The sequence below is a fragment of the Salvelinus namaycush genome, chromosome 19 (genome assembly GCF_016432855.1).
Source record: "Salvelinus namaycush isolate Seneca chromosome 19, SaNama_1.0, whole genome shotgun sequence".
Classification (NCBI taxonomy): Eukaryota; Metazoa; Chordata; class Actinopteri; order Salmoniformes; family Salmonidae; genus Salvelinus; species Salvelinus namaycush.
Genome location: NC_052325.1, coordinates 3,141,981 through 3,430,338, shown reverse-complemented (window position 1 = coordinate 3,430,338; position 288,358 = coordinate 3,141,981). Strand labels below are relative to the sequence as shown.

Below are 288,358 nucleotides of genomic sequence, written 5' to 3'. Positions count from 1 at the left end.
ATGTCCTGCAATTCTACTCATTTTTCTATGGGGCAGAGATATGTTTTTTGCAGTATTAAAGCAAACATTTTCTTTCATTCTAACAATTTTGCAATGGGATGGAGATACATTTGTGCAGTTTTTAAGCTAATGTTATGCAATTCTACACATTTTGCCATGACTTATGCCATGTTAATGATATCTGAGTGAGAGTGACTAACAAAATCAATGGGGGCCCCCTGGAGGTCAGGGCCCCCCGGTCAGTATCCGGCAATGATTACTGCAAGTTTAGATAACTGGCTAGACTAACTTACCAATCTAAAAAGTGTTAGCTGGCATGGCTAATTGATTGACTGTTAGTGAGCACCTTGTGTATTCTACTCTTCTTAGTCTCAACAGAAAATTGAGACCCCTGACTGAGTTCCTAATATGTATACACTGAGCAAAAATATAAACGCAACATATAAAGTGTTGATCCCATGTTTCGTGAGCTGAAATAAAACATCCAATACATTTTCCATACGCACAAAAAGCGTATTTCTCTCGAATGTTGTGCACAAATATGTTTACATCCCTGTTAATGAGCATTTCTCCTTCGCCAAGATAATCCACCCACCTGACAAGTGTATCATATCAAGAAGCTGATTTACATTTAAGTCATTTAGCAGACGCTCTTATCCAGAGCGACTTACAAATTTACCTTTTTTTTTTTATATATTTAACTAGGCAAGTCAGTTAAGAACAAATTCTTATTTTTCAATGACGGCATAGGAACAGTGGGTTAACTGCCTGTTCAGGGGCAGAACGACAGATTTGTACCTTGTCAGCTCGGGGATTTGAACTTGCAACCTTTCGGTTACTAGTCCAACGCTCTAACCACTAGGCTACCCTGCCGCCCCATGATTAAAAAGCATGGCCATTACACAGGAGCACCTTGTGCTGGGGACAGTAAAATAGCACTCTAACATGGGCAGTTTTGTCACACAACGCCACAGATGTCTCAAGTTTTGAGAGAGTGTGCATTTGGGGCGGCAGGTAGGCTAGTGGTTAGCACGTTGGACTAGAAACCGAAAGGTTGCGAAATCTGTGAAATTGTTGCATATTGCATTTATATTTTTGTGTGCTCTCCTGTGCAGCACCTCATGTTTCATATTTGTTCCTCATAATACCTTCACAGATGTAAGACAACTAATAAACAGATGAATGCCTATTTGTTTATTTGTCTTCACATGTGAGAACATGTTTCTGCAGAGCTACAGTTCCTATTTGTATTACTTAACTCTTATTAAAACATTTTTAAATAACCTGTTATCTTGTTAGACATTTTTGGATAAACCTTTTATCTTAATTGTCTCACTTCTAGTCTGATAGCCAGCTCTTGGCCCAAAACAAATATGTCAAATATATCAAAAATATCAGGCTACCATATGATACGTTTCAACTTGTTGCTTTAGAACATTAAATTAAACGACAGAGAAAGAAATGTATTTTATTTCAGACAGTTTACCTTCCCTCCCTAACTGATTTCTATTCGTTTTGATTTATTTCACCATCCCGGAAAATCCCATTGCTTTTCAGGGCACCTTTGTTCTTGGTGAAGGGCCCTTTTATTTTGGAGAAATCTCCCATCTCAGACCAGTGCTTTGCCTTAACGCAGATCTTCATTAATCTCCAGGGCCGCTGTGGCCTCTGTGGCAGCCAGCCGTTTTGATGGGAATTGAATTTGATACTGCATTGTGGCTTGTAGAGATACTCACAATGGCCTGGGTTCCTTTCTGTGTCTGGGCACAATCAGAGAGACCCAATTAAATAATTTGGTCCAATAAAGGGGGGATAAAAGGATACGCAGGCCTAAAGTGAGGCCTCCAACATTTGCATTCTACCTTGTTCTGTATCACGTTAATTAATTTGCTTTGAAACCACAGGGAGAAAGTACAATGTAAAACACAACAGCTCAGTGAAAGTGTTGTATGTTATAACGGAAGATGCTTTACATTCAGGTGATGTGCTAAATCAACATTTTACATATGCTCTCTAGTTCTCTGGAGCACAGATAACACTATTGAAGTGGCAAAATAAGGTAGAATTTAAATGCTGTTGCTATTTATCAGTTTAAAATTTCTATGTCGCTAAATTTTGCACTTTGAATGATCACATTAATGAAATATGCCCACATTTACAGCTTACTTTATTCATTGTCTGTTTTGTGCTGTTCTTGAGTGTTTTACAATGGGTATTATTTGTTCGATCCAATGTCTAAGTTCGCTGGATATTCTAATTGGAAATACGTGTTGTGTGATAACGTGTGGAGAGGACTTTTATCAGAATATCTGATAGTGGTAAATGATGACGCATTTGGCTGTTATCATATGTATCTGAAATGCCTCTGAGAAAACATTACCTAAATTATAGAATATTAATCCTGAGATAAATATAACTATTCAACTAATGTTTACAGATGGTATGTGCACCCATTTGTCATCTCCAGTGAAGGCTGTATGAAGTGTAGCTATATGAATAGCCCCTGAGTGTGATGAATGTGTAGCCTACATATGGCGCTGTCTGTGGCCCTCTGTTAGGCTCTCCTGGACCAGCCAGTGTAACTGAAAGAAATGAGCCATGGAACTGACACATTAGTACTTTCCCAAGAGACCTCATGGGGCTCAGTTACAGCACACACACACACACACAGTGGCTTGTGAAAGTATTCACCCCCTTTGGCGATTTTCCTATTTTGTTGCCTTACAACCTGGAATTAAAATATACTTTTTGGGTGGTTTGTATCATTTGATTTACACCACATGCCCACCACTTTGAAGATTGAAAATATTTTTTCTTGTGAAACAAACAAGAAATAAGACAAAATAACAGAAAACTTGAGCGTGCATAACTATTCACCCCCCCAAGTCAATACTTTGTAGAGCCACTTTTTGCAGCAATTACAGATTCAAGTCTCTTGGGTTATGTCTCTATAAGCTTGGCACATCTAACCACTGGGATCTTTGCCCATTCTTCTAGGCAAAACTGCTCCAGCTCCTTCAAGTTGGATGGGTTCCGCTGGTGTACAGCAATCTTTAAGTCATACCACAGATTCTCAAATGGATTTAGGTTGACTAGGCCATTCCAAGACATTTAAACGTTTCCCCTTAAACCACTCGAGTGTTGCTTTAGCAGTTCGCTTAGGGTCATTGTTCTGCTGGAAGGTGAACCTCCGTGCCAGTCTCAAATCTCTGGAAGACTGAAACAGGTTTCCCTCAAGAATTTCCCTGTATTTAGCGCCATCCATCATTCCTTCAATTCTGACCAGTTTCCCAGTCCCTGCCGATGAAAAACATCCCCACAGCATGATGCTACAACCCCCAGTCTTCACTGTGGGGATGGTGTTCTCGGGGTGATGAGAGGTGTTGGGTTTGCGCCAGACATAGCGTTTTCCTTGATGGCCAAAAAGCTCAATTTTAGTCTCATCTGACCAGAGTACCTTTTTCCATATGTTTGGGGAGTCTCCCACATGATTTAGGCGAACAACAAACGTGTTTGCTTTTTTTTTCTTTAAGCAATGGATTTTTCTGGCCACTCTTCTGTAAAACCCAGCTCTGTGGAGTGTACGACTTAAAGTGATCCTATGGACAGATACTCTAATCTCTGCTGAGGAGCTTTACAGCTTCTTCAGGGGTATCTTTGGTCTCTTTCTTGCCTGTCTGATTAATGCCCGTCCTTGCATGGTCCGTGAGTTTTGGTGGGCGGCTCTCTCTTGGCAGGTTTGTTGTGGTGCCATATTCTTTCCATTTTTTAATAATGGGTGCTCTGTGGGATATTTAAGTTTCTGATATTTTTTTAACCCATCCCTGATCTGCACAACTTTGTACCTGACCTGTTTGGAGAGCTCCTTGGTCTTCATAGTGCCACTTGCTTGGTGATGCCCCTTGCTTAGTGGTGTTGCAGACTCTGGGGCCTTTCAGAACAGGTACTGAGATCATGTTTATTTAACTAGGCAAGTCAGTTAAGAACAAATTCTTATTTTTAATGACAGCCTAGGCACAGTGGGTTAACTGCCTTGTTCAGGAGCAGAACGCCAGATTCTTACCTTGTCACTAGGCTACCCTGCTAACTAATTATGTGACTTTTGAAGGTAATTGATTGCACCAGATCTTATTTAGGGGCTTCATAGCAAAAGGGGTGAATACATATGCATGCACCACTTTTAAATTTTTTATATATACGTTTTTGAAACAAGTAATTTTTTTCATTTCACTTCACCAATTTGAACTATTTTGTGTATGTCCATTACATGACATCCAAATAAAAATCCATTTAAATTACAGGTTGTAATGCAACAAAATAGGAAAAAACGCCAAGGGGGTGGATACTTTTGCAAGGCACTGTAGATTAACAATGGCTAGTTCCTGTTTAATGGGTGAACAGACGTTGCCGTCCATCCTCAAGAGGTCGTCTGGCAGTTAGTTCTGTAGAAAATGCAAGAGTATGATGTCATTGTTTGTCATTATCTTTTACATGCTGTACTGTCATACTGTACATAGTAACATCAAAACTGTATTAAATCTTCACAGCGCTATTGTCACGCACTGACCTTAGTTTTCTATATTTTCTGTATTATTTTGGTCAGGTCAGGGTGTGACGAGGGTGGGTATGTGTGTTTTTTTACTTGTTTAGGGTTTTTATTTATCTATGGGGATTTTGTATGTCTAGGTAATGTAGGTTTATGGTGGCCTGAATTGGTTCCCAATCAGAGGCAGCTGTTTATCGTTGTCTCTGATTGGAGATCCTATTTAGGTTGCCATTTTCCACTTAGGTTTTGTGGGTAGTCTATGTGTAGTTGCATGTCAGCACGCTGTTATTATAGCTTCACGTTTGTTTTGTTAGTTTGTTTAAGTGTTCTACGTTTTATTAAAGAAGAATGTATTCACATCACGCTGCGCCTTGGTCTCCTCACTACGACGAACGTGACAACTATACCTATTTTTTTTTTCACTGAGGAGTATAGACCTAATATTGTAGGACTACATTGTATTGTAGTGTGATGCAGAATGATGTGCAACAATTATATAGCTACAGTCTAGTGTAGAAAGTTGAAGACCTACCTGTTCTCCAGTCTAAATGTCCGTATTTTGGATGCTACCGTGTAGCGACTCAGGTTGGGCTGGACTCTCTGCCCAGCCTCCCTCATCGTCAGGCCATTTATGACATGGTTCACCAAGGTGGTCCTAATGCTGTTGGAAATATGTCTCCATCTATTGCCTGGTCCCCGTCTTTGTTCTCATCCTCCTCCTACTCCTCTTCCTCTTGCTCTCACTGCCTCCATGTTTGCAAAGTTCACACAAAAGAGGTGAGCTTACCTGAGGTCAATTTGTAGTGCTAAGGCTCAGACTAATTGGTGTTCAATTACTGTAGAAGTGTTTTCATGTGTGTGTGTGGGTGTGGGTGTTGCCAATTTCAGGTATGTTTTGCATTTTGAATAGAAGTGTTTTCCCAACGATTGCAAGAGATTTCATTCGTGAATGAAGTGTCTAATGTAAGAAACAGTGTGTAGTGTTTTGCAAGTGTGTTGCGGAATTGCAAACAAAGTGCAAAGTGTGTTGCAAAGTGCAAAGCAGAAAATGTGTTTGTACTTTTGATGCCTTTGTTTAAAGGTATGGTTACAAAAGTTAAGGTTTTGATGCTTTTTTTTAAGCATTCACTTTCAGTGTGTAAGCAATGGGCAAAAACTGTAAATACAACAATTATGTTCCAAGTGAGAATTAAGAGGGTCTGATGCTGAAAAAGAAATGAAATTCTTCCCTACTTTTCCCATTTTCTTTTCTTTTCTTTCTTTATTTTTTCCCAGTATTTAGCTACACCGCTTCATGGCAAAAAAAGTAATTAACTACTGAAAACACTACCAAGATTTTCATTTAGTTCAACTACCACCAATCTTCAGCAAAATGTAATAAAATGACTAGTTCAACTACATAGTTCAGGAATCCCCAACACTGCACAGTTTACAAATTATATTAGGCCAGTAGCTTCAGCACACGTACTGGTATGGCTGGAATAAGCCAGCTCCAACAGCACCCAATGAGAGAAAGGCAGGGTTAAAGATTCAGGACCTGGGTGGGTCTGATGGAGGCAAGGCTAAAGATTCAGGACCTGGGTGGGTCTAAAGATTCAGGACCTGGGTGGGTCTGATGGAGGCAGGGCTAAAGATTCAGGACCTGGGTGGGTCTGATGGAGGCAAGGCTAAAGATTCAGGACCTGGGTGGGTCTGATGGAGGCAGGGCTAAAGATTCAGGACCTGGGTGGGTCTGATGGAGGCAGGGCTAAAGATTCAGGACCTGTGTGGGTCTGATGGAGGCAGGGGATAATGAGAATCTGCGCTGCAGCGAGTTAATCAGCTCATCCCTTTCCCCAACACTTCCATTTATTTGCTGTTTATTCCCCAGTCTACGGCCCTCAGGGGAGGGCTGTCTGTGAGAAAGCACCTGCAGCCTACATGCTCCGTGATTTAGGGCTGTAAACGCAGTGCCTGGAGTAGATTATGCTGGACAGTGATCAAACCTTATTTGCACTGTGATTAAACTGCTCCCTGCACTGGCCAGACTGAAGCAATCCCCCTTTAGTAATGGTATACGGCTGGCCATGGTATAAATGATTAACAGTGACTGAACGTGGCAGCCGGTCGGTCACCTCGCCGCAGCAATATCCCTGCAGCACTGCCCAGGTCCTGGGAGCAGTCTAACTCTCTCTGATCACACCATTTATTCACTTTTAATGGACACACTGTGTATAGATAAACATAACTCAATTAATCTTCAGAACATTCAGTAGAAATAACATCTAGTGCTATATTGATATACATGCACATTTAAAGAGCTATAGGCCTATTTCTTTTAGTCATATTGGTGGTTTGGAGATAAACTATTCCCACTTCATCATCATCTCTATGCAATGGTTGGTGGATATAGTAGGCTACAGACTGGAGCAGGGAGGCAGTGGAGGCTCCTCAGAGGAGGAAGGGGAGGACCACACACATATACACACACAAATAAAAATAAAAACATTTTTACATAAAACTATACTAAATATATTCACGTCACCAAATAATTGATTAAAACAAAACTGTTGTTTTGCAATCAAGGTCAGTAGGCTCAGCAGCACTCTTAGCTGGAGGACAGCTAGCTTCTGTCCTTCTCTGGGTACATTGACTCCAAAACAAAAAATTGTTCTCACCCCCTTCTATAGACTTACACAGTAATTATGACAACTTCCAGAGGACGTTCTCCAACCTATCAGATCTCTTGCAGCATGAACTGACATGTTGCCCAACCTATCAAAGGGTCAGAGAATGAATCTAGTACTGAAAGCATAACCTACAGCTAGCTAGCACTGCAGTGCATAAAATGTGGTAGTTAACTCAGAGAGAGAGAACAGTCACAATAGTTGAACAGTTTTGAACAAATTAATTTATTCCAAAATTAAGGAAATGCAAGAGAGGGCGAGAGAGAGAGAGAGAGCTAGCTATATTTCGTAGTATATATTTTTTTTTCACTTACTTAGCTAGTGTCAAATGCAGCTAGCTAGTTTAGCCTACTCAAACACCCGGCTCAATCAAAGAGGGATGCTATGTTAGCTAGCTGGCTATGGCTATTCAACACTGCAACTCTTCCAAGTCAAGATAAGCTTTTTACTTTATTAATTTATTGCCACCGCTGGTGTAACGGCTAAATTGATTGCTGCTGACTACACTGTTCTGCATGATTGTAGCAGGTTTACTAATGCCTTAGTTCTAGTAGCTATGTTGACGATGATGTGACAACAATGGAGGCTGTCTGTAGCAGTTAGCAGTCATGATATGAAGGTTTGGCTTGGAAAGGTATTTTCGCCTTTTCACCGACAGCTGATTTGTTCTGCACTGAATTCCACAAGTGAATGGAAAATGTGAGAGGAGGAGTGCACATAGATAGATGCGAGAAGGAATTATATATACAACGATCTGTTTGTATGTGGCTGCTATGAAAGTGAACTGTGTTTGCGTGTGATCAGGGGTGTCTTCATTGCGGCGATTCTGTTGAAAAACGTTTCTTAAACTGAAGTAAAAGGAACGAAACGGGCATTAACAACTGAATTTGTCCAATAGAAACTCTAGTTTGCAACTGTTGGACTAATGACTACACCCTAAATCAGCTAGATGCAGCCAAGAGTGTGCAAGGCGGTATTGAATGTGTCAATGTCTGTCACCTTGATTACTCAAATTTCACTCGACCTGTGCACCTACGTTGTAAACAATAATTCATAGGTTAGGTTGTAGCAACCTCATGATGGGTACAGGGAAAATTTGAGTATCATGTAGAAGCCTAAACTTATTAATGTTACGTTGACATTCATCCAATATGCTGCATTAGAAATAAGGCCATGTTCATAAACATTTTTAATAAATCTTACCTCATCTTAAATGGCACAAACCGCCACTGCAGGCAGGATATAGTGGACTGCAGAGTGGAGCAGGCAGGATATAGTGGACTGCAGTGGAGCAGACAGGATATAGTGGACTGCAGAGTGGAGCAGGCAGAATATAGTGGACTGCAGATTGGAGCAGGCAGGATATAGTGGACTGCAGAGTGGAGCAGGCAGGATATTGTGGACTGCAGAGTGGAGCAGACAGGATATAGTGGACTGCGGAGTGGAGCAGGCGGGATATAGTGGACTGCAGATTGGAGCAGGCAGGATACAGTGGGCTGCAGAGTGGAGCAGGCAGGATATAGTTGACTGCAGAGTGGAGCAGACAGGATATAGTGGACTGCAGAGATTGGAGCAGACAGGATATAGTGGACTGCAGATTGGAGCAGGCAGGATTATGTGGACTGCAGAGTGGAGCAGACAGGATATAGTGGACTGCAAAGTGGAGCAGGCAGGATACAGTGGGCTGCAGAGTGGAGCAGGCAGGATTATGTGGACTGCAGAGTGGAGCAGGCAGGATACAGTGGGCTGCAGAGTGGAGCAGGCAGGATATAGTGGACTGCAGAGTGGAGCAGACAGGATATAGTGGACTGCAGAGATTGGAGCAGGCAGGATATAGTGGACTGCAGAGTGGAGCAGACAGGATATAGTGGACTGCAGAGTGGAGCAGACAGGATATAGTGGACTGCAGATTGGAGCAGGCAGGATTATGTGGACTGCAGAGTGGAGCAGACAGGATATAGTGGACTGCAGAGTGGAGAAGGCAGGATATAGTGGACTGCAGAGTGGAGCAGGCAGGATACAGTGGGCTGCAGAGTGGAGCAGGCAGGATTATGTGGACTGCAGAGTGGAGCAGACAGGATATAGTGGACTGCAGAGTGGAGCAGACAGGATATAGTGGACTGCAGTGGAGCAGGCAGGATATAGTGGACTGCAGAGTGGAGCAGGCAGGATATAGTGGACTGCAGATTGGAGCAGGCAGGATATAGTGGACTGCAGATTGGAGCAGACAGGATATAGTGGACTGCAGAGTGGAGAAGGCAGGATATAGTGGACTGCAGAGTGGAGCAGACAGGATATAGTGGACTGCAGAGTGGAGCAGACAGGATATAGTGGACTGCAGAGTGGAGAAGGCAGGATATAGTGGACTGCAGAGTGGAGCAGGCAGGATATAGTGGACTGCAGTGGAGCAGACAGGATATAGTGGACTGCAGAGTGGAGAAGGCAGGATATAGTGGACTGCAGAGTGGAGCAGGCAGGATATAGTGGACTGCAGAGTGGAGCAGGCAGGATATAGTGGACTGCAGAGTGGAGCAGGCAGGATATAGTGGACTGCAGAGTGGAGCAGGCAAGATATAGTGGACTGCAGAGTGGAGCAGGCAGGATATAGTGGACTGCAGAGTGGAGCAGGCAGGATATAGTGGACTGCAGAGTGGAGCAGGCAGGATATAGTGGACTGCAGAGTGGAGCAGGCAGGATATAGTGGACTGCAGAGTGGAGCAGGCAGGATATAGTGGACTGCAGAGTGGAGAAGGCAGGATATAGTGGACTGCAGAGTGGAGCAGGCAGGATATAGTGGACTGCAGAGTGGAGCAGGCAGGATATAGTGGACTGCAGAGTGGAGCAGGCAGGATATAGTGGACTGCAGAGTGGAGCAGGCAAGATATAGTGGACTGCAGAGTGGAGCAGGCAGGATATAGTGGACTGCAGAGTGGAGCAGGCAGATTATAGTGGACTGCAGAGTGGAGCAGACAGGATATAGTGGACTGCAGAGTGGAGAAGGCAGGATATAGTGGACTGCAGATTGGAGCAGGCAGGATTATGTGGACTGCAGAGTGGAGCAGACAGGATATAGTGGACTGCAGAGTGGAGCAGGCAGGATACAGTGGGCTGCAGAGTGGAGCAGACAGGATATAGTGGACTGCAGAGTGGAGCAGGCAGGATATAGTGGACTGCAGAGTGGAGCAGACAGGATATAGTGGACTGCAGAGTGGAGCAGGCAGGATATAGTGGACTGCAGAGTGGAGCAGGCAGGATATAGTGGACTGCAGAGTGGAGCAGGCAGGATATAGTGGACTGCAGAGTGGAGAAGGCAGGATATAGTGGACTGCAGAGTGGAGCAGGCAGGATATAGTGGACTGCAGAGTGGAGCAGGCAGGATATAGTGGACTGCAGAGTGGAGCAGGCAGGATATAGTGGACTGCAGAGTGGACCAGGCAAGATATAGTGGACTGCAGAGTGGAGCAGGCAGGATATAGTGGACTGCAGAGTGGAGCAGGCAGGATATAGTGGACTGCAGAGTGGAGCAGGCAGGATATAGTGGACTGCAGAGTGGAGCAGACAGGATATAGTGGACTGCAGAGTGGAGCAGGCAGGATATAGTGGACTGCAGAGTGGAGCAGACAGGATATAGTGGACTGCAGAGTGGAGCAGACAGGATATAGTGGACTGCAGAGTGGAGCAGGCAGGATATAGTGGACTGCAGAGTGGAGCAGGCAGGATATAGTGGACTGCAGAGTGGAGCAGGCAGGATATAGTGGACTGCAGAGTGGAGCAGGCAGGATATAGTGGACTGCAGAGTGGAGCAGGCAGGATATAGTGGACTGCAGAGTGGAGCAGGCAGGATATAGTGGACTGCAGAGTGGAGCAGGCAGGATATAGTGGACTGCAGAGTGGAGCAGGCAGGATATAGTGGACTGCAGAGTGGAGCAGGCAGGATATAGTGGACTGCAGAGTGGAGCAGGCAGGATATAGTGGACTGCAGAGTGGAGCAGACAGGATATAGTGGACTGCAGAGTGGAGCAGGCAGAATATAGTGGGCTGCAGAGTGGAGTAGGCAGGATATAGTGGACTGCAGAGTGGAGCAGGCAGGATATTGTGGGCTGCAGAGTGGAGTAGGCTGGCCACCCAGTCTGTGTGTGAGAGAGAGAATGACACTCAGGAGTCAACAGGACGCTGGTCCCTTTCACCTCTCAATGCTGCTGAGACTAACTAACCTCTCACTAACTAACCTCTGATCTTAGAACACTCCCTGGGCCAAACAAAAGCACACTTAGAGGCCATTTCCAGTCAGAAACACTCAAACCTTCTGTACATGGATCCCATTGGGACAGGAGTTCTTCCAGACCACGTGACCTGATTAGGAAAAACTCTGGATACTAAATAAATGAATTCCATTTGTCCTATAGAGAGTCTACTGAAAACTGGCCCACAAAGTCTACTGAAAACTGTCCCATAGAGTCTACTGAAAACTGGCCCATAGAGTCTACTGAAAACTGGCCCATAGAGTCTACTGAAAACTGGCCCATAGAGTGTACTGAAAACTGGCCCATAGAGTCTACTGAAAACTGGCCCATAGAGTCTACTGAAAACTGGCCCATAGAATCCACTGAAAACGTCTCTTCATGGCCACATTTTGTTGGTAGCTGTGTTCATGTCTGCCATCTCAACGACTCTAGACCTTATTAATGATATGAGTCATTCAAAACTAATATGAAATAATACAAAGTAAAAGAGAAAAATATAAGTTATGATTTCAACAACTGGTTCCACATAGGATGTTACATTGCATAAAGCCTGTGGTCTTTGAACATGAAGTCCCTCTTCAATACTCACTCACACACACACACACACACACACACAAAACCACACAAACAAAGCAAACAATATCTCCTGTAACCTTCATATGTATGGTGCTTAGAGGACTCTCTACCACTGCATTCTGAACAGAAAGCACTACAGCAATGACATAGTACAACAGATGGCAATGCTTCAGAGCCACACAAAGCCTTCCTCTTTCTGATGATCATGCCATCTTAAACATTTCCACTGTGCACTAGAGTCTGAATCTATACAGTGTCTAGTGCCCTGGCAAGATCTTTTTTCTTTCACCTGCCTAAAGAAGTATTAAAGGAGCAGCTTTACCTGGATCTTCACCCAGAATGCCATGCAACAGTGTCTCCATCATTTCTTAAGAATGTATTCCCCTAGCTGTGTTGCAAGGCGCATTTTAGAAAAGGCGCTGAAACAATGTAGCATTATTGTGGCGGCATCATTGGGGTGGCAGGTAACCTAGTGGTTAGAGCGTTGGGCCAGTAACCGAAAGGTTGCTAGATCAAATCCCCGAGCTGAAAAGGTAAAATTCTGTCATTCTGCCCCTGTACAAGGCAGTTAACCCACTATTCCTAGGCCGTCATTGAAAATAAGAATTTGTTCTTAACTGACTTGCCTAGTTAAATACACAAATAGAATAGAGGGCGATGTTCATCATGGAATCTGAAAGCTTTCATTTTTGTTCTCATTGTTTCTCATTTTCTTTTCAAAACAATTTTCACTTTTCCAGATAGATCCTTGAGTGAAAATGAAGTGCATTCATGCTACCTGAAAGGGGATTTTAAAATTGAGTACAGCTCTGACAAAAGGAGAGGTAGGCTAGCGCTGGCCTGAGAATGACTCAATGTTTATAACCTTGCCTAGAATGCAAGACGACTGATAAATGGATGAATACTCTCCACCAATTAATTGAAACTGGGTCCAGAGCATATAGTAACCAAACCACAATACCAGTAGGTCTCTCTGTATTCACAGACATATTTAGTTGGAAGTAGAATATAGGCAGAAGTGTCATACTCATAGGGGGCACAGGGGCAAGTGCCCACACAGATTTGTCCTGTAAAATGTTTATATATTTTTGATGTTGTGTGTTTTTGTTTGTTTTTTCTCTGTAATATTACTAGACACTTTATGGAGTTGGCTTTTAGCTAGACCAGACAGGTTCCCAACCTCCCAACCTCATATCTAGCTACCAAGAAACCATTTCAGGTTATCAATCAAGCTAGCTTGCCTAACTAACTCTCTTAGCTGGCATACCTGCTGGCAACATTAGTAGTCTTTAGAAAAGAAAGCAATAACTAAATGTACTGAATAAGACTCCTTTCATTCCTTTCAATATTTTACCCAGATTTTAGCAGAGATGTAGAGAAGCATATTTCGTTTATTTTTTTTAAAGGACCACCAGTCAGGAGGATACAGACAGCACAAGAGGTATGCTTAGATATTCAGAAAAATATACCAATTTTTTACATAGCATAATGATTATGGCTCTAGAATGTAGGAAAAAGCTGTTTCAGGTGTTTGAAAAATGCAGCCGTCCTCATGTACTTTGTGCCCCCTCCGGTTTTTGGGCTGCATGACACCCTTGAATAAAGGTGATTTTTACATAATTATTTTTGGGGGGGAAATCTTTCTCAAGCATATTATTGCAGTATTTTATTATTGATTTGGAAGCTGAAAAGCTATGAATCTTGAAGATTAATGTACATTTACGATAAGATACAAAAGAGCATTTCTCTTAGCTGTCAGCCCCCTTCCCATAGTTCACAGCCCCCTTCTCACTTCATTCTGCTAACTGGTGCTCCAAGCTTCTCCGTCGCTGACCAGGCATCAGTCTCCCTGCTCTGATAAATGGGCTTATTTGAATTGATGGTAGGCTGGAGGACAAAGAGATCATGCTAGATAATGTAGACACAGTTTTCATTTCTTGTTACTCAATTAAACTGCAATTATCCCAAGTAAAAGAGAGTTTAAAAAAAAGTGGAAAGAACGGTCAAAGAATGAAGGACTGAAGCTCCCTGGGAGTCTTTCTATCAGACACATTAGCCCAGATGTGCTCCATTCTGATAGAAGACCATTCCTCGCACTTGGCAGTGCACAGCAAGGGGCAGACTAGCAGCAACCTGCGGATTAGACTAGAATGCCTGTACAACGTTTATGCCATGCCTCAAAGTGGCTGGGAAGAAAAATACCTAAATTTATACAGGTTGTCTTTCAGCTAAAGCAATATGGCATTTAGATGGGAGCCCTTTGTGCCTTTAGTGAAGCTGATCACATCAAGGTTTTAGCCCCAAATAGTCCCCATGGACTTTGTTTTATAATGCAAATGCCAGGGACACGTTGTAGGGAGCAACAAAAGTGTGTATTATGAGAAACCTTTGTCGTCACTATATAGTAAGTGACTGATCAATGTAAGAACCCTGGAGTGGACTACACAGGGGTTCACAAACCTACTCATGATCCGGGGGCGAACCCAAATCTGCTTCGACCCTGAGCCTGTGTGTGTCTACTGTTCCTTCACAGAAGCAAAGAGAAACTTTCTTCTCACATTGTCTGCCTGCAGATGAATCAGGAACACATGAAACCCTCCACTGGCACAAAATCTAAGCAGTAAATTAATGCTTTTTGTAATTACTGTTCCTTGTAGTAATTATCACTTGGGACAATTTATGGATCTCCTTATTGATTTGACTTGAACCTCGGCAGAGCTTAATTTGGATCGCTAAGAAAGACACTCTGGGGTGTCAGATGCCTTATAACAGCTCTGTGGGGCAGTAGGGAAGCTAAGCTTTATGGACGTTGCTGTCACTTGTGTATTTAGCCGTTGAACATCCCAAAGGATCATTCAATGTGCTGTGTGAGGGTGTAGCTAACCCTATCCCTTCGGTGTAGCCAGCCGGTTGGGGTGTTGCTCTGCATGGGTATCGACTTTGGAAACCAAAAGGAGCGTTCATAATGACCCCACTTTAATCCTGACTCAACCGATTAGTGCTTTGAAGTCTTTGATTTGTAAATGCCCCTGTTCCTCCTCTTCCACTACTCCTCCCTCTCAGGCTCCATAGATAAACACAAATAAACAGATTATTTAACTCATTAAGCAAACATTATCTTAACGCCCAAATACAGACTGCCTGCCGTAGAAGACTTAAGCAATAAGGCATGAGAACACAGGGATTATCGTGTGACAACTCCCGACTAAGGGCTGTTCTTAGGCCCGAGGTGAAGCTGAGATTATCAACATGCTTTCATTAAAAACGTTATCTTAATGAGTACATTTGTTTTATTTCATCCTTTCAACAGACTATATAGACAGGGCAAAAGCCAGTTGTTCATTCTGAGGTTCTGAAGTTGCTAACCAAACAGTCTGATCGTTCATTCTTTAGGGATGTTTTGACCCAGTCGTTCATTGTATTCATTCCACGTTGCTATGCTAAACAAATCATTGGCAAGTAGATATAGTAGTATCCAACTAGCAAGCAGAGGTTAAATGATGACGAGAGACAAGAACTTCAATAAATAATGATTGTATAAATAATGAATACAGTAAATAGGCAAGAAAAATGAATAAAATAATGATTTTATGAATAATGCATAAATAGGCAAAACCCAGCTTACTTTCAAGTCAATAAGACAACGTTAGTTATGGAGGATAGCTAGGCTAATGTTGCTTCTCCTTTGCTACCTAGCTAGCCAACTACACACAATCACATCAAACAGCTGAAATGACAGCAAACTATGTACATTTTAGTTTGTTTTACCTTCGTTTCTGTATTGCATTTCTTTGGATATATCCATTATAATGATCCTGATAAATGAATTTGCCTGGCTCACATTCATATGCATGGCACATCGGAGATAAAAAAAACAGCAAAAGAAACTGCAACATCAATTCAAATCCATTTTTATTTGTCACATGCTTCGCAAACTACAGGTGTAGACTAACAGTGAAATGCTTACTTTACGGGTCATTCCCAACAAGGCAGAGAGAAAGAAAATAGAGAAATAATAGAAAAGTAAAACACGTAATAATACAAGTAATAATAAATACACAATGAGTAATTATAACTTGGTTATATATACGGGATACCAGTACCGAGTTGGTGTGCAGGGGTACGAGATAATTGAGGTACAGTAGATATGTAAATATAACTAGGAATAAAGTGACAGATGATAAACAGTAGCAGCAGCATATGTGATGAGTCCAAACATTTAGTGCAAAAAGGGTCAATGCAGATAGTCCGGGTGGCTTATTTGGTTAACTATTTGACTAATTATTTATCAGTCTTATGACTTGGGGGAAGAAGCTGTTCAGGGTCCTGTTGGTTCCAGACTTGGTGCATCGGTACCGCTTGCTGTGCGGTAGCAGAGAGAACATGACTTGGGTGGCTGGAGTACTTGACAGTTTTTAAGGCCTTCCTGACACCGCTTGGTATAGAGGTCTTTGGATGGTAGGGGGCTCGGCCCCAGTGATGTACTGGGCCGTATGCACTACCCTATGTAGCGCCTTGCAGTCGGATGCCAAGCAAAACGTTATTTGAATGATTCATTTTGTTGTATTTCATCCTTCCACCAGACGATATAGTCCGGACAAAAGCCAGTAGTTAGATCTGAAACTCCGAAGTTGCTAACCAAACATGCTGGTCATTAATTCTGTTCTCATGTTTTGACCCAGTCGTTCATTCTATTCATTTCACGTTGCTAGGTTTAAAAAATCCTTGGCATTTAGCTAGCTAGCTAGCTAGCAGAGGTTCAATGATGATGAGACACAAGCACTTTAATAAATAATAATTGAATAAATAATGTATCAATAGTTAGTTATGGAGAATAGCTAGGTTAATGCCCAGCTAGCAATGAGGAATCGGCCCAGAAGCGGCCCTCTTCCGGTGGGCCGGAACTGATTGAATCGGCCCAAAATCGGGTGTCGGACTCGGCCTGGAATCAAAATGAATGACCGCCCAGAATCGGCCCAAGTACATCGGGCCGTTTCCGTCTACCGTAATTCAGCCGGCATCTTACCAGAATCCCCCCAGAAGCGTCCCGATTGAAATTGAAATAAATGTATACAAAATTACCCGATTTTGTCATTTTAAATATTGTAATTATACGTTTTATACATAAAAATTATACCCATCCACAAAAAAAAAAACATTTTGTGTCAGAGGAAAACCATACACATGGTGACCGTGTCAGCGCTTAGCCCACCACAGTGCGATGGGACAAGGACATCCTGGCCAGCCAAACCCTCCTCTTACTCGGACGATGCTTGGTCAATTGTGGGTTGCCTTATGGGTCTCCCGGTCACTGCCGGCACAGGTCTCGAACCAGCATCTGTAGCAATGCAGTTTGCACTGCGTCTTAGACCACTGTACCACTTGGGAGGCTCCATCCACAAAGTTTTTCATGCTTATCAGTTGCCTTGCACAAAGTAGCAAAATACTAAAATACTACACAGGACTCTTAAAGAATTACATTTAAATGTTCATTGTATTTTTGGAACACAGAAACAAATATGGAAAAATAAATAAATAATATGTTAATTTTATAAAGCAGCCACTGTAATCATCTGCCAGAGAGTAGTCCCAATCGGGGGGAGCCCCAAGTAATAAATTTGGGCCAGACAACTCACACCGGAATCAGCCCGAGCTCAATCCCCGCATCCTAGCCACAAGTAATACTACAACCCGGCCACATGACGTCAGCCGAGTCTGACTCTCAGCCGAGTGTCCCGACTCTCAGCCAGAATCGGCCCAGATCCACTGTGCAAGCTGGGTGTTAACTTAACTTTCCTAGGTTCTGGCCTTTCTAGGGAGTTTTTCCTAGCCACCGTGCTTCTACACCTGCATTGCCTGCTGTTTGGGATTTGAGGCTGGGTTTCTGTACAGCACTTTGTGACATCAGCTGATGTAAGAAGGGCTTTATAAATACATTTGATTGATTTGATTGTTGGGTCATTATCCTGGGAAAAACAAATGATAGTCCCACTAAGCACAAACCAGATGGGATGGCGTATCGCTGCAGAATGCTGTGGTAGCCATGCTGGTTAATTGTGCCTTGAATTCTAAATAAATCACTGACAGTGTCACCAGCAAAGCACCATCACACCTCCACCTCCATGCTTCACGGTGGGAACCACAAATGCGGAGATCATCAGTTCACCTACTCTGCGTCTCACAAAGACACGGCTGTTGGAACCAAAAATCTCAAATTGGACTCAGACCAAAAGACAGATTTCCACAGGTCTAATGTCCAATGCTCGTGTTTCTCTGCCCAAGCAAGTCTCTTCTTATTATTGGTGTCCTTTAGTAGTGGTTTCTTTGCAGCAATTCAACCATCACGGCCTGATTCACGCAGTCTACTCTGAACACTTGAAGAAACTTCCAAAGTCATCAAGGCAAAGGGTGGCTACTTTGAAGAATCTCAAATATAACATATATTTTGATTTAACACTTTTTTGGTTACTACATGATTCCATATGTGTTATTTCATAGTTTTGATGTCTTCACTATTATTCTACAATGGAGAAATAAAAATATATATTAACCTCTGAATGAGTATGTTTGTCCAAACGTTTGACTGGTACTGTATATACATCAGAAATATAAGCACATTGCAGCAGGTAGTTAATATAAGAAACTGTGTTGGCCTCCATGTTATAACCCAGAAAAAACATCCCAGTCTTCTCAGGAATGGACACGTTTTGTCACTTTGGCATGTCAGGCACCATCGCTATAAGAGGTTTATCTTGAGAGATGTGACATTCAGCTGCGACAATGAGCCGTCTGCAGGAACACTCTTATTTCACTCTATTGAAAAGAGGGAGTTTTTTTATCTCTCAATGACATGGTTATTATCATGATGATCACTTTTTCTCCTGAAATAAGATTTATTTTCCTCTCCAAGCAGTGTTAGGGCAGCTATGTTAGAAAGCATCCAGACCCTGGGAACCATAGTCAAGGTTCCAATGCATCCTCACAATTTCTTCATTTGCTAGAGGTCACAGCTACTATGGTTGCTCCCTTGACATACTGATGGCCAAACATGCAAAGGCTTTTTCATTGTTATAACTGATTGAGAAGAGCAGAAATACCTCCGCAATTCATTCCAGGAAGAGATATGGGTTTGTGTATGTCATATAAATGCAAATTGTCTTTATTTAAGACAATCTGGTGCATCTTGATAGACATGTGGATGACAATAAGGAGATGGTCACCTTGCTAGAATTCTGTGATGTTATTGTTTTACAGACAGTGGAGGTGACCATACAAATGAGCTGTTTTTGTTCTTACTTTCATTCACATTTCATTCAATCTTTGCCAAGTGACACTGGCAGGACATAATTATAAATGATGTATTTATGTTTGCAAATCCATTACAAGTTATCCTCATACAGTGGGGAGAACAAGTATTTGACACACTGCCGATTTTGCATGTTTTCCTACTTACAAAGCATGTAGAGGTCTGTAATTTTTATCATAGGTACACTTCAACTGTGAGAGACGGAATCCAGAAAATCACATTGTATGATTTTTAAGTAATTCATTTGCATTTTATTGCATGACATAAGTATTTGATACATCAGAAAAGCAGAACTTAATATTTGGTACAGAAACCTTTGTTTGCAATTACAGAGATCATACGTTTCCTGTAGTTCTTAACCAGGCGAGTAATGTTCAGTGAGATGTTCTCTCATTTGTGTCTGGAAGTAGCTAGCAAGTTAGCTTAGGTGCTTGACTGCTGTTGTTAGTACAGAATGCTCAGATCAACCCTTAAAAAGTTGGGTGGGGCTAATGCTTAAGAGGGTGTGAACAATGCTGAATGGGTGTAGACAAGGAAGGGCTCTCTAGCAGTAGTACCAAAACATTCAAAGGCCATTTTCTCAAAAGTGAGTTTACAAGTTTAACAACTTTCAAAGCAGAAGTACTTTCCCATTGTTCCTCAACTGTAGTGTATGATATACCATTTTCTAGCTCTGTCTCTACTTTTATCCAATGTAAAAAACATAATTTCAAAAAATTTCTATAAGACCGGTCAAATTTGTTCCAATACCCTGAGTCACATCCACACATCTATACTCAGAATAGTTAGGTTTTAACTTAGGTGCTGTTGTGACATGTGAATACAGCTGTTCAAGGCTCTATTTTCAGATCAAAAGTGATGTCAACAAAAAGTATTAATTAATGAAACTCAAAGGTTGAACAAGATAGATGTACTTTCAACATTTACACAGAAGTGCCAGCAGTCTCTTCTCGGCTTGCTTTTGAGCTTGTATACAGTTTCAACGATGAACAAGGTACTCAATCTCGTTCGCTGAAGGACAATGGTACAATATGAAGGCCCAAATATCATGTCAGTGCACTGCTGCAGGTTCAAGGGGATTGGATCACTTTTTGTGTGTCAAACGGACTCAATTCTACATCCACAGAAAAGCGGAGTGAGACTGGAAGAGAACTGAGAAAGAACAGACTTTGTGGGGGCTAAGGGAGAAGGTGGATGAAAAATTGCCTTGTTGCGTTAGTTTCTCTCTGATCCCAACTGGAACTATACATGTATCTGAGAGATGATCTGTCTACCTACAGTATGGCGGGCTGTGCTACAAGCAGCCCCTGTCTAACTATAGTATGGCGGGCTGTGCCACAAGCAGCCCCTGTCTACCTATAGTATGGCGGGCTGTGCCACAAGCAGCCCCTGTCTACCTATAGTATGGCGGGCTGTGCCACAAGCAGCCCCTGTCTACCTATAGTATGGCGGGCTGTGCCACAAGCAGTCGCTGTCTACCTATAGTATGGCGGGCTGTGCCACAAGCAGCCCCTGTCTACCTATAGTATGGCGGGCTGTGCTACAAGCAGCCCCTGTCTACCTATAGTATGGCGGGCTGTGCTACAAGCAGCCCCTGTCTACCTATAGTATGGCGGGCTGTGCTACAAGCAGCCCCTGTCTACCTACAGTATGGCAGGCTGTGCCACAAGCAGCCCCTGTCTACCTACAGTATGGCAGGCTGTGCTACAAGCAGCCGCTGTCTACATACAGTATGGCAGGCTGTGCCACAAGCAGCCCCTGTCTACCTATAGTATGGCAGGCTGTGCCACAAGCAGCCCCTGTCTACCTACAGTATGGCAGGCTGTGCCACAAGCAGCCCCTGTCTACCTATAGTATGGCAGGCTGTGCTACAAGCAGCCCCTGTCTACCTACAGTATGGCAGGCTGTGCCACAAGCAGCCCCTGTCTACCTACAGTATGGCAGGCTGTGCTACAAGCAGCCCCTGTCTACCTACAGTATGGCAGGCTGTGCTACAAGCAGCCCCTGTCTACCTACAGTATGGCAGGCTGTGCCACAAGCAGCCCCTGTCTACCTATAGTATGGCGGGCTGTGCTACAAGCAGCCCCTGTCTACCTACAGTATGGCAGGCTGTGCCACAAGCAGCCCCTGTCTACCTATAGTATGGCGGGCTGTGCCACAAGCAGCCCCTGTCTACCTACAGTATGGCAGGCTGTGCTACAAGCAGCCCCTGTCTACCTACAGTATGGCAGGCTGTGCCACAAGCAGCCCCTGTCTACCTATAGTATGGCGGGCTGTGCTACAAGCAGCCCCTGTCTACCTACAGTATGGCGGGCTGTGCCACAAGCAGCCCCTGTCTACCTACAGTATGGCAGGCTGTGCCACAAGCAGCCCCTGTCTACCTACAGTATGGCGGGCTGTGCCACAAGCAGCAGGTTACTTACCTGTGTGCCTGTGATGAGCTGGCAGGACTTGGTGATAAAGCTGATGGAGGTGGTGGTATCAGGTGGCAGGTTGGGTAATTACAACTCTCTATTTGGGCTGTGCAGCGATCCTGGGCCCGATAAGGAAAAGGGGGCAGCTTTAATGCACCCGCTAAATGGTGGGAAAGAGTGGATCATGGCAAAGTAATCTCAATGCCTGCAGGGACACATGTGTCTTCTTTGGGATTTAAAGCACAGGACTTGGCGAGAGAGAAAATGTGGGTGTTTTATTTTAAGCAAAAAAAATGGTGCCCTTTGTAAGGTTGCAGGGATATCTGACTTTATGACAAAAGCTTAAAGGTTGCTCTATAATGATTCAGGAAGTCTATTTAGCCACCGCTGTTACTTAGTTTTGCCTAAAGGTGTGGAGATGTCCTTCAATGAATGATTATATGTAAAGCACTGACAAGACTTATCAACCTCGGAGGTCTTATCTACCTTGTGATTTCCTTGTCCTACAGTGGCTTGCTAAATATTCACCCCAATTGGAATTGTTCCTATTTTGTTGCCTTACAACCTGTAATTAAAATGGATATTTGGGGGGTTTGTATCATTTGATTTACACAACATGTCTACCACTTTGAAGATGCAAAGTATTTTTTTTGGTGAAACAAACAAGAAATAAGACAAAACAACAGAAAACTTGACAGTGCATAACTATTCACCCCCCGCCCAAAGTCAATACTTTGTAGAGCCACCTTATGCAGCAATTACAGCTGGAAGTCTCTTAGGGTATGTCTCTAAAAGCTTGGCACATCTAGCCACTGGGATTTTTGCCCATTCTTCAAGGCAAAACTGCTCCAGCTCCTTCAAGTTGGTTGGGTTCTGCTGGTGTACAGCAATCTTTAAGTCATACCACAGATTCTCAAATGGATTGAGGTCTGGGCTTTGACTAGGCCATTCCAAGACATTTAAACGTTTCCCCTTAAACCACTCGAGTGTTGCTTTAGCAGTATGCTTAGGGTCATTGTCCTGCTGGAAGGTGAACCTCCGTCCCAGTCTCAAATCTCTGGAAGACTGAAACAGGTTTCCCTCAAGAATTTCTCTGTATTTAGCGCCATCCATCATTCCTTCAATTCTGACCAGTTTCCCAGTCCCTGCTGATGAAAAACAATCCCCACAGCATGATGCTGCCACCATCATGCTTCACTGTGGGGATGTTGTTCTCGGGATGATGAGAGTTGTTGGGTTTGCGCCAGACATAGCGTTTTACTTGATGGCCAAAATGCTCAATTTTAGTCTCATCTGACCAGAGTACCTTTTTCCATATGTTTGGGGAGTCTCCCACATGCCTTTTGGCAAACACCAAACGTGTTTGCTTATTTGTTTATTTAAGCACACTCTTCCATAAAGCCCAGCTCTGTGGAGTGTATGGCTTAAAATGGTTCTATGGACAGATACTCTAATCTCTGCTGTGGAGCTTTGCAATTCCTTCAGGGTTATCTTTGGTCTCTTTGTTGCCTCTCTGATTAATGCCCTCCTTGCCTGGTCCGCGAGTTTGGTGGGTGGCCCTCTCTTGGCAGGTTTGTTGTGGTGCCATAATCTTTCCATTTTTTTATAATGGATTTAATGGTGCTCCGTGAGATGTTCAAAGTTTCTGATATTTTTTTATAACCCAACCCGATCTGTACTTCTCTACAACTTTGTTCCTGACCTGTTTTGAGAGCACATTGGTCTTCATGGTGCCGCTTGCTTGGTGGTGCCCCTTGCTTAGTGGTGTTGCAGACTCTGGGGCCTTTCAGAACAGGTGTATATATACTGAGATCATGTAACAGATCATGTGACCCTTAGATTGCACACAGGTGGACTTTATTTAACTAATGATGTGACTTCTGAAGGTAATTGTGTAACGCTCGTCTTCCTCCTCGTCTGAAGAGGAGCATGGATCGGACCAAAACGCAGCGTGGGTTGAATACATATCTTTTAATAAAGCAACGAAGACAAAAAACACACTTGACAAAATACAAAACAAATAAACGACGTGAACGAACGAAAACAGTACCGTGTGGCGCACAAACACAGACACGGCAACAATCACCCACAAACAAACAGTGAGAACAGCCTACCTTAATATGGTTCTCAATCAGAGGAAACGTAAAACACCTGCCCCTGATTGAGAACCATATCAGGCTAATTGAAAATGAACCCAACATAGAAACACAAAACATAGATTGCCCACCCCAACTCACGCCCTGACCATACTAAACAAAGACAAAACAAAGGAAATAAGGTCAGGAACGTGACAAATTGGTTGCACCAGATCTTATTTACGGGCTTCATAGCAAAGGGGGTGAATACATATGCAAGGTATTTTTTTATTTCACTTCATCAATTTGGACTATTTTGTGTATGTACATTACATGAAATCCAAATAAAAATCCATTTAAATTACAGGATGTAATGCAACAAAATAAGAAAAACACTTATCTTGCTCCATAATGTGCTTTCAAACTTTAGCCATTTTGTGTTGTATCTCATAAATCAAATCATCAAATCAAGTTTATTTTATGTAGCCCTTCGTACATCAGCTAATATCTCGAAGTGCTGTACAGAAACCCAGCCTGAAACACCAAACAGCAAGCAATGCAGGTGTAGAAGCACTGCCAGTTCTCAGGTCCTCAAGGCTTGAATTGACAAGCACCCCCCCCCCCCCCCCCCACCCACCACCATTGCTGAGTGGGGCAGGTGAGCTGCTGTATCACTGCTAGACAGATGCTGTCTACAATACTGTAGAATTCAGCGTCTTGACTTCTACTTTGTTTACTGCTGCTCTGGTTAATGCTCCGCTTTACGAGAGGATTATTTGAATTCATTTAATCGTTTTTAAATTCATACTATTTAGGTTTTGGTGGAGTAACTGTGTTGCTCCTTTACAAAAGTAATTCACAGTGGAAGAAAGACAATCAAGTCTGCCATGGGGAGCAATACAGACCGTATAATTCGAATAATTACACAACTGGAGAAGTATTTTGGCACTTATTGAATATGTTTTCAGAACACATCATGCAAAACAGGTCACATTACATTTTTAAACCCACGACAAAATATTAGCTTTGCTCACATCAATTATGTATTTTCTCCAAGCTCGATATGACTATTTACATGTAATGCAGGAGACCTTATTGTTGATTTGCTAAACCTGTCATTATGTATCTTGACACTTGGGAACGTCTACTAGGCATTGTACAAACACAGAAGACATGGGACCAAATGACTTCTAATCTAAATACAACAACAAACATCTTTAAATAGTAATCAATTGGATTTTACACACGACTGAACTGTTCAAGTCATTAGCTCTATCTATGTATTAAGATAAGAAACTGAAGCAATTGGTATTCAATGGATGAAAAATGTACTTCTTTCAATAGCGTCTGGCTCAGGAGATCATGCAGAGAACATTCACTCCTCTCTGTTTAATTGGATTAAATTGAAACTGAACAGCTTTCACTGCTATGTCATTTTTTATTTTCAAATGTAAAGAATTTCGTCATCATTTCTAATAGATGTTTTTTGTCATTGTCCCGTAATTCTCAATACACACTATTGCTCAATGCTTAAACCACAGAAGTGCCTATGTGAGGAAAGCTGCCTGAGCTCTCGTGTGTTCATGGAGAAGAGAATATTGAGCATGTTTTTACTTCAGCCTTATGCGCTTTAATATCTCAGAACCATCTGAACGATGCAAAACACAATTGTTTCATTAAAATAAATGAATCATGATGTGCACATGCGTGTGGCACAAAGATAAGTGGCTATAAAAATAGGAACAATAGGGATGGTTGGAAATGGGTTAAAGAACCTGACTACCTGGTTAAAGAACCTGACTACCTGGTTAAAGAACCTGACTACCTGGTTAAAGAACCTGACTACCTGGTTAAAGAACCTGACTACTTGGGGTTTAATGGTTTCACTCTCCTCCTAGTGATCTACTTGGCAAAGAGTTACAGTATTTATATGTCCTTAATCTCTTCCCATGGAAGGCCTGGTTCAGTCTAGTCCTTAATATCTTCCCATAGACACCTGGTTAAATCTGGTCCTTAATCTCTTCCTATATAAAGCCTAGTTCATTCTGGTCTTTAATCTCATTTTACAGAAGGCATGGTTCAATCTGGTCCTTAATCTCTTCCTATAGAAGGCCTGGTTCAGTCTAGTACTGAATCTCTTCCTATAGAAGGCCTGGTTCAGTCTGGTCCGTAATACCTCTTCCTATAGAAGGCCTGGTTCAGTCTGTCACTGACTTGCTTCCTATAGAAGGCCTGGTTCAGTCTAGTACTGAATCTCTTCCTATAGAAGGCCTGGTTCAGTCTGGTCCGTAATACCTCGTCCTATAGAAGGCCAGGTTCAGTCTGGTCCGTAATACCTTTTCCTATATAATGCCTGGTTCAATCTGGTCCTTAATCTCTTCCTATGTAAGGCCTGGTTCAGTCCGGTACTTAATCTCTTCCTATGTAAGGCCTGGTTCAGTCCGGTACTTAATCTCTCCCTATGTAAGGCCTGGTTCAGTCCGGTCCTTAATCTCTTCCTATAGAAGACCTGTTCAGTCTAGTCCTTAATCTCTTCCTATAGAAGGCCTGGTTCAGTCTGGTCCTTAATCTCTTCCTATAGAAGACCTGTTCAGTCTAGTTGTCAGGAAGGGGGATGAAACAATAGGGCAGAAGACAGAAGGCAGGGCTGTGATCAGGCAAGCACAAAGAAAAGACCACCACATCATGTCAAGCCCCCCAGATATAGGGATTTTACTGCAAGTAAAACAACCAACTTGTGCTGCTATGTCTGCAAATTATCTCACCTCTTGGGCTTCCATTTCAGACTATATGATGGCTAGGGCTTTGGAGTGAACCGTGTGAGATCTCTCCATAAAAATGTCCCCTGTGGGCTTGTTTTGCTGTCTGCCTTCCAAATGCATGCTATTTTTCTTGTCAGCCTTATCACCAGTCAGTGTGCTGTGAAGTGGGAGGGCTCTGCTCCCTCCGTCTCAGAGGATGGACCCAGGCTTTATCACCAGGTAATTTTCCCACTCTCACCAGCCCATCTTATTCCCACTCTAACCTCAGCTCCGGGAGAAGGAAACACAACACAACAGAAAGGGGCTGAAAAAACACTAATTTACATCAATTTATTAGATCTTAATTACATGTGTTGGCCAAGCTGGGAAATTGTGTTACTATTTCAGTAAATAGAAAAGGCAGTGAATGAATCATTGCTAAATCAAATAGGAGTGAGGTTCAGGTGTGGAAATACTAATTGAATTGAGGGTTTAATCAGCGAGGCTTTATCATCAGGAAAGTCAATCTCAGGGTGCACACTATAATCTGCTGGTCATGCTTCAGCAACAGGCTATTATGAAACTGTTATTATACACAGTATAAATGCTGCTGAGTTCAGAATTAAATGTGTTTTATTTTTTTACCCAACAAATTGCAATAGTGGGGAGTAACATTTATGAGGTTCACGATTATGAGAAGATGAAAAGCATCTATTTTTGTGCTCAATGGACTGTACACTTACTATCTACAGCTGATAAAAACTTTTCCCTTAACTTATTCATATAATTCATAGCCATTTGCGTGTTTGTGTCATAAAAGGAGATGCTCTTCACAGTGATTCGCGTGGTTCTCTGCTGGAATGTTATCTAAAGCAATGACAGCCCCACAATAGGAGCACAACATAGTGTTGAGAGAGACGCGAATACTTTCAGTTGAGGCTGCAGCTTGTCTCTCTCAAAACGTCAAGGTGCACTTGTCAATCAGCGGCCGGTCCTTTTGACTCGCATCATCTCCTGACGATCAGGCTGCCTCCAAGTGGAGACAATGGAGCAGTTTCAGTGACAAGGCCACTATTTCCCGGACACAATGAAACAACATTAGCGTTACTCGTTTAGGCTCATCAAATTGCGAAAAGTATATCACACCAACTAGAGGACGGACAACTACAGCAGTCAATGGAGCTGTATGTCCCTTCTAAGTAGCGCATCCTATTGAGTTCATCCAATGTTCCAATGTCATTCAATCAAATAACTTGTTTTCTTCATTAATTGTTTTTACTGCATGATGTATAGCAGATTATATCTCAACGTATCCCATCAACCCCTCCTCATCCTGTATTACTGATTATTTCAACACTGTAATGGCTGATGGGATGGCATGGACATGAGAGTTTTCATGACGACATTGAAATTACGGACAGGCTACGACTTTAGCACAAGACCTAGTATATGTATGCACTAATAATAACAATAATAATAATAATACCAATATGTAATAATAATCATCATAATACTCATAATAATATGTAATAATAATAATAATGATAATAATAATAAGAATAATATAGAAATTACGGGAGAAAGGAAGACTCAATATTGACACTGTTCAGTAGGCTACCTGTCTTACCCGCTGAGTTGTCATAAATTCCGACTCAGGTACAAATGCAAATCATTCATGAAAGACGACTTTATATTTAATTCAATTTGGCATTAATTCATACACTATAACAAATTAAATGCAAGGACTACAAATCGGCATGTCAATTGTTTGATGCAGCCTTTTTTTCACTTTTTCATTTTAATAATTATGCACAACCGAGAAGGTGCGGGAACAAACCACTTAAACAGACGATTTACTCAAGAGTCTTTCAGATAACTGTAATTGCTTAGTTGAATATTCGACAACCTAATTTCGGTTGTCGATTCTCCGCCCTTGGGAAAGTCCTTTGAAGTGAAAGTGAAAGGGGAAATTCAGGAAAATAATTAATTTCACCAAACGCGATTAGAGACACTCTACCCTCGTCAATATTTAGGCGTATTTATGACAAACTGCTTTTCACAATATCAGAAAATTAAAGAAGACATTCTTTACTTAGCTATCTTGCGTCTAGGCATGTACCATTTCTATAATAGCAGTGCCACCCATGGAGCAAGGAACAGGCAGCGTAGATGTAAGAGCCAGTGCAGAGTAGCCTATAACAGTAGGATATTTAGATCAAATAAAAAGTAAAGACCATAGTTATTTAGAAATAAAATAGTGTGCAGTTCAAGCTTTAATGTCACATGCGCAAGTGAAATTACTTTCTTGCCAATTCCAAACCCAACAATGGAGTAATCAATATCAATGTAGCACTAACAATAATATAAGGTAGAACAAAAACACAAAAAGTAAGAAGCTATATACAGGGTCAGTGTGTGTGTGTGTGTGTGTGTGTGTGTGTGTGTGTGTGTGTGTGTGTGTGTGTGTGTGTGTGTGTGTGTGTGTGTGTGTGTGTGTGTGTGTGTGTGTGTGTGTGTGTGTGTGTGTGTGTGTGTGTGTGTGTGTGTGGAGTCAGTATAAATGTGTGTGCATGGTATGAGTGTGTTGGAGTGTCAGTGTGTAGAGTCATGTGAGCGTGTAGAGTCCTGTGAGTGTGTAGAGTCCTGTGATTGTGTAGAGAGAAAGTGTGTGTGAGTGTGTAGAGTCCTGTGAGTGTGTAGAGAGACAGTGTGTGTGAGTGTGTAGAGTCCTGTGAGTGTGTAGAGAGACAGTGTTGTGAGTGTGTAGAGTCCTGTGAGTGTGTAGAGAGACAGTGTGTGTGAGTGTGTAGAGTCCTGTGAGTGTGTAGAGAGACAGTGTTGTGAGTGTGTAGAGTCCTGTGAGTGTGTAGAGAGACAGTGCAACAAAAAATACAAGGGTCAACTCAGATAGAATTGGGTAGTTGTGGGAGAGCGAGAGAGAAAAGAAACAGACACCGTTGTCAATACAACCCATATTTATATTTATTCATTTTCCTTTTTGTACTTTTAACTATTTACACATAATATGACATATGCCATGTCTTTATTATTTTGGAACTTTTGTGAGTGTAATGTTTCCTGTTCATTTTTATTGTTCATTTCACTTTTTTTATTATATAACTACTTCACTTGCTTTGGCAATGTTAACATATGTTTCCCATGCCAATAAAGCACTTACATTGAAACATTTAAATGAATTGAGAGAGAGGGAGAGAGAGAGTAGCCTATTGACGTTTCCATGTTCACCGCTCATTACCTCTGTCATTGGGCGGCATGTGCAATCAATTGTTTTAAAATGAGCCTTTTATTTAATTTACCCAGTGTTCGGGTGATCTTAAACTTACTGTGTATTTTCAACGTACTCTTAAGAAAAGCCTAGACTTCTCGGGAACAGTTTGGTTACAAGCCCATTGCGTTATTTAGCGTCTATACTAAAAGTTTTTTTTTTTTTAATAAAGGTAGTCTTACTAATATTATTTTAATATATTCTAATATAATAATATATCGTGGCAATAATAGGTTCGTAATGATGATCCATATGATAATATGCTATAAAGACCTACACTATTAATTTCACTGTGAAGGACATATGCTATGAGATGAGGGGATATAGCCAAATATACAGTGATGCGTTTTCACCCGAGTCCGTCAGTGTGTGTCAGATGTACTGCGCATGCTCCTGGAGCACTTTCACTACCTGCCTCTGAAAACCTTATTTCACATGGGGCAGCCCGGAGTTATCAACCATTTGCGTAAACGCTGGATTCAAGTGCTGAGTGGTGGTTAACAGTCTGGCGATAGTAGCAAAACAAGATAAGAACTTCGCTAGGCATATTGCCTTCTGTCTTCTATGCAATATTGATTTTCCTCGTCGGACAGCAACATGCATCAGAAAACGTAACTTTTACAGAGTTTCTCATCAGGACGCAGCGCATTGCTCTTTTCCAAACGGATATCTTACAACGGTGTGATGAAGCACTGAGATTTTACGTACGTTAATGAAATATGCTATTTTAAGCATTTTATCTCACACAATTATTGTTTCTCTGCTAAATATACTTTAATTGGATTACTTAGTTGTATCATATATGTAGACCTATGTAACTTTGATTTGCGTTGTTAGGCAACCTGAGGCTTTACTGTCACTAAATACTAGAAAGAGACTTGACATATTGTCTGTGATATTTCCTTTTTCAGACCATAAGTACTTTGTACCAACATGTCTAAACCAATGGATCACGTAAAACGACCGATGAATGCCTTCATGGTTTGGTCCAGAGCGCAGAGAAGAAAAATGGCTCAGGAGAACCCAAAAATGCACAACTCCGAAATCAGCAAAAGATTGGGAGCGGAGTGGAAACTTCTCACTGAGTCGGAGAAAAGGCCATTCATTGACGAAGCTAAACGACTGAGAGCCATGCACATGAAGGAACACCCTGACTATAAATACAGACCTAGGCGGAAGCCAAAGACTCTGATGAAAAAAGACAAGTTTGCCTTCCCAGTGCCCTACCATCTTGGGGAGCACGACGCGCTAAAAGTTAGCGGTTTATCTCATGGAGCACTTTCCGAACACCTATTGGGGAACCCCGACAAAGCGGCAGCGGCGGCCGCAGCAGCGAGAGTCTTTTTCAACCCGTCCATGTCCACGAACCCCTATTCGTTTTTTGAGCTCGGATCGAAGATGTCAGAGCTATCCTCGCCCTCGTTTCCTTACCCATCTCTGGGCTACCCTGGTGGCACGGCTTTCTCTGGAACTGGCGGTGTCGGTGGAACTCACACTCACTCTCATCCAGCCCCGGGCAACCCAGGCTACATGATCTCCTGTAACTGTACGGGCTGGCCCTCTGCGGGTCTCCAGCCACCGTTGGCCTACATCCTACTCCCCGGGATGGGCAAACCTCAACTTGACTACCCTGCATATGCAGCGGCATTATGATAGCCTATTGGACTTAGGAGAGGTTTACATGTGAAAAAATATTCATGCAAGAGTTTATTATGCATGCACAAACTTGTACATGTGATAAAGTGCTCGTCGTCTCAGATATCACATGTGTATGTATATTGATTAATGCCTTTATCTAAGGTAGGGCCTAATGCTTATTTAGAGAACTCTCGAAACTAATATTCAGCCATCATCTGTCAAATCCCAGAGGGACAGAACAAAAGGATGGCAGGAATACAGAGAGCAAAGGGCCCTTGTCAATGTGAATACTCATTTGAAAGGTACCATGTCTGTTGCTAAAGCACCGGCTTTACTGGCTTCTTATCAAGTAGACAGTTTACTACATCACACAACAAATCAGATATAAACATTAACTGGTCATACTTATCTTCATATATTTTATCTGATAATTAAATATTGTCTAAGAAATATAATCACTTGCTTTTATATGATTTATATTGTTGGTCAAGAAGGATTGCTAATTTCTTGTGCTTCTGGCTACGCTCATGTTGCTTTCCTGTTTCAATCAGAACGACATACGCCTGTAAATGTGTACAGCCTAAATGATGGTAATATTTAATTTGCCATTTGGCTAGTATTTGAGATGTGGTCTGGAACTGACTGGGTGGTTTGGTTCAAAATCCAGTTGATATTTTAAGTTTTCAAACACTGTTTTATAGATGTCTGTAATATTTATTGTTTAGTGGGAATCATTATGCTGATCCAGTTGATTGAACAGTGGACATACCTTGTCCTGTAACATTTGCACAGGAAATATTAAGTGCTTATGGGATGTAATTTATTTAAAGGAATCACACCGCCAAGTATGACGAGCCTAGAAGTTTTTTTTTATTCGACAACAATCGGTATCCTTTCTTTCAACATTGGCAATTCACCAAATTGTCTTTTTTTTCTTTTCTTAAGACCTTCGCATTTATGTGCATAAGGAGCAACACTCGTTTTTACTAACTCTTAATGAAGTTGTATGTTTTGTGTTTTATTTAAACACCACTTACATGTACTTTAAACTGGTAAATGCTATTATGTTCATATGTTGAACAAAGGGTTATAATAAAGCTATTGCGGACAAACAGAAAGAATCGCGCTGTAGTTCTTGCTGAATTGCTAACAAGATGTTAATCTGAATTGCCCTGACATGGTCAGCCCAGGTGGAGTGTAATGTATCCTCCAAAGGCCGTGTTTGTTCGCGCTGTGAATAGCATTACTAGGAAATCTAAATCAACCCATTGTAATCAAGAGCCAAAACCTGATTTATCACAATTTTAATCGTGAATAGGAAGATAAAACGGAGTGTGTTTCTGTAAGCCCTCCCAGTAAAAATGAGCTTTAAGCCTGTAGAACAGAAATCTCTTTGAGGTTTAAAACAGGGCCTGAATTAAGTGTCAGCTTCCAATTACAAAACACAACTAATTGCATTGTATTTAATGTATTTTTGTTATATATACTTTCTTCAACATTCGTCACTATGGCACGGTTTGTGTGTGTGTGTGTGTGTGTGGGGGGGGGGGGGGGGGGGGGCGCGTGTGCGTCTGTGTTGGTGATATCTCTGAATTTATGTTCATATTATGACATGTAATACATTGGACATGATATTTAAGCAAACTACCCCTCCTAGATTACATTAAGAAGTTAATTCATATGGATCAGAGCGATTATGCAAAACTAATTTGGACTGTCCAGGGATAATTATCATCCGACACGGTTAATTAAACCCTTTCACCATTCTGCATTCTCTATTGTAACACCCCGATCACTTCTTTCAACGGAACTTCCTGCTTAGCCCTGGAATTAACGCACAAGTGGCCTTGTTTCATTCAGTATGAAATAAAAAAATATCAAATTCAACATTTATCCTCTCAACATTATTTCCGCACATTTTAAAACAAACGAAGTCAACGCTTCACCGGGGGACTTTTCTCTGTGTCTTTGGTCCCCATTCTGACACCAGTGTTTTATAACCAGCAGTTTGGCCTTGTTGGAGAATAGCCTACATACACATCAGTAGAGTACAATAGGCTATTATGGGATTATTTATTTTTTTCGAAAACAGAAAGGATATTTATTTTGATTATTGTTTTTTTGAAGGTATCACTTATTTGATCGTTTTTGGTAGGAAGTAAACCAGAGATTGTTAAAGGGTAGTCAACAGTTGGCTGACCGAAACGCCTGAGAAGGTCGCCGGGTTAATAAAAGAGCGCGCATTACCATCTCAGTGAAAAAATCCCTCTCTTTATGTGGCCTTGTATTCTATATTTTACTTAAGGAAAGGGGGAGAAACCTGAACGAACTGTTTCTTCACTGGGAGCGTTTAGACGGTCGAGGAGGTTTTGTCTGCGAACAAAACGTGGGTTGGGAGGTTTTTGTGAGAGTGTTGTTTGTTGAAGTGGAGCTCAGCAAAAGCGTCTGCTTTCCTTCATTGTGATGAAAGCAATCAGTGGTATTTGGAAAACTGTTAGCATTGTGCAGTTTTTCTGTGTCCATTGTGGAGGATTTCTTTTCACAAGGTTTTTTTCAGCCGATCCAGCTGGCCGGAGTGAATAGCACTGCAATGTGTACACGCTTTGTCCCTCCAAGCCCTTCAAGTAGGCCACATTGAATAGAGTGAGTTGACACTGCATGACAGTGAAACAACACAATAAAAAATACATGAGCACATGAATAGAAGTAGGCGCATAAATAAATAAAATGGGTGGCCAAAACTGGATAAACTGAATGACAAAACGGTGAAAGGAGGAACTAAAATATATTTAACACGCTAGATTAGCATTAGAATGCAATCTACAAGGCTGAACAACTGGTGAATAGGTTTACCGGCCAAGAAAGAAATGGACTAAATGCCTTTTGAATAGATAAGCCTATGCTTTTTTTTCTCCTTGGGAGAAAAGGGGCCTCAATGGGAAAGGTGGAGATGCAACTATGCAAATAACTGGGAGAAAACTTTTTTCTTAGAATTGTTTTTTTCCAGAGTTGATTCCAAGATAGGCAGGTGATATAAATACAGCCATGTCAGTGTCAGTATTGAAAATGACTAAAACCTTTTCTACAATCATGCTTGTAAGCAAGATTGAATTTCATGATCATTTCATTTTCATATTTTTTATTTAAACTGGATGCATGGAGACTGAATGATGATCATTGTCAAATCCCTCAATCACATCTCAAATGTCTCCGATTGCTTTAGCCTCCTAGCCAAAACCATGGCCCCCAAAACACCATCTGCCATTTACCAGACTCACACTTGTAGAATCCAGAATGGTATGTCTGTTGTGTGACAATCCAAAAACACATTGTATACAGTATAAATCAAGGTTTGACCATATTTGTTTGAAATGGCATGATGTAAACACGTGAAGTTAGAAATTAGAAATACATATTTGTCTCAAAGTGAACAGGAGTACAGTGGTCAAGCAGCCGGCAACCTTTCTGTCTTGCTATAATTGGCAGATGGTCACTTCCATGTAGATAAGGGACATTTAAATGGAACTGAATATTTATACTAGTAATTGAAATAAACCTTTTCCCCCACACATGCCCAGGCATGTCTTGGAACATCTTAATGCATATATGCTTATGGAAATGTGTAACGGTCGTCATATTTTTCCTCCTCCTCGAATGAGGAGAGGTGAGAAGGATTGGACCAAAATGCAGCGTGTGATGAATACATAATGAATTTTAATAATAATAACGAAGACGAAAATATACTTGAACAAACTACAAAACAATAAATGAAGTCAACAGACCTGAACAAACGAACTTACATAAACACGAAGAACGCACGAACAGGAACAGACTACATACACGAACGAAAACGAAACAGTCCCGTGTGGTGCGACATACACAGAAACGGAAGACACTCACCCACAAACAAACAGTGTGAACAACCTACCTTAATATGGTTCTCAATCAGAGGAAACGTAAAACACCTGTCCCTGATTGAGAACCATATCAGGCTAATAGACAATGAACCTAAACATAGAAACACATAACATAGAATGCCCACCCCAACTCACGCCCTGACCATACTAAACCAACACAGTCTCACATTCAATTCGCGCATATATGTACAAAATGTATTTCAGCAGATTTCGTGCGTTTTTGTGCATTTTTGGGGTGGTTCAATTCGTTTGAAAATACACGAATTTCTGTGCTACTTAATTCGTGCGAAAATACACGAATTTCTGTGCTACTTAATTCGTGCGAAAAGACACGAATTTAACCAGTAGGCGACACACAAGCCTTTGCAACAACCATATAGACGCGATAGTCTATATTTCATTTTTGTTCTTCTTAATGGCTAATTCAACGTCATGAATATACAGAAATGTTGTCTTTGTTTAACCATGTTTTAAAATGTGTCGTTGTATGCCTATATGTACTGTTTTAGACTTGCTGAACAGAATTTTTGAGAAAAGACGCACATTTACGTGCGACTTAATTCGTGGGAAATATTGTTTTATTAATGCCAATGCTGTTTTCTGTGCTTGATTTCGCTTAATACTTTGGATACTGGTGCACTTGTAATCAGAACGCCTTTTTGTCATGTAGGCAACCATACACGATTTTCTTCATAACCCATTTCATATTTCGTGGAGCCTAAATTACACCATTTTCTTCATAATGCATGTATTACATGTTAATGTAAAATAATGAATTATGTTGGCTTACACTTATGGCCTTTCCAAGGCCCTTCCATACCTTAAGGGAACATTTTAGCACTCGCCATATGGTTAGTGAGAAACGCCACATTGCAAATGTACGGTCCCTTACTAGACGTCCTGCAACGTTTCTAAAATTCGCGGACGCGTCGGGCCGTGCGCGGGGGAGAGATCTTTCAGGAAGTCATCAAACGAAATCTCTCGGACGTTCGGTTTCCGTTTTATAAAAATAACAAATTTTGGTCATTTTTCCGCAGTCTCGGAAATTCCCACCAGAGGGAAAATAAATCATATTGCAAATGCACAAGCACATTGCAAATGCACGTGGCCTTTTCTCCTAAACTTATTTCGAAGACGAAACTTGGTGAGCGTAGGTTTGGCGTAATGGACAGTTGGCCCCGAACAAGATGGCGTCGAGGCCTCAACGCTTTTTGAGTTATGGACATTTTTCTGGGATTAAAGGTCAAAAACGCAAAGTAGGGTGCTAATTTGACCGCTTCACGTCAAAGTACATAAGCATACGGTGTCAGGAAAAAAAGAACCAGCCATTTATCTATCGTAATTTAAGAGAAATCGTACATTGACAAATTGGTAATGTTCACAAAAAGGAGTAAAAAAAAAAAAAAAGTTACAGATCCAGTTGCAGTGTGTTCAGACGAACATTTTTTAAGTGGGTCTCGAAGCTCTGCGAGAATTCTGTGATTTTATGTGATTTTATGAAATAACACACACTCATTTAACCCTCTGTAAATAAGTCAGTTCTTAACATAAAGACTTAAAACTCAATATTATATAAGAACCTACCCCAAGGAGGATATGTGTTCACTTTCAGCTTCCTATGTCAACCGGAAGTACCTTAAAATGGTGCCATAGGGTCAGTTTCGAAGGGTTAAAAAGGTCAGATCTTTTCAAAACTTCACTTGTGTGATTAGGCAACCCTCATGAACTGTAAATCAGTAATTTCTCTCAACAGATGTCAAAGAAAAGCTCTCACACACACACACACACACACACACACACACAGCAAGGATGGAGTGAAAAAGTACGGTGCTTAAAGACACACAAAGCCTGCAATGGCATTACCATTATCTCCAGGCCGTGCCGAGTTCAACGAGATGCCCCGCTTGACCGTAGCTCGCTCGGTCTGAGTGCAGCGACAGTGACAAGAAGAAGGACCCAAATGACCCTTTGACCTCAATTTCATATTTTTTAGCTTTTGGGAGACAAAGAGAGAACCGTTAAGGTTAGAAGCACAATTTGACCTCAGGAACGTTCCTAAGGTCCTCCCGATCTGTGCAAGCCTAACATTGACCGTGTGGCATTAACCCTTAACAGTTAAAAGAAGGTGTTAACATCAAACAGTTTACAATGACTGTTTGAATACATTGCCTGCTCCCCTAAATTCAACCTGAAGCCTATGTGGGTTAATAATGCCTTATGAACCTGTCTTCGATGACAATCCATCAGGCCACTACGAGGTCTACCTGTGTCGATTCTAAGCTTCCTGGAGCAACCGGAAGTGGTTAAATCACCCTAAAAGTGTTTGCCATACCCAACCTGCAGTTTGAGAGAAATAGTGCATTCAACCCTATGTTAATCAGTGAGTTCTTAACGTATAGACTTAAAACTCAGGATTCTGTAAAAGCCCACTCCAATGAGGATATGTGTTTACTTTCAGCTTCCTGTGCCAACCGGAAGTGCCATAATTGGTGTCAAAAGGGCTGTTTCGAAGGGTTAAAAAAGTCAAATCTTTCCAAAACTTAATATATGTGAATAGGCAACCCTCATGAACTGTAAATCAGTCATTCATCCCATCAGATTTCAAGGAAAAATTTACACACCCACACAGAAAGGATGGAGTGACATACTGAGGGGCTTAGAGGCAGACAGTGCCTGCAATAGTTACTTTTGTTCAAACTTTTAAAGAACCGTCAGACCTAGAGTTCTGAAACTTTACAAACCTGTTCTAGAGCTCAGGTCGATTAAGCACGGTGAGTTATGTGGCTCTAGAAGGTTCTCGGACCGATTAAAAGCCTCGTGCATTTGCAATGACTTCAATTCATTTTGAGCATTACAAAATGGCGACATTTAGAAAAGTCCCAGAGTTGCAAGACTAGGTGCATTGAAACCGGCTCGGCCCATAGAGACGGACCCCGACATTTCTGTCCAATAGCTCATTCAAGGACCCCGTAGCAAGGCATGAAAAAAAGTGGAATTTCAGCACCAATTAAGGTTTTGCTCGGGCACCGAATGACCTATCGAGCCGAAACTTGGGATTCGAGGTCGCCTCACATAGGGCTAAACATAATGTGAGAACTGGACCCGCAGCTAGAACATAACTACGTATTATTTGTTTTATTATGGTTTAAATGGAAGGCGCTGTGAATTTCGGGCCTGCTCTGAAATATGTGATAGTTGGCTTCTAAACGAGTTGGAAAAAGTGAGTTTGGAGTCAGATGGTATCAGTTTGGTGTCTGAAAATATCTAATTGACTGATGGACACTGACTTGCTAGTTGACTTTTGTGCATTTGCAATATGTTTCAACAGTGAGGTACCATCACCAAAATTGACATGATGAAATTTAACACAACGAGCGATGGAGAGGTCCCACTATCACTGCCCGGCCATCCCGAGGTCATCAGGCCAGTCATTTTTGCATTTCTGCAGTATTTAAGAGAATGCCAAATTCATGGCCAAATTCATGGTACATGCCCATTGAATCCTATTGCAAATGTAACGTTACATTTGCAATATGATGTGATGTTTTTCACTGTTGAATCATATTGCAAATGTAACGTGCATTTGCAATATGTTTAAACAGTGAAAAACCACCAAAATAGCATTCTGAAATCACCACTAAAAATGACATCACCATAGTCTCCAGGCCGTGCCGAGTTCAACGAGATGCCCCGCTTGACCGTAGCTTGCTCGGTCTGAGCGCAGCGACAGTGACAGTGACAAGAAGATGACCCTTGACCTACATTTCAAGTCTTTTGCTTTTGGGAGACAGAGGGAGAGCTGTTAAGGTTTAGAAGCACAATTTTACCTCAGGAACGTTCCTAAGGTCTCTGTGCAAGCCTAACCTTGACCGTGTGGCATTACCCCTTAACAGTTAAAAGAAGGTGTTTACATCAAACAGTTTACAATGACATCTCACCCCATAGGAGCTCATTGCCTGCACCCCTAAATTCAACCTGAAGCCTATGTGGGTTATGAATGTCTTATGAACCTGTCTTCAATAACAATCCACCAAGCCACTATGAGGTCTACCTGTGTTGATTCTAAGCTTCCTGGAGCAACCGGAAGTGATAAAATCACCCTAAAAGTGTTGCCATACCCAACCAGCAGTTTGTGATATATAGTGCATTCAACCCTGTGTAAATCAGTCAGTTCTTAACGTATAGACTTAAAACTTAAAACTTCTGTAAAAGCATACCCCGATCAGGATATGTATTTACTTATAGCTTCCTGTGCCAACCGGAAGTGCCTTAAAATGGGGTCATAGGTGCTGTTTCGAAGGTTTAAAAAAGTCAGATCTTTCCAAAACTTTAAATGTGTGAATCGGTCAACCCTCATGAACTGTAAATCAGTCATTTCTCTAAACAGATGTCAAAGAAAAGCTCTCTCACACACACACACACACACACACACACACACACACACACACACACACACACACACACACACACACACACACACACACACACACACACACACACACACACACACACACACACACACACACACACACACACACACACACACACACAGCAAGGATGGAGTGACAAAGTATGGTGCTTAAAGACACACAGAGCCTTAAATTCTTTTAGGGGGGATCCAGACTTCCATACCCGCTCTGGGAGCACTATACTACCGCCCCAAATCAATGGGTGCTGGCCTGAGTGATTTATGGAGGTTTTCAAAAAATATTCAAACTTTTCGTGCACCTGGTATTTTTTTGGGGTTACCAGGCGTCATTTTTCAAAACGGTTGAAATTGCTTTTAGGGGGCATCCAGAGTGTCACATGACCGGATGAGGTAACTATTCTTGTTCTTCTTGTAACTTTCCGGTAGGCTAGAAGCTTTCCGGTGTTTTGCTGCTCGACACAGGTCGACGCAGGTATTGCACTTGATTTATCGTTATCGTAACCGTAGGTGCAGCCAAGTGGAAATACGAAAGGTTTCTAGCTATTTCGCACTGACGGTAATTTGAACACAAGAACGTTTCTAGTGAAAAGGTGTTTACACTCAGAGCCATGTATTTACATTCAGCCACCCTAGCCTTATTACGGGTTAACGTTTTGGTAATTTTGGTTGGCCAACAAAATGTAAGACTACAATGACTGCATACGTTTCCCCAAATGTTATACGAAAAAAAAATGTTTTGTTATTGATGGACAATGGCAAGGCTGCCATTGTATTTTCAGTTACATTCTGGTCAATAAAAATGGTTTACACGTTTGTTTTTTAAGAAATACATGGAACTACAACCGAATAAAACACCATTAGCCATCATGCATTGCATGATTCATTCTATACTGAAGTCTGTTCAGAAAAATCGAAAACAGTACATATAGGCATAAAACCACAATGTTTTAATAGGGATTAAATAAAGACAATATATATATAACCTCTTATGGTTATATGGTTAAAAAAAAGACAAAATATCTATATATTCATAACGTAAAATAAATAAATACAGGCGATCGCGTCTATGGTTGTTGCAACGGCTTGTGTGTCGCCTACTGGTTAAATTCGTGTCTTTTCGCACGAATTAAGTAGCACAGAAATTCGTGTATTTTCGCACGAATTAAGTAGCACAGAAATTCGTGTATTTTCAAACGAATTGAACCACCCCAAAAATGCACAAAAACGCACGAAATCTGCTGAAATACATTTTGTACATATATGCGCGAATTGAATGTGAGGCTGGGCTGACTAAACAAATACAAAAACAAGGAAAACAGATCAGGAACGTGACAAAATGAGTGAGGTGCCTTGTGTTTTGTAATTTTTTTTTTTTTATTATGGATCCCCATTAGTACATGCCAAGGCAACGTCTACTCTTCCAGGGGTCCAGCAAAATTAAGGCAGTTATACAATTGTAAAAACATTACCATAGATTTCACAACACATTTTTTTATTTGCTTTTACTGCTTGTATCAGTTACTTGATGTGGAATAGAGTTCCATGTAGTCATGCCTCTATGTAGTACTGTGCACCTCCCATAGTCTGTTCTGAACTTGGGGACTGTGAAGACACCTCTGATGGCATGTCTTGTGGGTATGGATGGGTGTCTGAGCTGAGTGCTAGTTACAGTATGGTTATGGTCCTGTCTTTGGGTTCGGGGAGGACAGTTTGTAGCTTGTTAGCTGCTGGGAAAAAGGCCCTGCATCTTTTAGCCTTCGCTGGTTAAAGGCATGTCTGGGATCACTGACATTTCAAAGATACTGGGACACCTGCTGTAAGAGAAAAACATATTTTCCACCTTCAATGAGGTGGTTATTATTACACACCAACTCAATGGACACTACATGTGTGTTATTCAGCATGCTTAATGTGGGTTATTGCTACAGTAGCCATTTAAAAATAATAATTACATTTAACCTTTATTTAACTAGGCAAGTCAGAGAAGAACAAATTCTTATTTACAATGACGGCCTACACCGGCCAAACCCGGACGGCGCTGGGCCAATTGTGCGCAGCCCTATGGGTCTCCCAATCTCTGCCGGTTGTGATACAGCCTGTGATACAGCCATAATATATCCTTTTACATTTATATGAGTTTTAGTATGCTGGCTATTACCATTGTCTTGGGTCTAGTGGTTAACTAATGGCTTTTGGAATTTTTGCAGGGGACAATGTTTTTGTCACCATCTTGCATGGTGAACCTGTGGAGTAAAATTATTCCCTCTTACTCAGAATGACACAATCACCTTGTGCTAGAAGAGTTGTATTTACGTAATTTCCATAGTGTATTTGAAATAACTACATCTCTCCAGATGAGGGGCGGTCACACAAGATCAATACAGTAAAGCACTATGATTTCCCACAGATTACATTCATTATAGTTTACTCAATATTTAGTTCTGAATTCATTTAACCCTTATATTAGTCCCATTATACATCATCTTGGGAATATATATATATATGTAATTGTTTGTCATTTAGCAGGCACACTTATGCAGAGTGCTTTACAGGATGTGCTCAAGGCGCACATCAGGTTTTTCACCTAGTCAGCTCAGGGATTTGAACCAGAGATGTTTCAGTTACAGCCCAACTCTCCAAACCGCTAGGCTACCTCCAGCCCATATCATACACATCATATTTAGTCTCATCATTGTCAACATATACAAATGTTTTTTTCTAGTTTCACATTATTTCAAAAATATATATAAATAATGCATCTGCGTTACAGTAGATCAACAAGCAACGTAAAGGTTTCTCACATGATTTCAAGCCTTGGCTGTCTCAGATTTTCATAAACCCTTTTATGTGCCTGTAAGACATTTGTAGAGGAGAGATTAGGCAAATGAACATGCATATGTAGCACTGGGTCAACTCTATGGTGACCTCGGAAAGATATACAGACGTTCTACATTCCCAATATACTCGGGGCTACCCCACAGGGGCTTGGATTAAAGCCTGGCTTCAATGGTTTAGTTGGATCAAATTTAGCATTTTTCTCTGAGATGAATACTAATAAACCATCATCAGCTCTTTGTTGTGTTTTATTTCATGAATTGATATAATTGGGACACATTTTTGGAACAGATCTGTATATTCTATACTGAACAAAAATATAAACGCAAACATGCAACAATTTCAACGATTTCACTGAGTAACAGTTCATATGAGGAAGTCAGTAAATTGAAATTAATTCATTAGGCCTTAATCTATAGATTTCACATGACTGGGCCCCCCACTGGGAAGCTAGGCCCAGCCAATCAGAATGGGTTTTTCTCCTAAAAATGGCTTTATTACAGAAATAAATACTTCTCAGTTTCATCAGCTGTCCGGGTGGCTTGTCCCGCAGGTGAAGAAGCCGGATGTGGAGGTCCTGGGCTGACGTGGTTACACGTGGTCTGCGGTTGTGAGGCCGGTTGGACGTACTGCCAAATTCTCTAAATTGATGTTGGAAATGGTTTATGGTAGAGAAATGAACAATAAATTATCTGGCAACAACTTTGGGGAACATTCCTGCAGTCAGCATACCAATTGCACACTCCCTCAAAACTTGAGACATCTGTGGCATTGTGTGTGACAAAACTGTTAATTTTAGAGCGGCCTTTTATTGTCCCCAGCACAAGGTGAACCTGTGTAATGATCATGCTGTTCAATCAGCTTCTTGATATGCCACAACTGTCAGGTGGATTGATTATCTTGGCAAAGGAGAAATGCTCTCTAACAGGGATGTAAACAAATGTGTGCACACATTTGGAAAGAAATAAGCTTTTGTGCATATGGAAAATTTCTTGGATCTTTTATTTCAGCTCATGCAACATGGGACCAACACCTTACATGTTGCGTTCATATTTTTGTTCAATATAGTATGGGTGGAGAAAGAGAGATCGAATGCTAAAGGGCAGGTTTCTCTGTTAAGAACCTCAAAGACATCGCTGACTTCTCCAGCTCATTTCAGGCAAATCAAAGTGTGAAAATATCCTTTCCTGGAGCAATCTCTCCATCATCAGGTTGCGTCAAGAATGTTTATGAAGGCTATGCGCCGTATTACCTGTAATCTCCAGAGAAGGACCGGCTCCATTTCTTACTTCTCTATGCTCACAGGAGGGGAAAATGCCCCCAAAATATCTTCATTTGCACCTTTCCTACCAAACCTCCATGTCTCATATCAAAGGCTCCAAAGCATACATGTCACTGTGCCCAAGGTGACCAGAAGAAATTAGAAAATCTCTACAGTACATTCCCATAAACATGCCACATCCTCTGAAGTCTAGCTTCACTTTCAGGAGGTCCAAGTTTGTTTAAAAGTACATAATGCAATGGGTATATGGACTCCTGCTGGGGCTCAGGGAGGCATTCTGGAATCAGGAACAGGGGGTGAGCTGAAGGTGTCTCCTCTTGCCCAGGTGAGAGCATGGTGGAGAACATGTTATTTATCACATTTCCACTAACATTATCCACGGGTATCTCTGAAGTATTTGAAGTGTATATTTGGTCTTTGACCGAATATTACTTTTACAAATCCATATTATTGAAGGCCACCACAACATAATACATTTTTTACTCAAATAACTGGGTTAAATTCCAACAACTTGACTTATGCCTGCACTGTCACTGTGGTACATTTCTTTGTTGCTGCAGGAGGAAATGGTGAAACTACTTCCTCGTTCTTGTGTTTGTAGAACATTATGCTTCGGAGTCACTAAGGAAGGATATCTTAGATTATCTGTAAGTATTGTTGGCATAACTATACACAATTACTCAGGGAAGGTTTGTTCTGCGTTTGTATGGTCATCAAATTACTCATAGTTTTCCCCCCAGGCCGAGAATTCATCCAATGAAGTCAAGCAGTTACACAAGATATTATGAGGGAGAGGACTGGGATTTCCATGTGATCTTTGCACGAAAAGGATTGAAATTATGATCTACAGTAGATAAAGTGGCATCAGTTGTCTCAGTGGTCAGTTCTCTTGTGTTTTGTGGCCTGCCAGACAAAGCTTGCTAGGTCATATCGTAACCATTTCTAGAGAACAACTTGACTTTATTGACAGTATCAAGGTTAGACTCTACCTGTAGAAAGTATTCATTGCCTCTTGCGAATAGTCGTGGTATGTCACAGATAGAGTATAATTCAAAATGGTGTCTTTAGTAGCCCTTTCCTGGAGTCAAATGACCAAATCGTCTTCTAGTGGCCTCAAGGATGGAATGTTGTTCATATTTTTCATAATTTCATAATTAATCATCATTATTGTTGGCTCCCGAGTGGCGCAGTGGTCTAAGGCACTGCATTGCAGTGCTAGAGGCGTCACTACAGGCCCTGGTTTGATCCCAGGCTGTATCACAACCGGCCGTGATCGGGAGTCCCATAGGGCAGTGCACAATTGGCCCAGTGTCGTCTGGGTTAGGGAAGGGTTTGGCCAGGGTAGGCTGTCATTGTAAATAAGAATTTGTTCTTAACTGACTTGCCTAGTTAAATAAAGGTTAAAAAAAAAAATTTAAACTGCTGAAAATCTAGTGTTTCTATGTCAAAAGGTTTTGTTATATTTCAGTCTTCTGTGATGTATATAAAGTGTAATATTGCACTGCAAACTCAAAATGTAATACATTTCAACTCTATATCTGACACGGTAGAGGTGTCTTTTTTTTGTCCATGACCATGTGTGTGAGGTGTATACTTTGTTTAAAATATATTTGTTTAAGACTACCAAGAAACACTCTGTGTGACCTTATTTAGCCCACTGTAGTAATAACTGTATCAATAGCATGTCTACTGTCAAAATCAAGCACAAATTACTCACAGGAGTAAGAGTATTTGAACATGAATCAAATTGCCATAGCTGTTAGAGACAGGTAAGCTGTAAGATACCAGGTCTACAGATGTAGGATCTTAATTTGATCACCGGGTTGCAGGAGAACTTTCCTGCAATGCAGGAAATGTAAATTGTAAATTGTATAGTGTATTTGAGGTTTAAAAAGTCTTCTGAAGTTTGTAATTTGCACTTACTGAAAATATATCAACCCCTACTATGTCGGTACCACTTTGCTTGACACCCAGCGTCATAACACATTACGACACTGTCATAACCATGTCATAATATGTCATAACAGCTGACATAACTTGCCATAACCTGCTATAAGATGGTAATAACATTGTCGTGACACATATATTTAGACCTGTTGTGACATATATTGTGTTATTTTATGGCTGGTTATGACACCTACATAAGAGTGTAAAACCCCACAAAACTTACAGCACAAAGCAAAACAATCCATTACACCATCGCCTACATGTCAACAATATGTTTATGTTTTATATATATATGTATTTTTTTAGAAAACCATATTAAATTATCATTGTAATTGTGCACACATTGATGTCAGACATGCACCTACCCTCAATGCTCTGTTGCTGATGACTGGGATGAATGCAGAAGCAGATTTTAGGAGCAGGACTCTCTTTTCGACTGATAACTGATATAAGGGCATGTACGTGATAGGCTTATCTGGCTTGTATGATTCTGATGGTCACAATGCTTCTTGACAGTGTCATGAAGTGTATTTTCTTAGTCCAAGAAAGTGACACAAGAAATTGACAAAGGACAATCATAATGCTTCATGACAGTCATAAAGTGTATTTTCTACAAATTGTTTAAAATATGACGAAAAAACATGACTGTAAAGAATTCATTACGACAACAACAAAGGATTTAAGAAACAAAGTTTCAAACGAGAGGAAACTTCTTCGCAGGGAAAAAATTAGGGTTTTGACACTCTTATGTAGATGTCATAACCAGCCATAAAATAACACCATATATGTCACAACAGGTGTAAATATATGTTATATGACCATATCATCACAGGTTATGACAAGTTATGTCAGCTGATATGACATATTATGACATGGTTATGGCCGTGTCATAACGTGTTATGACACTGGGTGTCAAGTAAAGTGTTACAAAAAGGTCCATTCATTATAATCCACATCATAATTCACATTTCCTATTGCTGCATTATTTTCCTGCTGTAACAGACTTGTTCAAATTATGATCCTACATCTGTATTCCATTGTCTTCATGTCATTACTGTACACTTGTATCCCTTCTTAAACAGCACTTTGTGAGGCAAAGACTCTCCCCTGGCCTTACTGTAATAGGCTGTATAACACTAAAGCTCCCACTATGGTCTGGAAGAAATTACTACACTAACAATCTCTCCCATCAGAAACAGTGGAGCAGAGCTGCTTGATGATCCTAGATCAGTGGAATTCAAACATTTTCAGTGGGAAACCCATTTTTTTCACCAGAATTTTTTGGGGACACCATTAAAAATATATATTTTAATTACATTTTTGGCAACCTCATTGCAATTAATTTGATCCAATCGCCATCTCTTCAAAGTAAGTTACTACATAAGTAGATACAAAAATGTCATTTCAGCCTGTGGTACCTGGCCTCATATTAAGTTGATGAATCCTAGTGCTTGGGTCCATGGTGCAGTATGAAAGCTCACTGACACAATGTGACTCCTACTAAGTGACTACTCACTGTACTGGTTCACTGTAGGAATTACTGCTCGATTAGTCAATGTCTAGGATTACTGGGAATTGTCAATTCAAATGTAAAATAACTCTATTACGATAACTCTAATATGATAACTCTAATATGATAACTCCAATATGATAAGTATAATATGATAACTCTAATATGATAAGTATAATATGATAACTCTAATATGATAACTCTAATATGATAACTCCAATATGATAAGTATAATATGATAACTCTAATATGATAACTCCAATACGATAACTCTAATATGATAAGTATAATATGATAAGTATAATATGATAACTCTAATATGATAACTCCAATATGATAACTCTAATATGATAACTCCAATACGATAACTCTAATATGATAAGTATAATATGATAAGTATAATATGATAACTCTAATATGATAACTCCAATATGATAAGTATAATACGATAACTCTAATATGATAACTCCAATATGATACGTATAATATGATAACTCTAATATGATAAGTATAATATGATAACTCTAATATGATAACTCTAATATGATAAGTATAATATGATAACTCTAATATGATAACTCTAATATGATAAGTATAATATGATACGTATAATATGATACGTATAATATGATAACTCTAATATGATAACTCCAATATGATAACTCTAATATGATAACTCCAATATGATACGTATAATATGATAACTCTAATATGATAACTCTAATATGATAACTCCAATATGATAACTCTAATATGATAAGTATAATATGATACGTATAATATGATACGTATAATATGATACGTATAATATGATAACTCTAATATGATAACTCCAATATGATAACTCTAATATGATAACTCTAATATGATAACTCTAATATGATAACTCTAATATGATAACTCTAATATGATAAGTATAATATGATACGTATAATATGATACGTATAATATGATAACTCCAATACGATAAGTATAATATGATAACTCTAATATGATAAGTATAATATGATACGTATAATATGATACGTATAATATGATAACTCCAATACGATAACTCTAATATGATAACTCTAATATGATAAGTATAATATAATAACTCTAATATGTTCAAGATCTATACATGGTTCAGTAATATACAGAAAGAATTTAGAAACATCTAACAACTGTCAGTTTTTTACATTATGTGGTCTTTCACCTTAAGACGTTTATAGTCAAATAAGCAGTGTGATACGGATTGGATTAAAGATGATGATGAAATATGATGTATTTTCTTGTGATGAGATGATCTATGATCTGACTGATAGAGACATGACCGATAAGTACAAACGTTGTGTTAAAAAAAAAAAAAAAAATAAGATCCCTCTCATGAGCCATTTTTTAAAATATATATTACTTTTATATAACTAGGCAGGTCACTTAAGAACAAGTTCTTATCTACAATGACGGCTTACCTCAGCCAAACCCGGACAACGCTGGGCCAATTGTGTGCCGCCCTGTGGGACTCTCAATCACGGCCGGTTGTGATACAGCCTGGAATCAAACCAGGGTCTTTAGTGATGCCTCTAGCACTGAGATGCAGTGCCTAAGACCGCTGCACCACTCTGGAGCCAAACATGTATTTATGTAGACACAAACCTATTGTGAGGCACAGTCAATCAATTGACAAAGTTAGACTTTGTTGAAATATTCCATTCTGATAGTGCTCAGTGTGCACCAAGAGCATCCACTCTCCCCTACAAAAAAAACCAAAGTGTCTGGCGTGTGTAGGATTACTTTTTGAATCCATCAATAAATTAAAATAAGATGGAAGGTGTACAGCTTTAAAAAATATTCTGTCAACTGACATGACATTTTTTGTTCCATTTCCAAATGTCCGCTGGCAGAGATTGTTAGCTCTCATATTAAATTCTCAGGTTTTTAGGGCAAACTATATCTATCAGAAAGAGAAACGATGAACTTGAAGAGCTGATGCCCTGAGGAGCAGTCACAAAGAATTATATCCTTCTATAAGACACAGGCAATTGGCACACACTCTGCTGCATGTGCCTATCAATAAAACAGATTATTTTCACTGGTTATTACATTGGAGATCTGGGGGGCTCCTGATTGCACCTTTAATGAGAAGGAATGATTCCTTCCCACACTCTCCACAACAACTTGAAGTGAGATGTAATGCCATTTTTTCTCTCCATTTCTCCCTTCACTTATTAAAATGAAATCTTGCCCACATTAATGCATAGGTTTTATTTATTCACATTTGAACAGGATTATAATATGCAAAGCTTGATTTGGGATTCACTCGGTGCATTGTGATATCATGGCTTTGCACACACATTCTGCATACTTGCTTTAATTAACAACCGCAGCAAAATAGATCATTGCCAAATGATACGTTGTTCCATTACTAATCTCCATGTACTGAAATGTTAGAATCCTCAGCCCCCACTTTAGTGGATGACAACTTTGGCTTTATCAGTGGAATGAGGTGCACCACCTGGTTTATATAGCTCCTCTGCAGAAGAGCTTCCGTCAAGATTGGATTCTAAAAAGCAAAAGGTGAATTTAATCCCTATTTCCTGATGGCTGTTTATGTTGTTATTATCTTGAATCGCTCATGGCATCATCAACAACAGCCCCATGTCTACTGTGACAGAAACACTTTAAACTATTTTCTGCCTTTACGCTGTCTCTGTAGATAGTACAGACTATTTACATATCTAATATGTAAATGTAATATCTAAATGGAGGTTATCATTATTTATTTATTATAATACTTAAAATTGTATATAGATACCTTTGCACAGTGCCTTCAGAAAGTATTCATACCCATTGACTTATTCCACATTTTGTTGTGTTACAGCCTGAATTCAAAATTGATTAAATATAATTTTTTCTCTCCCTCATTTACACACAATACCCCATAATGACAAAGTGAAAACATGTTTTCAAACATTTTTCCAAATTTATTGAAAATGAAATACAAAAATAGAGTATCTAATTTACTTAAATATTCACACCTCAGAGTCGATACTATGTAGAAGCACCTTTGGCAGCGATTACAGCTGTGAGTGTTTTGGGGTAACTCTCTAAGTGCTTTGCACACCTGGATTGTACAATATTTGCACATTATTCCTTTTAAAATTCCTCAAGCTCCATCATGTTCATTGTTGATCATTGCTAGACAGCCATTATCAAGTCTTGCCATAGATTTTCAAGCAGATTTAAGACAAAACTGTAACTAGGCCACTCAGGAACATTCAATGTTGTCTTGGTAAGCAACTCCAGTATAGATTTGGCCTTGTGTTTTAGGATATTGATCTGTTGAAAGGTGAATTTGTTTCCCAGTGTCAATTGGAAAGCAGGCTGAACCAGGTTTTTCTCTAGCTCTATTCCCTTTCATTTTGTCCTAAAAGAAACGCCCTAGTCCTTACAGATGACAAGCATACCCATAACATGATGCAGCCACCAGCATGCTTGAAAATATGAAGAGTGGTACTCAGTGATGTGTTGTGTTAGATTTGTGCCAAACATAACGCTTTGTATTCAGGACAAAAAGTTAATTTCCTTGCCACATTTTTTGCAGTATTACTTAAGTGCCTTGTTGCAAACATAATGCATGTTTTGGAATATATCCCTCTGTCATTTAGGTTAGTATTGTGGAGTAAATACAATGTTGTTGATCCATTCTCAGTTTTCTCATATCACAACTACTAAACTCTAACTGTTTTAAAATTACCGTTGGCCTCATGGTGAAATCCCTGAGCGGTTTCCTTCCTCTCCGGCAACTGAGTTAGGAAGGACGCCTGTATCCTTGTAGTGATTGGGTGTATTGATACAACATCCAAAGCCTAATTAATAACGTCACCATGCTCAAAGGGATATTCACTGTCTGCTTTTTATTTTTTGACACATCTACCAATCTGTGCCCATCTTTGCGAGGCATTGAAAAACCTCCCTGGTCTTTGTGGTTGAATCTGTGTTTGAAATTCACTACTCGATTGAGGGACCTTACAGATAATTGTATGTGTGAGGTACAGAGATGGGTTAGTCATTCAAAAGTCATGTTAATGACTATTGTTGAACATTATTGAACAGTCCATGCAACTTATATGTGATTTGTTAAGTACTTTTTTACTCCTGAACTTATGGCTTGACACAACAAAGGGGTTGAATATTTATTGACTCAAGACATTATCTGCAGCTTTAAATTTATGAATTTCTAAAATGTTCTATAAACAAAATTCCACTTTGACATGATGTTTTGATATTGTGTGAAGATCAGTGACACAAAATCTAAATTTAATCCATTTACAATTCAGGCTGTAACACAACAAAATGTGGAAAAAGTCAAGGTGTGTGAATACTTTCTGAAGGCTCTACTCTCGCTCCCCCTCTCCAGCGCTCAACGTCGCCGGTCTGTTACCCACCGGTCCTGGCAACCAATCCTTACACACACCTGGCAATCCTCATTACGCACACCTGCGCCTCATCATGAGGCACACCTGGACTTCATCACTACCCTGATTACTTCCCCTTTATCCAGCACTCCCCAGCATCACTCTTCAAGCTGTATTGGCTCTGTTTCCTTGTCAGATGTTTCGCTTGTTTTGTATCGGCCTACGTTCACTATTATTAAACTCACTAACTGTACCTGCTTCCTGACTCCCTGTGTCAACGTTACAGCTCTGTATGTCCTGTCTGTGCTTCCATAGTGCATTGATGATCAGCACTGTTATGGGACCCATGTCATATTCAGCAGCAAATGCACATTTTCAATCTTTAAACATGGTCAGTGGATGAAGCACACCGTTATGTTGACCTCATTGACAGCATGACTTCATACCTTAATTGGAAAATGTCAAGGTCTTCATAGCAAATCTATTATGAATGGTCCACTCAGATGTCACGTTGCTGTGTGAACAAATCGAGCACAGAGCAACTGTGGTAATGTCTGTTGCTCTTCGTGACAGAGTTTTATAGAGTTGTAACGACTTTTGAACAACGCATTAGCATTTGGCTTTGTTTTGAGGTGCTTTGAAACCGTCCTGGATGTAACATGTTCATTGATTCAGCACAAGTCAGGAGGAGGAGAGAGGGATCAAAAAAAGGGAGAAGGAGCGAAATAAAGTAGGAGAGAAAAAGGAAGAGAGAGAGAGGGACTAATCAGAGGTCTGTCCGTCCGCCCTCGTCTCATTGTGATGACTCGACTAACAACAGCATCACAAGGCTTGACATGACATGTTAGAGGACCTGTGGACATTCCTCGTTCACTTCTCAGTCAGTGAGAGGCCCTTCATGTGTCAGAGTGTGTTGAATAATGTTAATGCTTTTTTACATAACTTAGCTACTTGTTCTCATTCTGCCCAGGTGCGGCCTTAAAGTGAGTATGAAATCGCTCCTATGTAAAGCTGCCAATAGTAACATGAATATAAAGGATAGTTATTTGGGCCAATGGTAGCCTACCGAGTGGCAGAACTGCTTCTGTGGTCTGAGGCCACATATTAAACTTTCCTAGGTGGAAAAGGTCTGAAACTGCCTGTACACAAAGTTATTCAAGCAAATAGGAAATATAGCTGTTTGTTATAATCTGAAATGGGTCATGTGGAAAAGTGTTTTTTGAATTGCTATTTCAATACAGGTTGAATGACTTCACCAGCAACATAACTTTTTCTTCTGAATGCTATCCGTGGAAAGTGTCATGGGAGACACACAAGGAACTTGAATGAGTTCAAACCAGCTCCAGACTTTACTGACAAGATTAAGGAAGGAAGGTGTACAAAGACACACAGTTGCCACAGAGCACTAATGGACATAGATTTATCTACACTACAGCTCAAAAGTTTAGGGTCACTTAGACATGTTCTTTTTTTTCAAAGAAAATATGATTTTGGTTTCTTAAAATAACATAAAATTGATCAGAAACACTCTGTAGACATTGTTAATGTTGTAAATGACTATTGTATCTGGAAACAGCAGATTCTTTATGGAATATCTACATAGGCGTACAGAGGCCGATTATCAGCAACCATCCCTCCTGTGTTCCAATGGCATGTTGTGTTAGCTAATCCAAGTTTATCATTTTAAAAGGCTAATTGATCATTAGAAAACCCTTTTGCAATTATGTTAGCACAGATGAAAACTGTTGTGCTGATTATGGCAGTTTTGGAGCAGTGACTTCGTCCTTGCTGAGCGGCCTTTCAGGTTATGTCGATATAGGACTCATTTTATTCTGGATATAGATACTTTTGTACTGGTTTCCTCCAGCATCTTCACAAGGTCCTTTGCTGTTGTTCTGGGATTGATTTGCACTTTTCGCACCAACATACTTATTTTTTTTCTGATGTCTTGGCTGATTTCTTTTGATTTTCCCATGATGTCAAGCAAAGAGGCACTGAGTTTGAAGGTAGGCCTTGAAATACATCCACAGGTACACCTCCAATTGACTCAAATTAGGTCAATTAGCCTATCAGAAGCTTCTAAAGCCATGACATCATTTTCTGGAATTTCCCAAGCTGTTTAAAGGCACAGTCAACTTAGTGTATGTAAACTTCTGACCCACTGGAATTGTGATACAGTGAGTTATAAGTGAAATAATCTGTCTGTAAACAATTGTTGGAAAAGTTACTTGTGTCATGCACAAAGTAGATGTCCTAACCGACTTGCCAAAAGTATAGTTTGTTAACAAGAAATTTGTGAGGTGGTTGAAAAAACAGTTTTAGTGAATCCAACCTAAGTGTATATAGACTTCCGACTTCAACTGTACATGATTTGTTTGTTTGTTGGTGTACAGCATGTAGACATGTTGGAATATGTCTCTCTAATTTGATGTACAATGCATCTTGACTGTTTGGGTATTTCAGGTAGATGGATTCTTAGCACAATCAGTTTTTCATACAGTTTCATTTCCCCCCCTGAACAACGTAGCCTACAAAATGGGTAGTAGTCATCCCATTATGTTATCAAGATGACCCTTTGACTTAGTGATCCATTCATTCATGTTCTATTTAGTCCCATATCTGTATCACTCAACTCTAACCCTATCTGACCTCTTCTTCACCCAGCCACCTGGAAACATACAATAAATATAGTGAAGGCCTATTCCTCACACAGCCCCCTGGAACCATATAGTAAAATATAGTGACGGCCTATTCCTCACCCAACCCACTGGAACCATATAGTAAAATATAGTGAAGGCCTATTCCTCACACAGCCCCCTGGAACCATATAGTAAATATAGTGAAGGCCTATTCCTCACCCAGCCACCTGGAACCATATAGTAAATATAGTGAAGGCCTATTCCTCACACAGCCCCCTGGAACCATATAGTAAAATATAGTGACGGCCTATTCCTCACCCAACCCACTGGAACCATATAGTAAAATATAGTGAAGGCCTATTCCTCACACAGCCCCCTGGAACCATATAGTAAATATAGTGAAGGCCTATTCCTCACCCAGCCACCTGGAACCATATAGTAAATATAGTGAAGGCCTATTCCTCACCCAACCCACTGGAACCATATAGTAAATATAGTGAAGGCCTATTCCTCACCCAGCCACCTGGAACCATATAGTAAATATAGTGAAGGCCTATTCCTCACCCAACCCACTGGAACCATATAGTAAATATAGTGAAGGCCTATTCCTCACCCAGCCCCCTGGAACCATATAGTAAATATAGTGAAGGCCTATTCCTCACCCAGCCTCACCTGGCCTCACCTGGCCTAGAACGGAGCAGCATGTCTGGCCCTCAAATGTACACGGAGGGCCAATGTCAATAACATGCAGGTCAGTCTCTCCTGGTTAAGAGTGGAGGACAGATTGACTGCATCACTGCTGGTCTTTATAAGAAGCAGGGTTGGGGAGTAACTGATGATGTAAAAAAAAAAAAAATAGGTAACCTGTTCTGTTACCAGCTAAAATATTGTAATCAGATTACAGATACTTTTGAAAAAACAGATGATTACTTACTGTATTACTTTTAAATTCAAAGCTGATGTTTGTTAGAGAAAAAAAATACAGTATGACACTTTTCTGTTTTCTCAATGACATTCAAATCAACATTGAAAAAAACGCGCAAGTTATAGTTTGTTCTGCCGTGAGAGTCTGTCCACAAGTCAGAGACCACTGTGATGACACAACAAATGTGCTTGATGGATCATTTTCGTCTTCTTCTAGTGCCTCTTAAGGGAAAGTAATTCAAAAGTTAATGAAAGTAATCAGATTACGTTACTGAATTTGGGTAATCCAAAAGTTTCATTACTGATTACATTTTTGGACCGGTATGTAGGACCGGATTACATTTAGAAAGTAAACTACCCAACCCTGGAAAAAATATTGGCGTGCTGAAAATACCGAATTGTCTGTTCAGCCAGTTAACACACAGATCAAAAACCCATACATACCCCACAAGACACGCAATCAGGGTCTGTTCACAGTCTCCAAGTCCAGAACAGAGGCTGGGAGATGCACAGTACTGTATAGAGGAGCATCGACTACATGGAATTCTCTTCCAACTCAAGCAAACAAATAAATATATATTTTTTTTAACGGATAAAACACCTCAATGAACAACTTGTACTGTGAAGAGACACGAACACACACACACTACACGCACATTATTCTTAGTATTTCTTTAAAGTAGTCATGGTGTTCTTAGTTTGGATTTGTGTTGCTGTTCCTGTCCGTCAGTGTTCTGTCACGTTCTGTATTATGTCACGCTCTGTATTAGGTCATGTTCTGTATTAGGTCACGTTCTGTATTAGGTCACGTTCTGTATTAGGTCACGTTCTGTATTATGTCACGCTCTGTATTAGGTCATGTTCTGTATTAGGTCACGTTCTGTATTAGGTCACGTTCTGTATTAGGTCATGTTCTGTATTAGGTCATGTTCTGTATTAGGTCACATTCTGTATTAGGTCACGTTCTGTATTAGGTCACGTTCTGTATTAGGTCATGTTCTGTATTAGGTCATGTTCTGTGCTTTGCCTGGACCCCAGGAAGAGTAGCTGCTGCTTCTTCAGCAGCTAATAAATAAATAGAAAATCTAATCCTGACTTGCTGGACAGCTCCAGGGCTGACATTTCAAACATAACATCACTAAACAAAACATACATTAAAGGAGAATGGCAGAGCAGGGGGTTTGAGCAGAAACCTGAAATTCAAGTTTTAGCGAAGACAGCGGACCCAAATTTCCTGCCCCTTCTTGTCGGTTACGTGCTTCTGCAACCTGGGCCCGGGGGTGACATCGTATCCCTTACACAGGGATTGCCAGTGCATTTACATAGCATGGTTAATGGGAGATCAACACAGCGTCTGGAATATAAAGCTTTCTTGTAAAAATAATGAGCGAGTGATTGATCCGTACTCAAACAAACCGGTTTGCTGAGTTAATACCAAAGGCAGAATAAAGCCAGTGCCAAAAAGTGCCCTGGCATGCAATGCCTTTCGCTTAGGTCTCCAAACTTGTCATCACATTAGCACATGGTCAAGGAATACATCCTACCACTCTCATAATCTGCTTTCCTGCACAATTAACCTTCTATAATAAGGAAGAAAGAGGAAATCACTGAGTCTTTACAGATGACCATCTTTAAGTTCTTCAGAAACGTAGAGGCTAAGGTTATTTTTTCCTCTTACTTTCCCACTTGCTGTGCTGCTATTAAGTGTGAAAGTTAAGACGACACAGAGAAACTGTTGTTTTATTGTGCAGAGACTGCTGGCTGGCCACTGTACTTTAACGAAGCCAGACAGAAACACACATGAAGAGGTAAAGCGAGAGACAGACAGGAGGACTCCAAACCAGGCTGGATCTTTCCTTGCCCCAGAAATCTGATGTAAGAGAGGGTCTGGTGGCAAGATTTTTTTCTGAATCAAATAATTGATAATTTCATTTTGACAAAGAGAGGAAACTATGGGAAAGAGGAGAAAAAAGCAGGAAGGTATGGAGGGCTACGAAAAGAATAAGGAGAATTCAGTGCTGCTTCTTCAAGGGAAAAGAGAAGAAAAAAAAACATTGATGACACCCGGTTCCATTCTTCCGCTCTTGCCTTCCTCTGCTCTTCGCCTCGCAGCACGGCGGGCTAAGCTGGGAGCTGTAATGTCATTAAATTGCAAATGCTTTTTTTTCTCCATTTTTATTTTTTTCATTTCCGACACACACTGTTTACTTATCTGGCAAAAACATATGTTGGAAGGAATCCGTTCAATTCTGCCCATTGCCTTGGGTGAAAGTACAATAGATATGTGCCCACTGAGCTCCTTCTGTCCTCTCCTGGTACCACTTTGCCTTATCTACAAGGCTGCTTAGCAGCAAACTGGCGAGTTCAATGAAAAAAATGAAGATACAGTGCAAGATAAAGGAAGAACAGTGAGGGGAGAAATGCTTGGAGAGAGAGAGAGAGAGGAGAGAGAGGGGGTCATCCCATTGCAAATTATTTCACTCCTCTCCATCTGCATAAAGGACTATTTTTAAGGCATCTCCAGCGTCTGTATATTTTTCTCACTCTGCCACACATTTAATTTCACGCCCCGTGTTCTGAATATGCTTAAATGCATATCTCTGATACACCTTTAAGCCAGAGGAAAGAGGATGGGGGAGGGGGAAGCAAAATGAAAGATAAATGGTGTGATTTGCACTACAAGTCTATTACATTATGGCATTTACATATAGTTTACCTCTGCAATTCAAATATTTGTTCTACCACCTTCCTATCAGCATTTGGGCTTGTTTAAATATGTCTAAATCTCTGTTGAGGAAAAAATTGAATTCCCAGCTGTAGTGGAAAGTTTTTGAAAGGTGCACCATCTTCCCTCCACTTGTCCCCCTGCTCCCTCCAGTAAACCTACGGCAGACAAAATGAGGCTGGCCCCACAAAGACACAGGTATGGACCGCTTTGTTCCCCGTGAGATCCCAGTAGTCCCCCCCTCAATGTTGAGACAGAGAGGAGAGATGGTCTGGGTCTGGCTCAGATTGGTAAAGACTGGCCGTAGAGCAGCATGATGATCCATCTCAAGGCATCCACTGAACAGACCACACTGCAGCAACATGGTCTTACGCGTTGGCATGAACAGTGTCACAAAAAAATACTATCAAGTGCAATAACAGATGTACTCTATAACAGTTTCAATGCTAGTAAAGTGAAACATTCAATAGTGCCTAGATACATGTCAAATATAGCCAGGCTGTCAGTCGGCTGTGTTTATTCTACAGTGTTGCGATGGGGAAGTTTGATCTGAGAGAGGAAAGCCTGCCCCTCTGAGTAAGGAAGAGGCCTTGGATTTGCCTAGGAGTGAAAGGGGGACAGAGAAGGGTATTCAGAGCATGGTTCTTCTCATTCATCATCTGGCCCCTTACATTTGAATACTCTCACTCTGTGCAGCTGAGAGAATGCTTCAGCCTTCGCATTGTTGCTGAGAGAATGCTTCAGCCTTCACATTGTTGCTGAGAGAATGCTTCAGCTTTCACATTGTTGCTGAGAGAATGCTTCAGCTTTCACATTGTTGCTGAGAGAATGCTTCAGCCTTCACATTGTTGCTGAGAGAATGCTTCAGCTTTTACATTGTTGCTGAGAGAATGCTTCATCTTTCGCATTGTTGCTGAGAGAATGCTTCATCTTTCGCATTGTTGCTGAGAGAATGCTTTAGCCTTCACATTGTTGCTGAGAGAATGCTTCAGCCTTCACATTGTTGCTGAGAGAATGCTTCAGCCTTCACATTGTTGCTGAGAGAATGCTTCAGCCTTCACATTGTTGCTGAGAGAATGCTTCAGCCTTCACATTGTTGCTGAGAGAATGCTTCAGCCTTCACATTGTTACTGAGAGAATGCTTCAGCCTTCGCATTGTTGCTGAGAGAATGCTTCAGCCTTCACATTGTTGCTGAGAGAATGCTTCAGCCTTCACATTGTTGCTGAGAGAATGCTTCAGCCTTCACATTGTTACTGAGAGAATGCTTCAGCCTTCGCATTGTTGCTGAGAGAATGCTTCAGCCTTCACATTGTTGCTGAGAGAATGCTTCAGCTTTCACATTGTTGCTGAGAGAATGCTTCAGCTTTCACATTGTTGCTGAGAGAATGCTTCAGCCTTCACATTGTTGCTGAGAGAATGCTTCAGCTTTTACATTGTTGCTGAGAGAATGCTTCAGCTTTCGCATTGTTGCTGAGAGAATGCTTCATCTTTCGCATTGTTGCTGAGAGAATGCTTTAGCCTTCACATTGTTGCTGAGAGAATGCTTCAGCCTTCACATTGTTGCTGAGAGAATGCTTCAGCCTTCACATTGTTGCTGAGAGAATGCTTCAGCCTTCACATTGTTGCTGAGAGAATGCTTCAGCTTTCACATTGTTGCTGAGAGAATGCTTCAGCCTTCACATTGTTGCTGAGAGAATGCTTCAGCCTTCACATTGTTACTGAGAGAATGCTTCAGCCTTCACATTGTTACTGAGAGAATGCTTCAGCTTTCACATTGTTGCTGAGAGAATGCTTCAGCTTTCACATTGTTGCTGAGAGAATGCTTCAGCTTTCACATTGTTGCTGAGAGAATGCTTCAGCCTTCACATTGTTGCTGAGAGAATGCTTCAGCCTTCACATTGTTACTGAGAGAATGCTTCAGCCTTCGCATTGTTGCTGAGAGAATGCTTCAGCCTTCGCATTGTTGCTGAGAGAATGCTTCAGCCTTCACATTGTTGCTGAGAGAATGCTTCAGCTTTCACATTGTTGCTGAGAGAATGCTTCAGCTTTCACATTGTTGCTGAGAGAATGCTTCAGCCTTCACATTGTTGCTGAGAGAATGCTTCAGCTTTTACATTGTTGCTGAGAGAATGCTTCATCTTTCGCATTGTTGCTGAGAGAATGCTTCATCTTTCGCATTGTTGCTGAGAGAATGCTTTAGCCTTCACATTGTTGCTGAGAGAATGCTTCAGCCTTCACATTGTTGCTGAGAGAATGCTTCAGCCTTCACATTGTTGCTGAGAGAATGCTTCAGCCTTCACATTGTTGCTGAGAGAATGCTTCAGCCTTCACATTGTTGCTGAGAGAATGCTTCAGCTTTCACATTGTTGCTGAGAGAATTCTTCAGCTTTCACATTGTTGCTGAGAGAATGCTTCAGCCTTCACATTGTTGCTGAGAGAATGCTTTAGCTTTCACATGGTTGCTGAGAGAATGCTTCAGCTTTCACATTGTTGCTGAGAGAATGCTTCAGCTTTCACATTGTTGCTGAGAGAATGCTTCAGCTTTCACATTGTTGCTGAGAGAATGCTGCAGCCTTCGAATTTTTGTCTTTCTCTTCTTTTCGGTTGGCAATTAAATGCATTTCAAATTGAACAACTGTACAGAAAGCAATTATGGGGAGAGGGAAATCCATTGCTTTTAACCTCCTTTGTTAAGGTTTTGCATTTTGGGGCAAATGTTTTATTATGTGAATTGCACAATCAAAAACATATATTTGTAGAGAAAATTCTACACAACTTAAAGAGTTATTCATTTCAAATGTAAATGTTTAAAATAAATTATAATATTAGTATTTTATTTCCCCTCTATTTTAAAAGCAGAGCCTGTGTTTCTTGTAGCACAGGAGGTTGGTGGCACCCTAATTGGGGAGAACGGGCTCGTGGAGCGCAATAAGTGGAATGGTAACAAATACATCAAACACATAGTTTGCAGGTGTTTGATGCCATTCCATTTGCTCCGTTCCGGCCATTATTATGAGCCGTCCTCCCCTGAGCAGCCTCCTGTGTCTTGTAGCTAACATCCGACAGTAGGCTGGTTGTCCTTTGTTGTGTCATAGTCTCCACCCGGGTCATGTGATCAGTCGATTAGCATACACTGTCATCTGGTCATTTACAGCTTAAACACCCTCCACATGTGTAGTGTTCGCTTTATGTACAAAGCATCAACTGCAAAACCAATCTCTTCTCCCAGCCATGCATTTTTAAATAACTGTAAATAACTCCAAACCCTCTTCTTACGAGGTTTACCCCTGGAGCACTTTGTAACTTATCAGGGCTCTTGTGCCTCCTCTAATGCCTGCATTATGCTCAAATGGGAATCAGTAAGCTGCGGGAAGCAGGTGGGCGGGAAGCACTGGAGAACGAATCACTCAATGGTCTAGCCAATATTCCGATTTTGGCATAGTGAAAAATAGTCATTTTGTTTTCAGCAGTCAATTCCAAAACAATATACCATATTTTATTCCCTTGTTATACCGTAATTGTTGAACAATTCTGTCTGCGCTTGGATGATCCTGAGACCCGGGAAAGAGGAACAGAGGTTAAATTCTTACTTAAAGAGGATCATGTGTTATAGGCTTTTGACAGGGCTTGTGAGAAGAGCATTAACAGCCAAGCACTTTAACCACTCAACCCTCTTTTTATCCCTCTATAATGCAACTTTAATGTATTCTGATTGAAAATTGCCCAAAGTCTTTTTGTATGTCTAATTTCCATCTCTAACAGTACAAAGGGGCAGATTACTAATTAGGCCTTTTAAATGCATGTAATGAGCATGTATGCTACTGTAGGTTTCCCGTATGCAGAGCACTCGGAAACTATTCAGACCCCTTCCCTTATTCCACTTTGTTTTTACCTTACATCCTTGTTCTAAAATGTATTCAATATTTTTCCCCCCTCATTAATCTACACACTATACCCCATCATGACAAAGCAAAAACAGGTTTTTAGAATTTCTTTCCAAATAAGAAAAATATATAAAAAAATATCACATTTAAGGATTATGGATTAAGACGTTATACTGGGCCCCTATATCTATAGGCTACGCCACCCAGTTCAATGTATAGGCAATATACAGTAAGTCATTGCCTGGCATGGTTGGAATTTGAAAAATGTCGCAGTTCAAGTACAAAGCTTTCCATACCCAGGTTATTTCATGGTGTGTTTGGGAAAGCATCATGAAGTTAACTTAGGTGACTTGGTCGATCATGCCTCTGAACAAAGACCAGAAACACAATACTGCCCCCTGAAGTCAATTAGACGTACTGCATTAGAGGGCTGGATCAAATCAAAGGACACAGCTGCTCCTCCAGTTAGACTGTAGGTGCTGTATTTATTATTGATCTCCATTAACTGCTTCTAAGGCAGCAGCTACTCTTCCTGGGGTCCAGCAACTTTAACGCAGTTTATAATTTTTTAAAAACATTTTAAACATTACAATACATTCACAACACACTGTGCGCTCTCAGGCCCCTACTCCACCATTACCACATATCTACAGTACAAAATCCATGTGTACATGTGTGTGTATGCATGTGTCTGTGCCTATGTTTGTGTTGCTTAACAGTCCCTGCTGTTCTATAAGGTGTATTTTTATCTGTTTTTTAAATCAAATTTTACTGCTTGCATCAGTCACCTGATGTGGAATAGTTCCATGTAATCATGACTCTATGTAGTACTGTGCGCCTCCCATAGTCTGTTTTGGACTTGGGAACTGTCAAGAGACCTCTTGTGGCATGTCTTGTGGGGTATGCATGGGTGTCCGAGCTGTGCGCCATTAGTTGTAACAGACAGCTCGTGCATACAATTAGTGATGAAGTCAATCTCTCCTCCACTTTGAGCCAGGAGAGATTGACATGCATATTAATCATATTAGCTCTCTGTGTACATCCAAGGCCCAGCTGTGCTGCCCTGGTCTGAGCCAATTGCAATTTTCCTAAGTCTCTTTTTGTGGCACCTGACCACACAACTGAACAGTAGTCCAGGTGCAACCAAACTAGGGCTTGTAAGACCTGCCTTGTTGATAGTGCTGTTAACCTGTCTGGCACCGGGGTTCCGCTAGCGGAACTCCTCCCACATTCCACTGAAAAGGCAGAGCGCGAAATTCAAAAGATATTTTTTAGAAATATTTAACTTTCACACATTAACAAGTCCAATACAGCAAATGAAAGATACACATCTTGTGAATCCAGTCAACATGTTCGATTTTTAAAATGTTTTACAGCGAAAACACCACATATATTTATGTTAGCTCACCACCAAATACAAAAAAGGACAGACATTTTTCACAGCACAAAGCCAACCTAACTAACCAAGAACCAACCAAACTAACCAAGAAACAACTTCATCAGATGACAGTCTTATAACATGTTATACAATAAATATGTTTTGTTCGAAAAATGTGCATATTTGAGGTATAAATCAGTTTTACATTGCAGCTACCATCACAGCTACCGTCACAAATAGGACCGAAGCAGCCAGAGTAATTACAGACACCAACGTCAAATACCTAAATACTCATCATAAAACATTTCTGAAAAATCGATGGTGTACAGCAAATTAAAGACAAACATCTTGTGAATCCAGCCAATATTTCCGATATTTTAAGTGTTTTACAGCGAAAACACAATATAGCATTATATTAGCTTACTACAATAGCCTACCACACTACCGCATTCATTCATCAAGGCACGTTAGCGATAGCAATAGGTACGTTAGCGATAGCGAATAAACCAGCAAAAGATATTAATTTTCACTAACCTTCATAAACCTTCATCAGATGACAGTCCTATAACATCAGGTTATACAAACACTTAAGTTTTGTTCGAAAATGTGCATATTTAGAGCTGAAATCAGTGGTTATACATTGTGCTAACGTAGCATCTTTTTCCCAGAATGTGCGGATATTTTTATGACACTCAACTATTCTGACCAAATAACTATTCATAAACGTTACTAGAAAATACATGTTGTATAGGAAATGATAGATACACTAGTTCTTAATGCAATCGCCGTGTTAGAATTCTAAAAATAACTTCATTACGACATCCAGCTTAGTTATAGCGAGAGAGTACCCAAAATCTGGGCGCAAATGACTATTTCACATGTTCGACAGATATATGAAATAGCATCATAAAATGGGTCCTACTTTTGACGATCTTCCATCAGAATGTTGTACAAGGGGTCCTTTGTCCAGAACAAGCGTTGTTTGGATTTAGAATGTCCTCTTCTCCAGTCAATTAGCACGGAAAGCTAGCAAAGTAGCGCAAAGCTCTCCTTCCTGAACAAAGGCACACAACGCAACACGCCTAACGTCCCGAATAAAATTCAATAATCTAATAAAACTATATTGAAAAAAACATACTTTAGGATGATATTGTCACATGTATCAAATAAAATCAAAGCCGGAGATATTAGTCGTCCATAACAACAGCTTTACAGAAGGCAAAACCAGGTCCCTTCACGCGCTCTCCAGAAAACAGGAAACTGGTGACACGTCATGCCGAGAGCTTTTATTCGACCCCAGATCAAGTTATACACTCCATTTCTTCTCTCACTGCCTGTCGACATCTAGTGGAAGACGTATGAAGTGCATGTATACTGATATATATGAAGCCCATTTATAGGCAGGCCCTAGAACAGGGCATCGATTTCAGATTTTCCACTTCCTGTCAGGAAGTTTGCTGCAAAATGAGTTCTGTTTTACTCACAGATATAATTCAAACGGTTTTAGAAACTAGAGAGTGTTTTCTATCCAGTAGTAATACTAATATGCATATTGTACGAGCAAGAATTGAGTACGAGGCCGTTTAACTTCTTGAGCCTATGGGGGCGCCATTTCGACTTTGTTAAAATGAGTTCCCAAATTAAACTGCCTCGTACTCAATTCTTGCTCGTACAATATGCATATTAGTATTACTACTGGATAGAAAACACTCTCTAGTTTCTAAAACCGTTTGAATTATTTCTCTGAGTGAAACAGAACTCATTCTGCAGCACATTTCCTGTCAGGGAGTGAGATTTCAGAAATCGAGGTCCCTGTTCTGAGGCCAGTTTATAAGTCCCCATGTAAGCCACCGGGCTACATGCACTGCATACGTCTTCCTCTAGATGTCAGTAAGCGGGGAGAATGGAGTGGATTGCGCAATCTGGGGCCCTTTATAAGACCGTGGAACGGAAGTACCGTCCTTTTCAACGGTGCGCCTGACGCATGAAGACATCACAATGGCGTCCTGCAAACGCTTTCGTTTTAGTAGTTCTATATCTCCGGTCATGTTTTTATTCGTTATAGGTGTTAAAGACATCATAAGGTAGTTAATTTAAACCGACTTAGCAGTTTATAGCAGTTTATTGCGATTTTCCGGGATTTCTTTGTCATGCGCTTTCACGAGTTGGACACCTCTCCAGTTGGCGGCTAACATTAGCGGCTATTTCGACCGGACAAGAGGACATCTTTCAACCCAAAGACGATTGTTCTGGAGAAAGGACACCTTGCCCAAGATTCTGATGGAAGCTCAGCTAATAGTAAGCAGTCTTTATGCTGTTAATTCGTACTTATGTTGACAAATGTCAGATAATAATTCCGCCATGAATTATGGTCTCGCTTTAGCGCACGCTGTATGCTTGAAGTAACGTTAATTTTAAAAATGTAACCCAGCGATTGCATTAAGAACTAATTTGTCTTTCAATTGCTGTCCAACCTGTATTTTTTAGTCAAGTTTTGGAATAGTTACTGATTAGAATAGGTGCCTCTTCAAAGATTTCTCCTGACATTTTCTGGGCAGCTTTGCTACTTTTCTCATTGTATAACCACGATTTGTGGCGCTAAATATGCACATTTTCGAACAAACTCTATATGCATTGTGTAATATGATGTTATAGGACTGTCATCTGAAGAATTCTGAGAAGGTTAGTGAAAAAATTAATATCTTTTGGTGGTTTATACGTAATCGCTATGTTTGGCTTGAATCAATGCGGTTGTGATGTTTGCTATTGTGGTATGCTAATATAACGCTATATTAACTCTTTAATCATATCACAGTTTACCTATTTGCTTATGGTTTTGCCTACACCTAGTGACCTGCTTTTTAAATTATATGAACAAAAAATATTCAATTTTATTTGGAACGGCAAGCCAGATAAAATTAAAAGGGCCTATTTATATAACGAATATGAATTCGGAGGGCAGAAATTATTAAATATTAAAGCATTAGACCTCTCACTAAAGGCATCAGTCATACAAAAGTTATACTTAAATCCAAACTGGTTCTCTAGTAGATTGGTACGAATGTCTCATCCTATGTTCAAGAAGGGCCTTTTTCCCTTTATTCAGATTACACCTGCTCACTTTCGGTTGCTTGAAAAGGAAATAATCTCCAAAATATCTTTATTTTTTAAGCAAGCCTTAGAAAGTTGGTTGCAATTTCAGTTTAATCCACCTGAAAGGACGGAACAAATAGTACAACAAATCTTGTGGTTAAATTCAAATATAGTAATTGATAAAAAAACTGTATTTATCGAAGAAATGTTTAAAAAAGGTATAATTTTTGTGAATGATATCATAAATAGGACTGGTGGAGTAATGTCACACATGCAGCTAACACAGACATATGGAAATGTCTGCTCTACCCAAAATTACAACCAATTAATTGCAGCATTACCACAAAAATGGAAGAGGCAGGTGGAAGGGGATAAAAGTAAGGAACTTGTATGTCGGCCTTATATTAAAGAACATAAATGGTTAAAGAAAAGTGTGATAAATAAAAACATATACCAATTTCATTTAAGGATCAAAAAACTTACAGCTGTGCCATATAAATTGCAAAATAGTTGGGAAGAGATTTTCGATGTACCCATTCCATGGCACATGGTGTATGAATTGATACGCAAAACAACGCCGGATTCAAAACTTCGAATTTTTCAATTTAAATTATTGTACAAAATTCTTGCAACTAATAGAATGTTATATATATGGGGGATACAATCTTCCCAGCTCTGTAGATTCTGCTGTGAGGAGGCAGAGTCATTAGACCATTTATTTTGGTATTGTCCGCATGTAGCTCGTTTTTGGTCACAGGTCCAGGAATGGTTGAAGAATTGCAACATTTGCGTAGAACTAACGCTACAGATAGCAATACTGGGGGATTTGAAAAGCCATAGTCAATCAATCAATAATATAATAATTATTTTAGCAAAAATGTTTATTTTTAATTTACAATCCGTGGAAGCTATGAGAATAGGAAGATTCAAATCTTTTGTGAAGCATCACAGCACAGTTGAAAAATATATGGCAAATAAAAATCCGAAATGGATGATGTTGGAAGATAGATGGGAAAGGTTGAGTGGAGCTGAAGGGTGGGACTAATAACAAGATAAACAATGTAGGGCATACGGGATCTGTGAAATGTGTATAGGTGCGGAGCTATTGTGAAATAGCACAGTTACAAGTGGAAATCAAACTGGATGGACAACAGAAATAGAGGAAGGACTAAGAACAAACAAGAGAGAACTATTATAAAGTAGACTGTGTCTGTAAAATGTGTATAAGATGTATAAATTGAAGGTAAAAACAGAAATGTTTATCAGTTTACTCCAATTGGGGGATCGGTGGTAGGGTTTGCGGGGAATAATAATAAAGGTATACTCTTTAAAAAAGTATGTATGTCTATGTAGGTATGTGTATGTATATATGTGTATATGTATGCATACGTGAATGGATATATATATTTACCCAAAAAAATATGGGGGATTGGAAATGATGCAGACAATTACATTGGAAGCAACATTCTTTCCGCAATATTAAGCTGATCCACCCCCCAAAAAAAAATTTAAAAAAATAAATAAATAAATAAAATAAAAAAAAAATATATATATATATATAACGCTATATTGCGTTTTTGCTGTAAAACACTTAGAAAATCTGAAATATTGTCTGGATTCACAAGATCTGTGTCTTTCAATTGCTGTACGCTGTGTATTTTTAAGAAATGTTTTATGATGAGTAATTAGGTAATACACGTTGCTCTCTGTAGTTATTCTAGTCGCTTTGGTGAGAGTTGTGATGGTGGCTGCAATGGTAAACTATGATTTATACCTGAAATATGCATATTTTTCTAACAAAACATATGCTATACAATAAATATGTTATCAGACTGTCATCTGATGAAGTTGTTTCTTGGTTAGTGGCTATTTATATCTTTATTTGGTCGAATTTGTGATAGCTACTGACTAAAAAAAGTAAAAAAAGTGGTGTCTTTTGCTAACGTGGTTAGCTAATAGATTTACATATTGTGTCTTCCCTGTAAAACATTTTAAAAATCAGAAATGATGTCTGGATTCAGAAGATGTGTATCTTTCATCTGGTGTCTTGGACTTGTGATTTAATGATATTTAGATGCTAGTATTTACTTGTGACGCTATGCTAGGCTATGCTAGTAGCTTTTCTACTGATGGGGGTGCTCCCGGATCTGGGTTTGGGAGGTGTTAGAGGTTAAATTGGGCACGATTTTCCCCCAAAGTGAAAACAGCGCCCTCTGTCCTCAACAGGTTAAGGTAGAGCAGCGCTTTATTATGGACAGACTTCTCCCCATCTTAACTACTGTTGTATCAATATGTTTTGACCATGACAGTTTACAATCCAAGGTTACTCCAAGCAGTTTAGTCACATCAACTTGCTAAATTTCCACATTATTTATTACAGGATTTAGTTGAGGTTTAGGTTTTAAAGTATGATTTGTCCCAAATACAATGCTTTAAGTTTTAGAAATATTTAGGACTAACTTATTCCTTGCCACCCACTCTGAAACTAACTGCAGCTCTTTGTTAAGTGTTGCACTCATTTCAGTTGCTGTAGTAGCTGACATGTAGTGTTGAGTCATCCGAGTCATACTGGCCTTACTCAAAGCCAGTGGCATGTCATTAGTAAAATTTGAAAAAAGTAAGGGGCCTAGACAGGTGCCCTGGGGAATTCCTGATTCTACCTGTATTATGTTGGAGGCTTCCATTAAAGAACACTCTCTGTGTTCTGTTAGACAGGTAAATCGTATCCACAATATAGCAGGGGGTGTAAAGCCATAACACATATGTTCTTCCAGCAGCAGACTGTGATCCATAATGTGAAAAGCTGCACTGAAGTCTAACTAAACAGCCCCACAATCATTTTTATCATCAATTTCTCTCAGCCAATCATCAGTCATGTGTGTAAGTGCTTGTTGAATGTCCTTCCCTATAAGCATGCTGAAAGTGTGTTGTCAAATTGTTTACTGTAAAATAGAATTGTATCTGGTCAAATACAATGTTGTCCAAAAGTTTACTAAGGGTTGGTAACAGGCTGATTGGTCGGCTATTTGAGCCAGTAAAGGGGGCTTTGCTATTCTTCGGCAGCGGAATGACTTTTGCTTCCCTTCAAGCCTGGGGGCACACACTTTCTAGTAGGCTTAAATTGAAATATGTCAAATAGGGGTGGCAACATCATCCACTATTATCCTCAGTAATTTCCCATCCAAATTGTCAGAACCCAGTGGCTTGTCATTGTTGATAGACAATATTTTTTTAACCTCTTCCACACTCACTTTACGGAATTCAATATTACAATGCTTGTCTTTCATAATTTGGTCCGATATTCTTGGATGTGTAGTGTTTGTTGCTGGCATGTCATGGCTAAGTTTTCTAATCTTGCCAATGAAAAAAATCATTGCCTAAGTTTCCACTAATTACCACAGCCACAAAGTCAAAATTGTCTAAATCGTAAAAAATTAATGAAAACAAAAATGTGCTTTTTGGTCTTAATTTAAGGTTAAGGAGGCATACGGTTAGCAGTGTGGTTAAGGTAAGGATTAGGTTTCAAATCAAATTTTCAGAAAATAAATTGTAGAAATAGGCGAGGTTTATGACTTTGGTAACTTGTGATGACCCGGCACAACTCTGATATAAAGTTGTTTTTTTTCAAAGATGCCAGGTTGTCACGTGTCCTTCTTATATCAGTACTCTTGTAACAATATAATCACTACATTTACATTTTAGTCATTTAGCAGACGCTCTTATCCAGAGCGACTTACAGTAGAGAGCATACATTTTATTACATTTTTTTACATACTGAGACAAGGATATCCCTACCGTCCAAACCCTCCCTAACCCAGACGACGCTATGCCAATTGTGCGTCGCCCCACGGACCTCCCGGTTGCGGCCGGCTGCGACAGAGCCTGGGCGCGAACCCAGCCCAGCCTGGGCGCGAACCCAGAGACTCTGGTGGCGCAGCTAGCACTGCGATGCAGTGCCCTAGACCACTGCGCCACCCGGGAGATACTACGAAACGTCTATTCGACCAAATAAGCCAGATGTAGCAAATAACCCCTTAAATATTTTGTCAACCAAATTTGACACTCACACATTGACCTCCCATACCAAAAACTCCTCTCTTGGTGAAAGAAAAAAATGAAGACCGCCATCTGCTGGAGAAGACAGAGTTTGGCCTCAGTTATCTCTCCTCTCGCTTCTTCCTCTAGAGTGCTGGTTTAAATCAGCTGATTCAGCTGCTCCTCCAATCAGTTCTTCCCGTTTTCAGACAACTGAGCTCTGTTTTCAGTGAATGAAACTGTGCTCACCATTACCATTAGAAAAGATCCTCCTTCTCCCAACCAACACATTATATTCCTTCAAATGTGTGCAGAGCACAACACACTGGACATAATATTCACATAGCCATTAAGGAAATGGGTGCATTTTGCCATCAACATGGTAATGAGTAGATCATTTCACAAATTAAACACATTACCTCCTGTGATATCTTTTGAAATGCTATTAAAGGAGAATGTCAATTTGCAGCACTTCAAAGGCTGAGCAGCACTTTCCCTTCACGCAACGCTGGCCTTTCATTTGGAACTTTCCATTTTAGAACAGTGCCACTTCCATTGGGGCTGATACAGAGGACTCTCGACACAACCGGGCAACATTGTCTCCCAAACAAAAGACGACAACACACTGCATGCATATTCCACGCCGGTGCAATTAGCAACTCGAAAAATCAACAGCGCTCAAATTGTTCTCATACAATGTCCAATCACTCAGTGTAGAATCAAAGGGTAATATTAAATTAATAAATGGGAATTAGGTGGAACAAATGGAAAGGATAAAACCAATACTTCCTCATCTACAATTTTAAAGGGGATTTGCATATACACAATAGAAGCATACTTTTTGATAGAATAGAGTAGATGTATCCAAAAAAAAAGAGCGTGAGCAGAGGGAGACCAATATAAGGGCCATAGTGGGTTTTCTCTGTCCAAATGCTTATGGAATCTTCCTTTTCATATGGCAGATGATCAAACTTAAAATGTATACTTTGTTTTCCTGAGATTTGGCACCTACCGATTCATAAACGGTCCCTGATGTCCTGAAGTTACACAAAATTCTAACACAGGAATACTCAGAAAGTGTTTTTAGGACCTATTATAAGCACAATAATGATGATGATTCCTAGAAATGTAATGATCAGTTCTTGAAAATCACGCATTGTGTGTTTCATTCGTTCATTCGTTTTTTTTGTGGCAGAAAAGTAGCAGAAGGAGGTGCAATTGAAGGCAACATCCTTCTGCAATTGCACCTCCTTCTGCTACTTTTCTGCCACAAAAAAACGAATGAAACACACGTGTGATTTTCAAGAACTGATCATTACATTTCTAGGAATCATCATCATTCTTGTGCTCATAATAGGTCCTAAAAACACTATTTCTGAGTATTCCTGTGTTAGAATTTTGTGTAACTTCAGGACATCAGGGACCGTTTATGAATCGGTAGGTGCCAAATCTCAGGAAAAGAAAGTATACATTTTAAGTTTGAATAGAACCCATTTACCTGCATATACTGCTACATTCTAAAAGCTATAGCAGGACAAAATGGTTTCATATTACCTTGTAACAATGGAGTGCTGGACTACAGTGACAAGCGGCACATAAGAATTCACTTATACCGCTGTACATAGCCACAAATACTTATTTTCAAGAACACTTGTCGCCATAGTGTTTCAAGGAGCTGATTCTGCCCCAAAGATGGCTCTCTAGCACCCCCATGTGTTCCAATGGAGGCTTCGGGGGTCTATGTGACACAAAGTTCCCATTTCACGACGTGCAAAAGCTTCAGTGAAAGATATAACGTAATTCATTCAAAATGCTCCGAAGATCTATTGAAATGAATGTTAAACCAGCAGGATTTATTTATTTTTTGGGCCAAGAAAATGTGATTGTTTTTGGAGCGATATCTTGAAACTGTACTTCTAGATGTAAGGAAATTGGTAATGCATTTCTAAACAGGATATAACATGTATACTGTATGAAAAGATACATAATGAGAAACATATGCACACAGTCTAAAGTTGTTTTGTTAAAAAGTGCATACTCATGGAGGTTTGGGAAACATTCAGTTGAACACATGGTTTCAAAAGAGCTCCTTAGGGATCTATGAGAGGATTCCAGTGTGACTAGTCCCATACCGTTGTAGAGTACAGTACTTTAAAAGGTTATTCATCCATTGGATGATGTCAATTGTAAAATCAAACAAACCCTTCCTCAGATATTTACATGTACAGTTCTATATGTTAAACAGTGAAGACCAGATAACAGTGAACAGAGAAAGGTAGACATAGATGTTAAAAGTTATTTCAAACATTCAAATTGTTTATGATGAAACTCCTACTGAACTATGCCTTTTTGCAGTAAAGGCACCAAAGTTGAGGTTGAAGTTCATACCTGCTGCCAGAGGGCAGTCTTAGAAAGCAGTGGTAGAGTTGAGCGTGGTTTGAATGGTGTAAAATAGCTCGCTACTGTGGTATCTCTGTGGATGGGAATGGGTATCAGATTAATGATATGAGAGAAAAAAATCGCAAATTGTCTTGGAGGGCCAATACTTTTTAATTTTTCTGTTACTGTTCATCTCATCTGCTACCACGTGATCTTTATTTGAGGGCGACCATTGTGCAAACATACTGACAACATCGTGATCTGGGCTCTTAAAGACACTGTGTGGGTATTTGTATCACTTGTCCCTAGAAATCTTAGTTGGCTAATTATTCCGGGAAAGAGCGGTTTAATTTCTTGTAGGCCTGCAGCCCACTGTCAATGCTATCTGTCATCATACGGAATGGATTGGAAATTCCAAAGTGAACCTTGAAGTTTTATTTTCTGGAAAATGGGAAAGACGAACACCATCAAATCGAATTAGTTTCATCTCTGTGTCTATTGACCACATCATTGCTGGGAACTGGTGAACAAATACATTTTTTAGGGTGAAAGTAGAAGATTACAGCAGTGTGAAAAAGACAATGAGGGCTCGTGTGCTAGGGTTGGTCTGTTTTGTGACATGCCCTGGTTCTACAGAGGCTCAGTTTCCTCGAGTGTGTAGCACGGTAGAAGGGATCGTCTCAAAACAGTGCTGCCCTGCCCTCGGGTCTGATCCTGCTAACGTGTGTGGACTTTTATCTGGACGAGGACACCAAACCCTGGGGGGGGCCAATTCGAATGAGAAACCGAGGTGACCTTGAAAGGTGGCCAACTACGTGTTTTAATCAAACTTGCAGGTGCCTCAGTAACTAATGAAATTATAATGTTGAAAATGTTAAACTGTACACTTTTAAGATATCTGCATTTTATTACATTTTTTACCCACGCAGGAAATTTCTAACTTCAAGTTAAAATTCAATGTAAAAAGTGTATTAGTATGTTTTGCAGTATAGCTATAAACTATATTCCCTCTATATTCCATCCCTGTGTCTAGGTAACTTTAGTGGCTTTGACTGTGGCCAGTGTAAGTTTGGCTGGACAGGACCAAACTGTGACGTGCGTAACTCCCCGGTGGTGAGGAAGAACATCCCCTTTCTGACTCCAGCTGAGCTCCAGGAGTTCCTGGATGTGTTGGACCGAGCCAAGAACACCACCCATCCAGACTGTCATTGCCACACAGCACTGGCTGGCCCTGTTGGGGCCCAATGGAACCCAGCCCCAGTTCTCCAACATCTCCATCTACGATTTCTTTACATGGCAGCACTACTACTCTGTCAGAGACACTCCTTGGGGAATGTGATCCATCACACAAACACAAACAATATATTATAATGATAATCATTTACATGTGTACAATGTTGAACAAATTAACTTCTATGGATATGATTGCACTTCTAAGACTAGAATGTTTAATCTGGATGTCCATTCAAGCACATTGATTCTCCCGTAAAGGACTTGGCACAGATACCACATACTCAGTCTGGAGAGAAACCTGCAGGTAAGAGTGTAAAGGTAATGTAATTGTTGTATTTATCTTACAAAATATGAATATGTACTTGGGAAAATGTCAGCTTCCTTGAATGAGTGTATCGGAATAGTTTGTCCTCTGCAGAGACTGACTGGCAATGAGAACTTTGCTGTTCCATACTGGAACTTCACCACAGGGCAGACTGAGTGTGACGTCTGTACAGACTCTCTCCTGGGGGGGCACAACCCAGATGACTCCTCCCTCATCAGTAACCAGTCCAGGTTCTCCAATTGGGGGGTGGTGTGTGACAGGTCTGGAGCAATTTGTGTCACAATATTGAATGTATGTAGCTAAGCTGATTACATAAATAAATGTGTATTTTGATGGTACTGTTTCTTAACTTCTTTGATATAGGGGGCAGCATTTTCACTTTTGGATGAATTGCGTTCCCATAGTGAACTGCCTCCTACTCTGTCCCAGATGCTAATATATGCATATTATTATTACTTTTGGATAGGAAACACTCTGAAGTTTCTAAAACTGTTTGAATGATGTCTGTGAGTATAACAGAACTCATATGGCAGGCAAAAACCTGAGAAAGAATCCAAACAGGAAGTGAAAATTCTGAGACTGGTCGATGTTAAAGTCATCGCCTATTCAATTCCCTGTAATATATGGATCTGTTTGCACTTCCTACGCCTTCCACTAGATGTCAACAGTCTGTAGAACGCTGAATGAAGCCTCTAGTGTGATGTGGGGCCGGATGGGAGGTGTTTCAGTCATTGGTCTGGCAAATTGCCAGTTCTTGCTCACGGGCTTTCCTCATGATATCGCCATGCGTTCCATTACTTATAGAGACTGAAAAGAATTCTCCGGTTGGAACCTTATTGGATATAAATGATAACAACATCCTGAAGATTGATTCTCTACTAAGTTTGACCAGTTTATTCGACTTGAAATAACTTTTGGAAGTTTTCGTCCGACGTTTGCCTGCATCTGCACGAGCGTTTGGACACGTGTACTACACATGCTAGCAAAAGTGGCTAAGTGGACATAAGTAATGGACATTATCGAACAAAAAAACTATTTATTGTGGAACTAGGATTCCTGGCAGTGCATTCTGATGAACATAATCAAAGGGAATATTTATGATGTAATTTCGTATTTCTGTTGACTCCAACATGGCGGAGGAAGGTTGTTAAATCTGAGCGCCATCTCAGATTATTGCATGGTGTGCTTTTTACGTAAAGTTAAAAAAAAAAAATCTGACACAGCGGTTGCATTAAGAACAAGTGTATCTTTAATTATGTGTAAAACATGTATCTTTCATCAAAGTTTATGATGAGTATTTCTGTTATTTGATGTGGCTCTCTGCAATTACTCCGGATATTTTGGAGGCATTTCTGAACATGGCGCCAATGTAAACTGAGATTTGTGGATATAAATATGCACATTATCGAACAAAACATAAATGTATTGTGTAACATGATGTCCTATGAGTGTCATCTGATGAAGATCATCAAAGGTTAGTCATTAATTTTATCTCTATTTCTGCTTTTTGTGACTACTATCTTTTGCTGGATAAATGGCTGTGTTTTTCTGTGGCTATGTACTGAGCTAACATAATTGTTTGGTGTGCTTTCCCCGTAACTCCTTATTGAAATCAGACATGTTGGCTGGATTCACAACATGTGTAGCTTTAATTTGGTGTCTTTCATGTGTGATTTCATGAAAGATTGATTTTTATAGTAATATATTTGAATTTGGTGCGCTACATTTTTTCTGGATTTTGGCCAAGTGGGACGCTACCGTCCCGTGACCAGGAACTGACACTCTGCCAGACCACTGACTCAAACACCTCCCATCCGACCCCACATCACAGTAGATGCTTCATTCAACGTTCTACAGACTGTTGACATCTAGTGGAAGGCGTAGGAAGTGCAAACAGATCCATATCTTACTGGGATTTGAATAGCCGATGAGTTGAAAATCGACCAGCCTCAGAATTCTCACTTCCCGTTTGGATTTTTTCTCAGGTTTTCGCCTGCCATATGAATTCTGTTATACTCACAGGCATCATTCAAACCATTTTAGAAACTTCAGTGTTTTTTATATCCAATAGTAATAATAATATGCATATATTAGCATCTGGGACAGAGTAGGAGGCAGTTCACTCTGGGCACGCTATTCATCCAAAGTGAAAATGCTGCCCCCTATCCTAGAGAAGTTAATAGTCACAGTGGGAACAACGTCCTCTGTACACTTCCTGATGAACTCAGTCACCGTGTCCGTGTATAAGTCAATGTTGTTCTCAGAGGCTACCCGGAACATATCCCACTCCGCATGATCAAAGCAATCTTGAAGAATGGATTCCGATTGGTCAGACCAGTGTTGAATAGACCTTTGCACGGGTACTTCCTGTTTGAGTTTCTGCCTATAGAAAGGGAGGAGCAAAATGGAGTCGTGATCTGATTTTCCGAAGGGAGGGCGAGGGAGGGCCTTGTAGGCATTTCAAAAATGGGGAGTAGCAGTGGTTGAGTGTTTTAGCAGCGCGAGTACTACAGTCAATGTGTTGATAGAACTTTGGTAGCATTTTTCTCAAATTTGCTTTGTTAAAATCCCCAGCTACAATAAATGCGGCCTCAGGATATCTGGTTTCCAGTTTGCATAAAGTCAAGTGTAGGTAGCCAAGTGGTTAGAGCATTGGACTAGTAACCGAAAGGTTGCAAGATCAAATCCCCGAGCTGTCAAGGTAAAAATCTGTCGTTCTGCCCCTGAACAAGGTACTTAACCCACTGTTCCTAGGCTGTCATTGAAAAAAGAGTTTGTTCTTAACTGACTTGCGTAGTTAAATAAAGGTAAAAAAAAAAAAAAGTAAAAGTTCCTTGAGGGCCGTAGTGGTATCGGCTTGAGGGGGAATATACACAGCTGTGACTATAACAGTCATTCTCTTGTGAGGTAATACGGTTGGCATTTGATTGGGAGGTATTCTAGGTCGGATGAACAAAAGGACTTGAGTTTCTGTATGTTACCACAATCACACCATGACTAGTTAATCATATAACGTTAACCACCACCCTTCTTCCCAGAGAGTTCTTTATTCCTGCCTATGCGATGTACTGAGAACCCAGCTGGCTGTGTGGACGGAGACAGTGTATCCCGAGAGAGCCATGATTCCGTGAAACAGAGTATGTTACAGTCCCTGATGTTTCTCTGGAAGGAGATCCTCGCCCTGAGCTTGTCTACTTTATTGTCCAGAGACTAAACATTAGCAAGTAATGTTCAAAGGATTACATTCGGGAAAGTCGTATTCCTAGTCTTAATGCTAGTGAGTTACCGCCGCCCTGATATCCAAAAGTTATTTCCGGCTGTATGTAATAACACACAAAAACATTCTGGGCTAATAATGTAAGAAGTAACAAACAAAAAAATACTGCAAAGTTGCTTACGAGCTAGAACCAGAGCTGCCATGTCTGTCGCTGCCATCTTACTTGTACTGACATATACAGTACGTGTTCGTGAGAGACTCACCATTCCACAGAGGTGTGTAGCCCAAAATTGTTCGGACGCTACAGACAGAAGTTGGCAGAAGAGGCTGTACCGACTTCAGATCAGTCCTGTGAAGAGTCTCAACTTTCCACAGAGAGGTCTGGTGGCACCTTAATTGGGGAGGACGTGCTCATAGCTCATAGGCTGGAACGGAAAATATGAAATGGTTTCTATGTGTTTGATACCATTCCATTCACTCCATTCCAGCCATTATTATGAGCCGTCCTCCACTCAGCAGCCTCCTGTGCATAATAGTTTTGTAGGCCAAACTGTTCGGATGCTTTAGAAGTTTTTTTGTGAAAAGGCCAATTTTCAGGATGTCTCATGTTCTGACAAACACCGCTCTAGTGCTACCTTTCACCTCAGATGCGGAAGGGCGATAGACGGAATTGGTGGATTGAGATGCAACCCATGAAAAAAAAACTGATACACTACACGACCAAAAGTACGTGGACACCTGCTCGTCGGACATCTCATTCCAAAATCATGGGCATTAATATGGAGTTTTGCAGCTTTGTATCAGGACAGATCTATGGTACCTATGGTATAGCTGCAACCCCTTTGCAGCTATAACAGCCTCCACTCTTCTGGGAAAGCTTTTCACTAGATGTTGGAACATTGCTGTGGGGACTTGATTCCACAAGAGCATTAGTGAGGTCAGGTACTGATGTTGGGCGATTAGGGCTGACCTCGCAGTCAGCGTTCCAATTCATCACAAAGGTGTTCAATGGTGTTGAGGTCAGAGCTCTGTGCAGGCCAGTCAATTTCTTCTACACCAATCTCGACAAACAATTTCTGTATGGACCTTGCTTTGTGCACGGGGGCATTGTCATGATGAAACAGGAAAGGGTCTTCCCCAAACTGTTGCCACAAAGTTGGAAGCACAGAATCGTCTAGAATGTCATTGTATGCTGTAGTGTTAAGATTTCCCTTCACTGGAACTAAGGGGCCAAGCCCGAACCATGAAAAACAGCCCCAGACCATTATTCCTCCTCCACCAAACTTTACAGTTGGCACTATGCATTCGGGCAGGTACCGTTTACTGGCATCCCCAAAACCCAGATTCGTCCATCGGACTGCTAGATGGTGAAGTGTGACTCATCACTCCAGAGAACGCTTTCCACTGCTCCAGAGTCCAATGGCGGCGAGATTTACACCACTCCAGCCGATGCTTGGCATTGCGCATGGTGATCTTAGGCTTGTGTGTGGCTGCTCGACCATTTCATGAAGCTCCCGACAAACAGTTCTGTGCTGACGTTGCTTCCAGAGGCAGGTAGTGAGTGTAGTGAGTGTTACAACTGAGGACAGACAAAAAAAATTGACAGTGCCACTGAGCTCTTCAGTAAGGCCATTCTACTGCCAATGTTTGTCTATGGAGATTGCATGGCTGTGTGCTCGATTTTATACACCTGTCAGCAACGGGTGTGGCTGAAATAGCCGAATCCACTAATTTGAAGGGGTGTTCACATGCACTATATATACAAAAGTATCTCTAGCTTAAACAGATGGATTTTGATGGGGATTTATTTATTACATTAAGACTGTGAGAGCTTGTTGCACACACACACACAACATAGAAAGGCAAAATAAACTAACTTTCATCAACACACCCACACACCATAATAGGAAAGTTACTGTAGATTAAGAAACAGCGACAATCAAATACACATTTTTAACCCTTCTCCTACAATTTCGGGAAATCTAATTATTCTATTTAAAAATAAAAACTTTCTAAATGTTTTGTATTTTAATGACTTTTTATTTAAATTTATTTTTTATTAAAAAATATATATATATTATTTATAGATTTTTTTCCGACTCCCAAATTTCGTGGTATCCAATTGGTAGTTAGTCTTTTCCCATCGCTGCAACTCCCGTACGGACTCGGGAGGGGAGAAGGTCGAGAGCCGTGCGTCCTTCGAAACACAACCCAGTCAAGCCGCACTGCTTCTTGACACAACGCCCGCTTAACCCGGAAGCCAGCCGCACCAATGTGTCAGCGTAAACACCTGGCGACCATGTCAGCGTGCATTGCGCCTGGCCCGCCACAGGAGTCGCTGGTGCGCGATGGGATAAGAACATCCCTGCTGGCCAAACCCTCCCCTAACCCGGTCAATGCTGGGCCAATTGTGTGCCGCCCCATGGGTCTCCCGGTCGCAGCTGGCTGCGACAGAGCATTGTGTCGAACCAGGATCTCTAGTGGCACAGTTAGCATTGCAGTGGCTCAGACCACTGCGCCATTCCGGAGGCACCGGAAATCTAATTAATGTTAGAATTAGACGTTCATCCAATTTTTCTCAAATGTCAAATTTCGAGGTGTTTAAGGTTAAGTTTAGCCATTACCTCCAAATTTTAAGTTTAGGGTTAAGTTTAGTAATTAACTCAATAGTCTTAAGATAAGGCATTAACTTAAAATGGTTAAGGTAAGGGTTAAGGTTTGGGATAGGCTTAAAACTAAAATCTCAAAAACTTTATATCGCTGGATTCGAACATGCAACTTTTGGCACCGGAGGCCGATGTTTACGCCACGTGATGCATCAGCCCTTAGCTGTGGTATATTTCCTGTTATAAACTGGGTAGTTTAGGTCCTGGATGCTGATTGGCTGAAACAGCATTTCAGCCGTGTGTCTATCAGACAATATACTGTACCACGGAGTGATGCAAAAATATTTGTTTACTGTTCTATTTATGTAGGTAACTAGTTTATAATAGCAATAAGGCACCTCAGTGGTTCGCGTTACATGGACAATATACCACATCTGTATCCAGGCTGTATACTCGCATTGCGTCGTGCTTAAGAACAGACATTAGCCGTAGTATTTTGGCCAATATACCACATACCCTCGGGCCTTATTGCTTAATTAATTTCTCGTGGACAGACTATGTAAACATAAATGGTACCATAGATCTGTCCTGATACAACGGGATGCGTGAGATAACAAACAGCACCAGTTCCAGTACATTGGACAAATCAGGATTTCACAGGTTTTAGCATCTTTTGAATTTCGGAAAGGGAGGGGACATTTGCCCCATAGACTTGCCCTTAACTTGCAAAGAGAGAGTGGAGCTCTTCATTCCGGTTCCGAATAAAGCATCTGACCAATTACGCAAGACTTTAGTTCTGAGATTAATGGGCTATATACCACAAACTCCTGAGGTACCTTATGGCTATTATAAACTGGTTACCAAGATAAATAGAACAGTAATTTTGTATTTTTCATATCGTGATATATTGCCTGATATACACACAGATGAAATGCTATTTCAGCCAATCGGCATCCACAAATCAAATTACTGTTATGTTTTATTATAATTAACTACCATGTCTTTTCTCCCAGCATGGATGAATATAATCGCCTTGTCACTCCGTGTAATGGAACTAGTGAGGGACGTATAAGGAGAGGTCAAATAGGAGGACCAACATGCTGCACCAACGAAGACAGCATGGCTTTGAACCCTTAATACAATACAATGGAAAGTACACAGACAACTCTTGAACTAAAGCCTAACAGGAACTAACAGGAAGCCTACAGTTTATCTGATTATGCCTCTATGCAATTTATGTTATTGTAATAAATGGCCCAAATGAGAAGATCAATTGAAACATAACTTAGGAAAGTACTTATGTCTTCAACATAAAATCCTGAGGGTAGAATGTTTGAGCACAGTCATTATGTCTATTCAACTAATAATAATAATAATAACTTAGGGATGAACCTATACAGAATAATGAATACATACGGAATCTTTACTAAAGCTAGTGCCTGTAATTTTCCGTGCCTGTTCCATGAATGATTTCGAACAAAAATGTAGTCTGTTTGAGAATAAAAGTGAATTCGACATCCTTTCATTCTATAGTATTGTAACGGCAGCCTTCCCTCTCTTCACGAGAAGAGAGAATGTAGCAGGGATCGGACCAACACGCAGCGTAGCCAGTGCTCAACATGTTTAATTACGACAAATAAACGTGAACACTTACAAAACAAAATAACAAATGTGGCAAACCGATAAAGTCCTTTCTGGTGCAGACAAAACACAAAGACAGGAAACAACCACCCACAAATCCCCTACACAAAACAAGCCACCTATATATGATTCTCAATCAGGGACAACGATTGACAGCTGCCTCTGATTGAGAACCATATTAGGCCGAACACAGAAACAGACAAACTAGACACACAACATAGAATGCCCACCCAGCTCACGTCCTGACCAACACTAAAACAAGCACAACACACAAGAACTATGGTCAGAACTTGACAAGTATATTATAGTATATTTCTTTATGACAATAATTAAAGGTGTTACAATTCTAGCACATTGTTTCTACTAGCTTACATTGAATTATATGTCATTTTTCGATTTAGGATATTTATTTTGAATTCATGTTTTAGATTATTATTATTTGTTTTATCTCATTCCCTCATGGCAGTATATGTGTGTAGCTATTGTGTGATTGGCAATGTAACTTTTCACTCACCATTCAACAGCCACATGCCAGATCATAGGTAACAGGGGTTAGGGAAAGTCTAGCTAATGACACAAGCACAAAACATATCAGCTATTTCTGCACTGACGTACCAAACATCATAAGTCTTCATTGATGTGTTTGGTGCTCCTCCCACAGAACAAAGAATGCTTGTTCCTCAGAGGAATTCAACAATCAGTTGATGACTTTTTCTCAGTGGATTATGAGAAAAAACAATTATTAGTAATACAGTATAGACACACGATATGATTAGGCTATCATGATTTAAATGATTTAGGATTATATGTATGATATGTCATGTGATAAAGAGGGAAGCGAACAGGAAACCAAAAATCCTATCTGTAATTATGCAAATGTACTATCAATCAGTCTACTGTGGATTTCATTTCTGGCAAAAACAACTTTGAGAAATTACTCTCAAATACTTAAAAAAAATATTATTCATGGGACTAACGTTGTGAGCTTCACATTAGATGGGCGGCAGGTAGCCTAGGGGTTAAGAGCGTTTTACCAGTCAACGAAAGGTCACTGGTTCAAATCCAGAGTCGACTAGGTGAAAAATATGTTGATGTGCCCTTGAGCAAGGCACTTAATCCTAGTTGCTCTGGATAAGAGTGTCTGCTAAATGACTAGAATGTAAAAATGGACCTGTAGATAGCTGATGGTCTAACCGACACCCTATGTACTTTGGCCTGAGGCATTTCTCTGGTAGGAGTCAAGCTCATAGTTGCCTGGTGTCAGGTGATTACCACGAGACCTTAATCCGTTCTGCCCAGACTTAAAGAGAGCACATGAACTGGAGGCTTTGTTAAAGTTGAAGACACCCCCTGGAACACAGTCTACTCTCAGGCTGGCTCTTAGTTAACATTTATGACTGTAGCCAAATGTTGAATACACAACTTTGGAGCGTTACATATTTAATTCCATGCGCTTTTGGAGGAATTAACTAATTAAGCATTGATGTGAACTGGTATACAAACTGATTTGCTAGTGGACAGACATGGACAGAAGAGGACCAGAGGTGTTGAAGACGATGAGGGCTCTTGTGCTAGGGTTGGTCTGTTTTGTGACATGCCCTGGTTCTACAGAGGCTCAGTTTCCTCGAGTGTGTAGCACGGTAGAAGGGATCGTCTCAAAGCAGTGCTGCCCTGCCCTCGGGTCTGATCCTGCTAACGTGTGTGGACTTTTATCTGGACGAGGAAACTGCTCCGACATCAGAGTCAGTACCAAACCCTGGGGTGGACCGTATAGGTTGAGAAATGTTGATGATCGAGAAAGGTGGCCGACCAAATTCTTCAATCAGACATGCAGGTGCTCAGGTAAGTAACATATTAATAGTGTTACATTTAAGTGTTAATAGCAAATCAGTATTTAAAATTTCATAAAATATGTTTTGTTTAGACAACATTATAACTCATTGTTGAAGGGTAGACATTGTTAAATTGTGATTATTAGGAAGACGTATGTAAAATATTTCAAGACTGTTGGGTGAACTTTGAACTTTGAGACCATTTAGTTACCCTAAAATTGGTGGCTGAACTGTAGGTATTTAACAATAACATATCATCAAATCAATGTATCATATTAATATATTCGTTTCTAAAATGTATTACAATAAGATTTTTTTACAGAAACCACATGTCTTGGCCATTCCCATAGTCTTGACTTGGTTTGGTTTATATTCCATCCCTGTGTCTAGGTAACTTTGGTGGCTTTGACTGTGGCCAGTGTAAGTTTGGCTGGACAGGACCAAACTGTGACGTGCATAAATCCCCAGTGGTGAGGAAGAACATCCACTCTCTGACTCCAGCTGAGCTCCAGGAGTTCCTGGATGTGTTGGACCGAGCCAAGAACACCACCCATCCAGACTATGTCATTGCCACACAGCACTGGCTGGCCCTGTTGGGGCCCAATGGAACCCAGCCCCAGTTCTCCAACATCTCCATCTACGATTTCTTTACATGGCAGCACTACTACTCTGTCAGAGACACACTTTTAGGTAAAACACCAATTTAGTATTTTCTGAAGTCATAAGTTTATAGATTCAATAAATAATATCAATACATTATTAAATTATATTCAACCTTCAAACTAATTCCTTTTTGGTTGAAAATGAATGAAAATGAAAGACAAATGTTATAAATGACTCACTTGCTACGTTACTTACTTACTTGTTCTGAGTTATATATATATAACTCTCTATGTACTGGAAAGCTAGCAGAAGAGAACATTCAAAAGTTGCTCATAAACCACCTTATTTGTTTCTTCTGTAGGTCCAGGTCGTCCGTTTAAGGCCATTGACTTCTCCCACAAAGGACCAGCGTTCGTCACCTGGCACAGATACCACCTCCTTAGTCTGGAGAGAGACCTGCAGGTAAGAGTGGATTTGAATGCTGAGGACATGAAGAACAAAATAGCTTCAAACATTGATGAAAATAAAGGTAAAACGATCCTCTCTGCTGCAGAGACTGACTGGCAATGAGAACTTTGCTGTTCCATACTGGAACTTCGCCACAGGGCAGACTGAGTGTGACGTCTGTACAGACTCTCTCCTGGGGGGGCACAACCCAGATGACTCCTCCCTCATCAGTAACCAGTCCAGGTTCTCCAATTGGGGGGTGGTGTGTGACAGGTGCGCTGTTGGACAGAAATGTGTTTAAAACATTGTGGGAAACAGATGAAGCCTAGTCCTGGACTAAAATGCATGTTTATTGAAGGATTTCCATTGAAAGTGCTTTTTAATCAGGCGTAATTCACGTCTAGGAAACCAGCCATGTATGCACACTACCGTTCAAATGTTTGGGGTCACTTAAAAATGTTTTGTGTTTTTGAAAGAAAAGCTAATTTCTTGTCCATTAAAATAACATCAAATTGATCAGAAATACAGTGTAGACATTGTTAATGTTGTAAATGACTATTGTAGCTGGAAACGGCAGATTTTTTATGGAATATCTACATAGGCGTACAGAGGCCCATTATCAGCAACCATCACTCCTGTGTTCCAATGGCACGTTGTGTTAGCTAATATTATCATTTTAAAAGGCTAATTGATCATTAGAAAACCCTTTTGCAATGATGTTAGCACAGCTGAAAACTGTTGTGCTGATTAAAGAAACAGTAAAACTGGCCTTCTATAGACTAGTTGAGTATCTGGAGAATTTGTGGGTTCGTTTACAGGCTCAAAATGGCCAGAAACAAAGACCTTTCTTCTGTAACTCGTCAGACTGTTCTTTTTTGAGAAATGAAGGCTATTCCATGTGAAAAATTGCCAAGAAACTGAAGATCTCATACAACGCTGTGTACTACTCCCTTCACAGAACAGCACAAACTGGCTCTAACCAGAATAGAAAGAGGAGTGGGAGGCCCCGGTGCACAACTGAGCAAGAGGACAAGTACATTAGAGTGTCTAGTTTGAGAAACAGACGCCTCACAAGTCCTCAACTGTCAGCTTGTAGCGGTATTAATTAGAGAAAGGTAAAGAAGATTTTGTTCGGGCGCCAGGCAGGTATTAACCCTGCCGAAAGAAAAATAGTAGAACAGCGAGAGTACCACTACCAGACCCACACACATCAACAGAAGAGACTGCCTAGAGTGTAGCCTGTTGACCAGATAGCCAGCGGAGAGAAAAAAAGAATACACACCCTATAGATCCCACATCACATCACAGTCCTTCCACAATTCTTGGTAACCCCACCAAGCATACCTCATATAACAATAATGGCAGAGCAAATAAACAGCAACTTCATACAATAACGAATGAACCCAGTCATCACACAGAGGATTTGCAAGAGTTTGTGTTCTCTGTTGTGAAGGAGTGCAGAGGGTATGACGGTGTGGTGTTCATATACACACTAGTCCAGCTCCAATGAAACTTCAATGCATTTATGAAAATAGAGTCGGTTGCAGTGTAAAGCACTGGACCATAGCGGGAAGAGAAAGAGAGAAAGAGAACAAGAGAGGGCTTAGCTGTGGTCTTGAGGGTGCAGGTGTACGGTCTGACTGTCCGATGGGGTGTTGGGTTGTAGTTGAACGCTTCGCAACAATGTTGCTACTAATCCCTTTGATCCATAACCGTCGCGGTCCCACATGAGAACAACCACGTCGTCGAGCGATCACACCGAGGATTGATCCAAACACTGTACAACCACATACAAACAAACTCTGCAGCATAACACACACAACCAAAACTGTCGCACCACAAAAGAGCTCCTCCCCAAAAAGCTGAACGAGCTCTTTTATTTCCTCCTTTCTACTGCTCATGCGCTCTTAAAGTGGCAGCGCACGGTGAAGGCTCCGTGCAGGATTTCGCCACAAGCTTCATTAAATAGCACCCGCAAAACACCAGTCTCAACATTTTCAGGTTCTTGGCAATTTTTCACATGGAATAGCCTTCATTTCTCAGAACAAGAATAGACTGACGAGTTTCAGAAGAAAGTCCTTTGTTTCTGGCCATTTTGAGCCTGTAATCGAACCCACAAATGCTGATTCTCCAGATACTCAACTAGCCTAAAGAAGCCTTGTTGTATTGCTTCTTTAATCAGCACAACATTTTTTTCAGCTGTGCTAACATAATTGCAAAAGGGTTTTCGAATGATCAATTAGACTTTTAAAATGGTAAACTTGGAGTAGCTAACACAACGTGCCATTGGAACACAAGAGTGATGGTTGCTGATAATGGGCCTCTGTACGCCTATGTAGATATTCCATAAAAAATCTGCCGTTTCCAGCTACAATAGTCATTTACAACATTAACAATGTCTACACTGTATTTCTGATCAATTTGATGTTATTTTAATGGACATTTTTTTAAATTTTCTTTCAAAAACAAGGACATTTCTAAGTGACCCCAAACTTTTGAACGGTAGTGTATATAATATAACTGTGCTGGTTATGCTTTGTGCACGTAAGCTGGTTGCTATACTACCGGGTAAGATGTTCATCATGTGTTTTGTACCAGACTCATTGTCCTTAAATGTTGCCTGAATCTTTTCCCCTCCCCAGCTTGGATGAATATAACCGCCTGGTCACTCTGTGTAATGGGACCAGTGAGGGACGTATAAGGAGAGGTCAGATGGGAGGAGCGAGAACCAACATGAGTCTGCCGACCATGAATGATGTCAGGAGCTGTCTAAACCTCAGAGACTTTGACAACGCTCCCTACTATACTAACTCTACCTTCAGCTTCAGGCAACTTAAACTGTTCACATTGACCTGGGACCTTACATATTCACCTACAGGGTGTTATTCAATGAAGTCAAGTCGAATGAACTCTCGAAATTGCATTGTTTCTGACTTCCAAATATACTTTGTCTCCTATACAGGAATGCTCTCGAAGGCTATGACAAGCCAGATGGCGAGGCAGAGCTTGACTCCACAGTTAACAACCTGCACAACCTGGTCCACTCCTTCCTCAGTGGAACCAGCGCTCGGTCTCACTCTGCAGCCAATGACCCCATCTTTCTGGTAATTATCTAGTTCAAATCAAATCAAATTGTATTTGTCACATGCAGGTGTAGACTTTACAGTGAAATGCTTACTTACAAGCCCTTAACCAACAATGCAGTTAAGAAAAATACTTCAAGAACAATAAGAAATAAAAGTAACAAATAATTAAAGAACAGCAGTAAAATAACAATATCGAGGCTATATACAGGGGGTACCGGTACAGAGTCAATGTGCGGGGGCACCGGTTAGTCGATGTAATTTAGGTAATATATAAATGTAGGTAGAGTTATGGTGTGGTTGCCTATGAGTCCATGTATTTGACTGTCATGTGAGTTAATGTAAAGAATTGGTAGTTGGTCAGATTTCTGTGCAGACGATGCAACAATGTTTTACAGTTACATAACTATCTCTCTCTCTCTATAGGTGCTCCATGCTTTCACTGATGCCATTTTTGATGAGTGGATGAGAAAGTCTGTTCCACCAAACTCCAGCTTTCCAGATGAGATGGCTCCAATTGGTCACAACAGACATTATAACATGGTGCCATTTTTCCCTCCTGTGACCAACGAGGAGATTTACGTGGCTTCTGATCAACTGGGATATTCTTATGCCATTGAACTCGATGGTTGGTGATTTCACAGATAACTTTGCAATTAAATAATTGTCATCGACTTATGCTTGTTTTATTAGCAGGTCAATGAAATAAGAACACTTTGATAAAGATCTTGTTGCATTAAATCTCTTATTCTATCCCTTCCTCAGCTACAGACGGTGGAATCGTGTTTGTGATGGGCTCCAGTCTGGGTGGTGTTTTCCTGGGTGCCCTGGTTCTTCTACTCGTCCTGGTGCTCTACTTGCAACAGTATAGGAAACACAGCTTTGAACCCCTTATCAAAGCAGAGTTTACCAACAAAAAGTACACAGAGGAAGCCTAGAGAGTGTAGGTACATTTTGGCAGTGTTTTGCACAACTACATAGAGTAGGCAGCCAAATAGAAAACGTAGCCAACCAGGCGTCCCCGAGCCAGGGGGGTCTGGGGGTGCTTGCTCCTCTGGGCTCCTTTTCCCAGAAGCTCTATTTTGGTACATTCTAATGACTTGACTCCATCTGAAATACACAGTGAAATGATTGAATACTTTATCGAGTTTACCTCCAAGTTGGAAAAATGATTTGTGGTATTGTTTAGAAAGACTTTACAATTTGTATTGCTGAAAATGTATGAATTCACTGTTTTTTAGTTGTTTTGGATATTGTCTATGTCAGAGAACATTAAACCTTTTTTTAACATTCTCTTGAGATTAAAGTCTTATTTACAGTTTTGCTGCAAGATATGAATTGCCACAGTGTTTGTTCTTCAAATTATATATTTTATTAAAACAGACAAATTAAGTAAATAGCCCACATTATCTAGAACAATTAATTAAAGGTTTTGTTTTTCCAGTTCTCTTTTCCCATTTTTTTTCCCAGGTTTTTGCTCTCAAAATCAATTTTTTTTAACCCTTAAAAGTCTAAGCCATATATGCTACATAAATGCTACAACTTAAAAGATTTTACTGAGTTATAGTTCATATAAACGAAATCACTCAATTTAAATACATTCATTAGGCCATAATCTATGCATTACACATGACTGGGAATACAGATATGCATCTGTTGGACACAGATACCTTAAAAAAGGTAGGTGTGTGGATCAGAAAACCAGTCAGTATCTGGTGTGACCACCATTTGCCTCATGCAGCACGACACATCTCCTTCACATAGAGTTGATCAGGCTGTTGATTGTGGCCTGTGGAATGTTGGTCCACTCCTCTTCAATGGCTGTGCGAAGTTGCTGGATATTTGTTAGGAACTGGAACACACTGTCGTACATGTTGATCCAGAGCATGCCAAACATGCTCAATGGGTGACAAGTCTGGTGAGTATGCAGGCCATGGAAGAACGGTGACATTTTCAGCTTCCAGGAATTGTGTACAGATCCTTGTGACATGGGGCCGTGCATTATCATGCTGTAACATGAGGTGATTGAAGGTGGATGAATAGCACAACAATGTGACTCAGGATCTCGTCACGGTATCTCTATGCATTCAAATTGCCATCAATAAAATGCAATTTGGTTCGTTGTCTGTAGCTTATGCCTGCCCATACCATAACCCCACCATGGGGCACTCTGTCAACAACGTTGACATCAGCAAAACGCTCGCCCACACGATGTCATACACGTAGTCTGTGGATGTGAGGCCGGTTGGAAGTACTACTAAGTTCTCTAAAACGATGTTGGAGGTGGCTAATGGTAGAGAAATTAACATTAAATTCCCTGGCAACAGCTCTGGTGGACATTCCTGCAGTCAGCATTCCAATTGCACGCTTCCTCAAAACTTGAGACATCTGTGACATTGTGTTGTTTGACAAAACTGCTAATTTTATAGTGGCCTTTTATTGTCCCCAGCACAAGGTGCACCTGTGTAATGATCAGCTTCTTGATATGCCACACCTGTCAGGTGGATGAATTATCTTGTCAGGGATGTAAACAAATTTGTGGACAAAAACTTAGAGAAATATGCTTTTTGTGTGCATAGAAAATGTCTGGGATCTTTTATTTCAGCTCATAAAACATGGGGGAAATACTTTACATGTTGTGTTTATATTTTTGATCAGTGTATATGGAATTGTTTTAAAATGGTCATACCATGGATTATTTAGCTATTTGAATTGTATGCCCCCGTAGATATTCCAACAAAATCAGTCATAAGGAATAAGGTTATTAAATGTCTCTCCAATATCTAGGAGATATAAGAATTCTCAGGACTATATACATTTTTTGGAACACATATTTAACCCCCTTTTTTGATTGCACAAAACTACTTACATACTTCCACTCTTTAAACCGGTACCAGGTTACCTTCAGGCAAGTGATGCTTCTGGGGGTCGTAGAGCAGGGCTCCCCAACTGGCAACAGCGGGCCGAATGTGGCCTGCGGGTGGTTTTACTTGGCCCCCCAAGTTTTCCCAACAATTTTTTTTATATCATTGGACACAAAAGACTGTAAAAACACCAGGAAATCAGCTCCAAGTGATGTTAATTTTGGAAATCTATTCCCAAGTATTCCCACACATAATAGAGAGACACGTGATCATATACAAATGTTAGCAACGTTTGAAATTATTATGTTTTAGTCAAATATTATATCTGTTTGGGCTGCTTGCGGCCAATTGGCAGTCTACAAATTATTACGTTCCGGGCCCCGACCATCCGGCCAAGAATAATATTAGCCCACTGCTGAATCTAGTTGATGATCCCTGTTTGTAGATCAAAACAGAGAACACTATCGTGTTCATGACAGTAAGGCTCATATTAGTTTGTAGACCAAACGGTTCGGGCGTTACAGCCAGATGTTGGCACATCAGCGATACCAACATCAGACGAGTCCCGTGGGGCCAAAATAGTTAATTAATATGCTACTTTGTACACCAAACTGTTCAGACGCTACAGACGTTTCCGTGAGAAGACATATTTTGGGGATTTCCCCTGGTCTGACAAACAGTGCTGTAGCTCTGCCACTTTTTACAGCAGATATGGAAGCCTGACATAGACGGATGCAGTGGACTGAGACTCAGCCCATACAAGAAAACAGATACAGGGCCTTCAGAAAGTATTCTCACCACATTTTGTTGTGTTACAGCCTGAATTTAAAATTCATTAAATTGAGATCGTGTGTCACTGGCCTACACACAATACCCCATAATGTAAAAGTGGGATGTTTAAAAAAATTTAAAAAATCTAATGAATTAAAAAAAAAAAAAAAAGCTGAAAAGTCTAGAGTCAATAAGTATTCAACCCCTTTGTTACAGCAAGCCTAAATAAGTTCAGGAGTAAAAATGCGCTTAACAAGTCACATAATAAGTTGCAAGGATCCACCCCTTTTTTCCCCACCTAAAATGACATACCCAAATCTAACTGCCTGTAGCTCAGGCCCTGAAGCAAGGATATGTATATTCTTGGTACCATTTGAAAGGAAACACTTTGAAGTTTGTGGAAATGTTAAAGAAATGGAGGAGAATATAACACAATAGATCTGGTAAAAGATAATACAAAGAAAAAAAAACAACGTTCTTTTGTATTTTATTTGTACCATTATCTTTGAAATGCAAGAGAAAGGCCATAATGTATAATTCCAGCCCAGGTGAATTTAGATTTTGGCCACTAGATGGCAGCAGTGTATGCATACATTTTAGACTGATCCAATGAACCATTACATTTCTGTAAAAAAATTGCATCAAGACTGCCCAAATGTGCATAATTGGTTTATTAATAACTTTTCATATTCGATATTGTGCACCCTCTTCAAAAAATAGCATGGTATTATTTCACTGTACTAGCTACTGTAAATTGGATAGTGCAGTTAGATTAACAAGAATTTAAGCTTCAGCCCATATCAGATATGTCTATGTCCTGGAAAATGTTATTTTTACTTACAACCCCATGCTAATTGCATTAGCCTATGTTAGCTTAACCGTCCCGTGGACGGGATAGATCCCTAATTAACATGATTTTTGAATGACTACTGAATCTCTGTACCCCACCCATAAAATTATATGTAAGGTCCCTCAGTTGAGCAGTGAATTTCAGACACAGAATCAACCACAAAGATCAGGGAGCTTTTCCAACGCCTCGCAATGAAGGGCACCTATTGGTAGATGGGTAAAATAAAATAAAGCTGACGTTGAATATCCCTTTGAGCATGGTGAAGTTGTTAATTACACTTTGGAAGAGGTATCAATACACCCAGTCACTACAAAGATACAGGCGCCCTTCCTAACTCAGTTGTTGGAGAGGAAGGAAACTGCTCAGGGATTTCACCATGAGGCCAATGGTGACTTTTAAACAGTTACAGAGTTTAATGGCTGTGATAGGAGAAAACTGAGGATGGATCAACAACATTGTAGTTACTCCACAATACTAACCTAAATGACAGAGTGAAAAGAAGGAAGCCTGCACATTCCAAAACATGCATCCTGTTTTCAACAAGGTACTTAAGTAATACTGGAAAACAATGTAGTTAAGAAATTTACTTCATTTCCTGAATAGAAAGTGTTATGTGTGGGTTAAATCCAACACAACACATCACTGAGTAGCATGGTGGTGGCTGCATCATGTTATGGGTATGCTTGTCATTGGCAAGGACTAGGGAGTTTTTTTTGGTTGATAAAAAAAGCACAGGCAAAATCCGAGAAGAAAACCTGGTTCAGTCTGCTTTCCAACAGACATTGGGAGACACATTCATCTTTCAGCAGGACAATAACCTAAAACACAAGGCCAAATCTACACTGGCAATGCTTACCAAGACGACATCGACTGTTCCTGAGTGCCATAGTTACAGTTTTGACTTAAATCAGCTTGAAAATCTATGGCAAGAATTGAAAATGGTCTACCAATGATCAACAATCAACTTGGCAGAGCTTGAAGAATTTTAAAAAGAATAATGTGCAAATATTGTTCAATCCAGGTGTGCAAAGCTATTAGAGACTTACCAAGAAAGACTCACAGCTGTAATCATTGCCAAGGACCATGCCTCAGGACTACCTGGCCTGATGACTCCTTGCTGTCCCCAGTCCACCTGGCCGTGCTGCTGCTCCAGTTTCAACTGTTCTGCCTGCGGCTATGGAACCCTGACCTGTTCATCGGACGTGCTACCTGTCCCAGACCTGCTGTTTTCAACTCTCTAGAGACCGCAGGAGCGGTAGAGATACTCTTAATGATCGGCTATGAAAAGCCAACTGACATTTACTCCTGAGGTGTTGACTTGCTGCACCCTCGACAACTACTGTGATTATTATTATTTGACCATGCTGGTCATTTATGAACATTTGAACATCTTGGCCATGTTCTGTTATAATCTCTACCCGGCACAGCCAGAAGAGGACTGGACACCCCTCATAGCCTGGTTCCTCTCTAGGTTTCTTCCTAGGTTTTGGCCTTTCTAGGGAGTTTTTCCTAGCCACCGTGCTTCTACACCTGCATTGCTTGCTGTTTGGGGTTTTAGGCTGGGTTTCTGTACAGCACTTTGAGATATCAGCTGATGTAAGAAGGGCTATATAAATACATTTGATTTGATTTGATAGGCCTGATCACCGACAACGATGAGACAGCCTATAGGGAGGCGGTCAGAGACCTGGCCGGGTGGTGCCAGAATAACAACCTATCCCTCAACATAGTCAAGACAAAGGAGATAATTGTGGACTACAGGAAAGGAGGACCGAGCGCGGCCCCATTCTCATCGACGGGGCTGTAGTGGAGCAGGTTGAGAGCTTCAAGTTCCTTGGTGTCCACATCCCCAACAAACTAGAACGGTCCAAACACACCAAGACAGTCGTGAAGAGGGCACGACAAAGCCTCTTCCCCCTCAGGAAACTAAAAAGATTTGGCATTGGGTCCTCAGATCCTCAAAAGGTTCTACAGCTGCAACAGAGCGCATCCTGACTGGTTGCATCACTGCCTGGTACGGCAACTGCTCGGCCTCTGACCGCAAGGCACTACAGAGGGTAGTGCGTACGGCCCAGTACATCACTAGGGCTAAGCTGCCTGCCATCCAGGACCTCTACACCAGGCGGTGTCAGAGGAAGACCTTAAAAATTGTCAAAGATCCCAGCCACCCCAGTCATAGAATGTTCTCTCTACTACCACATGGCAAGTGACACCGGAGCGCCAAGACTAGGACCTCTCAAAAGGCTTCTCAACAGTTTTTACCTCCAAGCCATAAGACTCCTGAACAAGTAATCAAATGGTTACCCAGTGTCACGTTCCTGACCTGTTTTCTGTTGTTTTTGTATGTGTTTAGTTGGTCAGGGCGTGAGTTGGGGTGGGCATTCTATGTTATGTGTTTCTATGTTTAGGTTCATTGGTAATAAGCCTTATATGGTTCTCAATCAGGGACAGGTGTTTGACGTTTCCTCTGATTGAGAACCATATAAAGGTAGGCTGTTCACACTGTTTGTTTGTGGGTGATTGTCTTCCGTGTCTGTGTATGTCGCACCACATGGGACTGTTTCATTTTCGTTCGTGTTTGTAGTCTGTTCGTGCGTTCTTCGTGTTATTATTGTAAGTTCGTAAGTTCAGGTCTGTCTACTTCGTTTATTGTTTTGTAGTTTGTTCAAGTGTTCATAGTGTTTCGTCTTGTTTAATAAATTCAGTATGTCATCATACCTCGCTGCGTGTTGGTCCGATCCATGCTCCTCCTCGTCTGAGGAGGAGAACGACTTCTACGACCGTTACAGAATCACCCACCAACAAAGGATCAAGCAGCGGGGTAACGGGCAACAGCGACAGCAGCAGCAGCAGCAGCAGCAGCAGCAGCAGCAGCAGCAGCAGCAGCAGGAGAGGCTGCACTATTTGGAGAAATGGACATGGGAGGACGACCTAGACGGTAAAGGACCCTGGGCACAGCCAGGAGAATATCGCCGCCCCAAAGAAGAGCTGGAGGCAGCGAAGGCGGAGAGGCGCTATTATGAGGCGCTCGCACGGCAGAGCGGCTGGATGCCCGAGAGGCAGCCCCAAAAATGTATTGGGGGGGGCACACGGGGAGTGTGGCAGAGTCAGGAGTCAGACCTGAGCCAACTCCCCCTGCTTACCGAAAGGAGCCGGTGAGGGCGGAATTGGAGGTGAGTGACGCAGAGACTGTGAAGGATTTAATGGGGAAATTGGAGGAGAGAGTAATGAGGGATGTACTGGTTTGGTGCATGAGGCACGACATCCGTCCGACTGAACGTGTCGGTGAGTTGATGTCCCCGGGAACAGCTCTCCATACTCGTCCTGAGGTGCGTGCTAGCCGTCTGGTTAAGACAGTGCCTACACCACGCACCAAGCCTCCTGTGCGTCTCCAGAGTCCTGTGCGTCCTGTTACTGCTCCACGCACTAGCCCTATGGTGCGTGTCTCCTGCCAATTACCACCAGTGCCTACACCACGCACCAAGCCTCCTGTGCGTCTCCAGAGTCCTGTTGCTGTTTCCCACACTAGCCCTGAGATGCGTGTCCCAGCCCGGTACCACTAGTTCCGGCACCACGCACTAGGCCTAATGTGCGTCTCCAGAGCCCTGTATGCACTGTTCCTTCTCCCCGCACTCGCCCTGAGGTGCGTGCCCTCAGTCCGGTACCACCAGTTCCGGCACCACGCACCAGGCCTATAGTGCGCTTTGAGAAACCAGTGTGCCCTGTTCCTGCTCCCCGCACTAGCCTTGAGGTGCGTGTCTCCAGTCCGGTACCACCAGTTCCGGCACCACGCACCAGGCCTACAGTGTGCCTCAGCCGGCCAGAGTCTGCCGTCTGCCCAGCGGCGCCTGAACTGACCGTCTCCCCAACGGCGCCTGAACTGCCCGTCTGCCCAACGGCGCCTGAACTGCCCGTCTGCCCAACGGCGCCTGAACTGCCCGTCTGCCCAACGGCGCCTGAACTGCCCGTCTGCCCAACGGCGCCTGAACTGCCCGTCTGCCCAACGGCGCCTGAACTGCCCAACGGCGCTTGAACTGCCCGTCTGCCCAACGGCGCTTGAACTGCCCGTCTGCCCAACGGCGCCTGAACTGCCCGTCTGCCCAACGGCGCCTGAACTGCCCGTCTGCCCAACGCCGCCTGAACGTCCCGTCTGCCCAACGGCGCCTGAACTGCCCGTCTGCCCAATGCCGTCAAAGCCGCCCGTCTGTACTGAGCCTGCAAAGCCGCCCGTCTGTCATGAGCCTTCAGAGCCATCTGCCAGACAGGAGCCGCTAGAGCCGTCCGCCAGACAGGAGCCGCTGGAGCCGTCCGCCAGACAGGAGCAGCCGGAGCCTTCCGCCAGACAGGAGCAGCCGGAGCCTTCCGCCAGACAGGAGCAGCCGGAGCCTTCCGCCAGACAGGAGCAGCCGGAGCCTTCCGCCAGACAGGAGCAGCCGGAGCCTTCCGCCAGACAGGAGCAGCCGGAGCCTTCCGCCAGACAGGAGCAGCCAGAGCCTTCCGCCAGCCATGAGCAGCCAGAGCCTTCCGCCAGCCAGGAGCAGCCAGAGCCTTCCGCCAGCCATGAGCAGCCAGAGCCGCCAGCCAGCCATGAGCAGCCAGAGCAGCCAGCCAGCCAGGATCCGCCAGAGCCGCCAGCCAGCCAGGATCCGCCAGAGCCGCCAGCCAGCCAGGATCCGCCAGAGCCGCCAGCCAGCCAGGATCCGCCAGAGCCGCCAGCCAGCCAGGATCCGCCAGAGCCGCCAGCCAGCCAGGATCCGCCAGAGCCGCCAGCCAGCCAGGATCCGCCAGAGCCGCCAGCCAGCCAGGATCCGCCAGAGCCGCCAGCCAGCCAGGATCCGCCAGAGCCTCCAGCCAGCCAGGATCCGCCAGAGCCGCCAGCCAGCCAGGATCCGCCAGAGCCGCCAGCCAGCCAGGATCCGCCAGAGCCGCCAGCCAGCCAGGATCCGCCAGAGCCGCCAGCCAGCCAGGATCCGCCAGAGCCGTCAGTCAGCCAGGATCCGCCAGAGCCATCTGCCAGTCATGAGCTGCCCCTCAGTCATGAGCTGCCCCTCAGTCCGGAGCTGCCCCTCAGTCCGGAGCTGCCCCTCAGTCCGGAGCTGCCCCTCAGTCCGGAGCTGCCCTCCAGTCATGAGCTGCCCTCCAGTCATGAGCTGCCCTCCAGTCATGAGCTGCCCTCCAGTCATGAGCTGCCTTCCAGTCATGAGCTGCCCTTCAGTCATGAGCTGCCTTCCAGTCATGAGCTGCCTTCCAGTCATGAGCTGCCTTTCAGTCATGAGCTGCCCTTCAGTCATGAGCTGCCTTTCAGTCATGAGCTGCCTTCCAGTCATGAGCTGCCTTCCAGTCATGAGCTGCCTTCCAGTCATGAGCTGCCTTCCAGTCATGAGCTGCCCTACAGTCATGAGCTGCCCTACAGTCATGAGCTGCCACTCAGTCATGAGCTGCCACGCAGTCCGGAGCTGCCACGCAGTCCGGAGCTGCCTCTCTGTCCTGAGCTACCTCTCTGTCCTGAGCTACCTCTCTGTCCTGAGCTACCTCTCTGTCCTGAGCTACCTCTCTGTCCTGAGTTGTCTATATTTAGGAGGGGCCTTGGTGAAGGTTCATGGACCATGGTCGGGGGCGAGGGTCGCCACTCAAGGGACGCTAAGGAGGGGGACAAAGACAATGGTGGAGTGGTGTCCTCGTCCTGCGCCGGAGCAGCCACCGCGGACAGATGCCCACCCAGACCCTCCCCTTGAGTTTTAGGGGTGCGCCCGGAGTTCGCACCTTGAGGGGGGGTTCTGTCACGTTCCTGACCTGTTTTCTGTTGTTTTTGTATGTGTTTAGTTGGTCAGGGCGTGAGTTGGGGTGGGCATTCTATGTTATGTGTTTCTATGTTTAGGTTCATTGGTAATTAGCCTTATATGGTTCTCAATCAGGGACAGGTGTTTGACGTTTCCTCTGAGAACCATATAAAGGTAGGCTGTTCACACTGTTTGTTTGTGGGTGATTGTCTTCCGTGTCTGTGTATGTCGCACCACACGGGACTGTTTCGTTTTCGTTCGTGTTTGTAGTCTGTTCCTGTTCGTGCGTTCTTCGTGTTATTATTGTAAGTTCGTAAGTTCAGGTCTGTCTACTTCGTTTATTGTTTTGTAGTTTGTTCAAGTGTTCATAGTGTTTCGTCTTGTTTAATAAATTCAGTATGTCATCATACCTCGCTGCGTGTTGGTCCGATCCATGCTCCTCCTCGTCTGAGGAGGAGAACGACTTCTACGACCGTTACACCCAGACTATTTGCATTGTCCCTTCCCCCCCATTTACCCCTCTTTTACACTGCTGCTACTCTCTGTTTATCATATATGCACAGTCACTTTAACTATACATTCATGTAGATACTACCTCAATTAGCCCAACTAACCGGTGCTCCCTCACATTGGCTACCCGAACTATCTGCATTGTGTCCCGCCACCCGCCAACTCCTTTTTTGCGCTACTGCTACTCTCTGTTTATCATATATGCATAGATACTTTAACCAGACCTACCTACATGTACATACTACCTCAATTAGTCCTACTAACCGGTGCCTGTACAGTTAGGGAAAAAAGTATTTGATCCCCTGCTGATTTTGTACGTTTGCCCAAGGACAAAGAAATGATCAGTCTATAATTTTAATGGTAGGTTTATTTGAACAGTGAGAGACAGAATAACAACAAAAACATCCAGAAAAACGCATGTCAAAAATGTTATAAATTGATTTGGATTTTAATGAGGGAAATAAGTATTTGACCCCTCTTCAAAACATGACTTAGTACTTGGTGATAAAACCCTTGTTGGCAATCACAGAGGTCAGACGTTTCTTGTAGTTGGCCACCAGGTTTGCACACATCTCAGGAGGGATTTTGTCCCACTCCTCTTTGCAGATCTTCTCCAAGTCATTAAGGTTTCGAGGCTGACGTTTGGCAACTCGAACCTTCAGCTCACTCCACAGATTTATGGGATTAAGGTCTGGAGACTGGCTAGGCCACTCCAGGACCTTAATGTGCGTCTTCTTGAGCCACTCCTTTGTTGCCTTGGCCGTGTGTTTTGGGTCATTGTCATGCTGGAATACCCATCCACGACCCATTTTCAATGCCCTGGCTGAGGGAAGGAGGTTCTTACCCAAGATTTGATGGTACATGGCCCCATCCATCGTCCCTTTGATGCTGTGAAGTTGTCCTGTCCCCTTAGCAGAAAAACACCCCCAAAGCATAATGTTTCCACCTCCATGTTTGATGGTGGGGATGGTGTTCTTGGGGTCATAGGCAGCATTCCTCCTCCTCCAAACACGGCGAGTTGAGTTGATGCCAAAGAGCTCCATTTTGGTAACATCTGACCACAACACTTTCACCCAGTTGTCCTCTGAATCATTCAGATGTTCATTGGCAAACTTCAGACAGGCATGTATATGTGCTTTCTTGAGCAGGGGGACCTTGCGGGCGCTGCAGGATTTCAGTCCTTCACGGTGTAGTGTGTTACCAATTGTTTTCTTGGTGACTATGGTCCCAGCTGCCTTGAGATCATTGACAAGATCCTCCTGTGTAGTTCTGGGCTGATTCCCCACCGTTCTCATGATCATTGCAACTCCACGGGGTGAGATCTTGCATGGAGCCCCAGGCCGAGGGAGATTGACAGTTCTCTTCTGTTTCTTCCATTTGCGAAATCAACTGTTGTCACCTTCTCACCAAGCTGCTTGGCGATGGTCTTGTAGCCCATTCCAGCCTTGTGTAGGTCTACAATCTTGTCCCTGACATCCTTGGAGAGCTCTTTGGTCTTGGCCATGGTGGAGAGTTTGGAATCTGATTGATTGATTGCTTCTGTGGACAGTAGTCTTTTATACAGGTAACAAGTTGAGATTAGGAGCACTCCCTTTAAGAGTGTGCTCCTAATCTCAGCTCGTTACCTGTATAAAAGACACCTGGGAGCCAGAAATCTTTCTGATTGAGAGGGGATCAAATACTTATTTCCCTCATTAAAATGCAAATCAATTTATAACATTTTTGACATGCTTTTTTCTGGATTTTTTTGTTGTTATTCTGTCTCTCACTGTTCAAATAAACCTACGATTAAAATTATAGACTGATCATTTCTTTGTCAGTGGGCAAACATACAAAATCAGCAGGGGATCAAATACTTTTTTTTTGTCCCAAAGGCGGGAAGGTAAGCAACAAGCTTAGGTCCAAAATAAGTCCATGGATAACACTGTAAAGTAACCAGGAACAATGTGAAACCTGCAGATAGCACTGTAAAGTAACCAGGAACAATGTGAAACCTGCCGATAGCACTGTAAAGTAACCAGGAACAATGTGAAACCTGCAGATAACACTGTAAATTAACCAGGAACAATGTGAAACCTGCAGATAGCACTGTAAAGTAACCAGGAACAATGTGAAACCTGCAGATAGCACTGTAAAGTAACCAGGAACAATGTAAAACCTGCCGATAGCACTGTAAAGTAACCAGGAACAATGTGAAACCTGCCGATAGCACTGTAAATTAACCAGGAACAATGTGAAACCTGCAGATAGCACTGTAAAGTAACCATGAACAATGTGAAACCTGCAGATAGCACTGTAAAGTAACCAGGAACAATGTGAAACCTGCAGATAACACTGTAAAGTAACCAGGAACAATGTGAAACCTGCAGATAGCACTGTAAAGTAGAACTCCTATGTATATGTGATTCATATATTTTCATGCTTTAGCTGTTATTCATGATAGAAACTTGAACTTGCTCGCACCCTGTCATACAAGACATTATTGATGGGAATTTACAGTACAATGTTTACAGTGCTTTGCTTATCCTTGTACCTACGCTACCCTGATGATTTTGGGGCGGCAGGTAGCGTTGGGCCAGTAATCGAAAGGTTGCAAGATCGAATCCCCGAGCTGACAAGGTAAAAATCTGTCGTTCTGCCACTGAACAAGGCAGTTAACCCACTGGAAATAGGCCGTCATTGAAAATAAGAATTTGTTCTTAACTGACTTGCCTAGTTAAATAAAGGTAATAAAATTAAATTAAAATTATTTAATAATAGGATATTGTCACCTAAATCTCATTATAACCCGTAAGATTGACATTATCCTGTGTTTTTCCCTAACTGAAGCATCCGTTACAGTATATAAAAAAAGAAAAATTGTATTATGCATTTCAATCATTTTTTTCTTGAAATTACAAATGTAAGTCATCAAATTGCTGTTACAATCTTTTTAATAAATATTTATTTGCAAGAAAGAGTAACAAAACACAGATGCAACCATTTTAATTGCATTAAAAAACTGTAAGGCATTTTTGTTTGTACGGTCTTTATGTTAACTAGATCATCAACCTTATTGGCTTGAATCGGTTTTCCAATTCTAAGCAACAGATATCATCATGATCTTCTTTTTGTTACAATAGAATGCATTTGACTGTATGAAATGTTGATGAACAATGTTTCTGAAACATTTGTTTGACATTAATTTGCTGATCCATAAACATCAATTTTCAAGACAAAATATTGCAAATATATTACCATTAAAAGTGCAATGATACACAAAATAAAAAACAGCATCCTGCAAGATAATTATTCATATTAAAGAATCTTATTTTAAGGACACATTGACAAAGGGACAAAATGTTTTGTTCTCCATAATTTTGCACATCATAATTTTGCCTTACATTCATACAAGATGAACACTAATACTGGTTTATCAAGAGGCAACGAAGCAAGCTCACACAATTTATATGCTGCACTGAGTCCGTTAAGAGACCATGATAAAAGCTGAAGGATTTTAATATAATCCTAACTCCCTTGTAATGTAAGCTTAGCTGGCCTTTTGTGGTTTACTGAGTTGACCGGCTGGCCCTCTGAGAACACCGAACACAGACTGGTTTTGTTGGCTAGCGTTTGAAGGGGGGGGAATACAGAACTCTCCTTTCAGTAATACCGATCCTCTTCCTAGTCTCTGTAGGCATGCTCTACTGCCTATCCTCACTGGAGCATTCAACCCTGTCCAGACACTCTCTACCTCCTATAATTCTAATTTCACAGGTGTCTGTGGTCGGCATTGAGCCTGTCACCGCAGATAGAACCCCTCAGGCGCCAGAGATAAATGCAGGGGCCTTTTTTGTCTTCTGGATTTTTAGCCTTCAATGTGCTTTTAACCTACTACAATTTGGCACGTCATCGTGTTGATCCTCAGTCATTATTTATTGTTTTTAGTAATGAATGAATGAATGCAGACAGTCTGGTTTGAATCAATGTTATGTGTACTGTACACGAGAAGGGCTTGCTAGAATTGTTAGAACAAGGTGTCTTCCTGTATCTAAATTTGCCTTTATAATGACAGATGGGAAGTTCAAGACATCACATTGTTGGTAATGACAACCCTTTGCAAGGCAGATGAACATGCAGTATTCTTATGAAGTTAAGCATGTGCAGTTAAAGTTGAATTAACATTAAAAACATAATTAAAAACATATCAATCCTGAGTTATCAGGTAAAGGTTCATATCGGAGGATATAAAAAAAAGTGACACTTAAAAGGGACTAAATTAATGTAAGCCTTCAATAACCTCCCACCAATAAATGCAGGCCGATAGTTTGCACGTTTGACCATTCTCTTACTCTTTTCAATGATTAGAAAATACATAGTGGATATCACCATAGAACATAAAGCAATATTTCTGATGAGGTTCTTTGTGATATGATAACATTTGCACTCAAAAGAATTGAATGCAGTAAATGGTAAAAACTCATATCAGATATGAGCAATACACAGTGTTGGGGAGTAGTGAAGTACATGTAGTTCACCTAGTAATTTAACTCCATTTTGCAGTAGCTTGGTGGTAGTTGAACTAACTTCTAATCTTGGTAGTGTTTTCAGTAGTTAATGACTTGTTAGCCATGTAGCGGTGTAGCTAACTACTGGAACTACACACTACTGTTTTACCATGTAGCAGTGTAGCTAACTACTGGAACTACACGCTACTGTTTTACCATGTAGCAGTGTAGCTAACTACTGGAACTACACACTACTATTTTACCATGTAGCGGTGTAGCTAACTACTGGAACTACACACTACTGTTTTACCGTGTAGCGGTGTAGCTAACTACTGGAACTACACACTACTGTTTTACCATGTAGCGGTGTAGCTAACTACTGGAACTACACGCTACTGTTTTACCATGTAGCGGTGTAGCTAACTACTGGAACTACACATTACTCTTTTTGCAAGATACGGGTAGGAAATAATTTCCTTTCTTTTTCGGCATCAGACCTGACTAATTCTCACTTGGAACATTGTGTTTGTGTTTAATAGACAAAATTACACATTCCGTTAACATTTTATCCCAAAGATGCAATTTGTAGTCTATGACATTTCAGATTTCCATATGATCATTCATTTTTGAAGTCGTTTTGGATGTAGTGAAATACTTTTTTAAAAGTAACTTTAGTTAACTAATATATATATATATATTGTATTATTAGCGTTAACATTATTAGGGTAGCTTTTGTGTAGCTTAACTTCTTGCAGTTTGAAGTAATTGATAGCTTGGTAAACTATATTTTCAGAGTAGCTTCCCCAACACTGGTAATAGAATATCTTACTTTACCTGATTAACATTAACAACAAACATGTTTCATTGGTATCATTTACTGTCAATGTAGATGTAATCAATAATATTTAAAGCAGAGGAAACCAGGTATTACAGCCGTACTGTTTCTATTTTTGATATGATTTTGGGGTCGTCTGAGGTTTGTTATTTGAATGAAGAAATGCACTTCTAACATGTCAACAAGTAAAAGACCTGTCAACTGAGATCACCTCATAGTATAATGTGGTATAACAGTAAACCATAGTAAACGTGTTTTAGCTGGGACTCCTGGTCACCTCTAGGTGCAACCTCTCCACATACTCACAGTGATAAAACATAATACCCTTCTAAAGCATTGGATTTTTTTTTTTTAATTAAATAGGACCAAAAGTGCAAGGGCTTTTTCTCATGGAGACCTAATAACATCTGCCTTGTGACAAAATTAATTCTTGAACAATGTTTAACAGGAGATCATCTGTTTCTATCTTGGAGTGACGGCAGTCATGTGAAGCCCTGTCTAAGGACGGAATCAACAACCAGACACTCTTTGGGAGGAGGAAAGTGGAACCAGGATGCATGACTGCTGTCTCCAGAGCAGAGTAGACCCCCTCTATCTATCCGAAAGGCCAAGGCTGCCTGAATACTGTCTGCTTGACTGTAGCTCCAGTCTGTTTGGGTAGAAAAACACAGCTTAGAGAGAGATCCTACTGTCCACGTTGGGTGAGTTCCCCCAGCATTATCTCCATAGTCTGTGCAGTGCCAGGGCTGAGAGGGCCAGGCTGGCCAGCAGGGCTGCTGAGGGGGCAGGGTGTGTGGCTGCTGCTGAGTCCTCCATCGGGCCGCTCCCGCTCCGGTCCGCTCCCACCACCGGGGCCTCGGTGCTGGCAAAGTCAAACTCAGTGACGCAGGCCTCCGTGCAGCCGCTGCCACTGCCCGAGCCACTGCCCTCGTCGCCTGGACAACAGCACAGGAACACACAGAGCACAATGAGCAGTCCATAGATATACAGAGAGAGGAACTGACAGAGAACAACAGAAAGAGCAACTGACAGAGACTATTGATATAAAATACACTTTCAACGTTAAAATGAAAACATGAATACAGAATTTATTTTTGCAGATTTTGAATATGAAAACGTTTAATAATATAATATATATTTATTATCAGTCAAAAGTTTTAGAACACCTACTCATTAAAGGGTTTTTCTTAATTTTTTACTATTTTCTACATTGTAGAATAACAGTGAAGACATCAAAACTATGACATAAAACATATGGAATCATGTAGTAACCAAAAAAGTGTTAAACAAATCGAAATATATATAATATTTGAGATTCTTCAAAGTAGCCACCCTTTGCCTTGACTGCTTTGCACACTCTTGGCTAAGCTGTCATCACACTCTTGAACAATCAAATATATAAAATGTATTTTGATTTGTTATACACCTTTTTAGTTACTACATGATTCCATATGTGTTATTTCATAGTTTTGATGTAGAAATTTGTAAAATATAGAAAAACCCTTGAATGAGTCGGTGTGTCCAAACTTTTGACTGGTCCTGTATATACACAGTGTATTCGGAAACTATTCAGACCCCTTGACTTTTTCCACATTTTGTTACGTTACAGCCTTATTCTAAAATTGATTAAATTAATGTTTTTCCTCATCAATTTACACACAATACCCCATAAGTGAAAACAGGTTTTTAGAAATGTTTGCAAATGTATTCAAAATAAAAAAAACAGAAATACCTTATTTACATAAGTATTCAGAACCTTTGCTATGAGACTCGAACTTGAGCTCAGGTGCATTCTGTTTCCATTGATCATCTTTGAGATGTTTCTACAACTTGATTGGAGTCCACTCGTAGTAAATTCAATTGATTGGACATGATTTGTAAATGCACACACCTGTCTATATAAAGATCCCACAGTTGACAGTGCATGGCATAGTAAAAACCAAGCCATGACGTCGAAGGAATTGTCCATAGAGCTCCGAGAAAGGATTGTGTCGAAGAACAGATCTGGGGAAAGGTACCAAAACAATTCTTCAGCATTGAAGGTCTAGAACACGGTAGCCTCAATCATTCTTAAACTAAATAAGTTTGGAACCACCAAGACTCCCTGCCAAACTGAGCAATCGGGGGAGAAGGGCCTTGGTCAAGAACCCGATGGTCACTCTGAAAGAGGCCCAGAGTTCCTCTGTGGAGATGGGAGAACCTTCCAGAAGGACAATCATCTCCGCAGCACTCCACTAATCAGGCCTTTATGGAAGAGTGGCTAGACGGAAGTCACTCCTCAGTAAAAGGCACATGACAACCCGCTTGGAGCAAAGTACAGAGAGATCCTTGATGAAAACCTGCTCCAGAGCGCTCAAGACATCAGACTGGGGCAAAGGTTCACCTTCCAACAGGACAACAATCCTAAGCACACAGCCAAAACAACGCAGGAGTGGCTTCGGGACAAGTCTCTGAATGTCCTTGAGTGGGCCAAGCCAGAGCCCGGACTTGAACCCGATACAACATCTGTGGAGAGACCTGAAAATAGCTGTGCAGGGAAGCTCCCCATCCAACCTGACAGAGCTTGAGAGGATCTGCAGAGTAAAATGGGAGAATCTCCCCAAATACAGGTATTGCAAGTTTGTAGCGTCATTCCCAAGAAGACTCAAGGCTGTAATTGCTGCCAAAGGTGCTTCAACAAAGTACTGGGTAAAGGGTCTGAATACCTATGTAAATGTGATATTTCCATTTTTAATTTGTACTGAATTAGATTTTTTTCATAAAAACCTGTTTTTGCTTTGTCATTATGGGGTTCTGTGTGTAGATTGATGATGAAAAAAAAACTATTTTATCCATTTTAGAATAAGGCTGAAACGTAACAAAATGTGGAAAAATTCAAGAGGTCTGAATACTTTCCGAATGCACTGTATTTGTGGAATGTTACTTACTTGAGTCTTGAAAGTAGATATCATTGCCATTGTAGGCATTTTTTAACTTGTTTGTCATCACTCTCAGAGCCATGATCTGCTGGCGAATGAACGTGTCCGGCCTGGTGATGTCCACGCCCACCTCAGGGTTATTCACCTGATTGGTCAATCCGTCTTTCAGAACCTCTGGGAAATACCTGCCAGGCCAGACAATAACCATTCCTTTTCATTTCATACATATTAAAAAGAGTTCCCATAGTTACCAATGCAACTGTTTTTTAAAGAAATCATGTCTTCTGCACACCGAGGCAAACACCAATTTGTTAGGCAATTAGTAGAATTTCATGTGGAACATTGGTGCAACACAGAGACTACGGGTGAATGAGAGTAATGGCAGAGCAGTTAATGACACTCGACAGCCTCATTATAGTCTGGTCTGGCCTCCCCTGCATGCTGTGTCTGTCAAACAGAATTCTCCGGAACTGAGGCTGTGGGCTCTGCACCCTCCAGTTGGATAAGACAGGACAGAGACAAAGGCTGGACCCGCCATGTAACTCTCTACAGTGTTGTTTTTGTCCTCTGCTCTCCTTCTGACAGGCTGGAATAGCACAGGTCTGTCAGGGGTGACCAGGGTGAGTAGAGTGAGGTCTTGAAAGGCACTTGTCTAGGGATGTTTTGACATACTTTGAAGATATTTCTCCAGGGAAATTGTTACAGGGGTCACTTCCTATTTATTATTTCACAACTCAGTCACCAGTGCCACCCATCCAAGGCTGTGCAATGTTTCCCCACATCCAGCAGTCCGTGCTGCTCTGAGACAGTCGGACAAGAGGTATACCTTCTTTTAAAAATCATATTTGAACTAAAACCTGATAAAAACCTAAACTCTCAAACAAGACATGAGCTGTTACAAAAATCTGTTTTCCTACCAACTACTAATGCAACAAAAAAAACAACGACGTAATAATACGCTTTCTAAACATCTGTCTGACAATCTATTTGGAACACCCACACAACCTATCACAGGTTATATTGGTCAGGCAACAAAACCGACGATTGTTTACATGGTAACAGTGCCTTCAACATCTTCAGTTATGTTTGTATCTCAACCTTTGGGTGTTCAAACCCGTAGGATAACCAGTAGGGGAAGTATGTTTCCGCATCTAGACAACCTGGCATATCGAGAAAGACGGGGAAGAGATCACAATTCAAGAACGCTGGGATAAATGCAACCTCTATGTAATTAACATACACATAGGACACAACTAAATATTGCATTCATAATGACAGAATCAGAAACGAGCAATGCTATTAATATTACTCAAGTGAAGTCAGCCAGCAAGTCGAGTCCAATTATGAGTTAGTCACATATAATTGATCTTTAGATGGTTCTTCATATGTCAGATATATACACATATATTCAGATGTTAGATTTTCGAAAAATAACATTTTAAGTGAAACAAATGGAAAAACTAGAACGTTGGATCTGAATAAACCCATTTGAACTTGGCACTATAAGGTTATATCTGCAATCCAATTACAAGCCTGAACAAATACCGACGGACCAATCCCAACACGTCTTTGCCATGTCCGTCTAAGTATGGTCTAGGCTAGTCTTGCCAGCAATAATGGCACGGAAGCAAAATAACAATGCGGTCAGAAATCTTAAAGTAAATGTTGTCAGTGATCGTTGTTCACATCGTTGTTCAGTGATGATAGTAATTTGTCTGATGATCATAATACATGGCTTAATGTATTTGATGATGTGTTCGGACTCTATCTTAGTAAAACAGTGTTATTCTATCAGTTATGCATTCAAATAGCTGCAGTTGTCTTAAAAACTGAACAATAGTCAGAAAGAACCGAATGTCAACACAGATTGACATTTCAGAGCCATAAGGTTGTATCTGTGATTGCACCCTCCTAAAAAAACTGATTTACAAGCATCTCAGGAGTTTGATACCCTGCACTTTAGGTACCTTTAAGGTGAGAACCTTAATGGGTTATGAAATAAGAATTCACAACAAAACAGTTTCGAGGGACCTGGGATGTAAAAACATTGATTCTCAATATCTCAGAACTATGCTTTGCACAGATAGAACCTTAAAGTCCCAAGGTCACTAAGTAATATGCACATAAACGTACAAGTTGTATTATGACTTTGGAATAACAGTAGTTTATTAGTCTCCCCTTTTGGGACAAAGCAGAATTTAACATCAGTTTTCAAACATTTTGGCTGCTAATGCAATTAATTCCAGCAACGAGGCATTATGCTGGTTATAAAAAGACATCAAAGCAAATTAAAACCAACATTAAAAATGGAATCTGCTACCGTCGATGCCACTGTTTTTTTTTATTATTATTTTTTTTACTTTGAATGAAAATATGGGGGTTGAGCCTGAGCTGGTTTGGGCTGGCCTTCTGGGCAAGGTGTGTCTTTGGTTGAGCCCTGAGCCACCTTGGGCTGACCTTCTGGGCAAGGTTTGTCTTTAGTCAAGCACTGAGCTGCCTTGGGCTGACCTTCTGGGCAAGGTGTGTCTTTAGTCAAGCCCTGAGCTGCCTTGGGCTGACCTTCTGGGATAGGTGTGTATTTGCGTTAAACCCCGCCTACTCAAACAACCCTGCTGGAGCATGGCTCCGGAGCTTGAGAGGAAGGGAAAGTCACTTGCAAGCTACAGCCGCCAGAAACCAACACAGAGCAGACAAAGCCAACAAGCTAGTTAACGTGTTTGCAGAGGAACTGTCCTGGTAGAAGGTACAATGTTTTCAGAAAATGTTGACAGTAACAAGCATCAGCCTTCTCGGTTCTTGGATCTGAATCAACAACCCCATAAGAGAAAAGGAAGAGAAAAAAAGACTGCTCAATCCAGAAACCAGATAAACATTGGAATTCATGTTGAAAGGTGGCGTGCATTGAAAGGTTAGAAGTGTGAAGCTGAAACTGCCACCCTTCTCATGGACTGGTAGGTAAGTGTTGGATTGTTTTTAGTCTACTTGCTAATTTACCTGCTAACCTTAGTGTGTGTAAAGTTCAAGCTAGCTAACATGGCTACTTAGCTAGCTAGCTAACGTCCTCTGTATTCTGACTGTTTTGTACTCAAACTAATCTAACGATAGCTGCATCATGTAGCTACACTGCATAAACTCCACAAGATGGCCAAATGCCTTTATTTCAACTAGCTAACATTAGCTATCTAGCTAAAGCTTGATATGCAGATTGTTGACATCACAACATTAGTGGGTTTGGTTTGTAGATTATAATGCTAGCTAGCTGGGTGGTAACCAGCATTTCAAGCCCAGGACCACCCCAAAAAAGTGCATCAGCTATTAAATCCGGTACAGTAACATCACAGAAACATGCATTTCTCAGGGAGATACTGGTGAAGACAATCTGATTTAGAGGGAACCTGGGGCTGTACAAGTTGTGGTGCAAACCCTAACACTGAAAGAGAGGTAAGAAATTCTATATGCATTTTTCTATTATGCTCCGTGATTCAATAATGATATGGTTTATTAAATCGACCAAAATAGTTAGCTATGTTTGCCTGTTCAGCACATTGCCTGCCTATATACAGCATTGATTCCTACATAGCAGTGTTGGGATTAGTTACTTGAAAAATGTATATATTACTCGTTACATTTAACAAAAGTAACGTGTTACTTTATAATATAACTTTGTGTGGAAAATAACGCGTTATATTACTTTGCATTACTTATATGAAAAAAATAATCTAAATCTGCCGGAGGGAGCAAGGCGAGCCGTGCACACTCTACCAAACATACGCTTCTTACTAACAGAGGTTTGATCACTAGTTTATCCTTTCATCTGTGCCTCTGCTTTCCTGTACTAGTATGCAAGTGCTGCGCTATCATGTGGGCTCCATAATTAGCCATATACAGTACCAGTCAAAAGTTTGGACACACTTACTCATTCAAGGGTTTTTCTTTATTTTTACTATTTTCTACATTGTAGAATAATAGTGAATACATCAAAACTATGAAATAACACCTATGGAATCATGTAGTAACCAAAAAAGTGTTAAACAATATTTTATATTTCAGATTCTTCAAAGTAGCCACCCTTTGCCGTGATGAAAGCTTTGCATACTCTTGGCATTGTCTCAACCAGCTTCACCTGGAATGCTTTTCCAAAAGTCTTGAAGGAGTTCCCACATATGCTGAGCACTTGTGGCTGCTTTTCCTTCACTCTGCAGTCCAACTCATCCAAAACCATTTCAACTAGTGACCATATCCCCCGTGCATCCAGCAAATGCGGAGGTGTTGCTAACATTCACGATAGCAAATTTCTATTTATAAAAAATATTAAAAAACGACTGCATTTTCATCTTTTGAGCTTCTAGTCATGAAATCTATGCAGCCTACTCAATCACTTTTTATAGCTACTGTTTAGAGGCCTCCTGGGCCATATACAGTGTTCCTCACGGAGTTCCCTGAATTCCTATCAGACCTTGTAGTCATGGCAGATAATATTCACATTTTTGGTGACTTTAATATTCACATGGAAAAGTACACAGACCCACTCCAAAAGGCTTTTGGAGCCATCATCGACTCAGAGGGTTTTGTCCAACATGTCTCTGGACCTACTCACTGCCATAGTCATACTCTGGACCTAGTTTTGACCCGTGGAATAAATGTTGTGGATCTTAATGTTTTTCCTCATAATCCTGGACTATCGGACCACCATTTTATTACGTTTGCAATCGCAACAAATAATCTGCTCAGACCCCAACCAAGGATCATCAAAAGCCGTGCTATACATTCTTGGACAACCCAAAGATTCCTAGATGCCCTTCCAGACTCCCTCCACCTACCCAAGGACGTCAGATTACAAAAATCAGTTAACCACCTAACTGAGGAACTCAATTTAACCTTGCGTAATAGTGCATAATAGTGGTCCTACCACTATTGTTTTCACTATATATTTTACCTCTTGGTGATGTCATTCGGAAACAAAATGTTAACTTTCACTGCTATGCATACGACACACAGCTGTACATTTCGATGAAACATGGTGAAACCCCAAAATCCCCCCCCCCCCCTGGAAGCCTGTGTTTCGGACATAAGGAAGTGGATGGCGGCAAATGTTCTACTTTTAAACTCAGACAAAACAGAGATGCTATAGTTCTAGATCCCAAGAAACAAAGAGATATTCTGTTGAATCTGACAATTAATCTTGATGGTTGTTCAGTTGTCTCAAATAAAACTGAAGGACCTCAGCGTTACTCTGAACCCTGATATCTCTCTTGACAAACATATCAAGACTGTTCCAAGGACATATTTTTCCATTTACATAACATTGCAAAAATCAGAAACTTTCTGTCCAAAAAAGATACAGAAATATGTATCCATGCTTTTGTCACTTCTAGGTTAGACTACTGCAATGCTCTACTTTCCGGCTACCTGGATAAAGCACTAAATAAACTTCAGTTAGTGCTAAGCACGGTTGCTAGAATCTTGACTAGAACCAAAGAATGTGATCATATTACTCCAGTGTTAGCCTCTCTACACTGGCTTCCTGTTAAAGCTAGGGCTGATTTCAAGGTTTTACTGCTAACCTACAAAGCATTACATGGGCTTGCTCCTACCTATCTTTCTGATTTGGTCCTGCCGTACATACCTACATGTACGCTACGGTCACAAGACGCAGACCTCCTTACTGTCCCTAGAATTTCTAAGCAAACAGCTGGAGGCAGGGCTTTCTCCTATAGAGCTCCATTTTTGTGGAATGGTCTGCTTATCTATGTGAGAGATGCAGACTCGGTGTCGACTTTTAAGTCTTTATTGAAGACTCATCTCTTCAGTAGGTCCTATGATTGAGTGTAGTCTGGCCCAGGGGTGTGAAGGTGAACGGAGCAACGAACCGCCCTTGCTGTCTCTGCCTGGCCGGTTCCCCTCTCGCCACTGGGATTCTCTGCCACTAACCCTATTACAGGGTCTGAGTCACTGGCTTCCTGGTGCTCTTCCATGTTGTCCCTAGGAGGGGTGCGTCACTTGAGTGGGTTGAGTCACTGACGTGATCTTCCTGTCTGGGTTGGCGCCCCCCCTTGGGTGAGTGTCGTGGGGGAGATCTTTGTGGGCTATATTCAGCCTTGTCACAGGATAGCAAGTTGGTGGTTGAAGATATCCCTCTAGTGGTGTGGGGCTATATCCAGCCTGTTTGGCCCAGTCCGGGGGTATCGTCGGAAGAGGCCATAGTGTCTCCCGACCCCGCTTGTCTCAGCCTCCAGTATTTATTTTGCAATAGATTCACATAGTCTCCTCTGAACAGTTGATGTTGAGATGTGTCTGTTACTTGAACTCTGTGAAGCGTTTATTTGGGCTGCAATTTCTGAGGCTGGTTACTCTAATGGACTTATCCTCTGCAGCAAAGGTAACTCTGGGTCAAGAGAGCCAGTTTCATCATAGCGCTTGATGGTTTTTGCGACTGCACTTGAAGTAATGTTCAAACTTCTTGACATTTTCCGGATTGACTGACCTTCATGTCTGAATGTAATGATCGACTGTCGTTTCTCTTTGCTTACTTGAGCTGTTCTTGCAATAATATGGACTTGGTCTTTTACCAAAAAGGGCTTTCTTCTGTATACCACCCCTATCTTGTCACAACACAACTGATTGGCCCAAATGCATTCAAAACGAAAGAAATTCCACAAATTAACGTTTAACCCACCTGTTAATTGAAATGCATTCCAGGTGACTACCTCATGAAGCTGGTTGAGAGAATGCCAAGAGTGTGCAAAGCTGTCATCAAGGCTACTTTGAAGAATCTCAAAAATATTTTGATTTGTTTAACACTGTTTTTGTTACTACATGATTCCATGTGTGTTATTTCATAGTTTTAATGTCTTCACTATTATTCTACAATGTAGAAAGTAGTAAAAATAAAGAAAAACCCTTGAATAAGTAGGTGTGTCCAAACTTTTGACTGGTAGTGTATACTGTCAGCCAAACATCTGCATATTTCTCGTCTTTTCATTCAAAATATTTCTTTAGGGCCGTGAGTTCTGGTTATAGAACGCACATAGGACCCATAGAGATGTAATAGAGGGCACAATTGCCAATAGATGGGGGAGAGCCATCTATGGGCTTTGCCATCACAGAAGCCATCAATGGCAAAGATCAGAGGTGTGTGTGCCCTCTATGCATTTCTATGGACAGCAGCTGTCATAAAATTTCTCTAAAAAAGTATTTCTCTAAAAAAGTTTTTCTCTGCTCGCTCGAGAACTAAATGACGAAAAACAAGTCGAGATCGGTTTGTTTGACAAAGTAACCGTAATAATATTACCCAATTTGAAAAAGTAACGCGTTAGTCCGTTAGTCATAAAAGTAATCTGATTACGTAATGCACGTGTTAAACTCATTCCACGGAGGGCCGAGTGTCTGCGGGTTTTCGCTCCTCCCTTGTTCTTGATTGATGAATTAAGGTCACTGATTATTAAGAAACTCCCCTCACCTGGTTGTCTAGGTCTTAAACCAAAAGCCAGCAGATACAAGGCCCTCCATGGAATGAGTTTGACATCCCTGTCGTAACGTATTACCCCAAACACTGCTACCTAGTGTGAACTACCCACCAGAACGACTGAATGAATATCCCCCACCATTTAGCTGTTGTTAACAGAGCATTGATGGTTGAATGCATAAACGGTCCATACGTTCTCAATATAATTTACTCATATCAAATAAAATCAAAATGTATTTGGCATATGCACAGGATACAGTGGGGCGTATACGGGAATATTATTTAGCATTGTACCGTGTACTATTACAGTACCAATTTGTTTTATTTTGTTATGTAGAACAGGAGTACTTTGGCCATTTCTTAGTCACTCTTCCAACCTTTCAAAAGGATGCCCAATGTAATGTTTATCCGGATTCTGGATCAGTCAGGATTGGAGTAGCCTTTTACTATTTCTTTTCCTCTTTTGTGGTCGAGCTGATTCAGATCCAAGAACCGAGGATGATGCTTCTTTCTGCTCAGGGCTCAACCCCCATGTTTTCTTTCAAAATGAAATAACAGAAGAACTGGGGTTGCCCACAGTCTGCGAATTTCAGCTTTAAAGGGCTTCACCAGGGAAGGCATCTGTTAAGACTCAGTTTGGTTGGGTGCTTTTATGTCTCCAAACTCAGCCAGAAATGTCAAGGCTCTCCAATAGTGAACTGCCGTATTTGGGCCAGTGCAAAATACATAATTAGAATGGTTCTATATTCAGGGACCAGACATATTGTGGAAGTAATTTAGTGCTAGTTTACCCAAGTGTTTGGGGTAAGCAGCCTGTGTTCGGGTGCGAACACTTATTGTAGTCGAGTCTTACCTGCCCTTGGTGTGCCCATTCCAACACTGGTCATCATCGGTGGCATTCCCTGCTGTCACCCTGTGTGGCTTGCAGATGTCCTCAGGCAGGTTGGACCAGAACTTCTTGAACAGCTTCAGTTTCTCCTTGATGTCAATCACCTGAGCATGTGAAAGAAGGAGAGGTAGATTTAACATCACACTGACTTGAGGATGATGTTCCACAAACTCATCAGGGAGAGGTACATCATATTGGGATAAAGACTGCAGTGTACACTTGACACTTTATCATCCTATTGAACATATATATTGCAGCTAAAAGAACGGTACAATTGTCAGTGTACATTCTGAGAGGATACATGTTTAAAAATGCATTTCACCCAGAGCTCAAGGAGACAAATAACCTGTGCCCTATAAAGAACTGATAAAGGCTAATGTTGAGAAAAGCTTAGTCCAGACCATAGATACAGAATATTGTATCTCTTCAGCCCAGCACCCCACAGAGTTATCCTCAGACACATTTATATAACAACCACAACATGCTTAGTGACTTGCACCATAAACTTGGAGGGTCCTTCTAAACCACTCAAGGCAAAAGAACGGCAGGACCTCAGCCATTTCACCAGCTGTCATCATTGGCAGCTCTATGGTGAGAAATCTCGGTTCCGGGGCAAAAACCCTTTGCTATCCTGGAGCAGGAGTACAGGACATTACAAGGCTGCTTCCTACCGTTCTACAAAAGATGCTGGGGGCTAACGCTGTCGCAGTCCATGTGGAGTCAAACGGCATTAGGAGGACTAGCTCAGAACTGCTGAAAATGTATTTTAAAGAACTGATTCTAGCTCTGAAAGATTCCAAAAAGTGGCCAATTATTTCAGGCCAGGTACCATCGCTGGGCCACGGCTGTGAAAGATTCAGCAGGCTACTGGCATTACACACCTGGCTTAAGCTCTGTTGGTGTAACTTTTATAGATAACTTTGACACCTTTTGGAAATGGAGTCCATCCAAATCATCTTGGCTCATGGATCCTGTCCGTACATTTCAAGGCTGCATTGAGACAATGACTTATCTGTGACCCAAGCCCTGCTCAGATAATCCCTACCATTGTGTCGCTGATTAGTCGTAGTGCTGCTGCAAATGTACATCGTCATGGGGTGTTGTCAGTCATATTGTAAGTAACCTAATGTATGTCCCTCTAACTCCCCTGAATGCTTATGTCAATCCTACAGCTATTGTCAGCAGTAATCAATCACCTACGAACCTGAGATATACTGTTAGCACTGAGGTGGTTTGCCCGAGTAGGAAGTCCACTGTGTGCAGCTAACTCTGCACTATCAGCTCAAACATAAATATCACTGTCATGTCTACCTCTGATAAGCCGCCCAGTAAAGCAATAAAAACAATCAAGAAATCGCAGAAAAGAGCTAAAAGTAGCCCACATTAAAATATGTAGCCTTTAATTTACAATCTGCAGAAACTATGAGTATAGAAAGGTTCAGAACATTTGTGAAACATCACAGTTAAAAATATATGGCAAATAGAAAATCAAAACTGGATGGTGTTCAGGGATAGATGGAAGGGGTTGAGTGGAGCTGAAGGATGGGACTAAAAACAACAAGACAACTAATGTAAAATATACTGTGTCCGTAACATGTATATAGGTTCAGAATTTATGTGAAACAGCACAGTAAAGAATATGTGGCAAATACACTGCTCAAAAAAATAAAGGGAACACTTAAACAACACAATGTAACTCCAAGTCAATCACACTTCTGTGAAATCAAACTGTCCACTTAGGAAGCAACACTGATTGACAATAAATGTCACATGCTGTTGTGCAAATGGAATAGACAAAAGGTGGAAATTATAGGCAATTAGCAAGACACCCCCAATAAAGGAGTGGTTCTGCAGGTGGTGACCACAGACCACTTCTCAGTTCCTATGCTTCCTGGCTGATGTTTTGGTCACTTTTGAATGCTGGCGGTGCTTTCACTCTAGTGGTAGCATGAGACGGAGTCTACAACCCACACAAGTGGCTCAGGTAGTGCAGCTCATCCAGGATGGCACATCAATGCGAGCTGTGGCAAGAAGGTTTGCTGTGTCTGTCAGCGTAGTGTCCAGAGCATGGAGGCGCTACCAGGAGACAGGCCAGTACATCAGGAGACGTGGAGGAGGCCGTAGGAGGGCAACAACCCAGCAGCAGGACCGCTACCTCCGCCTTTGTGCAAGGAGGAGCACTGCCAGAGCCCTGCAAAATGACCTCCAGCAGGCCACAAATGTAGGCATGACAACAAATTCTGAACCTACACATCCATGCATAACTGACCAAATTATGAAAAGACAAACATTGTAATTTTGAATTCCGTAAAGTGAGTGTGGAAGAGGTGAACAAATTATTGTTGTCTATCAACAATGACAAGCCACCGGGGTCTGACAATCTGGATGGAACATTACTGAGAATGATATTGCCACTCCCATTTGCCATCTCTTCAATCTAAGCCTAATGGACAGTGTGTGCACTCAGTCCTGGAGGGAAGCAAAAGTCATTCCGCTACCCAAGAATAGCAAAGCACCTTTTACTGCCGCAAACATCTGACCAATCAGCCTGTTACCAACCCTTAGTACACTTTTGTGTTTGACCAGATACAATGCTTTTTCAAAGTAAACCAATTAACAAAAGATTAACAGCATGCTTATAGGGAAGGGCATTTAACATGTAACCACTTATACAAATGGCTGATGATTGGCTGAGGTAAATTGATAATAAAAAGATTGTGCGCGCTGTTTTGTTAGAGTTCAGTGCAGCTTTTGACATTATTGATCATAATCTGCTGCTAGAAAAACATATGTGTTATGGCTTTACATCCCCTACTCTACTGTGGACCAAGAGTTACCTGTCTAACAGAACACAGAGTGTGTTCTTTAATGGAAGCCTCTCCAACATTGTCCAGGTAGGGTCAGGCATTCCCCAGGGCGGATGTCTAGGCCCCTTACTTTTTTCAATCTCTTCTAATGACCTACCACTGTCTCGGAGTAAGGCCTGTGTGTCTATGTATGCTGATGACTCAACACTGTACACGTCAGCTACCACAGCAAGTGAAATCACTGCAGTCAGTTTCAGAATGGGTGGCAAGAAATAAGTTAGTCCTAAATATTTCTAAAACTAAAAGCATTGTATTTGGGACAAATCATTCACTACACCCGAATTATGTGGAAATTGAACAAGTTGAGGAGACTAAACTGCTTGGTGTAACCCTGAATTGTAAACTGCCATGGTCAAAACATACTGATGCAAAGGTAGCTAAGATGGGGAGAGGTCTGTCTGTGATAAAGTGCTGCTACAGCATGCCTTCTTGACATTGCTATCAAACAACAAGTCCTACAGGCCCTAGTTTTGTGGCACCTGGACTACTGTCCTGTCCTATGGTCAGGTGCCACAGAGGGACATATTACAATTGGCCCAGAACAAAGCAGCACGACTGGCCCTTAAATGTACACAGAGATCCAACATGAATAACATGCATGTCAATCTCCCCTGGCTCACTTTATCACATTATCTGTGAGAGGTATTGACGTGTTGAATGCACCGAGCTGTCTGTTTAGGCGACTAGCACACATGCTCAGACACCCATGCATACCCCCACAAAACATGCCACCAAGGCCAAAACACAGTACTACATAGAGCCATGACAACATGGAACATTATTCCACATCACGTAACTCAGGAAGGCAGTAAAGTCAGATAAAAAAAAATGAAAACTACACCTTATGGAACAACATGGACTGTGAATAGACACACAGGCACAGACCCACGCGCACACACACACGCACACGCACATTTGGATTTTGTATTGTAAATATGTTGTAGTAATGTGTAGGGAAGTGTAATGTTTTAACTCCTATGTAAATTGCCAAAAAAATTGCTGGACCCCAGGAAGAGTAGCTGCTGCCTTTGCAGAAACCAATTGGGGATCCATAATAAACCCCAGGAAGAGTTGCTGCTGCCTTGGCAGGAACTAACAGGGATCTATAATAAATACAAATAGCTGGATGTTGTATTTTAATGTTTGGATTTACGTGTTTCACAAAAACTGAAGGGAAACCTGATAACATCAGGGTGTTCCCATTATCTGTCTCCCCCTGTCACTCTGTTGGCTTCAGGTTAAATTGTAGTGAACCTGTAGTCGAACATGAAAGGTGCAGTACTTACAGTGGGGTCGCCGCCACTGCTTTTGAGGTGTTCATCCTGTCACACGGATGCCAAAGCACTTTAGCAGCTCTGATACTGCTGCCCAGAGGGGTCAGGACTCCACTCAGAGCACTAACATCACTGGCCATATTTAACTAAACCACACAACTGACTGCACCAGGATACCATGCTTCGGGCATACACTGGATGTGTCCCAAATCGTACCCTATTGCCTATATAACTACTTTTGACCAGAAAGTAATTCACACCATAGTGATTAGGTTATAATTATTTTGTACAATACATCATCACAAACACCAAGCAACATACTAATATATGTACAAAGCTGTCATCAAGGCAAAGGGTGGCTATTTGAAGAATCTCAAATAAAATATATTTTGATTTGTTTAACACTTTTTTGGTTACTACATGATTTCATATGTGTTATTTCATAGTTTTGATGTCTTCACTATCATTCTACAATGAAGAAAATAGTAAAAATAAAGATAAACCCTTGAATGAGTGGGTGTTCTAAAACTTTTAGTGTTTATATATTTTAGTGTTTATATATATAGCTATATGAGTTACAACGGAGAGGTAAACATCGATCTCATGTGATCCCAACTGAAACAAAAACAGAGATTACATTGACACACCACTGACACCTCCCCCATATTGAGTGCACCACAATTCCCTTGTGACAGATGATCTGAGGAACGGGGCTGTGTTGGCGAGGGTGAGGGGCTGTGTTGGCGAGGGGCTGTGTTGGCGAGGGACTGTGTGGCGAGGGACTGTGTGGGTGAGGGCCTGTGTGGGCGAGGGCCTGTGTGGGCGAGGGCCTGTGTTGGCGAGGGGCTGTGTTGGCGAGGGGCTGTGGTGGCGAGGGGCTGTGGTGGCGAGGGGCTGTGTTGGCGAGGGGCTGTGTTGGCGAGGGGCTGTGTTGGCGAGGGCCTCTGTGGCGAGGGGCTGTGTTGGCGAGGGGCTGTGTTGGCGAGGGGCTGTGTTGGCGAGGGGCTGTGGTGGCGAGGGGCTGTGGTGGCGAGGGGCAGTGTTGGCGAGGGGCTGTGTGGGTGGATGGATGGTGGAAAGAGGAGATAAGTGATTCATTTTGTCCAGTCTGTATTACAGAGCTTTGACAATAAATGGGGGCTTTAGCTTTATGTTCTGTAAAACAAAAGCAATTAATGTGTTTAATGGGAGTTTAATGGCATAGACATGAAAATATGACAAGGCTCCAGATTTAACTGGCTTTTAGAGTAGTTCGATATTCTCATTGATTTAGGGGGTGATATAGTCACAAAATTCAGTTTCATAACAAAATAACTGAATACAGTAAATATGTATTTATTGTATAGAGATGTAAAGAGATTGCAATGTCGTATCTGTCCCATTATAGCGTCTGGGAGCATACGGGCAGTGCCATTGAGGCCATCTCCATTTTGAAGTAGTCCATGTTCTTCTTCTTTTACTACTTGGAGTTGGTAAACAAACTGTAAGGGTGTGCAGTATATTGCCATCTAGAGAGTGTTGTTGGAACAGGTATAAAGCCATAGTTGGCTATTTACTAATACCACCTGCAGTTATGGAATGTTTGCTCACGAGTATAATTCATTGACTGACCCTCCTGATAACTGGGATGGGATTATGTGATCCTTCCTTAAACCATAGGAAGTCCCAACTAGTTGACTACTTCAAAATGGTAAAACTGGCTTTTGGGCACTAGAGTACTCGATGCATCTCTGATTTATTGATAGCCCTCATTCTATGAACATTTAAATATATAACTGATATTCCTACAGAGCGAACAAAGGCCATCTCCAGAGAGAGAAAATGTCCTTTTATACCATCTAAATGGAATTTGACTTTTCTTTTCTACCTCACCTTCAAATATTTCAGCACACCCAAGGAGTGAGAATAAATAAAGAGGAGAAGAGAGAGTGTGCTTTTTCACAAGTAGACCAAATGCAATTTACTTCTATAAACAGTTTTTGGCTATCTGAGTCAGTCTCCATCTTTATTCTGCATTCCCTATGAATAAATAAAATGGTGTGAGGACTGCATCAATAAGCTGATACCGGCAGGCTGGCGATATGACCACTAGATGGCAGTCCATCTCTGAGAAATTGAAGGAGTGTGTGTGGCAGTGTTTCCCAAAACTCGGTCCTCGGGACCCCAAGGGCTGGACATTTTGGTTTTTACCCTAACACTACACAGCTGATTGAAATAATCAACTAGTCATCAAGCTTAATGCAGACAGTATTAAGCAAAAACCAAAATGTGCACCACTTGGCTCCTGAGGACCGAGTTTGGGAAATGCTGGTGTGTGTGAGTGTAAGAGAGTGAGACAGAGAGAAAGACCGCATATTGAACCATCTAAACCTAACATATCGTACCAGACATTATATATTAACGTATACACACATGCACGCACATAAACACAGGTACACGCATACACAAACAAACAAATAATCAATTTAAAAAATGTATGGATTATGCAAATGGTATTCATAGTTAATACTCATGCAGAAAAAGAAACAAGGTCACACTTTAAACTGTTCTGCCTCTTGCCCTGTTAATATGCCATGGGAATTGGAGTATCTGGACCAGCAAGTGATAATACAAATTGGTTACATATGCTTTATGGCAAAAATATCTTCATGCATTTAAAGTAAAATGCAGAGATGCATAAAGATCCTCAGAATGTAAAGAAGAGCACATCATCTCAGCTCTCCATAGCGCCATAAACACTGGGGAGGAAGTTTGTATTCTCTAGTGTATGCATAGAAAGTGGAGGCTGAGAAGCACTGACTGACAGGTACAGTATGTGCAGGTTGTCAATGAGGAGGCAATATTGAGAAGAGATAGAGCGAGAGAGACTGTGATCGAGAGAGACTGTGATCGAGAGAGACTGTGATCGAGAGAAAGACAGAGATACTAAGATTCTGTTCACAATAGGAGATATTTCCATTCAAATAAAAAACGTACAAACTAACATGGCAAACATCCTAGAAGCATCAGGTTGTTGAAATAGATGAAAATACCCCTCGGGAAATGAACACTTTCTGTCTTCTCTAACATCCGCCACCGACAAATGTGTAGCCACAGGACATTAAAGGCGTGATTATTAAACATGGTCCTCTGACTAGAAGATTGAGAAGTGTTCACAGTGAAGACAGACTTATGTTTATCTACTCATTTCCTTTTATTTGACACTTTTATGAACACAATTACATGTTGCACTACAAAAACCAGGAAATGTTCCATTATATATGATCTGGGTGTTAAATGGATAGCTGGCAACATTCCCTGTCGAGGAAATAAATACAGTGCAAATCGCAGGTTGACGTTTATCGTCATGAAACTTGACCTGGAGGCAGAGCTGACTGATTTCCACTTGATGGGCCGGCTGCAAACTCAAAATTGTCTATACTGTAAAAATTCATGATATTTTAATTTAATTTAATTTTTTAGCTTTTTGGTCTTAATTTAAGGTTAGGTTCAGGCATTAGGGTTAGCAGTGTGGTTAAGGTTAGGGTTAAGGTTAGGGTTAACATCAGATTTTATGGCTTTGTGGCTGTGCTAGCTAGAGACCACTCTGCAGAGCTGCCTCCAGAACAACATTCATGATGAAAAACGCTAACCTGTGTACAAATCACTGAAGACCTAACCTTTGCCAACCTGACTTATGGTGGTAATAATGTCCAGGATATTTAATAAAAAATATATCATAACGGTTATCAAGAGAGTATTGTTACTGTTCAGAGTTTCTGTATTTTACTAGCTAATCTCAATGTGGGGTCTTTTCAGGTAAAAAGAACCCCCAGGACTACCCTATCAAAGAGCCTGGGCTTGTCTCTCTGCTTCTGAACTAATATGTACATTCTGTTTAATGCATCATGCCATCTATAATCCATCTCTCTTCAAAGCACAGAGCGGTCCTTTAAGCCAATGACAGAATATTTGGAATACCTCCAGAGGACACCTGCTGATTGCACCGACATGCAGGGACGGCCACAGAAACTGACAAACAGGGCAAAACTTCATTGGGAAATGTGAAAGTGTTTCAGGATTGCTGGGTATCGAGGCTTTCTGAATCTCAAACGACATTTCAGGTATCACTTGTTTGTATTCATATAGTGAAATGCATACCGTTGCCACCAAGCTTTTCACATAAAGGTCATGGAAAAAAAGGAAAGTGTTACGGTTTGGACAGAATAATGTGTGAAAACATTGAAGATGAAACATGAAATTAAACAGAGAAGATCAAATGCTGCAGCAGAGTCCAGCCTTGTCTGCTGCCTACTCTCTCTCCCTGTCCTGAGTCATACATCTCTCTCTCTACAATTCTCTCTTCCACTCCCTCTCCCTGCAGCTGTCTGCAGGCAGATTACCAGTGGGAAACCAGCAGGTCTAACTAATGGATGTAAACAGCAGTACTGGGGATTAATCCAGCTGTAAACATGATTAAAAATGAAGCTGTAATGTGCTAATGTTGGCTGTAAATAACACACACACTACCTGTCATCCAGGGACATGACTTTACTTATAAACTCTGATCAACTAAAGTGCCTTCAAATTCAAAGCAGTATGTTCCAAATCAAACATATCGTGCAGACTCTATTTTCTCATTGTGGGAAATAATTGGGCATACAGAATATTTACAGATGATTATCACTATCTAGGATACAACAGTAAAAAAAGAAAAATTTACCTAGAATATCTGTGTATTGATAAAATGACACCTGCCATATCACTTGTCTGTCACCTCTGTTGGTAGTGTTCAGATGCCCTTGCCTCCAGATCAAAATCTGACATGTCACCGGCTCTGAAGCCAAAGTCCCCCTCCTCCCCTGGCTGCTCTACAATGCTGCCAGGCCTCATAACCAACCTCTAAACTGTCTACTGGATGAAGAAAGACCAAGGTGACTAAACTACATGTCCAAATGTCAATGTCCACTGGCTGTCAGACTGCTGAGGTCAGATGTATTAAAAGGGGTCGTGCCCTCACTTTCAGCGCTGCGTTAATTAAACATATTTTCGTTCCAATTTATATTAAAGCAAAGTGTCAATAACCCTTAGTGTCTTTAATGTCACTTACAAAGTCCACGTTGATGATAAATCAGCTGTTAATTATGGGTTTTCTAAATGAATAACAAAGGATGTCATCAACTGCAGTGTATAAAAGCTATCGTTCAGTCACAACACTGCTAGTAAATGAGTCTAATCATAGCCTGTACAGAAGGTCTGGCCACAGTAACAACAAGGGGCAGAGAACTCCATGATCAAATTATTTTCCATGGCAACAGTCGCTACTGTCTGCATTTAAATAGGTTTTCATTTGATTTAAATGCTGTGTTCTAGCTGTATCTCAATTACAGTACAGAGCTGTATTCTAGCTACATCTCAATTACTGTACAGAGCTGTATTCTAGCTGCATCTCAATCACAGTACAGAGCTGTATTCTAGCTACATCTCAATTACTGTACAGAGCTGTATTCTAGCTACATCTCAATTACTGTACAGAGCTGTATTCTAGCTGCATCTCAATCACAGTACAGAGCTGTATTCTAGCTGCATCTCAATTACAGTACAGAGCTGTATTCTAGCTACATCTCGATTACAGTACAGAGCTGTATTCTAGCTACATCTCAATTACAGTACAGAGCTGTATTCTAGCTACATCTCAATTACAGTACAGAGCTGTATTCTAGCTACATCTCAATTACAGTACAGAGATGACGGAGTCTGCTCTCTGCACCATACTCCTGCTATACACATAGTGTCTGACTATGACCAACACTGAGGTGGAATGGATGCCCCCCTGACACACATATCTCTGTCCACAGCAAAATTAATATTTCAGCTTGCTCATCAGACCCCACGCTACTGCATTGGGCAACACTGCTGGTTCTAGCTATCAGTAAGGACTGATTCAAGCCTGGGATAAGTGCTGAATTAGACAGCCCTGCCCTTTGACAAGGTTGGTAAAATATATATTACAGTACCTGTTACAGCACTGTATTCAACAAAAGTGAGATCTAAACAATCTTAAAAAACAATACCTATGCTTTTGAAGACTGCAGATGTCCTTGTCCCCTGTTCCCTAGTCATTCTCCATTCTCCGGCTCCAGTGTGGAGAATGGTGGCGGTGCTGTGAGGCCCTGTGGGTGTGTGTCCCTCGACACGGCTATTTAATCACTGGTGTCTATCACCTCATAAACCCTTCCTCCTGGGCCTGGGTATCCTCATAAACAGCACAGCTTCTCAACCACGACACACCATCTGTCCCCAAACCCACTCTGCATATTAAAAATCTAGAACAAAAATAATATTGGCCCCCCCAAAAATACACATACTGAGTAAATGACCTCTGTGATTGTGTTTTGAATAAGACTTTCCACAATAAGACTGTGTGTGTGTGTGTGTGTGTGTGTGTGTGTGTGTGTGTGTGTGTGTGTGTGTGTGTGTGTGTGTGTGTGTGTGTGTGTGTGTGTGTGTGTGTGTGTGTGTGTGTGTGTGTTCTTGAAGGAGAACTGCTGTATCTGACAGGTGACAGGGTTCACTGCTTAGAGCAGGCAGTGGATGTGTGGGCTCATTTCACCCTAATCAATAACAATCAACAGAGGGCAAATACAAACATGTTTCCCCTCTGTGACCCCTAAAATAGAACAAACAGCTGTTTATGCTTCCAGGTTATGCACAGACAGGATGGATACACCTGAACAGTTCTTACATCCGACTCGGGTCAGAAAATGACACGGTCACTCTTTACAGTAACTTCAAAGGGTTGTTTGTATCATAAAACTATAGCCTACTGCAGTACACTCACTTGCAAGAAACACAATTCAACTTCCAAAACTCTAAAAACCTGATGCCATTGGCAAACGGCCATCCATTATTGTAAAGAGTAAAGAGAATGTCTCGGTGAGTAATATCATAACTGTATTTCGGGAAACAATAGGGAGAAAGTTAGCTGTCATCCACAGCATTCTGAACTTGTCGCATTGTATCAGCAGTACTCTGAAATTGGATTTGAATAAAGCGCTTCAATTTGTGGTACTCTGGTATACTGTATTTCAATGGCTACAAGATAAAAGCATTTGGAAGCCATTGACTATTTATCCATGCTGCAACAGGTGGAGGGAGGCCTATCATCCTGCAGCTCCAGCCCTCTAGCGCCTGCCACACCCCCACACTTCAGTCTCAGCAGCCCAAGTCCTACCCGCGGCTCCAGCCATAAACCCAGCTGTCCTAAGTCCGAGTAGCCCCAGCCCTATGCAGCCTCAGCCCTATACAGCCCCAGCCACCCTGCCTCGGTTCCCTAGAGTCCTGATTACGTCTCTGCATTAAATCTGCCACGAGCGGAAGGCTATGATTTAACACAGAGATCCCAGCATGGTGGTGGTGTGTCCTGCCTGTGTATCATTCCAATACCCAAGCGTGATGGCACCATACGCCTGTGACAGCCCCGTCTTTGTGACTGATATTACAATGCTTCCCGGCAGCAGCATATACTTGACGTGAGGCGAGAGTCTTATTGTCATTCAAATGGACCTATTATTTTCAGGTTGATTTGATTTAACTTTGGAACAGTGGGAAAAATGAATCAGGATGTTTCTCAGTGTTTACGGCTGAGAGGATAAAACAGAGACAAGCAAGGCTACAGAACAATGGAAATGAACACGTGTTACCACTCACAAGGTCTCCACATAGTGTATATCAACTGTTGGGAACGTGCAATCCTCCAGTTTAGTCAAGGGGATCGCACCCGTAGAGCGATGATGAAACAACAACTCATATCTACAGAATAACGGCGAGCGACTTTGACCATGATCCAGTGCCTCTTCAATTACAGTAGAAGAAACAAACAGTACAGTTATGACTGGTGTCATGTGTTATTTATGGTGACAATAAACTGCTGTTTTGATTACATTTCCAAATACATTACATTACATTTCCAAATACATTACCAAGTATTTCTAAAATACCTTGAGGAGTTTTTACTCTCTCTACTATTCAACCCGTCAGTATACTTGCATGAGATAAATCCTTTAAACATAATTTCATGTTGCTGTGTTTCCATCTTGTTACTTCTCTAGATCCTGAAATAGCTGTGATAGTGCCGTTTCAGGGGACGCATAATTACCTGTTAATGGCTTCTCTCTCTCAGAGGGATCATTTGCTCAAGTTCCATCAAAGACAAATCAGGCTTCTCTCTCTGAGGGATAATTTGTTCAAGTGCCATCACAGACAAATCAGGCCGCTTCTTTCTCATCTCTAAACCTTCACGGATAGATAACAATGAGAGGACAGGACAAGACCAAATACATACTGCCTGAAGAAACCAATGCTTTACAAGGAAGAGTAAGTGTGTTATAGTGTACCATGTTCAACTAATGAAAGAAATACAGTATGTTTGTGCTCTGAAAATATAGCACCAAACCTACTGTATTAACATACAGTATGTCACTGTGCAGTAAACGTTGCTCTGTCCACTCTATGTGTAATGTACCCACGTTGTTCCTCCCTCTTGCTTGCAGGTTCCAGTGGGAGTGTATTAACAAAGGGGGTGAACAGGATCCAACAACCAAGTGACTTCTTTCAATTAGTTGCTGTTATCGCAGCTATTTTACCCACAGTCAAATTGACCCAGCATGCCGTATTCAGAGTAGCCCCATTTTACATATCCTGCCGAATACCCCGGGCTCAGTCCCTCAGCGACTAGGCAGTTAGGCAATACACTTTATCATGGTGCACTCCATTTATCAAACAGGGATCCCTTCGGGAGGTAAAATGACAGAATATTGATAAAATGGTTGTAAGTTTGTGGTAGAGATTTGCCCTAGGCTAGGACTGGAGAAATAGTTAAGCGAGAGGAGATGATTAAAGGGAAACTCGGAGCAATCACGGGCCGTTCCTCCCCCGGCTGGGCCGTCCCTCCCCCGGCAACACCATTAGTTAAGATGAAGGAATGATCCATAGATGGAGATCCGGCTAGCAGGAGACCAAGAGGAACTTGATGTGAAGACGCCCGAAATGATTCATGCCAAATCCCTGGATGATTATAGCACTGTTCCGCTAAGTATGACATTAAATATCTGCGTATTAATAGCCATATTTATTTCTCAAATGACATGCAGTTAGTTTCAAGCTATGTGCAGAGGTTATTGGTACTGCCCTATTCAGGGGCTCCCGAGTGGCACAGCGGTCTAAGGCTCTGCATCGCAGTGCTACAGACCCTGGTTCAATTCCAGGCTGTATCACTACCGGCCGTGATTGGGAGTCCCATAGGGCGGCGCACAATTGACCCAGAGTTGTCCGGGTCAGGGCTTGGCCGGGGTAGGCCAACTGGTGGTTGTGGTGGGTGATTGTGGTAGGTGGGTGGGTGGTTTGTGGTGCTAGTGGTGGTGTGTGTATGTGCGTCTGGCGATGGGAGGGAATGTGTTATTTGGTAACTCTCCTATGAGAACATAACTGTTCACATGTGGTGTGGAGCCATGGCTGTTCAGCTGTTCACATCTCCAAGCAGAGTGGCATCCTGACATGTTTGGGAATAGAAATAGCTTTCATCCCTCTGTCACTAGACACAGCTCTGAGAGTGCATGGTGCCATGCTGTCTTTCTGCTGTTTGGCACACAGCTCCCCTTGTTTCACAATATCATCCATTAATGGATAGCTAATTGCTAATTCAATAAAGAAAATACAAGAAAACACCACAACTATGTTGTAGAGGGAATTATATTATAAACTCCTTATATTATAGAGTATTATAGAATGTGTATACATTTGACTATTTGAATTCTGAATTCTACAATGAGAGACAAAAGACTAGTATCTCCCATCTCATCCTGTGATAGAAACATGGTGATAGAACCACACTGATAGAACCACGGCGATAGAACCACACTGATAGAACCACACTGATAGAACCACAGCGATAGAACCACACTGATAGAACCACACTGATAGAACCACACTGATAGAACCACACTGATAGAACCACACTGATAGAACCACAGCGATAGTACCACGCTGGTAAAACCATAATGATAGAACCATGCTGATTGAAACATTTGCTAATTAGTCACCTGTTTGTTCATCCTCATTTCCCTGGAAACGGCTTGGCAAATTATTTAGCGTACAAGTGGCTCTAGAGGCCTTGAAGAAAACACTAAACCACTTGTGTCAAACCCATTGTGATTCGCAATATTCTGAATGCAGTCTCGGGTGGTTATCCAAGATTGCTGGTATTTGTCAGACTACCATTTTTCAACCATTACATTTGTATGCTTGAGTACCGCCCTCCGTTCAGAGATTCCTAAATACACTGTCAAATAATAGGACTATCCATTTTTACACTGTTTATTTTCATGTGGTTTTGGTAAAAACTAACAATTATGTTAGAATCTGTGGAATCTACATAATAGCATGGCTTAGGCTAGAGTGGACAAATACAACCACTGGATATGTGGACTGGCCAACTTAGTTCCACTAAGCCGTATCCAAAACAAGAATGTTTCAGTGTCTAAGTGATTCTGGACTGCAGATGGTTTATGTATGGGTCAAGTCTTTGGAGGAGAGGATGAAGGCTTCCTGGCAGTGGTATAACCCAGGCCACCACACTGGCATTCCACATGTGTTCCAATGTGTATTGGCTGCAAATAACACAGGATATGTATAGTTGTTTCAAATGAATGAGACTTAATTCTAGGAGTTCCAATTCTACAAGAGACCTAAATCTACTATGCTCCAGAGAGAAATTGGTAAATATAAGTAATAAAATATTATCGGTATAACAGGTAGCATATAAAACACTAAGAAGGTGCAAAACTTCAGCTCAGAGGGCAGAATATAAGATTCAGCTGCATCAGACTGTTGTTGTGTTCCAAGATGATGCTCATCTAGCTAATTAAGATAGACTGTAGTGTGGTATCTAATGGCACTGATCTGAAGCTATCCAATTTCCTTTACTGCACATGAGGCGCCACATCCATGCACAGCTAGAGGACTTTAGTCTCCCAAAAAGCAATCAATGAGTCAGGCACAATTAATTTACATCCACATAAATGAACTGGGGATGGCGAGCGCACAGATCTGCAAGAACATGGAAATGGACATCACCCTATCGAGTTATAGAAATCTGAAGCCAAGAGTATAATTGCACAGAAATTATTTAACGGGGTTTATCAACCTGTTGCGACATCCACATTCAGTTGTGCACCAAATTATGCAGAAACTGGAGCAATACCTCAATCAAAAATGTTTTACGTGTTTTACGTTTTACAGGTTGCGTATCCATGCAGTAAACATGTTGCGTATCCATGCAGTAAACATGTTGCGTATCCATGCAGTAAACAGGTTACGTATCCATGCAGTAAACAGGTTGCGTATCCATGCAGTAAACAGGCTGCGTATCCATGCAGTAAACAGGTTGCGTATCCATGCAGAAAACAGGCTGCGTATCCATGCAGAAAACAGGCTGCGTATCCATGCAGTAAACAGGCTGCGTATCCATGCCGTAAACAATCTGCGTATCCATGCAGTAAACAGGCTGCGTATCCATGCAGTAAACAGGCTGCGTATCCATGCAGTAAACAGGCTGCGTATCCATGCAGTAAACAGGCTGCGTATCCCTGCCGTAAACAGGCTGCGTATCCATGCAGTAAACATGTTGCATAGCCATGCAGTAAACAGGTTGCATATCCATGCAGTCCAGGCAAGAACGCGGCAGGAGAAGACACTGAATAAAACTAGACCTTAACTTATACTAAATGGTACAATAAAGGCCCGCCCTATCATCAAACACCAGCCGTTAAAGGCCCTCTCAGCCTGACACTCTGTAGTGTCTTCATCTCCCTTTGGACGTTCAAAATATCCACTCCTCTCTCAGGACTGTGATGGCGGATGGTGACAGGATGTCAGGCAATTAAGCAGTCATTACTCATGGAGCTGGAGCCTGGAGGTATGCTGGCTCCTCAGGGCTCCCACGTAAACACCGCAACGCAATCAGACGACGACACACAGACAGAGACACTTCCTAAGTCCCAGCCATCCCAGGCTCGGCTCCCATCTTTTGGTTAGCTAATTCAGCGATGAAGTCAGACACCAACTCTGAATCAAAGGACACCTTAGCTTTTCATACATGCGATATCACCGGGAGTGTAACTGATAATGATGATGATAGAGAAGTTAAAGGAGGATGGTGAGTGGTGTAACTGTGGAGGAAGTGAAAGAGGAGGCCTCCCACAGTGAACCCAGACAGCTCTGATGATGAATAAACAGACAGGAGCAGTGATAACTGCTGCATCTGTGGGAGACTGCAGCTACAGTAGGAGAAGCCACAGGATCCTGGTTAATAACTGGCTGCTACCTGGCAGCTGGAGGTGGGCTGCTACCTGGCAGCTGGAGGTGGGCTGCTACCTGGCAGCTGGAGGTGGGCTGCTACCTGGCAGCTGGAGGTGGGTTAATACCTGGCAGCTGGAGCTGGGCTGCTACCTGGCAGCTGGAGGTGGGCTGCTACCTGGCAGCTGGAGGTGGGCTGCTGCCTGGCAGCTGGAGGTGGGTTAATACCTGGCAGCTGGAGGTGGGCTAATACCTGGCAGCTGGAGGTGGGCTAATACCTGGCAGCTGGAGGTGGGCTAATACCTGGCAGCTGGAGGTGGGTTAATACCTGGCAGCTGGAGATGGGTTAATACCTGGCAGCTGGAGGTGGGCTGCTGCCTGGCAGCTGGAGGTGGGCTGCTGCCTGGCAGCTGGAGGTGGGCTGCTGCCTGGCAGCTGGAGGTGGGCTGCTTCTGGATGAGCAGACACCTCCACAACCCCAAGCCTAATCCAAACTGCAGCAACCTACAGTATTGCATCCTCTATCACATGTATCACGCCCGCTTCTGGATTAATATTTTTGTAGTCTGATCATTGAGTGTTAAAGTTAACCCTTTACTGAAGTGGGCTAAATATGGGTCACACACAGTGTTTCTTGGTAGTCTTAAACACATCTACTTTGAAACAAAAGCATACACCTCACACATGGTTATGGGCATTAAAAAAGAAGACACCTGTACCATGTCAGATATAGAGTTGAAATGTATTACATTTTGAGTTTGCAACCCAAGATTACACTATATATACATCACAGAAGACTTAAATATAACAAAACTGTTTGACAGAGACACACTGGATTTTCGGCATATTCTTTTTTTGTAATGTTCATACATTATGAAAAAATATTAATAACATTCCACCAATGAAGCCACTAGGTAATTTGACTACAGGAAAGGGCTACAGAATGATGAAATTACATTACCATGTGTCTGCACTATATCCTTAGAGTGTTTTACACTGCTTTAATACCCCCTATAACTCATACATCAATGAAAATACATTCTGACATACAAAATGCATTTTGGTATTCAGAAATAGATTCTTTAGCAGAAATTCATTTCTCTGTGGGCAGTGTGATTATTTTAAGACAATGTCCAGCTTCACATTTCATGCTAATGACGGGCTTTGCATAAAGAAAAGCATACCAGTGTGTCTGTTTAACATTCTGGCTCTCGCCAACACCACAACAGCTCCTTGCATTATTATTGAATGAACTCCATGGCATCATGAAACTGAGAGGACGGCTGACTGTGGAAAGCTACAGTACTGTAGTAACTCAAACTTTTTATGGAGCCAGGAAGATCTATGAACCAACCAGCACAGCAGAGAACTAGACACCCCCTGACTACAGTGCACATGGATGCTCATAACGGATACCCTCATCAGGTGTCCTTGTCTAGCCGTCACATGTCCATAATCAGCCTCTGTCACTCACCTCAACATCTAAAGGGAATCTCCAAGCTGGCTAATTGCCCAGTTATTCATGAAGCAGTCTGGAGGCCTCATTTCACTCTGTCTGCCATTTGAGCAGCCACCCAGATGACGACTGCCACCGGCGCCACCCCCGGTGGTACACCTGACAACTATCTTCAGCACCGGTCCTGGTGGTACACCTGATTACTATCTACAGCACCGGTCCTGGTGGTACACCTGACTACTATCTTCAGCACCGGTCCTGGTGGTACACCTGATTACTATCTACAGCACCGGTCCTGGTGGTACACCTGACTACTATCTATAGCACCGGTCCTGGTGGTACACCTGACTACTATCTATAGCACCGGTCCTGGTGGTACACCTGACTACTATCTATAGAACCGGTCCTGGTGTTACCCCTGACTTCTAGTACGATGTTTAACAGCCAATGTTGTTACAGAACACCATAAAACACAGAGGCCATGACTAAGGTCTCAACAGCTCCACAAATGCAATGCTTCGTAATCAAACACAGACCACTCTGCAATAACATAAAAAAAGGTTATTTAAAAGAGTACTCTTACGGGAGTAGCTTCTGAGACAGTGGCTGAGATGGAATATATATATATAAATATATATTCTTTATATATATATATTCTTTATATATATATATATATATATATATATATACACTGCTCAAAAAAATAAAGGGAACACTTAAACAACACAATGTAACTCCAAGTCAATCACACTTCTGTGAAATCAAACTGTCCACTTAGGAAGCAACACTGATTGACAATAAATTTCACATGCTGTTGTGCAAACAGCTGCTGGAGGTCATTTTGCAGGGCTCTGGCAGTGCTCCTCCTTGCACAAAGGCGGAGGTAGCGGTCCTGCTGCTGGGTTGTTGCCCTCCTACGGCCTCCTCCACGTCTCCTGATGTACTGGCCTGTCTCCTGGTAGCGCCTCCATGCTCTGGACACTACGCTGACAGACACAGCAAACCTTCTTGCCACAGCTCGCATTGATGTGCCATCCTGGATGAGCTGCACTACCTGAGCCACTTGTGTGGGTTGTAGACTCCGTCTCATGCTACCACTAGAGTGAAAGCACCGCCAGCATTCAAAAGTGACCAAAACATCAGCCAGGAAGCATAGGAACTGAGAAGTGGTCTGTGGTCACCACCTGCAGAACCACTCCTTTATTGGGGGTGTCTTGCTAATTGCCTATAATTTCCACCTTTTGTCTATTCCATTTGCACAACAGCATGTGAAATTTATTGTCAATCAGTGTTGCTTCCTAAGTGGACAGTTTGATTTCACAGAAGTGTGATTGACTTGGAGTTACATTGTGTTGTTTAAGTGTTCCCTTTATTTTTCTGAGCAGTGTATATATGGCATACCGTTGGGGCTTTGGATATCACTGTGCTTGTATACAACAGTAGTTGCCAGGCAATACACAACCCAGATGTCGGAACTTAATTTGATCCATTGGGTCGCAGGAGGAAAATAAGATTCCTGCAGCAGGAGGATTTGAATGAATATTTAATATTTAAAATCACTATAGCAGCATGAGCAACTAGCAATTCACTGAACAACTATCCCAAAATGGAAATATCTGACACGAATTAAACAAGTAACAAAATCGATCTCCTCAGTACATGTTAATGAAGTCGACACAGATCAGAATAATCATTCTACGGTATAGGGTCCTCCTCTCACATATTGCTTGGTCTGCTGCTCCATCGGTGTGGACATGACAGGTAAGCTTGTATGCATGATATCATACAGGCTACGATTTTTTGAGATAGCCAAATAACCTATTTTACTGACTTTTTAAGAATGATTAATAGCCAGAATAGTGGTGTTTCACTGTGAAGATAATATATGTACATTTATTATTAAATGACACCAATATTCACGATTAAATGGTTTTATATTTGTTGATAACTAATATTGAAAAGTGATGAACCAGAAACTTGTGGAGACATCAACACTTTGAATAAATGCTAACAATTGTATTGTTTTTTCCTATATCTGTGCATTAGTCCTTAAAACACAATCCATTGTACAAATAAGTCATTCCCAAGTGAGGGACATCTCAAGGAGATTAACCTCCAACATTCATAAGTTTGTTCAGTACATGAGGGCAAATTTAATCATGACAGCCACAGGATTTTTTTTTTAAAGACAGGACAGGAGTTCACAGGTTTTTGTTCCAGCCCTTCACTAACACCTAATTCAACTAATTGTTGTCTAAATGGAAGATTTGCACACAGTGCAATCACCTGTGACAGAAATCAAGTCTGTATTCAAGAATGAGCTTCATAAGTTACAATGTCCTGACAAACCTGCATGATAAACAATAACATGGGTAAATCTATTTCTATCTAACATTGTGATGTTAGATAGAAATATGGTGATTATCCTTGTGGCTGGGAAATTCACAAAAAGTTATTTACATCTGCAGGGTGTCAGGGTGGGATGTCCTTCAACCTAGAACATGCAGAGATAAGGGGGGAGAAATTAACCACACTGCTCAAATTTCTATGCTGGTTCAAGTTGCTGAAGCCACAACTACCTTCATTAATGTGCAATCGTTTTTATTACAGTTTTGCATATTTTTAGGCTTGGTCAAGTTGTTTACAGTAAGTGTAGAATAACTTATGCTCTAATTTTGTTTAGTAACACAATAGGGGAATGAAAAGTGTCAAGAGAAAGTTAGCTAATGTTAGATAGGCAACGTTAAACAGACACTGCTTACAGCTAGCTAGCAAAACAGGCTCATCCTCAGAATGCATTAATTATTTGGCTGGCTAGCAAGCCTAGATTGAACAGAGCACCGCTGGCTAAATTTCCTATGTTATTCATCAGATGTTGGTAAAATGTCTTACCTCCAAAACGAGTTGGGCAGGACCGTTTTCTCCTGCCAAGCCAATGCAATAGAGTGAAACGTGACCAGGTGCCCAACTTTAGTCCATCCTCGGCGAAGGATACATGGGATTGGCCAATTTTGACGTCCCGCCTAGAAATTCTGCCTCAAAAGGCAGCATTCTTATTATCGCCAGCTGATGTCTCGTTAAACCATCAACACATGCTAAATCCATCCGCACAGCTGATCTTTTGAACAGACTAAGGGTGATTTATCTGTACTAAACAAAACTAGAAATATAATAAACACTTTCAACAATTTTATTCAAAAGTATCTGGAATGGTCATTTCTTATCAATATCGGGGGTAAAATAACCCTGGACTGTCATATTTGAAACTACATCAAGTCAATCAGGGGATTGACTTATTTGTTCCAGAAGGGCGTGGGCCGGAATCAAACCCACGCTGACAAGGTAGGCCTATATGTGCGTCCTAACCGCTAGATCACCCCAGGCCAAGATTGAACTCAATTTTGACAGTTCCTCTGTAAACTTCGGATACACTAGACACTTGTATGTCGTAGCCTAGCGGAGACCAATATCTATCTTGTGTTATTCAGCTATATAAAACAACGGGTGTTGATGTGTAGGGCTGCATTTCCTTTAAAAAAAAAAATTACATTTATTTGAATGTTGCGGTAATAGGAACTAGGTCTATAGCGTTTGAGTGAATGAGATAAAACATTATTTTGATAGCAAGCCCTGATCCCAACGACTCGACTGCCCCCGCATGGAGAGAAAGAGAACTGCTCATTGTCAGCCACTCAAGGCTCATTTGAATTTCAAGATGCATCAGAAATTCTCAGCGACAAAAGAGTGATCAAGTTAAGATCCGACATCTGTAATACTTATTTTTCAGTGACAATACATTAGAGAGTAGGGCATAGGAGACAATAAAATACAATAGAGTCCCAGACAAAATTATAAAAGTTAACAGTAGAATTCATAAAGCTTACACTGTGTTGCATCGCACTCCAGACAATCCTCTGGTAAGCAGCATAGAATAAGAAAGAGAAGCACTTTAATTAAATAGAGCAGGAAGAGGGAGGTACACACACATAAATGACATCCAAATGTGTTCATCCGAAGACATCAGAGTCCTTCAAAAAGAGTTAAGAATAATTACTATTAAATAGATGGAAGAAAATGTATATTTTTTTATAATGGTATTCTGGTTTTAGCATGAAGTCATGCAGAACATCATTTTCTCAATCCAGCTGTTATTTTCCTGTGTTACAAAATAGTTAACTTTCAATTGAGTCCATAATTGAAATACTGTCGAAATACCGAATGAAAGGAAGGTCTGTGCGTAGGTTGAATATTGTTCAACTTGCAGCTACAAATGTTATTCATCAAACAGACACATATTGAATAGATAAACACATTTTGAATACATTCAAAATGAAATGCTTGAGGATTATTGAGAGAAACACATTTAACCTCAAGGTTTTTGTTCTCCTACAAAAATAGCACTGCATGATAGAGACAGACTTTTGAAATCGGTCAATTTGACAAGCCTTAACTCCTGGCCTTCACATTACCCTCTGCATGCAGACAAAGTGACTGTAGTTGTACAAATAATAAATGCAGATACATTTCTCTCACCTGAATTGGACTGTCAGCTTTATATTGAGCTCTACCCTTACCAAAACACCAAGTTAGATGTCACTGTGATAAAAATCGGAACACGATTCAATGATTCAAAACAAAGATAATCTGATCGAAAGTAAAGGTTTACTTTGTACAGCAAACACCTGACTCTGTCAATCTCACAAATTCTATGAATATTTTCTTTCTTATTTGTGAGGTACACAAAGACAGGAAAAGCATGGGTTGCTGCACACTTCTCTTTGCACTACCGGTGTAAAGCTGATGATTTGTTAACAAACACAGATCGATAGAGAGAGAGAGCGAGAGAGAGAGAGAGAGAGAGGGGGGCCTGAACGGAGGGCGTTTTAATCAACAGTGTCAAGACAGAAAGACAAATGATATTTACTCTGAGGCAGTTGCTCTGTGGGCTGTGTGTCTCTGCTTCTCCTTACCAGTCTGTCCAGGCTGGTGCCAGCTGCAGTGGTGGGCCGCTCCTCTGGGCTGTAGGGCCTGAAACGGGCGTTGAACACATCCGAAACGCCCCGGGTAGACCTGCCACCCATTCCTGAGGGCTTTGGCTGGCCGCAGCCTTGAAAAACCTGCAATTACACAGAGAAGGACATCCAACTGTTGGACTGCGAGAGAAGCTAGAATTACCTGGGATGTGGAAAAGATGAAAACAAGATGTTTTAATAAGGCCTTGTGCATCCTAAGGCCTTGTGGATCCAATGGCCTTGTGGATCCTAAGGCCTTGTGCATCCTAAGGCCTTGTGCATCCTAAGGCCTTGTGGATCCAATGGCCTTGTGGATCCTAAGGCCTTGTGCATCCTAAGGCCTTGTGGATCCTAAGGCCTTGTGGATCCTAAGGCCTTGTGGATCCTAAGGCCTTGTGGATCCTAAGGCCTTGTGGATCCAATGGCCTTGTGGATCCACTGGCCTTGTGGATCCACTGGCCTTGTGGATCCAATGGCCTTGTGGATCCAATGGCCTTGTGCATCCTAAGGCCTTGTGCATCCTAAGGCCTTGTGCATCCTAAGGCCTTGTGCATCCTAAGGCCTTGTGGATCCTAAGGCCTTGTGGATCCAATGGCTTTGTGGATCCAATGGCTTTGTGCATCCTAAGGCCTTGTGCATCCTAAGGCCTTGTGCATCCTAAGGCCTTGTGCATCCTAAGGCCTTGTGCATCCTAAGGCCTTGTGCATCCTAAGGCCTTGTGGATCCTAAGGCCTTGTGCATCCTAAGGCCTTGTGGATCACGAACATGACAGTGCTCAAAGTCACATTGATCTAACCAGAGCTGATAGGTTTTTCAAATGGTACATAACCAGCCTTGTAAAATATTATGGAGTTCACTTTTTAAAGGATTATGGGCAATTCACCACATATACTGTACTTTAAAGATAAACAAATCTGTATCATGAGAAAGCTATTGGAGTATTTATCCTTGGACGAGAGCAAGCATTCAACATGTAGCCTTGGACGAGAGCAAGCATTCAACATGTAGCCTTGGACGAGAGCAAGCATTCAACATGCAGCCTTGGACGAGAGCAAGCATTCAACATGTAGCCTTGGACGAGAGCAAGCATTCAACATGTAGCCTTGGACGAGAGCAAGCATCCAACATGTAGCCTTGGACGAGAGCAAGCATCCAACATGTAGCCTTGGACGAGAGCAAGCATTCAACATGTAGCCATTGACGAGAGCAAGCATCCATCATGTAGCCTTGGACGAGAGCAAGCATCCAACATGTAGCCTTGGACGAGAGCAAGCATCCAACATGTAGCCTTGGACGAGAGCAAGCATCCAACATGTAGCCTTGGACGAGAGCAAGCATCCATCATGTAGCCTTGGACGAGAGCAAGCATCCAACATGTAGCCTTGGACGAGAGCAAGCATCCAACATGTAGCCTTGGACGAGAGCAAGCATTCAACATGTAGCCTTGGACGAGAGCAAGCATTCAACATGTAGCCTTGGACGAGAGCAAGCATCCAACATGTAGCCATGGACGAGAGCAAGCATCCAACATGTAGCCTTGAACAAGAGCAAGTATTCTGTGTAGGCTGAAAAATCTCCTCACAACCACTTCAGTTTATTCTTGCAATCACTACAATTTTGTGTGCAAAGTAAAATGCCGTAAAACACAAGAAACACATTTACTTCTGTTAGTTGAACTAAGAATATCTAACCAATGGGGAACATGTAATTCAAATACAAAGACCTAAAATTGGATATAATGAGAATGGTTTGCAATACTCATCTAAAGCACGATTCAGTTGGTTTCCAAATATAAACAGTACCTGACAGAATACAGCTGTGCCCTACTGTCCTTACTGACTTAATGTGGGAGTACAGAACAAGTAACGCCATACACTTTTCATTTGTGTTTTATTGGACTCTAGACACTTTATTTGCTTCTGGGAATCAGTTTGATTAATTTGGTTGACATACCTTGTAGGAGAGCTGGACGCTGTTATCTTGCATATTCATGATGGCCTCTGAAATCTTCACATCAATGGGCTCCATGACAGACTCAATGTTGAAGGGTCCCTCCAGCCTCTGTGCCACCAGCAACATGGCATCTGTCACGGAATAAAGAAAGGAGAGAAATTTAGCCACAATGCCTTCCAAAAGCTTTGCTTGAGTTTGAGGATGTATGGGTGTCCAGAGAAAGCAGATTATCCCCATTTGCATTCAATGCTTTACCATGGTATCAATATGTAAATGCATGTATCTTTTCAGCAAAATGTACAGTGACGTCAGAAAATATTCATTCCCCTTAACGTATTCCACATTTTGTTAAATATATTGTTTGTTCTCACTCACCTACAGAATACCCCATAATGACAAAGTGAAAACATGTTTTTCAAAATGTTTGCAAATGTATGTATAATCTAATACAGAAATATCTCATTTCCATACCAAGAGTGTGCAAAGAATTTGAAGAATCTAAAATCAAAAATATATTTTGATTTGTTTAACACTTTTTTTGTTAGTACATGATTCCATGTGTGTTATTTCATAGTTTTGACATCTTCACTATTATTCTACAATGTAGAAAATAATAGAAATAAAGAAAAACACTTGAATGAGGAGGTGTGTCCAAACTTTTGACTGGTACTGTAAGTATTCACACCCTTAAGTCAATACATGTTAGAATCACCTTTAGCAGTGATTACAGTCTCCCTCTCTCTCTCTAAGAGCTTTGCACACCTGGATTGTACAATATTTGCATATTATTCTTTAAAAGATTATCCAAGCTCTGTCAAGTTGGTTGTTGATCATTGCTAAACCGCCATTTTCAGGTCTTGCCATAGATTTTCAAGCAAATTTAAGTCAAAGCTGTAACTAGGCCACTCAGGAACATTCAATGTTGTCTTTGTAAGCAACTCTAGTGTATATTTGGCTTTGTGTTTTAGGTTATTATCCTGCTGAAAGATGAATGTTCTTCCCAGTGTCTGTTGGAAAGCAGACTGAACCAGGTTTTCTACTAGGATATTTACTTTTTTTTCAAAAAAAAAACACCTAGTCTTTGCCAATGACAAGCATACCCATAACATGATACAGTCACTACCATGCTTGAAAATATGAAGAGTGGTACTCAGTGATGTGTTTGCCCTAAACATAACGCTTTGTATTCAGAACATAAAATTTTACTTTAGTGCCTTATTGCAAACAGGATGCAAGTTTTTGAATAGTTTTATTCTGTACAAACTTCCTTCTTTTCACTCTGTCATTTAGGTTAGTATTGTTAAGTAACTATGATGTTGTTGATCCATGCTCAGTTTTCTTCTATCACAGCCATTAAAGGGATATTTCAGGATTTTGGCAATGAGGCCCTTTATGTACTTCCCAAGAGTCAGATGAACTTGTGGATACCAATTTTATGTCTCTGTGGTAGTTTCGCGAGCCAATGCTAACTAGCATTAGCACAATGACTGGAAGTCTATGGGTATCCAAAGTGTACTAATAGACTTCCAGTCGTTGTAACTAGCGCTAGTTAGCAACTTCCTTCAAACTGCAAGCAAAGACATAAAAATGGTATCCACAAATTCATCTGACTCTGGGAAAGTAGATAAAGGGCCTCATTGCCAAAATATCCCTTTTTCACCTAAACAGTTTTAAAATCCCCATTGGCCTCATGGTGTAATCCCTGAGCGGTTTCCTTCCTCTCCGGTAACTGAGTTAGACAAGGCGCCTGTATTTTTGTAGTGACTGGGTGTATTGATACACCATCCAAAGTATAATTAATAACTTCACCATACTCAAAGGGATATTCAATGTCTGCTTTTTTAATTTTTACCCATCTACCAATAGGTTCCCTTCTTTGCGAGGCATTGGAAAACCTCCCTGGTCTTTGTGGTTGAATCTGTGTTTGAAATTCACTGCTTGATTGAGGGACCTTACAGATAATTGTGGTGTACATAGATTAGGTAGTCATTCAAAAATCATGTTAAACACCACTTATTATGTGACTTGTTAAGCCAATGTTGAATGCTTTCTGAAGGCAGTATACAGAATATAGTATATACACTGAAAAATATAAATGAAAAATAGAACAATTTAAAATATTTTACTGAGTTATGGTTCATTTAAGGAAATCAATCAATTTAAATAAATAAATTAGGCCCTAATCTATGGATTTCACGTGACTGGGAATACAGATATGCATCTGCTGGTCACAAATACCTTTAAAAAGGTAGGGTGTGAATCAGAAAACCAGTCAGTATCTGGTGTGACCACCATTTGCCTCATGCAAATGAAATAGAGTTGATTGTGGCCTTTGGAATGTTGTCCCACTCCTCTTCAATGTCTGTGAGAAGTTGCTGGATATTGGCGGGAACTGGAACACGCTGTCATACACATCGATCCAGAACATCTGAAACTTGCTCAATGGGTGACATGTCTGGTGAATATGCAGACCATGGAAGAACGGTGACATTTTCAGCCTCCAGGAATTGTGTACAGATCCTTGTGACACGGGGCCGTGCATTATTATTTTGAAACATGAGGTGATGGCAGTGGACGAATGGGCCTCGGGATCTCGTCAAGGTGTCTCTGTGCATTCAAATTTACATTGATAAAATACAATTGTGTTCATTGTCCATAGCTTATTCCTGCCTGTACCATAACCCCACCGCTACCATGGGACACTCTGTTCACAACGTTGACATCAGCAAACCACTCACCCACACAAAGCCACACACGAGGTCTGCGGATGTGAAGCCATTTGGACGTACTGCCAAATTCTTTAAAACAACGTTGGAGGCGGTGTATGGCAGAGACATGAACATTCAATACTCTGGCAACAGCTTTGGTAGACCTGCCTGCAGTCAGCATGCCAATTTCACACTCCCTCAAAACTTGAGACATCTGTGGCATTGTGTTGTCTGCCAAAGCTGCACATTTTGAAGTGGCCATTTATTGTCCCCGGCACCAGGTGCACCTATGTAATGATCATGATGTTTAATCAGCTTCTTGATATGCTACACCTGTCAGGTGGATGGATTATCTTGGTTAAAGAGAAATGCTTACAAACAGCTAAAAAAAATTGGGATCTTTGATTTCAGCTCATGAAACATGGGACCAACATTTTACATGTTGCATTAATATTTTTGTTCAGTATATTTATGAATCACGCAAAACACTTGGTATTAGTCAATATTCATCTGTCATACTTGACAAAAGTGTCTCATCATAACAAATTGTTATGTGGGTTTGGCACATTAAATGAATTACTGCATCTCATTGCAGCAACGCATAATTATGTAGCATGAACGCTTCTGGGAGTAAAATTCAATTTCTATGTAGATTAACTCAATAGAGTCAATATAATTTAGTTATACAAAATAAAACGAACAGCGCTGATGAGTCATTGTTTGAATAGAATTTCTCAAAGCGAAGCACTTTGAGGTCTTATTTACATCCGCCCCAGGCACGGACACTATAAAGTCACTGAGGTCTTATTTACATCCGCCCCAGGCACGGACACTATAAAGTCACTGAGGTCTTATTTACATCCGCCCCAGGCACGGACACTATAAAGTCACTGAGGTCTTATTTACATCCGCCCCAGGCACGGACACTATAAAGTCACTGAGGTCTTATTTACATCCGCCCCAGGCACGGACACTATAAAGTCACTGAGGTCTTATTTACATCCGCCCCAGGCACGGACACTATAAAGTCACTGAGGTCTTACTTACAGACGTGGCCAAAAGTTTTGAGAATGACACAAATATTAATTTTCACAAAGTTTGCTGCTTCAGTGTCTTTAGATATTTTTGTCAGATGTTACTATGGAATACTGAAGTATAATTACAAGCATTTCATAAGTGCCAAAGGCTTTTATTGACAATTACATGAAGTTGATACAAAGAGTCTATATTCGCAGTGTTGACCCTTATTTTTCAAGACCTCTGCAATCCGCCCTGGCATGCTGTCAATTAACTTCTGGGCCACATCCTGACTGATGGCAGCCCATTCTTGCATAATCAATGCTTGGAGTTTGTCAGAATTTGTGGGGTTTTGTTTGTCCACCCGCCTCTTGAGGATTGATCACAAGTTCTCAATGGGATTAAGGTCTGGGGAGTTTCCTGGCCATGGACCCAAAATATCAATGTTTTGTTCCCTGAGCCACTTAGTTATCACTTTTGCCTTATGGCAAGGTGCTCCATCATGCTGGAAAGGGCATTGTTCGTCACCAAACTGTTACTGGATGGTTGGGAGAAGTTGCTCTCGGAGGATGTGTTGGTACCATTCTTCATTCATGGCTGTGTTCTTAGGCACAATTGTGAGTGAGCCCACTCCCTTGGCTGAGAAGAAACCCCACACATGAATGGTCTCAGGATGCTTTACCGTTGGCATGACACAGGACTGATGGTAGCGCTCACCTTGTCTTCTCCGGACAACCTTTTTTCCGGATGCCCCAAACAATCGGAAAGGGGATTCATTAGAGAAAATGACTTTACCCCAGTTCTCAGCAGTCCAATCCCTGTACCTTTTGCAGAATATCAGTCTATCCCTGATGTTTTTCCTGGAGAGAAGTGGCTTCTTTGCTGCCCTTCCTGACACCAGGCCATCCTCCAAAAGTCTTCGCCTCACTGTGCGTGCAGATGCACTCACACCTGCCTGCTGCCATTCCTGAGCAAACTCTGTACTGGTGGTGCCCCGATACCGCAGCTGAATCAACTTTAGGAGACGGTCCTGGCGCTTGCTGGACTTTCTTGGGCACCCTGCAGCCCTCTTCACAACAATTGAACCGCTCTCCTTGAAGTTCTTGATGATCCGATAAATGGTTGATTTAGGTGCAATCTTACTGGCAGCAATATCCTTGCCTGTGAAGCCCTTTTTGTGCAAAGCAATGATGACGGCACGTGTTTCCTCGCAGGTAACCATGGGTGACAGAGGAAGAACAATGAGTCCAAGCACCACCCTCCTTTTGAATCTTCCAGTCTGTTATTCGAACTCAATCAGCATGACAGAGTGATCTCCAGCCTTGTCCTCGTCAACACTCACACCTGTGTTAACGAGAGAATCACTGACATGATGTCAGCTGGTCCTTTTGTGGCAGGAATGCAGCTGGTCCTTTTGTGGCTGAAATGCAGTGGAAATGTTTTTGGGGGATTCAGTTAATTTGTATGGCAAAGAGGGACTTTGCAATGAATTGCAATTCATCTGATCACTCTTCATAACATTCTGGAGCATATGCAAATTGCCATCATACAAACTGAGGCAGCAGACTTTGTGAAAATTAATATTTGTGTCATTCTCAAAACTTTTGGCCACAACTGTACATCCGCCCAGAGCATGAACGCTATAAAGTCACTTTGAGGTCTTATTTACATCCGCCCAGAGCATGGACGCTATAAAGTCACTTTGAGGTCTTATTTACATCCTCCGTGGGCACGGACACTATAAGGTCACTCAGGTCTTATTTACATCTGCCGTGGGCATGGATGCTATAAGGTCACTGAGGTCTTATTTACATCTGCCGTGGGCATGGATGCTATAAAGTCACTTTGAGGTCTTATTTACATCTGCCGTGGGCATGGATGCTATAAGGTCACTTAATATCACTGTGTGGACTGAAACCATATGGCAACGTCTGAACTGTATAACTTCATCACAACACTGCATTTACTTACAGCACTTCAATCACTGGTCTGGAACAATAATAACATCATGTGACCCATGAACCAAAGAGATGACGATGTCCACTTCAGAAGAATTCAGAAGCAATACACATCTCATCCTCTTTCTTATTAATTGTCTGCTGTATAAGACAATATTCTGCATGTCATTGCTGTATAGAATCACTTAGCGAAACAGAGATGCCCTTTTAAATAAGAAATTGTAATTAACTTGCTAGTTAAATAAAGGTTAAATAAATATATATATTTTTAAATATATATATGCAGTGGGGAGAACAAGTATTTGATACACTGCCGATTTTGCAGGTTGTCCTACTTACAAAGCATGTAGAGGTCTGTAATTTTTATCATAGGTACAATTCAACTGTGAGAGACATAATCTAAAACAAAAATCCAGAAAATCACATTGTATGATTTTTAAGTAATTCATTAGCATTTTATTGCATGACATAAGTATTTGATACATCAGAAAAGCAGAACTTAATATTTGGTACAGAAACCTTTGTTTGCAATTACAGAGATCATACGTTTCCTGTAGTTCTTGACCAGGTTTGCACACACTGCAGCAGGGATTTTGGCCCACTCCTCCATACAGACCTTCTCCAGATCCTTCAGGTTTCGGGGCTGTCGCTGGGCAATATGGACTTTCAGCTCCCTCCAAAGATTTTCTATTGGGTTCAGGTCTGGAGACTGGCTAGGCCACTCCAGGACCTTGAGATGCTTCTCACTCCTTAGTTGCCCTGGCTGTGTGTTTCGGGTCGTTGTCATGCTGGAAGACCCAGCCACGACCCATCTTCAATGCTCTTACTGAGGGAAGGAGGTTGTTGGCCAAGATCTCGCGATACATGGCCCCATCCATCCTCCCCTCAATACGGTGCAGTCGTCCTGTCCCCTTTGCAGAAAAGCATCCCCAAAGAATGATGTTTCCACCTCCATGCTTCACGGTTGGGATGGTGTTCTTGGGGTTGTACTCATCCTTCTTCTTCCTCCAAACACGGCGAGTGGAGTTTAGACCACATGACCTTCTCCCATTCCTCCTCTGGATCATCCAGATGGTCATTGGCAAACTTCAGACGGGCCTGGACATGCGCTGGCTTGAGCAGGGGGACCTTGCGTGCGCTGCAGGATTTTAATCCATGACGGTGTAGTGTGTTACTAATGGTTTTCTTTGAGACTGTGGTCCCAGCTCTCTTCAGGTCATTGACCAGGTCCTGCCGGGTAGTTCTGGGCTGATCCCTCACCTTCCTCATGATCATTGATGCCCCACGAGGTGAGATCTTGCATGGAGCCCCAGACCGAGGGTGATTGACCGTCATCTTGAACTTGTTCCATTTTCTAATAATTGCACCAACAGTTGTTGCCTTCTCACCAAGCTGCTTGCCTATTGTCCTGTAGCCCATCCCAGTCTTGTGCAGGTCTACAATTTTATCCCTGATGTCCTTACACAGCTCTCTGGTCTTGGCCATTGTGGAGAGGTTAGAGTCTGTTTGATTGAGTGTGTGGACAGGTGTCTTTTATACAGGTAACGAGTTCAAACAGGTGCAGTTAATACAGGTAATGAGTGGAGAACAGGGGGGCTTCTTAAAGAAAAACTAACAGGTCTGTGAGAGCCGGAATTCTTACTGGTTGGTAGGTTATCAAATACTTATGTCATGCAATAAAATGTAAATTAATTACTTAAAAATCATACAATGTGATTTTCTGGATTTTTGTTTTAGATTCCGTCTCTCACAGTTGAAGTGTACCTATGATAAAAATGACAGACCTCTACATGCTTTGTAAGTAGGACAACCTGCAAAATCGGCAGTGTATCAAATACTTGTTCTCCCCACTGTATATATCTTCTTTTTTTTTAACAAGAACCATGGGTTAATTGTTATTGTCATGGAGCAGAGCTAATGGAGTCTATCCTGGGGGGATATATATTAATGGTAATGTGGGACTGGGACTGTCTGTGGAATGACAGGACTGGAAAATCTACAGTCACAAGGGGACCTGGCCAGCTAGCAGCCCCAGAGGCAGGTTGGCATTTATAGTCATGAGTCTTGACCTGGAGAGCGGTCAATAGCTGGCACAGCCACAAAGTCAGAAAATCTGATTTTAAACCTAATTCTTACCTTAATCACTCTGATAACCCCTGATGCCTAACCTTAATATAAGACCAAAAAGCACATTTTAATTTTCATGAATTTTTAAGATTTAGCCAATTTTGACTTTACAGCTGGCCCATCTAGCGGAAAAGGCTCACTTCTGCCTTCAGGGCAAGACTCATGACAATAAACGTCAACCTGCACTCCATAGAGGAACACTGAGACCTAGGTAACACTACTGTAAGGCTCCCATATCATGGAGAACTCCTCAGCCATACCAAGTCAGAGTCCCTGTCTACAGCCAGCAGACCTCCCAGGACCTCACCACACATACACTGTCAAAATTCCTAGTTACTACTAATTATTAGATACTAATTACAATTAGCAATTATCATCACTCTATCATTACCACCCAACTGAATGAAGTAATAATTTAATTTAGGGATCGGAAAAAACATTGACTACTAGTAATCTGCATTAACATTGACCACTACGCTACATATGACGCGGATGCTACGCTACAGGACTGTTTTGCTAGCACAGACTGGAATATGTTCCGTGATTCTTCCAATGGCATTGAGGAGTACACCCCATCAGTCACTGGCACACACAGATGCGTAAAAATCTCTCCCGCTATTTGGCAAATCTAACCATAATTCTATCCTCCTGATTCCTGCTTACAAGTAAAAACTAAAGCATCAGTGACTCGATCAATAAAAAAGTGGTCAGATGAAGCAGACGCTAAGCTACAGAACTGTTTTGCTAGCACAGACTGGAATATGTTCCGGGATTCTTCCGATGGCATTGAGGAGTACACCCCATCAGTCACTGGCACACACAGATGCGTAAAAATCTCTCCCGCTATTTGGCAAATCTGACCATAATTCTATCCTCCTGATTCCTGCTTACAAGCAAAAACTAAAGCATCAGTGCCTCGATCAATAAAAAAGTGGTCAGATGAAGCAGACGCTAAGCTACAGAACTGTTTTGCTAGCACAGACTGCAATATGTTCCGGGATTCTTCCGATGGCATTGAGGAGTACACCACATCAGTCACTGGCTTCATCAATAAGTGCATCAATGACGTCGTCCCCACAATGACTGTACGTACATACCCCAACCAGAAGCCATGGATTACAGGCAACATCAGCACTGAGCTAAAGGGTAGAGCTGCCACTTTTAAGGAGCGGGACTCTAACCCGGAAGCTTATAAGAAATCCTGCTATGCCCTCCGACGAACCATCATACTACACCGGCTCCGATGCTCTTCAGATGTGGCAGGGCTTGCAAACTATTACAGACCAGAAAGGGAAGCACAGCCGCGAGCTGCCCAGTGACACGAGCTTACCAGACGAGCTAAACTACTTCTATGCTCGCTTCGAGGAAAGTAAAAACATGCCTGAGAGCATCAGCTGTTCCGGACGACGGTGTGATCACACTCTCCGTAGCCGATGTGAGTAAGGTCAACATTCACAAGGCCGCAGGGCCAGACGGATTACTAGGACGTGTACTCCGAGCATGCGCTGACCAACTGGAAAGTGTCTTCACTGACATTTTCAACCTCTCCCTGTCTGAGACTGTAATACCAACATGTTTCAAGCAGACCACCATAGTCACTGTGCCCAAGAACACTAAGGACACTAAGAACACTAAGGTAACCTAAATGATTACCAACCGGTAGCACTCACGTCTGTAGCGATGAAGTGCTTTGAAAGGCTGGTCATGGCTCACATCAACACCATTATCCCAGAAACCCTAGATCCACTCCAATTTCCATAACACCTCAACAGATACACAGATGATGCAATCTCTATTGCACTCCACACTGCCCTTTCACACCTGGACAAAAGGTACACCAATGTGAGAATGCTATTCATTGAATACACCTCAGCACCCTCAAAGCACATCACTAAGCTAAGGACCCTGGTACTGAACACCTCCCTCTGCAACTGGATCCATAACTTCCTGATGGGCCGCTCCCAGGTGGGTAGGTAACAACACTGATCCTCAACATGGGGGCCCCTCAGGGGTGTGTGCTCAGTCCCCTCCTGTACTCCCTGTTCACTCATGACTGCATGGCCAGGCACGACTCCAACACCATCATTAAGTTTGCACGCCCCCATTCTCATCAACGGGGCTGTAGTGGAGCAGGTTGAGAGCTTCAAGTTCCTTGGTGTCCACATCACCAACAAACTAACATGGTCCAAGCACACCAAGACAGTCGAAGAGGGCACGACAAAACCTATTCCTCCTCAGGAGACTGAAAAGATATGGCATGGGTCCTCAGATCCTCAAAAGGTTCTACAGCTGCACCATCGAGAGCATCCGATGGATTACATCACTGCCTGGTATGGCAACTGCTCGGCCTCTGACCACAAGGCACTACAGAGGGTAGTGCATACAGCCCAGTACGTCACTTGGGCCAAGCTTCCTGCATTCCAGGACCTACACACCAGGCGGTGTCAGTTTTATTGGTATATAACTGATATGAAAGTTGTATTGTCAATTTTGTTTTGTATTTAAACGCCACTTTAAACGTGTACATGACACTGCAACAAAATTTCGTCATGGGGACAATAAAGCCAGTAAGTAAGAAGGCCCTAAAAATTGTCAAAGACTCCAGCCACCCTAGTCATAAACTGTTCTCTTTGCTACCGCACGGCAAGCTGTACCGGAACGCCAAGTCTAGGTCCAAGAGGCGTCTAAACAGCTTCTACCCTCAAGCCATAAGACTCCTGAACATCTAAACGAATGACTATTTGAGTGCAGACAGAACAGGGGGGACAATTTGTTAATGAGTTATTGTGCATAAACACTGAAATTCCTCGTTTGAAAATCATAGCTTGCTGGTATAAAATTATATAGAATGGAGCTTTGATGATTTCAAAGAATTTACAGTCCATTCGGAGAGTATTCAGACCCCTTGACCTTTTCCACATTTTGTTACGTTAGCCTTATTCTAAAATATATATTTTTTAAATGTCCTAATTAAACTACACACTACCCCATAATGACAGAGCAAAAAACGTTTTTTAGAATGTTTTAGAATATATCACATTTACATAAGTATTCAGACCCTTTACAGTACTTTGTTGAAGCACCTTTGGCAGCGAGTACACCCTCAAGTCTTCTTGGGTATGGCGCTACGAGATTGGCACACCTTTATTTGGGGAGTTTCTCCAATTCTTCTCTGCAGATCCACTCAAGCGCTGTCAGGTTGGATGGGGAGCATCGCTGCACAGCTATTTTCAGGTCTCTCCAGATATGTTAGACCGGGCTCTGGCTGGGCCACTCAAGGACATTCAGAGACTTGTCATGAAGCCACTCCTGCGTTGTCTTATCTGTGTGCTTAGGGTAGTTGTCCTGTTGGAAGGTGAACCTTTGCCCCAGTCTGAGGTTCTGAGCGCTCTGGAGCAGGTTTTCATCAAGGATCTCTCTGTACTTCGCTACGTTCATCTTTCCTTCGATCCTGACTAGTCTCCCAGTCCCTGCCGATGAAAAACATCCCCACAGCATGATGCTGCCCCCACCATGCTTCACCGTAGGGATGGTGCCAAGTTTCCTCCAGACGTGACATTCAGGCCAAAGAGTTCAATCTTGGTTTCATCAGACCAGAGAATTTTGTATTTCATGTCTTTTGGCAAACTCCAAGCGGGCTGTCATGTACCTTTTTACTGAGGAATGGCTTTTGTCTGGCTACTCTACCATTGGTACTGCAGAGATGGTTGTCCTCCTGGAAGATTATCCCATCTCCACAGAGGAACTCTGGAGCTCTGTCAGAGTGACCATCGGGTTCTTCGTCACCTCCCTGACCAAGGCTCTTCTCCCCTGATTGCTCAGTTCGGCTTGGCAGCCAGCTCTAGGAAGAGTCTTGGTGGTTCCAAACTTCTTCCATTTAAGAATGATGGAGGCCACTGAGTTCTTGTGGACCTTCAACGCTGAAGACATGTTTTAGTACCCTTCCCCAGATCTCTGCCTCGACACAATCCTGTCTCGGAGCTCTACGGACAATTCTTTCGACCTCATGGCTTGGTTTTTGCTCTGACATGCACTCTCAACTGTGGTACCTTATATAGACAGGTGTGTGCCTTTCCAAATTAGGTCTAAGATTTCTTGTTAGATATTACTGCACGGTCGGAACTACAAGCACAAGCATTTCGCTACATTCGCATTAACATCTGCTAACCATGTGTATGTGACCAATACAATTTGATATGATCAATTGAATTTACCACAGGTGGACTCCAATCAAGTTGTAGACACATCTCAAGGATGCTCAATGGAAACAGGATGCACCTGAGCTCAATTTCAAGTCTCATAGCAAAGGGTGTGAATACTTATGTAAATAAGGTATCTGTTTTAATTTTTAATACATTTGCAAACATTTCTAAAAACCTGTTTTTGCTTTGTCATTATAGGGTATTTTGTGTAGATTGATGAGGGATAAAAAAAAAAAATCAATTTTAGAATAAGGCTGTAACGTAACAAAATTTGGAAAAAGGGAAGGGGGTATGAATACTTTCAGAATGCTCTGTATAATAGTGAAACTCCCAGTGTCTCATAACTAGGCTAGACGATTGCAGAATATGGATGACAGTGGTCTTTTGGGGACTTGCTATCATTAAATGGCAGGGAAGGGAGCTGAGAAATGGCTGGGCAATGTTACCTCAGTCAGCTCCGGTACCATTTCCTTTATGTCCGAGGCCGACGCTTTGACGTGTAAACTGTTTGTTTACACTGAGGCGGCAGATAGCCTGTGACGTTCTGTTAGATATCCATCAACACAGGCTAAGGCCAGGGACTAGGCTGGATCTTGTGGTTTCCTACCTCCTGTCTGTGAAGTGGCCACGAGCACAATGAAGTTTATATTGCCAAAGAAAGGGGAATTACACTGAGCAAGAAATTAAGCTTCAAAATATATTTTCATATGATTATGCAGATCTGAAGACAATAACCTTGTACTTTCAAAGAATGTACATCAACAAAGCTTTACGTACACATAATCCTTTATAAGAAAGTGCCAGTATCCATGTTGATAATGTACATACAGTATAATCTGAATGTATGCAGCAGGCCTTAGGAATGTCGTAGGGACAAAAAACTATTCCAGAACTCAAAGAAACAGTATTTCAAAAAGTGACAATCCAGGTCAGAGCAGTCAGTGGTGAGGTCCTCCTCTGATCTCTAATGCAAAGAGTGAAAGGAGCTGCCGTCAGCAGCACCAGGGAAGATGGCAATCTTTCCCAGTCGTGTGGAGTTAAGATACTTTTAATCAGATGGGCAGTACAAACACAGGGAGCCCAGGATACAGCGCCCACAGAAAGATAGATGGAAGGTAGTGTCGAAACCTACCAAAAACCAAATCCAATCCCTCCTAGACAACTTCCTGGACAAAATGTTTCCCTGCAATAGTGAAGGTGTAAACTTAGCAGTAGGAAGCCTGAACAGTATATTTGACCTATCAGCTAACATATCACATTTAAATTCAAGCAGAAAACCTAAGAAAACAAACAATGAGAAATTATTTGCTGAGGAATGCAAAAACCTTAGAAAGAAATTTAGAACCCTATCCAATCAAAAACACAGAGACAGAAAACCTTAGCTTACGCCTTCACTATGAGGAAACACTAAAACAGTACAGAAAAAAGAAGGAACAGCATGTCAGAAAATAGCTCAATGTGATTGAAGAATCCATAGAATGAAATTACTTCTGGAACACGCTAAAAAAACAACAACACAAAGGGCTATCTGTCCAAAATGGAGATGTATGGATAAACCAGTTCTCCAACCTTTTCAGCCATATAACAAAGAATCAAGAGCAAAAACATATACATGATCATTACAAAGCTATTTAAGACCGCTAACCATGTGTATGTGACCATTAACATCTGCTCACCATGTGTATGTGACCTATACAATTTGACTTGATGAGCAACAGGACAAAATACACACCTTCCAACCCAAAAAAGCCTGTTGTGTTGATGGTATACTAAACAAAATGATCAAATATATAGACCACTAATTCAAATGGGCTATTCTTAAACTTTTCAACATTATCCTCAGTTCTGGCATCAACCCCAATATTTGGAACCAAGGTCTGGTCATACCAATCCACAAAAGTGGAGACGTATTTGACCCCAATAATTACCATGGAATCTGCATCAACTGCAATCTCTGAAAAACCCTCTGCAGTATCAACAGCAGACTCCTACATTTCCTTAGTGAATGTCAAATTGTCTTCTTACCAAACTACTGTATGACAGACCAAGTATACACTCTGCACACCCTTATTGACAAACAAACAAAACAAAACAAAAGCAAAGTCTTCTCATGCTTTGTTGATTTCCAAAAAATATTTAGACTCAATTTGGCATAAGGGTCTGCTATACAAATTGACGGAAAGCAGTGTTGGCGAAAAAACATAACATTATAAAATCAATGTACACAAACAACAAGTGTGCAGTTAAAAATTGGCAAAAAACACACAGATTTCGTTCCTCAGGGCCGTGGGGTGACACAGGGATGAAGCTTGAACCCCACCTTCTTCAACATATATATAAATGAATTGACGAGAGCACTAGAACAGTCTGTAGCACCCGGCCTCACCCTACTGTTTTGCAGATGATCTGGTGCTTCTGTCACCAACCAAGGAGGGCCTACAGCAGCACCTAGATCTTCTGCACAGATTCTGTCAGACTTTGGCCCTGACAGTAAATCTCAGTAAGACAAAAATAATGGTGTTCCAAAAAAGGTCCAGTTGCCAGGACAACAAATAAAAATGATATTTATCTAGACACCGTTGCCCTGGAGCAGCTATTCCCAAACTGGGGTACGCGCAATGCCGTCGGTGGTACGCCAAATAAAAATATGATTCACATAAAAAATATATATATAATAATAATTCTTCACATTTTCAAACAGTTCATTTATATTTTCCAACGGGGCTGTACATTTGGGTGAGTTTTTTTTCCTCGCCTGAGTAGCCTCGTTTCACTGCCCAAAATAAAATGAAACCATCTAGTGTTCAGCAAAATAACAACACAATGTCAAATACAGGTAGCCTAGTCAAATAATTAACATCCAATCACATTAACTGTTACTCTCTCGCGGGAATTCCACTAACGGTCTTTATGTAGCCAAACATAGCTGCTGCTCATGTTGGTATCTGTACTGATGGCGCAAAAGCTAAATACAGGCACAGACTGTGTGGAAAATTATTTAAGACTGAGACTCTCTCCAATACAACCCAACATTGCAGAGTTATGTGCATCCTTTCAAGCACAAATCAAATCAAATGTATTTATAAAGCCCTTCTTACATCAGCTGATATCTCAAAGTGCTGTACAGAAACCCAGCCTAAAACCCCAAACAGCAAGCAATGCAGGTGTAGAAGCACGGTGGCTAGGAAAAACTCCCTAGAAAGGCCGGAACCTAGGAAGAAACCTAGAGAGGAACCAGGCTATGAGGGGTGGCCAGTCCTCTTCTGGCTGTGCCAGGTGGAGACACACCCTTCTCATTAACCTGTGGTGAGTTATTTACAATTTTCAATGAACAAATAAGGTTTTATATATAAGATGGTTAAATAAAGAGCAAAATTATTGATTATTAGAATATTATTATTTGTGCTCTGGTCCTATAAGAGTTTTTTGTCACTTCCCACGAGCCGAGTTGTGACAAACTCACTCTCATGTTTAATAAATGTATCGTATAGTGTGTGTGTGGGGCAGGCTTACAATGATGGCAAAAAACAACATTTGAGAGTGAGCTGACCCTGGTGCTAGAGGGGGTACACAGCTGGAGGTTTGAAGGGGTACGGGACTATAAAAAGTTTGGGAACCACTGCCCTAGAGCACACAAATAATTATACCTACCTCAGCCTAAACATCAACACAACAGGTAACTTGTCAGGCTGTGAACGATCTAAGAAGGCAAGAAGGGCCTTCTATGCCATCAAAAGGAACATAAAACTCGACATCCCATTTAGGATCTGGCTACAAATACTTCAAATCAGTTATAGAACCCATTGCCCTCTATGGTTGTGAGTATTCACCAAAATTTGACAAACACCCAGTTGAGAATGCATGGAAAAAATATACAATGCAAAACTAAACAATACATGCAGAGCTGAATTATAACTTAACTTACAAAATAGCTGTTCAATTCTACAACCACCTAAAAGGAAGCAATGCCCACACATTCCACAGCAAAGCCCTCACCTACATAGAGATTAACCTATAAAAGAGTACCTTCAGCAAACTGGTTCTGGGGCTCAGTTCACAAACACAAACAGACACCACAGAGCCCCAGGACAGCAACACAATTAGAACCAGCCGAATTATGAGAAAGCAAAAAGATACTGTAACTATTTGACACACATGAAAGAATCAACCAAAAAACAAAGCAAATTGGAATTCTATTTGGCCCTAAACAGAGAATACACAGTGGCAGAATACCTGACCACCGTAACTGACCCAAATTAAGAAAATACTTGACTATGTACAGACTAAGTGAGCATAGTCTTGCTATTGAGAGATAGCCTGTCTTCTCTTGAGAGCCAGGTCTACCTATGTGCACACTGCCCACAAAATGAGGTGGAAACTGAGCTGCACTTCCTGACCTCCTGCCAAGTGTATGACCACATTAGAGACACATATTTGAAAACAAATCAAACATTGACAAACTCCCATATCTGTTCGGCAAAATCATACAATGGGCAATCACAGTAGCAAGAATTGTGGCCTGGTGCCATGAGAAAAGGGCAATCAGTCGAGCACAAACAATATTGTAAATACCACCAATATTTATTGGTTTATTTATCTATCCCCACTATTCGTACAAAAACAATTTCCACATTGCTAAAACACTATAGCTGATTATATAACACTTGAAATGTCTATATTTTTTAAACCTTTTTGAGGTTAAATTTGTTCCTTCTCACTTTTGTTTATTTCACTTGCTTTGGCAAAGTAAACATATCTTTCACATGCCAATGAAACCCATTTCAATTGAAATTGAATTGAAAGAGAGCGAGTGAGAGAGTGAGACAGACAGAGGGGGGTATTGAAGAGAGAGAGACGGAGAGTAGAGAGAGGAGGGGGGAGGAGAGAGAGAGCGAGCAGAGAGAGTAGATAGAGAGGGGGGTTAAAGAGAGAGAAACGAAGAGTAGAGAGAGGAGGGGGAGGGGAGGGGAGAGAGAGCGAGCAGAGAGAGTAGATAGAGAGGGGGGTTAAAGAGAGAGAGACGGAGAGTAGAGAGAGGAGGGGGGATGAGAGAGCGAGTGAGCAGAGAGAGTAGATAGAGAGCGGGGGATTAAAGAGAGTGAGACGGAGAGTAGAGAGAGGAGGGGGGATGAGAGAGCGAGTGAGCAGAGAGAGTAGATAGAGAGCGGGGGATTAAAGAGAGAGCGGCGGAGAGTAGAGAGGGGAGGGGGGAGAGAGGGCGAGCAGAGAGAGTAGATAGAGAGGGGGGTTAAAGAGAGAGGGGCGGAGAGTAGAGAGAGGAGGGGGGAGGAGAGAGAGAGTGAGCAGAGAGAGTAGATAGAGAGGGGGGTTAAAGAGAGAGCGGCGGAGTGTAGAGAGAGGAGGGGGGAGAAGAGAGAGCGGGGGTTAAAGAGAGAGAGACGGAGAGTAGAGAGAGGAGGGGGAGTAGAGAGAGAGCGAGCAGAGAGAGTAGATAGAGAGCGGGGGATAAAAGAGAGAGAGACGGAGAGTAGAGAGAGGAGGGGGGTGGAGAGAGAGTTAAGAGAGAGCGAGCAGAGAGAGTAGATATAGAGACAGAGTAGAGAGAGAAGGGGGGAGGAGAGAGAGTTAAGAGAGGGAGAGATGTAAATAAGACCTCAAAGTGCTTCGTTTTGAGGAATTCTATTAAAACAATGACTCATCAACACTGTTCATTTTATTTTGTATAACTCAATTATATTGACTCCATTGCGTTAACCTACATAGAAATTGAATTTATCCCCAGAAGCGTTCATGCTACATAATATTGTGTTGCTGCAATGAGATGCGGTAATTCATTTCGTGTGCCAAACCCACATAACAAATTGTTATGATGATACACTATCGTCAGGTATGACAGATGAATTACACAGGTGTTTTGCGTGTTGCATAAATATTAACACAACATGTAAAGTGTTGGTCCCATGTTTCATTTCATGAGCTGAAATAAAAGATCCCAGAAATGTTCCATCTGGACAAAAAGCTTAATTCTCTCAGTGTTGGTGACATCACTCCAACGTCATTTTAAAGAATTTGGCAGTACGTCCAACCGGCCTCCAACCGCAGACCACGGTACGGCGTTGTGTGGGCGAGCGGTTTGCTGATGTCAACGTTGTGAACAGAGAGCCACCATGGTGGCGGTGGGGTTATGGTATGGGCAGGCATAAGCTACGGATAACAAACTCGATTGCATTTTATCGATGGCAATTTGAATTCACAGAGATATCGTGACGATATCCTGAGGCCTATTTCCGTGACATTCATCCGCCACCATCACCTCATGTTTCAGGATGATAATGGGTCGCGCTAATTCTAACTTCTTATCCACACCACTACCTTTTTTTAAAACCCCCTAATGTTGCGGAAATCTAATTAGCATAATCAAAACATCTCCATAAAAATCTGTCAGTTTAAGCAAAGATATAATTGTTTTTTGCATTGGATCCTGCGGTGAAAGGTGGCACAGATAAACTCAGCAAAAAAAGAAACGTCCCCTTTTCAAGACCCAGTCTTTCAAAGATAATTAGTCAAAATCTAAATAACTTCACAGATCTTCGTTGTAAAGGGTTTAAACACTGTTTCCCATGCTTGTTCAATGAACCATAAACAATTAATGAACATGCACCTGTGGAACGGTCATTAAGACACTAACAATTTACAGACGGTAGGCAATTAAGGTCACAGTTATGAAAACTTAGGACACTAAAGAGGCCTTTCTACTGACTCTGAAAAACACCAAAAGAAAGATGCCCAGGGTCCCTGCTAATCTGCGTGAACTAAAAATAAATGCAGTTGACAGTGAGAGGACGTTTCTTTTTTTGCTGAGTTTAGAGCGGTGTTGGTTAAGACCATGAGACATCCTGAAAATCGGTCTTCTCACTAAATCGTCTATAGCATCCGAACGGTTTGGCCTACAAAACTATCATGACCCATCTATGGATCTGTTGTTCCACGTAGTGAATCTGATATTCAATGCGTTTGCATGGGCTAATAACAGTAAGGGCCAATTTACTTTTCATAACATTTTTGGGATATATTGTTTTTGAAACTTCAAGGGGTCTTAACATTTTAAATCAAATAGCTAAATGATCATTGGTATGCTACAATTCCATATAGCTTAGTAAAACATGTTGATGACGGTAGTATGATAAACCAAAGAAAATATACATTTTCATACATTTGTGACATACTAATAGTAATGGAGGAAATCTCAAAATTGATAGGTTGATGCAAAACTCTGCCTGTGGTGCCTGGCCTTAATACAGGCCATCAACACTCTGTTTTCACACACAATTGCATAGCCTATAGAAATGGTGCACAATGACTGGGCTTATAAGAACACTTCATTCCATGCATCAAACAGCTATTTGAGGAGCTGGCTCTCGCTGCGTGACAGTTGATATTCAGCTCAAACTCTGAATGCCAGGGCTCTCCAACCCTGTTCCTGAAGATCTACCCTCATGAAGGTTTTCACTCCAAACTCAGATGTTACTAACCTGATTCATCTTATTAACCAGCTAATTACTAGCCTCACATCCAAAATGTACCAAATGGCTGTAGCTGTGTTTGAAACAAGATCTCATTTGCATTGATTTAAGAGGGACAGTAGAGCGCTGACCACCAGGCCATTAGCGACTTGAGGGCCGTTAGTAAGTTTGGTAGGCTACTGACCATCATCAGCTGTAGTGGAGCGGGTCGAGAGCTTCAAGTTCTTCGGTGTCCACATCACTAAGGAATTAACATGGTCCACACACACCAACACAGTTGTGAAAGAGGCTTAAAAGACTTGGCATGGGCTCTTAGATCCTCACAAATTTCTACAGCTGCACCATTGAGTGACTGGATGCATCACCGCTTGGTATGGCAACTGCACAGCATCCGACTGCAAGGTGCTACATAAGGAAGTGCGTACGGCCCAGTACATCATTGGGGCTGAGCTCCCTGCCATCCAGGACCTATATACCAGGCGGTGTCAGAGGAAGGCCCAAAATCTTGTCAAAGACTCCAGCCACCCAAGTCACAGACGTTTCTCTCTGCTACCCACTGCAAGTGGTACTGATGCACCAAGTCTGGAACCAGCAGGACCCTGAACAGCTTCTACCCCCAAGCCATAAGACTACAAATAGTTAACCAAATAGCTACCTGGACTATCTGCATTGACCCTCTTTGCACTAACTCTTTTGCCTCATCACATACACTGTTGCTACTACTTATTATCTATCCAGTTGCCTTGTCACTTTACTCTTAATTATACGTACATATCTACCTCAATTTCCTTGTACCCCTGCACATCGATTCAGTACTGGTACCCCATGTACAATATATAGCCAAATTATTGTTACTCATTGTGTATTTATTCCGTTTGTTTCTATATTTTTCTCTCTGCACGGATGGTAAGGACCCATAAGTAAGCATTCCACTATTAGTCTACACCTGTTGTTTACGAAGCATATGACAAATAACATTTGATTTGATTAATTTGAAGAGTGCCATTTTGGAGAAGCCTAGTTACAGTGACTCAACGGTCACATGTAATTACACTGCAGTCATGACTGCTGGTGTGCTGGTAACACGGTCACCGTAACAGCCCTAGTCAGGGCAGTTATCTGTCGTTACCTCCCTGGAGGAGGCGGCACGTAGCAACATTCTCGACCTACATGGAGAATGAATAAGTCTTATTTTTATGAGGAGATCACAGAATCTGGTCCACTGTGACTGGGCTGCTGCGAGCCAAGCTCAGCTCTCCCAGTCATCACCGTTGCAGTTTGGAGATGAAATCTGGTTATCATCACCACACAGCAAATAGGGCCCATCTTGTCCTATTTTGAGGTGAGAGACCAAAGCTGATGATGAGGGTGCTGCTAGCGACAGTAGTTTCATTCAAAATGAACAAACTAGAAAGAAAGACTGAGTATCTTTCTGAAATTGGATGATAAACATGTTATTTTTTAGATGTCATTTAGCCAAATTTATTTGAACACTATTACAGTATGTTGTAATACAGCCACACAAAAAGCCCGTCCTATAGACATTCTCCTATCTTCAGCTATCGAAACGGTTGCCCTCGAAAATAGAGGCCATCTGCTACAAAACCTACAGCAGACAAGGACAAATACAGAAAGTGAAAAGGCCCATCTATGGCTCTGAAGAAATCCCTGGGATGAAAAATGGCTCTCGTATAATTTGGATTCTGTAAAGCATAGCTCATCTGCAGTTCACTCAGCCAACGAATGGTGCAGTATGGCACTGAAAAAAAAATGGCATATTGTTCCTTGTTCACAATTTGTCCTGATAAAAAAAAGTCCTTGAGCACACGTACTTGCACACTCTCTCTCACACACACACACACTCTCTCTAACTCACACACACACTCTCTCTTACACACAGACCAGAGATTAACAGATGAGACAATCCACTGCTCTTTTGAAACATTTATAGCTATGATACACATAAAAAAGACAAATGGATGAGTTTAATCTTTTTCTCTCAAGCCTTAAAAGCTTTGTGCACATGGTAATTTCCTTTCCCAAACAGAAATGTATTTCCTAAAAAGCTCTCTATTCATTCACATAGTTAGTTTCCAAATGGCCACATCACACCAGACAGTAGCAGATTCCTGATACCTTTCTCTGGAGACTTGTTCTTTCTATTCTACCAGAAAGACAAAATAACAGACAGTTCATTTTCTTTCTGATTCATAGATCCAATGAGGCAAGCTTATTTGACTTGCAAAGCATACAAATAGTCAAACAAAATGAAACATGCAAGAAAGTAGTTATTGCTGGTTTACATGTACAGTATGTTTAGAGAGGATTGAAATGCTCACATCTGATAGTGAGAACCCAAAAGCTGACACCACTGGCACTTACATCATGTTCAGCTTTACAACTGGAGAAGCAGCCGATGTCTGACACAGCTTTCCTTTAATCTCAGGATAACACTGGGGAAATAGCCTCGTTTTAAACAAAGCCTTGAATATTTAATTTACAGATAAAACGATCTACATAGATGACGTCCTTTCCCAGCTGAACGACAAAAAAAAAAGGGAATTCCCTTTTTATGCACTTTTCTCTCTAACCTTATTCTGACCTTGAATTTAAGCATGAGAATAGCATACTATTCACCCAATATTCGTTTGGGGGTATAGATCTAAGAAATAAAGGTGTGTTGGAGATGTGTTTACGTAGGGCTGATCCCGACTAAAAAAAAATCTTGGTCGACCAAGAGTCATCTGGTCTTTTGACCAATCGATTGTTCAAAATTTTAAAACGTGTATTTTGCCATATATAGACACACCCTATGTGTTTGAATAAAATCATATGTATGTAGGCTACTGAGCTTGTGTGATGCTTAAGAGTTTCCCTGACAGTGAGCTCTGGAAAGACAAAGGCTATTTCCACAAAGGATAAGAAGTAATCAGGTGGGCCTATTTTATGACGTTTCCACAGGGATCAGAGCATGACATTTTTCCCCCTTTCTTGCTGAGTGGTTATCGAATGGGAGAGAGCTGGAAAGAGTTTTCGAATAGGCTACATTGAGGAACTATTGTCACTCTCAATGGATGTAAAAACAGCCTGTTTTCTTGCTGTTTGAGGAGATTAATAAAATACTTTGAGAAGCTCCACAGTGATGGTGAGTTAAGATACTCAGAAATAGTATCAGATCCCCAAATGGGAACATTTATAGGCCTACATTTGCGCACAGGCCAGGTAGCCTAGTCCTACTTCTATGCGTAATGAGGTGCGTGTCCTTACTCAAGATTGACAGAAGCGCTCCAAACAAAAGACTATGAATAAATTCACAACTTGTAAATGGAATAAAATAAAAAAATTGCGCTCTCCAAACAAGGTGTCCACTCCTACAATTACAACGGTAAGACTATAATAATAATAATCAAATCAATCACATGCGCCGAATACAACAGATGTAGACCTTAACGTGATATGCTTACTCACAAGCCCTTAACAAACAATGCAGTTCAAGAAATCGAGTTGAGGAAATACTTACTAAACAAACTAAAGTAAAAAAAAAAAAAAAAAAAAAAGCAAAATTGCATAACAATAACAAGGCTATATACAGGGGGTACCGGTAACGAGTAAATGTGACGAGGTAAAGGTTAGTCGAGGTAATTTGTACATGTAGGTAGCGGTAAAGTGACTATCCATAAATAATAAACAGCGAGTAGCAGCAGAGGGGAGGGGGGCAATGTAAATTGCAGTTTGGAGATGAAATCTGGTTATCATCACCACACAGCAAATAGGGCCCATCTTGTCCTATTTTGAGGTGAGAGACCAAAGCTGATGATGAGGGTGCTGCTAGCGACAGTAGTTTCATTCAAAATGAACAAACTAGAAAGAAAGACTGAGTATCTTTCTGAAATTGGATGATAAACATGTTATTTTTTAGATGTCATTTAGCCAAATTTATTTGAACACTATTACAGTATGTTGTAATACAGCCACACAAAAAGCCCGTCCTATAGACATTCTCCTATCTTCAGCTATCGAAACGGTTGCCCTCGAAAATAGAGGCCATCTGCTACAAAACCTACAGCAGACAAGGACAAATACGGAAAGTGAAAAGGCCCATCTATGGCTCTGAAGAAATCCCTGGGATGAAAAATGGCTCTCGTATAATTTGGATTCTGTAAAGCATAGCTCATCTGCAGTTCACTCAGCCAACGAATGGTGCAGTATGGCACTGAAAAAAAAATGGCATATTGTTCCTTGTTCACAATTTGTCCTGATAAAAAAAAGTCCTTGAGCACACGTACTTGCACACTCTCTCTCACACACACACACACTCTCTCTAACTCACACACACACTCTCTCTTACACACAGACCAGAGATTAACAGATGAGACAATCCACTGCTCTTTTGAAACATTTATAGCTATGATACACATAAAAAAGACAAATGGATGAGTTTAATCTTTTTCTCTCAAGCCTTAAAAGCTTTGTGCACATGGTAATTTCCTTTCCCAAACAGAAATGTATTTCCTAAAAAGCTCTCTATTCATTCACATAGTTAGTTTCCAAATGGCCACATCACACCAGACAGTAGCAGATTCCTGATACCTTTCTCTGGAGACTTGTTCTTTCTATTCTACCAGAAAGACAAAATAACAGACAGTTCATTTTCTTTCTGATTCATAGATCCAATGAGGCAAGCTTATTTGACTTGCAAAGCATACAAATAGTCAAACAAAATGAAACATGCAAGAAAGTAGTTATTGCTGGTTTACATGTACAGTATGTTTAGAGAGGATTGAAATGCTCACATCTGATAGTGAGAACCCAAAAGCTGACACCACTGGCACTTACATCATGTTCAGCTTTACAACTGGAGAAGCAGCCGATGTCTGACACAGCTTTCCTTTAATCTCAGGATAACACTGGGGAAATAGCCTCGTTTTAAACAAAGCCTTGAATATTTAATTTACAGATAAAACGATCTACATAGATGACGTCCTTTCCCAGCTGAACGACAAAAAAAAAGGGAATTCCCTTTTTATGCACTTTTCTCTCTAACCTTATTCTGACCTTGAATTTAAGCATGAGAATAGCATACTATTCACCCAATATTCGTTTGGGGGTATAGATCTAAGAAATAAAGGTGTGTTGGAGATGTGTTTACGTAGGGCTGATCCCGACTAAAAAAAAATCTTGGTCGACCAAGAGTCATCTGGTCTTTTGACCAATCGATTGTTCAAAATTTTAAAACGTGTATTTTGCCATATATAGACACACCCTATGTGTTTGAATAAAATCATATGTATGTAGGCTACTGAGCTTGTGTGATGCTTAAGAGTTTCCCTGACAGTGAGCTCTGGAAAGACAAAGGCTATTTCCACAAAGGATAAGAAGTAATCAGGTGGGCCTATTTTATGACGTTTCCACAGGGATCAGAGCATGACATTTTTCCCCCTTTCTTGCTGAGTGGTTATCGAATGGGAGAGAGCTGGAAAGAGTTTTCGAATAGGCTACATTGAGGAACTATTGTCACTCTCAATGGATGTAAAAACAGCCTTTGTTTTCTTGCTGTTTGAGGAGATTAATAAAATACTTTGAGAAGCTCCACAGTGATGGTGAGTTAAGATACTCAGAAATAGTATCAGATCCCCAAATGGGAACATTTATAGGCCTACATTTGCGCACAGGCCAGGTAGCCTAGTCCTACTTCTATGCGTAATGAGGTGCGTGTCCTTACTCAAGATTGACAGAAGCGCTCCAAACAAAAGACTATGAATAAATTCACAACTTGTAAATGGAATAAAATAAAAAAATTGCGCTCTCCAAACAAGGTGTCCACTCCTACAATTACAACGGTAAGACTATAATAATAATAATCAAATCAATCACATGCGCCGAATACAACAGATGTAGACCTTAACGTGATATGCTTACTCACAAGCCCTTAACAAACAATGCAGTTCAAGAAATCGAGTTGAGGAAATACTTACTAAACAAACTAAAGTAAAAAAAAAAAAAAAAAAAAAAGCAAAATTGCATAACAATAACAAGGCTATATACAGGGGGTACCGGTAACGAGTAAATGTGACGAGGTAAAGGTTAGTCGAGGTAATTTGTACATGTAGGTAGCGGTAAAGTGACTATCCATAAATAATAAACAGCGAGTAGCAGCAGAGGGGAGGGGGGCAATGTAAATAGTCCGGGTGGCCATTTGATTAATTGTGCAGCAGTCTTATAGCTTGAGGGTGGAAGTTGTTAAGGAGCCTTTTGGACCTAGACTTGGCGCTCCGGTACCGCTCCAGTTACCCTATGACTTGGGGGACTGGAGACCTTGACAATTTATATTGATAATATATTGAATGCATTAACAGAAATTACCATAACCAAACAAACATTGTAGATGAGCAACTATGGTAATTAAAAGTAAATGTACTACTGATGATACTGGTGAACATCCCTGTGGCCTCTACAATGGATTAGTCCACTGAGACAGGCCTCCACAATGGATTAGTCCACTGAGACAGGCTTCCACAATGGATTAGTCCACTGAGACAGACCTCTACAATGGATTAGTCCACTGAGACAGGCCTCCACAATGGATTAGTCCACTGAGACAGGCCTCTACAATGGATTAGTCCACTGAGACAGGCCTCTACAATGGATTAGTCCACTGAGACAGGCCTCTGCAATGGATTAGTCCACTGAGACAGGCCTCCGCAATGGATTAGTCCACTGAGACAGGCCTCTGCAATGGATTAGTCCACTGAGACAGACCTCTACAATGGATTAGTCCACTGAGACAGGCCTCTACAATGGATTAGTCCACTGAGACAGGCCTCTGCAATGGATTAGTCCACTGAGACAGGCCTCTACAATGGATTAGTACACTGAGACAGGCCTCCACAATGGATTAGTCCACTGAGACAGGCCTCCGCAATGGATTAGTCCACTGAGACAGGCCTCCATAATGGATTAGTCCACTGAGACAGGCCTCTACAATGGATTAGTCCACTGAGACAGGCCTCCGCAATGGATTAGTCCACTGAGATAGGCCTCCATAATGGATTAGTCCACTGAGACAGGCCTCTACAATGGATTAGTCCACTGAGACAGGCCTCTACAATGGATTAGTCCACTGAGACAGACCTCTACAATGGATTAGTCCACTGAGACAGGCCTCCATAATGGATTAGTCCACTGAGACAGGCCTCTACAATGGATTAGTCCACTGAGACAGGCCTCTGCAATGGATTAGTCCACTGAGACAGGCCTCTACAATGGATTAGTCCACTGAGACAGGCCTCTACAATGGATTAGTCCACTGAGACAGACCTCTACAATGGATTAGTCCACTGAGACAGGCCTCTGCAATGGATTAGTCCACTGAGACAGACCTCTACAATGGATTAGTCCACTGAGACAGGCCTCTACAATGGATTAGTCCACTGAGACAGACCTCTACAATGGATTAGTCCACTGAGACAGGCCTCTACAATGGATTAGTCCACTGAGACAGACCTCTACAATGGATTAGTCCACTGAGACAGGCCTCCACAATGGATTAGTCCACTGAGACAGGCCTCTACAATGGATTAGTCCACTGAGACAGGCCTCTGCAATGGATTAGTCCACTGAGACAGACCTCTACAATGGATTAGTCCACTGAGACAGGCCTCTACAATGGATTAGTCCACTGAGACAGACCTCTACAATGGATTAGTCCACTGAGACAGGCCTCTACAATGGATTAGTCCACTGAGACAGACCTCTACAATGGATTAGTCCACTGAGACAGGCCTCCACAATGGATTAGTCCACTGAGACAGGCCTCTACAATGGATTAGTCCACTGAGACAGGCCTCCAGAATGGATTAGTCCACTGAGACAGGCCTCTACAATGGATTAGTCAACTGAGACAACTGAGACAGGTGTGAATCAGACAGGTGTCTCGTGTGCATAAATTATTTGTAAATATTTGCCACTGCTCGACAAAAAAAAAATCTTGGTCGACCAACAGTCTATGGACCAAGTAATCAACCAGTCGACTAAACGGGGTCAGCCCTAGTCAACAGATACGCCATATTCTGACCTCGACTTAATTCCCTAATAATTCCACCACCTTTACGCACAATGAAATGATTAATAAGGTGGAGCAACCCTTCAGTTCCAAGTGGAGCATCTACTTTGTTCCAATAGAAATAACACCATTCCCCATGCACTGTAATTTACAAACTCATAAGAGCTAGGAAAATGAATACGCCGTTTGAATAAGGGGATTGAAAAATATGAATGACGATTGTTTCAGACCTATTTTACCTTGAGAGACAAATGTGTAGCTCCAAACCTAGAGTTGATTTATGATTTCAATAACGTTTTAATTATATGCCCAGACTTTTCACTGTATGTTAAAATGTGTATCTTGTTAAGCATTAGCCACCATCTTTAGCCACCGACAGTTATACCCACATACTGTACAGTATATTTATAACTGTCACTTCAGTGTTAGTTTCCTTACATTATTACATTACATAGTTAGTTTACCTTTCCTCTGTCATGTTCGTGTGGATACTCTTGATGATCTCCAGCGATAGTGGATCATATTAGGCAAATGTATTACAAGTTGTGCAATAATTTGGGGCATGTAGCCTATTTTAATCGTTATGGAACGCAGACCACACGTAGTTGTTTAAACCTGCAGCCTGGCACAAGGTTCACGATGACTGGATCATTGTCATCACAGTTCCAAGATTAGTGAGGATTATTAGTGTAGATTAATAGGGCTACTGTTCAACCCCTATTGTACACTTTTCTCACCTTCCAATATTTCATGGATTGAACAATTTAATATGGCAACTTTCAGGATGAATCAAAACACCATTTTTTTATTTACCAATATATTTTGTGCGTAAAGGCACCCCAACTTGTTTGTTTTTTTACTTTCCTAACTCTAAATAACATAAAAGATCAGAGTATTTTTTTTAATCGACCAATTGGATCTGTAAAGGAGATGAATATGTATATATTTAGGCCAAAATGGCCCTCTGTCATTGATATTCGGAACCGTTCTCTCCATGTATTCTAGTGCGTCTGTTGCGAAAATTCTAATTAAAAAAGGTACACCACGCCTCCCGGGTGGCGCAGTGGTCTAGGGCACTGCATCGCAGTGCTAACTGCGCCACCAGAGTCTCTGGGTTTGCGCCCAGGCTCTGTCGCAGCCGGCCGCGACCGGGAGGTCCGTGGGGCGACGCACAATTGGCATAGCGTCGTCCGGGTTAGGGAGGGTTTGGCCGGTAGGGATATCCTTGTCTCATCGCGCTCCAGCGACTCCTGTGGCGGGCCGGGCGCAGTGCGCGCTAACCAAGGGGGCCAGGTACACGGTGTTTCCTCCGACACATTGGTGCGGCTGGCTTCCGGGTTGGAGGCGCGCTGTGTTAAGAAGCAGTGCGGCTTGGTTGGGTTGTGCTTCGGAGGACGCATGGCTTTCGACCTTCGTCTCTCCCGAGCCCGTACGGGAGTTGTAGCGATGAGACAAGATAGTAATTACTAGCGATTGGATTCCACGAAAATTGGGGAGAAAATGGGATAAAAAATAAAAAAAATAAAAAAAGGTACACCACATTTAATGGAATGGCTTTAGATAGATTTATTGACAATCTTATTGAATGAAAACTCCACGAGAAAATCTGTTGACCAGGAAGTGGGAGGGTTTTCAGCAGTTGAATTACATTTATTCACCGTGCGCAAGGGACCCACCCCTGCAAAGCCCATTAAGCACCTGCATAATGTAAGTGCGTAGGAAAGGCGTGCGTACGAAAGGCGTACAGGTCTGAATCGGGCCCCTTGTGAATAGGAGTAATCCCTTAAATCTCAAGAGGATATGGATTGGAGAGACAACTCGTGAACAGCAGTCCTTGATTGTTGAAGTCCATTATAAGTATAGGGGAGAGTTAGGGGAGGGGGATGTCCTTGTTCCATCGCGCTCTAGTGACTCCTGTGGCGGGCCGGGCACATCCACGCTGACACAGAAACACAGAACAGCAACGTATACTTCCAAATGTTACACTATTAGTATAGGATGTGCTCACATGACAGCTGAATTTATACAAAACAGGGAAATGCTGCATGCGTTAATCAGATTTTTCTTAAGATCCAACATGTGAGTATCACTTGGAACAGTACAATAGCTGATAATAGGCATAGTTTTGCTATAGGAAACCAGTATGCTCTCTGGGGTACCTGTGAATGCACAGAGCAGCGAAGCCTAATGACACTCTGCAGCAGAACCCAATAGTGAGGCATTCTCCAATGGATCCCGTTACTAATGGGGTGAGGGATGTCATGGGGATTGTCTTTTGAACAGAGCATCTGTCCACAGATATTTAATGCAAGCTGACAGGGTTGTTTCAACTATTTTGTCCTCAAATATGTAGAGGAAATCCTTGTTTCCAGTCAACATCCATTTTCTCCTCGTAAAACCACATGTTTGGGAACACATGATCACCACAAAACCCAACATAATCTGCACCCAGTCCCACCAGCTGGACAGCTCTGAAATCAGAGAAGGAATGTGACCAATGCAATGAAAAGCTTTTTTCAGACGCAATGACTACAGCAGGCACACGGCATTATGACACCCATTCATCTCTCTATATAGAGAGAGATTTTGAAGATTTGCAAAAGAGCTTCCATATATATATATATTAGTACCTTTCAAAAGTTTGGACACACCTACTCATTCAAGGATTTTTATTTTTACTATTTTCTACATTGTAGAATAGTAAAGACATCAACACTATGAAATAACACACATGGAATCGTGTAGTAACCAGAAAAGTGTTAAACAAATCAAAATATATTTTACATTTCAGATTCTTCAAAGTAGCGATCCTTTGCCTTGATGACAGCTTTGCACACTCTTGACATTCTCTCATCCAGCTTCACCTGGAATGCTTTTCCAACAGTCTTAAAGGAGTTCCCATATATGCTGAGAACTTGTTGGCTGCTTTTCCTTCACTCTGTCAGGTAATTGTGGACGCCAGGTCATCTGATGCAGCATTCCATCACTCTCCTTCTTTGTCAAATAGCCCTTACACAGCCTGGAGGTGTGTTCGGTCATTGTCCTGTTGAAAAACAAATGATAGTCCCACAAAGAGCAAACCAGATGGGATGGCGTATCGCTGCAGAATGCTGCGGTAGCCATGCTGGTTAGGTGTGCCTAGAATTTTAAATAAATAACTGACAGTGTCACCAGCAAGCACCCCCACACCTCCTTCTCCATGCTTCACGGTGGGAATCACACATGCAGAGATCATCCGTTCACCCACTCTGCGTCTCACAAAGACACGGCGGTTGGAACTAAAAATCTCTCATCAGAACAAAGAACAGATTTCAACGGTCTAATGTCCATTGCTCGTGTTTCTTGGCCCAAGCAAGTCTCTTCGTCTTATTGGTCCTTTAGTAGTGGTTTCTTTGCAGCAATTCGACCATGAAGGCCTGATTCACATAGTCTCCTCTGATCAGTTGATGTTGAGATGTGTCTGTTACTTGAACTCTGTGAAGCATTTATTTGGGATGCAATCTGAGGCTGGTAACTCTAATGAACTTATCCTCTGCAGCAGAGGTAACTCTGGGTCTTACTTTCCTGTGGCAGTCCTCATGAGAGCCAGTTTCATCATAGCGGTTGATGATTTTTGCAACTGCACTTGAAGAAACTTTAAAAGTTCTTGACATTTTCCGGATTGACTGACCTTCATGTCTTATAGTGATGATGGACTGTCGTTTCTCTTTGCTTATTTGAGCTGTTCTTGCCATAATATGGACTTGGTCTTTCACCAAATAGGGTTATCTTCAGTATACCACCCCTACCCTGTCACAACACAACTTTAAGCCGTAATTGTAAATTAGGCCGTCGTTGTAAATAAGAATGTGTTCTAAACTGACTTGCCAAGTTAAATAAAGGTTAAATCAAATGTTTAAAAAAAAAAAACTGATAGGCTCAAAAGCATTAAGGAAAGAATATCCACAAATTAACTTTAAACAAGGCACATCTGTTAATTCAAATCAAATCAAATTTTATTTGTCACATACACATGGTTAGCAGATGTCAATGCGAGTGTAGCAAAATGCTTGTGCTTCTAGTTCCGACAATGCAGTAATATCCAACGAGTAATCTAACCTAAAAATTTCACAACAATTACCTTATATACACAAGTGTAAAGGAATAAATAAGAATATGTACATAAAAAAATATATGAATGAGTGATGTGTGATGGTATAGAACGGCATAGGCAAGATGCAGTAGATGGTATAGAGTACAGTATATACATATGAGATTAGTAATGTAGGGTATGTAAACATATAAAAGTGGCATTGTTTAAAGTGGCGAGTGATACATTACATCAAGATGGCAAGATGCAGTAGATGGTATAGAGTACAGTATATACATATGAGATGAGTAATGTAGGGTATGTAAACATTATATGAAGTAGCATTGTTTAAAGTGGCAAGTGATACATTTATTACATAAATTTTTCCATTATTAAAGTGGGTGGAGTTGAGTCAGTATGTTGGCAGCAGCCACTCAATATTAGTGATGGCTGTTTAACAGTCTGATGGCCTTGAGATAGAAGCTGTTTTTCAATGTCTCGGTCCCTGCTTTGATGCACCTGTACTGACCTCACCTTCTGGATGATAGCGGGGTGAACAGGCAGTGGCTCGGGTTGTTGTCCTTGATGATCTTTTTGGCCTTCCTGTGACATCGGGTGGTGTAGGTGTCCTGGAGGGCAGGTAGTTTGCCTCCGGTGATGCGTTGTGCAGACCTCACTACCCTCTGGAAAGCCTTACGGTTATGGGCGGAGCAGTTGCCGTACCAGGCGGTGATACAGCCCGACAGGATGCTCTCGATTGTGCATCTGTAAAAGTTTGTGAGTGTTTTTGGTGACAAGCCGAATTTATTCAGCCTGCTGCGCCTTCTTCACCACGCTGTCTGTGTGGTTGGACCATTTCAGTTTGTCCGTGATGTGTACCCCGAGGAACTTAAAACTTACTACCCTCTCCACTACTGTCCCGTCGATGTGGATAGGGGGGTAATCCCTCTGCTGTTTCCTGAAGTCCACGATCATCTCCTTTGTTTTGTTGACGTTGAGTGTGAGGTTATTTTCCTGACACAACACTCCGAGGGCCCTCACCTCCTCCCTGTAGGCCGTCTCGTCATTGTTGGTAATCAAGCCTACCACTGCAGTGTCGTCTGCAAACTTGATGATTGAGTTGGAGGCGTGCATGGCCACGCAGTCATGGGTGAACAGGGAGTACAGGAGAGGGCTCAGAACGCACCCTTGTGGGGCCCAGTGTTGAGGATCAGTGGGGTGGAGATGTTGTTACCTACCCTCACCACCTGGGGTCGGCCCGTCAGGAAGTCCAGGACCCAGTTGCACAGAGCGGGGTCGAGACCCAGGGTCACGAGCTTGACGACGAGTTTGGAGGGTACTATGGTGTTAAATGCTGTAGTCAATGAACAGCATTCTCACATAGGTATTCCTCTTGTCCAGATGGGTTAGGGCAGTGTGCAGTGTGATTGCATCGGCTGTGGACCTATTTGGGCGGTAAGCAAATTGGAGTGAGTCTAGGGTGTCAGGTAGGGTGGAGGTGATATGGTCCTTGACTAGTCTCTCAAAGCACTTCATGATGACGGAAGTGAGTGCTACGGGGCGGTAGTCATTTAGCTCAGTTACCTTAGCTTTCTTGGGAACAGGAACAATGGCATGTGGGGACAGCAGACTGGGTTAAGGTTTGATTAAATATGTCCGTAAACACACCAGCCAGCTGGTCTGCGCATGCTCTGAGGACGCGGCTGGGGATGCCGTCTGGGCCTGCAGCCTTGCGAGGGTTGACACTTTTAAATGTTTTGCTCATGTTGGCTGCAGTGAAGGAGAGCCCGCAGGTTTTGGTAGCGGGCCGTGTCAGTGGCACTGTATTGTCCTCAAAGCGAGCAACGAAGTTGTTTAGTCTGTCTGGGAGCAAGACATCCTGGTCCGTGACGGGGCTGGTTTTCCTTTTATAGACCCTGCCACATACCTCTCGTGTCTGAGCCGTTGAATTGCGACTCTACTTTGTCTCTATAGTGACGCTTAGCTTGTTTGATTGTCTTGCGGAGGGAATAGCTACACTGTTTGTATTCGGTCATGTTTCCGGTCACCGTGCCCTGATTAAAAGCAGTGGTTCGCGCTTTCAGTTTTGTGCGAATGTTGCCATCAATCCACGGATTCTGGTTGGGGAATGTTTTAATAGACGCTGTGGGTACGACATCACCGATGCACTTGCTAATAAACCCGCTCACCGAATCAGCGTATTCATCAATGTTGTTGTTCGCCGCAATGCGGAACATATCCCAGTCCACGTGATCGAAGCAATCTTGAAGCGTGGAATCCGATTGGTCGGACCAGCGTTGGACAGATCTGAGCGTGGGAGCATCCTGTTTTAGTTTCTGTCTATAGGCTGGAAGCAACAAAATGGAGTCGTGGTCAGCTGAAATGCATTCCAGTTGACTACCTCATGAAGCTGGTTGAGAGAAAGCCAAGACTGTGCAAAGCTGTCATCAAGGCGAAGGGTGGCTACTTTGAAGAATCTCAAATATACAAATATATTTTGATTTGTATAACACTTTTTTGGTTACTACATGATTCCATATGTGTTATTTCATAGTTTTAATGTCTTCACTATTCTTCTACAATGTAGAAAATAGTAAAAAATAAAGAAATACCCTGGAATTAGGTGTGTCCAACCTTTGAGTGGTACTGTATATATATACATTCAGCAACTCTTTTACAAACCTTCACATTTTTGTTCAAAATGATGGTGAAAAAGTAATTTATTTCAGGTGAATTGTGATCATATTTGAGTAACAGGCTACTACTATTTTCACTACGTCTTTAGTAAAAAACAAATGTTTTCTGGTCTGCCTTCAATCTGGTGACAGATTAGGTAAAAACATTATTTCAAAGGCTCTGCCTACAGTCCATCAGGAATATATTCTTAATGTTTTTGGGATAATGTTCCAGCAAGGCAGGGCTCATTGCCATTTCTTCTAACAGCTTTGACTATTCAACCCTTACCTTTCCCCACACCTAGGGACATGAACGGATTCCAGGATTCTATCAACTGTGGTCACATATCACAAAGGATATAAGATTACTTATTTGTATTTGCTTAACCCTGTGTCCCTGTGTGGTGGAACCGGCCACAAAGATTTGTCCGAGAGCAAACAGCCATTATAAATCCATTTAGCAGAGGTTCCAGTGGTGGGGTGGAATAGCATTGGAAGAAGACCTTGCTAAATCACCCCCCCCCCCCCCCCCCCCCCTCCCATCCCTCCCCATCCCTCCCTTCCCCCTGATTGCACCTTCATATGTTTAATTATTAGATACATTATCAAATTGCATGTCATTTCTCTGCCTTTCTTCTAAGCATACAGTCAAGCTAAGACTTACACACGCTGCAGAGTGAACAAAGCAGAGAATCCAGATAGGGAAGACTCACTTCTTCTGTCAAAAAGTCATTGTCTGCCAGATACAAAGACAATTACAACCATCATAATTATCCATTTAGTACTGCCAAGTGTTGCTTCATATTATGTATCTGGTGCTTTTGTCTTTCATTCAGATCCATCTCTAATTATACGTGACTCAAGGTTACATTTGTGCAAACAAGAGTGTCTCTCTGAGACACCATGCAAGTCAAATGGTGAACACCAAGATTGACATGTCTCTGAGCGACAGAGACATATGAAGCGTAAAGGGCACAGCCATCCTATTTCCCAGATAAATAGTCTTAGAGTGACACAAAACGTCACCCATAATATTGTTTCCCAATAAAAAAATTCATCAGAATGAGAAAATGTAACCTCTCTCTCATCTTTGACTATCAGTGAGGCTGTATGCTGTTTGATTTGAGAACAGAAATGTATGAAATATGATCCATAATGGAAATAAAGGCAAATCTTTATCTTTAATTTGGCATTGTGGCACAATGCGATACGTAGCCATGTTAGCTGAACATCTGCTAGCTAGCTACAGTGGTGTGTATTCATGGATGCCAAGGATGCCAGGCTCCCTTAAACATTTTGGAAAATAAATAAACATAAAAGTATTTATCTTTCGTGTCTCTGTGTTTCATAATTTTCCTTCAATTCGCAAAAGGCTGAATGTATCTCACAGGAGAAAGCATCCGAGCGAGCGAAACAACGTCCCTCTGTCTCTCTACGTGTAGGCCATCTATCTGATTCTGTCTGGTCCAAACGAGTTTGACATTGTTGCCGCCCGTAGCATTGAAGGCAAGGGAAGCCAGCGAGCATCTGGCCTCCCTTGACAAAAAAAGTATCCAGAATTAGCCAATCAGCGTTGACCTAAACTGAGCAAGCTCAGCTGTGAATGGTCCTGGCGCACCAAAAAAAAGTGTCAAGGGAAGCCAGCTTGGATTTGGCATCGCTCCTATCAAATCCCATTCAGAGCATACATCATTGACAGAAAAACTTGAATTGTTGCACCTCGTTGTGTTGTTGTCCTCTGGTGGCTATCTAGACAGCTAACTAAAATTCGCTCTTTCCTAAATTAGCCATGGATGGAGATAGGAATTTGGACTTGTGGTTTTACTTAATTCTCCGTAATGGCCAATGATTATAACAGCTATTCTGATCCAACCAATAATTCATACATTGTTGTGCCCCTGGCCTGAGAGGATGGAGGTTTAATATGTAGCTAGATGTAGAAGGCTAATATTAACTAGCTAACATTGCCCATGAATGGAAGTTAGGCTAGCAAGCAAACAGTTTAGCCAGGTAGCCTAGGACAACCAAAAATAAAAGTGTGTACTGTATGGCAGAGTGATAGACGGTTTCATCAACATGAAAGAGAGGAGGATTGTATTGGTGTTTCTCTACAAGAAGGGTGAGTCAACATGTTTTTCTACTTGCACACACACACACACAAATCAGAACCATGGACAGCCACATGATATTTAGCTTACGTTGATTGGACTAAATTGTTTTGGGTATCTTTTAGTTGTCATCTTTTAGACTAAGCAGAGGTGATTTGATGATGTTGAAATGTTGAGGTTAAAATGGTGCTGGAATAGTGGAAGCAGATCCTGTTTTCTTTGTGACTTGTGGTAACTCTCTTTGGTTCTAAATCAATAGTTGTTTAGTAGCCTGAAAATGTCGGAAACATTAACTTACTTGACCATGCTGTAGGTCATGTAACTGTTTGTTACATGCAAAATGCTTTGTGGACTTCACCGGACAGAGGCTGTTATCTGGTTCTGTGATGAAACAAAGGTGTGGTTGAATTTATTCTGTCACTGTGTCTTCTTATTGTCTCAGCCTTAGGCCCCTTAGGCCTATACATCACAGTGGCAAGGCATATAAACTAACAGGTTATAGAGCAAACAACGCAATTATCACAACACATAGGTTGTAATATGGCTTTTTTTTTTTATGGGGGGCTTGGCTACCCTAGTGATTTTACCCACGCACCGCTACTGGCTAGCTAGGAGTTTGTTTTGCTCGGCAGCATTCTCGGCATGGAAGATGGTGAGCCAACCCCTATTCGGAGGAAGACCTGTGTTTCAGGGCAAATAAGGATTCCCATTGGTGTATGCACATTTATGAACGGGTGACGTGACTCGTTCGACCAATAGGCTACTCCCCCTGAACTCATTCTTTTGATCAAGGCGTTTTCACACTGGGTTTTATAGATGAGCCAACAGTTGTCATTTTTCATACTTTATTGATTGTACTTTCACCTGGCATCCTCCGCACATGACCCAATTTGATGAATAACGCGAGTTTGACTGTGCCTGACCTTTAATAAAACCCTGTTGCATTAGGTCCCTACTGACTGACTTCATTAGCTGCTGTGGTGTTGAGGCAATTAATTAGATCAATGTTTAAACAAATGAAAGGACAGGACACACAATTATGAACAATATATTCACTATTTCAATTCCCTTTAGTGCAGTGCCTTTATAGAAGAGGAAAATCTTTTGGCCAGTTGTGAGGTCTAATTCTCAGCCAGTCCTTTAGTGGTGTGCTGCTGGGAGTTTCTTCCCTTCCTCTGCTATATTTTATTCATGAGGAAATCTCCACAAAGGACAGGAAATGTTGTTGGTTAGAAATGTCATGAATAGTGAGGTTGTGGCTGTCTCCGGTTACCCCGGTGAAACAAATCACACAAATTAAAAATAAATTAGCAAATAAAATCAGTGTGGTGACATACGGCCTCCAGAGAGAACAACGCTAGTCAATATCACAACGAAGCCAAATAATTGAAGAGAAAACTGAGTCAAGGACAATGGGTGGTCTTGTTGTGTGCACTGCAGTAGTCGAGCAGGAAGGAAAATCGCTTACTATCATCGGTTTCAACCACCTGTCAACACAAAAAATTATAATGTCACGTGGGGTGTAAACTAGAGAGGGCCACATTCATCACCACAGCAGGTGACGGATGTTCCACCGGCATAGGCTGATCGAGACATCAATTCTCTAGGACAGCCCAACAAAAACCTCTTTAAAAAAGTTTTTACAAAATTTGACATTTCAAAACATTATTCAATGAAAAGGACAATTCCCTATACAAAAATTCAAAGGCACCTCAAAGACATGTAAATATAACCAGCCACTACACAAACTGAGTCTATGGAATTATACCCAGCCATTACACAAACTGAGTCTATGGAATTATAACCAGCCATTACACAAACTGAGTCTATGGAATTATAACCAGCCATTACACATACTGAGTCTATGGAATTATAACCAGCCATTACACATACTGAGTCTATGGAATTATAACCAGCCATTACACAAACTGAGTCTATGGAATTATAACCAGCCATTACACAAACTGAGTCTATGGAAATATAACCAGCCATTACACAAACTGAGTCTATGGAATTATAACCAGCCATTATACAAATTGAGAGTATACGGTTCTATTCTCGTTGATGAGAATTAAGGAGAATTTTTAGAGATTCTCTAGAGGTATCGAGAGAGACATTACTGTAATGTAATGTTGCGTTTTTCTTACATCTTGAACGCTACCTCTGGAGGTCACGCATGACAGTCGCCCGACAGTTGCCCCCCTCTAAGCACGGCAGTGTAAACAGAATTGTCTCACTGATCCTAAAATGCTTACAGTAAAAATACTAATAGCACAGCTGAAATTTGGACATTATATTTGAGACTTGTTTCATTGAAGTTTTACCTGAAATTGCAGTAACAGGCTGTTACATTCTGAAACTGTCGCTGTATCTTTAAGAGGGTGTTATTCCCCACCTTGGCTGCTCTGAGCCACCGTACAGGCAGGATGCATGCAGCAAGAAGCTGATCAACTCACCAGGGGAATTATCAACATCTTCAGTCACAATTTGGCATTTGCCTCATATAATGACTTGTACAGTATAATGATGATATTGATGGTTTGTTTTAAGGTAACTTTAATACGCTGAAACTGTACTTTTATATTCATATGAGAGGGGTAAACATTCATGTTTTATATGCTGACATTAATAGCTAGACATTTAACAATATATATTTTTGATGACCTTTTAATTTGGCATGAACACAACCAGTAGTGATACCTGCGCATGTTGGTCCACCTACCTGCGCATGTTGGTCCACTCCAGAATTCAAAAAGTGCACTAGTGCCATTTGATGAATGGAAAGAGACATCTGTTACACAACACCCCAAAAAGTTTCATGACATTCAGTGTAATGACACTTGTAGCATAAATTAATTTAATGCTTCTTGCTGACAAAAAATATTTGGGGTAGAAAGAAAAGTTGGGACACCTGAAAAGGGGCGGGACTATCCCGGGATGACAAGTACAGCCACATGGGGAAAAACAAAATTAAGCCATGACAGAGGTGGGGGCGTTCGTTTAATTTAGGGGTTAGTTAAATTAGCATTATTTAAAGTTTTAGTTTAGCGCGAATGCTTCCATCTATCCACGGTTTCTGGTTTGGGTAGGTTTTAATTGTCACAGTGGGTTCAATCAATCTTTAAAAGGTACAGCACCTTTCCCACTCAGCCCTTTTCTTAATAGTTTGAAATACTGAAATTAAGCAGTGCTTATTTAAGCAGTGAATTCTACTAGGTTCACTGAATATTTTACATTTTGTTCTACGTGAAATAACTCAGTCATTTGTCATTCGCTTGGCCCATTTGTTTCCCGCCTAAGGCAAGAAAAGAGAAAGTGCAAACTTGCTAGTCTTACCAACTGAGAAACAAATAAAACAAACAACATTTTCTTTGCATAAATAAATTACTGAAAGCAGGTTCCCGCAGGGGTATATCATTTGGGTTGGGTTGGCAGTGGGGGTTGGCTATGAACTCCTTAATAGCCATATATCTCTCCTCACCTCTCCACCTGATAGCTGATGTGTGGTGAACGCTCTGGCACAAAAATGGTCACCGTGCATCACCCAGGTGGGTGCTACATGTTGGTGGTGGGTGAGGTGAGTTTCCCCCTACTATGTAAAGCGCTTTGAGTACCTCAGTTGGTAGAAAAGTGCTATATAAATCCAATCAATTATTATTATTACATTAACATGCAAAACCACAAATACCTGAACTGATTTGTAGTGCCACTCAAACACAGGCGTCTGGTGGCACCTTAATTGGGGAGGACGGGTGGATAGCAATGGCTGGAACGGCATAAATGGAATGGTATCACAGTTTCCATGTGTTTGATACCATTCCAGCTATTATGAGCCATCCTCCCCTCACCAGCCTCTTGTGCTCAACATACTAATAGTTCCATGGTTTGCAGTACACAGTGCATCTGCCAAGCTTAATCTCAGCCCTTTGATATGCTAATGTTACTAGCTAAACATTTAATTTAACAGTATTTTTTAAATTATTACCTTTTAATTTGACATGAACACAATCAGTCATGATGTTTTCATCTTATTGTCTTATTGTCAAACAAATCACTTTAAAAAAAACTAGGCTACCTGTGGATGTTTGTCTACTCCGCTACGCTGATCCTCAACACGGGCGCATGCTCAACCCCATCCTGTACTCCCTGTTCACCCATTACTGAGTGGCCACACACGTCTCCAACTCAATCATAAAGTTTGCAGTCGATACAACAGAGATAGGCCTGATTACCAACAACGACGAGACAGCGTATAGGGAGGATGTGAGGGCCCTGGCGGAGTGATGCCAGAAAAATAACCTCTCCCTCAAGAAAACGAAGCAGCTGATGAACTTCAAGAGCGAGCATGCCCCCATCCAGTTGAGACGGTGAAAAGCTTCAAGATCCTCGACGTAATGACAACCTGAAATGGTCGATCCACACAAACAGAGGTGCACTTGTTGTACCCACTTCATACAGTATGTACAGTTGAAGTCAGAAGTTTACATACACCTTAGCCAAATACATCTAAACTCAGTTTTTCACAATTCCTGACATTTAATCCTAGTAAAAATTACCTGTCTTAGGTCAGTTAGGATCACCACTTTATTTTAAGAATGGGAAATGTCAGAATAATAGTAGAGAGAATGATTTATTTCAGCTTTTCTTTCTTTCATCACATTCCCAGTGGGTCAGAAGTTTACAAACACTCAATTAGTATTTGGTAGCATTGCCTTTAAATTGTTTAACTTGGGTCAAACATTTCAGGTAGCCTTCAACAAATTTCCCACAATAAGTTGGGTGAATTTTGGCCCATTCCTCCTGACAGACGTGGTGTAACAGTCAGGTTTGTAGGCCTCCTTGCTCCACACGCTTTTTCAGTTATGCCCACAAAATTCTATAGGCTTGAGGTCAGGGCTTTGTGATGGCAACTCCAATACCTTGACTTTGTTGTTCTTAAGCCACTTTGGAAGTATGCTTGGGGTCTTTGTCCATTTGGAAGACCCATTTGCGACCAAGCTTTAACTTCCTGACTGATGTCTTGAGATGTTGCTTCAATACATCCACATAATTTTCTTCCCTCATAATGCAATCTATTTTGTGAAGTGCACCAGTCCCTCCTGCAGCAAAGCACCCCCACAACATGATGCTGCCACCCCCGTGCTTCACGGTTGGGATGCTGTTCTTCGGCTTGTAAGCCTCCCCCTTTTTCCTCCAAACAAAACGATGGTCATTATGGCCAAACAGTTCAATTTTTGTTTCATCAGACCAGAGGACATTTCTCCAAAAAGTACGATCTTTGTCCCCATGTGCAGTTGCAAACCGTAGTCTGGCTTTTTTATGGCGGTTTTGGAGCAGTGGCGTCTTCCTTGCTGAGGAGCCTTTCAGGTTATGTCCATATAAGACTCGTTTTACTGTGGATAGAGATACTTTTGTACCCGTTTCCTCCAGCATCTTCACAAGGTTCTTTGCTGTTGTTCTGGGATTGATTTACACTTTTCACACCAAAGTACGTTCATCTCTGTGTCTGTGCCTCGACCTAGGTTGGGCAAAACTAAACATGGCGGTGTTCGCCTTAGCAATCTCATTAGGATAAAGACCTCCTCCATTCCTGCCATTATTGAAAGAGATCGTGATACCTCACATCTCAAAATAGGGTTACTTAATGTTAGATCCCTCACTTCAAAGGCAGTTATAGTCAATGAACTAATCACTGATCATAATCTTGATGTGATTGGCCTGACTGAAACATGGCTTAAGCCTGATGAATTTACTGTGTTAAATGAGGCCTCACCTCCTGGTTACACTAGTGACCATATCCCCCGTGCATCCCGCAAAGGCGGAGGTGTTGCTAACATTTACGATAGCAAATTTCAATTTACAAAAAAAAAAATGACGTTTTCGTCTTTTGAGCTTCTAGTCATGAAATCTATGCAGCCTACTCAATCACTTTTTATAGCTACTGTTTACAGGCCTCCTGGGCCATATACAGCGTTCCTCTCTGAGTTCCCTGAATTCCTATCGGACCTTGTAGTCATAGCAGATCATATTCTAATTTTTGGTGATTTTAATATTCATATGGAGAAGTCCACAGACCCACTCCAAAAGGCTTTCGGAGCCATCATCGACTCAGTGGGTTTTGTCCAAAATGTCTCTGGACCTACTCACTGCCACAGTCATACTCTGGACCTAGTTTTGTCCCATGGAATAAATGTTGTAGATCTTAATGTTTTTCCTCATAATCCTGGACTATCGGACCACCATTTTATTACGTTTGCAATCGCAACAAATAATCTGCTCAGACCCCAACCAAGGAGCATCAAAAGTCGTGCTATAAATTCTCAGACAACACAAAAATTCCTTGATGCCCTTCCAGACTCCTTCTGCCTACCCAAGGACGTCAGAGGACAAAAATCAGTTAACCACCTAACTGAGGAACTCAATTTAACCTTGCGCAATACCCTAGATGCGGTTGCACCCCTAAAAACGAAAAACATTTCTCATAAGAAACTAGCTCCCTGGTATACAGAAAATACCCGAGCTCTGAAGCAAGCTTCCAGAAAATTGGAACGGAAATGGCGCCACACCAAACTGGAAGTCTTCCGACTAGCTTGGAAAGACAGTACCGTGCAGTATCGAAGAGCCCTCACTGCTGCTCGATCATCCTACTTTTCCAACTTAATTGAGGAAAATAAGAACAATCCAAAATTTATTTTTGATACTGTTGCAAAGCTAACTAAAAAGCAGCATTCCCCAAGAGAGGATGGCTTTCACTTCAGCAGTAATAAATTCATGAATGTGGAAGGACCACCAGAGGGCAGGCTGGGCTCACGGATGGTAGCCCAATAAGGCATGGTAACCAGAGGCAATTGAGCACAGCTGACACTACTAATGAGATATTCTCCTTCCCCTATAAGAGAGAGTATGGAACCAGCAGAAGAGGGGGGAAGAACTATCTCTGGAAGATGGCCACCGAGACAGAGGAGCGATCTATGAAGAACCATTAGGACGGTGACAATCCCGTGACTTTTGTTGTAGTTTAAAGACAATCGTATTGTGTTCCTGTTTGATCTGGAGAAGAAGATGTATGTTTTTTCCTTTGGAGATTTTCATTGATTATGTTGGAGTGTTTGTGTTGACCAAATGCCCTCAATATAGAACTTTGTTCAATCAAGAAAACCTACTCCTGACTCGTTTGTTCCACCTTCCCGCTTTAGAGTGACGCCCAATTACTTGGTCCGCTCACATTGGTGGAGAATGTGGGCATTAGGTGGACGAGTGACACAAGGATAAGTGAGTAATTCAAGATTCTTCCAGTAGACCCGGAGGAACCATTCAAGAACGATGGATAACGCCCTACTACAACAATTGATCACGGCACAGCATACAACCATAGAACTCCTGCAACAACAGCTGAGCCGGCGAGAAGAACCTAGAGTTAAGCCAAGAGCGGCTGCTCACGCCATCTTACCTCGTCTCTCCAAGGAGGATGATATTGAGGCCTTCCCCATGACCTTCGAAAGGACGGCCACCTTGGAAGAGTGGCCGCCCACAGAATGGGCGAGCGCATTAGCCCCTCTTTTGACCGGGGTGGCTCAGGAAGCCTATTTTGACCTGGATGCCCGCGAAGCTGCAGACTATGGGCGACTAAAAACCGAGATCCTATCCCGGTACCAGCTGACTGCCAGAGATAGGGCCGTAAAGTTCCATCAATGGACCTACACAGCTGACAAACCCGTCCGTGCCCAGATCTTTGCATTAATACGACTGACGAAACAGTGGCTAGAACCTGAAAAGGGAGTAGGACAGGTGATAGAGACTCTCGTAGTGGACAAGATATTGAGGGAATTACCCAGTGACTTAAAAAGGGTTGTGGGGCAAGCCAACCCGTTGTCAGCCGACGACATAGCCCAGGCGGTGGAAACATATCGGTCTACAGGGGAGCTGTTAAAAAGTGACAAGGAGGAACGGAAGGACTCTTCCAATCCCGTACCACGACTCACCCCGGCGCGTCCGCCACCGAAACGTCCAAACCCCCTCCGGAGGTGGGAGAAGTTATCCCCCACACAGCAGGGTCGGTGTTATAAATGTCAGTCTCCCAACCATTATGCCCCACAATGTCCTAGCAAGGACGAGCCCATGGTCACAGAGTCATCACTGCCCACCCCCACACATCTCGGATTGAGGGGGCAGGATCAACACTGTTGGTTAGCAGAAATAGCTCCAGCCCCAGAGATTCCAGTTCGAGTCGAAGGACAAGATGTGGTAGCCATTCTCGACTCGGGAAGTATGGTTACGTTAGTAGAGGAGCGGCTAGTGACCTCCGCAACACTGCTACCAGACAAAGTAGCCGTATCCTGTATCCATGGAGACACCCACTATTACCCCACTGTGAATCTGCCTATTCTCACTCCAAAAGGAAGGTGTACAGTCAGGGCAAGTGCCCCAGCTGAAGGTACCATTATTGATCGGGAGAGACTGTCCTCTATATAAGGAGCTTCGGCAGATGACGTTATGCACGGGAAGAAGGGGGACAGGAAAGAAGAGAAAATCCAAGCCCGAGGTAGTAGTCCTACAAGGAGACGTAGCTGCGTCCTCGTCCTCTGCAGCAGAGGAAGAAATAGCAACCCAACGTTTACGACAGATATTCCAGGAAACCACCGATGAAGACACCTGTGAAGGGTTATACACAACACAGGAAGGAAGGAGCAACCAGGCGCTAAGGGATATATTTGAAGGTCCATCCGAGGAGGGAACCTGGAAGGGATTCTCATCGGTCACCCCTGAGGGGGATGGGGAACAACCTCCACATCCCTCTACCGAGGTTGATCTGCCCCAGGAATTAAAGGGACAGTTCGGCACCTCGCAGCAGAGACCCAGACCTAAGGGAGGCCATGAGGAAGGTGAAGGTGATCGACGGGAGGAACGTCGACGGATCAGGTGAGCCCCCTCTTCCTTACTATGCAATCAGGCGGGGTCTCTTATACTGGGTCGTACGACGAAGGGGGGAAAACCAGGAATTACTAATGGTGCCTAGACCATACAGGGACACAGTTCTACAGTCAGCCCATTCCCACGTCCTAGGAGGACACCTGGCACAAGACTATTGACAGAATCATGCAGAGATTCTATTGGCCCCGGGTCACCCGGGATGTGGCCAGGTATTGTAGGACGTGTGATCAATGTCAACGTACAGCTCCATGGCCACACCTACGTAACCCTTTGATTCCTCTCCCCATCATAGAGACTCCCTTTGAACGCATAGCTATGGACCTCGTAGGACCCCTCCCAAAATCCACCAGAGGACACGAGTACATCCTAGTGGTCATAGATTATGCTACCAAGTTCCCGGAGGCCATACCCCTGCGTAACATGTCGTCAAAGGGAATTGCCAAGGAATTATTCATGATGTTCTCTCGGGTGGGCCTTCCCAAGACTATCTTAACTGATCAGGGGACCCCATTCATGTCCCGGTTGATGAAGGACTTGTGTCGGTTGTATCAGGTTCAACAGATACGTACAAGCATATTCCACCCTCAAACAGACGGGTTGTGTGAACGCTTGAACAAAACGATTAAAAGCATGTTGAGAAGAGTGGTGTCCCGAGACGGGAAAAACTGGGACATGCTTCTCCCACACTTAATGTTTGCCCTGCGAGAAGTACCCCAAGCATCCACTGGATTCTCTCCGTTTGAATTGCTCTATGGCAGACCCTGTCGAGGGATCCTCGACTTAGCCAAGGAGACCTGGGAGACCCAACCATGCCCCTTTCGATCCACAATAGAACATATTACCCTGATGAGAGACCGCCTGTCAGCAGTGTGGCCCATAGTCAAGGAGCATATGGAGAAGGCACAAAGGACCCAAGGCCGGGCCTATGATAAGTCCGCGACCCCCCGTGAGTTCACCGTGGGAGAGAAAGTGATGGTGCTCGTGCCCACGGCCGAACATCGCTTGCTGGCACAGTGGAGGGGGCCATACGAGGTAATGAAAAGGGTCTCACCGGTCAATTACCTCATCAAGCAACCTGATAGAAGGAAGAAGGTCCAACTCTATCACATAAACCTGTTGAAGACGTACCATGGAAGAGAGGAGGAGGTGGCTTTGATGGCCCTGGAGGGAAAAGGAAAAGAGGAGGCTCTACCACAGGTGCGCCGTGGCCAAACTCTCCTGCCGGAGCAGTCAAGACAGCTAGACAAGCTGATTATGAACTTCGGTCGAATATTCTCTCCATTCCCAGGACAAACAGATGTCCTGTTCCACCATATCCACACTGAACCCGGCAAGAAGGTGCATATCCGCCCTTACAGGATTCCTGAGGCTCGCCGAGTCATCGCTAAGAACGAGGTAAGGGAGATGTTGAGGATGGGTGTGATCGAGCCATCGACGAGTGAGTGGTCCAGTCCCATAGTCCTGGTCCCCAAATCCGATGGTAGTATGAGACTCTGCAACGACTTTAGGGCCGTGAATGCCATCTCTACATTCGATGCGTATCCCATGCCCCGCGTGGATGAACTCTTGGAGCGCTTAGGAAAGGCCAAGTTCATCACCACCCTGGATTTGACGAAGGGATATTGGCAAGTGCCGGTGGCTCCGGAGGATCGCCCAAAGACTGCCTTCGCCACACCAGAGGGGCTTTTCCAGTATGTGAGGATGCCCTTCGGACTGCATGGTGCCGCTGCAACTTTCCAACGCCTCATGGATGCCATTCTACGGCCCCATCAAGAGTATGCAGCGGCGTACATAGACGATGTGGTTATCCACAGCGAGGACTGGGATAGTCACCTCCTGCGATTACGGGCGGTGCTCGTGAGTTTGGAAGCCACAGGGTTGACGGCCAATCCAAATAAATGCTGCCTGGGCCTGTCCGAAGCGGAATACCTGGGGTACACCGTGGGGAATGGGAAAATACGCCCACAGGCAGAGAAGACCAGGGCAATTCGGGACTGGCCGTGACCCCGGACCAAGCGGGACGTTCGGGCCTTCTTAGGGATAACGGGATATTATCGCCGTTTTATCCCGGGATATGCAACCATTGCCAATCCCCTCACAAACCTCATCAAGAAAAACTTGCCAAACCAGGTAGAGTGGAAAGACGAGACGGAAGAGGCCTTTCAATTGCTAAAAGATGGCCTGTGTTCTGATCCCGTCCTACAGGCTCCGGACTTCTCACAAGAGTTCATTGTGCAGGTCGACGCCTCGGATACGGGGCTCGGGGCCATACTAGCTCAGGGTAAAGGCGAAGCAGAGAAGCCGATTCTCTTCATAAGTAGGAAGCTCAGCGATCGGGAACAGAGGTACGCTACCGTAGAGAAAGAGGCCTTAGCCATTAAGTGGGCCCTCGATTATCTCCGGTACTACCTACTGGGTCGGAGGTTTGCATTAGTTACGGACCATGCGCCCCTCACGTGGATGGCTGGTAAGAGAAACAGTAACAACAGAATAGCCAGATGGTTTTTGTCTTTACAACCGTTCTCTTTCCATGTCATCCACAGGGCCGGATCGAGGAACGGGAATGCAGACGCGCTGTCCCGACGCGACCAAGACGGTGCGTCTGGCGCCCGAACCCTCCGGTTCGGTCCTGAGGGGGAAGGTATGTGGAAGGACCACCAGAGGGCAGGCTGGGCTCACGGATGGTAGCCCAACAAGGCATGGTAACCAGAGGCAATTGAGCACAGCTGACACTACTAATGAGATATTCTCCTTCCCCTATAAGAGAGAGTATGGAACCAGCAGAAGAGGGGGGAAGAACTATCTCTGGAAGATGGCCACCGAGACAGAGGAGCGATCTATGAAGAACCATTAGGACGGTGACAATCCCGTGACTTTTGTTGTAGTTTAAAGACAATCGTATTGTGTTCCTGTTTGATCTGGAGAAGAAGATGTATGTTTTTTCCTTTGGAGATTTTCATTGATTATGTTGGAGTGTTTGTGTTGACCAAATGCCCTCAATATAGAACTTTGTTCAATCAAGAAAACCTACTCCTGACTCGTTTGTTCCACCTTCCCGCTTTAGAGTGACGCCCAATTACTTGGTCCGCTCACATGAACTTCTTTGAGGAAAAGATCATGACCATTAGAAAGCAAATTACGGACTCCTCTTTAAATCTGCGTATTCCTCCAGGGCTTAGCTGTCCTGGATCTGCACAGCTCTGCCAGGGCCTGGGATCGGGAGAGACACTTAAGTGTTTTAGTACTATATCTCTTGACACAATGATGAAAATAATCATGGCCTCTAAACCTTCAAGCTGCATACTGGATCCTATTCCAACTAAACTACTGAAAGAGCTGCTTCATGTGCTTGGCCCTCCTATGTTGAACATAATAAACGGCTCTCTATCCACCGGATGTGTACCAAACTCACTAAAAGTGGCAGTAATAAAGCCTCTCTTGAAAAAGCCAAACTATCGGCCTATATCGAATCTTCCATTCCTCTCAAAAATTTTAGAAAAAGCTGTTGCGCAGCAACTCACTGCCTTCCTGAAGACAAACAATGTATACGAAATGCTTCAGTCTGGTTTTAGACCCCATCATAGCACTGAGACTGCACTTGTGAAGGTGGTAAATGACCTTTTAATGGCGTCAGACCGAGGCTCTGCATCTGTCCTCGTGCTACTAGACCTTAGTGCTGCCTTTGACACCATCGGTCACCACATTCTTTTGGAGAGACTGGAAACCCAAATTGGTCTACACGGACAAGTTCTGGCCTGGTTTAGATCTTATCTGTCGGAAAGATATCAGTTTGTCTCTGTGAATGGTTTGTCCTCTGACAAATCAACTGTACATTTCGGTGTTCCTCAAGGTTCCGTTTTAGGACCACTATTGTTTTCACTATATATTTTACCTCTTGGGGATGTTATTCGAAAACATAATGTTAACTTTCACTGCTATGCGGATGACACACAGCTGTACATTTCAATGAAACATGGTGAAGCCCCAAAACTGCCCTCGCTAGAAGCCTGTGTTTCAGACATAAGGAAGTGGATGGCTGCAAACTTTCTACTTTTAAACTCGGACAAAACAGAGATGCTTGTTCTAGGTCCCAAGAAACAAAGAGATCTTCTGTTAAATCTGACAATTAATCTTGATGGTTGTAAAGTCGTCTCAAATAAAACTGTGAAGGACCTCGGCGTTACTCTTGACCCTGATCTCTCTTTTGACGAACATATCAAGACTGTTTCAAGGACAGCTTTTTTCCATCTACGTAACATTGCAAAAATCAGAAATTTTCTGTCCAAAAATGATGCAGAAAAATTTATCCATGCATTTGTTACTTCTAGGTTAGACTACTGCAATGCTCTACTTTCCGGCTACCCGGATAAAGCACTAAATAAACTTCAGTTATTGCTAAATACGGCTGCTAGAATCCTGACTAGAACCAAGAAATTTGATCATATTACTCCAGTGCTAGCTTCCCTACACTGGCTTCCTGTTAAGGCAAGGGCTGATTTCAAGGTTTTACTGTTAACCTATAAGGCGTTACATGGGCTTGCTCCTACCTATCTTTCCGAGTTGGTCCTGCCGTACATACCTACACGTACGCTACGGTCACAAGACGCAGGCCTCCTAATTGTCCCTAGAATTTCTAAGCAAACAGCTGGAGGCAGGGCTTTCTCCTATAGATCTCCATTTTTATGGAACGGTCTGCCTACCCATATGAGAGACGCAGACTCGGTCTCAACCTTTAAGTCTTTACTGAAGACTTATCTCTTCAGTAGGTCATATGATTGAGTGTAGTCTGGCCCAGGAGTGTGAAGGTGAACGGAAAGGCTCTGGAGCAACGAACCGCCCTTGCTGTCTCTGCCTGGCCGGTTCCCCTCTCTCCACTGGGATTCTCTGCCTCTAACCCTATTACAGGGGCTGAGTCACTGGCTTACTGGTGCTCTTTCATGCCGTCCCTAGGAGGGGTGCGTCACTTGAGTGGGTTGAGTTACTGACGTGATCTTCCTGTCTGGGTTGGCGCCCCCCCTTGGTTTGTGCTGTGGTGGAGATCTTTGTGGGCTATACTCGGCCTTGTCTCAGGATTGTAAGTTGGTGGTTGAAGGTATCCCTCTAGTGGTGCGGGGGCTGTGCTTTGGCAAAGTGGGTGGGGTTATATCCTTCCTGTTTGGCCCTGTCCGGGGGTATCATTGGATGGGGCCACAGTGTCTCCTGACCCCTCCTGTCTCAGCCTCCAGTATTTATGCTGCAGTAGTTTATGTGTCGGGGGGCTAGGGTCAGTTGGTTATATCTGGAGTACTTCTCCTGTCTTATCCAGTGTCCTGTGTGAATTTAAGTATGCTCTCTCTAATTCTCTCCTTCTCTCTTTCTTTCTCTCTCTCGGAGGACCTGAGCCCTAGGACCATACGTCAGGACTACCGGGCATGATGACTCCTTGCTGTCCCCAGTCCACCTGGCCTTGCTGCTATTCCAGTTTCAACTGTTCTGCCTGCGGTTATGGAACCCCTACCTGTCCCAGACCTGCTGTTTTCAACTTTTAATGATCGGCTATGAAAAGCCAACTGACATTTATTCCTGATTATTATTTGACCATGCTTGTCACTTATGAACATTTTGAACATCTTGGCCATGTTCTGTTATAATCTCCACCCGGCACAGCCAGAAGAGGACTGGCCACCCCTCATAGCCTGGTTCCTCTCTAGGTTTCTTCCTAGGTTTTGGCCTTTCTAGGGAGTTTTTCCTAGCCACCGTGCTTCTACACCTGCATTGCTTGCTGTTTGGGGTTTTAGGCTGGGTTTCTGTACAGCACTTCGAGATATTAGCTGATGTACGAAGGGCTATATAAAATAAACTTGATTTGATTTGATCTCTAGGAGACAGAACGCGTCTTCTTCCTGAGCGGTATGACGGCTGCGTGGTCCCATGGTGTTTATATTTGTGTTCTATTGTTTGTACAGATGAATGTGGTACCTTCAGGCATTTGGAAATTGCTCCCAAGGATGAACCAGACTTGTGGAGGTCTACATTTTTTTTGCTGAGCTCTTGGCTGATTTCTTTTGATTTTCCCATGATGTCAAGCAAAGAGGCACTGAGTTTTAAGGTAGGCCTTGAAATACATCCACGGGTACACCTCCAATTGACTCAAATTATGTCAATTAGCCTATCAGAAGCTTCTAAAGCCATGACAATTTTCTGGAATTTTCCAAGCTGTTTAAAGGCACAGTCCACTTAGTGTGGATTGTGATACAGTGAATTATAAGTGAAATAATCTGTCTGTAAACAATTGTTGGAAAAATGACTTGTGTCATGCACAAAGTAGATGTCCTAACCAACTTGCCAAAACTATAGTTTGTTTACAAGAAATTTGTGGAGTGGTTTAAAAACGAGTTTAATGACTCCAACCTAAGTGTATGTAAACTTACGACTTCAAATGTATATACTCTATTCTAGTCAAGGCTCATCCTACTGTAGCATAACTACTGCTGTGCATACCTTTTGTATTAATATACTGCCCATAATGTCCATACAGACACCATCATATACACACAGCTATTCTGAGAAGAGATGGATAATTAAGCATTACATATTTAGATAGCTTGACTGACTGGAAGCAGAACCACAGTTGCATTCAATGAACATCTGTTTTGGACTGCTCAAGGCCGTGCCACCAGAGTCCCTCCTCTAACCCCCCACACACTGAAGATAAATGAAGGTCAGGCTGAGGGTAATGTGAATGACTGCCCTCTTGTCCAAGTTCTGTCAGGAGTTCCTATGCACTGTGTCAGAGAGTGAAATTTCCTGCTGGCGGAGTTCTAGCAACGAGGAAGTGCTGAGGGAAAAATCGTTGCTATCGGGAGCTCAGCTTCCAGCTGAAAAAGGATTTTTCAGTCCTTGGTTGAATTAGCTTTTCACCTCTCCGGTATCTCGTCTAGTCAGTGGAGCAGACACTGTTGGGCTGGATAGATGCCACTGGAATCAAGATGAATATCTTTACGTACCCCTATATGGGTTGAAAATGGCAGATTTGGACAATGATAAGCACCTACATTGGAACATGGTGGCTGTACAGTAATATGCTTTACATGATGTCTGAGCTCTGGCTCTGCGCTTCACAGCTCTGTATGGGTTTTGACTGACAGCCGTTGTGAACTTGAACACCGCGCGTGACAAGAAGTTGCCCTTATCCCTCCAGCTAATTGGGCAACTTTTGCAAATGTTTTAATGTCCGAGTGAGGGAAATGCTGTAAATTACGAGGATTCTATGTATAAGATGAGATGTTGAGGGTTATAATATATACTGCTTTGATGTCATACAAGCAAGCCAAACATCCAAGTGTCCAAATGTGCACATAAAACTCATGTAATACATAGTGACAAAGTTTATAATCACGGTGTTTGATGTAGAGTTACAAAATGACATGGCGTCATACCCTGGGTTGTCCTGAACAGAATGACCCCGTTTGTTGTGTTGTGAAGAACGTTTGTCGTGGCATCTGAATGCACTCTAGTCTGCGCAGTAAAATTACCATCTGCTTCTCTGAATTGCCTTGTGAAAGCCTAACACTGTAAGATCCTATTTTATCATTTAGTTAGTCATGTTGGCAATACAACAAGCTTTCAAATTATGCCCACCTGACCCATATTACGATTTATAATGGAGCGTTTTTGGATTGCGTAAACAGCAACAGTAATTGTGTGAAGGCGGGGATGCAGGGCTGAGTTCCAAACAAAACAACTACAAGAGTGCTTGTTCTAGTTCCTCAACGCCACAGCTAGGAGATCAAAAAAACAATACCTTATAGTTGAAGACTGTTCTTTGAGTCATAAAAGTACATTGAAATTACTTAGGAACTGTGCACACTTTGGAGAGGTTTGTAGCCACTTGGAAACCCCAGTTAGACCCTCACTCAAACCTTTGTCATTTTTTTGTCTTATGTTGCACCTACCCCAAATTTTCCAAAAATATTATTTTAATGTTACTGAATGTATCCAGAGTATTTTCAGATTTCGTTAGCAACAAATGCGGCAAAAAGTACAGTAAATGTAAAATGCACATCAAATCAACAGTGTAATGTTTGGATTCAGTCTTGTGTCAGGTGAACTGTTTTTTGTCCTCACCTTTAATCTCATAATTTTAACATAATCTCCAAACTGTTAATTGCTACCATGGTTATGCATATGCTTTCCATATTTCTTCTGTAAGACACATTTCAATTTATCCCTATCCATATAGGCCAATTCCCACAAGTGTAAGGGGTTCCATGCAAGTTCCATGTCGGTCCAGGTTTTTGTGATCTATTTTCACTCAAAGCCCTGTAGTCACCAGCTTCTCCCTTCTAGTCACAGCAACTGGAATAGCTGGTTTTCATGTGAGTTTGAAGTACATTACTACACTGTAGTCCTATTCGTGGCTGAAGAGGCATGTTGAAGTGTATGATAATCCTACATCGTATGCAAACTAAATGGATTTCACCATCACAGCAGAAACCACCAATGCTAGTGTTATTACAGATAGCAGTTAATTATTTGAGCAGTTTATTATTTAAAAAAAAAAAAATCTAAACTACTTAAAGAACAACGAGAAGCTCAGGGGACATCTGGCAGACATGCAATCACTACTGTAAGCTCTGAAAGCAGGATCGATATCTCTTTGTGGTTGGACCTTGAGCTAATTGAAAATCTTTGAGCCTATAATGAATATGAAATGTCAGAGAGCCAAAAGATATGAAACTGACATTTACTCTACACCCTGGGAACAATCCTCCAATTTAGAGTATGAACAATTCAAACCTAGAAAAAAAAGGACTATTTCAGGTAGGTTGTCCAACAATTTGTGCAACAGTGTAGACCACCCAATTTTCAAATAGAAGAACATAAAAACACACCATGACGAAAGGTTTCTGTAATACACTTAGACAAATCTTGTAATGAAGTGGTTCAGTGACAAGTACTGCTGGACCATTCACTGTAGTGACTGATGTAGCCTACAGTAGGGAGCCTTTGAAGTGGCCAAGCTCTGTATTAGGACATCAGGACAGTAAAACACATAACATCAGCTTACATTTACCTGTGAGTAACAAGGTTCTAACAGTCAACCTCATTTTACCATTGAATATTCATCTGACGCACGTTACGCTGCTCCAGCAACATCTCAGTGCGCTGTACTTTACATTGGACCTTCTGCTCTTCTGACATGAAACAACTATCCAGAGAGCTGTGGCCCAGTTTCAACTGCTAGTTTCTGACAGTGGCATTCTTGACATGTGTCTCTAAAGTGCAGCTCACAGCTAGCCTGCTCTGCTTTAGATCACTCCAGCAGTCCTGACATGTCAAAATGAAGGCTCCAAACTGAATAAGGTATTGTAATAAATAAATAACGTCCATGTTATATTCATGTTTGTAATCTCCCCGAGCTGAACAAGCTGCTGTTGAACTGCTTAACACAAAGCTCTGCGTTCCTCACAGTGTGTAGTTACCACACTGCAAGTGCCCATTCAATACAGCACGATTCCACCAGCCAATGAATAATGGCGTTTTCATCCAGTATAAATTGTCAAAGGTAAAAAGAAGGATTCAAACAGTAAAAAGCACCTTATCACAGCGCCCAAGTTCTGCCCATGGAACTAAATGCAGACAAATGACAACACTGAACAACAATTCAGCACAAAATGCATTTTTTTATACGAAGCAAAGTCAGAACAGTCCAAATCACAGTCAGAGACAAAGGGAGGGAGGGAGGGCTCTTACCGATGTACTGGTTCCACTCTGGGTTCAGATCGGCCTGGTTGGCGAGGCAGCCCTTCATGACGTTCAGACAATAGTTGTTGCAGGGCTTCACGGAGGGCATGGCTTGGCAGTATGGGCAGTACATCATCTTGGTCAGTGCTCGGATACACGCTGGGGTGCTGCTCACCTAGTGGGTAGATGTGAGAACAAAGGCCAGCTATACATCGGATACAATACAAGGCTGTTCTACACATGGAAATTAATCCAGTAAACAGTATGTTTCCATGTTTCATGTATATAAAGAAATGAGCTGGCTTAAAAGCATCTAGCTCCGCTGTCCTCCATCTAGCTCCACTGTCTTACATCTAGCTCCACATACAGCTCTTACATCTAGCTCCACTGTCCTCCATCTAGCTCCGCTGTCCTCCATCTAGCTCCACATACAGCTCTTACATCTAGCTCCACTGTCCTCCATCTAGCTCCACTGTCCTCCATCCAGCTCCGCTGTCCTCCATCTAGCTCCACTGTCCTCCATCTAGCTCCACATACAGCTCTTACATCTAGCTCCACTGTCCTCCATCTAGCTCCACATACAGCTCTTACATCTAGCTCCGCTGTCCTCCATCTAGCTCCACATACAGCTCTTACATCTAGCTCCACTGTCCTCCATCTAGCTCCACATACAGCTCTTACATCTAGCTCCACTGTCCTCCATCTAGCTCCACTGTCTTCCATCTAGCTCCACATACAGCTCTTACATCTAGCTCCGCTGTCCTCCATCTAGCTCCACATACAGCTCTTACATCTAGCTCCACTGTCCTCCATCTAGCTCCACTGTCTTCCATCTAGCTCCACATACAGCTCTTACATCTAGCTCCACTGTCCTCCATCCAGCTCCGCTGTCCTCCATCTAGCTCCGCTGTCCTCCATCTAGCTCCGCTGTCCTCCATCTAGCTCCACTGTCCTCCATCTAGCTCCACATACAGCTCTTACATCTAGCTCCACTGTCCTCCATCTAGCTCCGCTGTCCTCCATCTAGCTCCGCTGTCCTCCATCTAGCTCCACTGTCCTCCATCTAGCTGCACTGTCTTCCATCTAGCTCCACTGTCTTCCATCTAGCTCCACATACAGCTCTTACATCTAGCTCCGCTGTCCTCCATCCAGCTCCGCTGTCTTCCATCTAGCTCCACATACAGCTCTTACATCTAGCTCCACATACAGCTCTTACATCTAGCGCCACTGTCCTCCACCTAGCGCCACTGTCCTCCACCTAGCGCCACTGTCCTCCACCTAGCGCCACTGTCCTCCACCTAGCGCCACTGTCCTCCACCTAGCGCCACTGTCCTCCACCTAACGCCACTGTCCTCCACCTAACGCCACTGTCCTCCACCTAGCGCCCCTGTCCTCCACCTAGCGCCCCTGTCCTCCACCTAGCGCCCCTGTCCTCCACCTAGCGCCCCTGTCCTCCACCTAGCACCACTGTCCTCCACCTAGCACCACTGTCCTCCACCTAGCACCACTGTCCTCCACCTAGCACCACTGTCCGCCATCTAGCACCACTGTCCTCCACCTAGCACCACTGCCCGCCATCTAGCACCACTGTCCTCCACCTAGCACCACTGCCCGCCATCTAGAACCACTGTCCTCCACCTAGGTCCACTGTCCGCCATCTAGCACCACTGCCCGCCATCTAGAACCACTGTCCTCCACCTAGGTCCACTGTCCGCCATCTAGCACCACTGTCCTCCACCTAGCACCACTGCCCGCCATCTAGAACCACTGTCCTCCACCTAGGTCCACTGTCCGCCATCTAGCACCACTGCCCGCCATCTAGAACCACTGTCCTCCACCTAGGTCCACTGTCCGCCATCTAGCACCACTGTCCTCCACCTAGCACCACTGTCCTCCACCTAGCACCACTGCCCGCCATCTAGAACCACTGTCCTCCACCTAGGTCCACTGTCCTCCACCTAGCACCACTGCCCGCCATCTAGAACCACTGTCCTCCACCTAGGTCCACTGTCCGCCATCTAGCACCACTGTCCGCCATCTAGCTCCACATACAGCTCTTACATCTAGCTCCACATACAGCTCTTACATCTAGCTCCGCTGTCCTCCATCTAGCTCCACATACAGCTCTTACATCTAGCTCCACTGTCCTCCATCTAGCTCCACTGTCCTCCATCTAGCTCCACATACAGCTCTTACATCTATGTTGCTGAACAGAGGCTCAGCATACATAAACAGGAACAGTTGTAGCTGGAGAAATTTAAAATCTGTGAACAATACAGCACCAGAAATGTTTTTGTCAATAATGCAAATATCCACACCCTTTTGTTTAAAGTCAAGACTCCCAGGTAATGGCTAATGGCTTCATCTCTTTTTCAAACACAGACAGGTTCTTAAATCGTTTCTTAACCTTGTTACTGCAGCTCAGCCCTCTATGAAATAGCTATTCCCTAACCATAATTTCTGTCAGTGCTTCAGTTTGCTTTCATTTGTGTGTATGTTTCTACATGTTTTATGCATTTTATTAAGTGTCTGAGATTCTTGTTACTCTGGCAAAAATCAATAAAATAAAAACATTCCCATTTCATCAGAGTATTTTCCATTTAATCTCAACATCTTTAAAATAAAAAGAAAACACCTAGTCTCTGTTCTGAATTTAAAAAAGACATTCTGAAAGAAGTCTAATTTTACACAAGGCTCAAACTATTTTGTGTATTTCTGAACAAATCCAACAAAGGTAGAGGGAGGAGTAGGGATGTACCAGCGGGGAGAAAGGGAGTTGTCAGGTACTGGTCTAAACTTTCCAAAGTACCCAGACACTGCACGCATGAGGTGAGAGAAGAGCCGCAGCTCGGCTGGAAGTCAGTGTTTTGAGTGGCTTCTGAGCTGTCTTCATGTTTGATATGATTGGACCCCTGCTTCTCCCAACCCACCAGTGAGGATTGCTGAGGAGAAGGAGAGGTGGAGGCATCATCAGCCGCCTCCACAGAGTCAGGCTAGTGGATCAAATGCATACACTACCGTGACGGACTGATACGCCTCAAACATCTACTGCTAGCTTCCTCCGTCATTGGCTTGATTTAACACACAGCCTGATGCTGATCACCCACGCAATGTCATGTTCCCACAGACACCCCCACAAATTCACATGTTGCGAGTAGCGAGTTTAAGATGTCAAGGGGGTAATCTCTGGTACCCGTCGTCACTATAATCTCTGGTACCCGTCGTCACTATAATCTCTGGTACCCGTCGTCACTATAATCTCTGGTACCTGTCGTCACTATAATCTCTGGTACCTGTCGTCACTATAATCTCTGGTACCTGTCGTCACTATAATCTCTGGTACCTGTCGTCACTATAATCTCTGGTACCTGTCGTCACTATAATCTCTGGTACCTGTCGTCACTATAATCTCTGGTACCTGTCGTCACTATAATCTCTGGTACCTGTCGTCACTATAATCTCTGGTATCTGTTGTCACTATAATCTCTGGTACCTGTCGTCACTATAATCTCTGGTATCTGTTGTCACTATGTGCCTTCAATATTTGTGAGATTTCTGATTGCTTTGTTGGTAAACACAATTCATACATTTCACATTGACACTATAAAAATGTGTCTTTTTCAGATTCCAATTTCATTCATTTGAATCTGAGATGCACTTTATTTTAAAATACTCCTAGTGACAGAATCCTTAATGTGCATTTCCGTACGGTAAAATATGGTATAGTGTTGCTTCCTCCTTTTTCAATTTGCAGAACTGACACCTGACAAATGCTTTCTTCCTCCACAAATGGCTTTGGTGCAGACCAGCACTCAGTAAGTTGCCATAATGTCTGCATGACTCTCCCCCTATCTCCCTGGACTGCTGGCTTCTTTGAGTGCATTATAGCGTTTGCAGAGCATGTATTATTCTAATGATTCGAGCTCATCAAAGAGAGTCCTATTATTAGAATCAATCAATAGCCACATCACCGCTTTGCAAAACTGAATGATAGAAATACGCTGTGTGCCCATAATGACAATGTTGGAGCCTTGATATATCCCTGGGCATATCTTTTCATTTCAGAGGTTTAGAAAATGGGAAAACATTAGTCCATGCTGGTATTTATGCAGTAATATGTGTAACTGAATGCCAAACTCTGATTGACCATGGATAAACTCTGATTGACCATGGATAAACTCTGATTGACCATGGATAAGCTCTGATTGACCATGGATAAACTCTGACCATGGATAAGCTCTGATTGACCATGGATAAGCTCTGATTGACCATGGATAAACTGACCTGACCTGGGATATAGATAAGCAGTGTAGTGTCTTAGTCATAAACTGTAAACTGCTGTGATGTGAGGTAGTGCAGCAGCTCCTAGAACTCAATAAAGCCCCTCAGCAGCACTAGGCATAGATGTCACATGTCACACCCCTCCTCTGGGGTGTCCTATTCCATTACACTTACACCCAATCTCTCCAGATGAGTTGAGGCCCCTTGGATCAAAGGGCCGTGGCCCTGCCACATGACCCGTGTCACAGGTCCCTGGGTAATGTCAGAGTTGAGGTGGGGACACGGCGGCTGCCAGGAAAGCCAGGACGTGTGTCAGTGCCACAGACAGTAACAACTCATCCTCATGAAGAGGGTTTCATCAGGCAGCCCTGGCTGGACATAGGGAAGTGATATGGCCTGGAGGTGCATGACGTGATCACACCATTGAGGTTCACAGAGTTCACCATGCTTGCCGGTAATGAATGACCAGCAGTGGAAAGGTTGAGTTTGTTCTATGTTCGGGGGTTATACATGTGATTCTCCCCAGGCAGCCTATTGCCTTGGGTTTCCTTGTGCCTTTGACCACTCATAGCTGCGCTACAATCTGCATGATACACACCCCATCATGAATTATGGTGAAAATAAACTCATTGGCCAGCAACCGTTGCAAAAGGACTCCATTTCCAAACAGTATATTAATTGTTTACTAGCCTTGATGTCCAGGCTTCTCCTCTGACAACACAGAACAGTGTTGTACACACATTACTATTAACCCCAATAACGGTAACAAACACATACAATTCAGATAAATTGCTTGTGACCACAAGGCTATGGAAGCAAACTTGATCTACAGTACAAGTCTAGCCAGTGTTCTAATGTTGATATTAATCAGTGGTGTAAAGTACTTAAGTAAAAATACTTTAAAGTACGACTTAAGTCATTTTTGAGGTATCTGTACTTTACAATTCATATTTTTATGACAACTTTTACTTTACTAAATTCCTATGGAAAATGTTGTACTTTTTACTCCATACAACTTTCCCTGACAACTAAAAGTACTTGTTACATTTTGAATGCTTAGCGGGGCAGGATAATTGTCAAATTCACTCACTTATCAAGAGAACACGTGGTTATCCTTACTGCCTCTGGCCTGGCGGACTCACTAAACACAAATGCATCTTTTGTAAATAATGTCTGAGTGTTGAAGTCTGTCCCTGGCTATCTGTAATAATGTCTGAGTGTTGGAGTGTGACCCTGGCTATCTGTAGTAATGTCTGAGTGTTGGAGTGGGCCCCTGGCTATCTGTAAATAATGTCTGAGTGTTGGAGTGTGACCCTGGCTATCTGTAATAATGTCTGAGTGTTGGAGTGTGAACCTGGCTATCTGTAATGATGTCTGAGTGTTGGAGTGTGCCCCTGGCTATCTGTAATAATGTCTGAGTGTTGGAGTGTGAACCTGGCTATATGTAATGATGTCTGAGTGTTGGAGTGTGCCCCTGGCTATCTGTAATAATGTCTGAGTATTGGAGTGTGCCCCTGGCTATCTGTAATAATGTCTGAGTGTTGGAGTGTGCCCCTGGCTATCTGTAATAATGTCTGAGTGTTGGAGTGTGCCCCTGGCTATCTGTAATAATGTCTGAGTGTTGGAGTGTGCCCCTGGCTATCTGTAATAATGTCTGAGTGTTGGAGTGTGCCCCTGGCTATCTGTAATAATGTCTGAGTATTGGAGTGTGCCCCTGGCAATCTGTAAGTAATGTCTGAGTGTTGGAGTGTGCCCCTGGCTATCTGTAATAATGTCTGAGTGTTGGAGTGTGACCCTGGCTATCTGTAGTAATGTCTGAGTGTTGGAGTGTGACCCTGGCTATCTGTAATAATGTCTGAGTGTTGGAGTGTGCCCCTGGCTATCTGTAAGTAATGTCTGAGTGTTGGAGTGTGCCCCTGGCTATCTGTAATAATGTCTGAGTGTTGGAGTGTGCCCCTGGCTATCTGTAGTAATGTCTGAGTGTTGGAGTGTGACCCTGGCTATCTGTAGTAATGTCTGAGTGTTGGAGTGTGACCCTGGCTATCTGTAGAAATGTCTGAGTGTTGGAGTGTGACCCTGGCTATCTGTAATAATGTCTGGGTGTTGGAGTGTGCCCCTGGCTATCTGTAAGTAATGTCTGAGTGTTGGAGTGTGCCCCTGGCTATCTGTAATAATGTCTGAGTGTTGGAGTGTGCCCCTGGCTATCTGTAATAATGTCTAAGTGTTGGAGTGTGCCCCTGGCTATCTGTAAGTAATGTCTGAGTGTTGGAGTGTGACCCTGGCTATCTGTAATAATGTCTGAGTGTTGGAGTGTGCCCCTGGCTATCTGTAATAATGTCTGAGTGTTGGAGTGTGCCCCTGGCTATCTGTAATAATGTCTGAGTGTTGGAGTGTGCCCCTGGCTATCTGTAATAATGTCTGAGTGTTGGAGTGTGCCCCTGGCTATCTGTAGTAATGTCTGAGTGTTGGAGTGTGCCCCTGGCTATCTGTAATAATGCTGAGTGTTGGAGTGTGCCCCTGGCTATCTGTAATAATGTCTGAGTGTTGGAGTGTGCCCCTGGCTATCTGTAATAATGTCTGAGTGTTGGAGTGTGCCCCTGGCTATCTGTAATAATGTCTGAGTGTTGGAGTGTGCCCATGGCTATCTGTAATAATGTCTGAGTGTTGGAGTGTGCCCCTGGCTATCTGTAGTAATGTCTGAGTGTTGGAGTGTGCCCCTGGCTATCTGTAATAATGTCTGAGTGTTGGAGTGTGCCCCTGGCTATCTGTAATAATGTCTGAGTATTGGAGTGTGCCCCTGGCTATCTGTAAGTAATGTCTGAGTGTTGGAGTGTGCCCCTGGCTATCTGTAATAATGTCTGAGTGTTGGAGTGTGCCCCTGGCTATCTGTAAGTAATGTCTGAGTGTTGGAGTGTGACCCTGGCTATCTGTAATAATGTCTGAGTGTTGGAGTGTGACCCTGGCTATCTGTAATAATGTCTGTGTTGGAGTGTGCCCCTGGCTATCTGTAATAATGTCTGAGTGTTGGAGTGTGCCCCTGGCTATCTGTAGTAATGTCTGAGTGTTGAAGTGTGACCCTGGCTATCTGTAGTAATGTCTGAGTGTTGGAGTGTGACCCTGGCTATCTGTAGTAATGTCTGAGTGTTGGAGTGTGACCCTGGCTATCTGTAATAATGTCTGAGTGTTGGAGTGTGCCCCTGGCTATCTGTAAGTAATGTCTGAGTGTTGGAGTGTGACCCTGGCTATCTGTAATAATGTCTGAGTGTTGGAGTGTGACCCTGGCTATCTGTAATAATGTCTGAGTGTTGGAGTGTGCCCCTGGCTATCTGTAATAATGTCTGAGTGTTGGAGTGTGACCCTGGCTATCTGTAGTAATGTCTGAGTGTTGGAGTGTGACCCTGGCTATCTGTAATAATGTCTGAGTGTTGGAGTGTGCCCCTGGCTATCTGTAATAATGTTTGAGTATTGGAGTGTGCCCCTGGCTATCTGTAATAATGTCTGAGTGTTGGAGTGTGCCCCTGGCTATCTGTAGTAATGTCTGAGTGTTGGAGTGTGCCCCTGGCTATCTGTAATAATGTCTGAGTTTTGGAGTGTGCCCCTGGCTATCTGTAGTAATGTCTGAGTGTTGGAGTGTGACCCTGGCTATCTGTAATAATGTCTGAGTGTTGGAGTGTGCCCCTGGCTATCTGTAATAATGTCTGAGTGTTGGAGTGTGCCCCTGGCTATCTGTAATAATGTCTGAGTGTTGGAATGTGACCCTGGCTATCTGTAGTAATGTCTGAGTGTTGGAGTGTGACCCTGGCTATCTGTAATAATGTCTGAGTGTTGGAGTGTGACCCTGGCTATCTGTAATAATGTCTGAGTGTTGGAGTGTGACCCTGGCTATCTGTAATAATGTCTGAGTGTTGTAGTGTGACCCTGGCTATCTGTAATGATGTCTGAGTGTTGGAGTGTGCCCCTGGCTATCTGTAATAATGTCTGAGTGTTGGAGTGTGACCCTGGCTATCTGTAATGATGTCTGAGTGTTGTAGTGTGCCCCTGGCTATCTGTAATGATGTCTGAGTGTTGGAGTGTGACCCTGGCTATCTGTAATGATGTCTGAGTGTTGGAGTGTGCCCCTGGCTATCTGTAATAATGTCTGAGTGTTGGAGTGTGCCCCTGGCTATCTGTAATGATGTCTGAGTGTTGGTGTGTGCCCCTGGCTATCTGTAATGATGTCTGAGTGTTGGAGTGTGCCCCTGGCTATCTGTAAATAATGTCTGAGTGTGGTAGTGTACCCCTGGCTATCTGTAGTAATGTCTGAGTGTTGGAGTGTGCCCAGGGCTATCTGTAATAATGTCTGAGTGTGGTAGTGTACCCCTGGCTATCTGTAGTAATGTCTGAGTGTTGGAGTGTGCCCAGGGCTATCTGTAATAATGTCTGAGTGTTGGAGTGTGCCCCTGGCTATCTGTAATGATGTCTGAGTGTTGGAGTGTGACCCTGGCTATCTGTAATAATGTCTGAGTGTTGGAGTGTGCCCAGGGCTATCCATACATTTTAAAAACAAGAACATGGTGCCGTCTGCTTTGCTTAATATAAGTAATTTTAAATGATTTATACTTTTACTTCTACTTTTGATACTTAAGTATATTTAAAACCAAATACTTTTACTTAAGTAGTATTTTACTGGCTGACTTCCACATTTATTTGAGTAACTTTCTATTAAGGTATCTCTACTTTTACTCAAGTATGACAATTGGGTACTTTTTCCATCACTGATATTAACTGAAAACAAGACATCTAGAAAACAGCTGTTGTTGTTGAGTGGAGCCAATGTCAAGCATACATCTCTTGCTATGCCTTTAAATCTTCCTTTGCATAAGATCGAAACTACACACTCCCAAGGCAATGATATACAGCAAAAGCAGCTTGCTGCATTAACATTACATCAAACAGAATACTTACAGCAAGATTAATGGGGACGGTATAGACTTAAAAAATATTGTGTGATCGAGATACAAACATCCATACCAAAAAAAATATATATATATCCCCATAGCTTGGAGCCAGATAGTCTACCCATGCTTGAGAATTCCTCCTGAACAATGGGAGGCCTCACCAGAGGTCATTATAGAATCCTTGAAAAGGCAGCCCTGAGCCTTAACCCAACAGCCCATAGGCCCATACAAAGAGATGGTAGTGGTGGGAAGGCAGTGGTAAGTCAGTCAGAAGAATGTATGATCGAAATACCAGCCTGTGGGGGATCTCCTGGGAGAAAAGAAAAGCCAAAAAGCAAAACAGAGACCTTGCTTGTTAAAGAATGTGTTGGATACACTGTTGTATTATGTTGTACTTCTCTCTCCAGCAGCACAATCCATTCCAGCCCCAAACACCAACAAAATACTCAGTTTTATGATCTATGAGGTTTTGAAATATAATATTGATATGTGATAATGATGGATCCAACAAAATCAGTCAATTGTTCAATTCTGGGGAAAGTGTTGATATAAATCTATGACATTCATTTTACATGATCAAATTGGGTGAAAGGTTTCAGGGGGAAATTCCCATTGGGCAAGTGGTATATATATTCCTTATTAAAATGACCATCATCCCCTGCTGCACAATAGCAGCAAATTAGCCCAAACTAAAACCACTCAACTCAGTTTGCTTATGAATGGCAGAGACGAGGGCTTACCTTGGACACCCTGCTGGCCACCTCTCTACCGACCGAGAGGCCCTGGACGAAAGTGCGTGCCACGATGAAAGCCCTGGTAACCTGAGCCTTGAGCTTCTTGGGTACGTCTCCAAAGGGCTTGAGCTGGTCCGTGTACTTACTGATGCACTCCAGATAGTCCTCAGTGATGACATACTGGGAGTTGAGCAGCGTGAACATGCGCTCCAGCAGCCGCGACCAGAAGTCGTTGAGCATCTCCTCCAGGTTCACGTTGCCTCCCGTGTAGTAGCGTTTCAGCTCGGCAAACAGGTTCTGGAACACCTCCGAGTTCTGCATGTACGGCTTTCCGTAGGTCCGCACGAACATCTCGTTCAAAGACTTCTCCGTGTTCTCCAACAACTCCAGGAAGAACTCTGGGTCAAGAGGAATAGGAGACAATTAAAATATTGTTCATTATAGCCTATGTAGGCCTACATCTGTCTTCAAATACGATCACTCTGATGCTGTTAAGATAGGCATGCTATTATAATGAGATACCTATTGACTTGAGTTAACATTTGTATTCTTTACAATGTAAAGACACTGTACACCAGTTTGTCTTTCATAGATGAAGGGTGTCTGGGTCTAAGATTGGCATACTTCCATGAGGTTTTTGCATTACACTGTTGCTAAAATTAAACGGAGAACAGACAGACATTTTCAGGTTAACACTGAGTGTTTATTCACACCAATACTACCCATCTTCGTATTCTCCCCTAGACTTCAGAAGTGTTAATGATTAGTAATCCTATACTGCCAGTCACTCTCTATAGGCTGGCCCTATTCAAGCATACTTGGACTTGCTACTGTACATACTGCTTCAGCAATAACAGCAATAAGAATCTGTTTTGCTCACGTTGATTTGTAGAAATGCAGTGGAGTTGGCAGTGTGACTTTGCAGTAGAGGTTTGTATATTCATACATTCAATACTGCCATATGTGATAAATGAAAAGATTGTCGCATGCAAATTGCTATATTTACTTGTAACTATTTCTTTAGTGGTGAAAAGACACAATGTATTTTCCCAGATAGCGTGGTTTTGGGAATGAATAGCATTTGCTGTGGATATCAAGAATATCAGAACAACTGAAATACCAGAACAACCAGAATACCTGAACAACTAGAATATTCAGAACAACCAGAATACCTGAACAACCCGAAGAACTAGAATACCAGAACAACCTGAATACCAGAACAACCTAAATACCAGAACAACCCAAACAACTAGAATACCAGAACAACCTAAATACCAGAACAACCTGAATACCAGAACAACCTGAATACCAGAACAACCTGAATACCAGAACAACCTGAATACCAGAACAACCTAAATACCAGAACAACCAGAATACCTGAACAACTAGAATATTCAGAACAACCAGAATACCAGAACAACCCAAACAACTAGAATACCAGAACAACCTGAATACCAGAACAACCTGAATACCAGAACAACCTGAATACCAGAACAACCTGAATACCAGAACAACCTGAATACCAGAACAACCTAAATACCAGAACAACCAGAATACATGAACAACTAGAATACCAAAACAACCCGAATACCAGAACAACCAGAATACATGAACAACTAGAATACCAGAACAACTAGAATACCAGAACAACCAGAATACATGAACAACTAGAATACCAGAACAACTAGAATACCAGAACAACCGGAACAACTAGAATACCAGAACAACCGGAACAACCAGAATACCAGAACAACCAGAATACATGAACAACTAGAATACCAGAACAACCGGAACAACCCGAATACCAGAACAACCGGAACAACCCGAATACCAGAACAACCCGAATACCAGAACAACCCGAATACCAGAACAACTAGAATACCAGAACAACCGGAACAACTAGAATACCAGAACAACCGGAACAACCAGAATACCAGAACAACCAGAATACCAGAACAACCAGAACAACCAGAATACCAGAACAACCAGAATACCTGAACACCTACAATATTCAGAAAAACTAGAAAACCAGAACAACCCGAACAACTAGAATACCCAAACAACTAGAATACCCAAACAACTAGAATACCCAAACAACTAGAATACCCAAACAACTAGAATACCAGAACAACCAGAACACCAGAACAACCAGAATACCAGAACAACCGGAATACCTGAACAACTAGAATACCAGAACAACCAGAATACCTGAACAACTAGAATACCAGAACAACCCGAACAACTAGAATACCAGAACCACCTAAATACCAGAACAACCCGAACAACTAGAATACCAAAACAACCTAAATACCAGACCAACCAGAATAACAGAACAACCAGAATACCAGAACCACCAGAACAACTAGAATGCCAGACAACTAGAATAACATAACCAGAATACCAGAACAACTAGAATACCAGAACAACCCGAATACCAGAACAACCAGAACAACCAGAATACCAGAACAACCAGAACAACTAGAATACCAGAACAACCCGAATACCAGAACAACTATAATACCAGAACAACCAGAAGGCCAGAGCAACTAGAACAACAAGAATAACATAACCAGAACAACTAGAATGCCAGAACAACTAGAATAACATAACAACCAGAACAACTAGAATGCCAGAACAACCAGAACAACTAGAATACCAGAACAACTAGAATGCCAGAACAACTAGACTAACATAACCAGAATACCAGAACCACCAGAACAACTAGAATAACAGAACAACCAGAACAACTAAAATACCAGAACAACCCGAACACCAGAACAACCAGAACAACTAGAACACCAGAACAACCAGAATACCAGAACAACCAGAATACCTGAACAACCAGAATACCTTAACACCTAGAATATTCAGAACAACTAGAATACCAGAACAACCCGAACAACTAGAATACCCAAACAACTAGAATACCCGAACAACTAGAATACCCAAACAACTAGAATACCCGAACAACTAGAATACCAGAACAACCAGAATACCTGAACAACTAGAATATTAAGAACAACCCGAACAACTAGAATACCAAAACAACTAGAATACCAGAACAACCTGAATACCAGACCAACCAGAACAACTAGAACACCAGAACAACCAGAACAACTAGAATGCCAGAACAACTAGACTAACATAACCAGAATACCAGAACAAGTAGAATACCAGAACAACTAAAATACCAGAACCACCAGAATAACTAGAATACCAGAAAAAAACAGAATACCAGAACAACTAGAATGCCAGAACAACTAGAATAACATAACCAGAATACCAGAACAACTAGAATACCAGAACAACCCGAATACCAGAACAACCAGAACAACTAAAATACCAGAACAACCCGAATACCAGAACAACCAGAATACCAGAACAACCAGAATAGCAGAACAACCAGAACAACTAGAATACCAGAACAACCAGAACAACCCGAATACCAGAACAACCCGAATACCAGAACAACTAGAATACCAGAACAACTAGAATACCAGAACAACCAGAACAACCCGAATACCAGAACAACTAGAATACCAGAACAACCAGAATACCAGAACAACTAGAATACCAGAACAACCAGAACAACCCGAATACCAGAACAACCCGAATACCAGAACAACTAGAATACCAGAACAACTAGAATACCAGAACAACTACAATGCCAGAACTAGAATAACAACCAGAATACTAGAATTCCAGAACACTAGAATACTAGAACAACTAGAATAACAAAACAACCAGAACAACTAGAATAACATAACAACCAGAACAACTAGAATAACATAACAACTAGAATAACATAACAACCAGAACAACTAGAATAACATAACAACCCGAATACCAGAACAACCAGAATACCAGAACAACTAGAACGCCAGAACAACTAGAACGCCAGAACAACCAGAATAACATAACAACCAGAACAACTAGAACGCCAGAACAACTAGAATAACATAACAACCAGAACAACTAGAATAACATAACAACCAAAACAACTAGAATAACATAACCCGAATACCAGAACAACCAGAATACCAGAACAACTAGAATAACATAACAACCAGAACAACTAGAATAACATAACCAAAACAACTAGAATAACATAACAACCCGAATACCAGAACAACCAGAATACCAGAACAACCAGAATAACATAACAACCAGAACAACTACAATGCCAGAACAACCAGAATGCCAGAACAACTTTGTGAAAAATTAAGAAAGTCATAAGGACCGTGTTTGTGGTGAAGGTAGAAACCAATAAGGACTGTTTGTGGTGAAGGTAGAAACCAATAAGGACTGTGTTTGTGGTGAAGGTAGAAACCAATAAGGACTGTGTTTGTGGTGAAGGTAGAAACCAATAAGGACTGTGTTTGTGGTGAAGGTAGAAACCCTTGAGGACTGTGTTTGTGGTGAAGGTAGAAACCCTTGAGGACTGTGTTTGTGGTGAAGGTAGAAACCCTTGAGGACTGTGTTTGTGGTGAAGGTAGAAACCCTTGAGGACTGTGTTTGTGGTGAAGGTAGAAACCCATGAGGACTGTGTTTGTGGTGAAGGTAGAAACCCATGAGAACTGTGTTTGTGGTGAAGGTAGAAACCCATGAGAACTGTGTTTGTGGTGAAGGTAGAAACCCATGAGGACTGTGTTTGTGGTGAAGGTAGAAACCAATAAGGACTGTGTTTGTGGTGAAGGTAGAAACCAATAAGGACTGTGTTTGTGGTGAAGGTAGAAACCAATAAGGACTGTGTTTGTGGTGAAGGTAGAAACCAATAAGGACTGTGTTTGTGGTGAAGGTAGAAACCCTTGAGGACTGTGTTTGTGGTGAAGGTAGAAACCCATGGGGACTGTGTTTGTGGTGAAGGTAGAAACCCATGGGGACTGTGTTTGTGGTGAAGGTAGAAACCAATAAGGACTGTGTTTGTGGTGAAGGTAGAAACCAATAAGGACTGTGTTTGTGGTGAAGGTAGAAACCAATAAGGACTGTGTTTGTGGTGAAGGTAGAAACCAATAAGGACTGTGTTTGTGGTGAAGGTGGAAACCCATGAGGACTGTGTTTGTGGTGAAGGTAGAAACCAATAAGGACTGTGTTTGTGGTGAAGGTAGAAACCAATAAGGACTGTGTTTGTGGTGAAGGTAGAAACCCTTGAGGACTGTGTTTGTGGTGAAGGTAGAAACCCATGAGAACTGTGTTTGTGGTGAAGGTAGAAACCCATGGGGACTGTGTTTGTGGTGAAGGTAGAAACCAATAAGGACTGTGTTTGTGGTGAAGGTAGAAACCAATAAGGACTGTGTTTGTGGTGAAGGTGGAAACCCATGAGGACTGTGTTTGTGGTGAAGGTAGAAACCAATAAGGACTGTGTTTGTGGTGAAGGTAGAAACCCTTGAGGACTGTGTTTGTGGTGAAGGTAGAAACCCATGAGGACTGTGTTTGTGGTGAAGGTAGAAACCCATGAGGACTGTGTTTGTGGTGAAGGTAGAAATCCATGAGAACTGTGTTTGTGGTGAAGGTAAAAACCCTTGAGGACTGTGTTTGTAGTGAAGGTAGAAACCCATGAGGACTGTGTTTGTGGTGAAGGTAGAAATCCATGAGAACTGTGTTTGTGGTGAAGGTAAAAACCCTTGAGGACTGTGTTTGTAGTGAAGGTAGAAACCCATGAGGACTGTGTTTGTGGTGAAGGTAGAAATCCATGAGAACTGTGTTTGTGGTGAAGGTAGAAACCAATAAGGACTGTGTTTGTGGTGAAGGTAGAAACCCTTGAGGACTGTGTTTGTGGTGAAGGTAGAAACCCATGAGGACTGTGTTTGTGGTGAAGGTAGAAATCCATGAGAACTGTGTTTGTGGTGAAGGTAAAAACCCTTGAGGACTGTGTTTGTAGTGAAGGTAGAAACCCATGAGGACTGTGTTTGTGGTGAAGGTAGAAATCCATGAGAACTGTGTTTGTGGTGAAGGTAAAAACCCTTGAGGACTGTGTTTGTGGTGAAGGTAGAAACCAATAAGGACTGTGTTTGTGGTGAAGGTAGAAACCCATGAGAACTGTGTTTGTGGTGAAGGTAGAAACCCTTGAGGACTGTGTTTGTGGTGAAGGTAGAAACCCATGAGGACTGTGTTTGTGGTGAAGGTAAAAACCCTTGAGGACTGTGTTTGTGGTGCAGGTAGAAACCAATAAGCCCTGTTATTGCAGTGAAGGTGGATCGTTATATATGTTTAAATGACACCTGCCATGCTCCAAAAACTGTCCAATGCACGTTAATGGGAATGACAACGCATGGAGTACATACAACATATTAAAATAAAATAAATTCAAGTGACGATATAAAGAACAGAGGGAATGCTTGACCCACTCACTTATTATTCACTTCCTACGCAGAGCTTATTGTTTACCGAATGGCCTCTATGGGTTGTCAGTAACAAGAATGAGGTGATTAGGTCTTCCCACCATCTGCTATGGATGCTGATAGCCTTGCCTCTCAAGGAACCAGATTCAATTTGAATAGAGTTCATGCCACTTCCTCCAAATTAGGAGACAGGGTGCAACAGTTTAAGACTAATCATAGCAGACATTTCCATGGCTTCCATACTAAACATAGGAAGGCATCAGAGCTTGGTTTAAATCCATTACTACTGGCTCAGTTATTCATACTTTACAGGCAAAATATCAAGATGTTCTTATCTTCTTAAATATAACCGTGTATGATACAGGAAGTAATACCCTGGGCAGTCTTGGTGCAGTTCATGTTGGGTCACATGCTGTTCAGCCAGGAGCCCAGAGATGCTCTCCTCTCACTTATCAGGCCAGAATCAAAGGCCCTTGTTCAAACTGTAATGGCTCTAAGTGTTCATTAGCGCTCTGCAAAGCTAGTGAAATTAAATTACATTAGGAGCAACACATTAGCGAGACTCTAAACACCAGAGAGAAAAGATCCATGGGAAATCTGATCTGAAATCCTGTAATGCTGAATCGTATCTGTTTCAATATCTTTTGCTGGAGGATGTGCTTGCCATCTTCATTCAATGCATCTGCATTTAAGACATTCTCAAGTTGTCTTGTGTTGCTCTCTATTTCTGTCTTCCGTCATTAATGACCCTACCTGAAGATATCTCTAGCTACTGTAACTCCATATGCACTCTCCATCCAACTACCTGTACTATGTTCTTGGTGCATCAAATCCACACCATTGCTCTTTCATTACTATCAATTCAAATCAAGGGGCTGTCTCACACCTGCCCATCTGTGACTGAAGATATCCTTGATTATTTAAATCCTTTTCTCTTAAAATAGATTGCTTCAGATTTACCAGCAGTTTGTTGCTACTCAACATGTCTCAGTATTTAACACATCTAAAGCCCGCTGAGAGGAAAGAGATGAGCGGTACTAAATCAAATCAAAGTTTATTGGTTGCGTACACAGATTTGCAGATGTTAATAGCAGGTGCAGCGAAATGCTTGTAAAAAAATATGTTTTTTTAAATACTAACGAGGCATACAGTTGTTATGTTGGTCCAAAAGTGTATTAAGGGCTTTCGTTATACTGATAGTAACGCAGTGTGCTGAAAGAGTGTGGTGGTTGACTGCTTACACTTCTCTGAGGCATGACAGATTGTCATAAAATATGTCTGTTTGTACTATGGAGTGTTATTGGCATGTCTGAATTCCATTTCCACTTTCCAACAAATCCTATGTTATTTCTGTTTTTACCAGTTCTTTAATGTTACTGCTGTTGGACTCCAGTGACATGTTTGTGTCCCATGGGACACAATTACATCAAATTGTCTTTCCAGACCTTTACCTTTTACCAGTGTGACGCGTTCAGAAGAAATAATAATGAGAAAGAATGTCATCATTTAATTGAGTATATTTACTTGTTTATCACTTCCAGAAAGAAGTGGCACTTGCTTAGTACTTCCAAAACTTCCAGAAAGTAAAGTTTTGTCTTCAGTGAAGTTTGTTTAAATAAGGTCATTCTTGATCACCCTTGAGAGAACTGAGATACAATGAAAGAATATACAGTGAATTATTTAAGTAAAGATTTGTGTTTTAAACTTGTCGTGTGCTTATTCGAATTGGCTTCATTATTACAAAATCCGAGTCCATGGCACCCAGTGACATCCTTTCTGATTAATGACAGCTTGAAACTGAATTGAGGATAAGAATTATCAGTGCAGTCAATTCTTCTCCCTTCCAGATCAGCTCGGCTATTAATCGAATATATTCAACATAATTGAGGTGGGATTCATTTTAAATATAGTCTGAATATTTGATACCATGCCAAGCTCAATTTCAGTACAATTAGGATAAATAATGAACACAGACATTATGGGGTGACCACAACACAGTTAAGTGAATATTTACATTTAGTGAAAAAGACAACTTAGTATAATTACTGCAAATCCATGAATAGGATAATATTTTTTTAATCTGGTATTAAGGGGTATGGCAGAAACTGCAAATTCAGAGTAGATCTCACATAAGGCATCAATACATGGCAGTAATTAAGAGATCTACCCTAAATGAAAGGCTGTGAGCCCGAAAGAACAATGTGGCAGAAATGTTCAGACTTATAACTGGCACAGAGTTCATTACTTTCAGCAGATTAAGCTCAATATGGCCAACTATTCCTCACACAAAGCTGAGAGAGGACAGGCTAAACAGAGACATTCTCACTTTAACAAGTGTAGCTACACCTCTGCTTCACTAGGAGTCACTATGAGGTCAGCCAGTCTCTTGCCAAAGCATTCTGAAGAACGTCAAATCTGTTCTAACAAAATCTAAATATTTGTATAAGAGAATATACACAGAGAGAACAGGCAAAACATGCTTTTCACAACTCTTTGGAAACTAAGATATATTTTAGAGGCGCTCAAGTGTCTCCATCTTTATTTTGAAGAGAATTGTTTTGGGGCCACCATCTACCCGTCAGCAGCAGATGTGCATAGCGATGACAGTGAGCTGCTTCGGGACATTGTTCACGGCCACAGTGTAGAGCTAGGCCCTGCAGGGCTATTGTTAATTACAGCAACTTCCCCCGAGACATGACCAGCAGTAACTCTCACTACAGGGCTTTGTAAAACAACACAGCAGCCGTGTAATTGTGATTCATGAAAGCTATGGGACAAATCAAAATGACAGAGATTCCCAGTGATCTAAAGCCTTCTGCACAAAAAGAAACAATAAATAAAAAATGCCCCCACTCTTCAAAACTACACTTGACAGTTGCAGCATTCACTGAGTGACATTGTGGATCCTAAATGCAACCCAGAATGTTCTGATGTTTCTGCCGTGAGAGATTATACCTTCAAGCAAATACAAAAAGCCAGAAGCGTTTAAACTGACAGTCAAAATGTGGACGTTACATAATTAAGGCAACATGCCTTGATAACAGGAGACTATTTCAACACTGTTGTCAATCACCATACGGCAGGTCATTTATAACAGCCTCAATGTTAAAGATACAGCCCCTCAACATTGACCTGACATGACCATCACTTGGCAGCATGGAGCATCAGAGTTTGAGCGCGCAGAATTCACAAAGCAGATCTCTTTGAGTGAACCTCATGACGTCCACTCACAGCAGGATGGAACAATAGATCACTACACATTAATGATCAAAGGATCATGCTTTTCAAATAATGTTTGAATTGAATAGATCCATAAATTATCGTCAGAGTTAGCTAACAGCTGCGTATTTAATTAAGTTTTGGGCAGGTTTCTATCATGTGATAAAACCCCTAAATCCACACCTCATCCATAGATAAAAAAGCTACACTCGTTCATACAAGAAAGTCATTCAAGAGTACTGTATCCACAAAGTTCCCCATTGAGTTTTATCACTTAATAAAAATAACATTGCCAGTGGTTTCTGAGCAGGGCACACACACCATCTTATCTCCACCTATTCTACTCTGGGTGCTATCCTGCAGGAAGAAAGCCAGTCCACAGAAGAGCTCTCTCTATCAGTCTCTAGCAGTCTCTCTCTCTCTCTCTCTCTATCAGTCTCTCTCTCTCTATCAGTCTCTCTCTCTATCAGTCTCTCTCTCTCTCTATCAGTCTCTCTCTCTCTCTATCAGTCTCTCTCTCTCTCTATCAGTCTCTCTCTCTCTATCAGTCTCTCTCTATCAGTCTCTCTCTCTCTCTATCAGTCTCTCTCTCTTCCTCTATCAGTCTCTCTCTCTCTCTCTATCAGTCTCTCTATCAGTCTCTCTCTCTTCCTCTATCAGTCTCTCTCTTTCTCTCTATCAGTCTCTCTATCAGTCTCTCTCTCTTCCTCTATCAGTCTCTCTCTCTCTCTATCAGTCTCTCTCTCTCTCTATCAGTCTCTCTCTATCAGTCTCTCTCTCTCTATCAGCCTCTCTCTCTCTATCAGCCTCTCTCTCTCTCTCTCTATCAGTCTCTCTATCAGTCTCTCTCTATCAGTCTCTCTCTATCAGTCTCTCTATCAGTCTCTATATCAGTCTCTCTATCAGTCTCTCAATTCAATTCAATTGACATGGCAAGTTCATTATTACTTACATTATCAAAGTATACATATCGAAAAATCAAAATCAAATATATATATGTATATATATACAAAATATATATATATATTTAGATATAAATAAATGGTGGGACCAACAGCAATAATAATAGTAGTAGTGGACATGGGATTACCATTAACAACAACTACAATATTAATTAGAACAACAATACATTAAAGCAATGGTAGTAGACCAGTGTCAACATGACTGAGAAGACACATGACCTGGTATGAAAGACAAAACAAAACGGGAAATATTACTAACATTACTTTGCACTTTTCACTTTCTCTCTCTCTCTATCAGTCTCTCTCTCTATATCAGTCTCTCTCTCTATATCAGTCTCTCTATCAGTCTCTCTATCAGTCTATCAGTATCAGTCTCGGTTATAGAACCCATCGGTCGCTCTCCCTCCGCGTCGCTCTCCCTCCGCGTCGCTCTCCCTCCGCGTCGCTCTCCCTCCGCGACAAATTTAATTCAATTTCATTTTTGATTTAAAGGGCTTTAAAGTCTCAATTTGGTGTTTGTCCCATTTTGTGAATTCTTGGTTGGTGAGCAAACCCCAGACCTCACAACCATAAAGGGCAATGGGTTCTATAACCGATTCAAGTATTTTTAGCCAGATCCTAATTAGTATGTTGAATTCTATGTTCCTTTTGATGGCATAGAAGGCCCTTCTTGCCTTGTCTCTCAGATTGTTCACAGCTTTGTGGAAGTTACACGTGGCGCTGATGTTTAGGCCGAGGTATGTATAGTTTTTTGTGTGCTCTAGGGCAACGGTGTCTAGATGGAATTTGGATTTGTGGTCCTGGAAACTGGACCTTTTATGGAACACCATTATTTTTGTCTTAATGAGATTTACTGTCAGGGCCCAGGTCTGGCAGAATCTGTGCAGAAGATCTAGGTGCTGCTGTAGGCCCTCCTTGGTTGGTGACAGAAGCACCAGCTCAACAGTAAACAGTAGACATTTGACTTCAGATTCTAGTAGGGTGAGGCCGGTTGCTGCAGACTGTTCTAGTGCCCTCGCCAATTCGTTGATATATAAATTGAAGAGGGTGAGGCTTAAGCTGCATACCTGTCTCACCCCACAGCCCTGTTTTTGCCAATATTAACCGCACACTTGCTGTTTGTGTACATGGATTTTATAATGTTGTATGTTTTTCCCCCAACACCACTTTCCATCAATTTGTATAGCAGACCCTCGTGCCAAATTGAGTCGAAAGCTTTTTTAAATCAACAAAGCATGAGAAGACTTTGCCTTTGTTTTGGTTTGTTTGTTTGTCAATTAGGGTGTGCAGGGTGAATACAGTACGTGGTCTGTTGTACGGTAATTTGTTAAAAAGCCAATTTGACATTTGCTCAGTATATTGTTTTCGCAGAGGAAATGTACGAGTCTGCTGTTAATGACAATGCAGAGGATTTTACCAGAGTTGCTGTTGACGCATCTCTCTCTCTCCATCCCAGTCTCTCTCTCTCTCTCTCCATCCCAGTCTCTCTCTCTCTCTCTCCATCCCAGTCTCTCTCTCTCTCTCTCCATCCCAGTCTCTCTCTCTCTCTCCATCCCAGTCTCTCTCTCTCTCTCCATCCCAGTCTCTCTCTCTCTCTCTCCATCCCAGTCTCTCTCTCTCTCTCCATCCCAGTCTCTCTCTCTCCATCCCAGTCTGTCTCTCTCTCTCCATCCCAGTCTGTCTCTCTCTCTCCATCCCAGTCTGTCTCTCTCTCTCCATCCCAGTCTGTCTCTCTCTCTCCATCCCAGTCTGTCTCTCTCTCTCCATCCCAGTCTGTCTCTCTCTCTCCATCCCAGTCTGTCTCTCTCTCTCCATCCCAGTCTGTCTCTCTCTCTCCATCCCAGTCTGTCTCTCTCTCTCCATCCCAGTCTGTCTCTCTCTCTCCATCCCAGTCTGTCTCTCTCTCTCCATCCCAGTCTGTCTCTCTCTCTCCATCCCAGTCTCTCTCTCTCTCTCTCCATCCCAGTCTCTCTCTCTCTCTCCATCCCAGTCTCTCTCTCTCTCTCCATCCCAGTCTCTCTCTCTCTCTCCATCCCAGTCTGTCTCTCTCTCTCCATCCCAGTCTGTCTCTCTCTCTCCATCCCAGTCTGTCTCTCTCTCTCCATCCCAGTCTGTCTCTCTCTCTCCATCCCAGTCTGTCTCTCTCTCTCCATCCCAGTCTGTCTCTCTCTCTCCATCCCAGTCTGTCTCTCTCTCTCCATCCCAGTCTGTCTCTCTCTCTCCATCCCAGTCTGTCTCTCTCTCTCCATCCCAGTCTGTCTCTCTCTCTCCATCCCAGTCTGTCTCTCTCTCTCCATCCCAGTCTGTCTCTCTCTCTCCATCCCAGTCTGTCTCTCTCTCTCCATCCCAGTCTCTCTCTCTCTCTCTCCATCCCAGTCTCTCTCTCTCTCTCTCCATCCCAGTCTCTCTCTCTCTCTCCATCCCAGTCTCTCTCGCTCTCTCTCCATCCCAGTCTCTCTCTCTCTCCATCCCAGTCTCTCTCTCTCTCTCTCCATCCCAGTATCTCTCTCTCTCTCTCCATCCCAGTATCTCTCTCTCTCTCTCCATCCCAGTATCTCTCTCTCTCTCTCCATCCCAGTATCTCTCTCTCTCTCTCCATCCCAGTCTCTCTCTCTCTCTCCATCCCAGTCTCTCTCTCTCTCTCCATCCCAGTCTCTCTCTCTCTCTCCATCCCAGTCTCTCTCTCTCTCCATCCCAGTCTCTCTCTCTCTCTCCATCCCAGTCTCTCTCTCTCTCTCCATCCCAGTCTCTCTCTCTCTCTCCATCCCAGTCTCTCTCTCTCTCTCCATCCCAGTCTCTCTCTCTCTCTCTCCATCCCAGTCTCTCTCTCTCTCTCCATCCCAGTCTCTGTCTCTCTCTCTCTCCATCCCAGTCTCTGTCTCTCTCTCTCTCCATCCCAGTCTCTGTCTCTCTCTCTCTCCATCCCAGTCTCTGTCTCTCTCTCTCTCCATCCCAGTCTCTGTCTCTCTCTCTCTCCATCCCAGTCTCTGTCTCTCTCTCTCTCCATCCCAGTCTCTGTCTCTCTCTCTCTCCATCCCAGTCTCTGTCTCTCTCTCTCTCCATCCCAGTCTCTGTCTCTCTCTCTCTCCATCCCAGTCTCTGTCTCTCTCTCTCTCCATCCCAGTCTCTCTCTCTCTCTCCATCCCAGTCTCTCTCTCTCTCTCCATCCCAGTCTCTCTCTCTCTCTCCATCCCAGTCTCTCTCTCTCTCTCCATCCCAGTCTCTCTCCATCCCAGTCTCTCTCTCTCTCTCTCTCTCTCTCTCTCTCTCCATCCCAGTCTCTCTCTCTCTCCATCCCAGTCTCTCTCTCTCTCCATCCCAGTCTCTCTCTAGCACAGTATCTCTCTCAATTTCAATTAAATTATATTCAAAGGGCTTTATTGAATTGGGAAACATTTACATTGCCAAATCAAATGGAATAGACAATAAACAAAAGTGAAATAAAAAAGGGGAAATATATCAGTAAACATGACACAATGTGATATGATTGGCTACCGTGTTGTAACAATGGTATATGATTGGCTACTGTGTTGTAACAATGTGCAAATAGTTGACGTATAAAAGTTAAAATAAATAACAATATAAATATAGGTTGTATTTACAGTGGTGTTTGTGTTCCACTGGTTGCCCTTTTCTCATGGTAACGGGACACACATCTTGCTGCTGTGACTGCACACTGCGGTATTTCTCTATCTATCACAGTCTCTCTCTCTCTATCATTCAGTCTCTCTCTCTCTATCATTCAGTCTCTCTCTCTATATCATTCAGTCTCTCTCTCTCTCTATCATTCAGTCTCTCTCTCTCTCTATCATTCAGTCTCTCTCTCTCTCTATCATTCAGTCTCTCTCTCTATCATTCAGACTCTCTCTCTATCATTCAGTCTCTCTCTCTATCATTCAGTCTCTCTCTCTATCATTCAGTCTCTCTCTCTATCATTCAGTCTCTCTCTCTATCATTCACTCTCTCTCTCTCCATCCCAGTCTCTCTCTCTCCATCCCAGTCTCTCTCTCCATCCCAGTCTCTCTCTCTCCATCCCAGTCTCTCTCTCTCCATCCCAGTCTCTCTCTCTCCATCCCAGTCTCTCTCTCTCTATCAGTCTCTCTCTCTCTATCAGTCTCTCTATCAGTCTCTCTCTCTCTATCAGTCTCTCTATCAGTCTCTCTCTCTATCAGTCTCTCTCTCTATCAGTCTCTCTATCAGTCTCTCTATCAGTCTCTATCAGTCTCTCTCTCTATCAGTCTCTATCAGTCTCTCTATCAGTCTCTCTATCAGTCTCTCTCTCTATCAGTCTCTATCAGTCTCTCTCTCTATCAGTCTCTATCAGTCTCTCTCTCTATCAGTCTCTATCAGTCTCTCTCTCTATCAGTCTCTATCAGTCTCTCTCTCTATCAGTCTATCAGTCTCTCTCTCTATCAGTCTATCAGTCTCTCTCTCTATCAGTCTATCAGTCTCTCTCTCTATCAGTCTATCAGTCTCTCTCTCTATCAGTCTATCAGTCTCTCTCTCTATCAGTCTATCAGTCTCTCTCTCTATCAGTCTATCAGTCTCTCTCTCTATCAGTCTATCAGTCTCTCTCTCTATCAGTCTATCAGTCTCTCTCTCTCTCTATCAGTCTCTCTCTCTATCAGTCTCTCTCTCTATCAGTCTCTCTCTCTCTATCAGTCTCTCTCTCTATCAGTCTCTCTCTCTATCAGTCTCTCTCTCTATCAGTCTCTCTCTCTATCAGTCTCTCTCTATCAGTCTCTCTCTATCAGTCTCTCTCTATCATTCAGTCTCTCTCTCTCTATCATTCAGTCTCTCTCTCTCTATCATTCAGTCTCTCTCTATCATTCAGTCTCTCTCTCTCTCTATCATTCAGTCTCTCTCTCTCTCTATCATTCAGTCTCTCTCTCTCTCTATCATTCAGTCTCTCTCTCTCTCTATCATTCAGTCTCTCTCTCTCTCTATCATTCAGTCTCTCTCTCTATCATTCAGTCTCTCTCTCTATCATTCAGTCTCTCTCTCTATCATTCAGTCTCTCTCTCTCTCATTCAGTCTCTCTCTCTCTCTCATTCAGTCTCTCTCTCTCCATCCCAGTCTCTCTCTCTCCATCCCAGTCTCTCTCTCTCATCCCAGTCTCTCTCTCTCTATCAGTCTCTCTATCAGTCTCTCTATCAGTCTCTCTATCAGTCTCTCTATCAGTCTCTCTCTCTATCAGTCTATCAGTCTCTCTCTCTATCAGTCTATCAGTCTCTCTCTCTATCAGTCTATCAGTCTCTCTCTCTATCAGTCTATCAGTCTCTCTCTCTATCAGTCTCTCTCTCTCTATCATTCAGTCTCTCTCTCTCTATCATTCAGTCTCTCTCTATCATTCAGTCTCTCTCTCTCTCTATCATTCAGTCTCTCTCTCTCTCTATCATTCAGTCTCTCTCTCTCTCTATCATTCAGTCTCTCTCTCTATCATTCAGTCTCTCTCTCTATCATTCAGTCTCTCTCTCTATCATTCAGTCTCTCTCTCTCTCATTCAGTCTCTCTCTCTCTCTCATTCAGTCTCTCTCTCTCCATCCCAGTCTCTCTCTCTCCATCCCAGTCTCTCTCTCTCCATCCCAGTCTCTCTCTCTCATCCCAGTCTCTCTCTCTCTATCAGTCTCTCTATCAGTCTCTCTATCAGTCTCTCTATCAGTCTATCAGTCTCTCTCTCTATCAGTCTATCAGTCTCTCTCTCTATCAGTCTATCAGTCTCTCTCTCTATCAGTCTATCAGTCTCTCTCTCTATCAGTCTATCAGTCTCTCTCTCTATCAGTCTATCAGTCTCTCTCTCTATCAGTCTATCAGTCTCTCTATCAGTCTATCAGTCTCTCTATCAGTCTATCAGTCTCTCTATCAGTCTATCAGTCTCTCTATCAGTCTATCAGTCTCTCTATCAGTCTATCAGTCTCTCTCTCTATCAGTCTCTCTCTCTATCAGTCTCTCTCTCTATCAGTCTCTCTCTCTATCAGTCTCTCTCTCTATCAGTCTCTCTCTCTATCAGTCTCTCTCTCTATCAGTCTCTCTCTCTATCAGTCTCTCTCTCTATCAGTCTCTCTCTCTATCAGTCTCTCTCTCTATCAGTCTCTCTCTCTCTATCAGTCTCTCTCTCTCTATCAGTCTCTCTCTCTCTATCAGTCTCTCTCTCTCTATCAGTCTCTCTCTCTCTATCAGTCTCTCTCTCTATCAGTCTCTCTCTCTATCAGTCTCTCTCTCTATCAGTCTCTCTCTCTATCAGTCTCTCTCTATCAGTCTCTCTCTATCAGTCTCTCTCTATCAGTCTCTCTCTATCAGTCTCTCTCTATCAGTCTCTCTCTATCAGTCTCTCTCTATCAGTCTCTCTCTATCAGTCTCTTTCTCTCTATCAGTCTCTCTATCAGTCTCTCTATCAGTCTCTCTATCAGTCTCTCTATCAGTCTCTCTCTATCAGTCTCTCTCTATCAGTCTCTCTCTATCAGTCTCTCAATTCAATGTGCTTTATTGGCATGACGTAACGATGTACATATTGCCAAAGCTTACTTTGGATATTTACAATATTAAGATAATAAGAATCAAAATTGTCAATGGGACAACAGTAATGACAATAGCCAAGGGTCAAAATAACCATACATTGAACAATAACAATAAGCATACAGTAGAGGACATGTGCAGGTTGATTGGTCTGTCAGACACTGCCCCTCACATCTTATGGCAGGCAGCAATGTAGTTCGCTGCCAACCCACAGCTCTCTGCATCCTCCCCCAAAAGGACGGGTAGCCTATTCTCATCAGAGAAGTCTTTGAATAAGGGTTTCAAATTTGGGGAAATGACACTAATTGTTGTATATTTTTTACATTTTGTCAGGAAATGCAGCTCTGTCTCAGGTTCTGCGATTTAGGACCAGATAGTACTGCATTTTGCTTTGTGCTTATGTTTCCCAATAAGCAATGTAGTTTTGTTTTGACTGTGTTGTAATTTGTTTTATTCTGATTGATTGGATGTTCTGGTCCTGAGGCTTCAGTGTGTTAGTAGAACAGGTTTGTGAACTCAGCCCCAGGACCAGCTGGATGAGGGGACTGAGGTTTCAGTGTGTTAGTAGAACAGGTTTGTGAACTCAGCCCCAGGACCAGCTGGATGAGGGGACTGAGGCTTCAGTGTGTTAGTAGAACAGGTTTTTGAACTCAGCCCCAGGACCAGCTGGATGAGGGGACTGAGGTTTCAGTGTGTTAGTAGAACAGGTTTGTGAACTCAGCCCCAGGACCAGCTGGATGAGGGGACTGAGGCTTCAGTGTGTTAGTAGAACAGGTTTGTGAACTCAGCCCCAGGACCAGCTGGATGTGGGGACTGAGGCTTCAGTGTGTTAGTAGAACAGGTTTGTGAACTCAGCCCCAGGACCAGCTGGATGAGGGGACTGAGGCTTCAGTGTGTTAGTAGAACAGGTTTGTGAACTCAGCCCCAGGACCAGCTGGATGAGGGGACTCTTTTCTTTGCTCAGCTCTCGGCATTGCAGGGCTTGGTAATGATATGAGAGGGGGTCACTATATTTTAGATGTTTCCAAAATGTACTTGCTCTTTTTTGAGTGTTTATTATTAGTGGATATTGGCCTAATTCTGCCCTGCATGCATTGTTTGTAGTTTTCCTCTGGACATATAAGGGAATCATGCATGCAGGGTTTCAATGGGGTGTTTGTCCCATTGGGAGAAATCTTGTTTTGCAAGTGGACCCCACACCTCGCTGCCATAAAGTGCAATTGGTTCAATGACACATTCAATTAGTTTTAGCCAAATTTCATTCACTGCATCATTAAGGTGTCCAGTTGAGCTTATTTTTAAACCTAAGTAATTGTAGTGTGTGCAGTACTCTATATATTTTGTACTGAGAGATCTCTCTCTCTCTCTCTCTCTCTCTCTCTCTCTCTCTCTCTCTCTCTCTCTCTCTCTCTCTGGGGTAAAGCATCCTAATTCCACCTGTCAATCAGAGGCTGGCATTACCGAGAGGAGAGGATCCTGCCATCAGTCTAATAGGGAGGGTGCTGTCTGAGGGACAGGAATGAGTCTGAGAGGAGGACCTCTGTTACTGTGGAGAACATGACAGCATGACCTTTTATACCATGCATGCCTGGGGATTATTCCTCTACAGTTGCTGTTGTGTCGCTGCTGGGTGAGAGGGCTGTGGGAGCGGGCCCTGTCAAATCAACTGGTTCAACAAAAAATTAGAAGACAAATGAAACAGATTTATATTTCTCCTCTTCTCCTTGAGTGGGTATAATTGTTATGGCATAGCGTTCACCCGCATGAGGGGCAATGGTAACCAATATGATTCACCCGCATGAGGGGCAATGGTAACCAATATGATTCACCCGCATGAGGGGCAATGGTAACCAATATGATTCACCCGCATGAGGGGCAATGGTAACCAATATGATTCACCCACATGAGGGGCAATGGTAACCAATATGATTCACCCGCATGAGGGGCAATGGTAACCAATATGATTCACCCGCATGAGGGGCAATGGTAACCAATATGATTCACCCGCATGAGGGGCAATGGTAACCAATATGATTCACCCACATGAGGGGCAATGGTAACCAATATGATTCACCCGCATGAGGGGCAATGGTAACCAATATGATTCACCCGCATGAGGGGCAATGGTAACCAATATGATTCACCCGCATGAGGGGCAATGGTAACCAATATGATTCACCCACATGAGGGGCAATGGTAACCAATATGATTCACCCGCATGAGGGGCAATGGTAACCAATATGATTCACCCGCATGAGGGGCAATGGTAACCAATATGATTCACCCGCATGAGGGGCAATGGTAACCAATATGATTCACCCGCATGAGGGGCAATGGTAACCAATATGATTCACCCGCATGAGGGGCAATGGTAACCAATATGATCTCAGGCCCGTAATATGACAAACGCCTCTTAGTCTTTAAGAAGCCCAATTGAAATCACATTGACCTATTAGTGTGGAAGAGAAATACAACTGGAATAAACACTAACTCTGGACGCCATGATCACATGATGACATCATCTCTAAATGACAACACATCATTATCTCATCTTCGCTCTGTCAGAGCAAAGATGGTTACCACAGAGCAGACAGACCTATGTCAGAGCAAAGATGGTTACCACAGAGCACAGACCTATGTCAGAGCAAAGATGGTTACCACAGAGCAGACAGACCTATGTCAAAGCAAAGATGGTTACCACAGAGCAGACAGACCTATGTCAGAGCAAAGATGGTTACCACAGAGCAGACAGACCTATGTCAGAGCAAAGATGGTTACCACAGAGCAGACAGACCTATGTCAGAGCAAAGATGGTTACCACAGAGCAGACAGACCTATGTCAGAGCAAAGATGGTTACCACAGAGCAGACAGACCTATGTCAGAGCAAAGATGGTTACCACAGAGCAGACAGACCTATGTCAAAGCAAAGATGGTTACCACAGAGCAGACAGACCTATGTCAGAGCAAAGATGGTTACCACAGAGCAGACAGACCTATGTCAGAGCAAAGATGGTTACCACAGAGCAGACAGACCTATGTCAGAGCAAAGATGGTTACCACAGAGCAGACAGACCTATGTCAGAGCAAAGATGGTTACCACAGAGCAGACAGACCTATGTCAAAGCAAAGATGGTTACCACAGAGCAGACAGACCTATGTCAGAGCAAAGATGGTTACCACAGAGCAGACAGACCTATGTCAGAGCAAAGACGGTTACCACAGAGCAGACAGACCTATGTCAGAGCAAAGATGGTTACCACAGAGCAGACAGACCTATGTCAGAGCAAAGATGGTTACCACAGATCAGACAGACCTATGTCAGAGCAAAGACTGCTACCACAGAGCAGACAGACCTATGTCAGAGCAAAGATAATTACCACAGAGCAGACATAACTGTCAGAGCAAAAGGCGGTGAGGATGGACGCTATTCATCTCTATGTGTGAAAAACTAAAATATTCAAATGTTGAGCTTAAAGCACAGCACCACAGGCATGGGGCTGTTTAAGAGTCTGCAGCTCTAGATGGAATCGATCGTGCCGGTCTCACTACATTAATATTCTGTGTAGATCGGCAGCACCATGGTGTTAGTGGTCAGCGGAGAGCTAGGACATTGATTAGTAATTAAGACCCCCACCTTAGCATTTAAATGAGCTTAACGGGAGAGAAATCTGCAGGCCTGTTCTTTCTCTAATTTCTCCGAGCACAACAGTACTGTTTCCCAGGGTCCTGGGATATGGATTGGAGCCAAGCCACTGAAAAATATGCTACGTGGTACGCATGTATAAATTATCCACCAGAACCGAGGAAAATCATATAAATCCCACTAATAGGAGCCACGTTGGTGACATGGATGATATGATGGCCTCTATTCTCTCTTGTAGGTCTTGTGTTACAGCTGGCTCACTGACGGAGGAGTCTAGATCTTTGGGGTGATGCGGGATACTTCTGCCTGGAACAGCTTGGCAGAGGATAGCGACGGTGTCCTCTCACTGTTGTGGAAGTGACACGTAGGCAATGTTGTCAAGATATGCGTAGGCTGCTTTGTCAGCTACAGTAAACATCATGGGCCCACTCCACACAGGCAGTAAGAAATACATGGACACTTACTCTATGTGGGTGGGACTCCACAAACAGGTGTTAAATACATGGACACTTACTCTATGTGGGTGGGACTCCACAAACAGGTGTTAAATACATGGACACTTACTCTATGTGGGTGGGACTGCACAAACAGGTGTTAAATACATGGACACTTACTCTATGTGGGTGGGACTGCACAAACAGGTGTTAAATACATGGACACTTACTCTATGTGGGTGGGACTGCACAAACAGGTGTTAAATACATGGACACTTACTCTATGTGGGTGGGACTGCACAAACAGGTGTTAAATACATGGACACTTACTCTATGTGGGTGGGACTGCACAAACAGGTGTTAAATACATGGACACTTACTCTATGTGGGTGGGACTCCACAAACAGGTGTTAAATACATGGACACTTACTCTATGTGGGTGGGACTGCACAAACAGGTGTTAAATACATGGACACTTACTCTATGTGGGTGGGACTGCACAAACAGGTGTTAAATACATGGACACTTACTCTATGTGGGTGGGACTGCACAAACAGGTGTTAAATACATGGACACTTACTCTATGTGGGTGGGACTCCACAAACAGGTGTTAAATACATGGACACTTACTCTATGTGGGTGGGACTGCACAAACAGGTGTTAAATACATGGACACTTACTCTATGTGGGTGGGACTGCACAAACAGGTGTTAAATACATGGACACTTACTCTATGTGGGTGGGACTGCACAAACAGGTGTTAAATACATGGACACTTACTCTATGTGGGTGGGACTGCACAAACAGGTGATAAATACATGGACACTTACTCTATGTGGGTGGGACTCCACAAACAGGTGTTAAATACATGGACACTTACTCTATGTGGGTGGGACTCCACAAACAGGTGTTAAATACATGGACACTTACTCTATGTGGGTGGGACTGCACAAACAGGTGTTAAATACATGGACACTTACTCTATGTGGGTGGGACTGCACAAACAGGTGTTAAATACATGGACACTTACTCTATGTGGGTGGGACTGCACAAACAGGTGTTAAATACATGGACACTTACTCTATGTGGGTGGGACTGCAAAAACAGGTGTTAAATACATGGACACTTACTCTATGTGGGTGGGACTGCACAAACAGGTGTTAAATACATGGACACTTACTCTATGTGGGTGGGACTGCACAAACAGGTGTTAAATACATGGACACTTACTCTATGTGGGTGGGACTGCACAAACAGGTGTTAAATACATGGACACTTACTCTATGTGGGTGGGACTGCACAAACAGGTGTTAAATACATGGACACTTACTCTATGTGGGTGGGACTGCACAAACAGGTGTTAAATACATGGACACTTACTCTATGTGGGTGGGACTGCACAAACAGGTGTTAAATACATGGACACTTACTCTATGTGGGTGGGACTGCACAAACAGGTGTTAAATACATGGACACTTACTCTATGTGGGTGGGACTGCACAAACAGGTGTTAAATACATGGACACTTACTCTATGTGGGTGGGACTGCACAAACAGGTGTTAAATACATGGACACTTACTCTATGTGGGTGGGACTGCACAAACAGGTGTTAAATACATGGACACTTACTCTATGTGGGTGGGACTGCACAAACAGGTGTTAAATACATGGACACTTACTCTATGTGGGTGGGACTGCACAAACAGGTGTTAAATACATGGACACTTACTCTATGTGGGTGGGACTCCACAAACAGGTGTTAAATACATGGACACTTACTCTATGTGGGTGGGACTCCACAAACAGGTGTTAAATACATGGACACTTACTCTATGTGGGTGGGACTCCACAAACAGGTGTTAAATACATGGACACTTACTCTATGTGGGTGGGACTGCACAAACAGGTGTTAAATACATGGACACTTACTCTATGTGGGTGGGACTGCACAAACAGGTGTTAAATACATGGACACTTACTCTATGTGGGTGGGACTGCACAAACAGGTGTTAAATACATGGACACTTACTCTATGTGGGTGGGACTGCACAAACAGGTGTTAAATACATGGACACTTACTCTATGTGGGTGGGACTGCAAAAACAGGTGTTAAATACATGGACACTTACTCTATGTGGGTGGGACTCCACAAACAGGTGTTAAATACATGGACACTTACTCTATGTGGGTGGGACTGCAAAAACAGGTGTTAAATACATGGACACTTACTCTATGTGGGTGGGACTGCACAAACAGGTGATAAATACATGGACACTTACTCTATGTGGGTGGGACTGCACAAACAGGTGTTAAATACATGGACACTTACTCTATGTGGGTGGGACTGCACAAACAGGTGTTAAATACATGGACACTTACTCTATGTGGGTGGGACTGCACAAACAGGTGTTAAATACATGGACACTTACTCTATGTGGGTGGGACTCCACAAACAGGTGTTAAATACATGGACACTTACTCTATGTGGGTGGGACTGCACAAACAGGTGATAAATACATGGACACTTACTCTATGTGGGTGGGACTCCACAAACAGGTGTTAAATACATGGACACTTACTCTATGTGGGTGGGACTGCACAAACAGGTGTTAAATACATGGACACTTACTCTATGTGGGTGGGACTGCACAAACAGGTGTTAAATACATGGACACTTACTCTATGTGGGTGGGACTGCACAAACAGGTGTTAAATACATGGACACTTACTCTATGTGGGTGGGACTGCACAAACAGGTGATAAATACATGGACACTTACTCTATGTGGGTGGGACTCCACAAACAGGTGTTAAATACATGGACACTTACTCTATGTGGGTGGGACTCCACAAACAGGTGTTAAATACATGGACACTTACTCTATGTGGGTGGGACTGCACAAACAGGTGTTAAATACATGGACACTTACTCTATGTGGGTGGGACTCCACAAACAGGTGTTAAATACATGGACACTTACTCTATGTGGGTGGGACTGCACAAACAGGTGTTAAATACATGGACACTTACTCTATGTGGGTGGGACTGCACAAACAGGTGTTAAATACATGGACACTTACTCTATGTGGGTGGGACTGCACAAACAGGTGATAAATACATGGACACTTACTCTATGTGGGTGGGACTCCACAAACAGGTGTTAAATACATGGACACTTACTCTATGTGGGTGGGACTGCACAAACAGGTGATAAATACATGGACACTTACTCTATGTGGGTGGGACTCCACAAACAGGTGTTAAATACATGGACACTTACTCTATGTGGGTGGGACTGCACAAACAGGTGTTAAATACATGGACACTTACTCTATGTGGGTGGGACTCCACAAACAGGTGTTAAATACATGGACACTTACTCTATGTGGGTGGGACTGCACAAACAGGTGTTAAATACATGGACACTTACTCTATGTGGGTGGGACTGCACAAACAGGTGTTAAATACATGGACACTTACTCTATGTGGGTGGGACTGCACAAACAGGTGTTAAATACATGGACACTTACTCTATGTGGGTGGGACTCCACAAACAGGTGTTAAATACATGGACACTTACTCTATGTGGGTGGGACTGCACAAACAGGTGTTAAATACATGGTAAATATCATTTAAATGAGACAGCTAGCACTGTACATAGTGGTGAGGCTTACTTGTTCAGTGTCCTCCTACTCAATGAGTACGTTTACATGCACATTAATAATTTGATATTACACTGACAGTGGGCAGATCTAATAGTAATGTAAACACCTTACTCTGCTTATCTTAAATTGGAGATAGGTCAAAATCGAAGTAAGCGCATACCAGGGGTGAAAGTAGTCCGGTCCGGTAAGGTACTGGTAAAACATGAGCCTATTACAAATGTTGTTTTGGTTTTGTTTTTATCATCAAGAAAACTGTAGGCTATTACACCACTATTTATCATTACATCATGTCAGAGACATGAAAGATTTGCGAATGGACTTGAAAACAGGTGGTATAGTCTACGCTCCAAAATGCAATGTGGTTCCACAAAAACACAGACATTTTTGCCAAGGCAGAAGTGATTTGAAGTGATTATTTGACAATCAGATGCAAACATCATCATGACTGGTTGTTTTTATTCCACAATAAAAGGTCATACATTTAAAAAGTGAAAAGACACATCTTTAGGACGAGGCCCCAGAGATCCTATTGAATTAATAGGGATTCTACACTGAGTATATCAAAAATTAGTAACTTTTCTAATATTGAGTTGCAGCTCACCCCCCTTGCCCTCAGAACGGCCTCAATTCGTCGGGGCATGGACTATAAGGTGATGAAAACATTCCACTGGGATGCTGACCCATGTTGACTCCAATGCTTCCCACAGTTGTGTCAAGTTTGCTGGATGTCCTTTGGGTGGTGGACCATTCTTGTTACACACGGGTAACTGTTGTGTGTGAAACTCAGCAGTGTTGTAGTTCTTGACACAAACCGGTGCGCCTGGCACCTTCTACCATACCCCGTTCAAAGGCACTTAAATCTTTTGTATTGCCCATTCACACTCTGAATGGCACACGTACACAATCCATGTCTAAAGGCTTGGATTTAACAAGTGACATCAATAAGGGATCATAGCTTTCACCTGGATTCACTTGGTCAGTCTATGTCATGAAAAGAGGTGTCCTTAATGTTTTGTATACTCAGTGTGTATGTAATTCTATGATTAAGCCCATAAAAATATAGGAAGTCCTGTACCGGGAAGAAATTCATTCTACTTTCACCCGTCATACGCCGAGCTAGCACCAGCCGAGAGCCTCCCTCTTTAGCGCTAGCACCAGCCGAGAGCCTCCCTCTTTAGTGCTAGCACCAGCCGAGAGCCTCCCTCTTTAGCGCTAGCACCAGCCGAGAGCCTCCCTCTATAGAGCTAGCACCAGCCGAGAGCCTCCCTCTTTAGCGCTAGCACCAGCCGAGAGCCTCCCTCTTTAGAGCTAGCACCAGCCGAGAGCCTCCCTCTATAGAGCTAGCACCAGCCGAGAGCCTCCCTCTTTAGCGCTAGCACCAGCCGAGAGCCTCCCTCTTTAGAGCTAGCACCAGCCGAGAGCCTCCCTCTTTAGAGCTAGCACCAGCCGAGAGCCTCCCTCTTTAGAGCTAGCACCAGCCGAGAGCCTCCCTCTATAGAGCTACCACCAGCCGAGAGCCTCCCTCTTTAGCGCTAGCACCAGCCGAGAGCCTCCCTCTTTAGCGCTAGCACCAGCCGAGAGCCTCCCTCTTTAGCGCGAGTGAAGTGAGTTCGGAACAACTGAACGTATGCGTCTTAGAAGTAGTTCACATACAAACTTATATGTCCGAACTCAGAATCAAATATGCTTCCCAAAAATAACATGATCGCTGTGGTAGAACCTTTATTTTCGTTGGTGATTTTCAGCATTTATCAAAGCGCGATCAGGTAGCCTGATTTCAGATGTGTCCATGTTAACAGGATTTTTAGGGAAATCGTTCTTCTTCCAAAGCAATTAAACGTTTAAATCAAACTATTATATTAAATCTGACTATCCACAATAATTGTCTTGTGTGCATGTGACCATACTCAATGTTGTGGACACAATATTTGAAGCCTGGTTAAACGCTGTTCTCACCATTCAAATATATCAAATCAGTTAAAGATACACTTCTTTTATATATAGAAATAGTGACACAAGTAAAAAATTAAAAAACATTGTTTCACTTCAAACAAATGCTGAGCCATCCTGGTTTAACTCCAATCATTTCCGTGGTGTTGACTTTTTCATCAAATACTGTACAATAGTTGGTCTCTGATTCCATCCTCCTAACACTAGCTAGTGAAACCCAAAACCAGTATGGATGTTAAAACATTCCTAATATACACTAGCTGGTGAAACCCAAAGCCAGTATGGATGTTAAAATATTCCTAATATACACTAGCTGGTGAAACACAAAGCCAGTATATATGTTAAAACATTCCTAATATACACTAGCTGGTGAAACCCAAAGCCAGTATATATGTTAAAACATTCCTAATATACACTAGCTGGTGAAACCCAAAGCCAGTATGGATGTTAAAACATTCCTAATATACACTAGCTGGTGAAACCCAAAGCCAGTATGGATGTTAAAATATTCCTAATATACCTTGGCGTCCAGGGTGATGAAGGCTGACCTTGCCAAAACAACTCTAGAATTCTCCAGGCTTGAACATTTCTCCAATGTGATTGAATGTATAGATAACCAACACATAAATTAAATCAGAGTCCAAATAGGAATGTCTCATGTTTCCTGTGTTGCCAGTCAGCCGAGACCCAGACTCCGTGTCTCCTGTAAAGCTCGCAGCCAGTAGAAAGCTGCAGCATGGAAACCTGCACACAGCATCCATCCTGACACTGATGAAATTATGGAGAGTGGCAGGAGGCCCCTAGAGAAACGTGGGTCCCTGGAGTCATGGACGTAAGTGCTGCTGGACAAACCCCATTTACTTCCCCCATCTTCATCCTTGGAGCCCTCCTCTCTTCTCCCTGACAGGCCGATCAAAATATACACTTGTTTATTGATGCACGCTCGCTTCCAGGAACGGTACATGTGCTAAAGATTTTGTTTTCCTGGAAAAAAAGAACACACTGACGTTCTGACATTGAGTTTCTGTGCAACTATCCGATCATTTGAGAGTTATAGGCTGTAATTCAATAGCCCCAGATACGATGAGGAACAGTTTAAAAGGAGTGGGCATGGTGAATCATGTCACTTGCTGCTGGGAATTGGGCTGAAATCCAAAACACTCAAAGAGTTGTTTGAAGTTGCAATTATGTTTGTTTTGTAAAATGTGTGAAAACTAAAAAGTGACAGTTGTCTTCCATGAAGGTAAACTCTGGTCTTCTAAATAGAGGGCTATTGGGCTCAAAATACAGAGATTCATACAGTTGTGTTTTCAAATCAAAACTTTATTAGTCACATGCGCCAAATACAACAAGTGTAGACCTTCCCGTGAAATGCTTACTTACAAGCCCTTAACCAACAGGGCAGTTCAAGAAGAGTTAATAAAATATTTACCAAATAAACTAAAGTAAAAAATAATAAAAGTAACACAATAAAATACCAATAATGAGTCTATATACAGGGGGTACCGGTACCGAGTCAATGTGCAGGGGTACAGGTTAGTTGAGGTAATTTGTACATGTAGGTAGGGGTAAAGTGGCTATGCATAGATAATAAACAGTGTGTAGCAGCAGTGTAAAAACAAATGGAGCAGGCGGAGGGGTGTAAATGTAAATAGTCCGGTGGCCATTTTATTAATTGTTCAGCAGTCTTATAGCATGGGGGTAGAAGCTGTTTAGAATCCTCTTAGACCTAGACTTGGCGCTCCAATAGCGCTTGCCGTGCGCTAGCAGAGAGAACAGTCTATGACCAGGGTGACTGGAGTCTTTGTGAGATTTTCAAAGAACTTAGGTTGTAGTTTACTACGGTGAGAGCAGGTTTAATGAGGACATCTCACATGGAGAGGCATTGAACTTGGTGTATTATAATAAAGTATGAGATGACAGTGGAAGAACAATATCAACAGCATAAGCATTTTACAATAAACTTGGGAAAACAGAAGCAGAAGGAAATGCATAATTTGGACTAAATTATTCATAGCTAAATATATAGCCATAAATTTAAACATTTGCTTACTCTTAAATCTTTTTGTGTCCCCTTACCAAATAAAAGTCAGTTGACAACAGTAGCAACAGTAAACTTGTAACGACTTGGTAATAAAACATATTCATCGTCATTTGTGGAATCATTATAAATATTAGCCTATACTATTTTGCTAGTGTTTCCAACAATCAGTAGTGGCCCTAATGCCGTTACTGGAGATGTGTAGTAATACTCCTACTGCATCGCAATGCATGAAAAATTACTGCTTTATTAATAGGGATAGCCCCCTTTTTTTAAATTTTCACCTAAATTACATACCCAAATCTAACTGCCTGTAGCTCAGGCCCTGAAGCAAGGATATGCATATTCTTGGTACCATTTAAAAGGAAACACTTTGAAGTTGGTGGAAATGTGAATTGAATGTAGGAGAATATAACACAATAGATCTGGTAGAAGAAAATACAAAGAAAAAACAACCAGTCTTTTTCTACCACCATCTGCAAGAGAACGGTTATAGTTATGGCCATAACTATGGTTGTAATTCCGATAGGGTCCACAAGATGGCAGCAGTGTATGTGCAAAGTTTCAGATGGATAACTTGAAAAATGAGTGAACAACAAGACTTTTAGTGTGAAGTCCCCAGGTACATTTGGGCAAATCGTGAAGAAGACATTCGCATTCATATTCCATTTTTCTGCAAGAGTATCGTCAAATCTGTATACTTAAACTTTGATTTATCTTTCCAAGTGGTAGTAGCCATATTATAAGCTCAACATTTACAAAACAACCAGTTTTCATAACTTCATAACTCTGAATATCCTTAGAATTTTTGTCCAAAATGAAAAGGCATGCTGTCGTACAAGGTTAGAAGGTACATTTTATGACATATATATGGTTTAGGGATACTCCCGTAAAGCACAGGTCATTGGCTATCTAGCTAGATTTGTTTGACCCCGATTGGTGCTTATTTGACAAAGATACAGTCGTTCAAGTGATGGCCGCCCGCGTCATTGGCGTGCCATGAAGGCGTCACTCTCTGAGCAAATATGGTGTCCTATAGGATAAACTACACCCCTAATTATATAGTGAAGACTTGTTATGTTCTAGGATCTCTGAGGAATACATACGAATGTGATTTGACTCATTGAAACAATGTTTAGGGTGAGATTTTCACAGATTCCTTTCTTTGCAAGTTGAACGAGTGGAAAAACAAAATCGATCATACATGCTATATGGACCTTTTTAGGATATGAAAAATGATTTTATCTAACAAAAAGACACTTCATGTTATCTCTGGGATCCTTTGGATGATAAATCAGAGCAAGATTTCAGAATGTAAGTACACATGTCACCTTAATAGAGGTGAATTTATCAAACCTATCGCGTTGAAAAAGTGTTTTGTTGTTAGGAGCTCTCCTCAAACAATGGCATGGCATTTTTTCGCAGCAATAGCTACTGTAAATCGTACAGTGCAGTTATATTAACAAGAATTTAAGCTTTCAGCCGATGTAAGACACTTCTATGTACCGACATTTGTTGTTACTCTAAAATCTGCGATCATGACACATGGCGCTGCATGATTTACAACTGTCCCGTTGATGGAATGCCGATCCTTAAGAAGTGGAATCCTTATATATATTAACCTATACTATTTTGCTAGTGTATTCCAACAATCAGTAGTGGCCCTAATGCTGTTACTGGAGATGTGTAGTAATACTCCTACTGCATCGTATTGCATGAAAAATGACTCTGCTTTAACTCTCAGGTGCAGATGACTGCAGGATTTAACATGCACTGCTCTCCATTGAATAATTGTGGGGCCTCTATTCAATATATGCTTTTTCAGCACTGCTCTCAGATTTGAGGCACTTACTCAACAGCTTTAGCTCATTTTTCACATCCCACACAATAAACATCAAAGCAGTGTTTGCCCTAGACATTAGATTAATGTATTTTTTTTAACAAGTGTTAACAGTCAAAAGTGTAATACTATTTAATCATAAAGCGTTTGGCTTAGTTGTGCAGAAAGTGGGGAGATTGAAGTGGCGAGAGAGAGAGAAAGAGAGAGGAGAGAGGAGAGAGGAAGAGGAAGAGAAAGAGAAAGAGAGAGAGCTCATTGTTATTGAGAAGCATTGCACTGACACTGTGGACTAATCTGTGAAAGCCCTGAGCTCCTCACACTGGAGAGAGCACTGTTGAATCAAGGCCGCTGCTTGGCTTAACGTTTACAAACTCCCTGAATTCCCTGTGTTAACAGTGAGCCAACTGAAACATATCCAACCCAAATCAGAAGCACAATATGGTTTTGGTTTAACCAAATAAGGTTAAAAGAAGCCCCATCTGGAGCAGGGAGAGGCAGCACACAGACACTTTCTCCACAGAGTTTCTCTAACATAAATCACATACTCAAATTATATTTTATAAAAAGCCGCTGACTGAGATGTGACAGGAGGATGGATGGCTGTGGGATGGCATCCCATAATTGACATGATTTACCCCCATCTCCTCTATCTCCATAGTCCTGATGAGCAGCTGCTGCCCACACTGCTGAGGGTGCCATTGGAGAGATTTGTGTTATTGCTCATTAAACCATAACAGGCAGGGACTCACTGGGAAGAGGACGATCAGCAGGAAGTGTGCGTGAAAGTCAAGGCCGAGGCGTAAAAACAAATATATCTCCGCAAAGAGGAACTCCGTTCTCTGAGCTGAGGGGGGTCAGGAGAGGTTGTCATAAGAGTCACTGTGGAAGTCAGGATCCTACATACTGCTGCAGCAGACCTGCTATAGGAGATGTATTAGAGGAGGAGGACGCTCTACGCTACTGGTTACAGCTGTCAATATGTTGTGCAAGAGGCCATGCTTGTCTAACCCAAAGGAGGTACTCCACAGTCTTCATGATGATTTATAATTCAAATGCCCTCTTGAGCAAGTCAACTAAAATGCAAACACAACAGTAAGCAAAACTGAAATAGAAGTCAGTGTAACGGATGTGAAATGGCTAGCTAGTTAGCGGGTACGCGCTAGTAGCGTTTCAATCAGTTACGTCACTTGCTCTGAAACCTAGATGTAGTGTTGCCCCTTGCTCTGCAAGGGCCGCGGCTTTTGTGGAGCGATGGGTAACGACGCTTCGTGGGTGACAGTTGTTGATGTGTGCAGAGCAATGTAACAGTATAACTTTAAACCGTCCCCTCGCCCCGACACGGGCGCGAACCAGGGACCCTCTGCACACATCAACAACAGTCACCCACGAAGCGTCGTTACCCATCGCTCCACAAAAGCCGCGGCCCTTGCAGAGCAAGGGGCAACGCTACTTCTAGGTTTCAGAACAAGTGACGTAACTGATTGAAACGCTAGTAGCGCGTACCCGCTAACTAGCTAGCCATTTCACATCCGTTACACTCACCCCCCTTTCAACCTCCTCCTTTTCCGCAGCAACCAGTGATCCGGGTCAACAGCATCAATGTAACAGTATAACTTTAGTACGTCCCCTCGCCCCGACCCGGGCGCGAACCAGGGACCCTCTGCACACATCAACAACGGTCGCCCACGAAGCATCGTTACCCATCGCTCCACAAAGGCCGCGGCCCTTGCAGAGCAAGGTGCAACGCTACTTCTAGGTTTCAGAACAAGTGACGTAACTGATTGAAACGCTAGTAGCGCGTACCCGCTAACTAGCTAGCCATTTCACATCCGTTACATCAACAGAACAAACTTTGTTCAAGGATCCTCAAGTAGCTGTGTATAGAGCACAGGAGGTTGGTGGCACCTTCATTGGGGAGGACAGGCTCTTGTTAATGGCTGGAGGGGCATAAGTGGACTTGTATCAAATACAACAAACACATAGCTTCCATGGTTCCAGGTGTTTGATGCCATTCCATTCGCTCCGTTCCAGCCATTACTGTGAGCCGTCCTCCCCTCAGCCGCCTCCTATAGGTGGCTCAAAATGAAAGAATATGTAGGTGAGCAACAATTGAGAAGAGGGTATTGCAGGTAAACAAAAGCAGAGTTTTTAGAAAGAACACCAGAAACGTGTCTTACCGTCAAACTTTTTATGTCTGGAGACAAAGGTGCTTCGTAATTCATGACTAGTTTCATCGACCAGGTTCTCCAACTCCAGCTTGCTCCGTTGGCCAAACTGGTCCTCCATTTCGGAGGTGCAACAGGTGCTCCCTTGAGGACATACACGAAGATGGTCGCCTGGAAAAACACAGAGTTGCTATTCAGTCACACAGATCTATCATGTTATAAAACAGCAGACAAAAACTACAAACACATTTACAAATCATATTTCAACTAACACAAGGAGGGTTGATTAATAAACTACGGTTCTTCTCTGACAAATGGGTAGCTGATTGAATATTTTTCTGTAACAGAATAATATCAGTGATTTCTCTATATATTGATATTACTCTGATTTCAGACTAAAAATAGAAATAAAATAAAAAATCCTCATCTTTAGACATTTGAAGTATTGTTGATGCTCTAACAATGCCGTTCACTGTCAATGTGCATTCACTTTTCACTCTTTAATTATGAAAGAAAGTCATATTTGTCAAGCTGTGCTACTCAAAACATGATAATAAAGTGCTGTCAATGTCTTTAACACAAATGAGAGGGAGCCTAAATCCACAATATCTCCATAAGCCAGGGGTTAGCTGCTTAAAATGACTGGATCAATTCTAGTAACAGCTTTTTATTACACTGTGTTCTCAATTTGAACCAGTCTCTGCATGCAACCATTACTGAATTTAATTAAAGAGCCACAACTGCCAGATCATTTCAGGTTGACCGGTAAGAGAATGACATTATATTTTGAGGGCCTGTAACCAAGCGCTATGAGAGTGAATAAAATACAACGATTTAACATCTAGGAAGTGTTGATTCCTCTACTACAGGGTTACGGTTCCACAACTGTTGGCGATTTTATTTGGCCCCCAACTTTTCTGAGCAAATAATAAATAAACATGGGGGGGACATAAAATAAATCAGCTCCAATTGATTTTCATTTTGGAAATCTGTTCCAAAGTATTACCACGTATAAAATAGATATTTATGTATACAAATGCAAGCTATGTTTGAAGTGATTATATTTTAGTCTTCTGTTTTGGCTTCTTGCGGTCGATTTGCAGTCTATAAATTATTTGTAATTATGTTCCTGCCCCCTGACCATCCGCTCAAGAAAAAATGGTCCCGCAGCTGAATCTAGTCTATGATCACTGCTTTACAGTGTTTCTGTTGACTCTACATGTTCATGTATTAATGTATTAAAAGGGATGAGGGTGTGCTTGTGAAATGTACTGTAGGACATTCTCCTGCAAAACAAAGTCAGTTGTGCCACATGGGAAAGGGGAATGGGAGATACCTAGTCAGTTGTAGAACTGAATGCATTCAACTGAAATGTGTCTTCCGGCGGGCCTCCCGGGTGGCGCAGTGGTCTAGGGCACTGCATCGCAGTGCTAACTGCGCCACCAGAGTCTCTGGGTTCGCGCCCAGGCTCTGTCGCAGCCGGCCGCGACCGGGAGGTCCGTGGGGCGACGCACAATTGGGCTAGCGTCGTCCGGGTTAGGGAGGGTTTGGCCGGTAGGGATATCCTTGTCTCATCGCGCTCCAGCGACTCCTGTGGCGGGCCGGGCGCAGTGCGCGCTAACCAAGGGGGCCAGGTGCACGGTGTTTCCTCCGACACATTGGTGCGGCTGGCTTCCGGGTTGGAGGCGCGCTGTGTTAAAGAAGCAGTGCGGCTTGGTTGGGTTGTGCTTCGGAGGACGCATGGCTTTCGACCTTCGTCTCTCCCGAGCCCGTACGGGAGTTGTAGCGATGAGACAAGATAGTAATTACTAGCGATTGGATACCACGAAAATTGGGGAGAAAAGGGGATAAAATTAAAAAATTAAAAAATAAAATTAAAAAAAATGTGTCTTCCGCATGTAACCCAACCCCTCTGAATCAGAGAGGTGCGGAGGGCTGCCTTAATGGACCTCCACGTCGTCGGAGCCCGGGGAACAGTGGGTTAACTGCCTTGCTCAGGGGCAGAAGGACAGATTTTTACCTTGTCAGCTCAGGGATTCGATCCCTCTATGTGAATAAGCCATAGTGCGTGACTGTGAAGCCAGCCATTAACTCATGCTACAGCACACCTCAATCCAAAGCAGCATTAATACATGCAGCATTTATCAGCACTAGCTAGTGTCACAAAGTAAAGGCCTTGAAAACATAACCAGAAATAGTATATAACAGTAATCTTAGGTCTGGTTGGATGAGACAGTGGCAGACACTGCTTCCTATCTCTCTCACGTACACACACACGTTTGTTGTTCCCTCTCCCCATGCAATCATTCCGTTCTCACAACTTTCAGCCAGCTCCCTATGTTGGTAGAACACAAACAAATGAAATTAAAATTGCCAGCAGCCCAGAGATGAAATTCATGCCAGGATTAATTTATCACTTGAGGACAAAGACATGTGTTTCTCGGCTGGTTATCACCATGTTTCTCTGCTGGTTATCACCATGTTTCTCTGCTGGTTATCACCATGTTTCTCTGCTGGTTATCACCATGTTTCTCTGCTGGTTATCACCATGTTTCTCTGCTGGTTATCACCATGTTTCTCTGCTGGTTATCACCATGTTTCTCTGCTGGTTATCACCATGTTTCTCTGCTGGTTATCACCATGTTTCTCTGCTGGTTATCACCATGTTTCTCTGCTGGTTATCATCATGTTTCTCTGCTGGTTATCACCATGTTTCTCTGCTGGTTATCACCATGTTTCTCTGCTGGTTATCACCATGTTTCTCTGCTGGTGTAGTATCCTTAAAGGCTTCTTAGAGTTACGACTCGTGAGACTTAAGTACGGTTTAGTATTTAATTGTAACTTAGAATTACATTCTCTAATGCACCTAGCTTAAGCTACCTGAAGCTTTCTTAATCATAGTTATATAGGCAGACATAGGAAATAGCTACGGATAGCGGGAAGCAAACCCCCGTCTTGAGTCAATACTGCCATCTATTGGTAAACATAAATATACCAGGTTACTACAGCTGGTTATCATCATGTTTCTGTGTTGTTTATCATCATGTTCCTGTGTTGTTTATCATCATGTTCCTGTGTTGTTTATCACCATGTTCCTGTGTTGTTTATCATCATGTTCCTGTGTTGTTTATCATCATGTTCCTGTGTTGTTTATCATCATGTTCCTGTGTTGTTTATCATCATGTTCCTGTGTTGTTTATCACCATGTTTGTGTGTTGTTTATCATCATGTTCCTGTGTTGTTTATCATCATGTTCCTGTGTTGTTTATCATCATGTTCCTGTGTTGTTTATCATCATGTTCCTGTGTTGTTTATCATCATGTTCCTGTGTTGTTTATCATCATGTTCCTGTGTTGTTTATCATCATGTTCCTGTGTTGTTTATCACCATGTTCCTGTGTTGTTTATCATCATGTTCCTGTGTTGTTTATCATCATGTTCCTGTGTTGTTTATCATCATGTGTGTGTGTGTTGTTTATCATCATGTTCCTGTGTTGTTTATCACCATGTTCCTGTGTTGTTTATCATCATGTTCCTGTGTTGTTTATCATCATGTTCCTGTGTTGTTTATCATCATGTTCCTGTGTTGTTTATCACCATGTTCCTGTGTTGTTTATCATCATGTTCCTGTGTTGTTTATCATCATGTTCCTGTGTTGTTTATCATCATGTTCCTGTGTTGTTTATCACCATGTTTGTGTGTTGTTTATCATCATGTTTGTGTGTTGTTTATCATCATGTTCCTGTGTTGTTTATCACCATGTTTGTGTGTTGTTTATCACCATGTTTGTGTGTTGTTTATCATCATGTTCCTGTGTTGTTTATCATCATGTTCCTGTGTTGTTTATCATCATGTTCCTGTGTTGTTTATCACCATGTTTGTGTGTTGTTTATCATCATGTTTGTGTGTTGTTTATCATCATGTTCCTGTGTTGTTTATCATCATGTTCCTGTGTTGTTTATCACCATGTTTCTGTCTTGTTTATCATCATGTTTCTGTCTTGTTTATCACCATGTTTCTGTCTTGTTTATCACCATGTTTCTGTCTTGTTTATCACCATGTTTCTGTCTTGTTTATCATCATGTTTGTGTGTTGTTTATCACCATGTTTCTGTCTTGTTTATCACCATGTTTCTGTCTTGTTTATCACCATGTTTCTGTCTTGTTTATCACCATGTTTCTGTCTTGTTTATCATCATGTTTGTGTGTTGTTTATCACCATGTTTCTGTCTTGTTTATCACCATGTTTCTGTCTTGTTTATCACCATGTTTCTGTCTTGTTTATCACCATGTTTCTGTCTTGTTTATCATCATGTTTCTGTCTTGTTTATCATCATGTTTCTGTCTTGTTTATCATCATGTTTGTGTGTTGTTTATCACCATGTTTCTGTCTTGTTTATCACCATGTTTCTGTCTTGTTTATCATCATGTTTCTGTCTTGTTTATCACCATGTTTCTGTCTTGTTTATCACCATGTTTCTGTCTTGTTTATCATCATGTTTCTGTCTTGTTTATCACCATGTTCCTGTCTTGTTTATCATCATGTTTGTGTGTTGTTTATCACCATGTTCCTATCTTGTTTATCATCATGTTTCTGTCTTGTTTATCATACTAGGAGAGCGTTCAGAATCATTCCTGGTGGTTTTTGCCCAAAGTATTTACAGTAAATGAAGGAATCATGAGAACTGATATGACATTGGCTATAGGATTTACATTTGTATGGGACAATAGGTGATTGTTTAATAATATTTGCAACTTGTCCAATGTCCTTAGATCATAATGTATTAATCAACACATTCCATGTCTTTCTGGCTTCTATTTTCTACCATTTTTCATAACGTAAATGTTAATATTGCCAATAAGTATTCTGTGTATAGCCTGTAGAGAGAACAGAGTTATTGCCATTCAGATGAAAATCACATTACTATTGATGACATGCATGAAAAGCTGAACTGAATTACAAGTTAATGATCTACATCCCCATTCTATTTTCCATGGACAACGCTGATTCAGATTTTCCTCTGCATGTCACACGATGACAACTGCAACATCACTTTGAAGACCAAATGTGGAGAAATAATGTAAAATCACGTGATGACGAACCAATGATTCTTGACATAAAAAATGTGTTGTGTGTTGTGTCATTTTTTTGGTTAAAAACCTAAAAGCAACCAAGCAAGTACCCCAATCAGCCCTCTAAAAATGCGCTAATTTCAGATTTCGCCTCGCCCTCTCACTGCCCAAATAAAATGTAGATGTTATTTAGTCAGAAACCTGCAGGTTAACCAAACTTTGGGAATCAGTTCAGCTTCCTCTGGTAGGAGCTGATTTGACCTCAGCCATAAAGAAGAACAGTAACGTCCACCAGTGAGGGCAGGAGGTTATGTGAGTAGGTTGACGTTTATTGGGTAAATCTCATCCTGGAGGTAGAGCTGAGCTATTTCTGCTAGATGGGCAGTGGCAAAGTCAGCGTAAACATTCATGAAGAAAAAAAATACTTTTGAGCAATTCCACCACTTTTAAACATCATTTTCATTATATCCAGCACAATCTCAATCGCACTCCACACTGCCCTTTCCCACCTGGACAAAAGGAACACCTATGTGAGAATGCTGTTCATTGACTACAGCTCAGCGTTCAACACCATAGTGCCCACAAAGCTCATCACTAAGCTAAGGACCCTGGGACTAAACACCTCCCTCTGCAACTGGATCCTGGACTTCCTGACGGGCCGCCCCCAGGTGGTAAGGGTAGGCAACAACACGTCTGTCACGCTGATCCTCAACACTGGGGCCCCTCAGGGATGCATGCATAGTCCCTTCCTGTGCTTGCTGTTCACCCAAGAATGCGTGGCCAAGCACGACTTCAACACCATCATTAAGTTTGCTGACGACACAACAGTGATAGGCCTGATCACCGACAACAATGAGACAGCCTATAGGGAGGAGATCAGAGACCTGGCAGTGTGGTGCCAGGACAATAACCTCTCTCTCAATGTGAGGAGAGAAAGACAAAGTAGCAGATCGTAGACTACAGGCGTGCCGAACAGACACCCATTAACAACGACGGGACTGAAGTGAAGCGGGTCGAGAGTTATGTTCCATGGTGTCCACATCACCAGCAAACTATCATGGTCCAAACACACCAAGACATTTGTGAAGAGGGCACGACAAAGCCTATTCCCCCTCAGGAGACTGAAAAGATTTGGCATCGGTCCACAGATCCTCAAAAAGTTCTACAGCTGCACCATCGAGAGCATCACCGCCTGGTATGGCAACTGCTCGGCATCTGACTGTAAGGCGCTACAGAGGGTAGTGCGTACGGCCCAGTACATCACTGGGTCCAAGCTTCCTGACACCCAGGACCAATATACTAGGGGGTGTCAGAGGAAGGCCCAAAAAATTGACTGGTTTCTCTGCTACCGCTTGGCAAGCGGTACCGGAGGGCCAAGTCTAGGTCCAAAAGGCTCCTTAACTTCTTTGATATAGGGGGCAGCATTTTCACTTTTGGATGAATTGCGTGCCCATAGTGAACTGCCTCCTACTCTGTCCCAGATACTAATATATGCATATTATTATTACCATTGGATATAAAACACTCTGAAGTTTCTAAAACTGTTTGAATGATGTCTGAGTATAGCATAACTCATATGGCAGGCAAAAACCTGAGAAAGAATCCAAACAGGAAGTGAAAATTCTGAGACTGGTCGATGTTAAACTCATCGCCTATTCAATTCCCTGTAATATATGGATCTGTTTGCACTTCCTACGCCTTCCACTAGATGTCAACAGTCTGTAGAACGCTGAATGAAGCCTATACTGTGATGTGGGACCGGATGGGAGGTGTTTGAGTCAGTGGTCTGGCAGATTGCCAGTTCTTGGTCACGGGCATTCCTCATGATATCGCCATGCGTTCCATTACTTATAGAGACTGAAAAGAATTCTCCGGTTGGAACCTTATTGGACATAAATGATAACAACATCCTGAAGATTGATTCTCTACTAAGTTTGACCAGTTTATTCGACTTGTAATATAACTTTTTGAAGTTTTCGTCCGACGTTTGCCTGCATCTGCGCGAGCGTTTGGACACATGTACTACACATGCTAGAAAAAGTAGCTAATTGGACATAAGTAATGGACATTATCGAACAAAAAAACTATTTATTGTGGAACTAGGATTCCTGGCAGTGCATTCTGATGAACATAATCAAAGGGAATATTTATGATGTAATTTCGTATTTCTGTTGACTCCAACATGGCGGAGAAATGTTGTTAAATCTTAGCGCCGTCTCAGATTATTGCATGGTGTGCTTTTTACGTAAAGTTTTTTTTTTTAAATCGGACACAGCGGTTGCATTAAGAACAAGTGTATCTTTAATTCTGTTTAAAACATGTATCTTTCATCAAAGTTTATGATTAATATTTCTGTTATTTGACGTGGCTCTCTGCAATTACTCCGGATATTTTGGAGGCATTTCTGAACATGGCGCCAATGTAAACCGAGATTTGTGGATATAAATATGCACATTATCGAACAAAACATAAATGTATTGTGTAACATGATGTCCTATGAGTGTCATCTGATGAAGATCATCAAAGGTTAGTCATAAATTTTCTCTATTTCTGCTTTTTGTGACTACTATCTTTTGCTGGGAAAATGGCTGTGTTTTTCTGTGGCTATGTACTGAGCTAACATGATTGTTTGGTGTGCTTTCCCCGTAAATCCTTTTTGAAATCAGACATGTTGGCTGGATTCACAACATGTGTAGCTTTAATTTGGTGTCTTTCATGTGTGATTTCATGAAAAATTGATTTTTATAGTAATATATTTGAATTTGGCCAAGTGGGAATTTTTCTGGATTTTGGCCAAGTGGGACGCTACCGTCCCACCTATCCCAGAGAAGTTAACAGCTTCTACCCCAAGCCATAAAACTGCTGAACAACTACTCAAATGGCCACCCGGATTATCTGTTGGATTCTAGCTTCTAGCCAAACCGACGCCGACAGAGATGACCGCCTCGCTTCGCATTCCTAGGAAACTATGCAGTATTTTGTTTTTTTACGTGTTATTTATTACATTGGTACCCCAGGTAATCTTAGGTTTTATTACATACAGTCGGGAGGAACTACAGGATATAAGAGCAACGTCAACTCACCATCATTACGACCAGGAATACGACTTTCCCGAAGCGGATCCTGTGTTTTGCCCACCACCCGGGACAATGGATAGGATCCCAGCCGGCGAACCAATACACCGATGCCGTAAAAGGGGCGGACGAAGCGGTCTTCTGGTCAGGCTCCGGAGACGGGCACATCGCGCACCGCTCCCGAGCATACTACTCGCCAATGTCCAGTCTCTTGACAACAAGGTAGATGAAATCCGAGCAAGGGTAGCATTCCAGAGAGACATCAGAGACTGTAACGTTCTTTGCTTCACGGAAACATGGCTCACTCGAGACACGCTATCGGAGTCGGTACAGGCAGCTGGTTTCTTCACGCATCGCACCGACAGAAACAAACATCTTTCTGGTAAGAAGAGGGGCGGGGGGGTATGCCTTATGATTAACGAGACGTGGTGTGATCATAACATTCTGTTCACCTGACTTAGAATTCCTCACAATCAAATGTCGACCACATTATCTACCAAGACAATTCTCTTCGATTATAATCACAGCCGCATATATTCCCCCCCAAGCAGACACATCGATGGCCCTGAACGAACTTTATTTGACTCTATGTAAACTGGAAACCACATATCCTGAGGCTGCATTCATTGTAGATGGGGATTTTAACAAGGCTAATCTGAAAACGAGACTCCCTAAATTCTATCAGCATATCGATTGTGCTACCAGGGCTGGTAAAACCCTGGATCATTGTTATTCTAACTTCCGTGACGCATATAAGGCCCTCCCCCGCCCTCCTTTCGGAAAAGCTGACCACGACTCCATTTTGTTGCTTCCAGCCTATAGACAGAAACGAAAACAGGAAGCTCCCGCTCTCAGGTCTGTTCAACGCTGGTCCGACCAATCTGATTCCACGCTTCAAGATTGCTTAGATCACGTGGATTGGGATATGTTCCGCATTGCGTCAAACAACATTGACGAATACGTTGATTCGGTGAGCGAGTTCATTAGCAAGTGCATCGGCGATGTCGTACCCACAGCAACTATTAAAACATTCCCCAACCAGAAACCGTGGATTGATGGCAGAATTCGGACGAACCAATGCTTTTAACCAGGGCAAGGTGACCAGAAACATGACCGAATACAAACAGTGTAGCTATTCCCTCCGCAAGGCAATCAAACAAGCTAAGCGTCAGTATAGAGACAAAGTTGAGTCGCAATTCAACGGCTCAGACAAAAAAGAGGTATGTGGCAAGGTCTACAGTCAATCACGGATTACAAAAAGAAAACCAGCCCGTCGCGGACCAGGATGTCTTGCTCCCAGACAGACTAAACAACTTCTTTGCTCGCTTTGAGGACAATACAGTGCCACTGACACGGCCCGCTACCAAAACCTGCGAACTCTCCTTCACTGCAGCCGACGTGAGTAAAACATTTAAACGTGTTAACCCTCGCAAGGCTGCAGGCCCAGACGGCATCCCTAGCCGCGTCCTCAGAGCATGCGCAGACCAGCTGGCTGGTGTGTTTACGGACATATTCAATCAATCCTTATCCCAGTCTGCTGTTCCCACATGAAAGCTAAGGTAACTGAGCTAAACGACTACCGCCCCGTAGCACTCACTTCCGTCATCATGAAGTGCTTTGAGTGACTAGTCAAGGACCATATCACCTCCACCCTACCTGACACCCTAGACCCACTCCAATTTGCTTACCGCCCAAATAGGTCCACAGACGACGCAATCGCAACCACACTGCACACTGCCCTAACCCATTTGGACAAGAGGAATACCTATGTGAGAATGCTGTTCATCGACTACAGCTCAGCATTTAACACCATAGTACCCTCCAAACTCGTCATCAAGCTCGAGACCCTGGGTCTCGACCCCGCCCTGTGCAACTGGGTACTGGACTTCCTGACGGGCCGCCCCCAGGTGGTGAGGGTAGGTAACAACATCTCCACCCCGCTGATCCTCAACACTGGGGCCCCACAAGGGTGCGTTCTGAGCCCTCTCCTGTACTCCCTTTTTACCCACGACTGCATGGCCATGCACGCCTCCAACTCAATCATCAAGTTTGCAGACGACACTACAGTGGTAGGCTTGATTACCAACAACAACGAGACGGCCTACAGGGAGGAGGTGAGGGCCCTCGGAGTGTTGTGTCAGGAAAATAACCTCACACTCAACGTCAACAAAACAAAGGAGATGATCGTGGACTTCAGGAAACAGCAGAGGGAGCACCCCCCTATCCACATCGACGGGACAGTAGTGGAGAGGGTAGTAAGTTTTAAGTTCCTCGGCGTACACATCACGGACAAACTGAATTTGTCCACCCGCAGCAGCGCCTCTTCAACCTCAGGAGGCTGAGGAAATTCGGCTCGTCACCAGAAGCACTCACAAACTTTTACAGATGCACAATCGAGAGCATCCTGTCAGGCTGTATCACCGCCTGGTACGGCAACTGCTCCGCCCACAAGCGTAAGGCTCTCCAGAGGGTAGTGAGGTCTGCACAACGCATCACCGGGGGCAAACTACCTGCCCCCCCGACACCACCCGATGTCACAGGAAGGCCATAAAGATCATCAAGAACAACAACCACCCGAGCCACTGCCTATTCACCCCGCTATCATCCAGAAGGCGAGGTCAGTACAGGTGCAGGGACTGAGAGACTGAAAAACAGCTTCTATCTCAAGGCCATCAGACTGTTAAACAGCCACCATTAACATTGAGTGGCTGCTGCCATACATGTAAAACATTTATCACTAGCCACTTTAAACAATGCCACTTAATATAATGTTTACATACCCTACATTACGTATCTCATATGTATATACTGTACTCTATACCACCTACTGCATCTTGCCATCTTTATGTAATACATGTATCACTAGCCACTTTAAACAATGCCACTTAATATAATGTTTACATACCCTACATTACTCATCTCATATGTATATACTGTACTCGATACCATCTACTGCATCTTGCCTATGCCGTTCTGTACCATCACTCATTCATATATCTTTATGTACATATTCTTCATCCCTTTACACTTGTGTGTATAAGGTAGCTGTTGTGAAATTGTTAGGTTAGATTACTCGTTGGTTATTACTGCATTGTCGGAACTAGAAGCACAAGCATTTTGCTACACTCGCATTAACATCTGCTAACCATGTGTATGTGACAAATAAAATTTGATTTGATATATACTGTACTTATTCATGTCACCACACTAGAACTTATTGATTACTTGACATATGTAAGGAATGTATGTGTTGGGGTCAATGGAGGGTGGATAACAACTAGGTGTATGGAAAGTTACAGAGTGAGACAAGGGGGAGTGCAGGAAGTTTACATTCTGTCAAAACATGTTATTGTAAAATCTCATGGCTCCTAAGGAGAGAGGCAAATGGCAACAGTCAGGTTTCAGTCACTGATAAGATTAGGGAGAAGTGAGGAATTTTGCCCGAGGTCAGATGAAGTGAGAAGGAACAGTGGTATCCCACATGCATACACATCCACGCCCGAAAAATGTTTCTAGCATGAGGCAGCGCCATGACTACACCAGCGAGAGGAACCAATTAAGTTCCTGACTAGCAGCAGAGATGCATTGGCTGTCTAGATGTGCAAGGAGTTGACGTCACCTAGTAGGAGGGTATAAATATACTGTATGTGCTTCTGTAAACATGTCTATGTATTTGCAGCTGTATGACCCATTGGGTGAATAAACTTGGTTTGAGATTTTCCTAGTCATACGTTTGAGTTTTTAATCTGTTTGTTCAGAACCTAACAGAGTTCAGGTTAGGGTTAAAATCAGTTTGTATGACTTTGTGGCTGTGCCAGCTAGTGACTACCGTGCAGAGCTGCCTCCAGTACATGAGTCATCCAAGTAAATGCCAACCTGCATTATGTGAAGGCATGAGGTTTGAACCTACGCACAGTTTGTTCAGAGCTATTTAAAAAAAAAATCCACAGCTTATGACTGCACCATAAACACTGGTTTTGTTTACTTCACAGGTCAAAAGAAAACTCAGCTTTAGGTAGGTCACTGACTGTCTATAAAAAGGAAACGTTTGAGATCCAGTGGTTTAGTGAACACTTTAATGGGCCAAAGGTTGGTGGGAGTCAGGGAGGTCCCATTGGTTACAGGTCTGAGTGCAGCTCTCCATCAGCGACGTGTCACACACAAAGAGGTCCTCCGCACCAAAGAGTAAACCCAGCAGTGTGTTCCCGCAGTCTCAACAGAGAAAAACATCACTTAAAATGAGTACATCCCATAAGGAGCTTTCAAGGGACCTCTCTACTCAAACAAGGCGCCCTGCATGTGCTACATGGCCAAGGTTAAAACAGCACAGTGGACAAAAAGAGATGTTTCCGTTGGTACACAATGGAATTCCCCATTAGCCAAAGAAGAAAGAGTGGTACAGACAGCATACTCTTTGAATAGCTGTTCTTTTTAAAGGCCTATCTTTAGAGGAACACAGAATATGCCAGCAGTATGATAAACACATTTATTATATTCCTTTCTTGTGAAAGGAATATTTGTTTTATTATTGTTGTAGAGATTGCAAACTACTCTCACCTTATGTCTGACTACAGTGCAGAATACTGTACTGTATATCAGGGTCACCTGGTCCTGAACGTGGTGCTGAGTGAACCTGGTCTCTGATGGCTGAACGTGGTGCTGAGTGAACCTGGTCTCTGATGGCTGAACGTGGTGCTGAGTGAACCTGGTCTCTGATGGCTGAACGTGGTGCTGAGTGAACCTGGTCTCTGATGGCTGAATGTGATCCCGAGTGAACCTGGTCTCTGATGGCTGAACGTGATCCCGAGTGAACCTGGTCTCTGATGGCTGAACGTGATCCCGAGTGAACCTGGTCTCTGATGGCTGAACGTGATCCCGAGTGAACCTGGTCTCTGATGGCTGAACGTGATCCCGAGTGAACCTGGTCTCTGATGGCTGAACGTGATCCCGAGTGAACCTGGTCTCTGATGGCTGAACGTGATCCCGAGTGAACCTGGTCTCTGATGGCTGAACGTGATCCCGAGTGAACCTGGTCTCTGATGGCTGAACGTGATCCCGAGTGAACCTGGTCTCTGATGGCTGAACGTGATCCCGAGTGAACCTGGTCTCTGATGGCTGAACGTGATCCCGAGTGAACCTGGTCTCTGATGGCTGAACGTGATCCCGAGTGAACCTGGTCTCTGATGGCTGAACGTGATCCCGAGTGAACCTGGTCTCTGATGGCTGAACGTGATCCCGAGTGAACCTGGTCTCTGATGGCTGAACGTGATCCCGAGTGAACCTGGTCTCTGATGGCTGAACGTGATCCCGAGTGAACCTGGTCTCTGATGGCTGAACGTGATCCCGAGTGAACCTGGTCTCTGATGGCTGAACGTGATCCCGAGTGAACCTGGTCTCTGATGGCTGAACGTGATCCCGAGTGAACCTGGTCTCTGATGGCTGAACGTGATCCCGAGTGAACCTGGTCTCTGATGGCTGAACGTGATCCCGAGTGAACCTGGTCTCTGATGGCTGAACGTGATCCCGAGTGAACCTGGTCTCTGATGGCTGAACGTGATCCCGAGTGAACCTGGTCTCTGATGGCTGAACGTGATCCCGAGTGAACCTGGTCTCTGATGGCTGAACGTGATCCCGAGTGAACCTGGTCTCTGATGGCTGAACGTGATCCCGAGTGAACCTGGTCTCTGATGGCTGAACGTGATCCCGAGTGAACCTGGTCTCTGATGGCTGAACGTGATCCCGAGTGAACCTGGGCTCTGATGGCTGAACGTGATCCCGAGTGAACCTGGGCTCTGATGGCTGAACGTGATCCCGAGTGAACCTGGGCTCTGATGGCTGAACGTGATCCCGAGTGAACCTGGGCTCTGATGGCTGAACGTGATCCCGAGTGAACCTGGGCTCTGATGGCTGAACGTGATCCCGAGTGAACCTGGGCTCTGATGGCTGAACGTGATCCCGAGTGAACCTGGGCTCTGATGGCTGAATGTGATCCCGAGTGAACCTGGGCTCTGATGGCTGAATGTGATCCCGAGTGAACCTGGGCTCTGATGGCTGAATGTGATCCCGAGTGAACCTGGGCTCTGATGGCTGAATGTGATCCCGAGTGAACCTGGGCTCTGATGGCTGAATGTGATCCCGAGTGAACCTGGGCTCTGATGGCTGAATGTGATCCCGAGTGAACCTGGGCTCTGATGGCTGAATGTGATCCCGAGTGAACCTGGGCTCTGATGGCTGAATGTGATCCCGAGTGAACCTGGGCTCTGATGGCTGAATGTGATCCCGAGTGAACCTGGGCTCTGATGGCTGAATGTGATCCCGAGTGAACCTGGGCTCTGATGGCTGAATGTGATCCCGAGTGAACCTGGGCTCTGATGGCTGAATGTGATCCCGAGTGAACCTGGGCTCTGATGGCTGAATGTGATCCCGAGTGAACCTGGGCTCTGATGGCTGAATGTGATCCCGAGTGAACCTGGGCTCTGATGGCTGAATGTGATCCCGAGTGAACCTGGGCTCTGATGGCTGAATGTGATCCCGAGTGAACCTGGGCTCTGATGGCTGAATGTGATCCCGAGTGAACCTGGGCTCTGATGGCTGAATGTGATCCCGAGTGAACCTGGGCTCTGATGGCTGAATGTGATCCCGAGTGAACCTGGGCTCTGATGGCTGAATGTGATCCCGAGTGAACCTGGGCTCTGATGGCTGAATGTGATCCCGAGTGAACCTGGGCTCTGATGGCTGAATGTGATCCCGAGTGAACCTGGGCTCTGATGGCTGAATGTGATCCCGAGTGAACCTGGGCTCTGATGGCTGAATGTGATCCCGAGTGAACCTGGGCTCTGATGGCTGAATGTGATCCCGAGTGAACCTGGTCTCTGATGGCTGAATGTGATCCCGAGTGAACCTGGTCTCTGATGGCTGAATGTGATCCCGAGTGAACCTGGTCTCTGATGGCTGAATGTGATCCCGAGTGAACCTGGTCTCTGATGGCTGAATGTGATCCCGAGTGAACCTGGTCTCTGATGGCTGAATGTGATCCCGAGTGAACCTGGTCTCTGATGGCTGAATGTGATCCCGAGTGAACCTGGTCTCTGATGGCTGAATGTGATCCCGAGTGAACCTGGTCTCTGATGGCTGAATGTGATCCCGAGTGAACCTGGTCTCTGATGGCTGAATGTGATCCCGAGTGAACCTGGGCTCTGATGGCTGAATGTGATCCCGAGTGAACCTGGGCTCTGATGGCTGAATGTGATCCCGAGTGAACCTGGTCTCTGATGGCTGAATGTGATCCCGAGTGAACCTGGTCTCTGATGGCTGAATGTGATCCCGAGTGAACCTGGTCTCTGATGGCTGAATGTGATCCCGAGTGAACCTGGTCTCTGATGGCTGAGGGGGACATTATTTCCTGCTAATATCCTGGCATCAAAGTGTGCCTCTGGCAGTTATCTAGTATTAAGAGGGCTGTGATGGTGAAATGAAGAGATGCAACCTCACATCAGCACTAGCCCAACCCCTGTCCACTCAGTTGGTTATCAGAGCTGTCAGGGTGCAGAACAGGGCTCCACTGCTTCCTGCTTCCCCCAGACACAGCACATTTCACACATGCATGCAAGCATCTGCTTGTCCTCACATTGTCATGTAAGTGAATAAAAAAAATATATATATTGAATGTCATTGCAGTGATTAGCATACTGGTGAGAGTGAGTCAGATCCTGAACAATAACATTCACAGACGTTGTCCATGTCTGGGGAATAGGCTATACTTGCATGTTTCTTCAAAAGGCACAAACTAAAGGTGAGTGGGGGGGCATACAGATTTCTCATTGTAACACTGTAAACAGGGTTAGGAAGTTACTTTCTAAATGTAATCAGTTACTAGTTACCTGTTACTAGTGGATTACCCACACGTAATCTAGTTATTTTACATTACTTTCCCCTCAGAATAAGACAAATGAATATTACCAATTGAATGACATCTATTGCAGGACAAATCCATGTTAGAGTTCACATAGCTTGCCATAAATGGATGTTGCAATTTAATTTACTTTACATTATGGGTTATGTAGGCTTCTTCTAACCCATTGCCTTCTACTTCAATATAGATAATAATATGATTAGGCTATATCTTTACATTAAAAAACAAAAGTCTGACAGATTTCAGTCATTCATATTCATTTCATACCCCTACTTCTTCAAGAATAGGACTTCGAAATATGGAAATATAGATTAGCCAAATTGTTTTACCTGATCATAAGCCCAAAATTAAGGACTTATTAGCCTCTCTGTAGTTTATGATTTTGTTTTCATGGAGGACTGATTGGGCTCATTGCTTCGAGTTGAAGAAGAAATGCTGCTCTCATGGAATGGAAGGCTTTGAGCACTACTGGAAAATACTACATGCATGTGAAAGATGTATGCCATATATGTTGCATTTTCTATATGCCTATTGTTTATGTTTTTGTTGGTGACACGTTGATATCTTGATCATTTACAGCTGTTTAAGTCAAAAGTGTGCAGTTTGAGCATGTGTCCATTAGGCCTATGAATTATTATACATTTTTTGATCAGCACACAAATTAGACTGCGCAATAAAAGCCCCTCTCGTGGTCTTATTAAAATAAACTTGTTTTTGACAGTAAGAAGCACAATACCATGGAGGAGATTAAGGGAGGAACTCCCTCAAACTTGGAGCGGACCACTGGGATCAGCGCGACTATGCAGCGCTGTTGCAAGAAATAATTTTTCACTGACTGTCCACTGGTCGCAAAAACATTGATCGATAGGCAGCTTAAACTTCCTTAATTCAACCATTATTGGTTTAAAATACACATATAAATTTGTGAACAGCCATCCACAAATGTTTATGTAAGGCACAATCTGTAAGGTGCAAATCTGTAAGGCGCAAATAGCTAAATGAGAGAGCAGCAGTGTGATTCACATCAATGAGAGAGCAGCAGTGTGATTCACATCAATGAGAGAGCAGCAGCGGTGTTTCACATCAATGTAGACCTCAATAAGTGGGCTCCTGAGTGGCACAGTGGTCTAAGACACTGCATCTCAGTGCAAGAGGTGTAACTGCAGTACCTTCTTCAAATCCCATCACATCTGGCCGTGTCTGGCAGAGTCCCATAGGGCGGCCACAATTGACCCAGCGTCGTCTGAGTTTGGCCGGGCTAGGCCGTCATTGTAAATAAGAATTTGTTCTTAACTGACTTGTCTAGTTAAATAAAGGATAAATAAAGCCTACACTACTTCTGTCATCCTTACCTCCAAGCATGTATTGGATATATAGGCTAATCTTTGGATGCCGACAGCAGTCGCACCATTGGAAGACATGGACTGTAGCCTGCAAAAGCCTATTCCTGCTCTTTTACCGCAATCCATCAAACACATTTGGTGCCATCACAGCGGTCTCTGGCTTGTGGTCAGGCTCGCTCAGGCGGAACAAACTATAACTTGCGCTTTTTTTCAATAAGACATTTAAACGTGTTAACCCTCGCAAGGCTGCCGGCCCAGACGGCATCCCTAGCAGCGTCCTCAGAGCATGCACAGACTAGCTGGCTGGAGTGTTTACGGACATATTCAATCTCTCCCTATCCCAGTCTGCTGTCCCCACATGCTTCAAGGCGGCCACCATTGTTCCTGTACCCAAGAAGGCAACTAAATGACTATATGAGTGCCCCGTAGCACTCACTTCTGTCATCATGAAGTGCTTTGAGAGACTAGTCAAGGACCATATCACCTCCACCCTACCTGTCACCCTAGACCCACTTGAATTTGCTTATCGCCCCAATAGGTCCACAGACGATGCAATCGCCATCACACTGCACACTGCCCTATCCCATCTGGAAGAGAGGAATACCTATGTACGAATGTTGTTCATTGACTATAGCTCAGCATTCAACTTCCAAGCTCATCATTAAGCTTGAGGCCCTGGGTCTCAACCCCACCCTGTGCAATTGGGCCCTGGACTTCCTGATGGGCTGCCCCCAGGTGGTGAAGGTAGGAAACAACACCTCCACTCCGCTGATCCTCAACACTGAGGCCCCACAAGGGTGCGTGCTCAGCCCCCTCCTGTACTCCCCGTTCACCCATGACTGCGTGGCCATGCATGACTCCAACTCAGTCAGCAAGTTTGCAGACGACAACAGTAGTAGATTTGATTACCACAACAACGAGACAGCCTACAGCGAGGAGGTGAAGGCACTCGGAGTGTGGTGTCAGGAAAACAACCTCTAACTCAACGTCAACAAAACAAAGGAGATGATCATGGACTTCAGGAAACAGCAGAGGGAGCACCCCCCTATCCACATCAACGGGTCAGCAGTGGAGAAGGTGGAAAGTTAAGTTCCTCAGGGTACACATCACAGACAAACTGAAAAGGTCCATCCACATACAGTGGGGTGAAGAAGGCGCAACAGCACCTCTTCAACCTCAGGAGGCTGAATAAATTTGGTTTGTCAACCAAAACCCTCAAACTTTTACAGATGCAAAATTGAGAACATCCTGTCGCGCTGTATCACCGCCTGGTACGGCAACTGCACCGCCCACATCCGCAAGGCTCTCCAGAGGGTAGTGAGGTCTGCACAACGCATCGCCGGGGGCAAACTACCAGCCCTCCAGGACACCTACACCACCCGATGTCACAGGAAGGCCATAAAGATCATCAAGGACATCAACCACCCGAGCCACTGCTTGTTCACCCCGCTACCATCCAGAAGGCGAGGTCAGTACAGGTGAATCAAAGCTGGGACCAAGAGACTGAAAAACAGCTTCTATCTCAAGGCCATCAGACTGTTAAACAGCCATCACTAACACAGAGAGGCTGCTGCCTACATACTGACTTGAAATCATTGGCCACTTTAATAAATGGATCACTAAATCACTTTAAAAATGTTTACATATCTTGCATCTCATATGTATATACTGTATTTTATACCATCTATTGCATCTTGCCTATGCCGCTCTGTCAATGTTCATCCATATATTTATATGTATTTATTCTTATTTCATTCCTTTACTTAGATTTGTGTGTATTAGGTAGTTGTTGTGGAATTGTTAGATTATATGTTAGATATTGCTGCACTGTCGGAACTAGAAACACAAGCATTTTGCTACACTCGCAATAACATCTGCTAACCATGTGTATGTGACCAATAAAATTTGATTTGATGTGAATGTCACTGGGAATACAGAAAGTTGTCAATGTATTTTTTTCAGAAACACCGTTTCAGAATTTAAAAGTAATCCTAGAAGTAATCCAGTTTTTCAAAAATATTTGTAATCTGATTACAATATTTTAGCTGGTAACAGATTACAGTTACAGTAAGTGACTCCTAATCTGTGACTGGATCTTCTATTTCTGAGGCTTCGTATCCGTGAGTTCGGCAATTCTCGCAGTATCTGGGGGAATTTGCGACTTCACTCATTTTCTCATGTCGAAACCTGACAACATACATGGCTAGTTAAATCAGAGTTAAATGCCCCAAAAAATTAATGGATTACATGTAATCCCTTACTCCCCAACCCTGACTGTAAATGTGCAAATGCAGTAGTGAAGTAATGAGGGGGGCTTATGCATGCATTCAGTGTTTCATCAACAGCTAGATGAGCTGCCTTCATGAGTTGCAATACTTCCTGTCACTCCAGTGTCTGTAATCAAGCAGTGTCAGTCAGATCACCCCTCCCATTATCTGTGCTGATGAATCCTTTCCCGGGGCCTAATACAGGAAGACATTCATATTCCACACACTCCCCCACTAAAGGTCTTCTCGTCTTGACTTTGCATACTCAATGCCAGGTAGTAAGAAAGCTTCTTACTGGCACCTAGACATGAATTTACTCATGGATTGATTCTGATTCTAGCTGTGCTATGATTTTAGTGTTCAGAAGATCACAGGTCAGCCATGACAGAAGCACAGACACCCGTATATATTAGTCTAGATAATCATCCTGTAATCTACACGAAGACCTTTGTGCAATGTTCTTAAAAACAGTCAGCTAAAAAGGACAGAAAATTATACTGCTAAATCAAGTCATGGCAAGTCACTGTGTAAATCTCATTTTATTCTTCACATGCTTCGTAAACACGGTGTAGACTAACAGTGAAAGGCCCTTCCCAACAGAACAGAGAGAAAGAAAATAGAGAAATAATAAAAAAGTAAAAGTCATAAAAAATACACAATGAGTAACGATAACTTGGCTATATACATGGGGTACCAGTACTGAGTCTGTGCAGGAGGAAGAGGTAATTGAGGTAGATAGTGCCTTCAGAAAGTATTCATACCCCTTGACTTATTCTACATTTAGTTAAGTTACAGCCTTATTCTAAAATGGATTAAATAAAACAACATCTTCATCAAGCTACACACAATACCCCATAATGACAAAGCAAAAACAGGTTTTAGAAATGTTTGCAAATGTATTGAAATAAAAAACAGATATACCTGATTTACATAAGTATACAGACCATTTGCTATGAGACTCGAAATTGAGCTCAGGTGCATCCTGTTTCCACTGATCATCCTTTAGATGTTTATACAACTTGATGGGAATCCACAGGTGGTAAATTCAATTGATTGGACATGATTTGGATAATCACACACCTGTCTATACAAAGGAATTGTCCGTAGAGCTGAGACAGGACTCTGTCAGGGCAGAGAACTGGGAAAGTACCAAAACATTTCTGCAGCATTGAAGGTCCCCAATAACAGTGGCCTCCATCATTCTTAAATAGAAGAAGTTTGGAACCACCAAGACTCTTCCTAGAGCTGGCCCACCGGGCCAAACTGAGCAATTGGGGGAGAAGGGCCTTGGTCAGGGAGATGAGCAAGAACCCGATGGTCACTCTGACAGAGGTCTAGAGTTTCTCTGTTGGAGATGGGATTACCTTCCAGAAGGACAACCATCTCTGCAGCACTCCACCAATCAGGCCTTTACGGTTAAGTAGCCAAACAGAAGCCACTCCTCAGTAAAAGGCACATAACAGACCACTTAGAGTTTGCCAAAAAGGACCTAAAGACTCTCAGACCATGAGAAACAAGATTCTCTGGTCTGGTGAAACCAAGATTGAACTCGTTGGCCTGAATGCCAAGCGTCACTTCTGGAGGAAACCAGGCACCATCCCCACGGTGAAGTATGGTGGTGGCAGCATCATGCTTTGGGGATGTTTTTCAGCGGCAGGGACTGGGAGACTAGTCAGGATCGAGGGAACGGAGCTAAGTACAGAGAGATCTTTGATGAAAACCTGCCCCAGAGCGCTCAGGACCTCAGCACACAGCCAAGACAACACAGGAGTGTCTTCGGTACAAGTTTCTGAATGTCCTTGAGTAGCCCAGCCAGAGCCAGGACTTGAACCCGATCAAACATCTCTGGAGAGATCTGAAAATAGCAGTAAAGCGACGCTCCCCATCCAACCTGACAGAGCTTGAGAGGATCTGCAGAGAAGAATGGGAGAAACTCCTCAAATACAGGTGTGCCAAGCTTGCAGCATCATCAAGGTTGAGCCATTTAGTCATTTATTTTGTATTTTCAAAACATTTGCAAAAATGTATAAAACCTGTTTTTGCTTTGTCATTATGGGGTATTGTATCTAGACTGATCAGGAAAAAAAGATTTAATACATTTTAGAATAAGGCTGTAATGTAACAAGGAATCTGAATACTTTCCAAATGCACATATAACTAGGAAGAGTGACTAGGCAACAGGATAGATAAACAGTAGCAGCAGCGGATGTGATGAGTCAAAAAAAGCTAGTGCAAAAAGTTAGTGCAGATAGTTAAATAGTTAACAAACAGCTACCAGGACTAACTATTTAACAGTCTTATGGGTTGGGGGTAGAAGCCATTCAGGGTCCTGTTGGTTCCAGACTTGGTGCATCGGTACTGCTTGCCGTGCGGTAGCAGAGAGAACAGTCTATGACTTGGGTGGCTGGAGTCTTAAACAATTTTTCGGGCCTTCCTCTGACACCGCCTGGTATAGAGTTCCTGGATGGCAGGGAGCTTGGCCCCAGTGATGTACTGGGCCATACACACTACCCTCTGTACCGCCTTGCACTCAGATGCCAAGCAGTTGCCATAACAAGCGATGGTGCAGCCAGTCAAGATGTTCTCAGAAGTTTTTGAGGCCCATGACAAATCTCTCAGCCTCCTGAGGGGGAAGAGGCGCTGACATGCCCTCTTTACGACTGTGTTGGTGTATATGTAGCATGATAGAACCAACATGATGTGGACACAGAGGAACTTGAAGCTCGCAACCTGTTCCACAACAGCCCCTTTAAATGTGGATGGGGGCATGCTCAGCCCTCCATTTCCTGTAGTCCACAATCAGCTCCTTTGTCTAGTTGACGTTGAGGGAGAGGTTATTGTCCTGGCACCACACGGCCAGGTCTCTGACCTCCTCCCTATAGGCTTTCATCGTCGTCGGTGTTGTGTCGTCAGCAAACTTAATGATATTGTTGGAGTTGCGTGGGTGAACAGGGAGTACAGGAAGGGACTAAGCACGGACCCCTGTGGGGCTCATGTCTTGAGTGTCAGCGTGGCAGAGGTGTTGTTGCCTACCCTCACCACCTGGGGGGTTGGCCCGTCAGGAAGTCCAGGATTCAGTTGCAGAGGGGGGTGTTCAGTCCCAGGGTCCTTAGCTTAGTGATGAGCTTGGAGGGCACAATGGTGTTCAACGCTGAGCTGTAGTCAATGAACAGCATTCTCACATAAGCGTTCCTCTTCTCCAGGTGGGAGAGGGTACTGTGGAGTGCAGTATGGGGCGGTATGCAAATTTGAGTTGGGTCCAGGGTGCCTGGGATGATGGTGTTGGTCTGTGCCTTGACTAGCCTTTCAAAGCATTTCATGTTACAAATGTGAGTGCTATGGGGCAATAGTCATTTAGACAGGTTACCTTGGCGTTCTTGGGCACAGCGACTACGGTGGTCTGCTTGAAACATGTAGGTATTACAGACTGGGTCAGGTTGAGGTTGAAAATGTCAGTGAAGACACTTGCCAGCTGGTAAGCGCATGCTCTGAGGATTTGTGAATATTAACCTGTTTAAAAAGGTCTTACATCGGCTACGTAGAGCATGATCAGACAGTCATCCGAAACATATGGTGCTCTCATGCATGGTTCACTGTTGCTTGCCTCAAAGCAAGCATGGAAGGCATTTAGCTCATCTGGTAGGCTTGCGTCACTGGACCGCTCGTGGCTGGGTTTCCCTTTGTAATCCATGATAGTTTGCAAGCCCTGACACGTCCAAAGAGCATCAGAGCCGACATAGTAGGATTTGATCTTAGTACTGTATTGACGCTTCGTCTGTTTGATGGCTCGTTGGAGGTCGTAGCGGGATTTCTTATAAGCGTCAGTATTAGTGTCCCACTCCTGGAAAGAGGCAGCTCTAGCCTTTAGCTCAGTGCGAATGTTATCTGTAATCCATGGCTTTCAGTTGGGATATGTACAGTACGTACGGTCACTATGGGGACGACGTCGTCGATGCACTTATTAATAAACCTGGTGACTGATGTGATATACTCCTCAATGCCATCGGATGAATCCCAGAACATATTCCAGCCGGAGTTAGTGAAACAGTCCTGTAGTTTAGCATCCGCTTCATAGGACCACTTCTATATTGAGCGCATCACTGGTACTTCCTGTTTGAGTTTTTGCTTGTAAGCAGGAATCAGGAGGATAGAGTTATGGTCAGATTTGCCAAATGAAGGGTGAGGGAGCGCTTTGTATTTTAACCCGTGTTTCTGTGTGGGGAGAAAAGGTAATCTAGAGTTTTGTCTCCTCATGCTGGTAGAAGTAAAACCGATTTCAGTTTCCCTGCATTAAAATCATCGATCACTAGGAGCGCCACCTCTGGATGAGCATTTTCCTGTTTGCGCTCAGTGAGCTGTATAGGGCCATAAGCAGTCTTAGTGCCAGCATCGGTTTGTGGTGGTAAATAGACAGCTACGAAGAATATAGATGAACACTCTCTTGGTAAATAGTATGGTCTACAGCTTATCATGAGGTATTCTAACTCAGTCGAGCAGAACCTCAAGACCTCCTTAATATTAGAAATTGACACACACCTCCCCCTTGAGCTTACCCAATGCTGCCGTTCGATCATGTAGATGCATAGAAAAAACAGCTAGATGTACAGTACCAATCAAAGGTTTTTCTTTATTTGTACTATTTTCTACATTGTAGAATAATAGTGAAGACATCAAAACTATTAAATAACACATATGGAATCATATAGTAACCAAAAACTGTTACACAAAATCAATTTTATATTTGAGATTCTTCAAAGAAGCCACCCTTTGCCTTGATGACAGTTTTGAACTCTCTTGGCATTCTCTCAACCAGCTTCATGAGGTAGTCACCTGGAAAGCATTTTAATTAACAGGTGTGCCTTGTTAAAAGTTCATTTGTGGAATTTACTTTATGCATTTGAGCCAATCAGTTGTCTTGCGACAAGGTAGGGGTGATATACAGAAGATAACCCTATTTGGTAAAAGACCAAGTCTATATTATGCAAGAACAGCTCAAATAAGCAAAGAGAAACAACAGTCCATCATTACTTTAAGACACGAAGGTCAAACAATCCGGAAAATTACAATAAGTATGAACATTTTTTAAGTGCAGTCGCAAAAACCATCAAGCGCTATGATGAAACTGGCTCTCTAGAAGACCGCCACAGGAAAGGAATACCCAGAGTTACCTCTGCTGCAGAGGATAAGTTCATTAGAGAAACCAGCCTCAGAAATTGCAGCCCAAATATACAAATCTAATTGTATTGGTCACGTCGGAGCAGACGCTTCTACTAGCCCCGGCATGCTAACTTTTTTTTAAACGCCATATCTCCCGCTTGCTAGCGTAGTAACGACTACATAGCAGCTTCCCTGTTTCATCTATTGCTCTTCACTGGACCCTATGATCACTTGGCTACATAGCTGATGCCTGCTGGACTGTTCATTAATCACGGTACTCCATTTTGTTTATTTTGTTTATCTGTCAGCTCCAGCCTAGAACTCAGGCCCTGTGTGTAGCTCACTGACCCTCTCTGCCCATTCATCGCCATTTTACCTGTTGTTGTTGTCTTAGCTGATTAGCTGTTGTTGTTTTACCCGTTGTTGCCTTAGCTAGCTCTCCCAATCAACACCTGTGATTGCTTTATGCCTCGCTTTATGTCTCTCTCTAATGTCAATATGCCTTGTATACTGTTGTTTAGGATAGTTATCATTGTTTTAGTTCACTGCGGAGCCCCTAGTCCCACTCAACATGCCTCAGATACCTCTTTTGACCCACTTCCCACACATGCGGTGACCTCACCCAGCATAACTAGTGCGTCCAGAGATGTAACCTCTCTTATCGTCACTCAATGCCTAGGTTTACCTCCACTGTACCAGCACCCTACCATACCCTTGTCTGTACATTATGCCCTTAATCTATCCTACCACACCCAGAAATATGCTCCTTTTATTCTCTGTCCCCAACGCACTAGACGACCAGTTTTGATAGCCTTTAGCTGTACCCTCATCCTACTCCTCCTCTGTTCCTCGGGTGATGTGGAGGTTAACCCAGGCCCTGCGTGTCCCAAGGCACTCTCATTTGTTGACTTATGTAACCATAAAAGCCTTGGTTTCATGCATGTTAACATCGGAAGCCTCCTCACCAAGTTTGTTTTACTCACTGCCCTAGCACACTCCACTAACCCTGATGTCCTTGCCATGTCTAAATCCTGTCTTAGGAAAGCCACCAAAAATTCTGAGATTTACATCCCCAACTACAACATTTTCTGTCAAGATAGAACTGCCAAAGGGAGAGGAGTTGCAATCTACTGCAGAGATAGCCTGCAAAGTTCTGTCATACTTTCCAGGTCTATGCCCAAACAGTTCTAGCTTCTAATTTTAAAAATGAATCTCTCCAGAAATAGGTCTCTCACTGTTGCCGCCTGTTATAGACCCCCCTCAGCTCCCAGCTGTGCCCTGGACACCATATGTGAATTGATTGCCCCCCATCTATCTTCAGAGTAAGTTCTGTTAGGTGACCTAAACTGGGATATGCTTAACACCCCGGCAGTCCTACAATCTAAGCCAGATGCCCACAAATGATCAAGAAACCCAACAGGTACAACCCTAAATCCGTAAACATGGGCACCCTCATAGACGTTATCCTGAAACTTGCCCTCCAAATACACATCTGCTGTTTTCAATCAGGATCTCAGCGATCACTGCCTCATTGCCTGCATCCGCAATGGGTCTGCGCTCAAACGACCACCCCTCATCACTGTCAAACGCTCCCTAAAACACTTTTGCAAAGCAGGCCTTTCTGATCAACCTGGCCAGGGTATCCTGGAAGGATATTGACCTCATCCCGTCAGTAGAAGATGCCTGGTCATTCTTTAAAAGTAATTTCCTCACCATCTTAAATAAGCATGCCCATTTCAAAAAATGTAGAACTAAGAACAGATATAGCCCTTGGTTAACTCCAGACCTGACTGCCCTCGACCAGCACAAAAACATCCTGTGGCGGACTGCACTAGCATCGAATAGTCCCCGCAATATGCAACTTTTCAGGGAAGTCAGGAACCAATACACGCAGTCAGTTTGAAAACGATAGCCTTTGCTTTCCTAACAGAAATTTGCATGCTGTAGCTCTAACTCCAAAAAGTTTTGGGACACTGTAAAGTCCATGGAGAATAAGAGCACCTCCTCCCAACTGCCCACTGCACTGAGGCTAGGAAACACTGTCACCACCGATAAATCCACGATAATCAATAATTTTAATAAGCATCTCTCTCCGGCTGGCCATGCTTTCCTCCTGGCTACCTCAACCCTGGCCAACAGCTCCGCACCCCCCGCAGCTACTTGCCCAAGCCTCCCCAGCTTCTCCTTCACACAAATCCAGATAGCAGATGTTCTGAAAGAGCTGCAAAAACTGGAGCGCAACAAATCAGCTGGGCTAGACAATCTGGACCCTCTCTTTCTAAAATTATCCGCCGCCATTGTTGCAACCCCTATTACCTGTTCAACCTCTCTTTCGTATCGTCAGAGATCCCTCAAGATTGGAAAGCTACCGCGGTCATCCCCCTCTTCAAAGGGGGTGACACTCTAGACCCAAACTGTTATAGACCTATATCCATCCTTCCCTGCATTTCTAAAGTCTTCAAAAGCCAAGTTAACAAACAGATCACTGACCATTTCGAATCCCACTGTACCTTCTCAGCTGTGCAATCCGGTTTCCGAACAGGTCATGGATGCACCTCAGCCACACTCAAGGTACTAAACGATATCATATACGCCATCGATAAAAGACGGTACTATGCAGCTGTATTCATCGACCTGGCCAGGGCTTTCGACTCTGTCAATCACCGTATTCTTATCGGCAGACTCAACAGCATTGGTTTCTCAAATGACTGCCTCGGCTGGTTCACTAACTACTTCTCAGATAGAGTTCACTGGGTCAAATCGGAGGGCCTGTTGTCTGGACCTCTGGCAGTCTCTATGGGGGTACCACAGGGTTCAATTCTCGAGCTGACTCTTTTCTCTGTATATATCAACGATGTCGCTCTTGCTGCTGGTGATTCCCTGGTCCACCTCTACGCAGACAACACCATTCTGTATACATCTGGCCCTTCTTTGGACACTGTGTTAACAAACCTCTAAACGAGCTTCAATGCCATACAACACACCTTCCGTGGCCTCCAACTGCTCTTAAACGCTAGTAAATATTTTCAACCGATCGCTGCCCGCACCCGCCCGCCCGACCAGCATCACTACTCTGGATGGTTCTGACTTAGAATATGTGGACATCTACAAATACCTAGGTGTCTGGTTAGACTGTAAACTCTCCTTCCAGACTCACATTAAACATCTCCAATCCAAAATTAAATCTAGAATCGGCTTCCTATTTCGCAACAAAGCCTCATTCAGTCACGCTGCCAAACATACCCTCGTAAAACTGACTATCCTACCGATCCTCAACTTCGGCGATGTAATTTACAAAATTGCCTCCAACACTCTACTCGGCCAGCTGGATGTAGTCTATCACAGTGCCATCTGTTTTGTCACCAAAGCCTCATATACCACCCACCAGTGCAACCTGTATGCTCTCGTCGGCTGGATCTCGCTACAGATTCGTCGCCAGACCCACTGGCTCCAGGTCATCTATAAGTCTTTGCTTGGTAAAGCTCTGCCTTATCTCAGCTCACTAGTCACCATAACAACACCCACCCGTAGCACGCGCTCCAGCAGGTATATCTCACTGGTCATCCCCGAAGCCAACACCTGCTTTGGTCACCTTTCCTTCCAGTTCTCTGCTGCCAATGATTGCAAAAATCGCTGAAGTTGGAGACATATCTCCCTCACTAACTTTAAGCATCAGCTATCTGAGCAGCTTACCGATCGCTGTAGCTGTACACAGCCCATGTGTAAATAGCCCATCCAATCTACCTACCTCATCCCCATATTGTATTTAATTACTTTGTTGCTCTTTGCACTCCAGTATTTCTACTTGCACATCATCATCTGCACATCTATCACTCCAGTGTTAATTTGCTAAATTGTAACTACTTCGCTACTATGGCATATTTATTGCCTTACCTCCTCACGCCATTTGCACACACTGTCTATAAACTTTTTCTATTGTGTGATTGACTGTGTGATTGACTGTACGATCGTTTATTCCATGTGTAACTCTGTGTTGTTGTTTGTGTCACACTGCTTTGCTTTATCTTGGCCAAGTCGCAGTTGTAAATGAGAACTTGTTCTCAACTGGCCTACCTGGTTAAATAAAGGTGAAATAAAAAATACACAACTACCTGATACACACAAATCTAAGTAAAGGAATGGAATAAGAATATATACATATAAATATATGGATGAGCAATGACAAAGCGTGACAGGCGAGATGCAATAGATGGTATAAAATATAGTAAATAAATGCTTCACAGAGTTCAAGTAACAGACACATCTCAACATCAACTAACTGCTCAGATGAGACTGCGTGAATCAGGCCTTCATGGTCGAATTGCTGCAAAGAAACTACTACTAAAGGACAACAATAAGAAGAGACTTGCTTGGGCCAAGAAACATGAGCAATGGATATTAGACCGTTGGAAATCTGTCCTTTGGTCTGATGAGTCCAAATTTGAGATTTTTGGTTCTAACCGCCGTGTCTTTGTAAGACGCAGAATAGATAAACGGATGATCTCTGCATGTGCAGTTCCCACCGTGAAGCATGGAGGAGGAGGTGTGATGGTGCTTTCGCTGCTGACACTGTTTGTGATTTGTTTAGCATTCAAGGGACACTTAACCAGCATGGCCACCACAGCATTCTGCAATGATACGCCATCGCATCTGGTTTGCACTTAGTGGGACTATCAATTGTTTTTCAACAGGACAATGACCCAACACACCACCAGGCTGTTCAAGGGCTATTTGACCAAGAAGGAGAGTGATGGAGTGCTGCATCAGAAGACCTGGCCTCCACAATCACCCTACCTCAACCTAGTTGATATGCTTTGGGATGAGTTGGACCACAGAGTGAAGGGAAAGCAGCCAGCAAGTGCTCAGCATGTGACCGACCGGCTCAAATCGTTCTCATGTAGAAAAATTCGAAATTGTGTTTTTTACATTTCAGAGCTACAAAATGGTATATCATACACTACAGTTGAGGAACAATGGGGAAGTAATTTTGCTTTGAAAGTTGATAAACTTGTAAACTCACTTTTGAGAAAATGGGCTTTGAATGTTTTGGTTCTACTACGGGAGAGCCCTTCTTGTCTACACCCGTTCAGCATCGTTCACACCCTCTTAAGCTTCAGCCCCACCCATCTCTTGAAGGGTTGATCCGAGCATTCTATGCTAACAACAGCAGTGAAGCACCACTGTAAAGACCGTTATTATAAACAGATTCAAAATAGCTATTGATAACAAATGTGTATTTTGTGGTTGTGACCCAGAGACTCTTGACCATTCATTTTGGGACTGTTCTTATGTCAGAAGATTTGGGAGTGAGTTAGAATATTTTATTTTAAAAGACACTACTATTAATGTTAAAGACTCTGATATCATGTTTTATTGTGATCCAAATTATATGGACCCTGATTTAACTTTCATTGTTAATTTGTTTATTTTTCCATGCAGATTCTTTATCCATAAAATGAAGTGTACGGAGAACAAACCACTTATTTTCAAATAATAAGTCAGTGTAAAAACAAAAAAGCAATACGTACCATGAAATGTATGACAAATAGAAAATGTATCTCAATATGTAATACCCTTGTCTGTTAGGTTTATGTACTCTTGTTTGTATATTTCTGTTTTTGTATTTGTTTTGTTCATAATAATAAAATATATATATAATAAAAAATAATAAATATATATACACACACATACACAAACTACAGTTCAAAAGTATGGGGCCACTTAGACATGTACTTGTTTTTGAAAGAAAAGCAACAAAAAAATTGTCCAATAAAATAACATCACATTGATCAAAAATACAGTGTAGACATTGTAAATGTTGTAAATGACGATTGTAGCTGGAAAAGTCAGATTTTAATGGAATATCTACATAGGCGTACAGAGGCCCATTATCAGCAACCATCACTCCTGTGTTCCAATGGCACGTTGTGTTAGCTAATCCAAGTTAATCATTTTAAAAGTCTAATTGATCATTATGAAACCTTTTTGCAATTATGTTAGCACAGCTGAAAACTGTTGTCCTGATTAAAGAAGCAATAAAACTGTCCTTGTTTAGACTAGTTGAGTATCTGGAGCATCAGCATTTGTGGCTTCGATTACAGGCTCAAAATGGCCAGAAACAAAGACCTTTCTTCTGAAACTTGTCAGTCTATTCTTGTTCTGAGAAATGAAGGCTATTCCATGCGAGAAATTGCCAAGAAACTGAAGCTCTCGTACAACGCTGTATACTACTCCCTTCACAGATCAGCTGAAACTGGCTCTAACCAGAATAGAAAGAGGAGTGGGAGGCCCCGGTGCACAACTGAGCAAGCGGACAAGTACAATATATCTCAAAAGTTACCTGTAAGCTTTGTCCAAACATTTCAAACTACTTTTGTAATACAACTTTAGGTATTTTTTTACGTGAATAATCGAAAAAATTGAAGACAGGATGATCTGTGTTCAATACCGGAGGAAAACAATGTGTAGCATGCTTTCTGGTCATGCGCCTCTAACAAACAGTACACTTCACTGGAGCCTCATTCTGAACATGGCTACTTCTTCATTCTCAAAGGAAAAACCTCAACCAATTTCTAAAGACTGTTGACATCCAGTGGAAGCGATAGGAACTACAGGAAGGTCCTTTAGAAATCTGGATTCCCAATGAAAGCCCATTGAAAAGAGAGTGACCTCAAAAAAAAGAAAATCTGAATGGTTTGTCCTCGAGGTTTTGCCTGCCAAAGAAGTTCTGTTATAGTCACAGACATGACTCAAACAGTTTTAGAAACTTCAGAGTGTTTTCTCTCCAATACTAATAATAATATGCATATATTAGCATCTGGGACTGAGTAGGAGGCAGTTTACTCTGGGCACGCTTTTCATCCAAACGTGAAAATGCTGCCCCCTATCCTAGAGAAGTTAAGTAGGCAAGTCAGTTAAGAACAAATTCTTATTTACAATGACAGCCTAGGAATAGTGGGTTAACTGCCTTTTTCAGGGGCAGAACGACAGATTTTTACCTTGTCAGCTCGGGAATTCGATCTAGCAACCTTTCGGTTACTGACACAACGCTCTAACCACCAAGCTATCATACTCGAATTCCACTAATTTCAAAACTCGGTTCTCCAGAAAGTGGAGAGCATACACTGAACATTAGTTAGTTTACATGTTTCTTTACAGTAAAGTGTATTGTTAAAACAAAAGTTACAGCGCAAAAAAACACAAAACAGCAGAATTGGTCAGCAGCCCGTAAAAATGGCAGCTATCCATTGCAGTGCCATTAATATAAAATATAAAAAATGTTCTCACAATATTTTACATTCACAACCTACACTGACCTATTTCAATTGACTTACAAAAACATTAGGACCACCACCACTACAGAACAAGTTACTCTACCTTTTCACCAGAACTGGGACTAGACAGATTTGGGAATTAAAGGTGTTTAAGTTCCATTTCCAGAAAGGGTGGGCCAAACAGTAAAAGTATGGGTTGCGAAAGTATTCACCCCCCTTGGCATTTTTCCTATTTTGTTGCCTTACAACCTGGAATTTGATTTACACAACATGCCTACCACTTTGAAGATGAAAAATATGTTTTATTGTGTAACAAACAAGAAATAAGACAAAAAAACAGAAAACTTGAGCATGCATAACTATTCACCCCCCTAAGTCAATACTTTGTAGAGCAACCTTTTGCAGCAATTACAGCTGCAAGTCTCTTGGGGTATGTCTCTATAAGCTTGGCACATCTAGCCACTGGGATTTTTGCCCATTCTTCAAGGCAAAACTGCTCCAGCTCCTTCAAGTTGGATGGGTTCTGCTGGTTTACAGCAATCTTTAAATCATACCACAGATTCTCAATTGGATTGAGGTCTGGGCTTTGACTAGGCCATCCCAAGACATTTTAATGTTTCCCCTTAAACCACTTGAGTGTTGCTTTAGCAGTATGCTTAGGGTCATTGTCCTGCTGGAAGGTGAACCTCTGCCCCAGTCTCAAATCTCCGGAAGACAAAAAGGTTTCCCTCAAGATGTTCCCTGTATTTAGTGCCATCCATCATTCCTTCAACTCTGACCAGTTTTCCAGTCCCTGCCGATGAAAAACATCCCCACAGCATGATGCCGCCACCACCATGTTTCACTGTTGGGATGGTATTCTCAGGGTGATGGGAGGTGTTGGGTTTGCGCCAGACATAGCGTTTTACTTGATGGCCAAAAAGCTAAATTTTAGTCTCATCTGACCAGAGTACCTTCTTCCATATGTTTGGTGAGTCTTCCACATGCCTTTTGTGTTTGTTTATTTTTTTCTTTAAACAATGGCTTTTCTCTGGCCACTCTTCCATAAAGCCCAGCTCTGTGGAGTGTACGGCTTAAAGTGGTCCTATGGACAGACACTCCAATCTACACTGTGGAGCTTTGCAGCTCCTTCAGGATTATCTTTGGTCTATTTGTTGCCTCTGATTAATGCTCTCCTTGCCTGGTCCGTGAGTTTTGGTGGGCGGCTCTCTTGGCAGGTTTGTTGGGGTGCCATATTCTTTCCATTCTTTAATAATGGATTTAAATGGTGCTCCGTGGGATGTTCAAAGTTTCTGATATTTTTTTATAACCCAACCCGATCTGTACTTCTCCACAACTTTGTCCCTGGCCTGTTTGGAGAGCTCCTTGGTCTTCATGGTGACGCTTGCTTGGTGGTGCCCCTTGCTTAGTGGTGTTGCAGACTCTGGGGCCTTTCAGAACAGGTGTATATATACTGAGATCATGTGACAGATCATGTGACACTTACATTGCACACAGGTGAACTTTATTTAACTAATTATGTGACTTCTGAATGTAATTGGTTGCACCAGATCTTATTTAGGGGTTTCATAGTAAAGGGGGTGAAAACATATGCACGCACCACTTCTCCGTTTTTTTTTTTTTTTTTTTAAACAAGTAAAAAAATATATTTCACTTCACCAATTTGGATTATTTTGTCCGTTACTTGAAATCCAAATAAAAATCAATTTAAATTACAGGTTGTAATGCAACAAATTAGGAAAAATGCGAAGGGGATGAGTACTTTTGCAAGGCACTGTACCTCTTATGGATATCTACCCACTCATTCCACCCTCTTACTAAGATTCATTCCATGGCTAAAGAGTTATGACTGAGTTATAGCCAGCATTGATCCTGATCAGAGGAGAGCTCTGTGCCGTCTTTGGGACACTCCTGAGGTAACTAGCCACTGTGCTTAAAGGGAGGCCTGAGTTTAATACTCCTGAGTGGTGCAGCGGTCTAAGGCACTGCATCTCAGTGCTTGAGGCGTCACTACAGACACCCGGGTTCGAATCCAGGCTGTATCACAACCGGCCATGATTGGGAGTCCCATAGGGCGGCACACAATTGGCCCAGCGTCGTCCATGTTTGGCCTGTGTAGGCCGTCATTGTAAATAAAATGTGTTCTTAACTGACTTGCCTAGTTAAATAGGTTAATAGGTTAAGGTTAAATAAATAAATAAAAATGACAACAAAAAAATACAGCATGCATGTTGGTACAAATGCCAAGTTAGAAAAACAATTTTTTCCTGTGGCACAATATTTATGAGTGAGACAGTAAAGGTATTATGGTAAAACCAGCAAGAACAAGAGAGATTTACCACCCATTAATGTCAGAGAACTTTCCCCCTTATTTTAATATTCACACATTGCAGCAACTTCAAATGTGTCCTTGCGAATTATTAAGATGAGATATCACAATGTTCTAAATAAAGTGATTGAGGTTACGGAGAAGGAACTTGATCGTGCCTTTTTGAGTGTTAGCCCAATTCAATATGCAATGGGTGTTAAAAATATTAACATTTATGAAAAGTGAAAATTGCCTTCAGTGTTTTCCTCACTACCCGAGCATCATCCTTTTAACAATAACCCTTTTAACAATAACCCACAATAACCCAGTGTTATTTAGAATAGCAGATTCTAGCTAAGACTTACATCAATCAATATGGAATGACATTGTATTCCCCTAGCATACTAGACCATGCCAAGACTTCAGATGAGAGGGATGTCCAATGTTTTTTAGGTTGGCACAGCAAACCTTTCAAAACAAACATGAGGGAAAAAAATACACTTTTCATCACCAGGTGACATAGGTATGCAGCCAAATGCTTTTACTCTGCATAAATTCTCTTCATCTCCTCTGTGGTGCTGAAGGTTTCTCTCAAGAGCTCTTTTGCAAAACCTCTGACATGTTTCATATATTATACACTGAGTATACAAAACATGACAAAGACTGACCAGCGGAATCCAGGTAAAAGCTATGATCGCCACTTGTTAAATCCACTTCATTCAGTGTTAAATAATGATTTTTAAGCCTTGAGACAATTGAAACATGGATTATGTGCCATTCCGAGGTTGAATGGGTGCCTTTGAACAGGGTATGGTAGTAGGTGCCAGGCGCACCGGTTTGTGTCAAGAACTACAAGGCTGCTGGGGTTTTTCACGCTCAACAGTTTCCCGTGTGTATCAACAAATGGTCCACATTTCGACACCATGCCCCGACGAATTGAGGCTGTCCTGAGGGCAAAAAGGGAGGGGTGCAACTCAATATTAGGAAGGTGTTCCTAATGTTTGGTATACACAGTGTATGTTCTTATATGAATATTGTCCTCAGAGAAAGGTAAAAGCAGCACGATAGGCCTACACATGACAGTGTCACAGTGTACCTTCAACACAATGAAATGGTGGTCTGCGTCCTCAGGAGTCCTCAGGAGTCAAATATGATGGCATATCAAAATGTTAATATCTAAACCAATGTCACAATGATGAAATGCCATTGTCAATGCATTTCAAAATGTGCCACAAACTCGCAACTCTGTCATTGTAGGGGTGTGTGGCAAGAATAATTGATTTGTGAGCGAATTCATTCTCATTAGAATAAGATGTTTCATTGCAAGGGAAAGAAATCACCTAAGGGAATTCACACAAGCAAGAAAAACAGTTTAAAATTAAGCTGGTCCCTCTGCTACTGCACAGAAATGCTGTTTCAAAGACCATATTCATGTGCCTTATTCTCAGGTGTATTTGAAAAGGGCTTGTAGGTAAATGAGCTCTATAGCCAATATAACACACTTTCGGGATCTGTTGATTCTGCCATAATACAGAATATAGCCATTCAATGACATTTGAAATCTGGTCCATTCCATTTTTCTAAAGGCCCTCATGCTGCAGCTGAGGTGACTTGTACGTCATAGATTGCCCTGCTGTGGACTCCCTTAAAGTTCAAGGCTAAAGGTTCCACTGTCTAAAAAAAGACTTCCCAAAAGTATTGTGGAAGTCACTTCAAAGTAACACAACGGGTGTAGACTTTACTGTGAAATTCTTACAAGCCCTTGCCAACGATAGGGTTTAAAAAAATATTAAAATGAAAAAATTAAATGCACAAGAATGAAGCTATAAACAGGGAGTACCAGTACCTGATCAATATGCTGCTATATACAGGGAGTACCTGATCAATATGCTGCTATATACAGGGAGTACCTGATCAATATGCTGCTATATACAGGGAGTACCAGATCAATGTGCTGCTATATACAGGGAGTACCAGATCAATGTGGAGCTATATACAGGGAGTACCAGATCAATGTGGAGCTATATACAGGGAGTACCAGATCAATGTGCTGCTATATACAGGGAGTACCAGATCAATATGCTGCTATATACAGGGAGTACCAGATCAATGTGGAGCTATATACAGGGAGTACCTGATCAATATGCTGCTATATACAGGGAGTACCAGATCAATGTGGAGCTATATACAGGGAGTACCAGATCAATGTGGAGCTATATACAGGGAGTACCTGATCAATATGCTGCTATATACAGGGAGTACCAGTACCTGATCAATATGCTGCTATATACAGGGAGTACCAGTACCTGATCAATATGCTGCTATATACAGGGAGTACCAGATCAATATGCTGCTATATACAGGGAGTACCAGTACCTGATCAATATGCTGCTATATACAGGGAGTACCAGATCAATATGCTGCTATATACAGGGAGTACCAGATCAATGTGGAGCTATATACAGGGAGTACCAGATCAATATGCTGCTATATACAGGGAGTACCTGATCAATGTGGAGCTATATACAGGGAGTACCAGATCAATGTGGAGCTATATACAGGGAGTACCTGATCAATATGCTGCTATATACAGGGAGTACCAGATCAATGTGCTGCTATATACAGGGAGTACCAGATCAATGTGGAGCTATATACAGGGAGTACCAGATCAATGTGGAGCTATATACAGGGAGTACCAGATCAATGTGGAGCTATATACAGGGAGTACCAGATCAATATGCTGCTATATACAGGGAGTACCAGATCAATGTGGAGCTATATACAGGGAGTACCAGATCAATATGCTGCTATATACAGGGAGTACCAGATCAATGTGGAGCTATATACAGGGAGTACCAGATCAATGTGGAGCTATATACAGGGAGTACCTGATCAATATGCTGCTATATACAGGGAGTACCAGATCAATGAGGAGCTATATACAGGGAGTACCTGATCAATATGCTGCTATATACAGGGAGTACCAGTACCAGATCAATGTGGAGCTATATACAGGAAATACCAGTACCAGATCAATGTGCTGCTATATACAGGGAGTACCAGTACCTGATCAATATGCTGCTATATACAGGGAGTACCTGATCAATATGCTGCTATATACAGGGAGTACCAGATCAATGTGGAGCTATATACAGGGAGTACCAGATCAATGTGGAGCTATATACAGGGAGTACCAGATCAATGTGGAGCTATATACAGGGAGTACCAGATCAATGTGGAGCTATATACAGGGAGTACCTGATCAATATGCTGCTATATACAGGGAGTACCAGATCAATGTGCTGCTATATACAGGGAGTACCAGATCAATGTGGAGCTATATACAGGGAGTACCTGATCAATATGCTGCTATATACAGGGAGTACCAGTACCAGATCAATGTGGAGCTATATACAGGAAATACCAGTACCAGATCAATGTGCTGCTATATACAGGGAGTACCAGTACCTGATCAATATGCTGCTATATACAGGGAGTACCTGATCAATGTGGAGCTATATACAGGGAGTACCTGATCAATATGCTGCTATATACAGGGAGTACCAGATCAATGTGCTGCTATATACAGGGAGTACCAGATCAATGTGGAGCTATATACAGGGAGTACCAGATCAATGTGGAGCTATATACAGGGAGTACCAGATCAATGTGGAGCTATATACAGGAAATACCAGTACCAGATCAATGTGGAGCTATATACAGGAAATACCAGTACCAGATCAATGTGCTGCTATATACAGGAAATACCAGTACCAGATCAATGTGCTGCTATATACAGGGAGTACCAGTACCTGATCAATATGCTGCTATATACAGGGAGTACCTGATCAATATGCTGCTATATACAGGGAGTACCAGATCAATGTGGAGCTATATACAGGGAGTACCAGATCAATGTGGAGCTATATACAGGGAGTACCAGATCAATGTGGAGCTATATACAGGGAGTACCAGATCAATGTGGAGCTATATACAGGGAGTACCAGATCAATATGCTGCTATATACAGGGAGTACCAGATCAATGTGCTGCTATATACAGGGAGTACCAGATCAATGTGGAGCTATATACAGGGAGTACCAGATCAATGTGGAGCTATATACAGGGAGTACCAGATCAATGTGGAGCTATATACAGGGAGTACCAGATCAATGTGGAGCTATATACAGGGAGTACCAGATCAATGTGGAGCTATATACAGGGTGTACCAGATCAATGTGCTGCTATATACAGGAAATACCAGTACCAGATCAATGTGCTGCTATATACAGGAAATACCAGTACCAGATCAATGTGTTGCTATATACAGGGAGTACCAGTACCAGATCAATGTGGAGCTATATACAGGAAATACCAGTACCAGATCAATGTGCAGGGGTACAAGGTATTTGAGGTAGATATGAGATGGATAATAATAATAAGAGTAAAATAAAGATGATTAAATGTTGGATCTGGAACCAATACCATAAATCTGACTGGGATAGCACCTCATTGGATAAGAATGTCTATGATGATACCAGAATAGCTACCTTCAACAATGATACACACGACTAGATGGCATACACTGGAAATGGTAAACCTATAGAGGATCCACTGTACATTACAGTATGGAATGACAAGCTATGCATAATCAGCATACGTACAACCATGTCTGGCTTTGATATTTATTGGGGACTACAGTATGTAATAAAAGGAGTGGTGCAGGAATGGAAACACGGCTGAGGACATTTGATATTCATGGGCAGCGGGCCTAGAAGTGTGACTCTTCTGCATCAACTTGCTAACTGGAGCATGGCTAAGGACTTACAGCCAGGTAGCAGCTGGTGGCTGAGACTAGACACTAGGAAGGCCCTAAGGCCTGTACTGATCATTACCTTTCACTACTCATTTACAGCTTACTACCGTACCGCAGCTCTGCAGCTCTGGTCTTCATTAGTGCCCTGTTACTCTTCTGGTATACCTCCACTCTGTAGCCAAGTGGACTGAGCGGAGCGCTCAATACCTCCCCCATGGCCGCTTACGCAACACACAACCTCGTTGGCCCCTGCCCAGGAGCGGTGAAAAGGCAAAGCCCTCCTACAGGAACACATGTATAGTCTGTTGTCAACAGGACTGACATGACAGACATGGGGCTAAAGATAGATTCCAACGGTGGCGGCTAGGTATTCAAAGGGGCTTTGTTTTTTGATGGCTCACTGTTGACAGGCTGAGGAGGAATAGGGAGATATAACGTATGTATGACTGAACATTGTTGCTGAAGACACGGGCCAGGTCTTTTTTGTTAATCCAAGAAGATCCACTGATTCACCGGAGGTGTATGTAAGTGATCAGTACTCCCAGAGTTGTTTGAAAAGTTAAAGAGTTGACTAAACGTTACACACATTTTCACTGCTGTGGGCTAAGGTGACTATACATGAGTTTAAATTTCCTAAAATAGTGCTCTTTCACATAGGTTTCATATCACTCCAATCAAATAATCTTCAACAAGATCCCCAACCAAAACCATATATTCATATCAGATTATATTAACATGACAAAGCAATAGAATAACTTATTCTCCATAGCTTCTGGTTCTATTTTAAGTGGATAGCTCTGACAGATTCTAAAAGACATGGATTCCATTCCGACAGTGAAAGTATATTCTTTCACACAACAAAGTAATGATGACTTGCGTTTTAAAACATTTGTTTACAATCTCACGAGAATCACTGGTAATTCTTGTAAATATGTATGCTATATATACTTAATTAAACAGTGATGAGATTGTCAGACATGTATGATTTATTAATAATGTATCATTATTAGTGCCAAGGAGGATGCCCTGCCTGTGACAATGTGTTAAATCAAATCATATTAGTCACATGCTCCGAATACAACAGGTGTAGACCTTACAGTGAAATGCTTACTTACAAGCCCCTAACCAACAATGCAGTTTCAAAAAATACAGATAAGAATAAGAGATAAAAGTAACAAACATTTAAAGAGCAGCAGTGAAAAAACAATAGCGAGACTATATACAGTGGGGTACCGATACAGAGTCAGTGTGTTATCTTCTCTGAGATTACATGAGAGAGCTGACAAGTCTAACTTAAATAATAATGAAAATAATTTAGCAAACCCCTCACACTATTGGTCGAGACCTTCAAGTTCAAACAGGGACAAGGACAAATATATATATATTGTTTTATATAAATGGAGAGACTTACTTTTGACTATTATCCATAACCAATGACTATTAAGGGATCTATTATGGTGTGTATTCCTTATTAAGACTCATTTAAAATCAACAAGTGTGCAGAGAGCCTTAAACAAAGAAAAGATGCTTAAGAAAAATGGCAACACTCGAAACTTGTGCTAAAAATCAACTACAGGGGTGTAGTGGTACAGAAATGAGCCTTTCATCTTCCAAGCTCCGTATCTAAAGATATCTCCTTTATAGTGTGAAGTATAATGACACTATACCGTATCTAAAATTGTACTGTTGGGAATATGATCAAAAACAGTGGCAAGTGTGAACAAACAGTGAGCTATACAGCCTAGTGGTTAGAGCGGTGGGCCAGTAACCGAAAGGTTGCTTAGATCGAATCCCCGAGCTGACAAGGTAAAGATCTGTCGTTCTGCCCCTGAACAAGGCAGTTAACCCACTGTTCCTAGGCTGTCATTGTAAATAAGAATTTGTTCTTAACTGACTTGCCTAGTTCAATAAATAAAAAATATCAACAAGAACCAGAGAATGAACAATGAAAAATAGATTGAGTATGCAGCAGTAAGATACATGCTCTTACTGTTCATTTTTTATTGTTTATTTGACTTTTGTTAATTATCCATTTTCACTTGCTTTGGCAATGTAAACATACGTTTCCCATGCCAATGAAGCCCTTAAATTGAATTTAATTGAAATGCTCAATTACACATTTGTATCCAATATAAAAGAACTAAAGACAAAAGTGGAGGAGAAAACAGTGTCCCCTTGACAACTTAATTTCTTGACAAAAGATACTGGCACCAGCGTCTACGCTGCAGGAGCTTGTTGATATGCTTTGAGCGACTGCCCTGTTATTCTGTTATTCTCCCTACGAGGATGAAACAGCAGCAGACAGACCAGAGTCGTTCCTCCTGATCCAAGAGAGAAACCCCGTCATGCAGCCCATTTTAGTATTCATGAGCATGATTATTGGCATGGAGATAGAAGAGGCATTTGAGAAATCCACTTTGGAGAAAAAGACTGTTTGGGTCCTTGGCTTTCCTGATGATACATGATTAAATCTACAGACCCCAACACCTCTACCGCCAACACTGCTATTTACAACACTTTCAATCACTGCCAATCCCAACAGTCCAATCAAGAACAATTCCATCACCATCCTTTTTATGAGTTGGCCATTGAAATGCAGAGGGTTACCACCACCACACCATCACGTGTGATCCTTGATCCATCACCTCAACTGTGTGTTTAGTGGGGGGGACATAATAATCTGATAATGCAGCATAGTAATACGGATGAATCATGCCAGAGACCAGCACATTCACTTGGCTGTTCTTTCTGCTGGCCTGGCTCTCCCATTTAGCTATTTTCAATCCATTCCACACATTACACGGCTCAGCAGAGATCATTTGGCTGCTTGTATATGCAGCCATGGACCACATCAAATATCAGCACCGTTATTTCTGTCCCATTCCACTGCTGGGAACAGGAAGGCTGAGCAGGACGTGAAATGATAGGGTGGAGCTGGGACAGCTTGAGAAGCTCCACAGACACAGTTTGGACGTGTGTGTGTGTATGTGTATGTGTGTGTGTGTGTGTGTGTGTGTGTGTGTGTGTGTGTGTGTGTGTGTGTGTGTGTGTGTGTGTGTGTGTGTGTGTGTGTGTGTGTGTGTGTGTGTGTGTGTATGTGTGTGTGTATGTATGTGTGTGTGTATGTGTGTGTGTGTGTATGTGTGTGTGTGTGTGTGTTTATGTGTGTATGTGTGTGTGTGTGTGTATGTATGTGTGTGTGTGTGTGTGTGTCTGTGTGTGTGTGTGTGTGTGTGCGTGTGTGCGTGTGTGCGTGTGTGCGTGTGTGCGTGTCTGTGTTCCTAATAACACACATCTACCAGGAAGGGTCTAGCAGTCTGTCTGACTCATCTTCCAAGTCACCCTGTCGTCGCGTCTCGTCTCGGGCATTGGGTAATTCATTGGGTCAGTGAATGGAACCTGAGACAGATCTGTCACAAGCCTGCGTGCAGGGCTAGTCTTTCACCAGGGCAGTGATGGGCTTGGATTAAGGAGGTATATAGAGAAACTCACTGACCGATTTATATATTTTTTTAATACAGAGTCAATAACCTGTAGAGGAGAGCTGGAGGAGCACCAGACAATTTTAGCTGCGCTGACAGTCCAATGACTAAGGACATAAAGTGCACTGTGCAGCCGGTCCACTTTCCCAGTCACTCTTAGTTTTTAAGCCTTCACCACTGTACTTCCTGTCAACTTGGACCAGGGCCTATTGAAAATGCACAGGCCAAGGCCCACGGTATTACCGTTCCAACCGGGCCTGCAGGCTTTGACACATAGCAGCACTTCTGTCAATAACACCGACACCCCTGCTGACATTCTACATGACCTGACTGATTCTGACCACACACTCTGGTCAGAACCTGGCTGATTCTGACCACACACTCTGGTCAGAACCTGGCTGATTCTGACCACACACTCTGGTCAGAACCTGGCTGCTCCAACTGAGTCCCACAAACTCATTCAATATAAACCACTGGTCTGAAACAATAGGAGTGGAATAGCATGCTAACTGTAGATTAGACTCTTGAAAGTAGCTTTGAACAAGCCTAATCACTTTCAATAATCCTAAATTATCATTCACAACTTGTTTACCTTGACATTGTTAATGCTAATAACCTGTAAATTCATGTTTTCACAAGAAGTTGTGCAAAATTTAAAAAAAATATATTAATGAATTATCTGGTAAAATTAAGGAATTACAATCAAATGAAGCTATATTTAAACCACTAATGAATTATAACTAGACGTGAGATACAAATAAACGGGGTTGAGACAGTGCCACGGACATCTTTCATTCACTCCAAAAGCTGAGCACAATATTCAGGCACTAAAGTCAGTCAACTGAGCTCAATTAGCCTATACCGAATAAATATCACATATGTTTGCATATGTGGTGCTCACCACTGAAAAAGAGTAGAACCATGTACAATATGAAGCCAAAGGGATTTTGTAAGGACATGAGGGGAATTCCGGTGCCTTCAATATAATTTTATGATGTACAATATCGTCAGTCTCTGAGGTGTCAGACATCAACCTATCTCTCTTTGACCATAACTAGAAGTTGACGGCCCTCCTCTTGGGGACATGGGCAAAAGCAACAGACCTCAACTCAACTGATTATGCAGTGAAGAGCTTTGGACAGGATTCAATCACAAAGTAAAACGATACACAGAGCTTCCTGCTCTATACCACGGTCAGAATTCACATTAAATATTTGAAGGATTGGCTTCACACCAATAGGCTAGCGAATGAAAATATCAACCTGATTATACAATATAGAGACTTGGGTTTTTTTTCCATCTCAATTGTACATTGAATCAAAACTATAAACACTCCTAGAAAAAACGGTGCTATCTAGAACCCAAAAGGGTTCTTCAGCTGTCCCTATGGGAGAACCCTTTGAAGAACCCTTTTGGGTTGCAGGTAGAACCCTTTCCACAGAGGGTTCTACATGGAACCCAAAAAGGTTCTACCTGAAACCAAAAAGGATTACGCCTAGAACCAAAAAGAGTTCTCCTATGGGGACAGCCAAAGAACCCTTTTGGAAACCGTTTTTCTAAAGGCATGCTCAGCTCTGTATGATCTATTGACTGGCATGCCGGTTGTACAAGGATATTAGATGAGACACCATTTTCACCAGTGGCAGTGACACAGAGATGTTTACATCACTATTATTAATATATAAAGGATATGTACACAATTGTGTCGGCTAAACAGACAATATGCACAGTGCACAAATCTGAAATATGCACTCTCTCAGACTTTCAGCAATCAATTTGCTGAGGTGTTGACATTGCATTAAATCAGTCATTGCCATTCCTGAAGACAAATGGGGTCAACACCCATGTGGATGTGATCACAGTGCTTCCATACAGCTGCATCGCTCAGAGATGACAGACTGAGCTTTTCATTCATTTGGAGATTAGACGTCCACGACAGGAGCGTGCCTACATCTGAGCGATTCAAATCAGGTAGATCTTCAAGCCCGTCTATGAACAGGTGTGCTTGTTATCAAATACACAACCTTTCACCGGTGCCAGATTTCTGTCCAACTACAGAATTATGGGATCATGACATCATGATATTAATGGTCTGGGCGGGCAAAGTTTATACTCATATGGGAAGGGAAAGAGGAAACAACTATTTGATCCACTTCATGCATGCAATCGATCATCATTACCTGAACAAAATAATTAAAATGTTCCTTATGGCAACTCTCCTTGTGCAAATCTACCCTTGTGAATGCTGGAGCAGAACACTGAAGCAATAATGTAGGTTCTGACTGAGCCAGTCACAGTTTCAGTTGGGTGGGTCTGAAAAATTCAAGCCTCCATGGCCTGAAATAGGGAAAGTCCATATAAATATTTCTGAAGACCAGCAGGCTCCCATTATGTATTTACATTACATATAACAAGAACCATCATACTAGCATTACCCTGTGGTTGACACACATGTGAAGGAGAATGGATATTGGTTGGATAATTGAATTGCACAGATGTTTCCAATGACTTGAGGTAGCATTACATGACGGCGTCATTGTCACGTTATTAACAAGACAGAACTCAATCCAGTGAATGCATGGCTGATGATTGTGAATTATTTCGACACACAAAGAAGACAGAGACCTCTACTGGACACACCAGCACATCTAACGCCAGCAGCTTCATTCTGCTCCTTCATTTACATATTATTCAGAATGTTAGATAAACAAAGAAATAGACTTTATTCAGTCAACTATTAAAATGACATTATGTCCAGGACTACTTGTATTATATTTTAATGTAGGCTAGTGGATATATTTAGGATTAACTTTGAAACAATGAACGAAAGTATCACGAATGGGAACGTTATATACTGGGCTACTATGACATATCTGCATTAGGCTACTTTGATAAGGAATTAATCGAGAGTTTTAAGTTGCTAGAGTTTTATTTCTAAGGGGTTTGTATTGTAGGCTGGGGCTCCTGAGTGGTGCAGCGGTCTAAGGCACTGCATCTCAGTGCTTGAGGCGTCACTACAGACACTCTGGTTCGAATCCAGACTGTATCACAACTGGCCGTGATTGGGAGTCCCCCATAGGGCAGCACACAATTGGCCCAGTGTCGTCCGGGTTTGGCCGGTGTAGGCTGTCACTGTAAATAAGAATTTGTTCTTAACTGACTTGCCTAGTTAAATAAAGGTTCCATTAAACATATTGTACAATGTTAAAGTAACCTAGGTAGGCCTAAAGCGTGTTCAGGTATATTCTGGCTACCTTTATATCACACATACATTTCCTTCATAAAGCAAAATCAACCACAACTTCATGGATGAGAGGCGAGTATACCCTTCATTCAACAACAACAATACTTTCATATGGCTGTGCATTATCATAATAAACAACTATATATCCCTAAATAAGATTAATGTGTTTTGTAGCCTAAAGCCAAGGCGTCTGTTATCAAAATGTCCATTCACGCACTATAGTAGTCAGTGATGTAAATTAGAACATTACAGTTTTGCATAATACAGCATTAGATGTGTTCTTCTTATCCACATGATAACTATACCCACTTTACGACTGTGTTCAATACATCATTATATTGACAGGTAGCACTGACATTTTACATTCCTTTCTTACCTGACATTTCTTGCAGAGGAACATTTTCAAAGCTGAAGCCTTTTGCGATAGAAGCTTGTCTAACCTCACTGCAGTTATGCGCTTTAAAATCTGCTCCAGCGACAACGGACAGCGCCACAGATAAAGTCCATAGGACGGTCCGTATTCTCAACATCGTGCACTTCTGTGATTAATCCTTCTTTAATCCTCTGCAGATTCCCGTTTAGAGAGGAACTCCACTGCAGTGCATCCGGACGTAGTAGGTACTAACAACTCAACGTCTAATGGTTACCACTTTTCTAAAACTGTCTATCATAACATCTTTCTCAATCAAAATCTGTTTATTTTGCCAACGATGGTTGACGGTCCTGCGTTGACGCAAAAACAGAATGATGTTGTGAGTCCAGGTAAAACCACATGGATCCCACAGAGAGCGGGCTCTCAACGTGTTCACTCAACTTCACTCAGAGAAAGCGCCGTTGGGTGTTATACGTTACTGTAGAAAGTCAAAATGCTCAGAACTGGAGAGGAGGGAGACACCTATGATGCATTAGTAAATCAGAGAGGGTGGGAAAACACGGAGTGGAGTCAGTCTCGCCAGACTGTCAAACTAGATTTCACATGGATTGGATTGCTCCTGAATGGGTGATAAAAACCTACAATTTGTTTTACTGGCAGTTAAAGGGATGTACTGTTCTGGTTTAACAGCATTTAACAGCAATAACAACATTTCTTTCATATGTCTTTCTTTATATTACATTGCTTGACCAACTCAACAGCCAGTTGGTAAGCCTACCAAATAAAAATACCCCAGTAGTCCACAGCCTACTGTCCATGACAGTGGTTCTCTATGAGAGAACTCTCCATTTCAGAGCCTGTGTTGAACAATGGGGCTGTGCTTGAATGTGGAATCGACTGAATCAGGACAAGGTGACAATGATTGATGGATTTGGTCAAACCTGACATTGATTATCAGTAGATTGTATGACTAGCTCAGGAGTAATCGTCTTACAGCCGTGGTGTGACTGAGGTGGTACTGGTATATTGGCTGTGTTGTGTGGAGACCATGCTTGAACCTTTCAGTGCTTTAATGATTTTTGAGCAGCTTTAGTAGCGGAGTAGATCAACAGTGGATTACCATCATGGCTCCAATAGCAGCTACACTTCCACCTCCGTTAGATGTCAGAGTTACATGTACGGTTCCATTCAGACTGACTGGCGCACAGTGTTCAGGGGTGTTAACACAGCATACTGTAGCCGACATCATTACACTTTCAGTGACAGGCTATTTTCTCCATAGTCCGACATCATTACACTTCCAGTGACAGGGTATTTTCTCCATAGTCCGACATCATTACACCTCCAGTGACAGGGTATTTTCTCCATAGTCCGACATTATTACACTTCCAGTGACAGGGTATTTTCTCCATAGTCCGACATTATTACACTTCCAGTGACAGGGTATTTTCTCCATAGTCCGACATCATTACACTTCCAGTGACAGGGTATTTTCTCCATAGTCCGACATTATTACACTTCCAGTGACAGGGTATTTTCTCCATAGTCCGACATTATTACACTTCCAGTGACAGGGTATTTTCTCCATAGTCCGACATCATTACACTTCCAGTGACAGGGTATTTTCTCCATAGTCCGACATCATTACACTTCCAGTGACAGGGTATTTTCTCCATAGTCCGACATTATTACACTTCCAGTGACAGGGTATTTTCTCCATAGTCCGACATCATTACACTTCCAGTGACAGGGTATTTTCTCCATAGTCCGACATCATTACACTTCCAGTGACAGGGTATTTTCTCCATAGTCCGACATCATTACACTTCCAGTGACAGGGTATTTTCTCCATAGTCCGACATCATTACACTTCCAGTGACAGGGTATTTTCTCCATAGTCCGACATCATTACACTTCCAGTGACAGGGTATTTTCTCCATAGTCCGACATCATTACTCTTCCAGTGACAGGCTATTTTCTCCATAGTCCGACATCATTACACTTCCAGTGACAGGGTATTTTCTCCATAGTCCGACATCATTACACTTCCAGTGACAGGCTATTTTCTCCATAGTCCGACATCATTACACTTCCAGTGACAGGCTATTTTCTCCATAGTCCGACATCATTACACTTCCAGTGACAGGGTATTTTCTCCATAGTCCGACATTATTACACTTCCAGTGACAGGGTATTTTCTCCATAGTCCGACATTATTACACTTCCAGTGACAGGGTATTTTCTCCATAGTCCGACATCATTACACTTCCAGTGACAGGGTATTTTCTCCATAGTCCGACATCATTACACTTCCAGTGACAGGGTATTTTCTCCATAGTCCGACATCATTACACTTCCAGTGACAGGGTATTTTCTCCATAGTCCGACATCATTACACTTCCAGTGACAGGCTATTTTCTCCATAGTCTGACATCATTACACTTCCAGTGACAGGGTATTTTCTCCATAGTCCGACATTATTACACTTCCAGTGACAGGGTATTTTCTCCATAGTCCGACATTATTACACTTCCAGTGACAGGGTATTTTCTCCATAGTCCGACATTATTACACTCGCAGTGACAGGGTATTTTCTCCATAGTCCGACATTATTACACTCGCAGTGACAGGGTATTTTCTCCATAGTCCGACATTATTACACTCGCAGTGACAGGGTATTTTCTCCATAGTCCGACATTATTACACTCGCAGTGACAGGGTATTTTCTCCATAGTCCGACATCATTACACTTCCAGTGACAGGGTATTTTCTCCATAGTCCGACATTATTACACTTCCAATGACAGGGTATTTTCTCCATAGTCCGACATTATTACACTCGCAGTGACAGGGTATTTTCTCCATAGTCCGACATCATTACACTTCCAGTGACAGGGTATTTTCTCCATAGTGAGCTAAAATGTGACATGTTAACCAAATACTGCATTACTGACCCTTTGGGGTGTGATAACCAATTGTGGATATTTGAAAAACGGGAGATGAACTGATTGTATCTAGACACAGTGAAATGTTCTATGTCAACAAAGCATTGATATTACCTTGGCTTTGCTACATATTGTGTAGGACACATTAATTATTTAATTCACATGGGAGGTAGGCTATCCCCCCAGCTTATTTCCAAGGCTTAAAGCGATTCTCTGGTCCTCTTGTATACGTTTTAGCCAGCAGTTCTGAAAGTAGCACTCATGAGCCAAAAGTGTTCCCCGAAAATTGTGTACTACGTCACATATGTGCAGATATGTACACCAAGTTGTTAAGCTCTCTCTCTCTCTTTCTCTCTCTGTCCTCTCTCTGCTGTGTCCACTGAGCCATTGAGCCTGCCCTGCAACCTCATTGGATAATGCTGTGCAGGCCTCTTGCTAACTGTCACTCAAACGCAAGGGGCTCAAGCTCATTGGTTAGAACTCAAATTGCTAGGGGGCTGGGTCCACGTGGGGGGGAAATGTAGGGAAAATGTTGCGGCACAGCTTCAAGAAAACAGTCACTTTCAAATTAGGGATTTTGTGGCTAATTGAGGTAAAACAGTACTTCTGCTCATAGATTATGCATGTGTGAACTACACATTGACACATCCAGCCCAAAGCAGAAGGTTTAAAAAATGCTCAGTAGTCGCCAAAGTTCCGGGAACATGTCTTTAACAAATAACTCTCAAAGTTTGTTTGGAAACAGTAACGACAGGAATCTTATCATAGAATATGGGAGATGGAGAAATATACGCCACAATGTATAGTGGTCTGTTGAATATATTCATTGAATGTCAAAGACAATTGCTCATGAGCTTGATATCTTCCAGGCAACTCTCTTTTCTGGAGGAGTTGTTCCACAAAGAATAGGAGTGTAAAAGCATGGTCAGTAAGTTCCCCACGTACATTCTGAGATTCCTGAGGCAAGTGAAGACTCAGAATACATGTACAGTGCTCACTCCTCCCTCACTTTCAGGAAATTCCTCATTGTGTCAGACAAACACGTCCTTGGGGTATTTTTGACTCTGAGAAATTAAGCTACTGAATAATAAAAAGTAACAACAAAACAGTATGCAAATACAGTGAGAAATAACAACTGTATTAATGTTCTCCTTGACAGACTCTGGCTTTTGATTTAATT

At 42.4% G+C, this 288,358-nt stretch overlaps 3 protein-coding genes and 1 pseudogene across 3 annotated transcripts; 3 read left to right on the top strand and 1 right to left on the bottom strand.

Annotated features, from left to right (window-relative positions):
• Positions 1–30,787: 30,787 nt before the first annotated feature.
• Positions 30,788–31,507, top strand: LOC120063704 (transcription factor Sox-21-B-like). Its single transcript, XM_039013999.1, has one exon. It carries the CDS (start codon positions 30,788–30,790, stop codon positions 31,505–31,507), a length of 720 nt encoding a protein of 239 aa, XP_038869927.1.
• Positions 31,508–73,448: 41,941 nt separating this feature from the next.
• On the top strand, positions 73,449–81,385 carry LOC120064523 (annotated as a pseudogene).
• A 2,060-nt stretch (positions 81,386–83,445) lies between these two features.
• Positions 83,446–88,792, top strand: LOC120063703 (L-dopachrome tautomerase-like). The gene is made up of 8 exons (XM_039013998.1): positions 83,446–83,731; positions 84,112–84,411; positions 84,686–84,786; positions 84,878–85,044; positions 87,414–87,599; positions 87,734–87,875; positions 88,281–88,482; positions 88,620–88,792. The coding sequence occupies exons 1-8, from the start codon at positions 83,446–83,448 to the stop codon at positions 88,790–88,792; spliced, it is 1,557 nt and encodes a 518-aa protein (XP_038869926.1).
• Positions 88,793–104,217: 15,425 nt separating this feature from the next.
• Positions 104,218–284,391, bottom strand: LOC120063702 (glypican-6-like). The gene is made up of 10 exons (XM_039013997.1): positions 284,238–284,391; positions 237,927–238,085; positions 205,144–205,535; positions 195,195–195,360; positions 140,119–140,249; positions 138,124–138,270; positions 137,038–137,067; positions 115,188–115,327; positions 106,879–107,054; positions 104,218–104,886 (listed from the first exon to the last, which is right to left on the bottom strand). The coding sequence occupies exons 1-10, from the start codon at positions 284,389–284,391 to the stop codon at positions 104,669–104,671; spliced, it is 1,713 nt and encodes a 570-aa protein (XP_038869925.1). The 3' UTR covers positions 104,218–104,668.
• Between the last annotated feature and the right edge of the window lie 3,967 nt (positions 284,392–288,358).

Coding starts and splice junctions, on each gene's coding strand:
- LOC120063704 (XM_039013999.1), top strand. CDS start 30,788: ATGTCTAAACCAATGGATCACGTAAAACGACCGATGAATGCCTTCATG.
- LOC120063703 (XM_039013998.1), top strand. CDS start 83,446: ATGAGGGCTCTTGTGCTAGGGTTGGTCTGTTTTGTGACATGCCCTGGT. Junction 85,045..87,413: donor TGGGGGGTGGTGTGTGACAG/GTGCGCTGTTGG, acceptor TCCCCTCCCCAG/CTTGGATGAATATAACCGCC. Junction 88,483..88,619: donor TTATGCCATTGAACTCGATG/GTTGGTGATTTC, acceptor TCCCTTCCTCAG/CTACAGACGGTGGAATCGTG.
- LOC120063702 (XM_039013997.1), bottom strand. CDS start 284,391: ATGTTGAGAATACGGACCGTCCTATGGACTTTATCTGTGGCGCTGTCC. Junction 238,086..284,237: donor TCCTCTGCAAGAAATGTCAG/GTAAGAAAGGAA, acceptor GTGTTTTTCCAG/GCGACCATCTTCGTGTATGT. Junction 205,536..237,926: donor CAGACATAAAAAGTTTGACG/GTAAGACACGTT, acceptor CTCTTGACCCAG/AGTTCTTCCTGGAGTTGTTG.